The sequence below is a fragment of the Peromyscus californicus genome, unplaced genomic scaffold, assembly GCF_007827085.1.
Source record: "Peromyscus californicus insignis strain IS unplaced genomic scaffold, ASM782708v3 Scaffold_15__1_contigs__length_86483966, whole genome shotgun sequence".
Taxonomy (NCBI): domain Eukaryota; kingdom Metazoa; phylum Chordata; class Mammalia; order Rodentia; family Cricetidae; genus Peromyscus; species Peromyscus californicus.
Window position 1 is genome coordinate 71426821 of NW_026294447.1, and position 239086 is coordinate 71665906.

At 45.4% G+C, this 239086-nt stretch overlaps 6 protein-coding genes across 18 annotated transcripts; 2 read left to right on the forward strand and 4 right to left on the reverse strand.

Annotated features, from left to right (window-relative positions):
• Positions 1-703: 703 nt before the first annotated feature.
• LOC128111115 (acyl-coenzyme A thioesterase 1-like) lies at positions 704-7091 on the reverse strand. The gene is made up of 3 exons (XM_052739343.1): positions 6391-7091; positions 3362-3564; positions 704-1607 (listed from the first exon to the last, which is right to left on the reverse strand). The coding sequence occupies exons 1-3, from the start codon at positions 6974-6976 to the stop codon at positions 1029-1031; spliced, it is 1368 nt and encodes a 455-aa protein (XP_052595303.1). The 5' UTR covers positions 6977-7091; the 3' UTR covers positions 704-1028.
• Heatr4 (HEAT repeat containing 4) lies at positions 6858-41274 on the forward strand. Of its 4 annotated transcripts, none has more exons than XM_052739337.1 (17): positions 6858-6966; positions 12716-13722; positions 15206-15396; positions 16234-16374; positions 17703-17906; positions 19768-19911; positions 23285-23446; positions 25168-25328; positions 25920-26024; positions 27890-28008; positions 29143-29323; positions 30594-30663; positions 31617-31806; positions 32353-32431; positions 32677-32836; positions 34471-34529; positions 40930-41274. In XM_052739337.1, the coding sequence occupies exons 2-17, from the start codon at positions 12839-12841 to the stop codon at positions 41080-41082; spliced, it is 3003 nt and encodes a 1000-aa protein (XP_052595297.1). In that variant the 5' UTR covers positions 6858-6966; positions 12716-12838; the 3' UTR covers positions 41083-41274. The 4 variants fall into 4 exon arrangements, with proteins under 4 accessions (XP_052595297.1, XP_052595300.1, XP_052595298.1 ...); XM_052739340.1 differs by having other exon boundaries at positions 6860-6966; positions 12791-13722; XM_052739338.1 differs by lacking the exon at positions 6858-6966 and adding an exon at positions 8342-8448.
• Riox1 (ribosomal oxygenase 1) lies at positions 31814-37506 on the reverse strand. 2 transcript variants are annotated; one of them, XM_052739341.1, is made up of 3 exons: positions 34253-37506; positions 33327-33487; positions 31814-32015 (listed from the first exon to the last, which is right to left on the reverse strand). In XM_052739341.1, exon 1 carries the CDS (start codon positions 36467-36469, stop codon positions 34658-34660), a length of 1812 nt encoding a protein of 603 aa, XP_052595301.1. In that variant the 5' UTR covers positions 36470-37506; the 3' UTR covers positions 31814-32015; positions 33327-33487; positions 34253-34657. The 2 variants fall into 2 exon arrangements, with proteins under 2 accessions (XP_052595301.1, XP_052595302.1); XM_052739342.1 differs by having other exon boundaries at positions 33327-33490.
• A 22973-nt stretch (positions 41275-64247) lies between the features above and the next one.
• On the forward strand, positions 64248-175176 carry Numb (NUMB endocytic adaptor protein). 6 transcript variants are annotated; one of them, XM_052739360.1, is made up of 13 exons: positions 64248-64378; positions 93085-93218; positions 110573-110657; positions 126470-126610; positions 139146-139220; positions 145988-146020; positions 160790-160864; positions 163356-163496; positions 165892-166096; positions 168185-168478; positions 169945-170094; positions 172830-172976; positions 173907-175176. In XM_052739360.1, the coding sequence occupies exons 4-13, from the start codon at positions 126485-126487 to the stop codon at positions 174620-174622; spliced, it is 1962 nt and encodes a 653-aa protein (XP_052595320.1). In that variant the 5' UTR covers positions 64248-64378; positions 93085-93218; positions 110573-110657; positions 126470-126484; the 3' UTR covers positions 174623-175176. The 6 variants fall into 6 exon arrangements, with proteins under 6 accessions (XP_052595320.1, XP_052595315.1, XP_052595318.1 ...); XM_052739355.1 differs by lacking the exon at positions 172830-172976; XM_052739358.1 differs by lacking the exon at positions 172830-172976 and having other exon boundaries at positions 168188-168478.
• On the reverse strand, positions 174932-208605 carry Papln (papilin, proteoglycan like sulfated glycoprotein). 4 transcript variants are annotated; one of them, XM_052739350.1, is made up of 29 exons: positions 208474-208605; positions 206060-206119; positions 201461-201576; positions 199533-199593; positions 199103-199205; positions 198549-198679; positions 197740-197863; positions 197248-197328; positions 196988-197160; positions 196770-196893; positions 196236-196362; positions 195804-195869; positions 195122-195329; positions 194254-194436; positions 193941-194082; positions 191874-191954; positions 191445-191706; positions 190395-190515; positions 189988-190126; positions 188372-188843; positions 187730-187867; positions 187358-187482; positions 186945-187098; positions 186320-186457; positions 184751-184878; positions 184536-184644; positions 181815-181981; positions 178341-178565; positions 174932-177794 (listed from the first exon to the last, which is right to left on the reverse strand). In XM_052739350.1, exons 1-28 carry the CDS (start codon positions 208501-208503, stop codon positions 178390-178392), a joined length of 3939 nt encoding a protein of 1312 aa, XP_052595310.1. In that variant the 5' UTR covers positions 208504-208605; the 3' UTR covers positions 174932-177794; positions 178341-178389. The 4 variants fall into 4 exon arrangements, with proteins under 4 accessions (XP_052595310.1, XP_052595309.1, XP_052595312.1 ...); XM_052739349.1 differs by having other exon boundaries at positions 174932-178565; XM_052739352.1 differs by lacking the exon at positions 191874-191954 and having other exon boundaries at positions 174932-178565.
• A 2600-nt stretch (positions 208606-211205) lies between these two features.
• LOC128110563 (enhancer of rudimentary homolog) lies at positions 211206-211875 on the reverse strand. The gene has a single exon (XM_052738235.1). It carries the CDS (start codon positions 211873-211875, stop codon positions 211591-211593), a length of 285 nt encoding a protein of 94 aa, XP_052594195.1. The 3' UTR covers positions 211206-211590.
• Between the last annotated feature and the right edge of the window lie 27211 nt (positions 211876-239086).

The following is a 239086-nucleotide window of genomic DNA, read 5'->3' on the forward strand; positions in this document are numbered from 1 at the left end:
TATTTTAATAAGAAGGTTTATACTTAAGGTTCCCCTTTACTTCATGATATAAAAGAACTCTTTTTTTGATAGGCAGTATTTTCAGATTATATTTTTACTTACATATATCTCACCAGGCACTATTTTTATAAGAAAGTTTTAATTTCTTTGTTGTCTTATGGCATGGAGGAATGAACTCAGGACACTTGTCAAGAAAGACAAGTGCATTACCACTAAGTTAGATCCTCAGTCCTTCATATGTTGTAGAATATTATTTTAAAGTGTGTTACTTTTGTTTTTGTTGCATTTGTTTAACTCTGTGAAGCTGTGTTACTGTGCCTGTCTAATACACCTGATGGTCTAATAAAGAGCTGAACAGTCAATAGCTTGGCAGGAGAGAGAAATAGATGGGGTTGGCAGGCAAAGAGGATATATAGAAGAAGAAATCTGGAAGGAAAGAAAGAGAAGTATCCAGAGACAGAGGAGGACATGAGGGGCCAGCCACCCAGCTACACAGCAAACCATGGAGTAAGAGTAAGATTTATAGAAGTAAGAGAACGGGAAAAGCCCAAAAGCAAAAGGTAGATGGGGTAATTTAAGTTAAGGAAAGCTGGCAAGAAACAAGCCAAGCTAAGTCCAGACATTCATAATTAAGAATAAGTCTCTGTGTGTGACTTATTTGGGAGCTGGGTGGAGGGCCCCCAAAAGAGCAGAAACAAACAACAACATTCATAGGCACTTATTTTATTATATAAAGAAAAAACTTATGCTGGGCATGATGGTGCATGCCTTTAGCACCAGCACTCGGGAGGCAGAGGCAGGCAGATCTAAGGAAGGCCAGCCTGGTCTATAAAATGAGTTCTAAGCAGGGCTACACAGAGAAACCCTGTCTCAAAAAAAAAAAAAAAGAAAAGAAAAGAAGAAGAAATAAAAAACTTTAAGGAATCAGAATATGTCCAGATAAACTAACCAGAACTAATACTCTGATAGTATATTTGAGGTTTTCTCCAAAACCAACAGATAATGGGTAATATTTTGGGAGTCACCCCCTAACTCTTACCACCCAAGTGTTTGTGGAAGAAAGTCTGGAGTTGCTGCCATGCATCCAACTGGGCCATGGCATGAGGCTGAGGCTCCCCTCCAAAGGTGATATTAGCACCCACCAGGAGGTGCATGCCAGCCTTGCACAGTGGGAAGTAAGGGGGCTCAATATAATGCCCCGCTTCCGGGTAGCAGATGATCTGGGGCTTCTCCTTCCCATGGGCCTGTAAGCGTTTGGAGATCTCATTGGCATAGAACTCACTCTTCCAGTTGTGGTCATCCTGACCTACAAGCAACAGGAAGGTCGTGTCTGACCTTTCCACAGGGATGAAGCTCTTCTGTTCTACCAAAGGGCTTTGAAGACCTTCCACAACATCCATGAGGCCATCTTTGGTCATTCTGACTCGATTTCTCAGAAGAGACACAGGAGGGATAGTAAAATCCTTGTAGTATATGGTATTCCCAACTGCAGCCACAGAGCCATTAATGATGACAGCAGCTTTGATGCCCTTCAGAAAAGAGGCCATCGCAAGGCCAAGTTCACCCCCTTTGGAAATGCCAAGCACTCCAACTCCTGGACCTTTTACCTGAGAAAAATATAAAAGGAATTAGTCCAGGAAATATAAATATAAATATTATAAAAATATAAAAGAGAATTAGTCCAGGAAGAGTATTGAACAGCAAGTAGGCCCAGTTGGAAAGCTCCATGGACCAGGGTCAACATCTGAACTCCTATCTATTGTCAAAACCATTCTAGCAGGAATGAAGCTACTCTAAAAAGACACTTGCACTCCTCCCTTGCCATTAGACTATGGGGACAACGGACCCCAAGAAACTAAGGAAAACAAACATTCCTGTTGACTGATCTTTATCTGACCCGGGCACCCACGTGGCCCACCAGTCCTGCCACACATCACTGGGGGTTCACTTTCCACGTCTCCAAAGGACCGCCTCACATCCTCTCCTACCTCCTCGGCCTCTTGAGCCCCCACATGCCCCTCCACCTTCAGCTTTCCCTGCTGCAGTGAGAAAACAGACGCTGTCAGGGGGAATCTCTCATCTTCTCACTCCCCAATCTATCTATTCCCACGGCAGCTCTCGGGTGTCCCACACAATCTCAGCGGCCACCTCTAGTTGTGTTGGGGATGCTGTCCACTCTCTCTCTCTAGGGTTGGCCTCCCACACTTACTTCTGGCCTCCTCTCCTTTCCACTTCTCTCTGCTGGTCCTCCTGAGGTCCTCCCTGCTCTGGGCCTCATCTATTTCCTCACAGCCCTGTGCCCCAGGCCACACTAGTTGTGACTTTGTTCTCTCCCCTGGATCCCTGAGAAACCTGTGGGGAGATGTTTGTTGTACTTTCCTGCTCAGTACCTTCTGGGTGGTTTGGGTTGGCACCATCCCACAAGGACCACCCCTGTCCTGAATCCCAGAGTTCTCTGGGCTATAAGCAAAAGATCTTTTGGCTGACTTCTCACAACAATCTTTTTTCTTCTCTTGTGGCTTCCAAAACACCACCCTTGAAACTTTCAACTACTATACTGCACTGAAGTACTAGGAATTAAGTGCTGGGGTTATTACCCTATTTGTTAAAGGAAGAAACAGAGGTCCCAAAGTCATAGGATTAGAATTTGGTAAAATCGGGGCTGGTGAGATGGTTCAGTGGGTAGAACACTTGCCACATAAGCCTGATGACCTGAGTTTGACTCTCAGAACACACATAAAAGTGGACGGAGAGAGCTGACCCCATAAAGGTGTCCACTGACCTCCACACACTCATGAACACACATGTTTTTGTGCGTACACACACACACACACACACACACACACACACAATGTCAATAATTTTTCAAAGAAAAATTGGCAAAATCTAGTCTCCAACTTCTCTCTAGACACAGCCTACACTGACTCCACTTCTCCAAGAGCGCCAACGCTTCCAGCCACTTGAAGTTCTGCTTATAAAATTATAAAACAAGCAAGGATTACCACCTCAGCCTGTGCCATGCTGAATCTAGAAAGTTCAGAGCACCCTGGTCTCCTGCTGCTGGTTGTCAAGTTCACCCAGTGCTCGCACAAGGGCACAGGGACACGGGGACACGGGGACACAGGGACACGGGGACACAGGCAGGAGAGAGCTGCTGAGCACATCATCTTAATGAACACCAGCCGGGGATGGCCCTACCTTTCTCCTTTCCTTTACTTGTATCAAACCTAGAAACCTCAAGTGGTCTTGGGCTCTTTGTGACATAAAGAGAGAGAGGTTGTCATCAGTTCACTCATTCTGTGAAGTCAAGCACACAACGAGGAGATACGACAGGGGCCAATAAAACTTGAGGGGATCTAACCTCGGGGTGGCTAAGCAGGTAGTTCACGGCTTCTTCAAAGTACTCTATGCGCATGGTTTCCATGCCCTTGGGGAGGTCATCGTAGTTATAATAAGCCAGAGCCATGACAGCAAAACCCTTCCCAGCCAGCAGACTTGCTCGATACTCCAGAAGGCCGCCTCCAACTCCGAAAAGGTCCACGATTCCAGGATAGGGACCAGGTTCTGGGGAAGAAACATCACTAAACATTACTGAAAATGTTCACAGTGGAATTAATAGGCATTTGTTGCTTAATCCGGGATGAGCATGGTTTCTACTGATCATCAGGAGACTGAAGGAACTCCTGTCTCCAAGCATTTAGAGTGGCCTAGGATAATTCCACTTTCCTCTCTACCCACTCTGAGACTCAAATCCACAGACATTTACAAAGAGCATACTACTTTTAACATTAAAAATACACTAAGGTCTAGGGGTAGAGTGCTATCTAGCATGTATGGCTGTATGGCATACTAAATTTGATTCCAAACATACATACATACACACACACACACACACACACACACACACACACACACACACACACACACACTATAGAATATTTTATTCTTATATTTATATTTAATTATTTTAAGATGTGTTACATTTGTTTATGCTGTGGAACATTTGTTTAATGACACAAGGATGTGTTGCATTCTTTTATGCTGCATTTAACTCTGTGAAACTGTGTTACTGTGCCTGTCTAAAACACCTGATGGTGTAATAAAGAGCTGAACAGTCAATAGCTTGGCAGGAGAGAGGATAGGCGGGGCTGGCAGGCAGAGAGAATAAAGAAGAGGAGAAATCTGGGAGGAGAGGATCAAGGAGCGAGACAAAAAAGGGGCCCGCTATCCAGCCAGAACTGAAATAAGAAGGAAAGAAAAGGTATACAGAAATGAGAAAGGAAAAGCCCAGAGGGAAAAGGTAGATAGGATAATGTAAGAAAAGCTGGCAAGAAACAAGCCAAGGTAAGGCTGGGCATTTATAAGAAAGAATAAGCCTCCATATGTATTTATTTGGGAGCTGAGTGGTGGGTCCCCAAAAGAGTCAAAGAGTAAAAACAACCAACTACACACCACACACACACACACACACCACACACACCATCCACCATACACACACACACATACACACACACACCACACACACACCATCCACCCACACACACACACACACACACACACACACACACACCACACACACCACACAACATACAACACACACCATACACACACACCACACACACACACACACCACACACACCATCCACCATACACACACACACATACACACATCACACACATACACCATACACACACACCACACACACACACCACACACACACCACACACACACACCATACACCACACACACCACACACACACACACCACACACACACCACACAACATACAACACACACCACACACACACACCACAAACACACACCATACACCACACACATACACACACCACACACACACACCACACACACCACACAACATACAACACACACCACACACACACACACCACACACACACCACACACACACACACACACACACACACACACACACACACACACACACATACCACTATCCTCTCTGACCAGAAATTGATAGTGCCAACTGCCAGTGGGCATATGCAGCAACCATGCTGGTGAAATACAAAACCAGGTAGCCTGTAGAATGCAGTGGGCAGTGGTGGCACACACCTCTAATCCCAGCACTCTCAAGGCAGAGGCAGGAGGATCTCTATGAATTTGAGGTCAGCCTGGTCTATACAGAGCAAGTTCCAGAACAGCCAAGAGAAACTCTATCTTGAAAATAAATAAATAAATAAACCTTTTCTTACCATGTGACTCAGTCATCCCACACCTAATTACCCAAGTGAAAATTCTGGTTCATACACAAACATCTATGCAAGCATCTGTAACAACCTCATTCATAATCTCCACAGACTGCAATGAACCTAATGTCCTTCAACCGGCAAATGAATCAAAACAGAGGCCCAATGGGTAGAAGACCCCATGAATCTCAAATACATTCTGCTAAATGAGCGGACAGACTCCAAAAGGCTGCATTTTCATTCTGCCTGATTTTGTGTCCTTAATATTTTTACCATTTGTATAGGGAGGCTTGTCTTCCACCTGTCCAACTTCAACAATACCCGGCAAGCACCTGGCCGGCACCTGCTCAGGAACAGATGAGTACTGAAATGACAGAAGCCCTTGTGGGTCCCTTCTTCAACACTACCGTGGATTCGTGTGCACTTCTCCGTAACCACTCACAAGTGGCCTTTAAATATCTTGTTGATTTTTGCCTACTTTGCCATTTTTGTTTTGTTTTGTTTTGAGGCAGACCAGCAAATATCCCAGCAGGACCCAGTATTGCTATGTAGCCAAAAATGGCCCAGAGCTTCTGAATATCCTGCCTCGTCGATCTGAGTGCTGGGATCACGGCCCTGTGCCACAGTGATGCTGTGCTGGGGATGAAACCCTGGGCTACTCGAAGGCTAAGCAAGCCCTCTACGGACTGAGCCACACCCTTATCTCAATGGCATGATATTAAATGGCCTCTCCTGGGAGTTCGTTGCTCCACCCATCACTGCTTGAGTCCTGTTGATTCTCCTGCCTGATTTGTTAGAACTTCCACATACAGCTAAAAACCAAGACAATTTTAAAATATTTGAAAACTGGTCGCAGTAGCAGAGTGCTTGCCTAGTTTGAGTTCCCACGCCACCACCAGGAAACACTGAAGAAATTCTAAAACAAAATTGAGGGTGGGTGGGTGTAACACTGCGGACTTTATTATTAGGGGTCTCTCCCCTTATGATGCCCTTTGACTTAGCAGTGGAACGAAGGACCAGCTTCAGGGAAAGAGCATCATCACAACAGGCTCCTTCCAATCCAGTCCTATCTCTTTCTCTGTGAGTCCTAGGTCATCGGGAGCTACCTTTCTCTTCACTTGAAATCACAGAGGAACTTTGAGCAAAGGGAAGGTGGGGGGCCGCTCACCTGGGGGCAGGAAGAGCGTGGCGCGCACACGGCCCTCGCGCACGGGCACGCGCCGCACCCCGGGAGCCATGAAGTGACGCTCGTGCACCGCCCGCGCCAGCAGCCGCCCGCCGCCGTCGGGCTCGTGGCCGTCCAGCACCTCCAGCTCCACCACGAAGGGCGTCCGCACGTCGCGCTTGAGCAGGCGCCAGAAAGGCCGTTCGGGCTCCAGGGCCCAGAGCAGCCCCATGGGCTCGAGCCCCGCGAAGCTGCCGCCCAGCGCGGGCGCGCGCACCAGGTCCAGCCGGCCGTGGGCGTCGGCGCGGTAGCGCGCGTGGGCGCGGAAGAGCGCGCCTTTCTCGTCGCGCAGGGCGGCGCGCAGCGTGACGGGCTGCTCGGGGGCCAGGCCGCGCGCGGCGATGCTCAACGGCTCGTCCCAGCAGCTGCGGCCCGCGGGCTCCAGGCTCAGCGTCGCATTTGTCCGCGCAGGGGCCCAAGCGGTCCAGCCACCCGGACCGAACGGCCGAGGCCCTGACAGCCGCGCCCGGCACTTCCAGCCCCATTGGCACAACCTGCCTGTTTGCAGGACAGCGAGAGGTGAGGCCATTTTGCTCCTTCAGCTCTCAGTTCTTTGGCAAGAGTTAGAGATCCTCTAGCGGCCGGCTGCCTGCCTGCAGTCTAAGTGTCCGCTGGGCTGAGCTGTGGGCTTGCAGAGTTGGAGAGCTCAGAGCCTGCAAAGCAACAAAAGCAAAAGTAAGAACAGATATTGACTAAGGCGCCGGTGCGTAAGACTCCGTTATATCCGGAACCCCCTTCCTAGTACTGTCTTTCGGATGCTCTTTGCCCCTTGAAGAGTGGGCTGGCCTAAGGCTCGCTCTTAAAAGTCCTCTCACCCAACGGGACCTCCAGTCGCCAACTTCCTAAGGTTGCAGACTCAAGAATGCAAGATTGCAATTGAGTTTCATCACGTTGTGGGGGAATGGACACTTGTTACTAATCTTGGTACTGTTCTTTCAAAAATGTGCACCGTGATGTTTTGTTTTGTGCTGTCTGCACGTGCTTAGCCTACATGTAAGTCCCATGACCAGTGGACTTCATGTTTCATGGGCTGTTTGACCCTTTACCTGGATTCCATACATGTGTAAAAATAACCCAATGATGTCATGGTTATTTTCTTTTTACACTGTGCTCTCAAATTGGCCCTCTAGGCAAACATTACTTCCTACTCATCGTGGACTTTACACATTTCCCAATTGTTTCATAAGCTATCATTTCCAACCAAAGATGGACTTTTCTTCTTCCAAGGCTTTGAACCTTAATAACAAGGATAATTGCACATCTTTGTTCTTGCAGAAACCTGAAACTGTATAAGCTGTACTTATCTCTGCTCCCAAGACGACTACTGTGTTAGTTTTTGTCAACTTGACCCAAACTAGAAACGCGATGGAACAGGGAACCTTGGTTGAGGGATTACCTCTATCATATTGTCCTATGTGACACTGATGATTGACGTGCGAGGGTCCGGCCCACTGGGGTCGGCGCCACCCTGGGCAGATTGTCCTGAGTTTTATAAGAAAGCTGGTGGGGAAGTGGAGAGTTGGCTCAGTGCTTAAGAGGACTGGCTCTCCTTCCAAAGGATCGGGGTTCGATTCCCACACCCATACGGCAGGTCACAGCTGTCTGTAAGTCCAGCTTCAGGAGATATGAGACATATACATACAGGCAAAACATCCATGCACATAAAACAAAATAAAGTTTTAAAAAAGGAGGAAAGAGAGTCGGCTGAGAATGAGCAGAAGGAAAGCAACGCAGGTCCTCAGTGGTTCTTGCTTCCAGGTTCCTGCCTGAGTTCCGGCCCTGACATCCGGAAGTGACTGACAGATAAACTCTTCCTCCTCTAGTTGGTTTTGGTCGGAGTTTTATCACAGTTATAGAAAAGGAGACCAGGACAACTACTCAAGAACTTTCCCGGGCAAAGCTTTTTACCCAGTTTCAAATGATCTCACACTGTGCTGGTCAGGAGTCATCAAACTCTAACCTGCCCGGTATTCTGGAAAATGCCAGGAGTTGCTTATCCAGGTGTTCTGCAGTTGGCTCTTTCTCAGCAGGATGAAAGAGCTCCAGGAGTGGGGGTCAGGGTGTGGGGGTCAGGGAGTGGGGGTCCGGGAGTGGGGGGGTCAGGGGGTGGGGCATACGAAGCTCTATACACTTACAGAGTTTGCTTCTGGTTTTGGTTTTTGGTTTTGTTTCATTTTGCAATAAGTTACTAGGAAATCTGGTCAGCTGCCAATCAACAAATATGAAACCATTTCTTAAAGCTCAGTTTACAAAGAAGGAAATTTAATAAGTAGTTGAAGATACCCCAACCAAACTCACAGCTTCTGTGAACGGACTTGGGATTCTGAAGGTTCGTTGCCTGGTGACCACTGTAAGCAGCGAAGCAGCTTTGGAACCTAAGGAGCCAAGGGAGGTTCACAAGGCAGAACCTTGCTTCTCTTGAAGCCTGTACTGTAGGATGCTATTCCACTTGGAAGGTAATTTCAAACCACGGCAGCTTTAGCAAGATCTGAAGTCTTCATCAGCGTCAGCTGCATGGGGACAGGGCAGACAGGTAACTGAGAAGACTGAGCTGTGTAGAAGAGACAGCCAGACAGCTACAGACCTGCGATTATACAGGTCTCATCTTGCTGTGGCTGGGGTTTGGAAGGCACTAGAGCAGACTGGTTTTTGTTGTTATTGCTTTGGGTTTTTTGTTTTGTTTCGTTTCTAGGGTTTTTGTTTGTTTTTTTGTTTTTCGAGACAAGGTTTCTCTGTATAGCCCTGGCTTTCCTGGAACTCTTTTAGTAGACCAGGCTGGCCTTAAACTCAGAGATTGCCTACCTCTGCCTCCTGAGTGCTGGGATTAAAGGCTGGTGATACCACCACCCAGCTGGGCAGACTGTTTTTATGGCATTATAAATGAAACAGACAGCTCTCACCTCAGAGGAATAAAAGAGGTATTTATTCTGGAGTCAAATATTAGTAACCATAGCCTGGGAGTTTTGGTTTTTCCAAATACCATGTTCCAATAAGGTAGCAATTTCATGATGGCTTTGTAGAAAGAAAAGGCCATAAACCCAGAAACTTTCCAAATATATTGGTATAAACATAAGATAGGTGGGTTACAGCAACACTAGCTATTAACACTCAACCTTTAGGTTGGTGAAAGCTAGTAAGTCTGCTGAATTAATACGTTTCACAGGGTCTCACCCAGTAGTCACAGGATGTGAGATTAGACAGAAAGGTGGGAAAGGAATGCCTATTTAGGGAGCTCTAAAGAAAGCTCTAGGTAAGCTCTGGGCAGACTGCATGCAACCCCCCAAACTCTCCACGATATTTGAATTTCAGTTACTCTGCCTTGTAGAAGGCTCAAGTGGGCTTCCTGTTCACAGCACTCCCCAGTCTATTCTCTGCAGACAGCTGTAGAGCCATGTGAATCGTGCTGAGAGATGTAAGTCAGAGGTTCAGAGGGAGAGGGGAAGGCAGAGGGGCTAAGAGCCTGGGTTCCTTGATGCTGCTCGCCCCTTTAACCAGGCTTCCCTTATAACTGAAGCAGGATGGAAAAGAGGAAACATTCAACCCAAGAACAGAGGAGCCCCCATTCCAGAGTCTAGTTGAAGCCTCTCACTGAATGAGAAGCAAGAATTCCAATAACTTCTTATGGCCTTTCCTCCTTCCCAGCTGTATACTTGCATTTTCCTCCAGATCTCACCAGAAACCCCTTACAGGGAAAGGACATGCACTAAAACCCCTTGTGCAGCGCCATGTTACAACAGAAAGTGGCCCAGTCACTTTCTGAGTGAGGTTTGTTTGGGAAAGGAAGCTGCAGTGGTCTGAATGAGAATAGCCCCCATACACTCATCTGTTTGAATACTTGGTTCCCCGTGGTGGAACTGTTTGGGAAGGATTAGGAGGTGTGGCATTGTGGGGGGACGGGTGTCACTTTGAGAGTTCCAAAGACTCATGCTGTCGTCAGTGTGTGAGCTCTCCTAGTCCAGCCAGCATGCCTGCTTTTTGCCGTCATGATGCCACATCATGACTGACTTTTAACCCTCTGAAACCATAAACCCAATGAAATATAAGTTTACCATAGTCATGATGTCTTACCGCAGCAATAGAAAAGTAACTTGTGCCGGGCGGCACTCAGGAGGCAGAGGCAGGCGGATCTCTGTGAGTTCGAGGCCAGCCTGGTCTACGGAGAAAGTTCCAGGAAAGGCTCCAAAGCTACATAAGGAAACCCTGTCTCAAAAAAAAAGGAAGAAAAAGAAGAAAAGTAACTCCTACAGTAGCTATGACCAATTACCCTTCAGAATACACTTTATTTGGAGAGTGACTTGGGGCAGATGAGTGGGAATGACATGGTCTTGAAGTGGGAGAGCAGACAGGAGAAGCACAGCACTATAACAGACAGTACAGTGGGGACGAGGAGAGAAAGATTTCTCCCTTCAAAACCCGGAGGGGAGCGGCGTTAGGAGAGAGCCTCGTGAAGCAGAGCATTAAGAGAGACAGCAGCCATGTGTGGATGGCAGGAATCCTGAAAGGAAAGAGAGGCCCTTCAGTTCCCAAGGAACAAAGGAAATTCCTTACTTTTATAGGTTTTCAGGGGGTGGAAGGACGGTCCATACCATATAATTTAGTCTGGCTAGCCTACGTGCCAAGGGGCAGGCATTAGGCAGGACCATCTTGAAGCTGTGACCGGGGGGGGGGGGGGGGGGGGGGGGGGGGGGGGGGGGGGGGGGGGTGCTGCAAGGTCACAGCACAGCCTGGCTTCTCATCAACTCTGTCCAATAAAGGGAAGAAGGAGAAGGTAGACAGACACCCAAACACAGAGAGAGACAGACAGACAGACATAGTATGCACATGCAGGCTGGAGCTTTAAAAATGGACTTATCACATATCTCCTTTCTTTTCAGTCAGCCATCATACCAGATTCTTTGAGAGTGCATGACGACTGATGACAATATGATATTCTTTGTGCTTACACTGATACAAAATTCCTTATGACACAGCTTAAGGGCATGTCTGGGACCCCCTCCGCTACTCTACATGGACAGGAGGGAAACCCATCCTCGTCCTGTTTTTAAAGTTGGTGAGGTGGCTCCGTGGGCACAGGTGCTAGCCTCCAAGGTTGATGACCTTGGCTCCCACATTGCCAAAATACTTCCTGACATAGGAGCAAGAGCCACACTAATGTGTAAGAATATGAAGAACACTTCATATTCAGTCTCACCCAACAGTTAATTTTCAACTAGCCAGAGCAGGCACTGTTTCAGGAGAAATATCTCCTTGTGACCAGCCTTTACCTTTGCCCTAATTTTTCTAGTCCAACTATTTAAACATCAAATGCCCTTGTGGCCAGGTGGCCTTGTGGTTGTGAAGAAATGAAACACACTAATGTTTTCATAAAAATAAAATCCCAGAGGGATATGAAAATAATCCTATGTGACTTAATTTAAAGGGAGTTGTCAATTCTGTCCTGTAAGCAAACGGTCTAGATGAAATGACCCCGACAGAAAGAAACCTCACAGGGTCAAGTCTCATTCCTAGAAGATGGTGCCCTGGGGACAGAGAGCATGTGTTGCATGCTACAGAGCGAAGGGGGTCATCTGGCCTGCTGGCTCGTTGGGACAATTCAGGACCAAGAGGAGTTGGCGAGAGTGACGTGCCTGCCCCTGGCAGTGGCAGGACCTGCTGCTGAGTAATCTGGCTGGGGCTTGGCCCAAGGCCAGGGTGGCATAGTGCTCCTTGATTTATAACATCAAGTATGACAACGTAGTCAGGTCGAGAAAGAGTTTGCGGGCAGGCAGGAATTGAGCTGAACCTAGAAGAAGCAGGTCAAGTTATGTCAAGTACAGATGACATGCCTTTTCATGTAGAGGACGTGAGAGGAAGCTGCACTGTGGGGAGGGAGGCAGGAATGCCCAGAGAACAGCTGGGGGATCCAGCCGGCTTAAGCAGGACAAAGTTACCCCCACTCCCACCCCTTGCTCTCCGAAGCGTGGGGTCTAGCCTAGAACGCCTGAGCTCACTCGGCTACCCTACCCGTGCCTCCTAGTAGCTGGGACAACATCAGGTGTGTACCCAGCTCCTTACAAGCTGTTTAAACAGAGAAATGGAAATGTCTGAATTTAAAAAGAAAAAGAAAAAAGAAAAAATGGAACCGTGAGGTACTGTTGAAAAGCCATGATCGCTCATAAGGCCTAGAGGCCTGAGCTTTGTAGACAAATGTGAGAATTTGAAGCAAGAGTCTGATTAAGAAATATTTAGAACGTTGTACTCTTTTTCTTCTTGTTCTCTACATTCCCAGGACTTCCTTACTCTGCTGTGGGCTTCCAGTTTCTCCTAGTGTAGAGCACTTACTCGCTCTCTTGGGTGCCTGCAGGCCCTGCTTGTGAACCAGCAGTGCGGACAGGAGGACTGGACGCGAAACATGACCAGGCCCCAACAGAAAAAGGCTTCCTCCGTTCAGTGCCCTGAGTCACCACTCCCTCGGCTGAGATGGGGCATGATCTTCCTCTACTCAAAACCCACGGACAAGGTGGGGTGTACCTCCGTCTCCAGAGTGCCACCTCTCTTCCGCTTCAGCCCACGGTACTGTGAGCATCTCAAGAACCAGTATCTGAAAAAGGCGGCTGCCAACCTCGCCTTCTCTCAGGATGTGAGGTGGCAGCGGGGACTGCCCAGCATGCCTTTCTATCAGTACAGTTTTAAGCACATCTACGACACGGATGACATCATCCCGCCTCTGCAGGCCAGGAAGATCCACACCGAGAAACCTGGCTACGCCAGGGCTCTGCACGCCTCAGCCGGCTTGGCAGGAGGCACCACCCGTTTTGCGAAGACACAAAGCCCTGTGCGTTCTAAAAAGAAGCTGAAAATAAAAAGAAAGCCCGGAGGCCCGGACCAGAACCCATCTCCCCCACGCCCCCGCTATGTCCGCTTGAAGCCAGATCCACTGGACCTGTCGCCCTCCCCAGATGAGAATCTGGAGGAAAGGGAAACCTGGCTTCCCCCTGGTGAGAAGGAGGCCCGAGGCTGGGAAGCCATCGTGCTGGAGAAGCTGGACAAGCGGACAGCGCGATGGATCCAGAGCAAGCGCCCGCTGAGGCCCGGGCAGTCGCCCAACAAGTGGCAGAGCTTCCTGCGCCAGCAGTACGACTGGAGCCACATTCGCGATGAGCTCACTTCCGAGAGCGACCTGGATCTCCTCAAAAAGCTGGAGGCAGAAGAAATAGCGGACTTTGAGGGTGAAAATGTCGCCCCGACCCACAGAGAAGTAAAGAAGCCGGAGCTGCTGCTTCCCGTTTTCTACAGGTAGGCTGGTCTCAAGCGGGCCTGGCGCAGTCCATGGCTCCCTTTCAGGAACGCCCCGTAGGATCCTTATTTGATGTCATCGTGTTTTCCCTGGCGCTGACAATCACACCCATCCCTTGCCCGTGCTGGGCAAGTACACTACCCCTGGCTACACCCCAGCCCACACTCTATACTTCAGAACACACTTTCCCGTCAGCCTCTTGTTCACCATCACCACCTGCTTTCTGAGATCTCCTGGAAGTGAGGTCTCTAAGCCCCCATACTGCTGACATTCTGGGTTGGCCACTGTTCTACCATAAGCGGCTGCCCTGTGCTGTCTAGGATGTTAGCAGCATCTCTGGTCTTCACCCAGTAGAAACCAGGAACACTTCTCTGCTGTTACCAAGGATGTCTCGGTTGTTACACCTCTCAGTTACCACCAAGGATGTCCCAGATACTGCTAGATATCTCTGAAGGACAAGATCGCACCCCTTTCGGAATCACTGTCTTAAAGGGCTCTGTTCTTAGCTTCCAGTAACTGAGCTCTCAGGCTGATGATCCAGCTCACTTGAAATGTGTCCAGGTTGACAGAAGGGCAGAGGGCTCGTGACACTGAGTTTGGTCTGCCTCACTTTGAACAAGACTCACTGACACCAAACACAACCCGACTCAGGGCAGAGAACCAAACAATCCGAGAGGAGAAGATGAGCCGACATTTGTCAGATTGCTTCTTTTTCATTCCCAGCTAGAGTGGAGGTAGGGGCTGTTATAATCTCCCTGACATCCAAAAGGAAACAAAAGTAAGTGGAAGTATAGTCAGTCAGGCACTGGACAAAAATGAGTTGATTTTTTGTTGATGCTGGTATTTCAGATAGTCTGCGGAGTGATGGGAATATAGCATAAAAGAACAGATGTACCCACCTAGGGAGCAGACAGTAAATTCCCACAGATTCATCGAGGTAACAGAGATGGCAGATTCGCTTCCCCAAATCCATGCACCTTCTAAGGGAACCAGTGTTAAAATGGGCTCCAGACTGGGCATGATGGCACATGCCTGTGCTCCCAACACTTGGGAGGCAGAGAAACAGGAAGGTCACACGTTTGAGGTCAGCCTGGGTACATAGTAAATTCTAATCTAGCCTGAGCTACATAGCAGGGCCCTTTCTCAATTTCCCCACTGTACACACAAAAAAGAAAAGGAAAAAGAAAATGGAAAGTATTGATGAGGAAGCACAGCTGTCCCTTTCACCACAGTGTCTGCCTGTGACTACGGGGGGGGGGGGGGGAATGGCTTCATCCGTGGAGGGGAGCAGGGGGGCTGAAGACAGGCTCTTCCAGGGGTTCCATTTTCAAATGGCACCATAGAGAGAATGCTGATCATTAGGCCGTTATTCAGATGTTTCTTTGTACAGGAGTTTAAGGGGGCTACAGTGAGTCATGGACCTCATGGAAAGGGGGGGCATCTTCCACTCTCCCCACTTTTCCCTCTCTCAACACTGCTAAGGTTGCCTGGACACTCCCCAGAAGTACAGACAGTTGAAATCCTGCCTGGCAACAACATGACGGCCGAGGAGATCCAAGAAGAGAGAAGCAACTTCCGGGCTCCAACTCCGAACCCCTTCCGGCAGGTGAACCCCAGAGCGGGAGAGTTTGCTTACTCTACAGACAACACCTTCGAGCAGGAGATTTATTTTGGTAATGGTGCTGGGCTCCAGGGTGGGAGAATGAGCCATGGAAGTGAGGACATCCTGGGACAAGAATAGTGGGTGGAGATGAGGGTCTCGGGGTGCATCTCCCAGTGCTAGTGCAGGATCTGTGGCAGGGCCGCAAACATTTGCCTGCCTCTATCTCTCCATCTTACTAAGGAAGGTGGGCTTGTAATATGCACTAGAGCTGACTTTAGGAGCACCCTAGTCTCCTCTGTTCACCCTCTCCTCACTTTTAGATAGTCCCTCTACCCCCACTGACCTGCTATGTTTAAAACAAAAAAAAACAAACAGGCTTTGGAATCAGGCAGATTTGTTTAAACACAGGCTTGATTCCTTCTTAGTAATCTTTAGCCAGTTACAGAATTCCCTCGAGCCTAAATACGATACTTGTAAAGCAATGTTAACAACACACTTTCTGTGCAGTAGACAAGGAAGCATCCGCAGAGCTGCCCAGTGCTAAGCGGGGTCTCTGTGACTGCCTGTTACCGCCCTCCCTCCCACCTGGCTAGCCTTCCAATGCCCGGCCTTGCAGAACACGATCTGGTCTTACATGTTCCAAGCTGTCTCTTCTTCATCACCACTTCATCTGGCTCCTAAACCGCTACTGGCTGGGTCTTCATAACTAGCACTGCTAATTAGAAATTAGTTTCTGCTTTACCAATGGAAAACACTATCTTTGGCTCTCCGAGGTCTGTATAAGGCTCCCCTACACGAGACTACTGGCTGTGGCATTTCTAAGCAACAACCACCCTTTAACAATGTCCCAAGGGGTTAGATTAGGGGAAAAGGAGGGACTGGTCACTCATTGCATCTATCTTCATAGACGGAGTGAAGATTGTTCACCAGATTGGTGGGAAGAAAGACCAAATCGTCTTGGAAAACCTCAATCGGTACGACAAGCACCTCTCTAAGATCTTCCCTGAAACCCCAGAAAAGTGGAGTTTACAGCCTGTTCCTGAAGCACGTAAGGAACATGATCAGAAAACTAGCAATGAGGGACTATGGAAGTGAGGACCCCACCAGCACTGAGGGCACTCCCTTCCTAACAACTAAAAATGATCTCGTAACTACGGACTGTTGTTGTAAACTGACTGCAAGATGGTGGAACTTGCGTCCAGTTGGAATCTGCTATAACTGAGGTGTAAATACATGGTTTAGGGTAATTACCAGTAAGACAGGTGTACTCTCAGTGCTTCCACAGGAAGCCCCTCAGACTCCTCACCCACCTTGGTGTCCCTGGGCTGGCTCCACCTGCCCACTCCACACTCAACTCATCCTTGCCTCAGGCCCGAGGGTCTTTGATTTTTTTTTCCCATTTTTCTTGGTATGTCTGTGTGTGTGGTGGTGTGTGTACATGTATGTGTCGGTAACCAAGAGTAGGCATGTGTGTGGAAGCCTGACGCTAATGTTAGGAGTCTTCCTCAATTCCTATGCCTCTTATCCATTGAGCCAGGGGCTCTCAGTTGACCCCAGATATCACCAATACCGTTAGTCTGGCTAGCCTGGTTGTTTTTGGGAGCTCTCCTGTCTCAGATTTTCAAGTGCTGGGATTCCAGGCAGGCTGCCATACTTGCCCCCCTTTTAGTTGGGTGCTGGAGATTCAAACCCTGCTCCTCATATTTGCATAGCAAGGACTTTACCCATTGAGCCATTTCCCTAGCTCTTCTGGTTTTTTAAGAATAACATTCTTCATCTGGTAAGACAAAGGTGACCAAGAAATGAACTTTTAAAACAAAATGTACCCACCTTCTAAGAGACCGTCTCTCTAGTTCCTATGATTCTTTGTACTACTATTCAGATGGGCTTTGGGGCCAAGCATGTAGCTAGGTGTATTAGTCACTGTTCTATGTTATGAAGAGACACCATGACCAAGGCTACTCTTATGAAAGAAAGCATTTAACTGGGGGCTTGTATACAATTTCAGAGGCTTAGTTCATTACCATCATGGCAGGGAGCCTGGCCTCATGCATGGTGCTAGTGCAGTAGCTAAGGGTTACATCCTGGTCTGCAGGCTGAAAAGGGATGCACTGGTTTGGGCTTTTGAAACCTCAAAGCCCACACCCAGTGACAGACTTCCAACAAGGCCACACCTACTCTAACAAGGTCACACCTCCTGATCCTTCTAACCCTTTCAAACAGTGTCACTCCCTGGTGACTAAGCATTCAAATACATGTGCCTATGGGAGACCTTCTTATTCAAACCCCCACACTGTGTATAGCACGTGCAAGCATGTCCAAGTCACCAGTTCCATAGTCAGGCAGTCAGGTGAGACCTGCCTCTTCACTGCACAGCATATAAGCTCAAGAAAGGAACCCAGCGTTGGCTTGCTTTGCCCACCCCGGTCAAGAGCCTTCTGCTGCAGGTGGGCGAGAAGGACGAGTCTGCCAAGGCCAGGAGAGTGAAGAAGCCGGCCCAACCCCTGAAGGAGGATGTGACTTGGGAGTTGGCAGTGCTGCGGAAGATGCTGCAGGAGTGGAAGACTGCCTGGGCGCTCAGTAAGTGAAGGAAGGGCCCGAAACAGTAGATATTTGTGAGCACGCGTTCCCTAGTCTTGAAAAGTACCACCCATCCCCCCGTCTTGTAAAATGTAAAAGGCTGGTTGCCTCATTAAGGGGTCTGGAGAAGAACCTTTCAATTGCCAGGCACATGTGGGTGGCACATGACTTTAATCCCATCACTTAGGAGGCAGAGGCAGGCTGATCTCTGTGAGTTCAAGGCCAGCCTGGTCTACAGAGCGAGTTCCAGGACAAAGCTACACAGAGACACCCTGTCTTGAAAAACAAACAAGCAAACAAAAAAAAGCCTTTCAATCAGCAGGTGTTAAGTGAGCATTATTTACATCTACACTGGACTCCTTATGCATGGGCAGGTATGTATGGGAACTTGAGTAACGCATGGGAACTTGAGTAACGCATGGGAACTCACTGTGTTGCAGGCTTTCTGATCAGAGGAACGGGACACCGTTCATTGTGTGCTAGCACTGTCTGTGGGACTTCCCTCAAATGCAGAGCCACAGACATTCTGGAACAGAGCTTTCTAGACATTCTTTTGGCTTGTTTGTCTCCCATATAGAGTGACTTACCTTCTGAATGGATGGCTACTTTAGATAACTCCACAGTGAAACTAAAAAAAAAAGCTGAGGTAGAAAGGGCGGGGAAGGACGGGAAGGATGAGGAACAGCTGACTGCAGGAGAGATGTGGTGGCGCTGTACTACACTCGGGAGCACTGACCAGCCCACATGGCTGTTTCCTATTTCTCTTCTCTTTGGCTCTTGGGGGCCCCTACCACAGCCACACTGAGAAAACGTCACAGGCAGAGACCCTGTCTTACCCATGTCTGGAACATGCTGGATAAATGATTCATGACAGGAAAGACAAAAGATACTGCCCCAGCATGAGATATGCAGCTGTCAAAAGACACTGCCATTGAGTAGAACTCGGTTGTGCAAAAGAGATTCTCATGAGTCTACCTTCCTTCAAAGAACTTTAAGTAGAAGGCTGAATGCCTCCACCAGCTGAGAACCTCACTCCTTGCTCTGTTTTTGTTGTTTTGTTTTTGCGATGGGAGACTTACTGTGTTGCCTAGACTGGTCTTGAACTCATCATGGATTCATGAAGTGGTCTTTGAGACCGCCAGCCCCCAAATAATGACATACAGAACTTTTATTAATTACGAAAGCTTGGCCTTTAGCTTAGGCTTGTTCCCAACTAGCTCTTATAACTTAAATTAACCTGCTTTTATTAATCTACATTCTGCCACATGGCTCTTTACCTCTCCTCCATTCTGTATGTCTGATTCCCTCCATGTCCCACTGGTGAAATTCCCTCTCTTCTTCCCAGAGTTCCTCTCTCTCCCTGGAAGTCCCAGCTATTCTCTGCTGCCTAGCTATTGGCCATTCAGCTCTTTACTAAACCAATCAGAAGGCACCTTAAGCAGAGACACATCTTTACAGTGTACAAAAAGATTATCCCACAACAGATTCATGACCCTCCTGTTTTAGCCTAAGTAACCGTGTGCCACCATAACCAGCCAACCACTATATTTTATTCAACATTTATTTTCCATGGAGAGTTATTTAAGCAAAAGCAATAGCATATGAGATTGGGGGAAACTACCTGAGAAATGTATGACTCATCACAGAAATAATTTGTCAAAGAAGCCTTTCTCTGAATTCTTTATTATGCGCTAATGTGTTCCTTGCATTGTCCTAAGGAAAGAGACTTCTTGTCTGCCCATTTATTGTACGATATCTAACCCTCCCCATTTATTGCACAATATCTAACCCTGCCCATTTATTGCATAATATCTAGCCCTAAATAGGTGGTTCTCTCTTCATTTTTCTTCCTATGGCATAGTTATTGAATGGCATCATGAGACAGTGGAAAACCTATTGCGGGGCATAGTCAACATGTATGATGACATAAGGATCCAGGCCATCGTCACATGTGCTACCGCTGCTTTGGAAAGGCCTCGGATTGCCACCAACCAGGAGGACCCAGGTGAGAGCTAGGACTCAGCTATTTGGAAACATCTGAATTGAGAGAGGCCTTAGAGATTACTTGAGCTCATTTCCAGATGTAGAAATCAAGGCCTAGAGTCTGCCTGGACAGCCAAGCTCATCTCAAGAGATGAGACTGAAGCCCTGGATTCCAGTTCAGTGCCCTAGCACTAAGCTCTGGCATGTTGAGCATGTCCTCTACCCCAAAGGCTTTTTGTATTACACTCACCACATTTGTTTGCCCAGTGACTTGCAATGAAGTCCACATTTTCACACCTTGAAATCTCTTTTATAATAGCAAAAGTCCTAACAGCTGGGGGCTGACGAGATTGCTCAGTGGTTATGGCCACTAGCTGTTCTTACCCAGGTTCTGTTCCCATCACCCACATGGTGGCTCATAACCATCTATACTCCTGTTCTAGGGGATCTGATATCCTGTTCTGGCCTCTGCTGGTACCAGGTACACATATGCTACATTCATACATTCAGACAAAATACTCATACAGAGAAAATAAAAATCTTGAAATATAAGGACTGAAGGTATAACTCAGTGGTGGAGTGTTGGCCTGGAATGAACGAAGTCCTAGGTTTGAGCCTCAGCAAAGACAGGTGGGAAGGGAAAAGGGTGAAAAAATTACATAAGTGAATTGGACAGCTTTCATATATTAAAAATGAGTCAGGAATTTTCCCATTTTTGCAGATGGTTTGTAATCTTTTAAAGAAAATAATGTCAACATAATTTCTCTTTACTAGCAGTAACAGGTAAGAAGACTTGCCCTCTACTAGAGTCAAACTATAACCTCCCAATAATGAAATGTTAGATGGAACCCCCCGCCCACTCCTCTGTACTGCATGTGCCTTCTTAGAATCATTTACCTGAAACCTATGCCAGCTTGCTCCTCCTCTGGGCTGGAGACATCCCAGGCTCACTCCATCCTCATACTTCTAGTTGGGTAGTCACTGCCTGCTTACACTTCTGCTATTCCTGCAGATAAGGTCAGGGACTGGCCTTATCTCTTCCAACTTGTCGGGTTTTTAAAGGTTCATCCACTTATTTCCTATTTATTGACTTCTAGACATGGGCGTTCCCCCAGATATTGCTAGGATCTGGTGGTGCTGGGACACAAGCCTTTACGCATGAACTCGCACTCTGCCAACTGAGCTACAGCCCCAGCCTCCTCCAGGTTCTCCGTGTTCGGTGCTCCCTCTGCTGGAACACTGTGTCCTCACCTGATCAACCCATCGACCGCCAGCAGACAACACTTCCTCTGAGAAACCTGCCCTCAGGGCTTCAGCCTCACTCAGTGCCCTCCCAGATGCTTCTACACATGCTTTTGTTATTGTTATTTTGTCTTATTTCTTTGAGCAACAGATAGTATTGCATAGTCTGTAGCACTTGACAGATATGTTCTGAGAGATGTGTCATACAATTTCATCATTGTGCAGACATAATGGGAAATACTTATATGAAAAGAACTCCACTGTTACGAGAAGACACATCTTATAGGACCACTGTGGTGTATGTGATCCATCACTGACTGAAACATCATTGTATGGTACATGACTGTCCATACAAGGACACCTTTGTCCTCTGAATTGTAATCCCTTTAACAGGTCCTACACATCTAGATTTCGATCTTCTTACCCAAAGAAAATAGCCGTATTATTTTTTTAAATACTCAATAGACTTCTACTTGCTCACAGTGCAAACAGTTCCATCTACATCCCTTGATTGACTATCCCTTATTTGAAATGCTTAGGACCAGAAAAAAACTTGGGTTATTTCCAGATTTGGGAATATTTGAATATACATGAATTATCTTGGACATGAGATGAGTCTAAACGTGAAAGTTACTTGCATTCCATATTACTTTATATATGTAGCCTAAAGGTAGTTTCATACAACACTTACACTGTGTCCACACTTTTACTGAACCTGCCACATGAGGATAGGTGTGGATATCCCACTTGTGGTGTCCTGTCTGTATTTTGGAGCATTTGGAGTATTTCAGATTTTGGATTTGGAGATCAAGAGTCTTAACTAACGTGTACTAAACAGATGGCATATGGGCCTACAACCTAAGTGAAACAACAACAACAAAACCAGATGGACTGAGTATGGAAGTATATGCTTATACTTGGGAAGTATAAGCAGAAAGATCAGGAGTTCCAGGTTAGCCTGGGCTATAAGAGACCCTCAAAAACAAAACAAACTCATAGTACAAAATCTGAGTCATGGCTCTGGAGTTTCTTGGGATGATACTTGCAGGCAGAGGTAACAATCCTTTTCTCCTTCTGCTTAAGAATTTAAACTTAGTGTCCATCTTCTCTCCTAAGTTTCTGTTTTGTTTTCATTGATAGTGCTGGAGACCGAGTTCAGCACCTTGTGCCTTCAAAGCAGGTGCTCTACAACTGAGTTAAAATGTTTTCCTATGTTTATAGGCAAAAATTCTTGTGACAATAAGCCCCAGGTGATAAATCACATCAGAGCTGGAAAAACCTATCAATGAAAGATAAGATACCTGACCACCAGTCTACTTTGGGGCTCCCCGGATGCCTTACTGCACACATGCCCTCGATGCCCCTTAGAAGGTACCGAGGAAGCTGCTAGAGATACCACACTCATGAAATGTAAATTCACCCAGAGTGGATGCTACAGAATGCTTCATGAACCCCAGACAGAGCTTGGAGAGATGGCTCAGTGGTTAAGGGCACTGGCTGTTTTTCCATAGGACCTGGGTTTGATTCGCAGCACCCACATGGCAGCTCACAACCACCTATAGCTCCAGTCCCAGAGGATCCAAAGCCCTTTCTGGCCTCTGCAGGCACTGCATACACACAGTATACAGACATACATGCAGGCAAAACACCTAAGATAAAAATAAAAGGTTAAGAAAGACGTTTGAACAAACTAAAAAAAGAACCCCAGAGAGAAGGAATGCCTGACATCGCCCCCCTGACAAGCTTGTGATTCTCCTATGCTCCTGAAGCACAGTGCTGATAGCAAGTATCAATGTTTGCAGTTAGGTCTAAAAGGCCCATTGGATTCTGCAGTGATACCTACTTGTCCACAACTCAACCAGAGTTGAAATACTGAATTATACAATAAGTAAATGGGCTGGGTTTGTTACTATGATGAATGGTGGAGGTTACTATAACTAGCCGGATGTAGCTTTGACTTCAGTACAAGAGACCAGATGATAAGGGATTGGAAACTGGTACATCAGCACCTGAATCCTTTGGACATAAAATCCAGCCCATGGTAGAGTAGCAACTGAACTGTGATTTAGTAAGCCATAGATGCAGCAGGGTGGACCTTAGTAAGGATGCTGTCGGAGAGAAAAGCAAAGGACTGGTACCCTCTTTTATTGCAGAACCAATTACTCCGGATTTGCCAGAGGTCCTACTGCCGGCTCTAGAGGCTGTTCTGTCTGACAAGAATCCCAATGTGAGGATGGCAGCAGCAATATGTCAGTACGCCATACAGTCACACAATCCCATTGCCCGGGACATCATGCAGACTGCCCTTGTGAAGGGTGAGTAACTCCTTGCTACTTTGGACCTGGGATGTGGAATACAGGTTACCTCACTATCGGCTTTTCCAGTCTTTTCCTTTTCCAATAATACTGGGATGTCTGCTCCCTTTGGGTTTGAGTTTCTGTTAAGCACATGGGGACATTTGTTCTTTTAAGTAGTTTTATAAAACAAGTGCCATGAACTAGTACCTGGACTAAGCCTTCACAGATTCATTCCATACACCATGTCCTAAAATGGATGAAACTGGAGATATTACCTTACCTAAAATAAGCTACATACTAAGACAATCACCCAGTTTCCTCCATATGGAAATATAGAAGAGTGATTACTATAGGTTAGGGGTGGGGAGCAGAAAGTGGGTAAAGGCAGGTGGGTTTGATCAATGCTTTGCTGTATGCATGCACTGAAACAGCACCCCATTAATAATACAGTAAATAAGCCGGGCGGTGGTGGCGCACGCCTTTAATCCCAGCACTTGGGAGGCAGAGCCAGGCGGATCTCTGTGAGTTCGAGGCCAGCCTGGTCTCCAAAGCGAGTTCCAGGAAAGGCGCAAAGCTACACAGAGAAACCCTGTCTCGAAAAACCAAAAAAAAAAAAAAAAAAAAATACAGTAAATACATGCTAGCCAATAATTTTAGCGCTAGACTTCTAGCTCAATGGTAGTATGATTGGCCAGCACATTAAGACCCAGAATTCCCCCCTCCCCCAAAAAAAGGCCAGGCGGTGGTGGCACATGCCTTTAATCCCAGCACTCAGGAGGCAGAGGCAGGTGGATCTCTGTGAGTTCGAAGTCAGCCTGGACTACAGAGTGAGTTCCAGGAAAGGCGCAAAGCTACACAGAGAAACCCTGTCTCGAAAAAACAAAACAAAACAAAACAAAAAAAGACCCAGAATTTGATCCCTGGTACCAAAAAGTAAATACAACAAACAATGGCCTCTTATATAACATTTTATTATTGAAAAGATAACAATAGCTAAGTCCATTTTGAAAGTTTTTTTTTTAAATCACCTCCTGAACACATCATGCTTCCAATTTCTGCACAGTAACACCTAGGCATTATCATGCTGGTGTTAACAAAGCTGTCAGGTGAGAGGCCACTGACCTATCTTGAGATGAGCTGTTCCTTGCCTTAGCATGGGAAAACTGGTTGACTAGTCTGGCCTTGTGTATATGAACAATCCACTGCTTAATTCATCTGTTTTAGGAAGGGACTTCCTCCCAGATCCCTCTGGCCTTCCCAGTCTCCATGGAAAGAAACAGCTTCATTTCTTAGCTATATCAGAAGAGCTTGTAATGTTTCAGTCAAGCCTCGGGGCACACACCTTTAATTCTAGCACTTGAAAGGTAGTGGCAGGGGGATCAGAAGTCAAGGTCAGGACTGGGGCTATAGCTTGGTGGTATAGGGCTTTGCCCCATGTGCCCTGGATTCTATCCCTAGTACTGCCATCCCCCAAAAAGTTCACGGTCACCTCTGCTACACGAAGGGTTTAAGGCTAGCCTGGGCTAAATGAAATCCTGTCTTCAAACAATGTTTTTCAGGTTTTTTGTTTTTATTTAAAATCTTAACATGTGGTTGAAGTATGGAGGTGGATTTGCAGACTCGATGGGACACTGGAGTGAGATGTCAGGCAGGTAACAGTCGTAGGTACCAACTCAAACGTGGTTCTCTCTGGGAGAAAACATCATTCTGAACTCATTTTTTTCAACCCACCGGGACAGGTAATAGTGTGGACAGCTGGGCTGCAGCTCAGTGCTTGGCTATGGAAGGCATTGCCACCTACCCAGTGATCAAGAGGATCCTCTACCAGCTCTTTAACAAGAAGAATGAGGCCACTGAGGAGCAGGCCTGTAGTCTCCTGAGCCATCTCAGTGGAAAGACGGTATGTGTCCACTTCAGAGAGAAGGAAATAAGGTTTGGGGAGAAAATGCCTAGAGTTGGTGCACATAATCAATCAAGAATGCAGGCGGCTGAGAATGCTAAGCACAGGCCAAGTACACCAAGTCCGTGTAAAACTGAATATGGAGAAGTATCCAGGGGGATGTGAGAAGCTAGCTGAGAAGTTTCTAACAGCATCCAGGTTGAGTCATGATGTGCAGGCGCTGCTTCTCAAAGAAGCTATCACTAAGACCCCCACAACTCTGTTTCTCTTGGATAGAAACTTGAGACTCCACACAGACTGAGGCAGATAAACCACCCCAGGGACTGGAAACTGTCAGAAGGAAGGCCCTCACTTTCTGCTCAGGTTATTAGACCTGTGTTTTCTTTTATGGTTTATAACTCAAGTCAGATTTCTTAGGTAGAAGAGTGCCCCCGTCTCTTAGAAACTCACTCTGTCCCTTAATGGGAACAAGTATTTTGTGATCTTGGGGCATTTACTATGCTGCATGCCATGTTAGGACAGAATTTCTTCAAGATTCTGGTGTATCTAAGAGTGAGCAAGACTATCCATGCAAGTCTTCCTCTTCTTCAGACCCTGATCCACACTATGCTTGCTGTGGAGCTGAACAGCAGGCAATGGAAGGACCGCATTGTGGCCTGCCGTGCTTTCTCTCGGATCAGTGGAAAAATCTGCATTGTAAGTCTCCGTCTGTGAGTTCAGAAAGCCTGGCATGCTGGCCTGGAGTCTTCCTGCTTTTTGCTTCTCTCGAGTATCTCATTGCTGCCTCTTATTCAGAACTTGGAGTGTCTCTATGTACTTCTCTCACTTTGAGCCAGTGCTTCTTGGTGGGGTAGTAATCCACAAACTGTGATGCAGCCCCTGCCAAATACACAAACAACCCGAGGGCGGGCAGGCGGGCTTATGAACATGATAGTGATCTGACACTATTTCGGCACCAGAAGACACTATCAAAGTATCAGTCAACGATGCAGACCTCCCCACCCTCTGCTGAATACTGGTCCTTGATTTGAGCAGGAGACTGAACAGACCCAACAATCCAACTGAACCAGTGCCTGTGTTGACTCCCTCAATATTCAACACACACTTACAAAAGCACAGTCCCCGGTTTCCATAACAATGGCATTGCAATTGAAGCATCAAAACTAACAATGCAAATGAACTGATGTGGACCCCTCTGGTGGCCAGCGAGACTGTCTCCCTGGATCGAAGGACATGCCAAAGACCTGCATGGAGTACCAGGGGACTCCAGGCTTTTGAACTCAAGAGTAGTGCAAACAAAGCACTTCTCATTTTATTATTAAAGCAAGCAAAAGATGAGGTGATGTTTAGTTAGCTTCAGCAAATACAAGTGCCATGAGGGAGCACACCTGGTGTTAAGTCTTATCATCTTTGGCCATGTGAAAAGAGCCAATGTTCTTCCCAGGCCTTTGCTTTTCCCCCAGAGTCCATGTGGACATGCCAGGGCATTCCCTTCATGCCCTTGCTTTCAAGTGCATCCACTTAGAGTTTATACAATTCCTTCTAGAAGGCTACCTGTGGGAAGAACATTCTGCACTCTGCCCCATGCACAGTTCACAGCCAGTTCATAGCTTTTTTACACAGGCTTCAACTTAAGACCAGAGTGAATATAAGGTGCTCTCTTGAGACTTTCAGGAGACTGGCATGTACTGAATGTAAGTGGTTGAACAACCTGAAGGTGTGGAACTTGGCTACAATTGAAGAAGTTCTGAGCAAGTGAAACCTGAACCTCTTTTTACTATTACACTCCAGTGAGCTATCCGAGTGCTTAGTCCTAGTGCTGCCCCATCTTTTTATCACACTGGGTACAGTCAGGACAGCCCATAACACAGCTATTCCTGCTTACAAGTGGGTGCCTTCCATTCTTAGCCCTCACATTTTGTTAAAGAAAACACACCATCTGGTCATTCGGCACAATAACCTGAAGAGGTCTGAGAACACATGTTATCATTTCCTGCTGCTAAAACACTAGATGTGAACAAGTTAAAGATGATGAGAACTTCATGATAAACTGCAGGAATTTAAAAGGGTACTGTGCCTGAGTTATTTGACTCATTCAGTAAGCAAACAGGTGTTTCGGCTGGGAAACTAGTTTACACATAGTTACACACACCATCATCACCACAACTGCAGTAATGTTTTCCTTTCCAACAAGAGAAAAGTATCCTGATAGGGTGACCAACTATCCTGGTTTGTACATACATGGACTTTCAGTACTAAACACACAGTCTCATGCAATCTGGAATGATGAGGTACTCAATACTTTCAAATTTCAAGTCTCTCACACTCACTATGTTGGTGCCAACATGATGCAGGAAGAGACGAGTTTGGGGAACAGTCCTGGGTTCTGCGACCAGGCATAAGCCCTTACCAGATTATCCTTGGGCAAGCTAATCAAAGCCTCCATTGTGTCATCTGTATATAGAAATACCATCTGCCCAACCGGATTGAGAGATTAAAGGATAGAAAAAAGCCGGTATCAAGTACAAAATTAATTAGCCAATTATCATACCTATTGATAGGATATGAAACATAAATTAATCCATCTGATGTGGAATGACTGGAACAAGGAAGTAAGGCAAGCAGCTGCCAAAGCTCTGGGGCAAATGAACCTTGGGAAAGAGGTACATGACATGATCAGGTAAGACCCAGTCACCATGAGCTCAGAAGCTCTTCCTTTCTTAAGAGTGCCTGGGTGGGGTTGGGGATTTAGCTCAGTGGTAGAGCGCCTGCCTAGCAAGTGCAAGGCCCTGGGTTCGGTCCTCAGCTCTGAGAGAAAAAAAAAAAAAAAGACAAAGAAAAAAGTGCCTGGGTGATCTGGATCCAGCCAGTGGTGAGCTCCCTGTGTGATCAGCATTGTACTAGATCCCACTACAGAAAGTTCAGTCCCTACAGGAACTACCACCATGGCTAGCCAAGAAACACTGGATGTCCACTAAGTATGAGGCAATCTTTTAGAACACAAACACAATATACAAATACCTAATTTTAAAAAAACAAAAAACAAAAAAAACCGCCGGGCGGTGGTGGCACACACCTTTAATCCCAGCACTCAGGAGGCAGAGGCAGGCGGATCTCTGTGAGTTCGAGGACAGCCTGGTCTTCAAAGCGAGTTCCAGGAAAGGCGCAAAGCTACACAGAAAAACCCTGTCTCAAAAAAAACAAAACCACAACCAAAACAAACAAACAAACAAAACATACTAAACTAGAACAATGATAAATATACCATAATTGCTATAGAAAAATGGGAAGCCAAGTGGTGGTGGTGGCAGCAGGCACGCCCTTAATCCCAGCACTCGGGAGGCAGAGCCAGGCAGATCTCTGTGAGTTGAAGGCCAGCCTGGGCTACAGAGTTGAGCTCCAAGACAGGCACCAAAACTACACAGAGAAACCCTGTCTCGAAAAACCCCCCAAAAAAAGAAAAGAAAAGAAAAATGGGATACTCAGTGTGGGCTAGAGTAGAAAGGCCAAGTTCATGGAGATGCAGTCATTCCAGATTGAGAAACTGCCAAATGAACACTGTGTTTGTAAGAGGAGATGCAGCTTGACACTTTCAAGACACCTAAATGTCTACCGTATGCTCGGTAATAGGAGTTCACGAAAATAAGACACCGAGGTCTGAACCCAGTGACATTTTAATGATTATAAGCTGACTAGGAAAAAGTATGTCTATATAACTGGGCCCACAAAGCTAGAATTCTCTGCTAAGGGCATGGGGGAAGGGAACAAGGTACAGAAAAGTTTAAGGGAAACAAAAGCCACTTGTATCTTACAGGATTAAATTGAGTCAAGGAAATTTCCAGGATCGGATTGAGGCCCTCTCCCTGATCCGTGTGCTCAAGGTCATGACAGCCAAGCTTCTCCCAAGCTTCCTGAACTGCTTCTCTGATGAGTTCATAACAATTCGACAGGCAGCTTGTTTGGCAGCAGGTGCCCTGCAGATCCGTGACAAGATGGTAAGTCAAGGCATGTTGTCATCTTATCTGATGGACCCGAAGAGAGCGTCACTATCTCTGCTGTGCACGGTACACCCATAATTCTGTGGGAACGTGGGATGAGCAGTCTGGCAGGAATGTGAAAGGAGACACAGGCCACATCAATCAGTAAGCGGCATTTAGCCTAACAAGCCCAAACTTCAAGCCAGAGCATGCCACCCTCTCAACTCTGTTCTCATCTCAGTTAACTAGCTTCCTAATACCTGGTCGCTGAGAGGCTTAAGGGTTAATGCAAATGAGTAGAGTTTATACACTCGTTATTAGGGGAAAACTGGGCAGAGGTATTCAAAAGACGTCCAAGTGGAGCACGGTGTGATCCTTGCATTTAGAAGATAAAGCAGAAGGTTCCAGAATTTGAGGTGAGGGGCTGGAGAACTAGCTTAGCAGTTAAGAACACTGACTGTTCTTCCAGAGGACTGGCTCCAATGCCACCTTCTGGCCTCTGAGGGCACTTACTATGTGGTGCATAGACAGACACATGCAGGCAAAACAACCAAACACATTAGAAAGCATCAGAGTCAACCTAAGCTACACAGTAATAGTCTCAAAAATGAGTGTGTGGGGGGAGGGGGTCTGGGACTAGTGGTGTAGTTCAGTGGTAGAGCATGTAGTTAGTGTATCTATGGCTATAGATCTGTGTGCTGAGAAAAATACACAAAGAGTAGACAATTCGGCTACTTACACTTGAGGCTGTAGCCCATTTGTCACTAGCATTGACAGAAGGCTACTTTTCTAGTTAAAGCATCCCTAGAAATAAGTGGGGACCCTGTTTCTGGTCCATTCTTTTTTTTTTTTTTTTTTTTTAAGATTTATTTCTTCGGGGCTGGAGAGATGGCTCACTGGTTAAGAGCACTGGCTGTTCCTCCAGAGGACCTGGGTTCAATTCCCAGCACCCACATGGCAGTTCACAACTGTCTGTAACTCCACATAAACATACATGTGGGCAAAATACCAATCAACACACATAAAATAAAAATAAATACATTATTTAAAAAAAAAAAAAAAAAAAAAAAAAAGATTTATTTCTTATGTATATAGTATGCCTATGTGTCAGAAGAGGGCACCAGATTTCATTATTGATGGTTGTGAGCCACCATGTGGTTGCTGGGAATTGAACTCAGGACCTCTGGAAGAGCAGTCAGTGCTCTTAACCTCTGAGCCATCTCTCCAGCCCCTTCTGGTCCATTCTTACTCTGGTTCTTCCCACTCAACATTTCCTTGTCTATTACAGGTGCTTGAATGCCTCCTGAATCTGATGAACAGAGATCCCTACTGGAAAATCAAGGCTTTTGCCATTCGAGGTATTTCAGAAATGACAGCTCCAAGCCCTAGACCTGAAATACTCTCTTCATGCTAATAAATACCTAGAAACTTTAGTGAGACAGCTAGAGTATAGTGGAAGGGACTGTCTTAGCTTCTCAGAAGTCTGGGCTGAGAAAGAAAGAGATTTTCTTTCAAATGTTTAGTTAAGGATCCTAAGTCAAGGTCTATTTAAACTTGTTAAGCAAAGAACAGACTACACAGTCCCCACCAACAAAATTAAGGATAAGTGTCTAGTAGATATTCATTGTTGTATACTTCTTGCTTTCCCAGGAGATTTCAACTATAGCATTTAGTAAGAGTCAAACCAGGTTCAAGACAGAGCTTCAAACTTGCTCTTTCCAGGTTTTTTCCTAGAACTTCTGCACTGCTTCTCGTTTTGAAATGGTCTTTGGTACAGCCCTAGCAGGACCAGACCTAGGTAATCCTGAGAACTAATTGTTCTCGCCCCCTCACCCATCAGTCTACCTTAACTACACTGCTCTTCCATGTTAAATCTGCCCCCTATCTATTCCTGAATAGGCAAGCTAGTCTATGTTTATATTCCATTAGGCAAGATCAACCACTTCTCTTAGGAGTCCTTTAGAAGAACTATCTCAATGCAGTCAGGCAGGTGGTACACACCTGTAATCACAGCCCTCAAGAGGCAAAGGCAGGAGGATCACTGCAAATGTGAGGCCAGCCAGAGCTACACAGCAAGACCCTGCCCCAAAGCTAGGCATCAAACTTCACACATGCTGAGCAAAGCTTTGTTAGCTCTCTCAACTTCCTTTCTAAATTTCACTACCTAGAAATACTTTTCATTTTACTCCTAATGATTAAGTGCCATCCCCAAGATACTGTCTGCAATACTCAAATTCCTTCTGGATGCTAGGATATAGTCAACTTAAGTCTTCAGTGACAGTGGAACAGACTTTTCCTCTCACCTCTACAGCTTTGGGACAGATTGGGCAAGTGAGTCCCCAGCTGACAGATCTTCTGCTCTGGGCTATCCACTATGAAGAAGCACCAGGTGTGCGGCTGGAAGCTTGCCGGAGCATCCTAGCCCTCAAACTTCAAGGAAACCAGGTCCGGGACACCTTTCTAGATGTGCTGCTCCTGGAGGACCACGAGGCTGTCCTTAAGTAAGCACTGAACCGATGCTTTCTGCCATGACCTCCCGGACTGCCAACGCTCCAATCCTTGACCACTGAATATGCTCTGCCTTTCCAGGCTAAGTGGGTAACAGAAAATCCTTCCATAAGTAGATCGTCACAGCTCCCATAGTTCCTGTGTTACTTCTCTTCTTCCAGGGAGTTTTAAGTTATCCGTGTATTCAACATTTATCCAGCAGCTACTGAGACAACAGACTAGAGTCAACCAAACCAGGGTTTCAGTGCACTTGTCCATGCTCTTAAGTGCTGTGCTCCTTCCTACACAGTCCTTTTTTGTTTGTCTCAATCCTCCCATGCAGATGGAAGTCTACGTTATAAAGCTATGGTGACAATTAATGAAATGACATTTGGTACCTTTCCCAAAGGTGTTAAAGAAGTAGTAGTAATTATCACTGCCTTCACATACATACTCCGGAACCGCACAACAGCTAAACTGTTGATGAGGAGTTTAGGATTCTTGTCTAACAGCAGCTATCTTCTTAAGGACGGGGTAGAACAATCGTTCCTATCTTTCAGGGAAATTTACCAGACAATGACAGCACTCAACTTAGAAAAGGAAGGCAATCAAGAAATGCTTCAGGAGATCAAGAAGAAGGTAAATAAGTACAAACTGTTTTCAAGAAGAAACCCAGGGCTCCAAGTTTCACTAATAAGCATGATAGTTAATTACTTTATCTTTGTTTATGTTTGGTTGAGCTTTACTATGTAGCTCAAAAATGACCTTAAAGTTGGGATCTTCTTGCCTCAGCCTCCCAACCCCCACGCTTGATATAATCAAATTATTTTAATGCTTTTTCCTCCAATACAGTTGGTTGCTTGCTTTAACATTTTTCCCCTCAGATTGGAACACTAAATCAAAAGGACTTGCTGACGGAGAAAATATTGAAGATGGAAGTAGCCATAAAAAATGTGAAGAGAAAAGCGAGACACGTCTACTCACCACCCAGAGAGGGCCAAAGCCCACTGGAACTTGAAACCTTTCTTCAAGAAGTTTTTGACAGTAGGTTTCTTTTGGGTGAGCCCATCCCTTGACTCTCACACCAGACTATCCCAGGACCTAGACATGGGGGAACTTCGTAGGAGGCCTGTATGACTTAGGTCAGGAAGGCTACTTAACCCTTCTCCCTTCCCCAGGTTTTCGTCCATCTGCAATTGTGTGCCACTTAAAAGGTAGCTCTATCTGAACTGATTTAAAAAGGACATACTAGAAAAGCACAAGTCTTTGGAAAAACAAGTAACTACTATGTATGTTTGATTAAGCACCCCAAAAGACCTTACATTCCATCTTATAAAAGATGGTCATCTCTGGAAAGTACACCTGAAAGAAGAGCAATCATTTTATGTTCTAACTTAAGGGAAAAAAAATAACTTCTGAAAGTTGTCAACCTTAAAAACCAAACCAATCAGTTACGATGACAGGATCTTAAGAGGTCTAGATACACTCTAAATGATGAGGGTTCAGAAGTGGAACTATACCAAAATATACTTACAAAATCTGTAAGCAGCAGCCTCAGGTCATTCGGCCGGTTGCCTACCAGCCACCACCCCAAACCCGGGTCTTCTGGTTCCAAGTGCTCTTTCTGGTGCACCAGGCTCTCTTCCACCAATCGTGAGAATAGGCACTTGCCAGATTTGGGGAAGTTTCATCCAACTGCTAGGGGAAAACAAATGAGTGGAAAGTAACTTGAACACCAATCTTCCCTGTGGCCAGCTTGCTAAAAGTTGGATGACTAAAGCCTGTGAACACATAACCAGGTGACATGCATGACACTGTCCTTTTGGGAGCCGTGCCAGCCAATCACTGATTTACACCAAGCACTGAGCAAATACAATGTATACTTCAAAGCTGACTCTGGTAATGGAAGCTTCTCCGTTAGGATTATCCTGTTTGGAGTTCAAGTAGATTAACTCAAATGAGTAAGTTACCTCTAAAGCTAACAACATGGCCCCAACCAGAAAGGCTTCTCTTCTTTTTTTTTGGTTTTTCGAGACAGGGTTTCTCTGTGTAGCTTTGCGCCTTTTCCTGGAACTCATTTGGTAGCCCAGGCTGGCCTTGAACTCACAGAGATCCGCCTGGCTCTGCCTCCCAGTGCTGGGATTAAAGGCATGCGCCACCACCGCCCGGCGAGGCTTCTCTTCTTTAATGAGTATGATGCTGGGAATGAACCCAAGGCATTGCGCATGCCAGGCATACACTTGCTCTACCCAGCTCTCGCCTTTAAAAAAGTTAATATACTCCTTTGATATCATATATCACGTTGCCTTTCATCTCAGCCAAATCTTCCTTATCTTATTCCTTGTCTCACATTTTTCAAACCAACCCAAAAAAATCTAGGCTTAGAAAAGAGAAACGGTCTTTGGCACTTTTTAATAAATCTTCTAATGTTCATACAAACTTAACACACAGCATACTGACCCCATCCCGAAGCACAAACTGAAGAAAAAACACAAAGAAGCAACTTCCATATAAAAATCCCTCATGTCTCAAGCAGAATGGCACGGCCAAGGCCATACCATACCATACACTGAAGCCTGCAGGGAATGCAGCTGGTGCTCTCAAATGATAGGGATTGTTACTTCTGCAGAAATAGCTTAACCTCCTCTGCTCCAATTTCTGTTTCCTTTTGTACCTAGATGAAGAGATTCCTCCCAGAAGAAAGTCTGAGCTCTGTGACATTGAAACAGCCATAAAGGTAAACATAACCACACTGACGCTTAGCAAGGTAAGAACATGACTTCTTTTAAGGGGAAAAAAAAAAAAAAACGGTGGCAGTGGTAGTGGAGCATCACGACTGCACCCTCTGCAGCCATCCTCAAGAAACTAACTCAGAACCAGAGGCGTCTTGGTGAGCAGCAGCCCCTTATCATACAACATGGTTGCCAAGGAAAGCTGGTCTTCCACACTGTCACAGGGTAGATCCCCTACTCTCACAAACTCTGGGTAGGAGCGAAGCAAGAGTTCCATGGCATCAGCCTGCTGAGGGCAGATTTCCAGGCACTTGGGTTCCTCCAGATGATAAACACGAGAGTTTTCCACCGTGTAATAGAGGAACAAACTGCCGCCCTCGCCCACCAGCCGAGCTATGCCGTCCTGAAGCATATGGACTTCTGTTTCTGTTGTCAACTGGGCCCCCACATTTACAGGTTCTCCAGCCTCCCAGCGAATCGGGAGCCCATGGACACTCAGTGCCCTTTCCCTATCGGTCAACACAGGGGGCAGGGAATCGTGGATGAAGTCTTTGGCTCTCTGGTCAGCCACAGCATCAACAGGCGCGAAGTGTCCCAGGCGAGCAACCAAGACCCGCACCTTTTCCATGAAAGCTGTTCTTCTCGGATCCTTCGAGTCTGAATGCTGGGCCCCCATGTAATCCATGAAGTCTCGAGGCAGACCCCTGCGAAACTCCACATTTTCTTCTATTGCTGCTTGCACTGCCAAGGGCAGTACGGCCTCCAGGAAGTCACCCCAAGTATTGCGCTGGTAGGTGGACAAGGTGAGGTGCAGAGAGTGGACTCCATCCTGACATTCAGCTTGATGAATGAAGCCCCGAGGAAAATACAGCAGGTCTCCAGGTTCCAGCACCGTCTGTAACACCGGCTCACCAAGGTCCTCCTGGCTGAAGTTGGGGCTAGATGTCAGGGCGAGCTCCTCACTTGGGTCCCGCGGTCGGTAGACTCGCCAGAGTTTGCGACCTTCCAGCTGCAACACGAAAGCCTCGATGTCGTCGTAGTGGGGAGCAAAGCCCTGTGAGTTGGGGGGCGTGAGGTAAACGTTGGAGCCTGCCATGCTTCCAAACTGTTCCTGGAGCACAGCCAAAAACTGCCACACGGTGGGGGAGAAAGCCTGAGGGCAGAGAAGGCGCAAGGAGCAGCCGGCCCGGTACAGGGACCAGGCGGCGGCGGGAAGAGCGCGGCCCGGTGGGTTCAAGGTCTCCCGCCTCCCGTCGATGTAGCGCGCGGCGTCCAGGTGCTGCCCGAAGTGCACGTCCTCGGAGCGCAGCATCGAGTCCAGGTCGGCCGTGGAGAAGAGGCCCTCGTAGTAGCCCTGGTCCTGCCGCCGCACCAGCACCGCCTCCCGCTCCCACAGGCGCCGGTAGAAGTGGTCCGGAGGCATGGGCGCCAGGAGCCACTCGAAGAGGCGGGCGGCGCGCCTCCGGCTGCTGGGGATGCCGTTCAGCTCCGCCAGCACCTCCTGCAGCGGCGAGTCCCAGGGCCGCTCCGGGTGGTCCCCGGGCGGGCCCGGCGGCGGAACCGGGGCCCCCGGGTGGCGGGAGAGTGCGGCCCGCCGCCCCTCCACGCGGCGCGGCGGGGCGGCCTCCGAAGCCGGCCTCGGGCGCACCGGCAGCGGCCGCGGCCGCGGCTCCCCCGACCGCGAGGTCTCCCGCCGCTCGGCAGGCCCCTCCCGCTCGCCCGCCGCCGCCGCCGCCGGCTCCGCCTTGGCGTCCGAGGCCTCGCTGGGCAGCGCGCGAGCCCTCAGCGCGGCCACGCGGGACGCCGCCGCACTTCTCCGGGGCCTTCGGAGCTTGCGGGGCCGCAAGGGCAGGGCCAAGACCGAGCCGCCGCGGAGCTGCGGCGGGCGCCGGCGCCTCCCCCGCCCGCGCCTCAGCAGCGCGGCGCTGTCCCGAAGCGCATCCATGGCGGGGCGGTACGGAAGCCGGGGAAGCCGGACCGGAGCCGCGCGCCTGCAGCCGCGGTGCTTTCTGGGAAGGGGGCGCACCTCCCAGCCGCCCCCTGGTTAGGCCACGCCCACCGTCCTCCTGGGTCCTTCCGCTGGCCGGGTTAGTCACCTTCTTTTAACTAGGTGGTACACACTGGAAAGGCAAAAATCTCTACCAAATAACGATTCCTTGTGGACCGAGCAGTGTAAGAAAACAAGGCGCGAGGCATTCCAGAAGAAAACAACTTCATTCCTCTTTTTTGCTTGTTTTTGTTTTTGTTTGGTTTTGTTGTTGTTGTTGTTGTTGTTGTTGTTGTTGTGACAGGATCTCTCTACTTGACTCTAGCTATGTAGTCCTAGAACTTGCTACATAGACCGGGGCTGGCCTCGAGCTCACAGAGATCCCCCTGCCTCTACCTCCGGAGTGCTGGTATTAAAGGCCTGCATCACCACGCGCTGCTTCCTCCAGTCAGTTTTGTGGCAGGAATTTTTGTTCCTCGGCCGTTTCCGGGCAGAATGCATGAAGGCCAAGTTTGATATTCTATGTGAATCACAGTTCTTACTGGTTCTCTTCACTGCAGAAAACTTCATTGTTGGCCAGGCGGTGGTGGCGCACTCCTTTAATGCCAGCACTCCGGTGGCAGAGGCAGGCTGATCACTGTGAGCTATCCTGGTCTACCAAGAGAGTTCCAGGACAGCCAGAGCTATTACACAGAGAAATCCTTCGGGGGGATACCACTTCATTGTTAAGCCTTTCTCCATTTCATTTCTCTCTCCTTCCTCAATTACAAATCCTTACGGGATATGGTAGTTCATGCCTGTAATCCCAGCTCTTGGAAGGCTGCGATTACAGGTGGGAGACCCTTAATATTCTTTGTCTGAAAAGGACGTTTGTCAGTGTTTTGCTACATAGTCCAGCCTGGCCTCAATCTCCAGGTCTTCTTGCCTCCATCTGAGATTGCAAACATATCCAGTAGATTGTTTGTTCTTCTTCCTTCTGTTTTTCAAGGTTTTGGCTTTTTTTTTTTTTTTTTTTTTGGTTTTTCGAGACAGGGTTTCTCTGTGTAGCTTTGCGCCTTTCCTCGAACTCACTTGGTAGTCCAGACTGGCCTCGAACTCACAGAGATCCGCCTGGCTCTGCCTCCTTTTTTTTTTTTTTTTTAAGGGTGTGTGTGTGTCCACAGAGACCAGAAGGGAGTGCCGAATCCCTAGGAGCTGGAGTTACAATTGTTTGTGGAATCCTATCTCTGGTCCTCTGATCAGGCAGTAAACATTCCTTAACCACTAAGCCTTCTCTCCAGCCCTCAGCAGGCTCTGCTTCTGCATGCATTCATGTGTGTGTATGTGTGACATGTGTGTGTACCACCATGCCTAGCAGAACAGAATTCTTGATTGGAGCAGGATGGCAGCGGGAATTAGATAGTTTAAATGACTTTTACATACACCCCTGGAAGCTTAAGTGATGGGCCTGTGATGGTTAACACTGATTGTGAACACTGTATCTCTGGGCACAGCTGGGAGGGATTGTTTAGATTAGGTTGAAGTAGGAAGACCCACTCTAACTGTGGGCGGTACCATCCAAGGGGTGGGGGCCCGGATTGGGTTAGGGGGAAAAGCAGGTGCTCCCCACAGCAGCCTTTATTCTCTGGTGCCTGCTGTGACCAAGTGTGATGGGCTGCTCCCTGCTCTTGCAAGCATGCCTTCCCTACCGCGATGGACTGAACTGTAAATCCACATAAGCCCCTCCTCCCTAACGTTGCTTCCTGTTTTTTTTTTTTTTTGGTTTTTTCGAGACAGGGTTTCTCTGTGTAGCTTTGCGCCTTTCCTGGAACTCACTTTGTAGACCAGGCTGGCCTCGAACTCACAGAGATCTGCCTGGCTCTGCCTCCCGAGTGCTGGGATTAAAGGCGTGCGCCACCACCGCCCGGCTAACGTTGCTTCTTTTCAGGTATTTTTGTCACAGCAAGGAGAAAGTTACTGTGACAAACTAATAGAGGACCATATCAGACAAAGCCATCATGAAAGGTTGTAAAGGGACTGCTCGGCACAGAGGAGTGGGGGCTTAAAGCAACCAGAGCATGCCAAGTTTTGTGCCTTAGCACAAGGCTGCAGGGGCTGGAAGAAGAGGCCTCAGGAGGAACAGCCTTCCCCTTTAACAACCACTGTTACTGCTTTTTAAATTTTAATTTAAAATATTTTTTGAGATTTATTTTATGTGTATGGGTGTTTTACCTGTATGTATGTCTATGTACCACACATGTTTAGAAGAGGGCATCAGATCCCCCTTGGAACTGGAGTTACAGCTAGTTGTGAGCTGCCAGGTTATAGCTAGGGTGCTGGGATTTGAACCTGGGTCCTCTGAAAGAACAGTTAGTGCTTTTAATGACTGGGCCACCTCTCCAGGTCCCTTCTTTTTTAAAGTGTGTGTGTGTGCATGTGTAGGTCAGAGGTCAGTGTTCGGCATTGCCCTTGATCGACATCTTACTTTTTGAGATAAGATCTCTCACTGAATCTGGAGCTCAGGGCTTGGGTAGACTGACTGGTTAGTAAGCTCCAGGGATCCTCCTTCCTTGCCCTCCCCAGTGCTGGGCCTACAGGCCTGGCTTGTTTTGTGGGTGGTGAGGATCCAAACTCAGGTCAGCGCACTTTCACAGCAAGCACTGGGCCACACCCTGCCACACCCCCAACCCCCATCCCTGAGATCTTCCTTCCTAAGTGACCTAAAGGCCGAGAGTGCTGGAAGAATCCTGGCATTAGGTCCCCTGGATAGATGCAGACAAAGTGCAGGTCATACTGGACACTGGAGAATGAATTACCTTTTCAAAAAGTGCTTTCCAGGTGAGAGAGGACCAAGCGGAAGTGGACTCGGGGCTATACCGGGCTTCTCCGCCTGCATGGCTGAGGATCCTGTGCTTAGCTACTGGAAGACTCTAAGTTTGTCAGATATCTTCCCCTCCCAGTCTTTCCTGTGACCTCATCCTTTTCTTTTTTGAACCCGTTGTGATTTCCTTAAATAAAGAGTCCAGCCGCTATCTCTGTCTTCTCATTTCCCCCCGTAGCTGGGAGTTGCCTTTTGGGATCTGACTTATCTTTACTTCCATCACCTTTCCTGTGGCTCTACTCAGTTCTCACTACAGAAGCGGCTATTAATAACTCTTGCCATATGTGTCTATCACCGAGTGACTTGAAATGATGGCCTGAATTTACTGGGGAGGTTGTTGCTGTGAGACAGGTTCTTACTCTACAGCCCGGATCGGCTTGGAACCCACTGGGTAGCCAGGCTGGCCCCAGATTCATGGTGATCCTTGCACCTCACTCAGCCTTCTCAGGCAAGAGCTCCCCCACCCAGCTCTGTAACATTTTTGTGAATGGGACTAGGGAGAAGGAAATCAGGCAAAATAAGACTTTCATCACAAATACACGCATAGTTACACAGACATACACATAAATAAGAAAATATATCTTAAACAAAGAACAAAAACATAAACATTCATTTCTATGTAGTTTCAATTACTTGGGAGGCTGAAGAAAGAAGATCACATGAGTCCACAGGTTCTAGACCCACCTAAGCAAAATAATAAGACCCTGTCTCAAAAAAAAAATTCTCACATGTGCAAATACATTACATGAAGGCTCATTGCTTATAGTTTCAAAACTGTTCATTAAGAGACAGCCCAAACTTTTTTTTTAAAATTTACTTACCAATGACAGTTTCCCCTCTTTCCTCTCCTCCCGTTCCCTCCCCCCGACCTCCTTTCTACCCCCACTCCTCAGAAAGGGGCAGGCCTCCCATGGGAGTCAACAAAGCATGGCATATCAAGTTGAGGCAGGACCAAGCCCCTCCCCCACTGCATCAAGGTTGAACCAGGCAACCCACCCTAGAGAATAGGTTCCAAAAAGCCAGCTCATGTGCCAGGGACAGATCGTGGTCCTGCTGCTAGGGGCCTCACAAACAGACCAAGCTACACAACTGTCACCCACATGCAGAGGGCCTAGGTTGGTCCCACGCAGGCTCCCTAGCTATCCATGAGCTCCCATGAGCTCGAGTCAGACCAGTCTTATGAAGGCGTTTTCTCCATTGACTTCCCTCCTCTCAGATGATTAGCTCGTGTTAAGTTGACATAAAACTAGCCAGGACAAGCAGGCATGTAGAAATCAGAGGACCATTTGCAGGATTCAGTACTCTCTTTCCACTCTGTGGATACCAGGGATCAAACAAAGAATGGTAAGTAAGCAAGCAAGCCCTTCAGATTGCCATGCAAATGGCCAAACTTTGTTAACTGAGCAGTCTAGGCCTCTTCTCCACACTGGGCTGGCCAGAGTCAAGGGAGAGGGGCTTCTAGCTTCTTGTTGAATTGAATAGCTTCTAGCTACTCTAATGACCTGGGTAGATTGGTCTGTTTTCTCACTCGAGACTGTATGTTACTATTTCTCTGCAGAGTGTGCTGCCCAAAGTGCCGAGTCCCTGGCTACAGAGTCCTATCGTACAACTCCCCAAACCAAGAAGTCACTCCCCGTTTTTCAGGGATCTACGGACTGCCCGGGAAAAAAGGATTGAGAAAGGGCCCTTCGGATCCGACACAGATCTCTAGCAGGGCAAATTACTCAGAGAAGGTTGGCTTCCAGCACCAATCTCTCTGTGGGGGGAACTCTGCTCCTGTCTAGGCTGAATGCTTCTCTTACTCTTAGGCACCGGCAGCAGTGGACAGGCTACACTCTGTCTTCCATTGATACTGTACAATATCCTCACTTTACAAAAATAAACTATTTATCAAACAGCTTTACCATTGTTGTTGTTGTTGTTATTATTATTAAATTATTTTAAATAGGTTCTCTCTACGTAGCCCTGGATGTCCTGGAACTCACTATGTAGACCAGGGTGGCCTCAAACTCACAGAGATCCACATGTCTCTGCCTCCTAAGTGCTGGGATTAAAGGTGTGAGTCACCATGCCCAGCTTACTATTATTTTTTGAGACCAGGTTTAGCTATATACCCCAAGCTGGCCTGGAATTTACTATATAGTCCAGGCTGAATATGAACTTGTGATCCTCCTGCCTTAGCCTCCAGAGTATGGCATTACAGGTATATGCTGCCATGCCCAATTTACTCTAGTATCCTTTTTTGTGGGGAAAGGGAGGTTACTAGAGATTGAATATGGGGCCTCACACAGAGGACAGTTCTCTACCACCAAGTTACAAGCCTAGCCCTTCTCTCTCTCTCTCTCTCTCTCTCTCTCTCTCTCTCTCTCTCTCTCTCTCTCTCTCCTCTCTCTGTGTGTGTGTGTGTGTGTGTGTGTGTGTGTGTGTGTTTAAGGCGGGGTCTTAACTACATAGTTCTAACTGGTCTGGAATTCTCTAAGTAGACTGGCTAGCCTCAAGAGATCTGACTGCCTCTGTCTCCCAAATGCTAGGGTTAAAGACATGTGCCACCATACCGTTTTTAACTTTTTTTGAAGTTTTGAAGCAGTGTTTACTCAGTTGTCCAGGCTGGCATTGTTGACCTCATTCTGTAATTGAGACACATTTTTATCTTGACCTCCCTAATAGATGGGATTACAGAACTGTGCCACCAGGCGTGGCTTACTACTTGGCTTTCTTCTTGAGCACTGTTTACACAGGATTAAAGAATGTTGGCTCCACACTAAGCAACAGAATATATTTCTCCACATACCTGAAAGGTCACATCCTGTATACATGTCAGACCTATAAATCTTACTAAAGTAGAAGTACGAAAGACTCAGAATCTTTCACAAGATATACAAATTGCTCTCTGAAACCCAAACTAGAATCTTGTTTGTTTAGGAGACCTCCCAGGTGGTTGTGTGTGTGTGTGTGTCTGTGTCTATATGTCTCCATGTTCAGTTTTGCTCTACAGAAAGTTCCTTAACTGTAGCCCACAGGGAAATATAAAGGTAATATCACTGACCCATTACAATAAAAAAAACCATAAGAATAAAAAGCCAACACAACCATTCACACTGCACTTCTGGGTGTGAACACGTTTAGGATCACAACTCCAGAACTTCCCAAGACTGGTCAGCAATTCTCCTGAATCCTCTTCAGCATATGTAACGCTTTAAAGATTTAGGCATTGAGAAACAGCTGAAATCTGTATCTGTGTCAGAAGATGGAATTCTATAAGTACACTTGAAACCCAAAATAGCCATGGAAAAGGAGAAACTCAAAATACAAGAGAGGTGTGAATCTAGCTCTCTATCCTAAATACTGATTGCTATTTATACCCTAAAAAGCACTGCAACATTCAGCAGTAGAAATAACGACAGATGGCTGGGCATGGTGGCTCATATCTTTAATTTTAGCATTCGAGAGGCAGAGGCAGGCAGATCTCCTAAGGCCAGCTAGGGCTGCATATTGAGGCCCTGGCTAGAAAGAAAGGTGGGGAGGGGAGGGAAGAAAGGAGTGGGAATGGAAGGAAGGAAATAATGGCAGTGTGAGACAACCACCCCCACCTCCCGCCATATACACACACACCCAAACACACAGATTTTCTCTTTGGTAGCACTGACAGCATTAAAATACGAAGAACAATATTTTCCCCCTATGAACTCTTGACTATGAACATGATGGAGGTGGGGAGGTTTAGGAAATACCAATTAATGGCATACAAGAAAACCTTTACTTCCTTTGATCCTTTGGTGTAACCCAAATACTTACTATTTATTGTTCTTATTTATTTGATTATTTATTTATTTATTTATTTATTTATTTATTTATTTATTTTTGTAATGCTGACCTAGGACTCCAGGTCTCCCCTACTCCAGGACTCCAGACCCTGAGCATGCTAAAGAAAAGCTGAGGAACATTCCCAGCTCCATGTTTTTATCAGCCCGTTTATACATTCCATCAAAATGAAATACTAACCTAAGATGCCATCACATACAATGTATCAAAGTTGCTTCCACATCTAACCTGAGGATTCCAGGCTCTGGCTCCCAGGAGAGATTTGAGACAATGAATGATTCTTTGTGTGTACTTTCTCAGCCACTCTATCTTTGGATCTGTCGTTTAATAGTGAAAGGACTTTATTGTGTACCCTTTGCGTTGCTGGCAAAAGCTTGAGAGCTGAGCTGAACTCTCCAGTCTGAGGCAGCGGGGCCATACAGAGGGCCTCTTAGGCCATCAGCACTATGGGAGATGAAGCAGGAACAGAAGAAATGGCCCTTGTTCTCAAGGAGTTTACAAGGGGTTTATAATACACACATACAAGACTCTTTCAGGACAGTATACTCAATCTAGAGGGACTTGTGAGGCCACAGCAGATGGGCTAAGGGAGTGATCTGGGGAGGAGGGATCTGGGGAAACCATGGGAGCCTGGGAGCTTTCGTCAGATCTGAGACTGCAAGACTTGAATAGGCAGAGCGAGGAGAAAGGACCTTCCAGGTGAGGGGAGGGGGAGAAAAGGCTGGGGGAAGGAATGGGCTTGGCAGAACCCAATGGCCGCCTCTTTCTTCTCTCTCACTTCCAAAGTTGTTCACGTGTATGTTGGGGAATATTATTCTAAGGGGTGTTACTTTTGTTTATGTTGCATTTGTTTAACTCTGTGAGGCTGTGTTACTGTGCCTGTCTAAAACACCCGATGGTCTAATAAAGAACTGAACGGCCAATAGTGAGGCAGGAGAAGGATAGGCGGGGCTGGCAGTCAGAGAGGATAGATAGAAGGAGAAATCTGGGAGAGGGGAGGACATCCGGGCCCAGCCACCTAGCTACACAACCAGCATCGGAGTAAGAAAGAAAGGTATACAAAAATAGAGAAAGGTAAAAGCCCAGAGGCAAAAGACAGGCGGGAATAATTTAAGAAAAGCTGGCAAGAAACAAGCCAAGCTAAGACCAGACATTTAAAATTAAGAATAAGCCTCCATGTGTGATTTATTTGGGAGCGGAGTGGCGGGCCCCCAAAAGAGCAAAAACAACAACACTTCTATCTTTACAACAGAGGAGCTTGTGTCCTTTTGCCTAGCCCTCATTGTTTTGCTTGTCTTTCATACTAACAAAACGTGACCATTCATAAAGGGCCTAACTCTCCTCGCTGGCTGATTTTCTTTTCTCATAGAATGTCTCCATTGTCTCCTTTTCATCCATTCTCTCCCTTTCTTCCCTTTCATTAACTCACTGGTTGACAAGGTGAGTGGCTTGTCCCCATCCTGATGCAAGAGGCAGCTTCTGTTTGGCCTAGCATGCAAGCCACAACAGCCATGAAACAAACAAACGAAATACAACTGTGCTTTTTCTTAATCCAGATCTAGGAAAAAAAATGTCTATTTTAAGCCAAGATTTGTGTTTCTCTTAGTTTATGCATTCCATGTAAGTTAGCATTTCTCAGTGAATCACTTCAATAGACCGGATCAATGGAAAAGGGCTGGAGGAAAAGAAAACTCATGTGCTAGAATTTCCTTTCTTCTTCCCACACTTTCCTATGGGTATCATTTCATTCTCCCACTCTGACCCATTATTTCTTTTTTTATTGTTGCTGTTATGACACTGTTTTGTGTATGCATGTGTGTGCATGTATTTGGCTAAGTGTCATGGCACAAATGTGGAGGTCAGAAGACCGCTTTTGGGAATCAGTTCTCTCCCCGCACCGTGTGGGTCCCAGGGTCCAAACTCAGGTCATCAGGTTTGGCAGCAAGCACCTTTACTAACTGAGTGATCTCACAGCCCCCCACTCCATTGCTTCTTAATGAGCTACATTATTCATGGACCAGTGGTCCCCATGAGTATGTCAGAAAGTAGAAGATGGGCTGAGCATGAAGTTCAGTAGAGTGCTTGGCTAACATGCATGAAGCCCTGGGTTTGATTCCCAGCACTGCATAAACAGGGCACAGAGGCCCTCACCTGTAATCCTGGCACTCAGGAGATGAAGGCAGGAAGATCAGAAATTAAGGTCCTCCTCAGCTACACAATGAGCTTGAGACCAACCTCATCCAATAATATATAGTGAGTTCTAGGCCATCCTGGTCTACATAAGATCCTGCCTCAAAAACAAACACAAAAAAGTATATATTGAGGAATGGTGGGTGTAGCTCAGTGGTAGAGCTCTTGCCTAGCATGTTTGAGGCCCTAGGTTCAATCCCTAGAAATACACACACACACCACTATATTTCATGACAAGAATCAGAGTTTTTATGTGAACTTTTCCCAGAGCTGAATGTTGGCAATTACTTGAAAAATATTGAAAACATTGCCTGAGCCAAAAACATCTGTGGGCCAAAGTCAGTCCTCTGGCTGAGTTTGTGACCCCTAATATAGCCTTCTCATAGGATGACTTTCTAGACTATTGCTCGCTTGGCTGAACCTTGGTTTCCTCAACCTGCTCTTACTGCTGCCAAGAGCCAATCAAAGAAACATTCACCATAAAATTCAGGGAAATCGTCCTAGCAATTACTTGAGCGTGGTGTTGGCAGGCTTTGGCTTGGTCTCTATGTGTGATTAAGAGATGCAGCCTTGGGGCTGGAGAGATGGCTCAGAGGTTAAGAGCACTGACTGTTCTTCCAGAGGTCCTGAGTTCAATTCCCAGCAACCACATGGTGGCTCACAACCATCTAGAATGAGATCTGGTGCCCTCTTCTGGCCTGCAGGCTGAACACTCACTGCATACATAATAAATAAATAAATCTTTAAAAAAAAAAAAAAAGAGATGCAGCCTCCCTTCCTGACCCAGGGAGGCCCTGTTCATTTCCTGTGTCGGCAATGAGCTTCAGTTTGTACCGGATGGGCTTGGAACAAATTCGTGCTCCTCTGTCCTTTCAAAGTTACCCATCCTCTGAGGAATTCTGTGAGAGGCCAAGTTAGCAAAAGGTCTCAGATATCAGGGTTTGGAGCCTTTTGTTTTCCTGCACTGCCCCCCACTAATGCCTAGCAGATAAGTGGGCCTCAGATAAGTTAAGTGGTAGGTAGTCATCTCTTTTCCAGGCCTCAAAAGTGGACAATTAATTTAGTCTCTGTTGTCTCTAATATATTCCTGATTGCAACACACACATACACACACACACACACACACACACACACACACACACACACACACACATCATACCCTTCCACACTCACACACATATACACACTCCACATCACACACACACACACACACACACACATATACATCATACACACACACTTACACACACTCACATACACACACACTCACAGAAGTTTAATGTTTATCTTATAGCAATTTGATTCAGAATTAACCTTACACAGCTAATTTATCCATTAGTAGGACAGCAGAGTTTAAAACTCATGAAGTTTAAACTCATGAAATTAGAGAGACAATCAGACAGCCAGTGCCTTCCTTAGACTATGCTACCCCACTCACCCCAAGCTGTTTGCAGACCTTCATTCAGCTCCTATATGCGGAAGCTATTCAGAGTGTATCAGACTTCTAAAAACCTCTGCAAAGACAACATCAGCTAGGTAAATATGGGAGAATCAAGTTCAAACTGTCTCTGCCTACTAAGTGAGCAACAACTACCATACCCTCTGGGTTTACTTTCTTCAATTACATAATGAAGAGAATAATAGTTACTTCATGGACCACAGCAGTGGTTCTTAGCCTCATTCCACACATGTGTGAGTGTATATGATGTGTCTGTGTATGTGTATGATGTCCGTGTGGTTATGATGTACGTGTGTGTGTGTGCATATGATGTGGAGTGTGTGTATGATGTATGTGGGTGCATATGGTATGGAGTGTGTGTGCATGTTTTGAAATAGGGTCTCCTGTAGCACAGGCTGGTCTTGAACTCTTGATTTTTCTTTTCAAGTGCTGGAATCACAGGTATCACCACTATGTCCAGCTTTTGGTTACATATTGAAATCACTTTTAAAAATATCACTGCTAGGAAATTTTTAAAAACCGAGAGATGGAGACAGAGATAGAGACAGAGAGAGACAGAGAGAGCCTGAGCTACACCTCCTACAATTAAATCAGAATCTCTCAGGTGAGATCAAGACATTGGCATGTTTCTGTTTTATTGTTTTGTTGTGTTGTTGTTGTTGTTTGAGACAGAGTCTCACTATGTACCTCTGGCTGGCCTGGAGCTTGCTATGTAGACCATACTGGCCTGGAACTTATAGAGATCTACCCGCCTCTGCCTCTGGATTGCTGAGATTAAAGGTGTATGCCACCAGTTTCAAAAAGCTTCACAAGTCATTCTAAAACACATCCAAGCTTGAAAATCACTGATGAGAGCTAAACATTGTTCTATATATAAAAGCAGGTGCTTTGTCACGGTCTAGTTATTCCCCCCAAATTAAGTTTCAAGCTAGCAATTAAGTATCCTTTTGGCCCATGTTATAAAAATGCACCACTAGATGTCAGTTTTCCCATATAAGTCACTTCCTGGTAGCTTCAGGTTGTCTGTTCTTAGGGTAACAACTAAATCCTATCACATCAACCATTTGTCAGTTACCTATAGTGGCCAGGCACAGCTCCAGTGACTCTTAAAACATGATTTGTAGTTGTATTGCAAGCAAGCATAGTAGATACTGTCTCAATCATGAGGAAGGTGAGGGCCAAAGATTCTGTGACATGCCAGGAATGGTGGCGGTGCATCTCTGTGATCCTAGAAGGCAGGAGGATGAAGCAGTAAGGGCCCAAGTTTGAGACTAGTGTGGCCTACACTGCAAAGTCAAAGTCACCCTGAACTCCTTAGATGTCATCTCAAACAACAATAAAAACAAACAGGGGATGTGTTTGTTGCATAAGCTTGAGGATCTGAGTTCAGTTCCTAGAATTCACAGAAGAGCTGGGTTAGGCAGCGTGCAAGTGTAGTCCCAGCACTGGGGCTGTAAAGACAGGAGGATCCCTGGGGCTTGCTGGCCAGCCACAGTCTAGCCAACCAGTGAACTCTGACTTGAGTGCAAGCCCCTTGAGTCTACCCAGGTGTGATGGGTAGTTTTATGTCAATTTGACACAAGTGATAGTCGTCGTCGTCGTCGTCGTCGAGGAAGGAGCCTCAACTGAGAAATTGCCTTCACAATATCAGGCGGTATGCAAGCCTGTAGAGCATTTTCTGAGTGACTGATATGGGAAGGCCCAGCCCACTGTGGGTGGTGCTATCCCTGGGCTGGTGAATCTGGGTTCTATAAGAAAGCAGGTTGAAGCTGAAGGTGGCGCACATCTTTAATCCCAGTACTCTGGTGGCAGAGGCAGGCAGATCTCTGAGTTCAAGGTCAGCCTTGTCTACAGAGCGAGTTCCAGGACAGCCAGAGCTATACAGAGAAAAAAAGAAAAAAGAAAGAAAGCGGGCTGAGCAAGCCATGGGGAGCAAGCCAGTAAACAGCACTCCTCCACAGCCTCTGCATCAGCTCCTGCCTCCAGGTTCCTGCCCTGCTTGAGTTCCTGCCCTCACTGCATTTTGATGGTGAACTGTTACATGGAATTGTGTGTGTGGAATAAGCCTTTTCCTACTCCAGTTGCTTTTGGTGATGGTGTTTCATCACATCAATAGTAACCCTAACTAAGACACTAGGCTTAGAAGTATGCATCTTTAAACCCGGCACTTGGGAGGCAGAGTCAGGAGGATCTTTGCAAAGGAAAGCCCAACCTGGTCTACAGAGTTTCAGGCCAGCCAGGTCTCACAGAGTTTTGTTTTTAAATTCAGTAGGTCAAAAGCAATCAAGAAGATACCTGAAGCCGGGCGGTGGTGGCACACGTCTTTAATCCCAGCACTCGGGAGGCAGAGCCAGGCAGATCTCTGTGAGTTCGAGGCCAGCCTGGGCTACCAAGTGAGTTCCAGGAAAGGCGCAAAGCTACACAGAGAAACCCTGTCTCGAAAAACCAAAAAAAAAAAAAAAAAAAAAAAAAAGAAGATACCTGACATTGACCTCTGGCCTCACACACATGTGCACACACACAAACATATAAACACAAACAAATAAGATCCTGTGACTTGCACAAAAGTACCCAGGAAACGACTCCTGTAATTCAGGCTTCATTCATTTGCTCATTTGAATGGAGCACAGACGTTTGGTATGTATAAGGTTCGGTGATGTTGTAATTTGGAATGGCTTCTGCCTAGGTCATTTAGGGTGGGTAAGCACTATGTGCATCATTCTTATCTCCTGAACATTTGCATCTTTTACCTGTAGGTACCTTTGAGAAGAAAAGGTGTGTACTCTCTTATGGCTGTTCATGGCCTCAGGTTGGCCTCATCTGAAGAACAGAAATGCTGTGTTTCTAAGGGAGTGAAAAATGGCTCTTGTTATTTTGTTTGTTTGTTTTGGTTTTTATTTTCCAATACAGGGCTTCTCTGTGTAGATTTGCAGCCTGTCCTGGAACTAATTCTGTAGATCAGACTGGCCTCCAACTCACACAGATCCGCCTGCCTCTGCCTCCTGAGTGCTGGTATTAAAAGCATGTGCCACCATCACTTGGTGAAAAATGACTCTTAAGTTTCCTGAGATGGCTGTTTCACTAACTCTAGCCACTAGAATAAAATATAGTTTTAAAAGATTTCTTATTTTATTTCGTATAAATGTTTTGTCTGTCTGTCTGTATGTACACTATATGCATGCTCTGGGCCCTTGGAAATAAACGGTAAGAGATCCTCTGGAACAGGAGTTATGAATGGTTGTGAATGTCATGTGTGTGCTGAGAACTAAACCCAGGTCTTCTACAAGAGCAACAAGTGCTCTTAACAGCTGAGCCATCTCTCTAGCCCCAAAATAGTTTTTCAACCTACTAGAATCCTAAGAGTGCTGGTATTAATGGATTTTTCAGAACCTCTAATTCTTAAGAGACTTGAGATCTCTTAGTCTGATGTTTTACCATTATCTAATTTATTTATGTATGTCCTTACAAACAACTATTAGCCTAGAGAATGTACCTAATTTAAAATATTGTTATTATTCTCTCTCTCTCTCTCTCTCTCTCTCTCTCTCTCTCTCTCTCTCTCTCTCTCTCTCTGTGTGTGTGTGTGTGTGTGTGTGTGTGTGTGTGTGTGTGTGTACAAGTCAGAGGACAACTTTCAGGAATCAGTTCTCTCCTTCCACTGAGGGATCTGGGGATTAAAATCGGATTGTCAGGGCTCATGCAGTGAGAGGTTTTACCCACCTTGACACCTAAGAAAGTCTGTAACTCTTAATCAATAAATATTCCCTGAATAAAAGAATGCCTATGAAACTGTCCAAGAGGAGCCATGGGAGTGTAAGAAGTCTATGCCTCTTCTGAGTAAGCAACCCTGAGTACTTCCTTCCAAAAGTAGTAGTTCTTTCTTCTAGAAGCCTCTGGCTCACTCCAGAGGTGGGAAGGACTCAGAGAGATCTTAAAGGCTCTAATTGAACCAGGGAGCAGAAGACTATGACACCGCTTGATTCGATCTACAGATTCCGAATCTAATGGCCACTCTGGAGCTTATTCCCAGGTCACCAGCTGTATCTGTCTCTGAATGAACCAACAAGCAGTTAGTTACAGTGATTACCAGGCTGGCTCAGATCTATGGGCCTTCCAATAGTTTTTTGTTTTTAACTTTGGAGGACAGGTTATTCAGGTAACCCAGTTATAATTAGGTCCCTGGACCCTAGTTTAACAAACTCAATGGAATTCTCTGGAACTAGTAGAGGAGCCTGGGTTTCTCACATAGAACAAATGTTGCAAAGTGGCTCCTTAATGATCCATACAACCTCGTGAAGAGGTCACATAACAGCTCCTTCAGGCCCTATAGCCTAAGGTCATAGGCAGAGCAAATTTTCCCTTTTTGTCTAAATAAGAAGGTTCTAAACTTAATACAAACTATATACAATAAGAAGATTATCAAGTATTGTCCAGAAAAAACAAAGGGTAACAACATAAACAAAAATGGAACTACAACCAACAAGAATAACATCAAACAAGAAAGACATGCTAAATGTCCAGAACATAGGTAAATGGCAAATTACCGAGATTAATCTAAAAGCTATCCTATCTTGAAGATTCTAATTATAGTACTAATACGTTCTAGCTAAGATATGAGAAGACTGTAACTATAACTACCTAGTCTTCAACTCCATCAAAGACCCCAGAAGGATATATTACCTGAGTAAATAGGAAGTGCATTGTAAGCAACTCCCATAATTCTTGAAATGACAGAGACAGCTGGCTGCCTGGATAGTAACCCAAAGTGCCTCTGCAGAATGTCTGGCGGTCTCCTCTGCAAAGCAGGAACCTGAAGGACCATCTCACTTTGTTTTGGCAAAATTCAGTGGTCATTTATAACCTCACTCATTTATGTATCTGTAATTCATAAATTGCTCAGATCTTTTCTGTATTCTGGTTATACCCCCTTTCTGGGTAATGACTCCTGTGCAGTTATTACCCACAGTTTAAAATAGTAGTCTCTCCCTATCTCTATCTATCTATCTATCTATCTATCTATCTATCTATCTACCTATCTATCTACCTATCTATCTATCATCTATTATCCATCTGTCTCTATGTATGTATACGTGTATATGTAAGTATGTATGCATACATATTTATCCTAAGCCTAACTCTACTAGAACTTGGAACAGTGAAATCCTGGGACTTGACATCCACATTCCCCACATTCATTTTGTCCATGGTGTTTATGATGCTTAGACTTAGCTCCTATGTCCTGAGAGCTTGCATGCCATGCCTGGTCTTGGGATCCTTTTGGTTTACAAGCAGCATCAGATAGACCTTTGTCCACTTTATGCAAGAGCAGAAACAACTGTACCTCCCTAAGATGACTATGACCTGAAGCCACTGCTTGTTAGGTGGATCCCAACAAGTATGAGCTTGTCTCAGGCTTGGATTAAAGGTCTGTTTTGAGTCTAGTCAGCCTGTGAGCATGGGAGAGATCAGGAAGGAAATATCATTTCACTGGAGAGCTCTGTAGCAAAGGTGTCCCTTTGAAATAACAGTCTGGATGCTTCAGGAAACAGAAGAGAAGAGGGGATGTGATGGAATGTTTATGGTCAAGTATAAAGGGATGAACGAAGAGGGAAAATACCAAAATCATGGATCTGTCTAGCACAAGGTTTACACATATCATCTTGTTCTTCTTACTATCCATTTACTTATTTAGGTTATTTGGTCATAGCCACACTTGACATAAATCTTCTGGAATCTCCAAGCATGCGTCAGTGAATCAAAGTGGATTTGTTGTTGTTGTTGTTGTTGTTGTTGATTTGTTTGTGTGAGACAGGACCTTCGGATGTGGCCCTGGTTGGCCTCTAATATGTAGTTCTGTACTCAAGCAATCTTCCTGCCTCAGCTTCCAGATACCCATACATCACTAGATCTAGCCCAAGTCCTAGTTTTTAAGCAGCCTTTATGTACATGTAAAAGTATGAGAGAGAGGGGGAAGTGTCGCAGCCTGTACTTCATCCCTCTAGGTAAGTTTGGCCTGGTGAAAATTAGTCTGCCTGGAAAACTTGTTTTGAATGTGCTTGGAAATTGCTATATTCTGCTGATAAGGCTCTGCTTGTTTCTTCTTTCTTGCATGCGCACGAGCACGTGTGTGCGTGCGTGCGTGTACGTGTATGTGTGCGTGTACGTGTGTGTGCGTGTACGTGTGCGTGTGTGTTTATGTGTGCGTGCGTGTACGTGTGCATGTGTGTGTGTGTGCGCGCGTGTGTGTGTGCATGTGTGTGTGTGCGTGTGTGCATGTGTGTGTGTGTGCGTGTACGTGTGCATGTGCGTGCGTGCGTGCGCGCGTGTGTGTGTGTGTGTGTGTGTGTGTGTGTGTGTGTGTGTGTGTGTGTGTGTAGGCACATGTGTGGTCCATGCTCATGTGCATGTGTCATGTATGTACATGTGTGTGTAGAGGCCAAGCCATGGAAAGACACTGGGTGCCCTACTGCCCACCTTTTTCCTTTGAGGCAGGGTCTCTCACTGAACCTGGAGCTGCTGAGATCCCAACTCCAGGCTTTGCAAGCTGTTCTTAACCCACTAAGCCAGCTCTCTAACCAAACTGGTTGTATTCTCTAGGGACCTTGCTACTGATCCTGTCGGCAATTGATATCATTAGAAAAAAAGCTCTCTAAGTCTACCCAAGATGAAAATACTTTGGTCTCTGATTCCGATACAGGAACTCAAAACCACCCTGGTTCCTCTATGATCAGAACTCAAAGTAATGATAGCTTTCCCCAGCACTTCCTTTCATCTAGAGATTTCAAAGCATTCTGAAAACATTGCCCATCCCCGAGGGAGCTGATTAAGCCACATCACTGCCCTTCATCTTTTGCTTGGGGTCCTCCCCATAAATTGGCTACTGAGCTGGAAATAGTGTAGGCCTCCTGATTCAAGGTCTCACACCGAACGCCCACTCCCTCTCTTGCCTACTCAGTCTTACGCAGTGTGTGATGCTCGTACAGGGCACAGCTTTTCTAGGGGCCCCACATCAGATCTGCCAGCATCTCAGTTGTCATCGCCTCCCACTGGTTGCATTTTTGGGTTCCCTGGTGTCCTGGCAACTAGGCTGTGCCTCAGCTGTCCTGGATGTGAGACATGTTGAAGACTCTCCGGGGATTCTTCATGTCTCATTACCCTTCATCCCAATTTATCTCTCCCTGCCCAAGCAGACCATCCCCCTTCCACAAAAGTACTCTGTCCTCCAGCTTATTTTTCCTTCTTCCTCTCCAGCCTCCTCCTTCTGGGCAGAAGACAAAAGAAAGCCTATGAGCTCGGGAGGGAGGGAGAAACGGGGCTGCAGTTCTTTTCTCTTGCCTTGCCCTCTTGTTCCCAGAACTAGGCTTGAACCTTGGCTTGAAAGGATGAAGGAGATTAGACTCTGAGGCTCCACTTCCAGCACCCATCCTCAGAGAGTTATCTTGTTTTTGCTAGAGGAGGGGTGACTCAGCTCAGACCTTAGAGGGGGAAATCCGCTCAGAGCCTGAAAGGGAAAGCCGCAGAGAGGCCTGGATCTCTAATTTCAGACCAGAAAGGTTTTGCTGAGGTAGGAGAAATGGAGTTCTGCCTCTTCCTCACATCGGCATGGGGAGGGCAGTGGTCAGTTCTGTGCAGAATTTCCCAAAGGAATGGCCCTGTCCACAGGAGTCCAACAGAAGCAGGCAGTGGGATCCGAAATTCAGAGTTCTGGAATGGCCCACAGGTACTAGTTAGTGGGGAGCTTTATTTAGTCACTCTCCACCACTGTCCCTTTACCTACAAATTACTATAACCACCAGTGATCATGATATGATAATTAGCACATGCCTTTTTTTAAAAAAAAAATAAGACCCCAAAATAAATGACTGTGGTAAGGCTACCCCTAGAGACAGTTTCTGACTCACTCATTCATTCACTAAATACTTAGTGATCTACTGATGGCTGGACCTTGAGGGAGGCAGTCATGAGAAGAAAGGATATGATCCTTGGTTTCACAGAGCTGCCACTCTGTAGGATGGAGAGAAACCAAGCAAGTTTACCCACAGGAGATGTGTATCACAGAAACACATAATCAAGTGGTGGCTGAGAGGTGATGTCAGGGCCTCACCTGCAACGGCATCTTTGAAGATGATCTGTTAGGTGAGTGGGAATGAGCACATAAAATCCAACCTTGGGTGAAAGCTATGTGATTTGTAAGAGTTCCAGGAAATAAAAAGTTTAACAAAACCACAGGCTGCCTCCTCATGCTAACACTCCAATATAACTACTAGGCTCTGCCAATCCCATGCCTCTAATTTTGGTTCTACACAATGTGAAGCTACTTTGGGAGAGTGTGAGATTTTACTCGAGGGGAAGATGTAAGTATTATATTGACGGAGGGGAGGCAGCTGGAATGTGAACTGCGGGAGTAAGATGGAAGGCAGCACCAGGGAAACTGACAGGGAGATCAGCTTCTGAGGGCTGAGGAGGTGGCTCAGCCAGTGACGAACTCGCTGTGCAGACACGAGAACCCGTGTTCAGGGCCTCCGCAGCCATGTAAAAAGGCAGGCATGCAATGTGCATGTTCATAACCCCAGCACTTAGGAGACAGATCAGGCTGCCATGCTGGCCAGACAGTTGAGCCCAAACTGGGAGCTCTAGATTCTAGTGAGAGGGTTCATCAGGAGCTAGAGCAACGGCTCAGAAGTTCACAGCACTTACTGCTTTTTCCGAGGACCGGGGTTCCGTTCCCAGCACCCACCTAGTGGCTGCCTCACACCTACCCGTTAACTCCAGATCTCCCGATTCAGCGCCCTCTTCTGACCTTTGCAGGCACCAGCGTGCATGTGGTGCACATACAAACACGCGGGCCAGATGCTCACACATATAAAATAATTCCAGGAAATGTTAAGAAAAAAAAAAAGAAAGATGGAGAGATACCCACTGTCAACCTCTGGTCTCCAAGACATGTGCACGCATGTGCACACATGTGCACACACACTTCACACTCACATATCCAACACCCAGAAGAAAATCAACCTCTTTTGTTGTTTCTAAAATCAGACGCAGTTCTCGAAGTCACCAGGATGGTCTGTGTCTGGGATGGGAAAGAGGTTTGTCTGTCTGCACTTGACTGACATCCTTTTTTTATCAGGTTGCTGATAAAAGACATTGATGTCCCTTCACAGGAAACTAACAGGAAAAGAAAGAAAGCCTACCACTAAGTAAACTTCCTGAGGGTGAGACCCAGAGGCTGCTGCTCCCTGCAGTGTAGGAAAAGCCTGAGTAAACACACACAGCATCCCCACGTGGAGTCAGGCTGCTTTCCCTTCTAAAATTGGCCAGTCTGCTAAGGGGCAGGCAGAGGTCTTCTCAAAATATTAAGGGGTATCGAAACTCACAAATCTCTTCTGTCTCAAAGAGAGGAAACCCAGAATTGGAAGAAAAGACAAGTCACCGGAAGAGGAACTTGACATTGGTACATACCTTCCCTTTACCCTTCTGGACCATTCCCAGCAACTTCTGCTTCGGCTCTTTCTGTGTAGTAATGTTGGGAATGTGTCAGGAGGAGCAGCCAGGGGTAGGGTGCTCAGAAAAGTCTGTGGGCTTCAAAAAACAAAGCTCTCCCCACAAACAAAACGATAAACAGACAAAAACAGGGTCTCACACAGTCCAGGCTGGCTTTGAACCTGAATATGCAGATAAAGGCGAACTTGAACTTCTGATCCCCACCACACCTAGTTTAGGTGCAGAACTCTGTGCGTGCTCGGCGAGCCAGGTGCTGACTCAGCCCTATCCCTAGCCCCTCAGGTGACTTGGTTTTGAACCAGCATTACCTGGGCCTGTTTATTGAGCTCTGAGGAACAAGATTGCAGCAGATGCTGCTGCTAGACATGAGTCTGGATCTGGAGTCAGCGCCGATCTGAAGATTCCTAAAATGCTCATTTGTGAGGCTAGTGTAACCCAGTAGACTAGAACACGTGAAATATGAATGGCAGTGGAGAGAAGGGAGGGAGAAAGAGAAAGAAGGGGTGGTGGAGGTGGTGGTGGTGGAGGTGATAGTGGTGGTGATGGAGATGGAGGTAGTGGTGGTGGTGGTGGAGGTGATGGTGGTGGTGGTGGAGATGGAGGGGTGGTGGTGGTGGTGATGGAGGAGGTGGTGGTGGTGGTGGAGGTGGTGGTGGTGGTGGAGGTGGTGGTGGTGGAGGTGGTGGTGGTGGAGGTGATGGTGGTGGTAGTGGTGGTGGTGGTGGAGGTGATGGTGGAGGTGATGGTGGTGGTGGAGATGGAGGAGGTGGTGGTGGTGGTGGTGGTGGTGATGGAGGAGGTGGTGGTGGTGGTGGAGGTGATGGTGGTGGTGATGGTGGTGGTGGTGGAGGTGATGGTGGAGGTGATGGTGGTGGTGGAGATGGAGGGGTGGTGGTGGTGGTGGAGATGGAGGTGGAGGTGATGGTGGTGGAGGTGGAGGTGATGGTGGTGGTGGTGGTGGTGGTGGTGGTGGTGGTGGTGGTGGTGGAGGTGGAGGTGGAGATGGAGGAGTGGAGGTGGTGATGGTGGAGGTGGAGGTAAAGGTGGTGGTGGCGGTGGTGGAGATGGAGGGGTGGTGGTGCTGCTGGTGGTGATTTATAGCTCTTCTGGCCTGAAAAGATGAGATGGAATGACTTGCAAAGACTTGGACTTTTGTCTATCTACATAGTTTTTTTTTTTTAATTTTAATTTGTTCATGTACCTGTGCAAGCATATGTCATCATGTATGTGAAGGTCAGAGGGCAAGGTTCAGGAGCCAGTTCAGTCCTTCCATCCTTACGTGAGTTCTGAGCTCAGGTCCAGCCTTGCCTGGCAGGGGCCTTCACCTGCTGAGCCGGCCATCTTCCTGGCCCTGTTTGCTTAGTTTTTTGAGGCAGTCTTTGCTAAGCAGCTCAGGCTGGGGCTGGAACAGAAGTTCTAGTTTAAGAACCATTTAGACTTCAGTAATTTTATCCTCCCCCACAAAGTCTTCTTGTATAATAGTCACGGGTGAGCCTTGAGAAATGACTCAAAGCCAAAATAATGGGGTTTCCTTAATTATAGTTCCTCCTTTCTCTGGCTACAGGCCAAGCCTCCATATCTTCCTCCCTTATAAGGAAGCCAGCTTCAAGGCAGCCCTGCCAGATCATTCTGACCTTCAAGTGATCATGTTGCAAACTGGACTCTTACAATTTTCTAGCTATAAAATCGCTATTTATTACCCAATTTCATCTCACGGTTCTGAACACCTCCAACCCAGGTGTGGAAGTGCCCTTATCCTTTCTGCAGACACACGAGGCCTCCTCTTTCTCTGGGCCTCAGCTGAGGATTGACTCAACATAATACACAGTGACCAGCTTCTTCTGGAAGGGCAAAGATCACTCCTCTAAGGCGTTCATTGCTTATTCTTCCTGGCACACTCCCCCTTCACCAGAACCTGGGTGGAGCCAGATGCACATGTTTCTTTGAATTGGAGGAGCTCTCATGATTAGACTGTCTCACAGGTTTTGAGCATATCCTCTTTTGGAGAAGGCACACAGGGAATTTGACTAGGTTATGACTTCGTTGGTTAGAGTTTATGAAGCTGAAACCCAGAATTGTGCTCCGGCAAGTATAGGCTGCTCACTGAAAAATGGAACATAACATATGGAAATGAGATCAAATTGTAAAAGTCACCAGAGTTGATAGTGTGTCCTTTCAAGAGCTTGAAGAAACAACTAGCTATCATCACACGCTAATAATGTTAGACAATAACTAATGGCTATTAAATAGTTAAGACGTGTCAGGATTGGATGAGGTTATATTATCTCATTTATTCCTCATAAAAGGTCTCCTTCTAGCAGCCAGGAGGGAAAACCAATCATTATACACACTCAATAATAACATTAATAGTAATAATAGTTATATACGTGTTGCATTACACATTCCCTTATATACGTTGGCCCTGAATTGCATATATTCTCTCATTTCATTTATAAATGAGCAGTACAGGTGAGACTTATTATCCTAAAGTGGGCTACTTCTAAAATGGTTCCTGATAATGAGCCTCGTGCTGGTGTGTATATACTGTGTAAGCTCCACCCCTTAAATGTAGGCAGGGCCTAATAACATACGACTACCTAAAAGAATGTGGCAGAGGTGATGAGACATCACTTCTTTGATCAGGGTACAAAAGAGTGTTAGCCTGTCTTGCTGGCGTTTTCTGTCTGGCCTTCTCTCTTGCCTTCTTGCTTACTCCAGTGAAGTAAGCTGCCCTGTCATGTCATGATCCATAAGAAAAGTCTCCAAGGCAAGGCACTGACAGAGGCCAGCTGTCCGCAGCTTCTGAAGAACTAAGGCTTTCAGGTAAATTCTGTGAGGGACTTAATCCTGCCACAGACCATGCAAGCGAGCCGAGAAGCCGATGCACAGAATGGCCACAACCTTAGGAGAGACTCAGAGCTAGAGGTCATGGCAAAGCTGCACCAGGATTTTGTACTCAAAGAAACTATAAAATAATAGTTGTTGTTTTAAGCTACTAAATCGTAGGGTGATTTGTTATGCAGCAGAAGACAGCGAGCGAATACACATATCATGCTGTAAATGAGAAACAGAAGCTTAAGGAGATGAATCAAATTCCCCAAAGTTACAGTTACAGTTTGTAAATGGCAGAACCAAAATTATGAGTGAATATGGCGTGTGTGTTAGATTCAAGACAGTATCACTTCCAGCTTGGTATGGTGGTGCATACCATCAGTCCCAATACTTGAAGAGCTAAGGCAGGAGAATTGCCATTGAGCTTGAGGGTAGCCTGGGCTACATGGTGAGATCAGGTTTCAAACAAAACAAAGCAAAAAAAGAAAGAAAGAAAGAAAGAAAGAAAGAAAGAAAGAAAGAAAGAAAGAAAGAAAGAAAAATGTGTACGTCTAAATTTACTTGCTTGTAAGGTTTCATGTGACTGGGACACGAGAGTCCTAGAAGGCATTCTGCTCTGCGAAATCTTTGGAAAGTAGCCATGTTTCCAGGAAACTCTCGGCACGCCTGTAAAACCGGGATGGACAAAAGTTTAAATGGTGCTCAGCACTTGGCTTGGCCCACTCCCTGCTGCAGAAGAATAGCTGGTCCACCCATAGATTAGATGATAGTAACTAGGGGCCCCTTTCAATAGCACAATGGCCGCACTATGAGCTAACTCTTCATCCATTTTATAAGTAAACAACTATTTTTACCTATCAGGTAGATGGGGCATGTAATTTTTCTCGAGGATGAAGATGGATTATTTACTAAAAAGGCATGGTATGGCGTTTAAAAGTCACAGGCACTCTGGAACAAGAAAGCAAAAGGTTCTGCCCATGAGAACAGCCCCTTCCATAGACTCTCCCTTCCCCTTCTCATCCAGGAAACAGCCTTAAACCTGGAGACCACAGTGCCTGGATCCAGCATGGGCAGTAGCTTGGTACTTCCATCTTCTAGAAGTTCTTCAGCTTGGGATGGTAAAATCATCTTCGCCTTGGTGTTCAGCCACAGTGCACCTCTATCTATGAAGACATATTCTTGGGTTGGCTATGTAATCTGCTGCCAGAGCAGCAGGCTTTGAACTTGGGGAGGGTTTCCAAGAGGCGAAGGAACAAGAGTATTACAGGCTGCAGCCCGCTTTAACTGGTGGCCGACACTGCATTTTATTAGCGCTCTTAGGCAAGCTCTTAGGTATAAAGTCCACAGACACTGTGACCAGCCAGCCTCCAAGCTGGCTCAGCAGTCTCCTGGGCTTCTGGACCTGTCTAGCTTTCCTTTCCTTACCCTTTCCTCTTAGGCCTGCTCTGTGGCTTTTCTTCTTTCCTCCCTCTTTCTCCTCCCCAAGTCCCTCTTTTCTTTCTAATCCCCCCTTCCTTGTTAGCCTCTACCTTCTGAGATCCCCACCTCAGGAAACCAACTCTTAGCTCCTAATCTTGGCTTGCCTCCAACGGCTGGTGGCAGGTAGCCCTGGCCCCTGTCTGCTTTCAGAGCAATTTACTTCTCGAACCCATTTGGAACTGGAATTGTGTCTAGAAGGGGGGGGCAGGGGCGGGTGGGAGAGTTAAAGAATTCCACAGGCAGAAATAGAGCTTGGCCCAGGTGGGATTTTGCTCCTTTAGACAAAAGAAAAAAAAAAAAAAAAGAAAGAAAGAAAAGAAAAGAAAGAAAGGAGACTTGGATGCTGTCCCCCTTGAAACATGACACACGGTAAAAAGCAGGCGGAAAGAAACTAGCACCAGTGCCTGTGAAGGCCTGGGGCATACTACAGTACTCCTCAGATATTGGGGTGTCACACCGAGTCCTCCATTTTCCACTCAGTTGGTGTTCATGAAAGATACACTTGCCCCTACGATACTTGCCATTATGGTCTGAATCAGGAGGTTCAGGACAGACAGCACCTGCCTGGCCTCCACAGGCAGCCATACACCACAGGCTTCAGACAACCAGGCTCCAGGGCTGGAGCTTCCCAAGGGCGTGGGGGCTGGGGGTGGTGGAAAAGTACACAGCCCAGGGAAGAGGAGGCGAGCTGGCAGGTAATTCCGTTACAGGGTTACCTTGTGCCTGTAAAATCAAAGCGCAGGGGTCAAAGGAGACTCTCCCCAGTCCTGCAGAGTTTTGATAGCACCACAGCCTTCTGTTACATCAAAGTATGTGCCTTTTTGTTTGTTTGTTTTTCAAGGCAGGGTTTCTCTGTATAACAGCCCTGGCTGCCCTGGAACTTGTTGTGTAGACCAGGCTAGCCTCGAACTCACAAAGATCCGCCTACTTTTGCCTCCAAGTGCTGGGATTAGAGGCATGCACCACCATGCTTGGCAAAGTACGTGTCTTTTTTTTTTTTTTTTTTTTTTAAGATTTATTTATTATGTATACAGAAGAGGGTGCCAGATCTCATTACAGATGGTTGTGAGCCACCATGTGGGTGCTGGGAATTGAACTCAGGAACTCTGGAAGAGCAGTCGGTGCTCCCAACCTCTGAGCCATCTCTCCAGCCCCATATGGGTCTTAAAACCTTCTTTACTTAAAGTTTTTCCTCTCCTTGCTGTTCATATACATTTATTTTAAATTTTCTCCTATTTTACATAGGAGAATGACAGAAGCAGATGTCCAAAAGCACTCAGGAAAACCTTCTTTTTAGTGGTTGAAATAAGGAGTGGCTGACCTTTGTGGCCATTATCCACCAACTTTAGTGATAGCAATTTGAGATCCTACACTTAGATGGCTAGCCCCCTTGGTGAGACTGGCCTAATTCTATGTTCTGTGTGGCACCTAGTCACTCTGGCTGTGCAAGAGCCATTATTACCTCAAGTACCGTAATAATGGCCATGCCCTCCTATGACGTTATTGTTTCCTATCTGCTAGGACAGTAATTGCCTTCTGACTTGCTCTAAAATCGGTAGTACGGCACACCGCCAAGTCTAGAGAGAGGGAGGCTGCTGACACACGTTGAAAGGCTGTGTAAAAGGCTGTTTGGATGTTGCACTCTCACAGGGCAGCTTCCTGTTTGCACGGGTTACTTCATGAGCTGTAAGCTGTTGGATCGGGCCTTATGTCTTGACTTCCATCTTATCGTGGTCAGTGCACGGCCGTTCCTTCAGTGAAATGATTCAGACATCTCTGAAGTTATTTTGGCTTTCCCACTTTCCTTTTATGGATTTTCTGTGAGTCACTGAATTGAATGGGAGGTTATTTCTAAATTGGAAGGTGAGGATAAGAGAAAGGGGAAGAAGCTTCCGGAAGATAACTAGGGGGGAAAAACACCTTATTGTTATGTATAGTTACTGGAGGAATAATTTCCGCTAAGTTTGATGATAGAAATGTGCAGTTTATTTAAACTCAACTAAAAATACAGGTTAGAAAATAGACACCCCCCCCCCCATCACAAACTGTACAGTTTTAGATTCTGGTTAGCTTGCTCTGCAAAGGGAAGGTTAATAAATAGAAGAGATATGGGACAACGAGTTACAGCCAAAAGGCAGGAGCAAAGTACACAATTTCCAAAGTCCACGCTGGCTCCATGGGAAGGCCTTCACTATAAGACCTGGAGTTTGCGGAATACAGGCCTCCTTAAAGTTTATCACCACAGGTTTGCATATTCCAGGTGAAATTGTGGAGAAGGTATATTTAAATTTGACTTAGAAATTGAGAGAGTCATCAGGCCAGCATTTTCTTATTTAGGAGCAGGAAAAGCAGCAGGAATGAAAAAGAAAAGCAGAGAAAGCTAATGATGAATGCATTTCTAGGAGCAGTGAGTTTTTATAGCAACACCAGATTTCTCAAAAATGCCTACTGGGATTTGTACCCAAATGAATAAGAAACGCAATCATTTATTCTCGTGTATTGTACCAAGCGAGGGTAGAAAAACAACTCTGCAATTCATTCAATGGTTCTAATTTAGAATGCTAGGAATAGGAGAGGTCCAGAGGGAGGGAAGGGAGGAAGGAGGGAGGGAGAGGAAGAGGAAAAGGGAGAGGGAGGGAGAGGGGCAGACATGAGTATCAGCCATAGGAATAGAGAGAGGAGGAGGGAGGAAAGAGAGCGAGAGAACGAGAGGTGGGGGGTTAGTGTCTGCAAGACAGGTAGTAATACTATTTAAGAACAGCTGAACTTAAAAGCCAAGTACTGTAGGGAAGTGCGGGGTCGGGGGTGGGGGGGGGCGGTTAGGGGTCGGGGTCGGGCCGGTGAAATTCTCATTTCCAAAGGGCCATAAGGGTAAGTCGCTGCCGGTTTATTCAAAACTTGGTGATGGTTGGGCTGGTCACTTGGCAGACCCAGGAGAGTGGGTCTGGAAGCTGGAGAACCCTCACTATGCCAGACACTTCAGTTTCAGGACGATATTTATAATTGCAGCGGAAGCGGACTGCTGCTTAATAAAGGGCCGCGCTTTGCCCTAACCTAAAGCATGGAGACTACCGGAAAGAACTTCAAGGAAACTTCAAGAAAACACGAGTCAGAATTTTAATCTATGAGATACCTTTCTGCTGAGGGTTTAGACCGTTCTTAAACACAACCCCTGAAGTCGATGTTTTGCAAGCGCTACCTCCCTAAGCTGGCAGAGATGTTTCCCCTGGTAGGAAGAGACCCGGACAAGGAAGAGTTTACAGCGCCAGCCCCACAACAAAGAGTTAACCCTTCCCGGTAACCTCGGACGTGAGCGTCTGCCCCTTCTCCGCTTTCTACTGCGCAACCAAACTGTGCACAGGGCTTGAACCAACCGCGGCCATCACACCCCTTGTCAGTTAAGGTAACAGACACTGGCAGTAGCCTATCATAACTTCGAACTGCCCACTCAGCAACCAATTACAACTAAAGCTTGATCTAGGCCGGTCCCGGTCCGGGCGGGGGCGAAGACCCCGTCCAGGAAAAGGGGCGGTCAAGACACGTTGACGGGCAGGAATCGTTAACCAATCGTAGCAGAGAGCCGCCGCCCCTCCACCCAATGGATAAGTTGGAAGTGTCGTCTGGGGCGGGCCTGTTGTCATGGGGGAGGTGGTGGCGCTTGGTGGCTACTGGCGGCCGAGGTAGAGTCTGAGGCGCCGGAGTTGTGCAGGGCCAGCGGCAGGTGAGTGCGAGCGAGGCGGGCCCGAGGTGCGGAGGTGGCGGCGGGCCGGAAACTCTAGCTTTGCGCTCCGGAGGCGGAGGCCGAGGGGCCGGGGGCCGCGGGCCGGGTCGCGTCGTGGCCGGGCGCGGCGCGGCAGGAGAACGGCTGGGTTCCTGCCGGCGGCGGAGTTCGCCTTGGGAGGGTAGGTTGGCGCGGGACCCCGGCGGGGCAGGCCGGGAGGTTGCCCGGGGCAGTCCAGCGGCTCGGCCCGGGGCGGGGGGCAGTGACCGGAGGCCGGCATGTGCGCGGCTTCCCGAAGAGACGGAGCTCCTGGGGTGTGCGAGCGGGGGCGACCCGGAGCGAGCGGCCCGGGGGCCGGAGGAGACGAGGGGATCACCGGAGCTCCTGGGTGCGCTGGGAGCCGTGGGGACCGAGGGAACTGGGAGTGGCCCCTGTCGGAGAGAGGTGGGGAGGTGCGGGAGGCCGGGGTCCGGGGTGGCAGGGAGCGGAGGAAAGGCACCGAGTGGGGTGCGAACCCCCCCCCTCCCCCGAGAAGGGCAGCGGGGTGGAGGAGGAGGAGGAGGAGGAGGAAGGGGCTGCGGGGTGGAGACCTTGAACTAACTGCTCGGGGAGCGACGGCAGCGCCCTGCCCCCCCACGGCGGGTCTGGGAGCGGAGTCGGCACGGAAGACCCTCAGAGTGAAGGCTTGGGAAGGTAGGAGTTGGGATCTGAGACTAGGGGACGGGTTCAGGGGGAAAGTGGAAGTTCCCCGAAGCAAAATGGGATGGAGGTTAGAGGGGGAAGAGTAATTTCCCTGGAGGAAGCGAGTTAGTCGAGCTGGGAAAACTTGCCCCGCAGTGGGCGAGTGGTCTTGTGGAAGCTGGCCAGGACAGTTGATGAACAAGGGTGCCGGTGAGGGCTTCCGAAAAGGGCAGAGATGAATTATACTAATAGGCCGAGCCGGACCGTGGACACTGCCCTTAAAAGCAAGGTTAAAGTGCCTTGGAGGCTAGGGCTTTAGAAGTTACTTTTAGGATGACAGCGAAAATACTGGAAAATAAGGACATCAACAGGATGGGGAATCTGAGAGGAAAAGGGGAGGGGTGGCCTAACTAAAGGGGTGAAACTGGGGCTTGATCGGAAAGAGGATATTCATGAAGCGGATAGCATGCCCTCCTTAACTGAAAATAAAAAGTCTTGTACAGCCACTCACCTGGTAATACTCACAGTTTTTACTTAGTGGGATTTAAATTGTATTTTCTCACTTATTCATTCATTCATCTTTGAGAAAGGGTCTAGTTCTGCAGCCATGGCTGGTTTCTATATAGACCAGGATGGCCTTGAACTCACAGAGATCCTTCTGCCTCTTGTCTCCTGAGTGCTGGGATTACAGGCATTTAAAAAAAAAAAAAAAGGAAATATTTGTAGAATTTTTGGTGTAGTGATTGGTACGGAACTCAGTATTGGGTCGTTACATAGGAAGAGCCGAGATTTTAAACGCAGTTCCTTGCTGGCTTGGTACAGCTTGGTTGACTCCATCTTAGGTTTCTGATTCAGTCGGCCTGGGGTGGGGTCCAAGAATTTGTAGTTATCTCAAGTGATGCTGAATGTTCTTCAAGGGAGCATACTCTGAGAACACCTTGCTTTAATGAAAAATGGCAGTAGTCAGTAACCTAAGAATACCGGGATACCTGCCCATCTTGCTGAAGCGATAGTAGGAGCAAATTCTGTGGGGAGGGGATTGAGAGAACATCTTATAAAGGATATCCACCCCCTCCCCCAGTACTGTGGATGATACTCAGTATCTTACACATGCTAGGCATGGGCTCTACCACTGAGTGCTACTTCTCCAATCCCAGAATATTTTTTTTAACATCTGTTTAAAATCGGATTATGATTACTTAGTAACTTTAAAAACTATTATTGTACCACCAGCATTGAAAGTAAAACAGAATATACTAGCTTTGCATTTGTTTAAGAAAAATATTTGGGGAAACTTCTTATATACAAATGTTTTAGGTCACAATGTAAAATATATTTCTTACATTTCTTACAACCTTCAGAAAAGTTTGACACACTATTTTGAGTCATGCAGTATGGCAGAAGCAACCCTTTAATATTAAGGAATTAGGTTATTTATCTTTATTTTGTAGTAGTTTTGGGGTGGTGATAGTCTTATTAAAGTATGTCAGTTTGATTTTATTATATATTGTATTGTGCCTCTGATTCTGTGGCCCTGTTTTGGATACTGAGAATCTTTGGCGTGAGTACTTAGGAATTTGAGGCAGAGAAACAGTGGTGTTTCTCAGACGACCCTCTCTCGTTTCACGGGTGCCCTCAGGCTTACCAGTTTTTCTCTCTTTAACAGTGGTCGAAGACACATGTGTGGACAGACTAACATCAAGCAATTAACTCTAAATTGAACTGGTGTTAGAATATTTCATGTATGAAAGATAAACAAGCACAGAATAAACATTTCAAGAGAGAAAAATGAAAAGATAGCTCGCTTTTAGAGATTAATCTCAGCTGAGATGAGACAGGAGGATTGCTGGAAGATAGTGGCCAGCCTGGCTAGAGAATGAGACCAGCCTTAAAAAAAAAAACCAAAATTGGGGGTGAGGGGTGGGAGTAGGGGGAGAACAAGTAGCGATGGGGTTGAAGCTTAACCACTGAGATACTCATTTGTTGTAAAGGAGCTTTTGTTTTGGTAGGTTTTATTTTTCCTGAGAGTGAACTAGGTTCGGTGTATCCTAAATGTAACTGACAGTATGTATTTAAAGCTGTAATAAGACTGTGACTGTTTTGTACTACTCTCGGATTAGTTTTTTTCTCCTGAAAATCAGATGGCTGCCAGGCATGATGGTGCACAATTATAATTCAGACGCTTGGGAGAATGAAGCAGGGGAATTGGTTAGTTGGAGGCTAGCCTGGGTTACATAGCAGGCCCTTCTCGCTCTCTCCTTTTATTTTTTTGAATCGGGGTTTCTCTGTGTAGCCCTGGCTGTCCTGGAACTGGCTCTGTAGACCAGGCTAGCCTGGAACTCAAGAGATCACCTGCCTCTGCCTCCTTAGCACTATGATTGAAGGCATGCGCCACCACACCTGGTAAAGCCCTTTTCTCAACAGCAATAGTAACAACAGAAACAAAACAAAACTGAAAACTAGATGGTTTATTTTCAAACTAGATGAGGTTGATTTAGATCTGTTTTTATGGATATAAGAATAAGGAAAGCAGTTCTGAAAACCGAAAAAGATGATCCTTGCAGTTCTCTTTAAAAATCTTTAATCCGGGGATTATGTAACCTTTCATTAATGTTTTATGAAATTGTGAAGAAATATTGCTGCAGCTTTGCATCAATATTTTTTAGTTTTTTCCACTTTTTAAATTCTATTTCAGATGGTTCCAAACTAAATTTTTGATTACAAAAAAAATTCTAAATAGAAGGCCAGAAAACATAATCATTTTATGTTTGATTTCAAAAATAGCCCTTTCACAAAATAAATTCACTATTTAGGGGCTGGGGTGGACAAATTTTCAAAACTGTAAACATTCATTTTTTACATTGAATTAAATGCAGTATTCCTATCACTAGCATGATTGTCCTTTAAGTCTTTGTATGTTTATATAGATCATTAGTTCTATACTAAGTGATGGGAGAATTAAAATCTTAAGTGGAGAAAAAAAAGAAAATTCATTTCTCATAATGTTGGACATTGAGCACTTAGATTACTTGCTTTAATAACTGGACTTTATTCAGTTAATGTATTATTCACCCTTAATTTAATCATACTTATCTAGGAATAGCTTTGATTGCTAAACTCATTTTACAGTGAAATTTATTAATCTGTCATTGAGTAAATTCTAAATCCCAAAGAAACCATTCCCACCTGTACTTGAGACTCACTTTCACTTATCAAGGCTTATTTAGACAAGTGATTTTAAATGCAATTTTAATTAGCAGTAGTTAATTATTTGATTTTCTATTTCAGGAGGTCTATCCTTCCGTTATAATAGATTCTGTTCAGCCTTTTCTGCCTCCTAGTCTCAACTGCTCATACAGTAAATCGTTGGAAATGTTGGTGCCTGGGAATCCAGTCTGTAAAATCACAAACTCCCTCTATCTGACTTTTACTTTACTTCAAGAATTCCTTTATCAGAAAAGACCCACTAGTAAAGTTATCACCTTTTTGAAAAGTATTTTATTCAATAAAGTACTTGAGAAGCTTTTTAAACCTTGGCATTAGAAATTTTGATTTTATAACATCCTATGAATTTCATCATTAGATGTAGAAATGCTGTACAAGGCTTTAGGATACATATTTAGAATTAAGACACGGGTAAAGAGGGATTTTGGAGAATACAAACTATGCACTTTGAAGTCTTGATGCAAAGGGAGGGTTGAAATCAAGGGAGAATACTGACATGCTTAAGGACTCCAGAGTCTGGAGGATCTGCAGGAAATGTGGCTAGAGGAGTGAGCTGTTCTTGGCAGTTTTCCTGGAGTGACATATGTGAAGGAGGACGATCCTATTTGCAACTTTCTGCATGGACTTATTCTTAGTTCTCTACAGTTTCTGCTGCTTTGTTTTCTTCCAGTCAGGAAATAATGCTAGAACGCAAGTCAGTAGACTGAGGTTTGTGAGTCCTGGAGGATGAGAAGATGGGCAGGACTCTCTAGATTTATTGCTTCCCTCATCCCTTAGTGCTGGTGATCTAACCCAGAGCATTGGGTATGCTAGGCAGGGCTGAGCTACAGCCTTGCCTCAGCCATGGGGATTTATAAGAAATCTCAGGATTAACCAAAGAGCTTTTGTGTTAGCCATTAATGTTCAGTGACTTCCCCTTCTGTCCCTACCAAAAGCTCAGTTTCTTTCCATTTATTGCTGTATTTTTAAACTATGTGCGTGTGCAGACTTGGCAACAGGTTCTTTACTAGGTGAGCCATTTCATTGGCTCTGCTTTGTTTTTCACGTACTGGGGATCAAAACCAGGGCCTCATGCATGCTAAGCCAGTATTCTACTATTGAGCTACACCCCGTTCCTCTCTACTTATTGTTGCTACCTTATGCTTTTATTTCTTTTTCTTATTTAATTATTTTTTTAGGTGCTGGAAATCAAACTCATGGCTTTGTATGTGCTAGGCAAGTGTTTAAGCACTGAGTTTTAGTCCCAGCCCTAGGAATACTTAGAATGATTCCTGGGCATCTTTTAAAGTTTTTTTGTTTTGTTTTTGTTTTTGTTTTTCCTGAGACAGGCTTTCTCTGTGTAGTTTTGTGCCTTTCCTGGAACTCGCTTTGTAGCCCAGGCTGGCCTCAAACTCACAGAGATCCGCCTGCCTCTGCCTCCTGAGTGCTGGGATTAAAGTTGTGCACCGCCGCCCTTTTAAATTTTTTTAGATTTTATTTGGAAGTAGGATTTCAATCCATAGTTCACTCAGGTCTCATAATCCTTTAGCCTCAGTGGCCTGAATACTGGTTATTACAGGTCTGTACCAAGATATAACATCTAGCCCTTACATTTTTTAAACTAGTTGTCAAAGTCTTGAGTTATCTTACTAGGCAACAAAAGCTTAATTATAGTAACTTGATTATATTGTTTGTATGTTAATTCAGAAAAATGATTTTTAGATTTTTTTCCTGTTTTTTTTTTTGTGTTTATTTTGCATTTTTCAGACAGGGTCTCATGTACCATAGACTGGTCTCAGACTTGTAATATAGCTAAGGATAACTTTGAACTCCTGATTTTTCTGTCTCCACCTCCAGAGTAGTAGAATTAGAGGTATTGTGCCACCATGGAACCCTCACCACCTCTACCACCATGCTTTGTTAGGGAAGAAGAGGGATTTAAATCAGTAGAGCAATGAAATAAAGGCAAAGCGAGAGATATGAAAAACCTATAGAAATTGGCTAATTTTTTTATTTTATTTAAGATTGATCTTGATTACCTTTCCCTTTGGAAAGGTTTGTGCATATGTATATCTTAGTACATTTCAGTTGTATTGTGGATAAGATTACTACTTTTATTTTCATTTTTTATGTGTATGAGTGTTTTGTCTGCATATATGTATGTGTCTGGTCCCCTCAGAGGTCAGAAGAAGGCATTAGATTCCCCTGGAACTGGAGTTACAGATGGTCTGAGCCATCATGTGGGTTTTGGGAACTGAACTCAGGATCTCTGGAACTGTGGAGCTCTCTCTCCAGCCCTGCATTATTGCTTTTTAGTATAAGAATGAATTCAAGTCTGCAGTGGTGGTGCACACCTTTAATCCAGCACTTGGGAGGCAGAGGCGGGCAGAGGCCAGCCTGGTCTACAAAGCGAGTTCCAGACAGCCAGGACTGTTACACAGAGAAACCCTGTCTCAAAAAAAAAAAAAAAAATTAGCCCCCTCCTCACTGCGACAGATTCCCTGAGAGAAGCAACTGAAGAGAGGAGGGGTTCACTTGTAATTTACAGCTTAGAGGGCTGGAGTTCATCGTGGCAGGGATGGCATGGTGGCTGGGGCCCCATCATAGCAGGAGGAACCTGTGTTGTAGCTTGTTACATCTTGGCAGATTGTGAAGCAGAGAGCTTGGACTGGAACTGGGCTGACCTGTATAGCCCTCAAGACCTACTGCCTAGTGACCCATTTCCTCCAGCAAGGTTCCACCTTCTAAAAGTTCCACAACTTCCCCAGAATAGCATTACTTGGATGCCAAGTGTTGAAACACAGAGCCTAAGGCACATTTTACATCCAAACCACATTCTTTTTTTGTCCTTGTCCCCCATAGACTCAGGTACCATCTCATAATGTGAAGTATATTTAGTATTTATATAATTGTGTCGGTGTCAACAGTTACTAACATCCAAAGCCCGAAGTCTCTTTTGATCCTTACGGCAAATTTAGCAGTGAGCACCTATAAAATAAAAGCAGGCTGTATACCTCCATTGCACAGTAGAAGAATGAAGTTAGCAAGGGGAAATTGACTGCAGCAAGACTAAAACTCATCAGGGAAACTACAGATCCTGTGACTCCGTATCTGGCTTCTGGGTTTGGGGTTTCGTACTCCATTGGATTAGAGCTAGCTCTGCCCTCAATTCTGTCACCTGTAGCCATGTGGCCTTTCTCGAGGTCTGGCTCTTCTCAGTACCTGCATGTAGTCGGAGTTTTCTTTGGGCCACCAGCTCCTAAATAACGACACTGAGACTTCTTATTAATTTTGAAAGCTCAGCGTATAGCTTAGGCTTGTTCCTAATAGCTCTTATAACCTAAATTAACCCATTTATATTAATCTACATTCTGCCATGTGGTGTTACCTCTCTTCCATCATGCACCTCCTGTTTCCTCTCCTGGCGTCTATTCCTTTCTTCTTCCCAGAGCTCTCTCTGCCCAGAAGTCCCACCTATACCTCCTGCCTATCTATTGGCCATTCAGCTTTTTATTATACCAATCACAGCAGTACACCTTCACACAGTGTACAAATAGCTTTTTCCAGCAGACTATTCCTGTTCCTGGTATCTCCTACATGCTAGGTTTCCATTGCAATTTAGGTTTCACCCTCACAGTGTCATATATCACCTTCTCAGGGCCTCTTTGTAGAGCCTTCTCTGCTTACATATTGCCTGGCCTCATTGTTTTTGATTTTTTTTTTTTTTCCTGAAACCTTAGCATAAGCATACCTCCCAAATCAGCACCACCTGGATGGTGCCAGATTCTGTTGCCAGCTCAGCATGTAGCTTGGTTTCCACATTTCTAGTTGTAGCAGTTTCAGGGTGGGCCTAGAATCCTAGGTGGCCCTGTTGGATCAGGGCACCACTGCTCTAGCACTCTGTTCTAACACTCCCCTTCTCCTTTATTTTATCCACCCCCCTCCCCCGCCAGGCAGGGTCTCTCTGTGTAGTTTTGGTGCCTTTCCTGGAGCTCACTCTGTAGACCAGGCTGGCTTTGAACTCACAGAGATCCGCCTGGCTCTGCCTCCCGAGTGCTGGGATCAAAGGTATGCGCCACTGCTGCCCGACTGGATGGTACTCTCCTTTTTATTTATTTATTTATTTTTTTGGTTTTTCGAGACAGGGTTTCTCTGTGTAGTTTTGCACCTTTCCTGGAACTCACTCTGTAGCCCAGGCTGGCCTCGAACTCACAGAGATCCACCTGGCTCTGCCTCCCGAGTGCTGGGATTAAAGGCGTGCGCCACCACCGCCCGGCGGTACTCTCCTTTTTAATTGAAGATTTTCCAAAGGAGTTTGCAATGCTATACCCGAGAGCTTCCAATGGGTGGGGTCTTGCAAAGTGTATGGCTTTTCTTAAGTATAGTCTTTTTAATAATTGAATATGAGCATTTGTCCATATTCACCTCATATGCAACTTTAAATGTTCTCATGCTTTTTTCCTTGACAAACTGCACATTTTTTCATGTCTTTTTGTTCCATTTTAGCTTAGAATTCTCACTGAAAACCTAGTTGAAGGCAGCCAGCAATAAACATGCCACAGCCTATATGCTATGCTGTGTTGAAATTTTCTCTGCCAAACAATTAATACATTTTGAATTCAATCTCACTCAAATTAATCAGGATATAGAATATGTCAGATTTTTTTTTTCCCAGAATGTAACATGAATTGGGCCTGTAGCCCGATTCCTATTATATCTTTTTCTTCCTCAAAACTTCATGAGTCTTTACTGTCTGCATATCTAATGGCATTCTGTTCTTCCACACTCCCACCAGAATGGCCTGGTAAGCTCTGTTGACAGCATTCCAAGACTTCTTTAGCTTAGTGATCTGAACTCTTCCACATTCTTTCCACAAATTAGTTCCAAAGGCCTGCGAACCACATAGTCAGGCTTATTACAGCAATAGCCTCATTCCTGGTACTAATTTTCTGTATTAGTTAACCTTTGTCACTCTGGAAAACTAAGGTAGGAGAGGTTGATTCTGAGTCATGATTTAGTGGGGATACAGTCCATCTTATCAGGGAAAGCATGGCTGCTAGGACTCTGTCCATGGTGACTGGTGCTTTGGGCACGGCTTGTTGCATCTAGGCAGAGCAGGAATAGAGAACTTGGGCTGGAAATGAGGCTGAGCTATGACCCTTCAAAGCCTGCCCCTAGAGACCTACTTCATCTAGCTAGGCCCCACCTCCTAAAGGTGGAACAGTCTCCCAAAACAGTGCCACCGCCTGGCTCCTGAGAGATCAACATATGAGCCAGTGAGCAGTGAATCCAAACCATAACATTTTAGTTCTTGGTATTCCTTAATTAAGATAAATCACTCTGTTCCCTTCTTAAAACAAAAAGACAAATCTGGAATCTTACAGAGCCACAGAATAGCCTGATTATTACAGAGGCATATCTATATCTGTCATATAGTAAAATTGGAAAAGATGTGATTTGTGTCTAGATGAAGCACGATAAAACAGACAAAATCCAAGTTTTATAATTGTATAAAATTATCTTTATCTTATTTATGGATTGTATAGTTTATAAGACCTCTCAAACTCAGTTTTTCATCTATAAAATTGAATATATTTCTATACTCAATACCAGATTGATATTGATAAATGAGAAGCATCCTGTAATTGCCTTGTTTGTGGTAAGCAATGAATACATGATATTGGTAAATGGTTATAATTAAAACAACTTTAGACTTACAGACTTTTCTTTGTAAGGTGGGTTAGTATCCCAGATATTGTAATTATATGCTATTTGGCAGTTAGGGGAAAAAGTAGACTTTAACATTTTACATATGAAGCTGGAGAGATGGCTAGTGGTTAAGAGCATATACTGCTCTTGTGGAGGACCGGAGTTTGGTCCCTGGCACCTGTCAGGCAGCTCATTACCTCCTGTAACTCTACCTCTAGGGGATCCAACACCTTCTTTTGGCCTCTGTGGGTGCTGCACTTTGTTGTATAAACATTCACAACAGACAAACACATATATACACATTAAAAATAAAATCTTTAAAAAGTGAAAACTTACATTTTAAAGCACTTAGCTGTTGTTTTTGTGGTTTTGGCTTTTTGTTGACTTGGATTATAAAACTCGAGGCAAATTAGGCCAGTATTTTATTGTGTGCTTAAAGGCTCTGTCTCTAGCATATAACCAGATCCTCTTCCAAATAAGTAAGTAAATAACAATGGGAAGGAAATATTAACTCTCTTTTCAGAAAAAAAAGTTCAACATTATATTAATGATTTTATTTATTTATTTTTATTTATTTATTTAATTTAATTTAATTTAATTTTGGTTTTTCGAGACAGGGTTTCTCTGTAGCTTTAGAGCCTGTCCTGGATCTCACTCTGTAGACCAGGCTGGCCTCGAACTCACAGAGATCTGCCTGGCTCTGCCTCCCGAGTGCTGGGATTAAAGGCGTGTGCCACCACCGCCCAGCTATATTAATGATTTTATTAACATTATTGCTTTTAATGAATAATTTCATTTACTGCTACTGTTAATGGTTTTATTTATTTGTTTGTTTTAAACAGAGTCTTGCTCCGTAGCCCTGCTGGTCTGTACTTACTGTTTAGTCCAGGCTGCCCGTGAACTCATAGCTCTTCTCCTGTCTTAGCATTCCAAAGTCTGGGACAATTAGATAAACATACATAAAAGGTTGAGCTGGGACCCTTCCACACCTATACACAAAAATTACCTCAAAATAGGTCATAAATGGTAGAACTTATATACTATATAGAGATATGTTGAAAAAATATGTAATATAGAATATTCTCTATAGATGGTAGAAAAGATTTGCAAATTGTGTCTGGTAAGAGACTTATATTCATAACATATAAAGAAATTTTATAACTCAAAACAATGAAAAGACAATTCATTTTTAAAAGATAATCAATCCATTGATAGAAGATCTAAATAGACATTTCTTCAAAGGTACAGAAGGCCAATAAGCACATTAAAAATTCTCAGCATCATTAGCTATCAGAGAAATGCAAATCTACCTGGCATCTATTAGAATATCTATCTGCTTAGCATTTATAAGAATGGTTATAGGTAGTCTTGCACATGGTGGCACACACCTGCTTGTAATCTCAGTTCTAGGGAGGCTGAGGCAGGAGAAGTATAGATTTAAGTTCAGCCTGGGCTATGTAGGGTGACCTACATTAAAACAAATAAAAAATAAGGGAGTATAGCATTCAGTGTAGTCTCTTGATCCCCAACATGGCAGGGACGGGCAGAAACAAATAAGTGCAGGTGAGGATGTGAAGAATCTGGAACCCTGAGCTGAGTGTTCTGGGGCACAGTTGTCATCCCCACACTCGGGAGGGGGAGGGGGAGGAGAAGGAATTTATGGTCTGTGTCTGCCATATAGTAGAGTGAAGGTCAGCTTGGGCAACATGAGAGCCTGTCTGAAGGCCTCTGCACATATCTTACGGTTGTCTAGCTTGCTCTTCTTGTGGCAGTCCTAACCCTGTCGCCTGCTTTGGGACCCTTTCCTCCTACCAGGTTGCCTTGTCCAGCGTTAATAGGAGAGGAGGTGCCTAGTCCCACTGCAATTTGATATACCATGGCTGGTTGATATCCATGGGAGGCCTGCCCTTTTCTGAAGAAAAACTGAGGAAGGATTGGGGGCAGGGGAAGAGACTTCGATCAGGATGTAAAAACAAACAAAAATAAATATAAAAAAAACAAAAGGAAAAGAAAACAAAAGAAAGAAATTGAAATCTCTGTTCTCATTGTCTGTGGGAATGTGAATCCTGCAACTGCTTTTTAAAACGCCACAGGATGGGGCCCATGAAATGGCTCGGTGGATAAAAGCACTTGCCACACAAACTGGACACCTGAGTGTGATCCCTGAAACCCACATAAAGGTTTCCAGAGGGAACCAACTAACTCTAGATACACACACACACAAACAACAACAACAACAACAAAACCCAAAACCCCTACCATACAATCCAGCTATACCACTACTAGATACATACCCAATAGAAATAAAAATACATGTCCACACAAAAGTTCATATAGGGGAGCCAAAGAGATGGCTTGTTGATTAAGAGTGTTTGCTACTTGGGGCTGGAGAGATGGTTTAATGGTTAGGATTACTTGCTGCTGTTGCAGAGGACTCAGGTTCGGTTCCAGCACCCACATTAGGTGTAGCATGAATCTTAGAAGATCTTATTCATAAAATCAAACCTGAAGCCAGGTATTGGGGTGAATGCTGGAAGATCAGAGAAGCAGAACAAGTCACAGCCACCTCACCTTGCCAGTTTCTCAGCTGATCCTGTTTCCTCAGACTGGAAGCCTCTGTATCCTCATCCAGAATGGATTTCAGCTGAACTGCTGCTAGAAGCCTAAAAGCTTAATCAGCCTAGTTCCTGGTTTTCACGCCTTATATAACTTTCTGCTTTCTGCAATCACTTCCTGGGATTAGAGGCTCTTGTTACCACGCCTGGCTGTTTCCAGTGTGGCTTTGAACTCACAGAGATCCAGGCAGATCTCTGCCTCTGGAATACTAGGATTAAAGGCGTGTGTGCCATCATTTTTCTGGCCTCTATATCTAGTGACTGTTCTGTTCTCTGACCCCAGATAAGTTTATTAGGGTGCACAATATTTTGGGGAGCACAATATCGCCACAATTAGGTATTCACAGCTGTTAACTCAGTTCCAGGAGATTCATTGCCCTCTGGCCTCTGTGGTGGACTTGCATACATGTGGTACTCATAAACTCATGCAGACACACACACACACACACACACACACAAATTAAAATCTAAAAAAAAAAGTGCTTGAATACTCTTCTGAGATCTTTTCCCAGCAACCACTTCAGGCAGTTCATAACTGCCTGTAATTCTAGCTCTAGGAGTGATGTGCTCGCTGGCTTCCTGGGCTAACAATGTCAGCAGTGGGGCTGGTAGATGACACAGTGGATAATGGCACTTGCCCTGGAAGCCTGACAGGCAATCGGTTTGATCCCGGGAACTGGTGTAGAGGTGGAAAGAGAACTGACTTCACAAACTTGTCTGTCCTTTGACCTTTATGTGTGTGTCATGACATGTGTGCCCCCACACCCTATGCCAGCACCAATAGCCAACGTTTTGTCTGGTTTTTAAGTAAAATGTGGGCCGAGGATGTAGCTCATCAGTGGTAGAGTACTGACATAGTATTCGCGAGGCACAAGAGTTGATCTCCAGTACTATCAAGAAAAGAAAACTTGAGAGATTTTCTTTCAACTTGTGAGATTTACTTGACATTTTTGAAAGAAAGCAACATTTGTAGAACTCTCTTTTTGAGTTAGAGTTAAAAAAAATATATATATATCGAATATATTATTAAAAATTACACACATTATATATATATATATATATATATATATATATATATATATATATATATATATATATATATATATATATATATATATATATATATACAGGGTTTGTTTTTTTTGCAGTCCTGGAGATCAAATCCAGGACCGTGTACATTTTAGGCAAGTGTTCTACCACTGAGCTATCTTCTCACCACTAAATTGGGCTTTTAGTGTTTTCCTTATGATTTTTAAAAAATTATTGTGTTTTTTACATGTATGGTGTTTTGTTTGCATGTCTGATTGTGCGCCATGTACATGCAGTGCCTGTGGAGGGCCGAAGAGGGTGTCGGGTCCCCTGACACTGGAGTTGCAGCCTGTTGTGAGCCGCCATGTGGATGCTGGGAATCAAACTGGGACCCTCTGGAAGAGCAGCCAGTGCTCTTTGTGACTGAGCCATCCTCCAGCCATGATTTTAATAGGCCTTGATCTCTTCTGGATGTCTTGAAAGCAAAAGCAAAGGGATCTATATCTATCTGTTATTGATACATCTTATCTATATATAAAATATCTTTTACTGATATGTATATATATAGTGTATATATTTTATATTTGGGTTTTATGTGTCTCATTTCTATTTGTAGGGTTCTATTTCAGAATAAGAGACCAGTTCTCTGCCAGATATGAACTGATTTTCTGGGAAGACAGGTTGTTGGCTTGACTTCTTGCCATGTCTTCCCTCTCTTTTGTTGCCTTTTAAAAGCTGAGTTTTGTTCTGTGGAAAATCACTAACTCTTCTACTTATTTTAACTAACTCAGATTAAATGTGTTGGTATATGTTTAGGTTGTATTGAATTCTGTATTTTTCATTATTATAGATTTACTATCAGACCTCGAAGAACTTTGATTTCATTTGATAAATGGAATATTTATATCTGAAATTATACTCTTATATTTTTGGTCTTTTCCCTGTGTCCAGTAGATCTAGTTGGTGAGGGTTATGAATCTCTCATTTAGTTTTTCTCTCTCTCCCTTCCTCTCTCCCCCTCACCTTTAATCCCAGCAGAGGCAGAGGCAGAGGCAGGCGGATCTCTGAGTTTAAGGCCAGCCTGGACTACAGAGTGAGTTCTAGGATAGTCAGGGCTACACAGAGAAACCCTGTCTCAAAAAAAAAAGTGGAATTAGTATCACCATCCTTCTGTTCCTTCCGACTGCTTTCTTGATTAAATTGTAGAAGTCCTCAGGGATGATCAGGAGTAAGTTCTTTGGAGTTAAGAACTCTGTGAGTTAGAGGCTAGCCTGGTCTACATAGCCAGCCCTAGGCCAGCAGCAACTAACAGTGATACCCTGTCTCAAAAAGAAGAAAGAAGAAAAAACTCCCCATTTTATCGCCAGTCACAACATTTACTGTGCAGTGCCACCAGTTTGTGAAGGAGTCAGGTCTTTCTTTGCCACTTTGTAAATCTCCTTCACTTGTCAGGCTTCACCTTCAGCCAGGGGGCTGGTGGGGCAGAGCTGACTAGGACTGGAGTAGGCTCTCCCTGGGAGCATGCATGTAACTAAGGGCAGAGGCCGTCTGGCAGCAAAGAGCTTGTTGTTGAGCTAGGGTCTCACTGTGTAGCCCTGGCTGGCTTGGAATGCAGTGTGTACAGATTGGTTGTGAACTTGCAGTTGATCTTTCTGCCTTTGTCTCTGAGTGCTGGAGTTGTAGGCATGTATCACTACACTTGTCCTTTGTACATATTTTTGCTAGATCTAACCCAGTTTTTGAACCTCTTTTCCTCCTCTCCCACTTTGAGACGGGCTCTCACTATGTAGCTCAGACTTGGAATCAAACTCAGCATCCTGATGCTTCAATCTCCCAAATGCGGGATTATAGGCTTGTACCACTATACTTGAGTGTAGTGAGGAGCTTCAGGTTTTTGTTTGTTTGTTTGTTTGTGTTGTTGTTTTTGAGACAGGGTTTCTCTGTGCAGCCCTGGCTGTCCTGGAACTCATTATCTGTAGACCAGGCTGGACTTGAACTTACACAGATCCTCCTGCCTCTGCCTCCACAGTGCTGGGGATTAAAGGTGTGTGCCATCACTGCTCAGTGGAACTTTAGTTTTTTTTTTTTTTTTTTTGTTTTTTTTTTTGTTTTTTTTTTTGTTTTTTCGAGACAGGGTTTCTCTGTGTAGCTTTGCGCCTTTTTCCTGGAACTCACTTGGTAGCCCAGGCTGGCCTCGAACTCACAGAGATCCGCCTGGCTCTGCCTCCCGAGTGCTGGGATTAAAGGCGTGCGCCACCACTGCCCGGCGGAACTTTAGTTTTTAATTAGCATACAAAGTAACAGATTTTCTTTTGGCTTTTTCATACATACTTAGTTTTGATTGATTCTGTTCTCTTTCCCTCTTTTAAACCATGTAATACACATTTTAATATAAGTACTTGAAAATAGTTTACACCTGCTGTGAACTATTTCATTAATGGGTGTATCATCATTTGTGCAGTCAGTTTTCATAACGGGAACGTTTAGATTGTTTAATTCCAGTCATAAATAAGCTTCATTGAACATTTTTTAAAATGTGCTTTATGTGTATGGGTGTTTTGCCTGCACGTGTCTAAGCATAATACCACTTGCATGCCTGGTGCCTGTGGAGGCAGGAAGAGTTCCCTGTGTAGCTTTGTGCCATTCTTGGAACTCACTCTGTAGCCCAGACTGGCCTCGAACTCACAGAGATCCACCTGCCTGCCTCTGCCTCCTGAGTGCTGGAAAACCAAAAGAAAAGAGTTCCCTGAATTGGAGTTAGTGGATGTTGAGAATTGAACCTAAATCCTCTGGAAAAGCAGTCAGTGCTTTTAGCCACTAAGGTATCTCACCAGCCCCAGAGAATATTATGAATTATTTCGTGGGGGGGACCCCCGAGGATATCCCCTGAATGCAGGGAAACATGCTGGGCAGATGCACGCCATGCAGGCATGGCAGCGGCGGAGGCGGCCAGTAATTCATAACCCAGAGGCTGCATCCACGTGAAGAGTTTATTATAATAGAGAGATGAAGAGGAAGATGGGAAAGAGAGAAAAGAAGGGGGGGAGGGGGGGAGGGGAGGGGAGGGGAGGAGAGGGAGGTCGGTCAAGGGTGCACACCTCGTGGGAGGAAAAGCAGGAGAGAGAGAGAGGAAGGGGAGGAGTTTTTCTTAGAATGAGGCTTTTACATCAGAATGCAGGGCAGAGCCAAGGGGTGGGATTTCAAGGGGCAGATTAGAATATTAACAATTGTATATAAATCTTTGTCCATATTTCTATATTCCTCAGAATAGATTCTTGTAAGTGATCAATTCAAAGTATATTAACAGATTTTCAGGCTTGCAAAAGCACTGCACAGTTCCTTTCTAGAGGTGGCTCCAGTTTGCATTTTCATTAACAGTGAAACTCAGAGAAGGAGCTTCACCATCATCATCATCATTATTATTAATTTTATTTTATTTTATTTATTTTTTGGTTTTTCGAGACAGGGTTTCTCTGTGTAGCTTTGCGCCTTTCCTGGAACTCGCTTTGGAGACCAGGCTGGCCTCGAACTCACAGAGATCTGCCTGGCTCTGCCTCCCGAGTGCTGGGATTAAAGGCGTGCGCCACCACCGCCCGGCTTAATTTTATTTTATTTTATTTTATTTTATTTTTTTTTTTTTTTGGTTTTTCGAGACAGGGTTTCTCTGTGTAGCTTTGCGCCTTTCCTGGGACTCACTTGGTAGCCCAGGCTGGCCTCGAACTCACAGCGATCCGCCTGGCTCTGCCTCCCGAGTGCTGGGATTAAAGGCGTGCGCCACCACCGCCCGGCTAATTTTATTTTTTAAAATACTTTTTGGGAGGTTTTTCGATTCAGGGTCTCACTGTGTGGCTCTGGCTGTCTTGGAACCACGCCTGGCTAATAATTTATTTTTATTTAATGTTCATTGGTATTTTGCCAGCATGTATGTCTGTGTAAGGGAGTCGGATCCCTTGGAACTGGAGTTACAGACAGGTGTGAACTGCCGTGTGGGTGCTGGGAATTGAACCTGGGTCCTTTGGAACTGCTTTTACCCACTGCACCATCTCTCCAGCCCTGAAACAATATTATTTAAAATATATGCTACCTCTATTAAAATATATATTATGGGGAGAAAGTAGTAGCTGATTTATGAAGTTTGTGTATATTTGATGAATTCAACATCGTCAATCATTGGAATACTTAAAATATGATCAAAGGGTTGAAGTAGAGACTCAGTAATAGAGCCTGAGCTTAATCTGGGTTTAGTCTTCAGCGCTAAAACTACAAAATAAAGTAAGATCATTAACTTTTAAGTATTTCCTTTTTAGTGATGGAAACAACCACTTTTTTTTTTTAACTAAATCAGTGTAATCTGTAATTACAGTCTAAATATTTATTCTTATACCCACAGACAAGTGTAGTCTTCACACTTGATCAAGGACATTTCTCCTTGCAACAAACAGCATTACAGAAAAGCACAGCCAACCAAAATGCAGAGTTGTGAAGCCCAGTCCTAACTTACATATCTACAACACAACTCCTGCACCTGAGGCTCGGGATCATTTTAGAAAGGGGGTGTACATGTTCGTTCGTTCGTGTGTGTGTGTGTGTGTGTGTGTGTGTGTGTGTGTGTGTGTGTGTGTGTGTGTATGAAGGCCAGAGGTCAATGTTCGGTATCTCCTTAGCTACTCTCTACTGTATTTAAACATTTTTAAGTTTTATTTTATTTTGTGCATATGAGATTTTGTGTGTGTCTGTGCACCAATGCCTGGTGCTGGTGGAGGACAGAAGAGGGTGTTGGGTTCCCCAACAATTGTGAGTACTAGGTGCTGGGAATTGAACCCGAGTCCTCTGGAAGAGCAGCCAGTACTCTTAACTACTGAGCTATCTCTCTAGCTTCGTCCCTCCCACCCCCACTCTTTTTTGAGACAGGATCTCTTACTGAACCTGGAGCATATTAATTCTGCTACACTGGCTGGCCAGCAAGCCCTAGGGAACCTCCTGTTTCTGCCTCCTTAATGCTAGAATTGCTGGTGTGCACTGCCATACTCTACTTTTTGTGGGGGTGCTTGGGATCCAAACCTAGGTCTTCATACATGCACAACAAACACTTCGTTGTGACTGAGCCATTTCCCAAGGTCCTAAATATCTTAACAAGTATATTTTACTATTGTATATGGATCTAGACTTATTAACTTGGTCTATAAGAGCAAAAGCTAATTTGTAATTAAAAATAAAATGAAAAGCAGTTATTCCAAGTAAATGACTTTTCAGAGTTTCATGCTGCAGTGATAATTCATATTGGATTTTGGACTTAAACATTTGCTGTTGATTATTGGGAGTTTTGATAACTTAAATGCCAAAGTGAATACTTAAGGCTGTGGTGGGTTTTTTTGTTTTGTTTTGTTTTTCCTTTTCTTTTTTCTCAAGACAGGGTTTTTCTGTATAGTTTTGGTGCCTGTTCTGGATCTCACTCTGTAGACCAGGCTGGTCTTGAACTCACAGAGATCCGCCTGGCTCTGCCTCCCGAGTGCTGGGATTAAAGGTGTGTGCCACCCCCCCCCACCCCCCCACCCCCCTCCACCCCCCCCCGCCCAGCAAGGCTGTGTTTTAAGAGTTATTTTTTGAGTTTTGTATATGGAATCATTTATTGGTTCAGGAACTTTAAAGTCTCATGATCTGCTTGGAAGAACATTTTTGTATTTAATCTACATGTGAGAAGTGATAGTCCTGCAGGGTGTAGGTAATAACATTAGCAGTAGTTAATGATGTGTTAAAGGATTTGTTCTCAGTAGCTTAATCTACTTACCAATTTAGTCCTCTCAACAACCCTTACAAGTTGCGATTTTATCTTTATAAAGTTCCAGTTAAAAGCTTTGAGGTATAGAGAATAAACAATTTCCCAAGATTGTAGAGTAAGTGGTGGAAACAGGAATTCACATTTAGTTTGCCCCCAGATCTCAGACTCTTAACTTTCAGTGTTAAACTGCTTTAATAAATTTTGCCTTCTCTTTAGAACATATCATTCTGTGATAGTGATGGCTCAAGTTTAAGTTGCTGTCTAAGAATGTACTGTGAGGGATTGGGGAGATGGCTTATTGGGGATAGTGCTTGTGTGCAAACATAGGGACCTAGTTCAGATCTTCAACACCCATGTAAACAGTTGAATGGTAGTGTGTTCCTAGAAATGTTGGTGGTTCTAGACAGGCAGATCCCTGGAGCGCCCTGGCCATTCAGTCTAGCTAAAATGTTTCAGTAAGAGACCCTGTCTCAAAAAGTAAGGTTGAAAGCAATTGGGAAAGCCACCATTGTCAACCTCTGGCCTCTATGTTTGCACACACAGTTGTGAGTGCACCTTTACACATATGCACACAGGCATACACACAAGAATATGTAGTGAAAATAATTGTCATAATGAGAGAACAGGAGAACCAGTTTTCATCTTGTTGAAGGCTACACCTGAGACTGACATTTAAATTCTTACAAAGGAGTAGAAGGAGCCAGCATGCAAGAGGCTAGTTGATAGGTCAAGTATTTTCTCCATGTGGGAAAGCTTTTGAATGGGAAACAATTTGAATTTTGAAGAACTGGAGTGAGGTTAGAGCTTAGTGTGTGGTGTGAAGAAGGAAAAGGGACTGTTTTATGGTCCCGGTGACCAAACCTGTGTGCGCGTGGGCGCATATGAGCATTTTGTATGCCACGGTGTGCATGCAGAAGTCAGAAGGCAAATTGTTGAAGTTGTTTCTCTCCTTCCGCCATGTGGGTTCTGGGGCTTGAACTTAGGTTGTCAGTCTTGGCAGTAAGCATATTTACCTGTTGAACCATGTCAATGGCCAAAAGGTGTCTTAGTAAAAAGGAGTATTAGATAGTTAAGGAATGAAGAAAAGTTCTCACTAGAGGAGATTGTAGGGTAGTATTGTTGCATTTGAGGTTGTTGATTGAAGTTAATTATAATAATTAATTTTTGGGGATTGTGATTTTCTCCTCTGCTTTATTGAAGTCGGGGAAAGTTGTTTGCAGCTTTTCTGGGGAACTAGGAAGGGGAGAGATAAAAGTGAAGTGAGGGACAAGGATAATTATTGATGAGCTGTGGAATTTAAGTTGATAAAGAAGGAAATGAAACCGGGAACTGATAGGAAGAGAGTGGAGGGGTCATAATTTCTTGTCATTCAAAACAAAGAATTACTTCTGGGAGCCTAAATGAACAAGTGAGTTGGAGGATCAGCAATAGAACATCTAATTTGTACAGCCTTAAGATAATTTAAGCCCACCTTGTAGCCAAATGGATTGAACATGCACACCTATACCCAGTGACTGTTAGGGCTTATATGTGTGATTTCAAATATGACATATTAAAGTCTTAAAAATCTTTGTATATTTAATAATAAATGCAAGTATTAACCCACTTCTTTTTTGACTTGTACTTCCTTTAAATTGGTCACAGGAAAAATAATTCCTTTGATAAATGTCTGGATATATTTGGAATCTTTTGGGAAGTTTGTGGCATAAGGTCTGTCTTTATCATTGTTCTATTCCTGTCAAGAGACACCATGACCAAGGCGATCTTTTTGTTTTTTTGTTTTTTGAGACAGGGTTTCTCTGTGTAGCTTTGGAACCCTTCCTATAACTCACTCTGTAGCCCAGAGATCCGCCTGCCTCTGCCTCCTGAGTGTTGGGATTAAAGGCGTGCGCCACCCTTGCCTGGCTTGACCAAGGTGATTCTTATGAAAGAAAGCACTTAATTGGGAGCTTGCTTACAGTTTCAGAGGGTTAATCCATGATCATGCCTGAAAGCAGGCAGGCATGGTTGTGAAGCAGTGGCTGAGAGTTTACATCTTGAATCCTAGGCAGCAGGCAGAGAGAGACAGAGAAGCAGAGAGACACTGGGCCTGGTGTAGGCTTTTGAAACCTCAGAGCTCACACCCAGTGACAGACCTCCTGCAACAAGGTCACGCCTCCTAATCCTTCCCAGTAGCCCACCAACTGGGAACTGACATTCAAGTATATGAGCCTATGGGGTCATTCTCGTTTGAACCACCATAAGGTTTAAGCTTATTTCCCTTAAAGCGATTCAAAAACTCATATTTATTGCTGGTATATTCTCTTTCTAAGTTTCATACATAGCTAAATGTACACTTAACCATAATGATCCAACAATACTACTACTAGATATGTATGCAAGTGAAATGAAAACATACAGTCACACAAAAACTTAAATGCTTTAGTGCCTTAATTGCCCAAAGTGGAAATTATCCAGATGAATTTTTAGCTGGTAAGCTAAGAAACTTTGGTACCTCCATACAGTGAAATAATATTTTGTACTTGTATTACAATATGAATGAATGTATTATGCTAAGTGAAAGAAGCAAAACTCACAAGGCTGTACATGATTCCACTAAAACATTTTTGTAGATTTATTTATTTACTTACTTATTTTTGGTTTTTCAAGACAGAGTTTCTCTGTGTAACAGTCCTGGCTGTGCTGGAACTCACTCCGTAGATCAGGCTGGCCTCGAACTCAGAGAGATCCACCTGCCTCTGCCTCCCCAGTGCTGGGATTAAAGGTGTGTGCCATCACTGTTCAACTTAGATGTATTTATTTTTACTGTGTGTGTGTGTGTGTGTGTGTGTGTGTGTGTGTGTGTGTGTGTGTGTGTGTGTAGGTATCTACAGAAACCAGAAGAGGGTGTCAGATTCCCTGGAGCTGGAGTTACAGGCAGTTTTGAGCTTTCTGACTTGGGTGCTGGGATCCAGACTTGGTTCTCTGGAAGAACAGTAAGCCCTCTTAACCACTGAGTCGTCTTTCCAATCCCCCTTTAGGATATTTTAAAGCAGGTAAACTGCAGGGACAGAAAACTCTGGTGGTTTCCAGGCGTTGAGGAGGGTTTGATTGCACTGGGCAAGGAGAGAACTTTTTTTTAACATTCTATATTTTTTTATCCTGATTGCTATATAGGCTACATGTACTCTGAGAAAATTAGGTTTTAATATATGTAAGTTACATTTCAAAGTTCTAGACATAAAGTATTTTGGAGCCAGGCATGGTGGCACAGATCTGTGATTTCAGTGTTTGGGAGGCAGAGACAGGAAATTCTCCTTAAGTTCAAGGCCAGCTTGGGCTGCATAATGACTTCCAGGCCAGCCATGGTTGCAGAGAGACCTTGTCTCTGTAGAAAATAGTAAAAATGATAACATTTCCCAATAAGCTTTAAGCCAAATAGTAGGTGAATTATACATATACATATTGATTAGATTCTGGGATACAGAAGAAACCTATCTTCATCTGTTCAGAGAGCTATGTTTTACCTAAATTGTGTAAGTGAGATTCCTGTTCATCTTCCCCTTTACTGTTTGATTTACGGCAGACATTTTTCTATAGGCTAATCCATAATCTAAAAAGATTTTAGCCTCCCCTCCTGAAAATACAGCCAGCATATTCTTTCATCAGCTTGATACGGTACAAATTCTTATCCTAATAGGGAAATGTTTCACTAAAGCTTGCCCAGTGATTGAGTAAAACCAAAACTTATTATAAGCCACAGTCATCCTAGGGTCCTCCCTGCTAGGTAGCCTCCCTGGATCTGTGGGTTGCAGTCTGATCGTCCTTTGCTTTATATCTAGTATCCATTTATGAGTGAGTACATACCATGTTTGTCCTTCTGAGTCTGGGTTACCTCACTCAGGATGATATTTTCTAGTTCCATCCATTTGCCTGCAAATTTCATGATGTCATTGTTTTTCTCTGCTGAGTAGTACTCCATTGTGTATATGTACCACATTTTCTTAATCCATTCTTCAGTTGATGGACATGTAGGTTGTTTCCAGGTTCTGGCTATTACGAATAATGTTGCTATGAACATAGTTGAGCATGTATCTTTGTGGTATGATTGTGCATTCCTTGAGTATATGTGAGACCTTGTCTCAAAAGGAAAAAAAAATTTCAACAATTGTGCAGAAACATATCTCAAACTCTGTTTTTAGATTCAGCTTATGTCACTTGGGGGAGGAGAATGTGGTATATAGGCGTCATTAGCACTGAAAAAAAAAATCTTTGAAGTTCTTGAGACATTATACAAATGTTACATATCTTTATGCCTAATAGGCTTCATAGCGTGTCTTTAAAAAGGTATTACAGAGTAAGTGTGGTGGCTCATGCCTTTAATTCCAGCAGGCAAAGGCAGATGCAAATGCAGATAGATATGTCTGAGTTCAAGGCCAGCCAAAACTACATGGTAAGACCCTGTTTTTTGTTTTTGTTTTTTAAGATTCCAGTGTTAGAAGAGACTAAGAGACCTTTAATGTAGTATTTTTTCTAGTTTTAGAGCCTGGACCTACATAGATTACCTTAAAGTAATAGTCTACGACAAGTTGACACAGCACTGCACCTGGCTTTTTTATGTGGATGCTTAGGATCTGAATTAGGATCTCATGCAGGCACTTCACTGCCTGAGCCATTTCTCCAGACCCTTCACAGAGTTTGACTGGTTCTGTTTTCCTTTTGAAAATAAATCAAGTTCCTAGACTTAGGAAATTTAGGATTTTCTTAGGAAAAGAAAATTGTGAAGTCTATGAAATCTTAAAGATCCTTTGCTTTATTTTTTATGTGTATATGTGTGTGTGGGGATTCATGAGTGTACACATAGGTGTGTGCAGATGCATGTGGAGGTTAGAGGCTGATAACAGGTGTCTTTCAACTTGATTTTTGAAACAGAGTCACTGAATCTGGATACCTACCAAAATTATTACTCAGGTCTGAATAAAACTTAAATCTTAGGCTAGTTGGTCTTCTCTGAGCTGTTTCTAGGATGGACCTACCTAGAATGTAAGCAGTCTTGGTGTTCACGTTTAGAGGGTTTAGAGATCCTTGGTTGCTGTAGTTTTTGAGATAAGGTCTCACTATTTGGTCTAGATTGCCCAGATAGGCTTTAGCCTGGTCGTCTTGCTGACTCAGCATCAAGAGTACTAGGATTAAAGGTGTGTGCCAGCACAACTAGCAGTGAAAGACTCTCTTTCTTTTTTGGTTTTTCGAGACAGGATTTCTCCATGTATAGTCCTGGCTGCCCTGGAACTCCCTCTATAAACCAGGCTGGCCTAGAACTCACAGAGTTCACCTGCCTCTGCCTCCTGAGTGCTAGGATTAAAGGCATGTGCCACCACCGCCTGGCCAGTGAAAGACTCTTAATCTTGGAGGTAGTATAAAACGTTACAGTGGAGATACAGCTTTTTAATATAGGGGAAATTTTGGCAAGCCAAATCTTTGAGCCAATAGTCTGTAACTTAGTTGTGTCTTATGAGTTCATATTGTCAGTATATTCTAGTTTCATTTCTGCTGCTATGATAAAATAACCTGACCCCCCCCCAAAAAAAAAACAAAAACAAAACCAACTTAAAGAGTTTATTTCAGCTTATAATTCCAGATTACAGCCCATCATAGTAGGGAAGCCAAGGCTGCAGAAATTAAAGTACCTGGTCATGTTCAAATCAAGCTTGGAGCAAAATGAACTGCATGCATGGTGGCCAGGGTGCTGCTGGCCCTTCCCTTTTCCTTTAGTCCAGGGCCCAGCCCATGAAATGGTGCCACCGACATTCAAGGTGGGTCTTCCCACATCTATTAACCTAATTAAGAAAATCCCTCATAGGTATGAGCTCAGGCCAACCTAATATAAACTGTTTCTCATTGAGACTATCTTCCCAAGTGATTCTAGATTGTGACAAGTTGATTAAAACTAGCCATCACACAGTGTTTCTAATGGTGATTTTAGAAATTTAGATATTTTTCCTTTCTGATACTATTTTTATTTTGGGAGGGGGGGTTGTTTTGTTTTTTGAGACAGGGTTTCTCTGTGTAGCCCTGGCTGTCCTGAAACTCACTCTGTAGACCAGGTTGGCCTCGAACTCAGAGATCTGCCTGCCTCTGCCTCCCAAGTGCTGGGATTAAAGGTGTGTGCTGCCACAGCTGGCCCTGGCACTATTTTTAAAAGTCGTCCATTTTCATATTTTCTTTTACATATAACACCTAGTCTATTCTAATCCTAAAATGTCAAATAGATCATGCACTCATGTGTCTGTGTATTTGCATGTGTGTGCATGTGCATGATTGTGAGCATGTGTGTGTTTTGAGACAGGGATTCACTCGGAGGCTGGCCTCAAGCTTTTGGTCCTCTTCCTTCAGTTGCCTGTGCCCTGTGATTCCAGCCATGTTTCACCATGCCTGGCTTTCACTCGTACATTCTGTCTCTTGGGCTGGCGTTGGGATAGTTAGTTCCTTGAAAACAGCCACAAGACAGTAAAGAGGCTTCATTTATTTGGCTGTTACAGAAGCAGAAGGAAAATGTTGCCCTGGGAGAGTGTGAGATTCTCCTAGAACTCTAAATGTCTACTTTGGATGTTAAGTTTGGTCAAATACATGTCAGCTATTCTAACCAGTACTGTGGTTTTTACATATCTGGGAAGCAGTTGTTGTACCTGTTGTCATTTCTCTGTGGTTTATTACTGTATTTAGTCTAGTTTATAATGCAGCTGTTAGAGTTGAAAGTCAAATGTCAGAAACATTAGTCTGTTCAAGAATTAGGCCAGTGAAGAAATGAACTGAAACACATTGTTGTCTAAAACTCATTTACAAATCACATCTGAAGTTGTTTTGGAATGAAATTCACTGTTGTTCTTCTGTTTTCATAAATAACATTAGCTGAGAGTAGATGGCTGTGCACAACAAGTTGTTGGTGCTCTTCAGCCTGTAACTCTACTTCATTTTTCCTTTAAAGCCATTTGAGCCCTTCCTGTATACCTCCCTAAACTCAAAGTGATAAAAGAGAGCTGGGATACAGCTCAATGACAGGCCCTAAATTCAGTTCTCAGTACCCAAAAGGTGGGGAGTGGAGAAAGAAAGAAAGAAAACTACAAAATACCCAGTGTCATCATCATTAGTAGTATTTTGCGGTGCTGGGGTTTGAACCCAGGACTTTGTAAATTAATACATACTCTTCCACTGGATTACTCCGTGTGTCAGTTTAGTGTTGCAATGCCATATTAAAAAGTCTTGGAGGGCACTGTGTATTTATGTTTAACCCACATAATAATAATAATCTCTATGTTGACAAAATTATTTGCAGCAAATGTTTCTAATTTTGGCAAAAATCTGAGTTTCATAAACAAAATTAGTTTAAAGAAATAAAGGACTTTACAGTCAGGTATCTTGATCTGTTTTATTTTGTTATTTTTTTAAGATCAAACAACTATTTTTTATTGAAAATATGTTTTTCATACAATATATTGATTAAAATTTCCCCTTCTCCAACTCCTTCCAGATCCTCCCCATCAACCCACTATCATTAGGAAAAAAAAAAATCTAGAAAAACATAATAATAAAATAGAAACAGTCTCAGCCCCACTTTCTAGTAGTTTTGTAATCTTGAAAGTTTCTAAACTCACTGTACCTCAGTTTTCCTAGTTATTTGGTTTTTTTTGTATGTTTGTTTTTTGTTTTTTCGAGACAGGGTTTCTCTGTGTAGCTTTGCGCCTCTCCTGGAACTCACTTGGTAGCCCAGGCTGGCCTCGAACTCACAGAGATCCACCTGGCTCTGCCTCCCGAGTGCTGGGATTAAAGGCGTGCGCCACCACCGCCTGGCTAGTTTTCCTAGTTATAAAATGATATTACTAATAGCTCATTTTATGAGCCATCAGGATTAAATGATTTAACTCATAGAAATTGTCTAGGAGAAACTGTCAACTAGTACCCAGTAAATGTTAGCTGCTGCCAGCCTTTTTATTCAGAAACAACACCATTATATCATTTGTGGTGAATTTGTATTTCTTCTTAACACAAGCATATTTTTATTCCAGTGTGATATATGTGGCTAATTAGACTACACATTAAAAAATTTACTGTTGGGTTAAAGCCCTAAAAATGTTTACTTTCAGATTCCGTACTGGCTAGTGTTTTGTGAACTTGAAACAAGCCAGAGTTGTTTGAGAAGAGAGAACCTCAGTTGAGAAAATCTCTCCACTAGATTGGGCTGTGGACAAGCCTGTGCACAGTGCACTTTCTTGATTAATGATTGATGTTGGAAGGTCTAGCCCACTACAGGGGGTGCTACCCCTAGGCCATTGGTCCTTCATGGTATAAGACTCCAGGCTGAACAAACCATGGGAAGCAAGCCGGTAAATAGTGTTCCGCTCTCCAGGTTCCTGCCTTGTTCCTGCCCTGACTTCCCCAGATGGTGGACTACAAGCTGAAAGATGAGATAAACCCTTACCTCCCTAAGTTGCTTTTTGGTCATGGTGTTTTATCACAGCAGTAGAAACTCTAAAATAGAAATCATAACTTTTTTTGTTGTTTTGTTTTGAGACAAGATCTCATGTAGCCTAGACTGGCGTTGAATTCACTGTGGAATTGAGGATGACTTTGAACTCCTAATTCTTCTGCCTCCATCTCCATTGTGATGGGATCATAGACATGCATTGCTTGATATTTTGAGACAGGTTGTCACTCTGTAGCTCAGGCTGGCTTGGAGCATACCATGAAGTCCAGACCTGGGTATGGTATCTCATGCCTATAATCCCAATAATGGATTTTGACTCGGTCACAACATTAAAAAAATAACTACTATGTTGTTTGTCATACTGTAATGAAAGAAGAATTTAACCTGGGAAACTAGGAAAGGCAATCGCATATTAAGCACAGTTGATAACTTTATACATATTGTCTTGTCATACCTGGTGCCTGTTTAGGTGAATTTCTGGATTTTAGGAATTGCTAATTTAATCTTCTCTTTTAAAGACAGAACTGCACCTAGGAGTGTATCAGACCTCTTAAAGCTGAGTAGTTTGACAACTGAGTCTAGACCCAGACCCCCCAAATTATAATCCGATCTCCTCAGTTTCCACCACATGAAAATTTGTGTAATAAAGAATCAGGCACAGAAAATCCATGACTTATTTAGGATCAGTAGTAGCTCTTTAGAAAGTAGAGATGGGACCAGGTAAGATAGGCACACCTGTAATCCTAGTACTTGGGTCACAAGTTTTAGACTGGCCTGGGTTCATAGGGAGACAATCGTTTAAAAAAAAAAAAAAAGGTGAAGCTGGACCTTGAATCTACAGTATCCACCCCTATTTTAGCATGACTCCCAGTTTTAGTGAAACTTGTTTCTATGTACCTTGAGAGACTGTTGATTTTCTTTCAACCTATATATTTTCATGTATTTATTGTGTGTGTGTGTGTGTGTGTGTGTGTGTGTGTGTGTGTGTGTGTGTGTGTGTGTGTATGATGGGGTGCATGCCATAGTGTACGTGTAGAAGATAGCAGAAAACTTTGTGGGGAGTTGATTCTCTAGTTCTCCTGTGGGTTCCAGAGATTAAACTCAGTCACCAGGCTTGCACTTTTCCCACTGAGCCATCTTGCCAACTGCCTTTTCAGTTTATGGGGTAGATTATGAAGGATTGAAATTGAAAAGAGATATCTATATTGAGAATTTCCTTTCCTTGCAGTTTTCAGATTTTGGAGCCTAAGGAATATTTTCCAGGGAAGACTGCCAGTGCAGACACTTTGGCAACCAAGATCTTGATACATAGCCACAGACTGGAATACTGGTGGGCCACAGTCCTCAGAAACCTTAAGACAGGTAGGTGAAAGACTGGGGAATGGAAATGTGGGTTATTAACTGCTGGAAAAGTCCTTCCTTCCTGTTTTTAATTCCATTTTATGTGTATGGGTATTTTGCCTGCATGTATGTCTGTGTACCATGTGTGTGCCTGTGCCTGAGGAGGCCAGAAGAGTGCAATGGATCTCCTGGAATTGGAGTTATAGATTATTGTGAACTACCATGTGGGTGCTGGGAATCATACCTGGGTCTAGAAGAGCAGCCAGTGCTCTCAAAGGCTGAGCTGTCTTTCCAGCACTCTCCTTGTTTTTCGTTAGATTAACTAGTTAACTGTCTTTACATTTTTAACCTTTTTTGCTTGGTAAAAACAAAGCATCCAAAAGTGGGTAATATACTTTTTGTATTATGAAATATTTGTTAAGATATTATAGTGGTAATGTGTTTATGAACTTGTATGACATATTGATTTCATTATAAGTTATTGTAGATTTAGTAGCTTTTAAAAGCATCCATCCATCCATCCATCCATCCATCCATCCATTTTGTTTTGAGATAGGGTTTTACTCTGTAGCCCTAGCTGGCCTACATCTCACTATGTAGTCCATGTTGGCCTTAAACTCACAGCGTTTCACTGCCTCTTGAGTGCTGGGATAAGAGGTGTGCGTGCGTCACTACACCTGGCAGGCGTGTTTGTTTTCCTTACATATCTGCAATTTGATTAAGATTCTTTTTTTTTTTTTTTTTTTTTTTTTAAAGATTTATTTATTTATTATGTATACAGCATGTATGATCGCAGGTCAGAAGAGGGCACCAGATCTCATTACAGATGGTTGTGAGCCACCATGTGGTTGCTGGGAATTGAACTCAGGACCTCTGGAAGAGCAGTCAGTGCTCTTAACCTCTGAGCCACCTCTCCAGCCCCTGATTAAGATTCTTGATGGGTTTGCTTGTCTTCGTGGTATGAGGTGGGATAGCTAGGAGTGTAACTCAGTGGCTAAGAACGGGAATCATTTGAATGCTTGCTCACTGCTGTGTCTGGTGGTGAATGCTGACTTGGCCGAGTCCTCAGCCTGGGCTGTTAGCCAGAACACCTATACTATACTTCTCCTCTGACTGCTTGGCTTTCTCACAGCATGGTTACTAGATTCAAGAACATCCTGAGAGAGGAGGGAGCAGGCAGATGATTTACTTGACTTAGCTTGGAAGTCACATAGTATTACTTCATTCTGGGGTTTTTTGAGACAGGGTTTCTCTGTGTAACAGTTTTGGCTGTCCTGGAACTTGCTTTGTAGACCAGGCTGGCCTTGAACTTACTAAGATCCTCCTTGAACTTACTAAGATCCGCCTGCCTCTGCCTCTTAAGTGCTGGAATTAAAGGCATCTGCCACCACTGCCCGGCTACTTCATTATGTTTTTGAGAAGTTATAAAAGTCTGTATAGGTTAGGATAATTGGGAAGTGGACATAAACCCCTCCTTTGAAGGCAGGACTATTAGTATCACATTGTAAGAGCATTTCATAGGGAATCAACTGTTCTTGCCATCTTTCAGGGATATGATTTGTCACAGTTGTATTTTTTAAATTATCTTATTTAGTGTGTGTGTGTGTGTGTGTGTGTGTGTGTGTGTGTGTGTGTGTGTGTGTGTTGGAGGGGCTTGCACAAGTTCACAGCACACATGTGGCAGTCAGAGGACAATTTTTAGGAGTCAGTTCTTTTCTTCTACCGTGGGTAACCTTGGGATTGAACTCAGGTTGTCAGATTTGGCAATATGCACCTTTTCCCACTGAGCCATCTCATAGACCCAGATAAATAATTTAATGCGTGAAGCCATGAATTTGATCCCCAGTACTGAACCTTGTAGCTATTCAGATATGGTGGCACACACTGTAATCTCAGTACTTGGGAGGCAGAGGCAGGTAGATTGCTGCAAGTTTTAGTCCATTCTGTATGCATAGTAAGTTCTAAATCAGCCAAAGCTACACAGCAAGACTTTGTCTCAAAATATGTGTGTGCACGCGCTTGTATGTAGGCATGCTCTAAGTGTTGTACGTATTTATAATCCCAACACCATAGAGATGGAGACAGGAGGATTGAGGGTTTAAGGTCAGCCTGCCTGGCTGCAATATATGACCCCCATTTCAAAAAACCAAAGAAAGAATTGGGACTGGAGAAATGGCACAGTGGTTAAGAACACTTGTTGTTTTTGCAGAGGACCCAGGTTCAATTTCCAGCACCCACATAGTGACTTATAACCATTTGTAATTCCAGTTCCATAGGATCTGATGCCTTCTTCTGACCTTCTTTGGCACCAGACATACACATGGTGCAATACATGCATGCATGCAGAATACTCATATACATAAAATAAAATAAATCTAAAAAAAATGTTTAAGCTCGGCATGGTGGTGCACACCTCGGGAGGCAGAGGCAGGCCAGTTTCTTGAGTTCCAGGCCACCCTGGTCTACAGAGTGGGATTCAGGACAGCCAGGGATACATACAGAAACCTTGTCTTGAAAAAGCAACCAACCAACTAACCAAACAAACAAACAAACATTCTCCCTCCCCCCAAAACAGGGGAAAGCTTGGGGCCTCAGATCTAGACAAGGAGTCACAGGTAAGTTGGGACACTGAGACTGGAAATAATAAATTGTCTTTCTCAGGAAGAGCCCTCAATTGATTATCCAATATCCAGGGTCCTGAGATCATAAAATGAACAGTATACGTACTGAGCAGGTTGTACTTAGGAATACATACACGCACACATGCATGCATGCACAAATGTATGTGTATGTATACAACAAAGAAGCCATACATTTGTGAGTGAGCCAAGGGGTTGCATGGGAGGAGTTGGAGGAAAGAAAAGGAAGCGGGGAGTGATGTAATTATGATATCAAAAAAATTTTAGAACTGGGCATCGGTGGCACACGCCTTTAATCCCAGCACTCAGGGAGGCAGAGCCAGGCAGATCTCTGTGAGTTCGAGGCCAGCCTAAAAATCAAAAAAAAAAAGAGAAAAAAAATTAAATTAAAAAAAATAGACGAAAAACAAAATAAAAAGTTTATTTTTAAAAACCAAAGGAGAAATATATAATAAATGAAAAAGATGAGCATTCAATAAAAATTTGAGTTGTTCTTGTCTAAAATTATTAGGACTCTCGAGGAGTAAAATTCGAATATACATAACCATACATATATGATTTATAAAAGAATTTTGTTAGATTGTCTTACACAGTTGAAGTCTGTCTAGTCAGTTCAACAGTGGCCATGTGCATGCTTAGACAGACAGATTCCAAGTAGCTTTTCAGTCCAAGAAGTAGGAAGTAAGAACGAGAGGGATCAGTGATGCAGCCCGAGTTGGAGGCTGAGGAGGGCCTGGAAGTCCCCTGCAGGTACTGGTGTGAGTCTGTATGGAAAGCTAAAGAACTGGAGTCTGATGTCCAGGTGGTGGCAGCAGCAGTAGACCATTCACTCAGGAAGAATAGAGTTGGCACACACTGCCTGGCTTCCTTCCACCTTTTGTTCCATCTTGCCATGCATTGCCACCACCACCCCAGCCTGTTAGAAGTGCCCCTATGTTGAGGGCAGGGTTTTTCTCCGTAGCTGCTGCTCTGTGTGTCAGTCATCTCTAGAAATGCTCTCACAGACATACTTAGAAGTATGCTTTCCTAAATGTTTTAGGTGTTTATTCATCTAATGGAGTTGACAGTTAAATTGACAATGAAGGTGACAGTTAAAATTAATTATTGAAATGCCTAAATAGAAAGAGAAGAAATGGAGTTTGGATTTTATTTTGTGCTGACAAAGTAATGAATACACAGCTGTAATTAAAAGCAGAGATAGGGCTGGAGAGATGGCTCAAAGGTTTAGAGCACTGGCTGTTCTTCCAGAGGTCCTGAGTTCAATTCCCAGCAACCACATGGTGGCTCACAACCATCTATAATGAGATCTGGCGCCCTCTTCTGGCCTGCAGGCTGAACACTCACTGTATACATAATAAATAAATAAATCTTAAAAAAAAAATTAAAAAAAAAAAGCAGAGATAGAAGTGTACAAACAAGACAAAGTATAAGATCTATAACTTGGACTTTGTTTTCTTCTTTTTCCAGAATATGCTAGTAATTTTACAGTCTGCTTGGAGTTTTCTCCCTTATTTTAATAATTTGAGACTTATTTGAGGAATTGGTGTCCAATTTAAATTTGAAAAACTAGTGTCAGCTTAACGACACACATCAAGTTTTTCTTGTCTCTGCTTCCTTTATAAAAAACTGTATGCTCTCTTCTTAGAATTGAACAATCTTACTTGGTAAATTTCTAGCAAATTAAAAAAAAAATTCAGTGGTACAAGAAAACTTACAGAGTCTTATAATGGTTGGTTGGTTGTCTTATTGATGAAAGTTCCCAATTCTATAACTTTCCTGGGACACAGTATACCTAGTTTGAATGCAACACTATGATATTGTTAGATAATGCTCCAGTCATTACATAGAGTTCTGTGTCCAGTTTTACAGTTTAGTTTGGTGGAAGAAGAAAGGTAAGATAAGATATACCAGAATGGGGGGTTTCCTAACATTTTTGTTTTAACTTTTATTTTGAAATGGTTTTCGATTCACAAGAAGTTAATCAAGAAAGCAATGAAGTGCTCAGTACCCTGTTCTTCCACAGGCATTATACATTACAAAGGTATAGTGGCTATCAGAGCTAGGAAAATAATATTAACTGCAATTTATTAGGAAACCTTTCAGATATAGACAAGGTTGTACAGAATAGTATATTGACCATCTTTGTATTCCTACTGATAATTCAATAATTTTTTTAAAATTACATTTATTTGTATGTGTGTGTGTGTGTGAGAGAGAGAGAGACAGACAGACAGACAGACATAGACATGAACATGCCTTGATAAAGGGGTGGAGGTCAGAGGACAATGTACAGGAGTCTTTTGCCTTCTATCATGTGGATCCTAGGGATTGAACTTAGGTCCTGAGGCTTGGTGACAAGTGCCCTTTATTTACAGAGTCATCACCAGCACACAATGGTATTTCCTCAGTGCTATTTAGTGCATCATTTAGGCCTAGTATATTTCTATGTGGTGGTTTAATTCTTCATATAGAGGACTGGGTTATTGTTTCATTATCTCCCTTGTTGCAGAAAAGAAAAACAAGGTTTTCTTTTGTAAAGTTGTCCAAAGTAGTGTGTCTAATCAGCAAAGAAGTACAGTCTGGATGTATATATCCAACAAGCAGTTAGAACTAGAGACGATTGTATCAAGACTATAAGATCTGGGCCGCCAAGAAGGCCCAGTGAGCAGAGGTGCTTACCACCAAGCCTGACTGTGGTGATTTGAAAGAAAATGACCCCCATAGGGGCACTCTTAGGAGGTGTGGCTTTGCTAGAGGAAGTGTGCCAGCTTTGAGGTCTCCTATGCTCAAGCTGTGCCCAGTGTGGCACAGAATTTCCTTCTGCTGCCTGCAGATCAAGATGTAGAGCTCTCTCAGCTCCTTCTCCAGCATCATGTCTGCCTGCACGCAGAGCATTCTTATCTTCCCAAGCTCCTACCAAAATGGCCTATTAGACTCTACTTAAGGTATTCATGGTACTTAAGATATTTCAGCCAGTAATTCCAAACTCTTTCTACACTCCACTTCCAAAGACCTAAGAGCCACATGATGAGATTTAGTGCAGCAGTGACCCCACTTCTGATTCCAGTTTTCTGTATGTTCCCTTTCTAATTACTACTGTTACTGTGGTCAAATACCAGCAAAAGCAGTTTCAAGGAGAACGGGTTTCCTTTGGTTCCCAGTTTGAGGACACCTCCATCCTAGTGGGGAAGACACGGCAGCAGGAGACTGGCAGCTAGTCACTGAGGATCGCTAATGCTCCTGCTCAGCGAGTGACTCTTCCTACCTCAGTTAAGCTGTCTAGGGAACCCTCACAGCCATGCACAGAGGCTTGTTTCTTTGATGATTTTAGATGTTGACAGTCAATATTAGCTATTATACGAGGCAGTAATGTCATGGTGGTTGTACATGGTGCCACCATCTGTTTTCTGACTGGGAAGTGAATAAAAGAGGAAGAGGAAGGAGCTCGTGTCCCCATCCACTTAAAGGACTTCCTTCAATGATCAGAAGATTTCTCATTCGGTCTCACCTCTAAAAGTCCCATAACTTCAGTTGTAGAGCATTTGCCTAGCATGTACTCGACCCTGGGTTCCAAACTCTATCACAGTAAAAAAAAAAAAAAATTGGTCAGGCTTTTAACACATAGACCTTTGAGAGACATTTAAGATCCAGACTATAGTAACCAGATGCCTGTAGGGAGCACAGTTGGCCCTGCTTGGCGATCACTAGTCTACGTGCAAGCACAGTAAATACACTTAAGTTCTGCATTAAAGCTTAGTGACTTAGTTCATAATTGGTGATCTAGCACTTGTGAATATACTGATCTCTGATCTGCTGGTAGTTTGCTTGAGGCCAGATAAAGTAAAATAAAACTCCTATGTTTGCTGTTTGATAGATTTTTGACCAGTGTACATGTAAAGAAATATTTTTCTCTTTCTTTATGGGTCCTCCAACAGACTAGTTCATTTGCCTGATGGTTTGAGTTCTGTAGGTAGCAGGTGAGAACAAATCCCATTATGCAAATGCTTTTCAATGTTTTTCTAATGTTTCATTGGCCATATCCAATGAGCATAGCCAAGCCAGAATTCTCAAGGAGTAGAGATAGATTCCATCTCTTTTTTTTTTTTTTGGTTTTTCGAGACAGGGTTTCTCTGTGCAGCTTTGCGCCTTTCCTGGTACTCACTTGGTAGCCCAGGCTGGCCTCGAACTCACAGAGATCCGCCGGCCTCTGCCTCCCGAGTGCTGGGATTAAAGGCGTGCGCCACCACCGCCCGGCAGATTCCATCTCTTGATGTGAGGAATAGCAAAGCCACATTGTGAAGAGTTACAGATAAAGAATAGGAGGAATTACTGTGGCCAGTTTTGCTCACAATTTACTGATTTTTTTCTATGCCTTACAGCTCTTTCATTCCAGTTATTATTCCCATATAGTCTTTCTTGTTATGATTTCATTGTTTTTGAAATAATCCAAGGTTATTTAAATAATTTTACCCATGTTTCTTCTTTGTAGTGCTTTATTTCTTTCCTGTTATCATGCTTCCATCTGAAATTTTCTTAATAGACAGCTTTTTTTATTTTGCCTTAATTGTTTTTTTTGTTGTTTTGTTTTTCGAGACAGAGTTTCTCTGTGTAACAGTCCTGGCTGTCCTGTAACTCACTCTGTAGACCAGGCTAGCCTTGAATTCAGAGATATGCCTGCCTCTGCCTCCCGAGTGCTGGGACTAAAGGCATGTACCACCACTACCCAACTTGCCTTAATTTTTGAAGGATCTGTCCATCAGACATAGAATTCCTTGTTCGAAGTAATTTTCTTTAAACTGTTCAAGTATATCATTCTATTGTATTCTTAGTTCATTGTTTTGGTTAAAGGAGCCATGTTTTTGTTTTGTTGTGCTTTAAGTTAAGACACTTGAAGTCCATCACTGATACTTGTCTTTTGCCAAGTTTGTCCTACCTCTTCTAATATTGTTTCAGCTTTACTTGTTCATTTTCTTCTGTATTCTAGATATCTGTGTGTTAAATCATTCCTTGAGTTCCATGTGTCTCTCATGCTGTTTTCCTTTAAAAACAAACAAACAAGTTCTTATAAATCCCAGGCCAGCCTCCACTCACTATGCAGTCAAGAATGACTGGTATTTCTGATCCTCCTGCCTCCAGCTCTTTGGTGCTGGACTTAGAGGCTGGTGCCACTGTGCCTGTTTCATGCAGTGTTGGAGACTGACCGCAGGGCTCCCTGCGTTGCTAGGCAAGCACTCTACAGCTGAGCTGCATCCCTGGCCACTTTCATGCTGTTTCTGTACTTTCCAACCTTTTCCCCTCATGCTTCATCTGTTTGGTTTGTCCAGATGCATTTTCTAGTTCACTTAATGTTCAATCTACTGCTAAAGGCATCTGTTATACTGATATTATATAGTGTGTATTTTTTAGTTCTAGAATTCCAGGTTGTTTTTGTCTTTGTTGTTGTTGTTTGTTTGTTTTTATAGATTCCAGTTCTCTGGTAAATCTTGTCACCTATTTTCCTAAACATACTAATCATAGTTATTTTCAAGTCTGTACTTGGTAATTGCAGTGTTTAGATCCTTTTGTTATTTTTGTTCTCTTTTTCTGTTGTCTGCTTTTTCTCTTGACTTTCATTCATTTGGTCTTGTCTTAACTTTTCTGGTAATTTTTCAAATGAATGTCAAAACTTGTACATGCGGAATGATAGATTCTGTTGATGATATGGCTCATTAGAGAAGATTTAATTTTCTTCTGATGGTAGTTAAAAGTAGAAGCAAGTGACCTTGATTCGTAGGCTTGAGCCTTTGTTTTAGGCTTCTCAAGGGCTGGTTTAAATCCAATTTCCATTTGCTTCAAGTGTTGCTCCTCAGAGGTATCAAATGGAACCCTGGGGTGTTTGCCAGGACCTTTCTTTTTGACAGATCTTGAACTCTTCATTTTTTTCTCTTAGTCAATGTGAAGGCTCTATTTGTTTATTTTATTTATTTTTATACTTTAAAATAGGCAGTTTGCTTAATTTTTGACGTCTTGCCTCACCCAGGTTAGAATTCACTAAATTACTCTGAGGACAGAAGCAATATTGGATGTCTAGAGTTATTTTCCTGTGATTGCTTTTTCTCTGGATTTTTAGCCCCTGTGCTGGCTAGTCTTTTGTCAACTTGACACACAAACTAGAGTCATCTGAAAGGACTCCATAAGATCTGGCTGAAAGGCATTTTCTCAATTAGTGATTGATAGGGGAGGTCCAGCCCATTGTGGGTGGTTCCATGCCTGGGCCTAGTGGTCCTGGGTTTTATAAGAAAGCAGGTTGAGCAAGCCAGTAAGCAGCACTCCTCCATGGCCTCTGCATCAGCTCCTGCCTCCGGGATCCTGCCCTGCTTGAGTTCCTGTCCTGACTTCCTTCAAAAATGAACAGTGCAGTGGAAGTGTAAGCTGAATAAACCCTTTCCTTCCCAACCTGCTTTTTGGTCATGGTGTTTCATTGAAGTACTAGAAACCCTAACAAAGACAGCCCCTCACATCCTGCCTGTTTCAGCAGCTTTGAACTCTGACTTCTGTCTCTGCAGCTGCCTTAAGACTTAGAGAAGCTCTTACCCATAGTCGATCCTTCAGAAAAGGTAGTGGAAAGTGCCAGACTTCCTCTATATTTTGTTTTTCTCTAATATACTTTATAATCCCAATTGCTTTGTCCCTTTATTTGTTTTAGACTTTTTATTTTTAATTACTTATGTAGGGCTAGGGAACTGCCTGGGTGGCCAGAAAATGGTGTCAGATCCCCCAGGGCTGGAGTTGTGAGCTCCCTGATGTGGGTGCTATGACCTGAACTCAGGTCCTCTACAAGAGCAGTAAGAAGCACTCTTAATTGTTGAGCGTCTCTAGCGTCTTTGTTTTAAGTAAAGTTCCTATAGTTTTTCTTACCAGAATTGATTGGATGGAAGGTATTCTGTATCTCAGCTTATTAAGAATTTAACAAATAATATTGATAACATAAAATAACAAATTAATAGTTTAAACATATGTTGATTCACTAATTTGATATATCAGAATCCTGCCATCATACAACTTACATTCTTGTAGGGAAAGCAGTTATTGAGTACTCACTTTTTAATTTAAAATTGTAATAAACAGGAAAGGAGCAGCTCATTGTATTATAAACTTATAGAGGTAGCCGGCTTGGTTACAGTATGGAGGTGGTTAAGGGCAGCTACTTTGAAGAAGTGATATTTGAGCAGAGCTCCGAAGGATGCACAGATTAACTTCAGGAAAAGTAATGGCTTGTGAGAACTATGAATTGAAGACTTTGAGGTGAGAAGCATGGCAGGTTTAAAGTTTCAAAGAAGGCTGGGATGCTTGGTCTGATAAGTAAAGGCTAAATCATGCTAGACTTTGTAAGCCACAGCAAGGATTTTCTTACAGTTTTCCTTTTTCTTCCAGCTCTAATCTGATCGTTAATCTGACTCTACTTTTTCCTTAGTCGCCTCTGTCCCGAGACAGACTTGCTGTGGATATTGATTGCTCTGTATGCTGTGAATGTGTTGCTCTGATTTGGTTGATAAATAAAATGCTGATTGGCCAGTAACCAGGCAGGAAGTACAGTATAGGCAGGACAAGCAGAGAGGAGAATTCTAGGGACAGGAAGGCTGAGTCAGGAGACACTGCCAGCCACTGCCATGAGAAGTAAGATGTAAAGTACCAGTAAGCCACAAGCCATGTGGCAACTTATAGATTAATAGAAATGGGTTAATTTAAGATTTAAGAGCTAGATAGCAAGAAGCCTGAGCCATTAGGCCAAACAGTTTAAATAATATAAGTGTCTGTGTGTTTATTTGGGTCTGAGTGGCTGCGGCCCAGGCAGGACTGGAGATAACTCCAGCTACACAGACTTACTTATTTATTCTATAGAATTATATTAGGTATCTTTTATTGGTAAGGTTCTAAATTTGGTACTATAGTAGATTCAAGAAAATGTGGATATATCTGCAGTGCTGGGGCTCGAATGTGCTCAGCCTAAAGAGTTACTTTAGAATCAAACTAAGTTTAATGTTACTTGTAACTCCATGGTTTTCTTTTTTCTTTTTTAAAGGTATCAATAAATGGTTGTTATTTTTTAAGTTTTTAAATTTATTCTTTGAGAATTTCATATGTGTGTACATTGAAATAAGATCATAAACATTTTTTTTTTCCTTTCTAATTCCTCCCAGATCCATCCTAACATATGTCCCTCCCAATTTCTTGTCCTATTATTTTTTAAATAATCAGCTAAATCCAGTGCTGCCTATAAGTGTATGGTTGTGAGACCATGTACTGGATCTTGGGCAGCTTACCAGTGGTCAACACCCTGAAGAAGGATTCTCACTCCCTCAGCAGCCATCAGATTCTGTTAGCTCCTCATCTTGGTAGCCCTTCCCCCATCCATGCTAGAATTGTGATCTTGTGTACATCTTATTCAGATAACCACAGCTTCTGTGCATTTGTGAGTGTATCAGCTGTGTCATGTACAGAAGACAGTATTTCACAGCACATTTTCCAATCCTCTGGCCCTTATAATTTTTCAATAATGAAAGACATTTGCAATATAAATGATGGATGAAGGATGGCTTTCCACACTCCATGAAGACAGTCTCCAATGCAATATGTAACTGACAAACATCAGATGAGAAAGCAGAGGGGAGATATGATCGTGGATTTCATACACAAACTCTGTAAAGTAATTATGGGTGCTCTAATGGTCCAACATAATCTTGTGAGAAGGTAACTTTTCGCTGTGTAGGAATACAGGAACCGGGCTTAATTATCTCCAGCAGCAGTCGGTAATCCACATACTTCTTTATAATCAACTCAGGAAACAACATGAGCCCTGAACACATCTGTATTAGTAGTACAAGAAGTATGGATGAAGAGCCAGCCATCTCTGTCACAAATAATCAGATGCTTTACCTTACTCATGAACAGGAATATAATAAAAGCAGGCAGTAATTTGTCATTCATTATTTTTGTTAAAAAAAAAAAAAAGAAAGAAATTTGTCATTTACCAAGTATTGCCCAAGAGATAACAAGAATTCTCAGGTTCTCAGAAGAGTTTTCAGTTAGTACAGCTTTAAAACGTATAATTATTTTAGAGAAGTTTCAGATTTCTGACAAATAGTATCCTTATTTGACCCACATGCTCTTTGCCCCTTGTGGTTTGAAAATGGCCCCCATAGGGTCATATATTTGAATGCTTAGTCACCAGTTAGTGGAACTATTTGGGAAGGACTGGGAGATGACACCCTGTTGGAGGTGTGTTACTGGGGGTGGCCCTCGAGGTTTCAGAAGCCCACAACAGGCCCAGTGTCTGTCTTACTCTGCCTGTGGACCAGGATGTAAAGTAACTCCGTGATTTTCAATCCATTAGTTTCTCTTAACCTGGAGTAAATGCAGATGAACCTAAATGAAGTGTTGCTGTGCAAGTAACTGTTCAGTCCTGGTGAGACTCTCGGTCAAAAGGTGCAAAAAATCTGAAGAGCTGCTATAGAAGGTTACATGCTAAAGAGGCCTGACAGCTGTAATCCATGGCCCTGAACATATTCTGAACTAGGGAAATAACTCTAAGGCAAATAATTTTATAGAAAGTGTCACGTAGTTGTAATACTGATTTGTTTAGTTGAACTGTGATTATCTAAGCAAATATCCTCATTCCTAAGAAAATATAGGGAAATGCTTAGGGCTAAGTGGTACGGTGTCTGCAACTCATTTTCACATTTTTTTTGTTTGTTTTTTGTTTTTGAAAGTGTGAGAAAGTTAATCGCAGCACTCAGGGGGCAGATGTAGATGGATCTCTCTGAGTTCTAGGCCAGCCAAGGATACCTGTCTCAAGGGAAGGAAAGAAAGAGTGTGAGACACACTGATAGAGTAAGTAGGACAAAATACAGTTTTATAAAGTTTCCTCTACTCTGAGGTTATATAAAACCAAAAGTTTATCTTAAAACTCCTAAATTAACATCTCTTTTATGTATCTGCATTGCAAAGAACTTTGAAATTATATAGAGAATGATTGGTTGGTTGGTTTTGTGTTTTTTTAGACAAAGTCTCATGTAGCCAAGACTGATTCTGAATTCCCGACATAGTTGATGTACCTTGAACCCCTGATTCCTTTTCCTCCTCTTAAGTGCTAGGGTTATACAAGTGTATCACCATGCCCAATGTAATTTATTTTTAAAAAGACAAAAAATAGTTCTCATTATTTAAAAAGATAGTGTTGTATGAATGACCAGTCATGTAGAAAAATCCTAAGTTAGTAATAAAGAACAGAAGAACCTGAGTTTTTTGTTTTTTGTTCTGTTGTTGCCTCAAGGACCTGTGTTCTATATTAATTTGCCCCAAATGTCTATAAAATAGATATTTTGAGGATTTCTTAAACATTTCCTGTTTAACTAATATGCTTTCTTACAAAATAATACTTGTAAAAATTGGATTTGGATGGCTTTTGTTTTACACAAATACTTCTATGAATTTATTTTTAAATTTTTAAGCCAAGTTATGGTGACACATGCTAGTAGTAACCCCTGAACCCAAGAGGACTGTGAGTTTGAGGACAGCGTGAGCTACATTCAAAACCCCACCCAAGAAACAAGTAAGATACAAATGTTGATGCTTACTGAAGAATTAAGATTCTGAATACAGCATAGGGACAGTTTATCTTTTTATTTGTAAAATGCTAGAAAGGATTCAACATGATATGCAGTTGTAATGAGAAATCTAGAATAGTATTATTTGTCAAATATTTGAGAGTTTACCATGTTCAAAATTGTGGTTTGTGTTAGGAGGAGGAATGAAAATAAATGAGCTGTGTTCTTTTCAGGCAGGCAGTTGAGACAGTGCTTATGACAGAAAAAACATTAAGTAACATGGATGAAATATAGTTAGTCGTGGAAGATGGGAGAAGAGGTAGCACTGAAGTATGAACTTGAACAAGAAGGAGGATTTGAGTGTGTTACATGTGACAAAGAAGGGCATCCAGGCAGAGGGAACCAAATGGGTGCAGCAGGGAGAGCACTGTATGAGACTACGGGTAATAGAGCTTCCCCTTGAGGAGGGAGGAGAAAAATAGGAGAACTAATTCTTCAGTTCTGCACATATTCTATACCAAATACTGTGCATTTATTTTCTTACTTAAATGTTACAACTTTACCAGCTTTTTGTAGGGGAAGGAGATTGAGACAGAGTCTCACTATTTAGCTTTGGCTGGTCTAGAGCTCACTGTGTAGGCTAGGCTGGCTTTAAGTTTACACAGATCTGCCTGTCTCTGCCTCCTGGGTCCTGAAATTAATTTTATTTAAACCAGGTGAAAATGAATTGCAGACTTTGTATGGTTTTAGCCCTAAACCTTGGGATTAAAGGCATATACCACTATGCCTAGCACAGCTTTATAATTTTTATTTTTTTATATTAAAGAGTTCAAATCGTAAATAAGTTGTCTGATGTTTGCTACTGTTGACATTGAAATTCAAATTCAGATTTGTTTTAAGATTGTGCTTCCGGTTTTTTCAGAAGTTGATTTTAAAAACTTAAAACCATGGGATCTTGACTATCAGTTTGACTGGATTGAGAGTCCCCTAGATGACACATTTCTGGATGTGTCCATGAGAGGGTTGCCAGAGTGATTTAACTGAGGAGAGAAGACCCATCTTCTGTGACTAGCTTAAAATTTTATACTGAGAAACTTGAAAGGCGAACAGAAAACACGTTTTCTGCAAGCAGAGTGCCCTCATTCATTTCTCTTTTTCCTGTCACTAGCCACAGCAGGCTTCCCTCCCACGATGGATGTGCTCTCAAACTGTGAGCCAAAGCAAACCTTCCTTAAGTTACTTTTGTTGGGTATTTTGTCAGAGCAGTGAGAGAAAAAACTAACACAGAAATTGGTATCAAGGAGTGGGCTCCTATGATAAACCTCACCACATGACTTGTAGGCTTTTGTATCATTTGCAGGAGGAATGTAGAAGAACTCCACACTAGAATGTAGAATTTAGAAGAGCTCCAAGCTAGAATGTAGAATGTAGAAGAACTCCAAGCTAGAATGTAGAATGTAGAAGAACTCCAAGCTAGAATGTAAAATGTAGAAGAACTCCAAGCTAGAATGTAGAATGTAGAAGAACTCCAAGCTAGAATGTAGAATGTAGAGAAGAACTCCAAGCTAGAATGTAGAATGCAGAAGAACTCCAAGCTAGAATGTAGAATGTAGAAGAACTCCAAGCTAGAATGTAGAATGTAGAAGAACTCCAAGCAGAGCCTAATGGGAGTATGAAAGACTAGAATGCCAAGAGAAATATGGACAGTGGAGACCTAGCTCGTAAGGGCTTTTTTCTTTCTTTTTTTTTTTTTTTCAAGTGGTTTGTAAAGTAGTAAAAGTGAATGAATAGACTGTTACTTCAAATGTATTTTCTGTTAGTCTTTCACGTTTCTTAATATAAAATTTTAAGGTAGTTGAGGTCAATGGAAATTTAACAATATTGTTATTGTTGTCGATCTCCTTTTCAAAAATATCCTTAGATTTATTTAGTACATTTTTATTTTCTACTTTTCTCATAGTTAATAGTAACCAACAGTCAGTATGCACCTTGTTGACAAAAGGATAATGATTTTATTTAATTTATCTATATACTCAGAAGTTAGGGTTGTTAGAGTTCCACTTTTCAGTGTTTTTTATCTTTCAAGAAACCTTTCTTCATTTTTCTCTAACTCAGTAATCTCAACTTCCTTTTTTTTTTTTTTTTTTTTTTGGTTTTTCGAGACAGGGTTTCTCTGTGTAACTTTGCGCCTTTCCTGGAACTCGCTTTGGAGACCAGGCTGGCCTCAAACTCACAGAGATCCTCCTGGCTCTGCCTCCCGAGTGCTGGGATTAAAGGCGTGCGCCACCACTGCCCGGCTCAATTTCCTTTTAAAGCAAGTAGCAATGTGTTTCTTTCTAAATGCATTTTAATGTATATAGGTTTTTATTTTTATGTATTTTCTGGATTGTGAGAACTTGGGGATTGGAGATGATATCACTGTTCTTCTATACTCCTGAGACTGAATATTGTAGTTATATTATACATAGTAGATGTTCCATAACTATTTGATCTGAATTGTTCTTAGTCTTGAAAACCATTTTATAGCTTAATTTGCATGCATAATAGCTCTCACAAACCAGAGACCTTCAATGTACAGATTTCCATTTTGGTGCTGGCGAGATAGTTCAGTAGGTGAAGATACCTGTTGCACAAACCTGTTCATCTGACCCAAGTTCAATTACTAGAACCCACGTAAAGGTGGAAGAGAGAACTGATTCCATAAAGTTGTCCCTTGACTTCCACACACAGAATGGCACATATGCTCACACACCTCATATGAACACACACACTGATCATTAATAAAATATTTTTTAAGAACAGATTCCTGGGGCTGGAGAGATGCCTTGGTGGTCAAGAGCACTGCCTGCTCTTGCAGAGGACCTGAGTTTGGCTCTTAGCCGTCCATAACTCCAGTTCTAGGAGATCTGATGCCCTCTTTTGACCTCTACAAGCACCAGGCATGCATGTGGTGCACATACACATACAGGTAAAACACTCATACACATAGAATAAAATAAATGAATCTAGGGGCTGGAGAGATGGCTCAGAGGTTAAGAGCACTGCTTGCTCTTCCAAAGGTCCTGAGTTCAATTCCCAGCAACCACATGGTGGCTCACAACCATCTGTAATGAGATCTGGTGCCCTCTTCTGGCCTGCAGGAATATGTGCACTGTATATATAATAAATAAATAAATTTAAAAAAAAAATAAATAAATGAATCTAAACCAGATTTTACAAAACAAATTTCCTTTCACCATTGTTTCATGTGTGAAAATCTAATCCTTGTTCTTTTTTTTTTTTTTTGGTTTTTCGAGACAGGGTTTCTCTGTGTAGCTTTGCGCCTTTCCTGGAACTCACTTGGTAGCCCAGGCTGGCCTCGAACTCACAGAGATCCGCCTGGCTCTGCCTCCCGAGTGCTGGGATTAAAGGCGTGCGCCACCACCGCCCGGCTAATCCTTGTTCTTAACTATAACTCTATAATATTTATCCTTTACTGGACATACATACCAGGGGGCACTGGAAGAAAATCAAATTATAAGTGACTTTTTAACACACAGCAAAGCTCCTGTTTGCTACAAGAAAATGAATTTTTTTTTTTTTGCCTTAGTTGATATGAAAAAGGAAAAAAAAATGGGTAAGACTTTAAGATTAATCATGGAGATCCCTGTCATTTTGAGTAGGTTTCCCTTGCATTCCACAACTCTGAGTCCATTTTCTACTCTTTCTGTTTTTCTTCTATTAAAATTCCTTCCTGAAAGTGCCAGGAATTGATCCTTTTTGACACAGACCTTCCTCTTTTGTGTCCCTTGGTCCCTTGATCTTCCCTTTTCTGTTTCATTGCCAGGATCCAGTGATCGGGCTCGGTGTCTGTCTCAGCTGTGGACTAGCATAGGCCTGCAAAGCCCTGAGTCTGTCCCTGATGCTGCAGAAACACAAACAACAGAAATCTGAGTGACTTATCTCTAGGCATTTGGCTTGTATTTGTGGGTTTATTTGTTGTGTTTTCAATCCATGTGTGGATCTGAAGCTGCTGCCCAGTGATTCAGAGTGATGATCTTTGTTCTCTCACTACAGTTGAGCCGTTCCTGACAATTGAGAACCTCTTTTTATTTTGTACCTGTGTCACTAAGAACAGTGGTGTAAGACATTTATTATTCTCATTTTGCAGATGAGGAAACTGACACTTGGTGAAGTTACGAAATTTGTCCAAAGTCACACAGCTTGTAAAAGGCACAGCCAAGATTCAGAGCCAGGTCTGTCCAACTTCAAAACTACTAATCAAGGCTAAGACACTTTGAAATAGCTGTCATGTGCCAACCTATGATGAATTATATTGGTATTAATATTGCTTACGTATTCCTTCACTCCTTTGGATAATTTTTAATGGTGAGGTTTTTGTCCTTCCTACATTTTTCATTTTTCTTTTAAGTATTGTGAAAAGTAATATAGCATAGTAGCTGAGGGCTTGGGTTTTGAAGACAGATAACATGGGTAGAGATTTTTAAGCTTCTGTGCTTACGTGTGTGACATTGGGAGTTACTTAACTCCTTATAGGTGAGTTTCCCTTTCTGTAAAATACTGGTAGTGCTGTGGTGGGATTGCTGTGAATACAGGTCATTTTACACACGTAAGACACTTTTCTACTTGTCTGCACTTGTCTTACTATATGCCTGGCACATAGTAAGCATTTAATAAATGTCAACTAGGTATTTTCATCTTTTAGCAGCTAGTAAATTACCAAATAGGAAATGACAGTTTAGACTACAATATACTTAAATCAAAATTAAACTGGAATAAATTAGACCTAGAGGAAAATCACTAATTTGATGAAATTCAGATCTGTTGTGAAGCATGTTGGGTAGCTGTTTACAGGTCTGACACCTACCAGAATCTTACGTAGTCACAGTGATGACAACACCTGACTGAAACAACCTAAGAGAAGATTGTTTGGACTCACATCATTAGTGAGTCTGAGGCCATAATGGCGGGGAAGGCATGGCAGAGCCCCAAGTTCATGCAGAAGGGTGTCTGTGAGACATGGTTCCCATTTTAAGACTATGTTCGTGCGTTTGCGTGCGCGTGTGTATGTAGTGTGTGTGTGTGTGTGTGTGTGTGTGTGTGTGTGTGTGTGTGTGTGTGTGTGTGTGTGTGTGTCTGTAGAGAATTCCATATGTGGAATTCTCATGGAATATCAACAAAGTATTTTGGTCATATCCATGCCCTCCCATGATTTTGTTGTTTTTTCAACACAGGGTTTCTCTCTCTGTGTAGCTTAAGAGCCTGTTCTAGAACTCTCTCTGTAGACCAGGCTGACCTTGAACTCACAGAGATCTGCTTGCCTCTGCCTCCCAAGTGCTGGGATTAAAGGCATATGCTACCACTGCCTGGTCCCTTCCCATGAATCTTAAAAATATTTTCTCAGGGCTGGGGAGATGGCTCAGAGGTTAAGAGCACTGACTGTTCTTCCAGAGGGCTAGAGTTCAATTCCCAGCACCTACATGGTGGCTCACAACCATCTATAATGAGATCTGATGCCCTCTTCTGGAAAGCAGGGATACGTGCAGGCAGAACACTGTATACATAGTGAATAAATAAATGCTAAAAAAAAATATTTTTTTTTTATTTTATTCTGTGTATATGTATATATGCCTGAGGGTATGTGTGTTCACAGTATTCATACAGGAGCACTTGGAAATCAGAAGAAGCATCAGGTCCCCTGGAACTGGAGTTAGGGATAGTTGTAAGTCACCATGTGGGTCCTGAGAACTGAACCTGGGTTCTCTGAAGAGCAGCTAGTGCTTAACTACTCTTAACTGCTGAGCCATCTGCCCCCCCCCCCCACCCCCTCTGGGGTTTTTATCTAGCAGTCCTGTTCCATCTTGTCAGCTCTCCAATACTGTTTTTTTTTTTGTTGTTGTTGTTGTTGTTTGTTTTTTTTTTATTTTGTTTTGTTTTGTGTTTTTGAGACAGGGTTTCTCTGTGTAGTTTTGGTGCCTATCCTGGATCTCGCTCTGTAGACCAGGCTGGCCTCGAACTCACAGAGATCTGCCTGGCTCTGCCTCCTGAGTGCTGGGATTAAAGGCATGTGTCACTGCCACCCAGCCTCCAATACTCTTAAGATTTAAAATAATAATAATAATTTTGGTAATTACATGGTTTTAGAATGAGAAAATTGGATAAATCTAGCCTAGTGTTACTAGGAATGCTATTTTCATCTATTTTTTAAAAGTTTTTTTTTTTCTATTTCTTTCCCCTCCTTTCCTTTCTTCTGTGGTGCTGGTCAAACCATGCTAGGCAGAGGCATCCTAGTTTTATTTTTTTAGTCTAATTTACAAGTGGCCCAGCATGTGAGTCTTTTTATTATTAATTATGTGCATCTTCAAGTGCAAAGTTTCTGTTATAATTGTCTTTATCTTTCTGTCATAAGCTATGATCTGTAGTCTCTAAGTCCATGTGTGTTTTTAAGTTTTGAAAGTGTGTATGTGTGTGTTTACATATGCATGTCTTTCTGTCATAGTCAATTTGAACTACAAAACAAGATTCAGCTATCTACTATGTTCAAGAAGAGATCTGTAGTCGGAAGGTTTCCCTGGTCCTGCCAAGCCCCCACAGTCCCGTGGCCACTCAGAAGCTTATATTAATTATAACTGCTCAGCCATTAGCTCAGGCTTATTACTGACTAGCTCTTACATTTAAATTAACCCATAATTCTTATCTATGTTTAGCCACGTGGCTTGGTACCTTTTCTCAGTTCTGACTTGTCATCTTGCTTCCTCTGTGTCTGGCTGGCGACTCCTGACTCGGCCCTTCTTCTTCCTAGCATTCTCCTCATCTGCTCACCCCACCTATACTTCCTCCCTGGCTACTGGCCAATCAGTGTTTTATTTATCAACCAATCAGAGAACACATATTCACAGCGTACAGAAAGACATCCCACAGCAGAGATCCATCTAAAGAACGGTGGTGTAGACAGTCTAAAGCTAAAGGAACGAGCCAGGGTGAGCAGGCAAATGAAGACAGTAAGTAGCAATTGCTGGGGGACAGCACCTCTGTGGCTTCTCCTCCTCATGCCGATGAAGCTTAAAGGAATAACCAGTGACCCATGTCTTCATGTCCTGTGGTTTCTGGAGAACTCAGTTAGTGTTATTGATAGAATGGTAATTTTCTTTTTCTTTTGTCTCTACTTTTCCTCCCAATCCACCTTTTTTTCCCCTCCTTCCTCACAAACTTTAACATCTCTGAAACTAGGGAGCATCTCTCATTTATTTTTAACAATTTTTCATAATTAATGAACATTTATTAATACTTTCAGCAGCATTTTTCTTTAGTGGAATACAAAATAATGGTACGTCTTGCAGATGACAGTATCTAGTGTTACTGGTTTCTTGAGTCAGAGCCAAGTTTTCTGTCTCACGATAAAGAAGAATGAGGCGCGAGGACAGTACAAGAAGGGCAGGCAGCAGAGTTTATTGGAAGGAAAGAAACAGCTCTCTAATGAGTTGCCAAATAATGGTTTTGGAGCAGAGGATGTTTGTGTCCTGGGAACGGGCCAATTTGGTCCTATCAGTATGCAAATTAGGTATTAGGCCAGGCTGAATCTAGATAGTTAATTTGTATGTAAGTGGGGAATTCTGACCAGATGAGCAGGCGTGTACAGCTCAGGAAAGCCCACTGTAAGTTCCATGTGGGGGTGAGGAACCAGCAAGTAAGAAGAGGAGAGTGGTCAGCCAGTGTTTGGATGAGTCAGGGCGTTTAGATTTTAGCTCTTTAAGCTCACCAGTTAGGTTGTTCGCTGTAAAACCTCAGTGTTGGTGGAGGTGACTACTGGTTCCACCACGGCATAGATGACTATTTCTCTGGGCTCTGTAACCTGACTAACTGCCTGAAAATGAGGGCTGGCTGCATTACCAGTTCCTACCACTACCTCCTTGATAAAACATGCATTTTTGCATAGACAGTACGGTATGGTTCTTGACCTCATCCTATTTGAAATACCCCTTTCTTGTCACATTCACACTTAAATCATTCAAAACCTTTAAAGGAAGAAATATATGTGTACGCATACACATTGTGGTGCTGAGATCAAGCCCTGCTTTACCCATGTTAGACTAACATCATATCCCCTGCCTGAGGTTATAATTTAATTTTCTTATCCTTGCACTTCTTCCATTACCTAGCACAGTATTTTGTTGGCCAAAAGGTGTTAGCAATTAAGGGAAGCATGTAGGTCTGATGAATCATAGTGCAGACTATAACAATATGTTAGTGACTTTCAGCTTCTTGGTGAGAGAATTTAAATATTCTTTAGTTAAGATTATTTGGGGATGCCGGGCGGTGGTGGCGCACGCCTTTAATCCCAGCGCTCGGGAGGCAGAGCCAGGCGGATCTCTGTGAGTTCGAGGCCAGCCTGGTCTCCAAAGCGAGTTCCAGGAAAGGCTCAAAGCTACACAGAGAAACCCTGTCTCAAAAAAACAAACAAAAAAAAAAAAAAAAAAAAAAAAAGATTATTTGGGGCAAAGGAAGATGCTTTTAAAACAAGTTAGGGAACTTATTATTGAATGTTGAAGCATCTGAAAATATTCAAGGACAAGTTAAATCAATGAAACAAAAAAGTAAATAATTACAATTTACTGTGAAAGAAATGAAGAAATGTATAATAAAGAGGAGTTGAGTGGAGGGCCACGCTTTTAATCCCAGCACCTGGGAAACAGCAGCAGGTGGATCTCTGTGAGTTCAAGACCAGCCTGGTCTCCACAGCAAGTTCCAGGACAGCCAGAGATACATTTAGAGATAACCCATTTGTTTCTTTTTTTAAAAGAATTATAGAGGGCAGGAGAGGTGACTCCATGATTAAATATACTTGCTGCTCTTGCAGAGGACCTGGGTTTAGTTTCTGATATCCAGATGGAGATTCACAACGATCTGTAACCCCAGTTCCAGGAGAATCTGATGCCTTCTTCTGGCTTCTGTGGGAGCCAGGTGTGCATGTAGTGGGTATGCATACATTCATGCAAGCAAGGCACCCATATACAGAAAATTTACAAATCCAGGTGTGCATGTAGTGGGTATGCATACATTCATGCAAGCAAGGCACTCATATACAGAAAATTTACAAATCCAGGTGTGCATGTAGTGGGTATGCATACATTCATGCAAGCAAGGCACTCATATACAGAAAATTTACAAATTAAAAATTTAAAATAGATAAATCTTTTCAAAAATGAATTATAGAGAAAAGTATTTAGAAAGTAAAAAAAGATCTCATCAATGAGATAACATTGAAGATGAAATTTGAAGTATGAAGAAGAAATAAGCCCTTGAGTAGTCTAGAAGAAAAACATTTCAGGAGAAAGAGACAACAGGCTTCATCTGGAAATAAGCTCCAGGAAATGAAAGAATCATAGAGTTCCTTACAGAGAGGGCCACTTGAAGCTCAGAGTCAGGCAGAGGCACTACCTCAGTATGTGAACATTTGCTGAGCATTTGCGTCTGGATGCTGTTTGGAGCGGAGGCACTAAATGCTAAGTTTGAACTTGATTTGAAAATACACTTAGAACGCCAATGGGACGCTTACACAGTGCCATAATCTATTTTTAAAAGATTATTCTGGGGGCTTGAGATGGCTCAGCAGGTAAGGTCACCTGCCACCAAGTTAATGACTTGAATTCAGTCCTTGGGACCCCCATGTTGGAAAGATAAAACAGACTTCTATAATCAGTCAGTCCGTAAACATAAAGCTCTGGCTACCGCGTACATGGTTGATCAGAGAGGAGCAATAGAAGTAAATCCTAGTTTGCACTTTACGGTAGCCCAGATGAGTTGTATTGGGCTGTGGTGGTTCGGGAGACGGGAGACAGAGCAGTGGACAGATGTGAGTTCTGTTTCAGAAGTGTTTGTTGATAGCTTAGATTAGGGAGTAGGGGTGTAAAAAAGGGAAGGCCAAGATTCGAGAGGGTTGAAAAAGCTGAAGGATGAGGTGTGTAAAGTACTTCCCAGCTTACAAACATTTGCGGTCCTGCCCTCTCCTCCTCCGCCCTGCCGTTCTCTCCCTCCCTCCTCCTGCTTTCCACTTTCCTCCTGCCTGCCACGCTGCCTCTCCTCCTCCTCTCCCTCTTCTCACTTCTCATTCTTGGAACCAAGCATACTTTTATTCTAGTCTGCCTCTCCAGATTTCAGCACCTTTTCCTCTTCCTTCACTTGACAGATGCTTAAGGGAAGAGAGCCAGTGGAAAAAGTAGGTTATCATTCTCAGGAACTTGGCCCTTTCTCACCAAGATGTTCCTTGCTAAATCAGTTTTTACTATATCAGAAAAAAATTAAATTTTATTTTTAAAGCAATGGTAAATTCTTGAGTATGTTCCTAATGAAATCATATGTGAATGTGTGTTGTGGGCTTAAGGGTGATGGCCATATCTTTTTGGTTTTTTTGTTTTGTTTTGTGTTTTTTGGTTAGGTCTCCCTGTTTAGCCTAGGCTGACTTTGAACTCATGATCCTCCTACCTCAGCCTTACATGTGTGCTAGTACTACAGTATCCGACTTTGACCATTTACGTATGTATTTTTTAATCTATAAAATGTTAACATGACTTAAGATACATGTTCATGAATCATAAATTCAATTCACTGATTGTTTTCCCCAATTAAAAAATAAAACTAGGGCTTGGCAAGATGGCTCAGCAGGTAAAAGCATTCACTGTGCAAGCCTGATAACCTGAGTTTGATCCCTGGAACCCCCAGTGGAACTGACTCCCTGAAGTTACCATCTGACCTCCACATGGTGTGCTCGGGCACTTGTAGACCAGTAGTCACACATATGTCAGATACATGTACACGCTAATGATAATAATAGAAGTTCTTAAAACATGGTTTTGTAACTACAAGAAGAACCATGTTTGGTTGCTTTGGGAGTTTTTGAAGTGTTAGGAATTGAAGCCGGACCTCGTACATGGAAGTCAAGTGCTTTGCTGGTACCAGAAATCTCGGGTAGGCCACAAGGAGCTCTTCAAGTACAGCTTTTGACAGCCTTTGCTGCAGCCCTTGGGGTTGAGTAGCAAGTGGTGGCAGCAGGCACACTAGGGCAGTGCTACTCCTCTCTAGTTAGTGTTCCTGGCTCACGTGCTGCTAGTCAAGAGGCTCTTAGGTCTGCAGGTGTGAGAGTTCCTCTCTAGGCCCTGGGCAACAACTGGCGTCGCCGCTTCCAGACAGGCCTGTGGACTGGGATTTCAACATTTGACAGCTTTTCATCTTCTGGAGAGCAGGGCCTCCAGTTTGACTTCTCTGGCTCTTCCTGGTCTTTAACTTTCTTCTGCTGTCGTTTTCTCTCCTCATCTGGCCCTGTTCACTCTCTTGCACTGTTCAGCTGCCTCTTCTTGCTATGGCCATTGTCACTGATGCCACTGCCAAGGAGGCAGTTACTGCCCATCTTTCACCATCTCCACCACGGTCAGCGGCCAGACTTGAAGCCCCACCCCCTCTGCAGCTGACCTGCTGACTGCTTGGCTATCATGGCTGTTGTCCCTCTGCTGTTTCTGTCCTTGCTGCCACTGCACTGTCCGCTGTGCTTTTCTTCGTGTTACCAGCTCAGGCTGCACTACTCAAGTAGGCAAAGAAAGGCTACTCGAGAGGCTTTCCTTGGATGTACGCTTGCGACATTAGGGAAGCGGGCGGAAGTGGCTGCAGGGCTGCCTGGGGTTCAGTAAGGCTTGTGATAGCAGAAACCCATAGCCACTAGCATGTAGTGGCTCCCAGTTCATCTTAGGTGGATGGCTCTTCCTTCCTTTTTCTGATGAGAGCAAATTCTTTAGTTAGAACTCGTGCCTTGTTTGGCATGTATAACATTTAGTCCTTGAACCCGAAAGTAGTGCTTTTGAAACATGAGGCTTTTACCGTATCCCTCAGTAATCCACTCCAGTGTGAATTATCAAGGTAGAAAAGTAGTCTTATATAATTACAGAGTTCCTGAACAATAGCTTTCATTAAAATGTTTCATTAACACTTTAATGGAAACCATTTCATAATTTCATGCGTATGTGATGTTCTTTGATCATAGCTCCCTCCCCCTACCCATTATCCTCTCTTGTTCCCTTCTCCCTTCCACCAAACCTGTTGTTGTTCCCAACAAGGTTTCCTCCTACTTTTATGTCTTTGTTTGTGTTTGGTGACCCATTTCATCTAATCAGGGTTGCCTGCGTCAGACTGGATGGTAGACTATTTATTTGAGCAAGGGCAACTTACTAGTGGCCATATGACTGAGGAATATGACGCCCTCTCCCAGCAGCCATTAACTTCTATAGCTCCTCAGACATGGGGCCTCATAAGTGCCTCCTTTTTTTAATATCAGAATAACTGCAGATTCAAAGCCGATTCCATACATCTGTACATTGAAGTTCTGCCATTGCTGGAATAGTTGGTTTCTGTTTTGAGTCAGGGTCTCAGTGTGTAGGACACTTTAAACTCCTGGTCCTCCTGTCTCACCTTCCTGGCTGCTGTTCCATGGTTAGGTTATACCTTTAGTGCATTAATTCCTCACCTCTTTAGTTTTGATGTTTTCCCAGCTCTGTTTCTAATTTATAGCTTGTGTATATGAGGCATATGGTTCATCATTTTCTGTTAGAGAAGTTTTGTTTGTCTGAGGCCATGGCTAGTGGTGTCCTGTGACAAACTGGCTATAGAAGATTGTTTTAGGAACCAAAACCTCCTTAGTTGGTGAACCTAGTCAGTAAAGCTTTGTTTACTCATTGAGTCTTTTTTTACAGTAGAACATTCATTTTTAAAGTTTTCTTTTCCTTGGAGTGTTACTTGTCACTCTGCTTATGTTTTATAGAGTTCTTTGGAACTGCTTTTCAGTTAGTCTCTTCCTAAACATGGAGCATCTGATATTTTGAGACATCTTCGTCTTGCCAATCTGTAAACTTGCACATGAAATGCCTTTTGTAATACTATTTATACAGTGACTAGTGGTGTTTATTATTTCTTGTTTTTATTTTATTCCTTTCTTTGGAGAATGGATTATGGCATGGACGTAGTTGTGTGCATGTGCATACATATACCATGCATGGTGCATGTATGCACAATCCCAAGATTTTGAGTATAATTTGCCATATAGGCACATAAACTTAGGAATGTTCAGAAATTATTATCAAGTATACAGCTATTTACCATGAAAAATAGAAAAATTCAGCTGAATTCTAATTGATATTTGTAGGATTTCCTGTTTGAATCGGTTGTGTGAATGAGTAAGGTAAAAGTGAAACAACAGGGCTGGAGAGATGGCTCAGCGGTTAAGAGCACTGGCTGCTCTTCCAGAGGTCCTGAGTTCAATTCCCAGCAACCACGTGGTGGCTCACAACCATCTGTAATGAGATCTGGCGCCCTCTTCTGGCCTGCAGACATACATGCAGACAGAACACTGTATACGTAATAAATAAATCTTTTTAAAAAAAGTGAAACAACAGAAGAATGCATTCAGAGTTCATTCTGACTGTGTTCAGAATTATTGTGGATCCTAAAGTTTGATTTTTGAGTTTGGTGTTGAGCTTCTGTACTAATTTCAACTCACCCTCAAACCCTCCAAACAAGTATCTCAACTTTAGGAAGTATAAAGGTGAGGATGGACCTCTTAAATCCTAGCATAAACAGTGGATACCGTTCTCTCATGAAGTGATAGAGGTGGTAGGGAAATAAGAGTCACAGTACCTGATTGTCAAAGGATTTTGTGCTGGGATACTGTGAAAACTTTCAAATGAGAACAAACCCCATGATTTATTTCTGACATCAGTGTACCAGTGAATGTGTGTGGAGGACCGGTTCACGGATACCGTAGGCAAGCTTACTAACTTAGAACACTACATTATTTACTTTTTACCTGACTGCCATGCCTAACTTTTTGCCTCCCTCAATTCTTTGCTCAAATGTCATTTGTTTACTTGTGCTGAGATCAAACCCAGGGCTTTGTAGTGCTAGGTAAGTACTCTACCACCGAGCTACACCCCCAGCACAAATGTCTGTTTTATAATTTAAAACTTCACATGGCCCTAGGCACTTCTGATCCCCTCTTTATTCTCTTACCTGTTTTGTTGTTTTTCCAGACAGGGTTTCTCTGTGTAGCCCTGCTGTCCTGGAACTCGCTCTGTAGACCAGGTTCATAGAGCTGCCTGCCTCTGCCTCCTGAGCTCTGGGATTAAAGGCGTGTGAAACCACGTCCAGCTATATAGTCTGCTTATCTTTTTCTATGTAGTTTTCTAAGACCTAAAATAGTCTTTTTCAATTCTTGTAGACAACTTTCCCTACCAAGAGACTCCTGTTGGTCAAAAGATGAATTCACTTGATTTATTGCATCAAGAGAGAGCTCCACTTTGACAGATTATTGGTTATTAGGGGAAGTTAAGAAAGAGTATTGAACCAGGCAATGGTGGCACACACCTTTAGTCCCAGTACTCAGGAGGCAGAGGCGGGTGAATCTCTGTGAGTTCAAGGCCAGCCTGGTCTACAGAATTTGTTCTAGGACAGCCAAGGCTACACAGAGAAAAACCCTGTCTAAAAAGAGTATAGGGGGTTTTGTTTTGTTTTTAAGCTGTTGATTCAGTGGGTTCTGTTTGATTTTGCTATGTGTATGTTTGTGGTGTATGTGTGTATGCTTGTTTGTGAGAATATGAGACCACGTGAGACCACGCATGAGAGAAGAGTTTTTCCTAATTGCTCTCCACCTTATTTTTTGAGTTAAAGCTTCTCACTGATCCAGGAGCTAACTGAGTATGCTAGGCTTGCCCAGCCAGTAAACCCCAGGGATCTTCTGAGATAAGTTCTTACTAGGTGGTCCATGCTGACCTTGAACTTATTGTAACCCCCCTCCAGATTCAGAAATTAAATTTCAGGAGTGGTGAGATTGCCCAGCGTGTAAAGGTGCTTACCACTGCCCCTGGTGATCTGAGTTCACTCCCTGATTCACTTCTGTGGAGGAAGGATGAGCCTCCAAGTTGTCTTCTGGCCTCCACATAGGCACCATGGCTTTACCCCTGCCACAGCGTGTTGAAAGAGAGAAATTAAATGATCGTGTTTTAATACCCCAGGAATGGAATCTAGACATACATCTTGTTTGTTCTACTTTCAGTCCAAGCACTGGAATTACAGGCAAATCACTGTACCTTGCTTTGGTTTAGACAAGTCCTTCAAGGTCCTGAACTGGTTGGGGTTAAATCAAGTATGTGACACACTTAGAATGGTGGGCCCAGCAAGAAGGGAGTCTTTTCTCTTATCCTGGTATGAAAGCTGTTTGCCCTAATGTAGGACCTAGTTGTCTAGATAAGTTAGTTCACCAGAATTTCTGGAATCAGTGAGACTAATTAAGGGTTTAACACAGTGGTTCTCAACCTCCCTAATACTGTGACCCTTTAATATAGTTCTTTGTGTTGTAACAACCCCAACCTTAATGTTAATATCTGATATGCAAGATATCTGATATTTGATCCCCAAGGGGTCGTGACCCAAATTTTGAAAACCACTGTTTAACAGGTTTATTATCTTGCCCACCACCCCCATCCCCCACCCCTCAGTTTGTGTGGCCTTGACTCAGTTCTCACTGAGCTTTCCTGCACTTCTCCTCAGTTCCCTTGTCCCCACCAAGGCCACCTCCAGTCCCTAGTTTAGTTCTCTTCATAGCTTGTCTGTAAGTCTTTCCCCCTTTGGGTTTGTTTTTCCATATTATTATCAGAGTAATTAAACCAAATTGCAAGTCTGACCATGCCAGTCATGGTTTAAACCCTTTAGACAGCTTCTGATTTTCCATAAAGCCTCGCTTCTTTGAGATTCTCTGGCCTTATCTCTGCCACTCCTCTCACTGTGTGCTGCCACCCAGCATTAGACTTTCCACACCTCTACTTTTGTTGATGTAGTTGCTTCTACTTGGAATACTTTTTATTCCTCTATCCCACCATCTATCACTAATTTTGGTTCCTTGAAACTTAACTCAGACCGTGACTGCTTATAGGAAATAATATGTTTCAGGGTTTCTATATTATTACTACTATAGAGAGCCACCTAAAGCCATGGAAGTAGTCTTATTAATTTCTGTAACCACTAGCTTTAACTAGATCAACACACAATAAGCTTTCAGATTTGGGGATGTTTTGTTTGTTTGTTTGCTTGTTTTTTGTTTTTTTAGAGACAGGGTCTCTTTGTGTAGCCTCAGCTGTCCTGGAACTTGCTCTGTAGACCAGGCTGGCCTCAAACTCAGAAATATACGCCTGCCTCTGCCTCCTGAGTGCTGGGATTAAAGGCATAAGCCATCACCGCCTGGCATGCTTTTAGTTTTTATTGAACCACATAGTTGAGGTGAAGAGGAGGTGTAGGAATGAGAGGTAAAGGGGATGATTTAAGTATATGTGAAACAACATCATACATTTGAATTAAAAGCACAGATGGAGAAAAATCATACATAGGGGTAATGGCTTGTTAAAGAATGACAGTATAAATGAGAGAGTACAGTGGCACCATGCTGTTTAGGGAATACCTTTAATGATTGGAGACAGTAGAAGCCCTCAGGAGTCAACAGATTGATGAAGACATTAACTAGAGGAATACGGAGGAAGAGAGGGGTCTAGGGAGGAAACAAGTGTATAAAGGAGAGAAAAGTTTTTCTAAGGACAGAGGTACGGCTTCCTGGGTAAAGGCCCTTGCCACCAAGCCTAATGACCTGAGGCACCCACATGCCGATAACACACACACACACACAACACACACACACACACACACACACACACACACACACACACACACACACACACACTTTGACAATTAAATTGTATTTAGTTACCTTTGGAAATTGTAGTATAATGGAGCTTTTTAAAAAATCAGCCTATAGGACAAAAATAATTCTCAATTCTTGTACTTAAAAATTTATCTGTCAGGGGTTGGGGATTTAGCTCAGTGGTAGAGCACTTGCCTAGCAAGTGCAAGGCCCTGGGTTTGGTCCTCAACTCCGGAAAAAAAATTTTTTTTTTATCTGTCACCTATGTTCAGCTAGGATGAATGTCTTCAGGCTAGTGGTAGTTGTTCACTAAGAAGTAGCAAGCAGCTGGGCAGTGGTGGCGCAGGCCTTTAATCCCAGCACTCAGGAGGCAGAGCCAGGTGGATCTCTGTGAGTTCGAGGCCAGCCTGGGCTACAGAACGAGATCCAGGACAGGCACCAAAACTACACAGAGAAACCCTGTCTCAAACAAACCAAAAACAAACAAACAAACAAACAAAAAAGAAGTAGCAAACAGCCGGGCGGTGGTGGCGCACACCTTTAATTCCAGCACACAAGAGGCAGAGGCAAGTGGATCTCTGAGTTCGAGGCCAGCCTGGTTTACAGAGTGAGTTCCAGGACAGTCGGGGCTACACAGAGAAATCCTGTCTCAAAAAAAAGAAAACCAAGAAAAAAAATAGTGAGCAAGATATCATAATTGCATATTTTTACTTTGTAGATTTATTTTAGAACTCTTTTGTCACTGCTTTTCCAAATTGCCCCACCTGTGGAACCTTTTCCTTAAACTTTTACATGGAAATCAGATGAACTGGATCTTCTCTGAAGTTGTGACAGGCACTTGAAGCCTTTCCTAAGAGTTGTGTCCAGTCTTCCAGATCTTCCTTAGCGTTTCCTCCTCGACAAGCAGTGACTGCTGGGCCTTTCCACTGCAAATCCTATGGTTAGTTAAAGCATAACTCAAGAACCATGGCAGAAACACAGATAGCAAATCATTTGAATACCGAAAGTGATTCAATATTTAAACCCCAAATTTTTTTGACATTTTCATTCTGTTATTCAGCAAGCAGAATGCTACAACAGGATGTCTGCCTGGGAAGTAAAGAGACTCTGCTCTGCTAGTGCCCCAGTTTAGACAGAGGTGGGAGGCCTGGTGTGTCGATGGGCTGTGACATCTGTAGTCTTCCCAGCACTAATGATTCTCCGGGCGTTGTGCAGCGCTATCCTACTCACTGAATAGTCTCTGCTAGGAGCGAGGGCTCTTTGTTGTTTCTCCCAATTTATAGTATGCCACACATGACAGGACCGGATTAGGATGATACAGCCTGCTGTTAAGGAAATGAAAATTGCTCCAGGGTCTAATGAGTACAGTCATAGAAGTCAGCAAAAGCTTTAATGGAGCCATAAGAATGTAGAAGCGCCGGGCGGTGGTGGCGCACGCCTTTAATCCCAGCACTCGGGAGGCAGAGCCAGGCGGATCTCTGTGAGTTCGAGGCCAGCCTGGGCTACCAAGTGAGTCCCAGGAAAGGCGCAAAGCTACACAGAGAAACCCTGTCTCGAAAAACCAAAAAAAAAAAAAAAAAAGAATGTAGAAGGACCTAGCCAAGGCAGGGTAAGGGCTTGTCAGAAAAATAATAAATTTTTGTTAAATGTTAGCTTCTCTTGAGCTAACTCAAACTGAAGTATTTTCTCTCTGTGCAGACAGAGGCACGGAGAAAGGACTGGCTCCTACTTCCAGTAGGAGACTGTAAGTAGCTTAGTGTAGCTGGAACTTAGCATGCGAATGCTGGTAAGAGCATGGGGCCTGGTAAGAGAAGACGTAAGACAAAGACTGTGGTTGCTGTGCTGAGCATTTGGACTTAGTCTTGAAGGTGATGTGAAGCAATTGGAGGACTTTAAAGTAGAGTGATTGCATGGTCAGATTGATGTTTTAGAAAGCTGACAGTAATCAGAACAGATTAGAATGAAATGGGCCTTTATTTGAAGCAGTCTCAGTAATGGCCTTTTGCAAGACGTTAAACAAAACTGTCTCAGTCAGAATAGTAGAATTGGATGCTGGCCACATTCAGGCCTGTAGCCTTAGCTACCCAAGAGGCTTAGGAAAGAGGATCAAGAGTTCAAGGCCAGCCCTAGAAACATAATGAGTCCCTCTTAAAACATTTAGCCATTTTACTTAACATTATTTCTGAACTTCACAATGATCCTGCAAGGTAACAGTTATTACCATATCTTATAACAATATAAACTAAGGATTAGAAAATTTAATTTACTTGCTTCAGTCCCACCACCAGCAGTGACAGCATAGCGTTCCAACTCAGGTCTGTCTCATTGTAAAACTTACAAGGTTCTTTCAGTTGTGCTAAGGTGCCCCTGGTACATAACCTAGAGAGTGACCAGAACCTCAGGTGTGCATCATTTATTAATCAGAAATACTTAGACGTGAACAGCTACTCTGCCTACCGGCTCCAGGAAGCCAGGGAGTAAACAGGGAATGTGATAGAATCCTGTCCTTGTAGAGCTTGTATTCTAGTGGAGATAGTAATGCAAACAAAAGATACCACAAAGAGAAGGCTTGGGGAGGTAGCTTTTGCCTGTGAGTTCCATCCTCATCAGGAGGCATGAGAAGTGATCAGAGTAAAACAAGAAAAAAGTGCCTAAGAGGGGTTCAGAGACGGAGTGCTCGCCTGGTGTGTACAGGGCTGTGCTTTCAGTCCCTTGCCCTGCAAACAAGACTGGGAGGCATTTCTGTTCACTCAAGCAGTGTGTGCTGTCCTGGCTATTGTCAGATATCCTTCAACTCGGGAATACTAGTGTCTTTCTCTTGTCTGCCAGTAATATAACTACAGATGAAAGGGTAGGATAGACTATAAGAATGAATGAATAGTGGGACAAGGGACAGGGAAAAGATACTACAGAGTAAAATCAGTAGATAAGGCCACAGAAAGAAAGAATGAAGAGTTGGGCCTGTAACTCAGTTGGCAAAATGTGTGCCAGCATGCACAAAATCTTAGGTTCAATCCTTGGTACCACATGAACTGAGGCACAGTGCTACACACCCGTAATCCCAGTATTTGAAACGATGACACAGGCATCAGACGTTGTTGGGGGGGGCGGTGTGATTGGAGGGGACTGTGGTTGTCTTTAAAATGATAGTTCTGATTAAACTTAATGCCTCTCAAAGGACGTGTACTAATGGCCCCTTTTCCTTTAAGCCATACCTTCACATGGGACTTTGGGGTTTGGGGCGGGTTTCGTACTAAGATGGTGATCCGAAGTTTATGTAGAAGATGATAACTGTTTGGCACCTCTTTACTGTCTCTGCAGGTTGTAAAAGTTAACATGAACAAACTACGGCAGAGTTTTAGGAGAAAGAAAGATGTTTATGTCCCAGAGGCCAGTCGTCCACATCAGTGGCAGACAGATGAAGAAGGAGTCCGAACTGGAAAGTGTAGCTTCCCAGTTAAGGTAAAATCAAATGTCTATGATTCTCTGTCGGGGTGGGGGGATGGGAGGGTGGGAAGGTGGGGTGGGGGGTGAGGAATTCTCCATGATAGCTCATAGGATGTGAAATCCCATGAATCAGGGCAATTGAAAGAGTCTTCTGGGGCTGGAGAGATGGTTCACAGGTTAAGAGCACTGACTGTTCTTCCAGAGGTCCTGAGTTCAATTCCCAGCACCCACATGGTGGCTCACAACCATCTGTAATGAGATCTGGTGCCCTCTTCTGGCCTGCAGTCATACGTACTATATACATAATAAATAAATCTTAAAAAAAAAAAGTCTTCCAAAAATTAATCTCCATAATCTGCTTCAGTGATGGAAATAAATGAGAAAAATATGTTGCAGTTAGTGATTTTCCTTTTTGTATTTAAATTATTTAAATAAGAATTTCTGGCTGGGTGGTATCCCAGCACTCAGGAGACAAAGGCAGGTGGATCTCTTGAGTTTGAGGCCAGCCTGGTCTGTAGAATGAATTCCAGGACAGCCAGGGCTACTCGGAGAAACCCTGTTTCGAAAACAAAAAAAAAAAGTTTTAATTAATTAATAATAATAATTTCTGCTACATAATCTGGAATTAGTACAAATAAGAACACATAGGTGTGGTTTGGGAGTACTGGAGTACTGGGAACTGAACCTAGGATACTGCTGCCTATGCTAGGCAAGTGCTCTGAGCTACATCCCCAGCCCTTTCGCTTATTTGAGATGGGGTCTCACTAAATTGTCCAACTGTCCTTGAGCTTACCCTGTAGCCCTGGGAGGCATCAGCTCATGTTCTCCTTCCTTAGCCTCCCAGGTAGGTGAGGTTACCTGGATTCGTGCACTGTCATCATGTCTGGCCACATACAAGTCCTGGAACCTCTAATGATCCTCAAGAACTAAGTTATTTTCAGTGAGATATGTCTAACAGCTGAGGAGACAAGTGGGGTAGGGTTTATTTTCAACACTACCAAAAAGAACAAAGCAAACGCACCCCACCCCCAGTTTTCCCCTCCCAGTGAGAGCTAATTGTTTTTGCTTGCTTCTCCCAGTAATAATGTTGTGACTTCTTTAGCTAATATAATGTTCTTTCACTTTCATCATGGTTTAGCCTTGCATTCTTCTCAGTCTGAATTTGTAAACTCTTTTTCACCCAACATTTGTGATTAGATTACTTTTAATTTCTTTTTCCATTTTAATTCCTTGTTCCATGAATACTAGGTGGTTTTTCTTGATATTCCATCATAAAAAATGAAATCACTTTCTCGTATTTTCAAGTTTGTATCAGCTGTTTTTATTTCATTTGCTTCACATATTAATAGATCGCTAATGTTTACAATCTCTCCTATAGATATTAATTAAATCTCCTATATCGTTTTTAAAAATAATTTATTTAGCCGGGCGGTGGTGGCGCACGCCTTTAATCCCAGCACTCGGGAGGCAGAGCCAGGCGGATCTCTGTGAGTTCGAGGCCAGCCTGGTCTCCAAAGCGAGTTCCAGGAAAGGCACAAAGCTACACAGAGAAACCCTGTCTCAAAAAACCAAAAAAAAAAAAAAAAAAAAAAAAAAAAAAAAAATAATTTATTTAATCTTATGTGCATTTGTGTGAAGGTGTCAGATCTCCTGGAACGGGAGTTACAGACAGTTAATGAGCTTCCATGTGGGTGCTGGGAATTGAACCTGGGTCCTCTGGAAAACCAGTCAGTGCTCCTAACCCCTGAGCCATCTCTCCAGCCCCATCTCCTATATCTTATGTTTATTCTAAAAATATTTATTATGAGGCATTAAATTTAATGTAAATCTAAGGAATTTACTCTGATTTCTTCTCTTTGAAACCATTGGTTCATTGATAAGTTTGACAGATAATTGCTGAATGTCTGCTGCCTGCTACCTAGAACAGGTCATGTTCTAGATACTGGGTGTGCAATGAACAGCGCAGACAACAAAATCCCTGCGGTGTTTTCATGTTTGTTAGAGAGCGAACAAACATAGACTGTCTGATGTGCCAGGAAGGACCTGTGTATGAAGGGAATAAATGAGGTTAGATAGAGTTTCAATATGATGGTTAGGGAAGTCCTCATTGCAGGGGAAATGCCATTTGAGAAAATAAGCATTGCAGGTGTCTAAGGAAACAGACAGGGAGGCAGCACGTGGAGTGCTTGTTAGCAGGAGAGGCCTAGCGTACTAAGAGGCAAACGAAGCCATTGTGTAGACCAGGTAGTCCTGAAAGTTGGTAAGTAGAAAGTCTATTGTGTAGTTTAGTACTTTCAAATAATACCACCCCTCCCAGCTGCATTCTTTGATACAAATACAATATTCTTTATAAATTCTGAATTAGTTTACACAGTTCCATACTTGCACTTTATTCTGTGTATAAAGAAGAAATAAATGTTGCTAAAATTGTATCTAGCATGTGCAGTCTTCCCGTGATTGACATAGCAGTTACATCTGTCAAAAGTCACTGTGTGTATGTGTATTGAAAGAGGAATTAGAATCTAATAAAAGATAACTGAGGAAGCTGTTTCTGTGTTACAAGTGTCTGATAGAGTGTGATCTCTTCATTCTTGGGCCCTTGTCTACTAGCTAGAAGTAATTTTCCCAGTTACTGTTACTACAAATGCCCTCATTACAGTCACTAAACACTACTGAAAAGTCCTTTGCCTAGAGCTTCTTGACGGGTGAGAGTTGGGGGATACAGAGTCTTGCTACACAGCTCAGGCTAGCCTCAAATACATGATTCTCCTGCCTCACTCTCTTGAGTGCTTTATTACCAGCACGCCCAACTCCATTTTAAGGATTTTTACTTTTACTTAGACAAAATAGGAAACCATTAAAGGTTGTTGAGCAGAGAAATCTCATCATGGGACTGCTGCTCTTGAAGGTTCACTCTGGGTCATTTGCTTTCAGTTGACTATAGAACTACAAGATTAAAAGCAGAGTGTAGTTACGAGGCCACTGCAAAAGTCCTTGTGAAATAGACACTGGTTATGTTAGGGTGATAACTGACCCCTTTCTTCAGTTCCAGTTTCTGGAGATAATTTTTAAGACCATCACCTTAAGCACTCAGCTACGATTATAAAACGCGTATATATATTTTATAGGGAAAGCTGATAGCATATATTGATGGATTAGATTTGTGATGTATCACAAAGAGGAAAAAGGAAAGGATGGTTCAAGATACTTATTTTGAGGCAGCATCTCAGCTGGCCTTGAATTTACTGTAACTGAGGATGACCTCCAACTCCCAATCTTCCTGTCTCTACCTCAGAAGTGCTGGAATTACAGGTGTGCAACCCACATCGTTAAGATGGCTAATCTGAGTAGTTAAAAGGTTAAACTTAGCATATATTCTTTTGGAGGAGATTGTTAGAGGATTATATTTATTTGTGAGTGGGAGAATATAAACTCAGTTTTGCTGTTGTGAATGGGATCTCTTTAAATTTTCATTTTGTTTTTTTTAATGTTACATAAGTACAGAGGGCCCCTCCCCCCCTTTGTTTTGTTTTTTGTTTTTTAAAAGACAACCTTTCACACTACAACCCTGACTAGCTGTTTCCAAACTTAGAGTAGTCCTCCTGCCTCTGCCTCCCATGTGTTCATATAGTCATATATTGCCACATCTAGCTTTTGAATGTTTAACTAATATCTAGCAACCTTACCAAACTCAGGTGTTAATTTTAGTAATTAACTTGAATATTCTTTTTCTTTTCTTTTCTTTCTTTTTTTAACTGCTCTAGTCAATTGAAGGGAATTGTATTTGGTCCTGGGATCATGGGTCCTAGCTTTATTGGACATACTTCTTGCAGCAGTTGACTGCATGGGGGTCGGGGTGCAGGTGTGGGTAGCACTTGCAGCAGATCATCTTGTCACAACTGTACTTCTGGGCAAGCTGACAAAGGGATAGATCGATGATGCCACCACGCAGGCGCAGCACCAGGTGCAGGGTGGACTCTTTCTGGATGTTGTAGTGAGACAGGGTGCAGCCATCTTCCAGCTGCTTGCTGGCAAATATCAGCCTCTGCTGGTCAGGTAGGATGCCTTCCTTGTCTTGTGTCTTGGCCTTGACATTCTTTTTTTTTTTTTTCTTTTCTTTTCTCTCAAATCTATTTTTCTTTTTCTTTCTTTTTTTTTATTTTGCAATACAATTCAGTTCTACATAGCAGCCACGGATTCCCTTGTTCTCCCCCCTCCCGCCCCCCTCACCTTCCCCCCAGCCCACCCCTCATTCCCATCTCCTCCAGGGCAAAGCCTTCCCCACAGACTGAGGTCAACCTGGTAGACTCAGTCCAGGTAGGTCTAGTCCCCTCCTCCCAGGCCGAGCCAAGCGACCCTCCATAGGCCCCAGGTTTCAAACAGCCGACTCATGCACTGAGCACAGGACCTGGTCCCACTGCCTGGATGCCTCCCAAACAGATCAAGCCAATCAACTGTCTCACCCATTCAGAGGGCCTGATCCAGTGGGGACCCCTCAGCCATTGGTTCATAGTTCATGTGTTTCCATTCATTTGGCTATTTGTCCCTGTGCTTTATCCAACCTTGGTCTCAACAATTCTCGCTCATATAAACCCTCCTCTTTCTCGCTAATTGGACTCCCAGAGCTCCACCCGGGGCCTAGCCATGGATCTCTTCATCCAGATCCCTCAGTTGGCCTTGACATTCTTGATGGTGTCACTGAGCTCCACCTGGAGTGATGGTCTTGTCTGTCAAGGTCTTCACCAAGATCTGCATGTTGGCTGCCTCGTTGCAGAGAAAGAAATTTTTATTTTATTTTGTCGCCCCCCCCCCCCCCCAGAGCTGAGGACCAAACCCAGGGCCTTGCAAGCGCTCTACCACCGAGCTAAATCCCCAACCCCGAGAAAGAAATTTTTTTGTGTGTGTGCATCCATGTTTTGCCTGCATGTATGTCTGAGTGAGGGTGTCAGATCTTGGAGTTACAGGCAGTTGTAAGCTGCCATGTGGGTGCTGAGAACTGAACTAGGTCCTCTGGAATAATAGCCAGTGCTCTTAACCGCTGAGCCATCTCTCCAGCCCCAGTATTTGTATTTTATGTATATAGGCATTTTGCCTGCATGTATGTATATGCACCAATAGAAGAGAATGTTGGTTCCCTTGGAACTAGAATTATAGATGGTTGTGATCCACCATGTGGACACTGGGACTTAAACCTGGTCCTCTGCAAGAGCAGTAAGTTCTCTTAACCTTTGAAGTGTCTCTCCAGCCCCAAATTCTGGTTTGCTTGTTTGTTTGTTTGTTTGTTTTATGACATTTTTAAATTTTATTTTATGTGCGCATGTAAATGTATATGTGTAGGTGAACAAGTGCCATGATGTGCATATTCAGGTCAGAGGACAACTGCCAGGCATGACAACAGGCACCTTCACCTGCTGAAGCACTTCTCTAGCCCAAGACTGTATTCTAAAAGTCAACTAACTGTACGTTCTTGGAATCTCAATTTGATTAATGCTTATCACAACCAAGGTGAGTTTATTAGGGCACAACTAAATTCTGTGTGCTAATATTTTGTTCAAAAAGTTTATGTCACTGTTTTCAGACATTTGGGCCTGTTAAAAATTTCTTTCTTATAATATTTTTGCCAGGTTTTAGTTTAGTAAAGTAAGCCTGACCAGACATGGTTGGCACAAGCTTGTGATCCCAGCACATGTAAGACAGAGAGTCGGAGGCAAGAGGTTTAGGAATTGAAGATCGTCCTTGGCGATAGCCTGAACTGAGATCCTGCCTCATAAAACCAATGAAACCAAACAAATAAGCAAACAAAAGTGAAGCACCACTTGGGCAGCGCTCTGTCTACTTCTCATTTACTTCCATTCACAGGGTGTACTCTCTAGGTGTTTCGTCTGAGAGCATGGTGTATTCAGCAGAGCCTGTTTCTCTTGTAGTTCCTCATTTCCAGTCTCCATTTCCTCACTAAAGTGAAAATGCCAGGAACTCACTTTGCTTAACAAGTTATTTTAAATTGTTGATTTTAGAGGCAGATAAATGTTTATCAAATTTAGGGGGTTTGTTTGTTTGTTTTGAGACAGGGTTTCTCTGTGTAGTTTTGGTACCTGCTCTGGATCTCGCTCTGTAGCCCAGGATGACCTTGAACTCACAGAGATCCGCCTGGCTGTGCCTCCGAGTGCTGGAGTTAAAGGCGTGCGCCACCACCGCCCGGCTTCAAATTTAGTTTTTATCTATCCCCCCCCCCCCACACACACACACACAATACTTCACTGGTAGTGTGGACTATTACCTGAACACACAAAATAGTTTGTTATCCTTTTGGGGGTATATCAGCCATTGATGATCATTGCCTGGGTTTATTAATTCATTAAGAAGTGCATACAAAGGTGACTGACTAGGTTAAGGCACTTGCCACCAAGCCTGACAACCTGAGTTTGATCTCCAGGACCTTCGTGGTGGAAGGAGAGTCCTTTGACTTCTATACTTGCACCGTGATGCATGCATGCGAGCACACACACACACACAAAAGTGTACTTTAAAAAAAAAAAAAAGAGGGCTAGCGGTGGTGCATGCCTTTAATCCCGATACTCAGGTGGCAGAGGCAGGCAGATCTCCAAGTTCAAAGCCAGAGTTGAGAGTTCTACGTGAGGCCAGCCTAGTCCATAGAGAGTTCCAGGACAACCAGTTGTTTTTCTACACAGAGACTGTCTAGAAAAACAACACCAACAGAAAGAGTTGCAAAATGTAGCTACTCCAATTCTCCTATCCCTTATTCACTTATGATCTATGTATGTCTATAAACTTAAACTTCCCTGTATCTAATCTTCTGTTAGCAATAGTCCTGTAGTTTAATTAGGAAAGGTATGGCAAGACAATAGTGAGGAAAATACTGAGCTTAAATCCTACTTGAGCGATAAGTAGGGCCACCAAAATGGGTGACTGCTCTGTCTGGGCGGCCACTTTGTTTTGAAGAATAACATTAAGTAAATGCATGTAAGAACAGTAAACTATGAGCCATTATTTCAACAGGACAGTTTCACATGTACTTTATTTAACAGATAGTATTCGGTAGTTGGAAAAGACCTAGGAAGCAAAAGACCTGAGTTCTGTTCTTGGCTTTGTCAGTTTACTAGTTGATATGACTTTGACTCTACTAGTTTAACTTTATTGACACTTTGTAAAAGAAAAAATTTGGATCTATGAAATTCTTTCCAGTACTGAACTTCCACAATTATATGTCATGACTTACTCAGAAGTAATTATAATCCAGATTTTAAAGATGAGACTATTTTAATTTGACTTGTTACTACACTTGGGTTAAAGACACAAAACTTTGATAATGTTTTCTGTATATTTGCATACAATATTTACTATATAAATAATATAATCTATATATGCATGATGAAATTCTTCCTAGTTTGTTACAATGAGTGATTATTATGTTGCTCTTTGCTACTGCTGGGAAGTACTCCTGTGTGGTCTCTCACATCAGGCTCCATGCTTCTTCTCATGGACAACATGACCAAGTGAGGGCAGGGGTTCTAATTTTTAATTTTTTCAAAAAAGGGGAAAATGATTTCATTCATGAAGAATGCAGTTCCACATAGTAGTTTTTCTAGTGCACATTTTTATGAATAAAAGTCCCTTTCTCAGAGACTTTGTAAAAGGCATACACAAAAGAAGCTCCAGTGTCAAATATTTTAGCCATTAAAGCATAAGTCAGCTGCAGTTTTTCAGTGAGATAGTGTCTCAGAGAAGAAAAGAGACCTTTGAAATGGTGTTTATTTCAGTGGACATGTTCTTTCACAGTCTACTGAGACTCAGGGCTGATTTCTGTTTTCACGTTTCTAAACAGAACGCCACTAAGAGTCAGCACAAATATAAAATACTTTCGTTTTTTGCTTTTTATCAAATCTTCTTTCTTTGTTATTGTTGGTATGAATAGTCACGTGTGGCCAATTGAATTGACTGAGTTACATGGTAGAATGAAAATGATTAGAAAATCTTGTATTCATTTCTAGAATCTAAAGGTAATTCATAAAGATCTACTCTCAATTTGTTCTATAAAGTAGAAATAGATGTTGAATAATTTACAGACAGTAATAGAAATTAGCCTTAGTAAAAAGAAAATACAAATGTGTATGTACATATATATATGTATACATGCACCAGCACAAGTATGATACTATATATATCTATATATATATAGATATATATATATAGATATATATATATATAGATATATAATCTGTATTAGAGATAATGTGAGGAGATGCTACCAAAGAAATTAAGTTATGTAAGCATTTTATAACTTCTGCTGATGATTTTGAAACTGTAATGAACTCTGAATGTTACAGATATATATATATACATTATTAAAATGGACTAAGGTAGAAAAATAAAAGTTGAATGGGCCTTAGCCATGAGTAAAATGAGAAAGCTGTTTGAATGTTTGTTTTGGATTTTTTGTTTTGTTTTTTGGGGGTTCTGGAGGGTGGGTTGAGACAGGATTTCTCTGTGTGGCCCCGGCTGTCCTGGAACTCGATCTGTAGACCAGGCTGGCCTCAAACTCACAGAGATCAACCTGCTTCTGCCTCCCAAGTGCTAGGATTAAAGGCATGTATGACCACCACCCAGCAAGAGAGCTGTTTTTAAAATTGATAAGTTCTCTATACGACTGAGTAGACATGGTCTTAAGGACCATTGTTTCCAAAACCCTATGAGAATTATTTCTAGCCAGGCAGTGGTGGCACATGCCTTTAATCCCAGCACTTGGGAGGCAGAAGCAGGTGACTCTCTTGTGAGTTCCAGGCCAGCTTAGTCTATAGAGCGAGTTCCAGAGAAACCTTGTCTCGAAAAGCCAAAATAAAAAATTTAAAAAAAAAAAAATTATTTCTATTTTATTTAGATATATTGAAATAAATAGAAAACATGGGCAGTTTTATAGATTGATGGAATTAACAAAATACTATACAACCTAGTAAAGATATCACAGAAGCAAAAAAGAAACTATAGTAGTTAGACTTTGGGCTTTTCTGTTTTGTTTTGTTTTTGTTTGTTTATTTGTTTGGTTTGGTTTGGTTTTTTGAGACAGGGTTTCTCTGTGCAAAAGTCCTGGCTGTCCTAGAACTAGAAGTATTATTCATATCTTTTTTAAAACTTTGGACTATTTGCATATATCCATAGTAAGCATCCTAGAGATAGGGCCCAAGTCTAAATATAAACATTTATGTTTCATATATGCATTATACATATATCCTAATGGTAATTATATGTAGTATTTTTAGCATACCTGATTTTGACTGTCACTTACCACCTGAGGCCATGTGTGGACTTTGTTACTATGTATATCATATCATATATCATATCATATCATGTCTATACCTCAAGTCAATACTCAAAGTTCCATATTTTGGAGGACTTTGGACTTTATTACTTAGATATGAGAATTGTATCTCTCTAGTTTTCAAAGCCTGTATAAATCACCCATTGATGGTGAGTATGAGAACTGGGAAATCTCTATTGGTTCAGCTCTGAAAGTCTGATATACCAGTTATAGGAGCAGATCCTTACCTGTGTAGTCCAAGTTTAGCCCAGAACTTGGGTCTCAAGCTTTTGTGCTCCTGAATAGCTATTTGCTTCTTGGATCTCTTCTGTCGCATCCTCATTCTCTGGTTCTTTTCTTTGAATAAACGGAGAGGATACTCTGATGAAGATGTTTTCAGTCATGCTGCTTCTGCTGCTTCCCTTGGCTCTCTCTGAGTTTAGGAGTTTCCATTTCTGGTCCTCACGTTAGAACTAGAGTACTTTGTTTTTTTTTAACCAGAGTTTCTTCATGCCCCATCTCACTGCTTTGGCTGTATTTTTTTAAGCTGGAGGTTCCAAAGAAGGAAGTGGGAAAAGTAAACTTAAACTTAAAAATTAGTGATGCCTCAAGTTAAGTATTCTGATTCTTCTATTTTCTTTTCAGACCCTCAATAGCTGCTCCAATGCACTCACTCTATCCAGATTTTATGGTTTCATTTAGTGGGAGGCTTAGGGTCTGTGTACTAAGTGTTCTCCATCTTACCTGGAACCAGATTCTGAATTGCCTTTAAGAAAGCACATGTACCCAGCACTCGGGAGGCAGAGGCAGGCAGATCTCTGTGAGTTCAAGGCTAGCCTGGGCTACAGAGTGAGTTCCAGGAAAGGCGCAAAGCTACACAGAGAAACTCTGTCTTGAAAAACCAAAAAAGAAGAAGAAGAAGAAGAAAAAGAAGAAGAAGAAGAAGAAGAAGAAGAAGAAGAAGAAGAAGAAGAAGAAGAAGAAGAAGAAGAAGAAGAAGAGAGAGAGAGAGAGAGAGAGAGAGAGAGAAAGCACATGTGGAGCCAGGAAATGGTGGTGATTGTTTCTGCTCTTTTGGGGGCCCCACCACCCACCTCCCAAATAATTCACACGTGGAACTTATTATTACTTATAAATGCCTGGCCTTGGCTTGGCTTGTTGCTAGCCAGCTTTTCTTAACTTTATTTATTTATTCATTTGTTTATTTATTTATTTGTTTTGGTTTTTGAGACAGGGTTTCTCTGTGTAGCTTTGGTGCCTGTCTGAATCTCGCTCTGTAGACCAGGCTGGCCTCGAACTCACAGAGATCCGCCTGCCTCTGCCTCCCGAGTGCTGGGATTAAAGGCGTGCGCCACCACCGCCGGCATGTCTTGCTTTTCTTAACTTTAAATTATCCCATCTGTCTTTTGCCTCATGCCTTTTACTTTTTTCTGTTTCTGTAGTCTTTCTTTCTTACTCCGTTGCTGGTTGTGTAGCTGGGTGGCTAGCCCCTTGCGTCAGTCCTCCTCCTCCTGTCTCTCCTCCATCTCTCTTTTTTTCCCCAGAGTTCTCCTTCTATTTATTTTCTCTGCCTGCCAGCCCTGCCTATCCTTTCTCCTGCCTCACTATTGGCTGTTCAGCTCTTTATTAGACCATCGGGTGTTTAGTAACACAGCTTCACAGAGTTAAACAAATGCGACATAAACAAAAGTAACACACTTTAAAATAATATTCTACAACATTGGTAGCCAGACACTTTTCTCTGTCCCGCCCCGGTCCCGCAGTCCCACAGCCACTTTTAAAATAATCATTCAGAGGCTTAATATTAATTACAAACTGTTTGGTCTATTGCTCAGACTTATAGCTAGCTAACTCTCCATTTTAAATTAACCCATTTTTATTAATCTGTGTATTGCCACATGACTGTGGTATTACTCTGCTGGCCTGTTGCTCCTTAGGTAGCGGGCTGGCATCTGCTCTGACTCTGCCTTTCTTCTGTCTGTATCTTTGCTTGGATTTCCTGCTGCTATAACCTGTCTTGCCATAGGCCAAAACAGCTTCTTTAATTAACCAATAATAGCAAAACATATTCACAGCATACAGAAAGACCATCCCCCAGCACACCTTTAATCCCAGCACTAGAGATGCAGAGGCAGGCACTTTCAGGCCAGCCTGGTCTACAAAACAAGTTCCAGGACATCCAGGGCTACATAGAGAAACTCTGTCTTGAAAAAACAAAAACAAAAGAAAGAAAAGAGAAAGCACTTATAGGTCATGTATGATGATGCACACCTGTAGTCCCAGCCACTCCAGAGGCTGAGATAGGAAGATCATGGGTTCAAAGCCAGCGTGAGATGCATAACAAGACTCTTAAGATCTTGTCTATTAGGGAAGGAGGGAGGGAACCCTTAGAATATGGTATTAGGAGCATAATGCCACCATCCCTTTTGCTTTAACCTGAGACTAGTCCTATAATAAGGCTTAGTTTAAATCATAATCACCTTGTAAATAAATTCATTCTTACATTCCTACTGTCTCTAGGGTCAAGTGCAGACTCATTTCAGTACTCAAGATCTCCATGCTCTTATAGCTCATATTCTAGGTGACAGGAATACTCACTGATGTTTAGTTATTCTATTACACATAATTGGTTGTGTACTTCTCTCAGCTCATTATAATTTCTGAACCTTATAATTCCTTTCTTCTCAAACTTTACACATCTGTGTGTGCATGCATGTGTGTGTGCGCACAAGCACATGTATGCCATGATGCATGTGTAGAGGTCAGAAGACAGTTTGTGAGAATTGATTCTCTCCTTCCTCCATGTGGGTTCTAGGGATTGAACCCAGGTTGTCAAGTTTATTAGCAAACACCTTATCAGCTGAGCCATCTTGCTGGTCATGTTTGTGCTTTTTCATGCTAGGTGTACATATTTTGTCTTAGGCTTGGTTTGATATGTTTTATCTGAGTTAGAGGAATTGTATCTCACTTAGGCTATTATGCACTTGATCCCATAGATTCGGGTAACATTTAGTGACTATCATATACTTTTTCATTTGTTCCCTTAATAATTCTGATATATTCTAAATTTCATTCCTATGGAAACACTGATGAATAAAATAAGATTATTTTCACTTTTCTACAATAGCCATGATTTTCTTGATGCAGGAGTTTAATTTTCTATCATCTGCTATCTACTAGATAAATAGCGTCTCAATAAACATCAATAGAACTAACTCCTTTCCCTTCTCTCTACAGTACCTTGGCCACGTAGAAGTTGATGAGTCAAGAGGAATGCACATCTGTGAAGATGCTGTAAAAAGATTGAAAGCAGTATGTATTTGGTGATTGCTAATATTGATCTATATGCTGCCAATATTTTCTTACAAGATTGTGCTCCCTTTTTGCTCCTACATTATCCAAATTATGCTTTTCACTTATTATGGCCTATATGAAACAGCATGAAATCTGATAGAAAATCGTATTCTAAAACCAGCACAGAAATGTTAGAGTTAACAACTTAATTGTGATACCTGGACAATCACACTGTTAATTTTAAATCTGTAAGAAAGAGCTTTCCGGGAACAAAAGTAGAAAATGCCTGAGTGATGCCTGATGAGAGGGACTTCTCATTATCTTGACTCCTACATCTTTCTTCCTATGTCCCTCCGACACAACCAACCTACTTTCCCTTCCTTTTGCATAAACTTGAAATGTGTAAGTCCTTTTCAAGATAAATGTTTTCTTTGCCTGTTACACCATAGACTACATCCTACATTCATATGTATTTAATGAGGGAGAGAAAATATCTACAGTTGATAAAGGATCACATTGAAGTATTAATTTCCTGTTTCCAGTACGTCTGAGGACCGTCCCCTAACTCTCCAAGCCCCTTCACGCCTGCCTTCTCCCCAGCACGTAGCCGTTCCCACTCTGCTGTGAGAGCTTTAAGCATTACTTCCGCATGTGCTATCCCCAAACAGCATTACATTGATGTTACTTTGGGTTTGCTAGTATAAGTTTGGCTACTAATGAGTGCTTTTTATTTCTCAATTTGCTTAATAACCAAAACTTTTCTGTTTTATTGATAAAGTTTATGTTACTGCTTATGTATTCCCTCAGTATAAAATATGTAAAATTTAAAAATATATCAAAGAGGTAGATTGTACTTTGGAATAAATGCCTGAATCTGTTGTAGAAAGAAAAGCAGAGAAATAACTAAATGTAGAAAGCAGAACATAAACAACCCTGTGTACAAATGAGCACACATATATTCATCTATATGTATAGAACCCTTTATCTCGGGTTTTGGGCATTTAAATTCTTAAATGATAGAAGCCTAGCAAGTTTCCTTGACTTCATCAATGTTAAGAGGACTTGTGTCTGTCTGTGTTCTGTGGTCCATGAAACTAGTTTGACAGACTAGCTCTTATATAACTATTCCTTAGTTAAATACAGACTCGGATAATTTAGCTTTCCATTTTTATCAAAATTAGTTTAAAAGAGAAATAAAAGTTTTAGGTTTTTTTTCTCATAAAGTAATTCTCCATTCCTCTAGAATGATAAACTAGATGAGTTTAGCTTAGGATGTTTTAAAAATAATTATTTAAACTTCTTAAAGAATGTTTTTGTTTGTTTCTTTCCTCTTTCTTTTTTGAGATAGTTTCTTTGTATAGCTCAGTATTCCAAGCTAGCCTGATCCTGGCTTGCCTCCCTAGTGCTAAAACTATAGGCATGAGCCCCTATTCCCAGCCTAAAGAATATTTTATATCAGTGTATTACTAATCATAGGAAAAAACAGAAAACTCCCAGGAAACAGGGAGGGGAGGAGACAGAGATGGTTCAGCAGTTAAAGGGGCTTGCTGCTCTTGTAGAGGACTCAAATTCAGTTCCCAGCACTCTCTTGAGGTAGCTTTCAGCTGCCTCTAACTCCAGCTCTGTGGGATCTAATGCCCTCTTCTGGCAGAGGCCATCACTCCATAACATGTGCACAAACCCACACTCATATAAACACACATAATTAAAAATAAAAATAAATCTTAATTTAGAATCCTAGGAAGCAAATAGTTTATTCTGAAACAAACTATAGTTATTAAAGTCTTCAAATTTACATTACTTAGGGTTCTGAGGCCACTGTGGAATTAGCCTTTAGAAAATCTTTTAATTCAAGACTGGAGAGATGGCTTAGCGGTGAAGAGCACTGGCTGCTATCCCAGAGACTCAGGTTCAATTCCCAGTACTCACATGGCAGCTCACAACTGTCTGTAACTCCAGTTCCAGGGCGTCTGGCACCCTCATACAGACATATATGCAAGCACAGCACCAGTGCATAAAAAAATAAATAAATATTTAAAAAGAAAATCTTTTCATTTGGGAACAATCGGTCCTCTTCTTTTTCCATGCTGAATATCAAACCCAGGGCCTCACAGGAGCCAAGCACTCTCTCTGTCAAGCCACACATCTAGCACTACTATCTAGTTTTGTTTTTAAACTTTGGTGTCTGTCTTATTTAGGTTTTTGAGACAGTCTCAACTTCCAGCACATTATCCTCCTGGGTGCATCACTTCATTTGAATCTTAACTTAAAAAAAAATTAGAAACAGCTCTTTACTGTGTAGGAAATTTATTGTATAAAGTACAAATGAACCTCAAGATTTATAAATAGGGGCTAGAAAAATGGCTCAATGGTTAAGAGTACTGTCTGCTCTTCCGGAGGACCCAGGTTCAATGTCCAGTACCCATATGGTAGTTCATAACTATCTGTAACTCCAGTTCCTGGGGAATCTGAGCCGCCTTCTGGCCTCCAAGAGTCCCAGGCATATGTGTGGTACATAGACATATATGCAGACAGAATACCCATGCACATAAAATTAATTTTTAAAAAAATATTTATTAGCCGGGCGGTGGTGGCGCACGCCTTTAATCCCAGCACTCGGGAGGCAGAGCCAGGAGGATCTCTGTGAGTTCGAGGCCAGCCTGGACTACCAAGTGAGTTCCAGGAAAGGCGCAAAGCTACAGAGAAACCCTGTCTCGAAAAACCAAAAACAAAAACAAAAATAAAAATTATTAAATAAAACAAAATCTCTTCCAATTCCAGGTGTTTAAATGTCTAGTTTTTATTGCTGCTGCTGCTGCTGCTGCTGCCGCCGCCGTTGGGGTTTTTGTCTTTTTTGTGACAGGATCTCCAAGTCTTACTGGCCTCCACTTCCCACACACTGGAAGGACAGATACACGCCGCTCCACTCTGCTCATCACCTAGTTTAAAGCCAGTTTTTTTGTTGAGTAGATTGTTTCTTTAATTTCACCTTTTACTTTTAAGAAAAGATTATTGTTTAAGGCCGAGGACTGTTTGAATAACATTTAGTGTATTTTTATATTCACCATAAATATAACCTAAATTTGCATTTTAAAAATTGTAGTTATTCAGGGCCAGATAGTTGGCTACAACTCACAAGGCTATAATCCCTTAGCTGGGAGCCTGAAGACAAAGACCTCTGAGGCTCACTCACCCAACCAGTCTAGGTGAATTAGTACACTCTGGGTTCAGAGAGACCCTGCCTCAAAAAAATAATACGGAACAATTGAGGAATACCCCTGCATCATCCTCTGGCATATCCAGGAAACTTAGGACAGTTGTATAGACCTAAATTGGCAAACATGTTTAAAAATCAAATTGGATTTTTGGGTAATAGGTAAACTTATGTTTATTATGCTCAATAAAACATCACTGTTCTGTAGATAAGCTGCCTAGTGGTATACTGAGACCTTGCAGTAACTAGGAAGTCTTCAGGATATTGTCTCATGAATCCACATAGCTCTGTGATATGTTTTTGTCATCTTCTCATATTTTCACTAATTAGAGATATTAGGTTCCCTTGTTTCTTTGACAGCATTCTTTTAACAGATGCCCATCTAGGATCTACATCCTGTTGTGCCCGATTCTTTGGTTTTTTTTAATAGTTTTTTTATTAAGATATTTTCTATTCATTTTACATACCAACCACAGATTCCCCTGTTCTCCTTCCTCCACCCCCCAGCATTCCCCCCAACCCACCCCCCTTTCCCGCCTCCTCCAAGACAAGGTCTCCCATGGGGAGTCAGCAGAGCCTGGTACAGTCAGTTGAGGCAGGTCCAAGCCCCTCCTCCCTGCACTAAGGCTGTGCAAAGTGTCTCACAATAGCACTAGGTTCCAAAGAGCCGGCTCATGCACTCGGGACAGGTCCCAATCCCACTGCCTGGGGGACCCCTAAACAGTTCAAGCTAATCAACTGTCAAATGCTATATCACTAGTGTTTGTTATTGTAAAGATCATAAAGTTTCCCGAAAGAGTTTTAAATAAATGGAAACAAGTTGTAGGAATGTATAAAGCTACAGAGGATTGAAGAAACAAAATACCTTTGGAATCTGTTTGACTATCAGAGCTTTAAAATTTGAAGAATTATTTAACTCAGGTGCCAGTTAAGCAGCAAAACAGACATATTAAGCTTGTCATGTGAATGGCCTGTAAACCAAAAAATTCTGTTTCTACTGGTTTTAACTTTGTGGGGAATTGAAAATCATTTACAAGTATAGTCACATGGAGACCCTCCCAGAAATGGTCCCTTGTAATTTAGAATTACTTTAACTTGTATTAGAGATCATCGGCAAAGTTGACATTCTCCAGTGAAGAAAATAGAGTTGGGATAGTTTTTTAAATGTGTACCTCAGACCATTTCTTACCTTCATATACATAAAGTAACAAGTATTTTTAACTTAATTATTTTGTGACATAACTCAAGCTACTACAAATCTTAGATTGCATAGAATAAATTTCAGAAATGACTGTTGCTTAGTTGTGTTACCTGTATGTTACAGGGTGATAAATATCACTTAGCAGTGAGCTCTATAATTATTGTATCAGGCTTTGCCTTGCTTCACTGTGATCCAAAACACCTTTCATTGTAGAAGGCTATTTCATTCCATTGTCTTCTGAATGTCTCTCTTTTCTCTGCCTTGGTTTTAGATTTGTTTCATTATATAACTAGTTCCTAGTATGTTGGGTTTTTATTCACTATTTGATATATTTGTTTTAATATATGTTCTTATTTTAGCAGGTAAAAGAATCATAACATGTTTTTTAAAAGAACATTAATATTTTCTAATCCATTATCTGTCTTTTATGCATTTTGCATGTCACCTTTTTTCATTAACATCTGGGGTCTTTTATAAAAAAAGGAAAAAAAATCCCATCTTTAACAAGAGCTTTTCTAGGAGCTGAATTAAATATTAACTGTCACTCCCACCCCACCCTGCGAGAATGGTGAATCTTTAACATTGGCTGCATCCTTGAAAGCTGAGCATTACTCATAGTCTAACAAAACTAGGGCCACCAAACTTGGCAGCAGAAATCATCTTAGTCTTGCTGTGACAGCTACCTGGATAACATGATTATTTTTCCAGCTTCAGTTCAGAGTATCTTGCGGAAATATTTGATGCCATTTGTGACTTTCAAAACTTAAGGGAAAACATTGTAGTGTTTAAAGATTTATTTATTTATTTATTATGTATACAGAAGAGGGCGCCAGATCTCATTACAGATGGTTGTGAGCCACCATGTGGGTGCTGGGAATTGAACTCAGGACCTGGAAGAGCAGTCGGTGCTCTTAACCTTGAGCCATCTCTCCAGCCCCATTGTAGTGTTTAAAAGCACTAAATGAGTTCAAAAACTGGGAGACCCAAATTTCAGCATAGTTGTCTCTTACTAGACATTTTTGCAGCTACAAAAGTTGGTTATAAAAAGTAAAGAATTAAAAGTATAGTTCAGCCCTAGGAAGGGAATATAAAGCTGGGTTGGGGAGGCGGGTAGAACCTATCTACTTTGCATACATTCTTTAAATTTCCTTAATAATCAGTTTGTATAAATGGTGCTTAAAAACTGATGGTAGGGCTAGTTGTGGTGGTGAACCTCTTTACTGCCAGCACTCAGAAGGCAGAGGCAGATCTATCTCTGAGTTTCAGGCCAGTGAGTTCCAGGCTACATAGTTAAGACTCTGTTTCAACAAAACAAAAGAAATGATGGTAGGACCATAGATTGTTATGGCTCCCATATCCTGATGGTTGATAATTGTTTATATCCATGCAAGAGTCTTTGTTTTAAAAGAACAGTTAAAAAGAAAACAAAACCCTGTTTCCTAAATTCCATTTGTAGCCCATGAACATAATTTCGTTCTCCCATATTTTTCTATGCCCCAGTGTAAACATTAGCCTTAGATCCTTTACAATGATTTATTCTGACTTGGAATAGATCCTCCTAGTTCTGTGTGTTGTAGAATTGCTGAGCACACACTTACACTAATGAATGTGGACCACCTGTGACTAAGGTCCCTGAATTAGAAAAGGTGTGGCAAGAACTGTTGAGGTATGCTCATGATTTAGCATACGGGTTGCCATTTTTGTGTTTTCTTAAGTTTTGCAATTCCAGGGCATCAAACTCAGAACCTAACAGCATACCAACAAGGTGGTGGTTTGCTTTTGGTCTGGGATCTCACTATGAAGGCCTTCACAGGTTCCTGTTTTCTTTTTATTTCTTTAAGAGGCAGGCTTTTACTATGCTGTCAAGGCTCTCCAAGAATTCCCAGGGTTAGGCAGCCTTGCCTCAGCCTCCGAAAGAGCTAAGATGATGGGCACATGCCACCACATTTGACTACCATTGATTTTAAGTAGAAAAATGTATGTAGAACTAAGCTTCTATTTGTTACTATTGTGAATTTTAAATACAAAGTCGTGCCCAACTTGTATGTCCTAATCTTTTTCTCTGCTGCCAAATTTGGATAATCTCTGTTGGAAAAAGAGATTCCTAATTAAGTATTTGCACTGCATGAATACAGCTCTGAATTCCTCTCTTTCTGGGGATCCTCAGGTCATACAGTGTGTTGCCCTGTGTTTTCATGCACCTTTCCTTTTCCCTGTCACTCCTGGTATGGATAACTCTTTAAAACTCTCATCCCTCCCCTTCTCCCACTTTCCTTCTCTTCTATTTCTGTATGTGCTTAATTGATGTGAAACCCTGGGACATTTAGCCTATACAATAATAGCACTCGACTTGTCCCCCTGTTCCTCCAGGAAAGGAAGTTCTTCAAAGGCTTCTTTGGAAAAGTAAGTTTAATGCCATGATTGTGCTTATTCTATAAGGAGTTACACCCCAATATAGCACTGACATGCTAACAGAATAAGAATAAAGCCTTGATTTCTACACAAACAGAAATAGATTTGACTGTATCTGAAAATTAGTGAAGTAGTTGCTGTCTATGGTTTTACCTGTTTTTCTTTTGATACTTAATCTCATTTCTAGGAAAGCCCAATAAATGAATCAAGTAAGTTTTTTTAATGATCTCTTCAGCACCTGCTAGTAGATAAACTCTATTTGATCTTTCAAAACTGTTTTGTTGCCGGGCGGTGGTGGCGCACGCCAGCACTCGGGAGGCAGAGCCAGGCGGATCTCTGTGAGTTCGAGGCCAGCCTGGTCTCCAAAGCGAGTTCCAGGAAAGGCGCAAAGCTACACAGAGAAACCCTGTCTCGAAAAACCAAAAAAAAAACAAAAAAAAAAACAAAAAAAAAAAACTGTTTTGTTAGTGTATTAGCTATATTTTTTAACAGGTAGGTTTTAGTTAGGGCCCAAGACTGACAGAAATAGGAAGAAATATTAGATTCACGTAAAAATTTAAAGTACCCCAAACTTTACATTCAAGACTATTACTATTTTTGAAATCTAAGTTAAATTTCAGGAGAATAAATGAAAGTACATAAACTTATCTTTGAAGATTCTGCTGTGATCTTTAACCTGTATTGCTGATCTAGAAAAATCTGTCTCAATTAATTGTCTACCAAAATCTGCTGCATGGATGCTGTTTATGTAGGTACTCTGATATTTTTCTAGTGATACTTGTTCACTACTCAGGTCTTCAGAAGTACCAGGGCAAGGAATGTACCTCAGTGGTACAGTGCTTGCCCAAAATTAGCATGCTTAAGGCCCAGGCTTCTGTCTTCAGCACTAGAGCAAAATAGAATAAAAGAGGCTAAAGAGATGGCCCATTAAAGAGTGATTGCTGCTGTTATAGGACCTGAGTTCATTTCCCAGCACCCACTTTTAGCTCACGACTAGTCCATAGGCCAACCTAATCTAGACAGCCCCTCAATTAGACACTTTTCCCAGGTGATTTCAGATTCTGCCAAGTTGACAATACTGTCACAACTTCAAATTTATATGAGATATGAAAAAATTATGAATCACTTTAATCTTTAAATAACACTCAATTATTACTCTCCTTTATTCGGTGAGGAAACTGAGGTTTCAGCTGAGGTTAAGTGGCCTCCTTAATCCCAGATCCAATAAATTGATAGGAGTTTGGATTTGAACCTAGATAATCTGTCTCCGAGTCTATACTCTTAACCATTGTGCTATACACAATCACTTTTGTTTTTCTGTTTTCTTTTGTAATGCTGGGGGTTGCACATGCCAGGCCAGTGTTCTACTGTGAACTATATCCACAGCCTTTTTTTACTTTCTCTTTTGAGGTGTTATAATCAGAGTTTTCTGTCCCCACTGCCTGGTCCCAAATAACCGACACAGAGGCTTAATATTACTTATAAATGCTCGGCTGATAGCTCAGGCTTGGTACTGGCTAAGTCTTACACTTAAATTAACCCATATTTCTATTTGTGCTTTGCCACATGGCTCATGGCTTGTTACCTCATTTTCTACACATCCTTTTTGCTCAGCAGCTGGCTGGTGTCCCTCCTGACTCCGCCTTCCTTCCCATCATTCTCAGTTTGGCTTTCCCACCTAACTTCCTGTCTAGCTACTGGCCTGTCAGCTTTTTATTAACCAATAAGAGTAATATGTATTCATAGTGTAGAAAAGGATTGTTCCACAGCAAGGTATGATCTTACTAATTTGCTGGCCTTGAATTTAGTGATTCTCTTAAATAGCTGGGATTATAGACCTGTGCTAACAGGCTTCCATTCTCCTATGTGTTGGGGGGTAGGGAGCTATTATTTGGGGTTTTTGAGACAAGGTCTCATGTGTTCTAGGATGGCCTAGAACTTACTTTCTAGCTGAGGATCACCTGAATCTCTCATTCTCCTGGCTCTGCCTCCAGAAGTGCTGGGGTTACAGGAGTGTACCACTGTGCCTAGTGCTGCAAAAACCAGGATGTCATGCATGTTAGGCAAGCACTCAACCAACTGAGCTACATCCCTAACCATCTGACTTCCATTTTAAAGAGCTAATAATTGTCTTTGGATTTTATTCCCAGTAAATTACTTTTTTTGTTTGGTGGTTTTTTGTTTTTCTTTGTTTGTTTGCTTGTTTGCTTGTTTGTTTTTGAGACAGGGTTTCTCTGTGTAACAGCCCTACCTGTCCTGGAACTTGCTCTGTAGACCAGGCTGGTCTCAAACTCAGATATTCACCTGCCTCTGCCTCCCTAGTGCTGAGATTAAAGGCATGCGCCGCTGCCACTCAGCATAAATTACTTTTTTATTATAGTTTTCAAAAACCATTTTTCTTCTACCAGGGAACTCCTAAGCTGATAAATTCCTTCAGTAAAGTGGCAGGATACAAGATCAACTCAAAAAAATCAGTAGCCCTCCTATACACAAATGATAAAAGGGCTGAGAAAGAAGTCAGAGAAACATCACCCTTTACAATAGCCACAAATAATATAAAATACCTTGGGATAACACTAACTAAACAAGTGAAGGACCTTTTTGATAAGAACTTTACATCTCTAAAGAAAGAAATTGAAGAAGATATCAGAAAATGGAAGGCTCTCCCATGCTCATGGATAGGTAGGATTAACATAGTAAAAATGGCAATCTTACCAAAAGCAATCTACAGATTCAGTGCAATCCCCATCAAAATCCCAACACAATTCTTCACAGACTTGGAAAGAAAAATACTCAACTTCATATGGAAAAACAAAAGACCCAGGATAGCTAAAAGAATCCTGTATAATAAAGCAACCTCCGGAGGCATCATCATCCCTGACCTCAAGCTCTACTATAGAGCTGTAGTAATAAAAACAGCTTGGTATTGGTATAAAAACCATTTTTTCCCCAGTGGTTTAAACTAATTCATGGAACAGAGGTCCTAGAGCATGATAGATAAGCACTGTGCCACTGAGCTTGAGCTCTATCCCCTCTGCCTCTCCCACCTCTCCCTCCCTCTCTGAGACAGTGTCTTGTTAGTTAATCGGTCAGGCCTTAAACACGTGTACAGCCTAGTCTTCCACTCATGAGGCTCTTGCTTTCTGTACATCACCATGCCTGGCTCTAACACTTCATTTTAATTTAGAGATTTTTGTTTGTTTGTTTATTGATAAAGGGTCTCTATTATGTAGCCCTGGCTGTCCTGGAATTTGCTATGTAGACCAGGCTGGTCTTGAACTCACAGAGATCCACCTGCTGCTGTCTCCTAAATTCTGGGATTAAAGACATTGTGCCATCACACTCAGATTATGTGGAAATTTAATAGTGATGAAGTGTTGTGTACCTGTAATCCCAGCACTTGAGAAGCTGAGGCAGGAGAATTGCCATAAGTTTAAGGCCAGTCTGGGCCATATAGATTCAGAGGACAGTTTTCCTTCCACCATGTGGTCCCCAGGAATGGAACTCAGGTCGTCAGGCTTGGCAGCAAGTGCCTTAATCTGCTAAGCCATCTCAGTCACCCTGTAAATGAAGAAGGGCCAGGCATGTTGCTACACAGGTAATCCCAACTGTTCAGGAGACCGAGGTAGGATGATTACAAAATTGGGATTTTTAGCAAGACCTTGACTCAGACTAAAAATGAAAAGTGGATGTAGTTCAGCAGAAAAACAGTTGCTTAGCATGTATAAGGCCCTAGGTTCAATCTTCAAGGGGTGTGTGTGTGTGTGTGTGTGTGTGTGTGTGTGTGTGTGTGTGTGTGTCTAAATAGTAGGGGGGATAGTAGTGTACGTACACCTTTAATTCTTGCGTGTAGACGAGGAAGCCAAAGAATCAGGAGTTCAAGGCTCATCTACGTACTAAGATTGAGACCAGCCTAAGCTACATGAACCCTTATCTCAAAAAAACAAAATATAAATAGCAGGTATATGGAGTTTTTGGTTGGTTGGTTGGTTGGTTGGTTGGTTGGTTTTTTGAGACAGGGTTTCTCTGTGTAAACAGTTCTGAGTGTCATGGAACTCACTATGTAGACCAAGCTGGCCTTGAACTCACAGAAATCCACCTGCCTCTGCCTCCCGAGTGCTGGGATTAAAGGCGTGCACCACCACCGCCCAGCAGGTGGTGTTTTTATAGTACAGCTCCTCATAAATTATAATGCTATCCTAGTGTTTGAGCCTGTGTGTTTTAATGGTCCACGATAAAGAGAACAATAGTAATTTTTTTTTTGTTTGTTTGTTTTTGTTTTTCGAGACAGGGTCTCTCTGTAGCTTTGGAGCCTGTCCTGGATCTCGCTCTGTAGACCAGGCTGGCCTGAACTCACAGAGATCCACCTGCCTCTGCCTCCCAAATGCTGGGATTAAAGGCATGCGCCGCCGCCCGGCTAGTAGTTTTTTACACCACACACTTTTACATTGAAGTAAGTAGGTGAAAGAAGTTAGTCTTGATTTCAATTCATTAGTCATAGCCAAGAAGCTGCCTTTATCATCTCAAATTTCACCTCTTCACCCAACCACTCTTGCTTACCTCCATGGTGACAGCAATGCTTCCAGAAACTTCAGTAATAAAAGTGTAGACATCTGATTGATTATAGAACTGTACCATGAACATCTAAAAAGAAAGGGAGGGTAACTAGACCTGAGCTTAACTTTTTCCAAACTAGCTAATTGCTCTCTGCAGTCCATAGTATACTCAGCTTTTGAGAAATTATTATATGCACCTCATGCCTTTTGTACAAATGCCATGTTTAACAAATACTTTATTACCAAGTAGCTACATGACACATAAACATTTGTTTTTTTTTTTGTTTGTTTGTTTTTTGTTTTGCAGTGTCCTGGGATTAAAGGCTTACACTACCACCACCTGGCATAAGACTATTTGTTTTGTTTTGTTTGAGACAGGGTTTCTCTGTGTAACCATCCTGGCTGTCCTGGAATTTGCTCTGTCCTGGAATTTGCTCTGTAGACTGACCTAGCCTCAAACTCTCAGAGATCTGCCTACCTCTCACTTAAACATTTGAAAGGAGTTTATAATATGTTTGAGAAGTCTTATGAGCTATGTAGTCTCTATTCCCATTTTATGAGAGAACCAACTCTGTAGATGAAAACTATACCAATAGAGTTACCAATAGTTACACTGAGCTTTGTAGCTTACAGTGAGCCCTGGCCTACTTTCTGGTTTGCTGCTTAACAACATCTGGTGAATTGCCTGGTGGTTCATGAGGCTACATTTTACAAGCACATAAAGACTAGCTCAGGAGTCACCTACCTAGTACATTTCACCATATGCTAAAATCGGAATTTTTCTGAAATTTGGTGCAAATGTCTTTGCCCTACCCCATGTTAATATCATCTCATTTAAAAGCACTGACCTGCTTTCCTTGGGTCTACTTTCATTAGAATGAGTGGAGAAGAAGTATGTAACACAGAGGACGCTAGACATGGACTGCACTGCTTGCAGACACTTCAGATATTGAGTACTCTGACAAAAAGCCAGGTTATCTCAGAGAAAGTAGCATGCATTCTGTGTGAAAGGTGCTTGAGCTGAGCGTCTGTGCCCTGGACTGTGTTTCTCACAGTCCCAGAAGTTTCATGTTACTTTCACTCAGTCTGACTGGCTAGTCATCTTGTTGTCTTGTCTGCCTTGAACTCTGTAAGAATCTAAGTTTGTGAACTTATCTAAGCTATTATGTCATTTATTGCTGACCTATAAAAATTACTAAGAATATTGTATTTGTGCAAGTTAGTTATAAGTTAGCCATGAGCTATATCTCCCCAACCTCTGGGTCCTTTTCTTCCTTATTGCTTTTTAAATTCCTGAACTCTTCCTTACATGAATTTTATATTCTTCAGTTTCTTCTTAGATAATTTTTAGGATTTGCTTTATTTTTCCTTTTGAAAGTTCATTTCCCATACTGGGAATCTAACTTAGTGAAGCAAGCACAGAATCTGAGTGTGAACCCCAGCACCCAGGTGAAAACGGTGGGCCAGGTGTGATAGCACGCACGCATTGGTAATCCCAGTGCTGAGGAGGCAGAGGCAGGAGGCCTGGGGCTCCCTGGACAGACGGTCTGGCCTCATCTCAAAGGAAGCAGGCAGTGTTTCTGAGGAGGACACCTGAAGTTGTCTTCTGGCCTCTACACACACACACACACACACACACACACACACACACACAAGTATATTAGGACAAATCCTCGAAAGGGAAGGCGGAACGAACAAGAAGTAACGAGTAACCACAAGGCTTTCACAGTCACCTTTATGTCCTTTTTTTCTTATGCATGAGCACTTAGTCTTTTAAAGGTCTTAGTCATTGACCTTTTCTAGATTTAAAGGGGTAAATTGTTAATTTTCAGAAGCCAATCCTCATATATACACTATATATTCATAGCATCTCAGTCATTCTCAAGTCAGCATTAGTATATAAAACATGTTAGAGAATGTGCTATCTATCCTTAGGCCAGGATGAATGAGATGTCCTGATTTTCATAGCACAATTACTCTCTTGTTTTAGATAACTTTTACACTTCTTTTTTCCTTAAACTTTCAGAATTTCCCAGCACTTGGGAGGCAGAGGCAGGTGGATCTCTCTGAGTTTGAGGCCACCCCGGTCTACATACTTAGTTCCAAGACAGATACATAGTAAGATCCTGTCTCAAAAACAAACAAACAACAACAAAACTCTTTGATAATTTATTTATTTAATTAATTTTATATGCATTGGTGTTTTGCCTGCATGTATGTCTGTGTGAGGGTGTCAGATCACTTAGAGCTGGATTATAGACAGTTGTGATCTATCATGTGGGTGCTGGGAATTGAACTGGGGTCCTCTGAAAGAGCAGCCAGTGCTCTTAACTGCTAAGCCACCTCTCCTGCCCCACAGTCTTTTTTCCTCAAATTTTAAATAAAGTTTAAAACAAAAACAACTGAATCTAAGTTCCCTGTGGGGAAAAAGTTCTCTTTTTTATTTATTTATTTATTTTTATTTTATTTATTCTAATTTTTCAAGATATGGTTTCTCTGTGTAGCTTCAGAGCCTGTCCTGGAACTCACTCTGCAGACTGGGCTGGCCTCGAACTCACAGAGATCCACCTGCCTCTGCTTCCTGAATGTGGGGATCAGAGGCATGTACCACCCCCTCCCTGCTCTTCTTTATTTCTTACAAGGCACACCGCGTCATGATTAGCTGGCTCATGTGTCGTTATTCCTCTGGGGACTGAGTCATCTGTGAGTGTATGTGCTGCTGCTGGGAACAACGTCATAGCTGTGCCACATCTGCTTCCCTGGCCTTCATGACATTTCCTTACTTTGACTTCCTTGAGAACATCTGCTTACCCTTCTTATTAGCTGTCATGTGCTCCCAAACCGTCTCGTCTCTGAATATCAACTCTGTTTATGGTAGTGTGCGTTCTTACTTCATTAGTGATCCTGGGAATCATAGAATTGTAGGTTTAGACAGAACCTAAGATGTGAGTCAGTCTAAAATATTGGATAGGGTATAAATATGGGGGGTGCAGAATAGTGAATAATGAATCTTACAAAAGATTCAGTTAATGACTGAGTTCTAGAAAAATCTTCAGAGCATAGCTCACCATATTTGTCTTTGAAAACTCAAGTTTTATTGGAGCAAGACCATGCCCATTTGTTCACATGTTGTCTTTGGCTTCTTTTGTGCGATGATGACAGTTGAGTAATTGCCATGCAGATTATATGGATGACAGTGCCCAAAGTATTTGCTAGTTGGCCCTTCACAGAGAAAGTGCCAGTCCCTGATTTAAACAGTTTAAAAGCTCATTCCTGCCAGGTGGTAGTGGCGCATGCCTGTAATCCCAGCACTCGGGAGGCAGAGGCAGGTGGATCTCTGTGAGTTCGAGGCCAGCCTGGTCTACAGAGCGAGATCCAGGACAGGCTCCAAAGCTACAGAGAAACCCTGTCTCGAAAAAAAAAAAAACCAAAAAACCTCATTCCTATAAATGTGTCTCATTTCTTCCAGCTTAGCATCAGTATGTAAAATGAAAGCCATGCAGGCTCCTCTAATCTAGGAAGACAATTGACAGCCTGTTGTGTTCATTGGTTTTCAACTTATTTATTTATTTGTTTATTTATTTATTTTTTTAAAGATTTATTTATCATGTATACATTGTTCTACACACCAGAAGAGGGCACCAGATCTCATTACAGATGGTTGTGAGCCACCATGTGGTTGCTGGGAATTGAACTCAGGACCTCTGGAAGAGCAGCCAGTGCTTTTAACCTCTGAGCCATCTCTCCAGCCCCCTCAACTTATTTTAAAAAGTTATTTCTGCTTAATCACTCTAAAGGTATAGAGTGTAGCTCACTTGGCACAGTGCTGGACTAGCATGCATGAAGATCAGTCCCAACACGCCATACACTGGGCATCCATAGTAGCACACTCCTGTAATCCCAGGAGGTGAAGGCAGGAGAGTCACAGGTTCAAGGCCAGGTGCTACATAGAGAGTTCAAGGGTAGCAAGACCCTGTCTCCAAAACAGACAAACAAAAATTACAAAATGTGTGACTCTTATTTGTAGCAGGTCCCCACAGTGGCTTTAGTCATCTATAATTGACTCCCTGCCTGTTGGGTTTTTCTTCAATGCCAGAGCCTGGTTACTAGCCATGTAGGTTTAGATTAACAGAGTTTGAGGCCAGCCTAAACTATATATAGTAAAACCTTGTCTCAAAATCTAAAAGAGAGAGAAATTAAATTTAAAAGATTTACTCATAATAAAAGAAATGTAAAGCAGATTCTAATTTCTTAATTCCAAAGTGGATATTTAGAAAGTGATGACTTGAAGGTTATGCTTTTCGCTAGTCACGGGTTAGCTTGATCCTTCTGTCCAGATTTCTCTAAATTCTGTTACTACCATTCTGTCTGTGTTAGGTCCATTTTCTTTCTTCGAAAAATAATAATCTTTCATGTGAACTCTTCTTGACATGAGCATTAGCCTGCAGAAATTCCACCTGTAACCTTGAAACAATGACCCAGCCAGAATGAGTTGTAGCAACAGTAATGAACTCATTCTAAATTTCTCATGTGTACATCATCACTCCCACAGTTTTATTAGTGTCTAAAGTATACACCTTTTGGAGGGGGTATTTCTACCATAGGTAAGTCCTACATTTCGTGCTTATTCAGAATTGCCTTTCTTTAGTAATAGGCTTTGTTCTTTGACAACTTCATACAGGTATATATAATACATTCTGGTTACTCTTTCCCCGGCCTCCCGTACTTCCCTCCCACTGCTACCAACCCCCATCCCCTCTTCTTCCTTACAGATCTCTTTCCCAGAATCACAACTCAGTCTTAGTATGCATCTTTCAGAATCTGTTAGATTATACATAATACAATCCATTACTATAACATAAAACTTTTTATGAAGGCATAAATGAAAAACAAATGTTTCTATAACCATAAATTTGAGCCAAGAGTGAATTTCAGAACATTTCTGAGTATTGTAAGGAATCTAACAGAGACCAATTCTAAAATGACTTATTTTCCCCCACCTTCAGTTGGCTAACCTTGACCTATCTGTTGCTTCAAATGCTGACTACTGCAGTTTATAGAGTAGTATATCGTGATGAGTGATAAATCTGTAAATGAACATACTCAGTACTTTCTATACCATTTAGCAGCCTTTTATGTCTGGATAGCTGCCTTCTCTATTCCCCACAGCAAGTATTCAGCCAATTCTTTGAACATAAAAAGGGAAGAACTAATGTCCTTCACTTAGCGAAGCTGAAAGCACAACTGAAGAAAATGAACAGGAGCAGTTAAATAATGAGAAGTGGCAGGCTGCCATACTACCTTTTTACTTTTTAAAAATTCCAGGTACTGTATATAATCCCCAGTCTTTTTAACACATATACATATATGTTACGCATGAAGAAACAGAAATTCTATCTCTTGCTTAGCTTGTAAATAGTAGCACTGAATTCAGGCTTGTTTTGTGTTTCTAGAGTAGCTTGCAAATGCATGCTAATTTTTCACAGTCTTATAGACATCCTTAGGTTCTCTGCCTCCCTCATTGCCCTGTATGTAACTCCTTTTTATGGAAAAGCTTTTTTAAAGCATAGTTTTGCTGTGTATGCCTCCAGCCTTAACCTCTTAGTGCTTCAGGTTACAATACAAGCATGCAGCACCACATCTAACCTTATAGGAAAGCCTGGTGTTGGTTTGAGAGAGAGCTTCTCTGCAGACCAGGCTGGCCTTGAACTCACAGAGGTTTGCCTGCCTCTGCCTCTCAAGTGCTGCGATCAAAGGAGTGTGCCACCACACTCAGCCAATAAAGCTCTTTAAAGAGTGTGTTTAGTATTCATAGACTCTTCTTACGTTTTATTTATTTCTCAGCCCATTCTAATCTAACTTCCACTTCACTATCAGGTCCTCCAGAGAAGCCCACCTGATAGGTGAACATGGCTGCACATGTACTTTTGGGCACATGCATGTACATGTGAGATAGATTATTAGAGGAGTTAGCTCATGAGTTCATGCATGTGGCAAGTCTTAAGCTTGAACATGGCAGACTGGAAACTAAAGCAAGACTACTGTTTTCCAGACTCAAGGTAGACTCACTTTATCAACTGGTTGAACAGGACCTGCCCAAATTTTAAAAGCTAATCTTCTTTATCTAAAGTCAGTCGCTATTTATTTGTTTGTTTGTTTGTTTGTTTATGTACCTGCCTACATGCCATGTCCTCAGAGGCCAGAAGAGGGCGTTGTGTCCTGGGTCTGCTGAAACTAGAGTTACAGGTGGTTGTGAGCCACTTGACCTGAGGGATGGGAACTGAATTTCAATTCTAAAAAATAAGTGATCTTAACCACTAGCCATCTATCTCTCTAGCCCTTGTTTTTCTTTTAAGATAAAGTCTTATGTCAGGCATGTTGGTGCACACCTTTAATCCCAGCACTGGGGAGGCAGAGTCAGGCGGATGTCTGAATTCAAGGCCAGCCTGGTCTACAGAGTGAGTTCCAGGGGCTGTTGCACAGACCTGTCTTGAGAAAGGGTGGGGTGGGAGGATGTTCCTGGTACATTGGGCTGGCCTGGAATTCATCACGTTATCCATCTGGCTCAAGCACATGCTGATCTTTCCTTAGCCTTCTGAGTGCTAGGATTGCAGGCATGCCTAGCCACAGCAACTTTTAGACTAGTGTTTGATCAAGCAGCTAGGTACTACAGCCTAGCCATGTTAACTCGTGAGAGTTACCATCCTGTCATCCTGCTGTGTCTTCGTTGCTCAATCCAGTGGGCTCGTAACATCCGTCCTCACTTGGTCGTTGCATCACATTTGACACAGCCTCTTTTGAAACCCTTCTCCGCCAGTTTTAATGATTGTCATCTTCCATTGTTCTGTCCCATGACTGTATTCCTTTTCTGATATTTCAAGGAATTGCTTATTTCCTCCCGACTCTTTAATTATTGATGGTCTGTGTCGTTTTCCTTCTATTTTCTCCCAATCTAGAATTCTATCTTAAGAATTTTCTGTTGGTGCTGGAGAGGTAGCTCAGCATAAGAGCACTGGCTGCTCTTCCAGAGGTCCTGAGTTCAATTCCTAACACCCACATGGCAGCTCACTTCCGTCTATAACTGTTGTCTCATGGGATCCAGTGCCCTCTCCTAGTGTACAGATGCACACACAGATAAAACACCCATATACATAAAATAAATAACTCTATTAAGAAATTGTCTTTTTACCAAGTGTGGCAGCATGCTCCTTTAATCCAAGCACTTGGGAGGCAGAGACAGGAGGATCTCTGTGAGTTCAAGGACAGCCAGGGCTGTGTAGAGAGACCCTTTCTTTCCCCGTCCCCACCTCCCCCCAAAAAAAGAATTCTCTTTTTAGCTTCAGTCCCGTATATTCAGTTGTCTGCTGATCCCTACCTAGCTGGATGTTTGACAGACACCTCAGACTTCCTGAAATCTCCTCTAAAACGTATTTCACATCTCTTATCTATCTTAGCCAGAGTTACTTTTCACTCAGTAACACAAGACAGGAACCCATCCTCTCCCCTACACTATATAAAATCTCCTTTTCTATCTTAACCAAGATAGATCAACACTGAGGGGTTTTTTCCCCACCTGGAATCTTACTTGTTGATCTCTTTCTGACCAGATGTATGCTGCTGCAAAGTGATGTTTCAAAATGCAAATCTAGGGACTGGAGAGATGACTCAGTAGTTAAGAGCATTTATTGCTCTTCCAGAGGACCCAGGTTCATTCATCAGGACCCACAGACATTGCACTCACAGGCACAGACACAAACATAATTAAGAGTTATATTTTAATAAATGCAGACCTAACACCAGTGAGATGACTCAGTGGGTAAAGGCCCTTGCTGCCAAGTCTGGTGACCTGAGTTCAATCTCCAGGACCACACCATAGAAGGAAAGAACTGACTCCTGCAAGTTGTTCTCTGACTGCACACACAATCAGACGTGGTAAATAAGAATAGAATTGGGCCGGGCGATGGTGGCATACGCCTTTAATCCCAGCACTCGGGAGGCAGAGCCAGGCAGATCTCTGTGAGTTTGAGGCCAGCTTGGTCTAAAAAAAAAAAAAAAAAAAAATTTAAGATTTTGAAAAATTAAAAAAAAAAAAAAAAGAAATGGAAATCAGCTTCATTGTGTTTGATTCTTTCCGAAGCTTTCAGTTGCCCATCGAATTAGGATCCAGTTCCCTGGAAGGCATACAGGTCCTGCATGATGAGACTTCCCTCCTGATCGTCTACCAATGCTTCTTGCCCAGTCTACTTTCAACCCATACTAAAATACTTCAGGGTCCCAGATTTTTGTACCATTTGCCTCAATTTCTTGGACTACTGTCTTCTGCCTGGCATGTCCATGCCATTCTCTGCCTCCCTAACCCTGTTTTAGGGCATCGAGAAACATGATCTTAGGGCTCAGTTCTGTGCTCTTGGTATAGTCTTCCCCAGTCCCACAGACAGACTTGACTGTCTCTTGCAGCATCACTGTACCTTATTCTCCACGCATCTCTAGCACTTATTATTTATTATGTTTTCTTGGAGTATCGCTTTGCAGGGGTCTGTGAGGTCTTCCTGTATTTGCGGTGGCTAAACCGTTGCAGACACTCACCTGGCATGTGGTGTGGTAGTGGAAATGATGAGCCTGGAGTGGGTCCTAGCAGCTTTTTTAACTAAGAGCATGCTTCCGCAACCAGGATTCCTGGGCTTGGGGACATGGGAAGGAGAATGGCAGTTCTCTTAGTCCTTGTCCCTTCTAGAAACTGCTGCTCCAAATTTAGCACCAGATTCCCTTTGGTCTGTACTTCTATAGCAATCTGATATCTACCCTCAGCCTTTGTTTGTTTTAATTTGCTTATATCCATAGACAAGTTAAGAAAGGACATTAAGTACCATTACATTGTCTCACAGAGGAAATAAATTACCAACTTGTTCTCAGTGATTCTTGTTTGGGTGGCAACCCAAAAGAAAGGTCTTTTTCCAGCCAGTTAAAAAAGAAAAAAAAAAAAAAAAAAGGCTGGGGGTTGGTGGCACACGCCTTTAATCCCAGCACTTGGGAGGCAGAGGCAGAAGCAGGCAAATCTCTGAGTTGAAGGCCAGCCTGGTCTGCAGAGTGAGTTCCAGGACAGCCAGGACTACACAGAGAAACCCTGTCTCAAAAAACCAACCAACCAGACAACAACAAAACAACCCTTATTTTCTCAGTAGTTTTTAAATCTTCCTATGCCATCAAAATGTTTCCATGCATTTAATGTCAAATTAAAAACTAAGCTAAATCAGGAGCTTACTGGGAGCGATGGCTTAGCAATTAAGAGCACTGGCTGTTCTACCAGAGGTCCAGAGTTCAATTCCCAGCACACACATGACTGTTCACAACCATCTGTAACTGTAGTCCCATGGGATCTGATGCCCTCTTCTGCAATGCAGATGTAGATACAATCAAAACATCCATATACATAAATAAATAAATATTTAAAAAAAAAACTAAGCAGCTGGGTGGTGGCGCATGCTTTTAATCCCAGCACTCAGGAGACAGAGGTAGGCAGATCTCTGTGAGTTCGAGGCCAGCCTGGTCTACAGAGTGAGATCCAGAAAAGGTGCAAAGCTACACAGAGAAACCCTGTCTCAAAAAAAAAAAAAAAAAACCTAAGCAAAAGCGGTGTTAATCTTGAGGGGATAAATAATGGTTTTTGAAGATTGTTCACAGAATAATGAAGGTTTCTTATCATTTTTAACATGAAAATTTCAGGTGACCAAGGGTCACACATGTTTTCAGAGGATGGTGGAATGGTGGGCATAATGATTCGGATTTATCTGTTCCTCTCTACACCATACCTGTAGAAGTTCTTGTGGTGTAACTCCTTATGTATTTAATGCTTACCTGACTCTCAGTTTTCTCAGCTGTTTGTTTAATGGGTGAGGAGTCTGGTTGTAAGTTCTTTGCCCTGTATGGAATGTGTTATCTTGGATTTAGTTCTCTGTCCCTTCTCCCTTACTTAGTTTATCTTATCGTGTTGTGTTGTGTTTCTGTGTCGTTTTGGCTTGTTTTTTCATGAGTGTTGCTGCAGTTTGGTTGAGTTATCTGGCTTTGGGCATCCTTCCTGAACTTGGACTTCCTCTCCCCTTGTGACCTTTGGAAGGCAGAAATCAGTATTTTCTGTGGAAGATGAGTTTTGTTCCTTTTAACATTATGTATGTATGTGTCTCCCTCCTCCCCTTATCTTTTAAAGACGGGGAAGAAAGCGGTGAAGGCGGTTCTGTGGGTGTCGGCCGATGGACTCAGGGTTGTGGATGAGAAAACCAAGGTAAGGCTCTGGGAGTTCAGCGGTCCTGCTCGTGGTTCTTCTAATCTCTGCTGATAAAGTGCCATCAACTGTGGTGGCTCGTGATAGCCTGCCACAGGTCCAAAGTACAGTCTTCTGTGTCCAGGAAACTCATTGAGTAACTCATTTACTTTATGAAAAACAAACAAACAAACAAAAAAAAAAACCTCTCAACATTTTGTTCTGCATGACCAAGCATTAATTGTTTAATGCTAAGATATGAGTTCTATTTTTGTTCTATGTTTTTTTTTTTCAGATTCATGAGTATATAAGGTGATGTATCTCTTACTATAATTTTTAGATGACAGGCCACATCTTCCATTTACCCTTGTTCCTTAAGAAAACATGTTTTAGAAAGTGATAAATAAATTAGCCAACTAAGCTCAATTGAAGTGAAATTTTAAGCATTAGAGGTGAGAATTTATTTAGGATTCAAACAGTATTCTAGGCATTTTGTATTTCATAGAAAGTGACCCTAAGTGCTTAAGGTATGTAAAGATACTTAATCATTACTAAATTTTCTTGAGACCTAAAGTCAGGAAACATTTTTAACCAGAACTTAATTTGGAAGTGGATACAGTTGGGCAGACAAAGAACAGGTTTGATAAGCAATTTATCCCATTTTTTTGTTTGTTTGTTTTGTTTTTCAAGACAGGGTTTCTCTGTAGTCCTGGCTGTCCTGGACCTCTCTCTCTCTAGCCCAGGCTGGCCTCAAACTCATATCGGTCCACCTGCCTCTGCCTCCCAGTGCTGGGATTAAAGGTGTGCACCACCACCACGACCAGCTATGTCTGGTAATTTTTAAGTGGCTTAATACAGCTGCATTTCAGATCTTTGACCTTTTTTAAAGTTCAAAATATTAATAGCCTTAAATTTTAACACTTTTTCCGCCTGGAGCTGAGGACCGAACCCAGGGCCTCTCGCTTGCTAGGCAAGCGCTCTACCACTGAACTAAATCCCCAACCCCGTTAACAAATTTTTAAAATATCTTTTAAAACTTGTATAATTTTAATTCATGTTTTGGATGACATTTCTGTTTGAAAAGGGGTCTTGCTGTCTTTGATCTAACAATCCCTCTGCCTCAGTCTCCCGAGTGCTGGGATTGCAGGTTTGTGCTGCCATACCAGGCAAATTTGTCATACTTGTGGCTATATATTTGTTTTTCACTATTGTTGGAAATGGATATTGCCCCTTGGTAGCTATTTGTAGCACCTGCTTTTATGAATTTCATTCTTTCCACATTGATGCTAGCAACTGGTGGATAGGTTGGGTTGGGTCAGTAGAGACAAGGTCTCTCTATTTAGCCCATAGGGAGCCCATTGCCCAGTCTGGAATTCACTGTGCACCAACCCAGTTTGGCCTTGAATTTGTATCAGTTCTCTTGCCCTAGCCTCCTAAGTCCTAGGATTGTAGTTGTGAGCCACTATGAATACTGTAATTGGTGGACCATTGGATCCACTTCACCTATTGTCAGAGACTAAACACAGTGTTGGAATTAGTGCTTGTGACAAGGCCAGGCCCTGATCTGCACAAATTAATACAGATACAGGACTCTGAACTTCACCAGGCGGTGGCGGTGGTGGCGGCACACGCCTTTAATCCCAGCACTCGGGAGGCAGAAGCAGGCGATCTCTATTGAGTTCGAGGCCAGCCTGGGCTACAGAGTTCCAGGACAGGCTCCAAAGCTACACAGAAAAACCCTGTCTCGAAAAACAACAACAACAACAACAACAAGAAGTCTGAACTTCAGGTCCCTAGCCTTTCTTTGAGCAAGAAACTCATGTTGTGGTGATGCATCAGTCTCTAGCACACAAAGAAACAGAAAATACCATTTTCACCGAGAAAGCAGAGACCGATTCCCAAAATAATGTAGGTGTTAGAAGCAGCAGACAAGACTTGTAAAGCAGGTGTTACAGCTGCACTGAGAGATGTGGAAGGAAGGACGCTACTAGTCAGTAAACAACTTGAAAATCTCAGAAGTTATGAAGAGGAAAGAAGAAGCAAAACTCCTAGGACTGGAAGAGAAGATTGTACGTCTAAGAAATGCAGTACTTGAAGTGAAAAAAAATCTACGGGATGGAGATACAGTTAGTGGTTGAAAAAAGAAAAAGAATAGGACACTATCATGTTTTTGCTATATTTGCTATATTAAAACCAAGAGGATTTAACATATTGATTTATGGATGCATTAATGGATTATGTATGTATGGCAGTTACTGTGACAGAGCTCCAAGCTAGGACCAGCTGACACATAAGCACTTTAGAATATGGAGATGAAGTAAGGGAACCATTTGAGCAAAGTGATGCTTCCTAGTCAAACTCCATTCCAACTTCTGGATACAGCTTCCAGCTACTGGAAGCCCAGTTGCAACTTATGTAGGGATTATGCTTTGTAAAATGAACCCTGTGATGCTTCTAAGAAGACCAGATAACTCTCATAAGCCTTCGCTTGCTCTCTGCTTCCATTTTCTAGGACCTCATAGTTGACCAGACCATAGAGAAGGTTTCTTTCTGTGCCCCAGATAGGAACTTTGACAGAGCCTTTTCTTATATATGTCGAGACGGCACTACTCGGCGCTGGATCTGCCACTGCTTCATGGCTGTCAAGGACACGGTAAGTCCAACATGATATATACCGTCCTGAGGAGTCTAGCTGAGCTGCTGGCAGCTAATGTCGGCCAAGCAGTGCCACTACACTTTTAGTAAGGACGGGATGCCCGGATTCATTAAAGGGAAGCAGAGATGCCCTGGTGAGCTCATGGGCTGGTACCTTGGTTCATTCCCCAGCACCACAAAGAAAGGAAGAAAACAAAGAATGGGGGTGGAGGAGGAAAATACGTTACTGTAGTTACTAAACTTTAGTTGGAGCTTTTCATCAGTAAAGTGCTTGCAGATTTTTTTATTATTATTTTTTTTTAGAATAGAGTTTGGGAGCTGGAGAAATGGCTCAGTGGTTAAGAACACTGGCTGCTCTTCCAGAGGACCTGGTTTAATTCCCAGCACTCAGATGGCTCACAGCCATCTAAGCTTCAGACCCAGTGATCTGGTGTCCTCTTCTGGCCTCTATGGGTACCAAGCATGGACTGTGGATTACAGACATACATGCAGACAAAGCAACAATAAACATAAAAAAAATAATAATAATTAATTAAAAAAATAGACTTTGTGTCTGGACAGTGTTAAACGCCTTTAATCCCAGCACTTGGGAGGCAGAGGCAGGTGGATCTCTGAGTTCAAGGCCAGCCTAGTCTAGAGAGCAAGTTCCAAGACAGCCAGGGTTACAGAGTGAGACCCTGTCTTAAAATAAAAGACAAAAATCCGAAAATGAAAGACTAGTCTTTTATGATGATAATCTTCTTCACGTAACATTAAATGTGTAATTTCTGGAGTGATTTTTCTATTTCTTTTTTTTAATTTTTATTTATTTATTTTGATAGTCTTATGTAGCTAGGCTTACCTGAAACTTGCTATGTACCTGAGGATGACCTTTAATTCCTGATCCTCTCATCTCTGAGTTTTTGTTTGTTTGGTTGCTTGGGTTTTTTGTTTTGATTTTTTTGTTTTGATTTTTTGTTTTGTTTTGTTTTGTTTTGTTTTTTTGTTTTTCCAGACAAGGTTTCTCTGTGTAACAGTCCTGGCTGTCCTGGAACTCTATAGACCAGGCTGGGCTCAAACTCACAGAGATCCGCCTGCCTCTGCCTCCTGAGTGTCGGCATTAAAGGTGTGTGCCACTGACGCCTAGCCTGGAAAGTATTAAGTTCTTAAAAACCATAAAAAATAAGCATATAGAGGAGCTGGGAGGAGAGAACATCTTCGTCCTTATAACAGCTATGCTTGGATGCGTGTGGCTCTAATAACCTGGGTCCCCATGCACCCCACTTCTGTTCCTAGAGTTAGAATAAGTCTGCCAGTCGTCACATGAGCAGCCAGAGGTCCACAGTTATGTAATATCTTACACACATGAGCATTTTAAACATCACCTTCCTTTGCCATAGCTAACATTAGCATGTAAAATCCAGTGAACTGGCTTGTTCACAGCTGCCTACATAGTACGATTCTGAGAATACCACAAAAACTTCTCTGTTACCGGAGAACTCTTCTCACTGTGAATGATATCAACAGTTATTATACCAGCACCTAACTTTTTTTTTTTTTTCAGAGCTGAGGACTAAACCCAGGGCCTTGCGCTCTACCACTGAGCTAAATCCCCAGCCCCAAAACTTTTTTATTCTATAGTAGGGACATGGTTTAAAATACAGTAGCCTTGTCAAAAAGTAATCTATTGGGTTGGTAACTTGACTCTGGGTAATTGAATGTATCTATAAAATAATGATTGGTTTATATAACTCCATTCTCTTGCCACACACAAGCAAATCAGTTCCATTTCTAAGTAGGGCATAGATGAAAACATGTTTGCACTTTTGCCTGTGTGTGGTCGGGAGGTCCAGTGGGGAGTGAGAGAGCTAGATTATAGGGAAGGCATGAGGGAAAGCATGAGGCCGCCAGCATGAGAAGAGGGAGACAAAGCAAAGCGCTCCTTTACTGGAGTCCCTTTTAATGGGGAGTTGTTTTGAAGTTTGTAAGCCCCCACCCCCAATATGTTGCCACTGTAGTCAGCTCCTGAAATTCCTGCCTCTCCAGTGGTTTCTTAGGAATATCTGGCAAATGTTCCTGCTGTTTCCCTTTACAGAGCAACTGGAGGGCTGGGGGGTGGCTCAGTAGTGAGAAGAGAACCCCCAAATTCTGTCCCCAGCACCCACTGCAAGCATCTCACAATCTCCTGAAACTTCAGCTCTCGGGGAATCCAGCACCTCTGGTCTCTGAGGGTGCAAACTGTATTCACATGTGCACACACACACACAATTAAAAATTAAAGGGGATTGGAGACTTGAGTACAAAGACAATTCATTTTGCACATTAACTTTAAACTGGGATTTGCAGCAGCTTTATGTGTATGTCGTTGTTGGTGATGTGACTCTCATAGAGCTTTCAAAACCTGCTCTCTGCAGGGGGAGAGACTGAGCCACGCCGTGGGCTGTGCTTTTGCAGCCTGTTTAGAGCGGAAACAGAAACGGGAGAAGGAGTGTGGAGTCACTGCTACTTTTGACGCCAGTAGAACCACCTTTACAAGAGAAGGATCGTTCCGAGTCACAACTGCCACTGAACAAGCAGAAAGAGAGGAGATCATGAAACAGTTGCAAGATGCCAAGAAAGGTACAGTGTGTTCTGCTGTGGTGTGTTTGTTTAATGCAGGTTTTCCCAACAGGTTTATACTTGAAACTCTCAGAGACAAGTTTCCTACAGACAAGAAGAACCCTTGGGATTGCAGAGCTAGCCCAGTGGTAGAGCATTCCCGGTCTGGGTTCTGTTTTTATCGTTCCTTCTCCCCCACCTACACCACACCCAAAGAGAGATCTCTTAGCGATGTAAGAAGACCAAGGTGCTTTCTTTCGAGTGACTTAAAAACCATCTCTCTCCATTATAGTCAGTTCCTCTGGGGAAGGTGGAGAGCAGTTAAAGAAGCTACAGAGAAATACCCCTTGCTCCCTGCCTCCTGGAGCAGATTTAATTCTGATGTGTCAGTTTCTGTGAGACACAAATACCATCAAAGACCTACCATCTTGGAGGACGAAGCACAAGCCCCCAGGGTTTAAAGACTGGCTGTGATGCTGGCGGAGAGTTAATGATGATACTGTGCCAATCCTGGGTGCTGAAGTATTGATGTTTTTACTTTTGTATGAATGCTCGTGTGAGAGAGAGTATGCGGAAGCCCAGAGCCAGCATCAAGTCTTCTTCAGTAGTGCTACGTTATTCTTTTTTTTTTTTTAAGATTTATTTATTATGTATACAGTGTTCTGCCTGCATATATGCCTGCATGCCAGAAGAGGGCACCAGATCTCATCACAGATGGCTGTGAGCCACCATGTGGTTGCTGGGACCTCTGGAAGAACAGCCAGTGGTGTTCCTAACCCCTGAGCCATCTCTCTGGTTCCTTCCACCTTACTCATTAAGACAAGGTCTCGCCGGGCACTGGTGGCACACACCTTTAATCCCAGCACTCTGGAGGCAGAGGCAGGCGGATCTCTGTGAGTTCGAGGCCAGCCTGGTCTCCAAAGCGAGTTCCAGGAAAAGCGCAAAGCTACACAGAGAAACCCTGTCTCGAAAAACCAAAAAAAAAAAGAAAAGACAAGACAAGGTCTCGGTTCAACCTTGTCCCCTCAAGTGCTGGAATCTCAAGGGGACCACCATGCCCAGGCAGCATTTACGTGGACCCCGTCTTTTGTGAGATTTGTACAGACAGCACTGCACTTGCCGAGCTGTCTCCTTGGCCTCTCATCACAGGTTATTACTATACTTCCAGTACCAGACATGAAGCCCCTCCTTCCAGTTAGCGAGTGATGGTTACTCCTCCAATAGACCTCATACTGGTGCTCCAGTGGACACACTGTTGCTGCTTGCAGGGTCCACTGCTGAGTGACACTGTGTGACAGTTCCCTCCAGCAGCCTACATAGCATCTTGTGCTGTGAAGACTGGCCAGCAGGAAGAAAACCTCCAGCACAGTTCTGACTTGATTTCTGTGTCCTATGCCAGAGCATGTGTTTTTGGCTATAGGATTTTACCATCCAGATGACCCACCATTCTTTTTTTTTTTTAACATTTGTGCATGCATATGTAAGTGCAAGTACCTGTGGAGTTCAGAAGAGTGTCTGAATCCCCTGTGAGCTGCCATGTGGGTGCTGGGAATTGAACCTGGGCCCTCTGGAAGAGCAGCAAATACTCTTTAACTACTGTATCATCTCTCTAGTCCCCAAACCATTATTCTTTCAAAGACCTTGCATGAGAACTCCATTGGAGCCGGGTTATTTATGTCTGTTGAGTCTTTTTTTTTTTTAACCTCTTTTTAAAGATTATTTACTTATTATGAGTGTAGGTATTTTGTCTGCTTGTATGTTTGCGCACCAGAAGAGGGCATCTGATCCCATGGGAATAAAGTTATTGATGATTGTGAGCCATCATGTAGGTGCTGGAAATTGAACCTGGGCCCTCTGGAAGAACAGCCAGTGCTCTTAACCACTGAGCATGTCTCCAGCCCTGTCTGTTCAGTCTTAATAGAGGATAAGACAAGCAGGTGTTGCTAGACCTTCATCTGTCGGAGTGTAGGAAGTCTGAACCATTTCCAGCCTGTCCTCTATAAGACATGGGGAAGTGGAGGAAGTTAAAGAGCAAGAGGGCTTCTGTGAACTCAGAAGACTTGAAGGTCGCTGCTGAGGTCTAAGGTCGTCTTCTTTGGTTTTCTTGAGCAGAGACAGATAAGGCAGTTGTTGGTTCATCAGTGGCCCCTGGCAACACTGCTCCATCCCCATCCTCTCCCACCTCTCCCACTTCGGATACCACTGCCTCTCTGGAGATGAACAATCCTCACGCCATCCCACGCCGGCATGCACCAATTGAACAGCTTGCTCGCCAAGGCTCCTTCCGGGGATTTCCTGCTCTTAGCCAGAAGATGTCACCCTTTAAACGCCAACTATCCCTACGCATCAATGAGTTGCCTTCCACTATGCAGAGGAAGACTGATTTCCCAATAAAAAACGCAGGTAATATGCTCTAGCTCTGGAGTGCCATCACCTTCAGTGACGACACAAAGTTTCACTTAGTGAGAACACTAGTCAATCCTGTCTCTCTGAAGCTGTTAGTTATATTGTGTGTCATTTCACATGAGAGCAAACTTAGGGCCCAGGCATAATTAACTTCTCTTCCATGAGTAGTTGACAGAGCCGTGATGGAATTCAGAGCTTGAGCCATAGGTCCGGTCTCTCAGCCAGACTGTTTCCAAACATCGGGTGCTCCGGATTCCCATTCCTACTGTGCTGCATAGGACCCGGGAAAACGAACGAGGCTTTAGAAACATTGACAGGTTCATAGTACCACTGCAGAGGAACAGAAGACATGAGGGACGCCTTTAATCCCAGCACTTGGGAGGCAGAGCCAGGTGGATTTCTGTGAGTTTGAGGCCAGCCTGGGCTACAGAGCGAGATCCAGGAAAGGCACCAAAACTACACGGAGAAACCCTGTCTCGAAAAACCAAAAAAAAAAAAAAAAAAAAAAAAAAAAGCACAGGGAGGTGAGATCTGTGGCCAAATAAAACTAGGCTTAGGAACAGTTGGAGGTAGGTGACCCCAGGAAATCTTCTCAGCCTCCAGCACCCTCAAAAACGAACTCCAGATGCTTCACATACTGCATTGCACTCTCCCTCTGGGGCAGATGAGGCATAAAAGTCTTTCTCTTTTCACAGATGAACAAAGGTACAGTACACATCATTTCCTTGCTCAGTGATAAGGAAGTGTTCTCAGAGTCTTGTTTTCCCCGCACACAGGATCTCACACTTGCTTGGACCCACGCTCTGGGCGAAAGCAGTCTTCCTGCTTGGCTTTCCAGAATTAGTATTCAGGAGAGCCTTTAGTGCCCTGCATTTCATTTCACTTCTCTTTGATACCATAGTTCATGTGCTAGAAACTTGAACAAAACGAGAGTGCCGACGTGTCCCGATTGATTCAGGGGAAAGCCTTTGCATCCAGCCTTAACGTTTTTTGGTTGGTTGGTTTGTTTGTTTGTTTGTTTGTTTTGGTAAAATTGCTTGACAGCTCTAGAACTTGATTGGGTCATAGCTTCTAGGAACTGGTTGAAAGGCAAATAGATTGCAGAGATCTTCCAGAAAGATCCAGCTATTACAAACACTCTTACATTAAAACAAACAAACAAACAAACACAAAAACGAAACAACAACAACAAAACCACACGAAATTCCCAAGAAAAAATAAAGAATGTAGTGGTTTGCAGAGACAGGCACTCTGTCTTAGTGCGTGAGTTACTGATGCTTTCTCTCCCTTCCCAGCTGACAGCTGAAGTGTCCATCAGTTAATTTACTGAGGCCGATTGTGTAGCCTGACAGTTGAGACTTGTCCTTCTGCAGGGGGGAGACAAAGTGAGAAACGGCTCTCACACCATCCTGCCACATCTCAGGGCTCTTCCGTCCTCTAGAACCCTTGTCTTTGCCTTGCAGTGCCAGAGGTAGAGGGAGAGGCAGAGAGCATCAGCTCCCTGTGCTCGCAGATCACCAGTGCCTTCAGCACACCCTCTGAGGACCCCTTTTCCTCGGCCCCGATGACCAAACCAGTGACGTTGGTGGCACCGCAGTCTCCTGTCTTACAAGGTTGGTAGCCTCTGACCTCATTTGTTCTCTTTAAAGCTAATCCTGTTAGCGTGCTGCTTGTGAAAGGAAGTTGGCATCCTGAGCTTGCCATTATCCTCATCTTCCTGCCCAGCCACCCCTCGGGCTTTGTTCCCCTGCCCGTCTCCTGAATTGTCTCGTCATTTAGCACACAGACTTCTGTCTTTCATTTCCTAGTAAGAACTTCTGTAACCTCAGTCCGCACTTTATTTGCCTCTTGACTTGAGGGTCAGAGCAGCCAGCCAGCTTTACAAATCGGCAGCTCTCAGAACTGGTTCGGGCTCTGTCCTTCTAGCAAAGTGATTCCCACCAGGACGGTTGTGCCCCGAAGGAAAATCCGGCAGTCATTGTATGGAGACATTTTGGAAGGGAATGTTAATTACAGCATCAGAAATCGTGCCAAACATTCTTCAAAGTGCAGGACAGCACCCACAGCAAAGAATTACCCATTCCAAAATGTCAGTGGTGTTAAAGTCGGGGAGACCTGGACCTGCCTTCCTTCTACCGAGAGGCTTGTAACGTACAAACCTTTTTCTGGCTCACTGGTTCATTTTAGGTCTGTAACAAGTATCCTAAATTGGCCTTTGTGACAACAGAGTTAATTATACTGCAAGGTTAGAGCCCCCCTGATGCTAAACGAAGTTCTCACTCATAGGTCAACAAAGAATTTACGTAAACTTAAATCAGTGACTTCTGAAGTAAAGCTCCAGTGATTGCCCATTCCCATCTTTTTTTTTTTTGGTTTTTCGAGACAGGGTTTCTCTGTGTAGCTTTGCGCCTTTCTTGAATCTCGCTCTGTAGACCAGGCTGGCCTTGAACTCACAGAGATCCGCCTGCCTCTACCTCCAGAGTGCTGGGATTAAAGGCGTGCGCCACCACCGCCCGGCCCCATTCCCATCTTTTGAGATTGCAGAGAAAGGCTGCCCTGCAGGACAGTGCCATACGCCTTTGTTTGGGTCTAGATCTTGATCTCTGTCTCGTTTGAAGCAAATGCCTATAATCGTGTGTGCTTTAGATCATAGATTTTCTTTCCATCTGACAGGTATTTGTAGTACTAGAAAAGATAAGCTTGGTCTGTTGAGCACCCAACTGTGCCTGCCACAGTGGAGAATCCTCACACGTTATCATTTAAGCCTCAAATAGCTCTTTGAGGAAGGCATTACAAATAACAACAGTGGCTGGGTGATGGCGCACGCCTTTAATCCCAGCACTCAGGAGGCAGAGGCAGGCGGATCTCTGTGACCACTGGTCTACAAAGCGAGTTCCAGGACAGCCAGGACTACATGAAGAAACCCTGTCTCAAAAAAAAAGAAAGAAAAGAAAAATGAGGCTCAAAGAGGCTAAGTAGGTTGCCCAAACTGTACAGGCTGAGATTTAAACTGAGATCTTCCCAGAACCAATTACATCCCACTGGCCCTGTCTGCTTACAGGGTACTGGGTCTAAAACCTGAACAGAACATAATCCTTGGTCTTTAAAGGCTTCCAGTCTATGGCTAAGGTGGTTTTTTGTTGTTGTTGTTCAGCCCCAGGTAAAAAATACTATCACCCTAAGTGTGGTTGTCCAGTCCTAAAGAAGCAGGGTTTGTCATAGGGCAGGGGAAGGCACTTGTCTGCTCCATGCTGTGTATGATGGAGAACTGGAACACAGACTAGAAACTGATGAAGGAGTAAAAGAAACAAGGGTTAGGAGCTTGAGTAAAGGAAAGGAGGGAAGAAAGATCAGCATTGGGGATATTATAAATATTACATGGGGCAGCCGGGCGGTGGTGGCGGCGGCGCACGCCTGTAATCCCAGCACTGGGGAGGCAGAGGCAGGCGGATCTCTGTGTTTGAGGCCAGCCTGGGCTACAGAGCAAGATCCAGGACAGGCACCAAAGCTACGCAGAGAAACCCTATCTTGGAAAAAAAAAAAAAAAGAAATATTACACGGGGGGAAGACTTAAAGATATAAGCTTAATTTTGTAGTAAATGACAAATGTATTAACATAAATGAAAACACATACCATTTGATCTCTCATCTGTTGTATAGACATACTGTAGTATACCCCTTACTCATGGTCTGTATTTTTGACATTTCAGTTGCCTGTGGTTAACTACTATTTCAAAATATTAAATAGAAAATTCCAGGAATAAGGAATTCATAAGTTTTAAGTAAATTTATTACAATATGTTCTTACAATAATTGTTATTAACCCCTCAGTGTGTCTAACTTACAAATTAAACTTTATCCCAGGTACAAAGGTATAGATAAAAACAGTATTATATAGGGTTTTAGGCATCTGTAGAACATCTGGGAACTTATTTCCCAATTCCAGAGTTATGGGACTTTTGAGAGAATTAAATTTGGTGATGTATATAAAATATTGTTGGCCTGATTTGATCTTTTGGAAAAGTAAAGAAGAATGAAATGTGCTTTATCTACTTAATTAATCCAAAGCTTAGTTACATGAATAGTCTTGTTCACCTTCATTTGGAATTGTATTAGGCTTCATCTCTCCTCTCACGTACATGTTTTCATAGCACAGTCATTTGGTACACTCTCTTCTTTGTCAAAGGTGTGTGTACCCGCTGTAGGGTAGCATGGTCACCCCAGCATCAGCTGCTCTGCCTTGTCTGTCCCACCGGTGTTGTGCATTGCCTGATGGACCCCTCTCTGTGGGGTAGCTTGGACACCCTGCATGCATTAACTCCATCCATGTTGTCTGCTCCCATTGTAGCTAATGGCACTGCCTCAGCCCTCCCTGTGCTTACTGCTAAGCCAGCCAGTACTGCTCTAGCATCCGTAGCAATGCCTGTGCGTGAAACCAATCCTTGGGCCCATGCCCCTGATGCTGCTAACAAGGAAATTGCAGCCATACATCCGGGTAAGGTGGCCACAGATGTGAAGTGGATTCTGGGAGCAGGTTCTAAAATCGGCCAGTTCCCTGAGTGAGGACTATAAAAATACATTCCCTCCCAGACAGAAGAGGCTGTGAAAAAAGGCTCTAAAGCTGGGAACAAAAGGACTAGATGGGAGGTTCTCAGGACTGTAGAACCTGGCTACTGTAGGGTTTTAATGAGCCACCACCAGAGAACCTTATCACTGGATTTAGCAGCACACACAGCTGTCTGTAGGTAAAGGTAGCCTACCAAAAGTGCCACAAAGAGCGCACACACACACACACATTTACTAGCTTTTCTGGGGTGTTTTGAGGCAGGGTCTCACTATATAACTGGCTAGAACTCACTCTGTAGACCAGGCTGGCCTCGAACTCAGAGACCTGCCTGCCTCTGCCTCCTGAGTGCTGGGATTAAAGGTGTGCACTACCAGTCCTGGCTTTATGTGTTTTTTCTTTTTAATTATTCGTGTTTCTGGGGTTTTGAGACAAGAGTCTTGCTATATAGCCCTAACTCTTGGTCCACTGCCTCAAACTCATTGTTCTGGGAACGCAGGTGTGCACCATTGTGCCCAGCTCTTTGACTCACCAGAGTATTATAAGCCAGTTTCTCTACTGTGGATGCACGATGGCAACATGATAGGTTTTTTGTCACCAGTCACCTGCCTTGGTTCAGGGCATTTGAGCCATAGCTGAACAGCCTCAGTATGCCTTAAGATAATAGCATATTCTGACAGGTTCTGCTTGTCCCACCAAAGCAGAGCTCCTTGGCTGGTGACACCTCAGTGCCTCTACCAGAACCACGTGTCCCATCATGGGGCACGGTCCACATTTTAGGATCATTCACATAATCGAGGGTACCAAGTGAGAACGGCCTCTAATTCTTCCTCCCTCTCTTTCTCCATCTTGTGATTCTAGGGACTGAGTGGGGTCAGTCTTCTGGTGCTGCCTCTCCAGGTCTCTTCCAGGCTGGTCATAGACGAACTCCCTCTGAGGCTGACCGTTGGTTAGAAGAAGTATCAAAGAGCGTCCGGGTCCAGCAGCCCCAGCCCTCAGCTGCCGCTCTGCAGCCAGCTCTTCAGCCTCCTCCACCTGCCGCCACTGCCCCACCAGCAGCACCTTTCCAAGGAAATGCATTCCTCGCCTCTCAGCCTGTGCCCGTCGGTGTGGTCCCACCCCTGCAGCCGGCCTTTGTCCCTGCCCAGTCCTACCCTGTGGCCAATGGGATGCCCTATGCAGCCTCTAACGTGCCTGTCGTGGGCATCACCCCGTCCCAGATGGTAGCTAACGTGTTTGGCACTGCAGGCCATCCTCAGGCCGCTCATCCCCATCAGTCCCCAAGCCTGGCCAAGCAGCAGACATTCCCTCAGTATGAGACGAGCAGTGCTACCACCAGTCCCTTCTTTAAGCCTCCTGCTCAGCACCTCAATGGTTCTGCAGCTTTCAACGGCGTAGATGATGGCAGGCTGGCCTCAGGAAGCAGGCACGCAGAGGTCCCTGCAGGTGCCTGCCCCGTGGATCCTTTCGAAGCCCAGTGGGCTGCACTAGAAAGCAAGTCCAAGCAGCGCACTAACCCCTCCCCTACCAACCCTTTCTCCAGCGACTTACAGAAGACGTTTGAAATAGAACTTTAGACAATCTCTGTGACGTGTCTTTTCTATACTTAGGCAAGGACAGGGGGCAGAGGAGCGAAGGGGACTGTGCCTTCCTGATGAGTACACTTCACTAATCCCTAAGTCCCAAGGAGCAAGTCCAGTGAGGGCGGTGTCCACCGAGTGAGCACTTCCGGAGAGGACCGCCCTGCAGCTAAGCTAGAGAAATCAAGGAAATGTTGCCTTGCAGCCTCTCTCGTACCCTTACAAGTCTCTGGCAATAGAGAGGCCGAAGTATCTGAAGAGGAATCTGTATTCAAAGCACATATACTGGAATATAAAACGTAACAGTAAGCCAAACAATCTCCCTTTATTTTTCAAGCCAGTCACCCATTCCTCCCAGGACTGGCCTGTCTTAGCTCTATAGAGAACAGTGTGGCTTGTGCAGGCTGGGAAGCAAGGCAGGCCATGGCCTGCTGGGTTCACAGGAGGGCACAGCAGCAGCTGCCCAGCAGAGCTATGTACTGGGGATAAAGCTGAGCTTCCATTTTGAGTAACAGGATAAATATTATAAATATATATATATATATATATATATATATATCAAAAAAGCCAAATCTTTATTTTTATGCACCTAGAATATTTTAAATAGTTCTCAATATTAAAAAGTTGTATGAGTTGTAAGTAATCTTGCCAAAAGTGAGCGGGTTAGTTGTAAGAAATTGTACATAAGATTGATTTATCATTGATGCCTATTGAAGTAAAGAGGGAGGGTTGGGAAATGTAGGCAGGAGCCCTGGCTTGTCTGTGATCATTCATCGTAACTAGTGCATTGCAACAACAATCATACTGATGACCAGTACAGTCACTAGGTTGTAGTTCTAAATAAATCGAAAGCAGTGTTGTCTTGTTTTAAACCTATGGTGAAATTCTAATGTCATTATTTTGATGGAATCAGTCTACACTCTAGAGAATGTGTATTATCTTTTGTGTATCATTGCAATCGCCTCCTGTTGATCCTTCATCGTCAAGGTGACAGAGACATCATCGTATCCAGAAGGGGACGCAGGCTGTTGTGTTGGTTTGTAGTGTGGGTCTGAATGGGTTACCCTTGACGTTTTGTTCCCATAAGTTTTGTAGGACGAGGATTCTGGATTTATCTGCTCTGTGTGTCAGTCCCCTTCCCGTCATGAACAGAACATCCCATATGGCCAGTTGCAGCTACTTGACCTCGGCTAACACCGTGAGACCCCATCTCATTTTTACTTTTGAACGTTGGCCTTACAATCAAATGTAAGTTATATATACATATATATATATATATTTGTACTGATGAGAATTTATAATCTGCTTTAACAAAAATAAATGTTCGTGGTAGAAGCTTTTGCCCACAATGGGCTGTTCTTATTTGCAAATGAGTTTACAGTTGTGTTTTTTTACTTCTCTCTCTACTGCCCATTTCTCGTTTGGGACTGATTATCCTTAAACGTCATGGGTGCACCTGTGACTCTGATGCTCAGAGTCTAATCTGCAGCACCAGTCGGGACTACACCCAGAAGCCGGAGACTCTTAGGGGGTGGAGTGGTGCTGTGTGTATAGAGACAGGGTCTCACTGTGTAGCTCTGGCTGGCTTCGAACTCACAGATCCACCTACCTTTGCCTCTCAAGTACTGGGATTAAAAGCGTGCACCACTACTACCTGACAGAGCATTGCTTCTCAGCCTTAGCTGTCTGTTGGAATCCCTGAGGTGTAGCTCAGAGGAATGTGTGTTCAGCATGCTTTAAGATCTCCCAGCATGCCGGGAGGCAGAGCCAAGCAGGTCTCTGTGAGTTCGAGGCCAGCCTGGTCTACAGAGCGAGTTCCAAGACAGCCACCAAAACAACACAGAGAAACCCTGTCTCGGAAAAAAAAAAAAAAAGATCCCCCAGTGCTCACAACACACACACACACACACACACACACACACACACACACACACACACACACACACACACACGACACCTATAATACCCAGCCTATTCACCAGACCAATAAATCAGGATTTCAGTGGGAAGAACACCAAGTTGTACTTTAGATCTTGAGGAGATTGTTTTTGGTGGTTTGTTAAGCTCTGTATAGCAGGTTAAGCACCCCTGGACTAGTGTAGTTTACCACTCACTTCTCAGCCCCCTACTTGTACCTGCAAACAGCTGACACCCGGATGTTCCTCATCTCTTAAAGAGGCAGGCTCTGCCTCTCTCTTTGTTGAGCTAGATGGTCTGAGACATCACTTATACATGAAGCTTTGTTTTCCAGCCAATGTCAGAGCTTTGGTCCCATGGTTACCTTTGATACTAGATAGTCTTCTAGGGGAATCAGAGAGTGAAAGTGGGAAAGCCTTGGAAGTTCATTCTTGCAGGCCTCTTCCTTGAGTGTTATTATTAAGAAATCAGAGGTTCTAAAAGACGAAGGATCCCTTCCTACATCTCAGACTACTAAAACCACTTCCCCAATTGTGACCTTGCACCCCCTCATCCTGCTAATACTGGGTTTTGTGGGTTGGGGGGGGGGCGTTGTTTACTTTGAGACAGGATTTCACTCTGTGGCCCAGGCTGGCTTACACTTGGGGCATCCTGCTTCAGCCCCTCAAGCTTTGGGATTATAGGCATGCACACACCACCATTCCCAGTTTTTGTGTGTGTGTGTGTGTGTGTGTGTGTGTGTGTGAGCACGCATGCGCACACCTAGTAGTCAGAGAAGAACTTGCCTGAGTCAGTTCTGCCTTCCACCAGTAGGTTCCAGGGAACAAACTCCAGTCGTCAGGCTTGGCAGTGAGTACTTTACCACTGAGCCATCTCACCAGCCCCCAGCTGCTGTTCTCAGCATAGTTCTGATTTTTCTCTAGCAACAAATATTCTGATCCACAGATTCCCACTTAAGGAACCATGGCTCCTCTTGGCTGCTCAGAGCAGGCCCGTGAACTGTGTAAAGGAGGAGGAAGCACGTGAACCTTCCCAGCCCGCATTGTGAGGCAGCCCCAGAGAGCTTCAAGGCCCATCTCTTTGGTGTAGTTCTTTCCCAGTTCCTTCACACCCAGATTACAGTGCTGTCTGGTTTCTTCACCCCACAAGCCTACATTGAGGCCTGCTGGTTGTATCTACCCTGCTGAGAGCTTTGCCGAGCATCAGTGCGGACTCCATACAGTGAGGGCGTTGATGCCAGCTGTGCCACCTCCTAGGAAGATGAAAAGGCCTGATTGACAGCTCACCACCTGACCAGTGACTGGGTTCTAGCACAGCATACTTGTGACTGAGCAGTTACCACTCCCTCCTGTCACAGACCTCCCCACCCAGCTTGCTCTGCGCTGTGCTGAGTGGATCCTCTACAAATTGAGCATCCCTCACTCAAAATCAAACATACTTTCAGACATTTTTGAAGGCTGACCTGGCATTTGGGTGTTTCAAGCTTCAGAGCATTTCAGATTTTTAGATTAGGGATGCTCAATTAGTAAAGTCTGCAAATATTTAAAAGTTTAAAACCCTTTGGTCCCACACATTTCAGATAAAGGATCCTCAACGCAGCAGAAACTAGAGAGAGAGAGGTGTAAAGTAGCAGTTCTGTATAGGCAGATTCCTCTTCGCGGCAGCCTGAGGTCAGATCAGACAGCCCCTGCGGAGCACTACAGGGGGAGGCTGGCACTGGCAGCTGCTGGGGCTTAGCCCTGGGTTTCTGAGAGGGCCGGTATCTGAAAGGTGACTCCCTCTGCAAGCCCTGTCTTACCATCCCCTCTCCCCAGCAAACTGTCCGGAACTGGCGCCGCGGCTTGCCTTCATCCCTGCTGCCCGGCAGGCTGGGCGTTTGGCTGGAAGCGAGAGCAGCTGGCACAGCAGAAGCTGGAGTAGTATTCATTGCCACAGAACTGGGCCTTGAGGATCAAGGCACAGTTGGCCAGCTCCGGCTGGTCGATGCACTCCCTGCCCAGGTTCCCGGACCGAGCGGCTGATCCTGCAGAAGAGCAGGAGAGAAAGGGCTGAGGCAGCTGCTCTCTTGCTGCAGCATCTCACCTGCTCCATACTTGATCAGCAAGAAGGTCGTGTGCCTTCCACCCCTTGCTGGCCTCCCTAGTGGTCCTCCTGTGAGTCTTATCTGTGGCCTCCACCCAGTGCACAACCTCTCCCAGATTCCCACTTACTGACTGGACCATCAAATGGCTCTTCCAAGGTAACTCCTGCCCTTACTGTCCAGAGCTGAAGGGAGGGCCACATGACGGCTGTGTTGGCCCGGATTGGGAGGAAGGACAGGTAGAGTCAGTCCTAAGAAGCTGGAAGTCATCCTCCCTGGTGCTGCTGGGTCCTCCAGCCACCCCAGCTTCCCTCTGTCTCCTACCACATCTTTCCTGGTTTCCACCTGAGAAAGCCCTGGTGGTAACTGTGGCTCCAAGGCTACACCAAAGCATAGCCCGTGTGCCCCCCTCAACCTTCCCAAGAGTTCTTGTAACTCAGATGCATCCCACGGCCTCATCCCAGTTCCCCTCTCTTCTCTGCAGGCTCTGTGCAGCACTGTTCCCACTGTCCCCACAGCCAGGCATTCAGGACTGCGTATCTTCATGTCCCTGTTCCTTCAGAAGACACCATGCAAAGACCAGACCAGCTAAGGTTTGGCATTGTGCCTGCCGTTTTTTCCACAGTCTGAAACGTGGATCTCAGCTATCAGCTGCTGCAGCCCCAACTGTATCATGATAGGTGCTCTGCACAGTGGTCAAGACTGATCCTTCCTGGGGCTGGAGAGATGACTCAGTGGTTAAGAGCACTGACTGCTCTTCCAGAGGACTGGGGTTCAATTCCCAGCACCCACATGGCAGCTCATGACTGTAACTCCAGTTCCAGGGACCTGACACCTTCCTACCAACACACATAAAATAAATTATTAAAAAAAAAAAAGACTATCCCTTCCCTAAATTCCCTTGGGCCAATTTCCTGAGCTCTCTGAGCCTCTGCTTCCTCCTCTGTGAAATGGGGGGGAAGCAGCCTCTTCCTCAAAGGGGTGTTCTAAGGACTTACAACAGCTGGGCCCGGTGGTACAGGCCTGTAACCTCTACTCGGCTTCAAGGCCAGCTGGGGCACCTCAGTGGGACCCTATCTCAAACTGCAAATACCAAAAAGAGGCATGGGAGTATAGTTCGAGTAGAGTGTAGAGTGCTGACCTACAGCATACAGAAACCACTCCCGGCAGCACCCAGGGCATGTAATCCCCGTGGCAGAAACCTGAGTGCTTACCGCTGTCTTGACCCCACAGCAGGGTCTTCCTCAAAAACTGAGACAGGGACAGAATGTGTGCCAGACTACCTTCCCTTCCTACAGTATTTCCTGCTCTTTGCTCAGTCCTCATCGGCAAAGCAATTCAGAAGTTGCCCCAGCATGTGTGAAACCTAAGCCATCGCCCCATGCTAACACTAATTCCAGTGCCACCAAGCCATGACTTGGGCAGCACGAGATTATCAAAAAACCAGCTAACGAGCATCTGTCTGCAGGCTGGGCGATAGAAGGGCTACAGACAGGTAGGAAGGGGACAGCTGGAATTCTGGAGAGATGCCTCCAAAATATGGAAGGGCCGCAGCCTCCAGCAGAGAACAAGAGAAAGGAGGCCTCTCGGCGGCCACAAGGGGGTCACCAAAAGCCCGCTGGCCTCCATTGTCGGACCAGCTTCTGGTTATCATCTGGCCTCCCTCGCAGTAGACACATTACAGTTGGTCACAAACGTGAAAGTCCGGATCCCCTCGGGTTGTTTGTTTTAACACAGGGATGTTGTTCACACTGGACTCCCACTGGTAATCCTGCCTCTGTAGCCCAAGTGCTAGGACTCCTCTGTCCTCCCCCCTGACCATAGGAAGTCTGCATTCGTGGTCTTGTTCGTTTGGTTAGTGTATAGATGCGATGGATTTTCTAGAAACATCCAAGGTGGAAGTCCTGCAATCCGGTGTTTTCACCCAGGTGCTGTTGTTCACACAGGCACACTGAGCCACCATCTATCTTGAGTTCCTGGGTTGCAGAGCACTGGCCTGGGCTCTGGGATCCCAGACACTGCTTAGGGAGCTCAAAGTCAGTGTCAGTCTCAAAGCAACATGTCAGCACACACCTTCAACCTCTGGCCAGTTCCCACAGCCTCGCAGCCGAAAAGACAGCCAGGACTGACCCCAACCCTGCTCTATGGGTACTGCAACTCTGCTTGTCATGAATGTTCATGCAGACCAGGGAGTTAGTGCCCCATTTCCTCCATGCCAGGTACCCTTCTCCAGGGTCTGCCTCAGGTCTCTGAGAACTGGCCAGAGACTCTGACCTGTTGCTCAGTCCCTCCCTGAAACACTAAGACCTGTGGAGCGCAGAGTAAGTGGACCCTTCCAGCCTTGTCATTTAAACACAAGCTCCTGTGAGCTTCAACTTTGAAGTCTGGTTTCACCAGTTCTAAGATGTAACTTAAAAGCAGGCATGGTGGCACCTGGGAAGCAAAGGCAGGGAGATTAAAGTTGGGGCTAGCCTTGGCTACATACGGAAATCAGTAAACAAAACCAGGAGTCAAAAAAAGCCTGTGTCTGGCTGCCAGCTGTCCACAAATCTGCTGTGTGGCCGGTGGGAACATCCCAGAAGCTCTCTGGGTACCTGTCCCATGGATAAAGAATGAGGGTGACCCCGCCCTCTGTCACATGCCTAGATGATCAGAGAGGCACTTTTCCATCCCAGACCCATTTATATAAAAATTTTAACTGTGCATCATTTGGAAAGGAGACTGTACCAAACACTGATCAAAGAATCATCTTCCCTGTGCCTTTTCTTAAGAATAAGGTCTTTTATTTACGTATATATTTACTTATTTGTCATGGTGCTAGGGACAGAGCCTAGGGCCTTGCACATTAGACAAGAACTGCTCTGAGCCCCAGCCCCACAGGACCTTCCGCCGCCCGACTAGAAGGGACAGATTGTAGGGTCCAGCCATCTTAAGCATTATCCCAGCCAATCTTATTTCTTGAGACTGATAAGTCTGAATGGCAGACTTCTGAGGCACTTGCAGTGCCAGGCTGAACACCTTGCCCTCGCGTAGTGGAGCAGCCCCAGGAAAGTGAGGCTCTGGGGTGATACCAAAGGCCTACCCCCAATTGCAATACCAGAAACTAGGAAGTGAGCATGGGTGAGAACGAGATTGCTAAGCCCGTGACCTGTGGTGCTCGGCTGGCTTAACCCAGGGACGAGCCTCTCTCACCTGGTGGGGCCACCTTCACCTTGGTGCTGCGGCTCACAGCCTGGCTTCCGCGGTAGGCACTGCACGTGTAAGAGCCTTCATCCCTGGGCTGCAAGTTGTGAATCAACAGTGTGCCGTCTGGGGACTGGTACACACGGTGGCCATCTGCCTGTACTGGGAGTCCATTCCTGGAGGGGAGAGGACATTGAGAGAGCCATCCAGGGGCTTGGGGATTTAGCTCAGTGGTAGAGCGCTTCAACTGGGTTCGGTCCTCAGCTCCAGAAAAAAAAAAAAAAGAGCCATCCAGGGCCTCTGGAGACATGCCCTAGGAGGCCTGGGAAATAAGACATTAGCCAAGGCTATTCCAGAGCTATTCCAAGGCTATTCTCTCCCCGTGAGGGCAAGTAGATAACATGCTCAGGGAAGTGGGGACAGGTACCCTAAATTAGTAGGAGGCCACTACCAAAGCCAGGAGGCACAATTAAGCACTGAGTTATCAGTCTGCCTTGGAGCCACAACGGAGCCCACTCCAGCTGGTCACTGACAGATGCCAGGCCGCGTGTCAGAGTGAAAGGTACATATACCTTCATGGCACAGGGGAGGGCGCAGGTGTCCAGGGAGCCTTCCACAAGAAGGGCTAGCTGACCTGAGGAGGGGAGGCAGCAGCCGGGCTGCCAGCGGAAGGAGAAACGGCACTTTGGGAACTAAAGACAAGCCATGGCCAGAGCAAGGAGAGGCAGGAGGGAGCCAGGCCGGACTCTTAGGCTCCCAGCAAGGGTTTAAGCAGGCTCTGGAGTGACTAGAAGGATCTGAATGGAGCAGGGACTGGCTGGGGTGGCCTGGAAGAAGAGGAAGCAGGGGGTAGTTGGTGCTTCGGGCACATGGAGAAGATGCCAGGGCACTGAAGTAGACGTGGGTGAAGGTCAGATGTGGGAGGTGGAGAGAGGAAACTACAGATTGGTCACTGGGCGACGGTGGTTCCAGGGACAACCTTCTCTTCCCATGAGGGCAGAGAAATGACCAGGTCTCAGCTCACTAGTGCCCTCCCAAGTAGAAAGGAATGAACAGATGTTTTGAATCTGGGGTGCCTGTGAGATCTGGAGCTGGAAAGTCCAGACCCAGAGTATCAGCGTGGAGTGACCCCTGGAAAAACACATCTCCAAAGTTGTCCAAGGTCCCAGCTCTGAGGACCGTGGGGCAGCCCTGGAAAGGGGTGTTTGGAGAAAGATCGAGTGACCGACGGGACACCAGCACAGATGAGGTAAAGACGGACCACCCTGTGGTGGTGGGGTGGTGATTGGTGGCCTCTCCGGTGGCCTCTCCGGTGCAATGTCCCCTGGAGCAGGGGCTGGCTATAGGTAGAGCAATGATCAGGACAGACAGCAAGGTGTACAGCCATGCTGTGAAGGGGGCACTGTGAGCACTGAAGCCCCTGGCACCAAAGCCACCTAAGAGGCGGCTGGCCTGCATTGCTGCCATCACTCACCACCAGTGCCTCCCTCCAGGAAACGCTCGCCTTTGGTCACTCGTTGCTCCTCCCAAGAGCATCTTCCTTCCCTCTCCTTACCCTCCCTGGCCTCGTCCCTGACTCTCCCAGATCCAAAGCCTCACTTCCTTCTGTGCACAGCCAGCACTTGGGGGAAACCTGGCCCAAGGCCATCTCTCAGCTCATCACGCCCCGAGGCTCAAGTGGCCCCCAAATCTCCAGACACTAACCTAAGTTCTGACATAGTCTAAAGAAGTAGAGACAAAAGATAGTTGCTGAATTTAAAAAGAGCAGCTGATCTGGGACCGGTACACTGGAGCTGGGGCTGGAGAGATGGATGGCTGAGCGTTCAGAATGTATTCTTGCAGAGGACCAGGGTTCAGTTTCCAGCAACCACGTGGTGAGTCACAACGATCCATAACTCCAGTTCCAGGAGATCCTACCACCTTCCACAGGCACCAGGCACACATGTTGTACACAAACACACAGGCAAGCAAAACACTCATACACATAAACAAATTTGGAAAAAAAAAAAAAGAAAGAAAGAAAGAAAAACACCGAAGTCTCCAAAGCTGCATGCAGCCCTGTGGTTCTCAATATGGAAGAGACAGAACCATGTCTGGAAATACTGTTTTGACGTGGGCAGGGCAGATGCTGCTGGTTCCAGCAGGTGGATATTCTGGAGGCTGCTAAATATGCTGCCACGAACAGGCCTAAAACAGCAAGCTTGTCTGGCCCAATATGTCAGTGCTAAGATTAAGAAACTATAGTTTCTGGGTGTGGTGGCACACACGTTTAATCCCAGCACTCGGGAGGCAGAGGCAGGTGAATTTCTGGGAGTTCGAAGCCAGCCTGGTCTACACAGTGAGTTCCAGGTCAGCCAGAGCTACATAGTGAGACCCTATCTTGAAAATATCAAAAGAAAAATAGACATTAGCCAGGTGGTGGGGATGTACACATTGAATCCCAACACTCAAGAGGCAGAGGCAGGTAGATCTCTGTGAGTTTGAGGCCAGCCTGGGCTACAGAGCAAGTTCCAGGACAGCCAGGGCTACACAGGGAAACCCTGTTTCAAACCCCTCCCCCCGCAAAAAAGGAAATTATGTCATCCAGCCAGCAGGAAAACTGTCCTCTGGGGCTTCACGGTGTAGGATGAGGGTGCTCCAGCCTCCAGCCCTGGCACCAAGCCTCAGGAGACCATGGCATGGGGGTGGCTGTGACATTTCTGACAGGATGAGGCTGTAAGGACACTTTACCTGGACCACCTAATGTTCACACTTTCTCCGTCCACCACACACAGAAGCCTTGCCGTGTCGCCCTCTGGTACCGTCATAACCGGAGGCAGGCCTGTGATTGTCAGCTCCCCTGGACATGAGAAGACACTGCCATGACTAACACAGACCCCTCCCCAACTCCACCCCACTTGACCAGAACGCCCACTGGCCACACTCAGCACTTCCTTCTTACTTACCCAGAACTCGGAGCTGGACCCAGTACTGGTCCCGGTCCTGCCCATTAAAAGCAACACAGGTGTAGAAGCCACTGTCTTCTGTGGCCACTCGGCTGATGACCAGAGAGCCATCGGGCTTCAGCTGGTGCCTGGGGACCAAACACAGTCAGTTGGCTTTGACCCACATAGGGGCTGAGCTGGAATCAAGAGAGGCAGAAGTGGGGAGGAGGGCTGAGCAGGGCCCCTACTATTCAAAACATGTCTAGCCAAAGAGCTGCTGGCCTCTACCCCTCACACAGTCCAATTGCCAACACTTAAGTTTACTTGACAATACCTGGCTTTTAAACTCAATAACAAATCATTTTGTTTTCTGATTTAAAAACTATTGGAAGCCAGGTGTGGTGGCTTGTGCCTGTAATCCCAGCATTCAGGAACTGGGAGCAGGAGGATTGCCATGAGTTGGATGCCAACCTGGTCTACATAGCGACTTCCAGGCCAGCCTGAGCTACAGTGTGATGCCCTATGTCAAAAAACATAAAGGGGGCCGGGCGGTGGTGGCGCACGCCTTTAATCCCAGCACTCGGGAGGCAGAGCCAGGCGGATCTCTGTGAGTTCGAGGCCAGCCTGGTCTCCAAAGCGAGTTCCAGGAAAGGCGCAAAGCTACACAGAGAAACCCTGTCTCGAAAAACCAAAAAAAAAAAAAAAAACATAAAGGGGCCTGGGGAGATCACGGTTGGTAAAAGTGCTTCCCTTGCGAGTCTGAAGACTGAGTTCAACCCCCAGAATCCACATTTGGGGTGGGGCAGGGAGGCATGGTGGGGCTTGCTTGTAATCCCAGCACTGGGGAAGCAGAAAGGATTCCTGGGCTTGCTGGCCAACCAGCCTAGTCTACTTGGCAAGCTCGAGGCCAATGAGAGACCCCGTCTCAAAGAAACAGGTGGGTCGTTCCTAGGAATGATGTCTAAAGTTGACTTCTGGCCTATATACAGAAGTGCACACGGAGGTGCAACACGATTTTAGATTAGATTCTAGTTTGGCTTTTTGTTTTGTTTGTTTTTTGGGTTTTGTTTGTTTGTTTGTTTTTTGGGTTTTGTTTGTTTTTGAGACAGAGTCTCACTGGGTAGCATTTGCTGTCCTAGTACTCAATAGGTAGACCAAGCTGTCCTTAACTTACAGAAGTCCACCTACCTCCCCTCCAGGGTGCTAGAATTAAAGGCTTAGATTTCTGGGGTTTGCCATATGCAAAATAGACTGGAATCCTGATTCTGTCGTGAGCTGTGTGATATTAAGCTCCTGTGTGTAAACTGCTCACAAGAAGCACATACTTCAGTATGGCTCCCTGCGGCTCACACAACAGTGAACAGGCCTCAGTACAAAATCAGTAAATGTCAGCAATGGGGATCATCTAGGGGTGTGCAAAATCTGTCTCCCCGCTTGGCTGGCCTCTCACTTCCATCCGCTGTACTTTGGAAATGCCTAGAAGCCCTGTGCTCCAAACCCCATTTCTCCAGAGCCTGGAGTTCTGCTCTGGTCTCTATAGGATGTGTGGCTGGAGAGAGGCCTGGTCAGTAGGCAAGGGGCTGAAGGAACCTGGGAGAAGAGACCAGCTGCCCATCTCTTTGCCACTCAATGATGGGGGTTGGGAAGACTTCAGCATGGCAGGTCAGCCGGATCTGCTGGCCAGGACTGGCATCCACCACCCCAGGCCGAGTCCGGTCCAGACGCAGCCTATAAAACAAATTATGCACACTGAGGGGACCTGGCTGCGGCTTCTCCCCATAACACAGTCCTCTGCACAAGCCCCTTTCTCCCTTTCTGGTCAGGGTGGGATCCCTAAAATTATCCCTTAGTCCTGTTCGGGACACCAACACTGGTGTTAAGAACTGGGGGTGAAGGCCCAGGGCTGGCTGCCAACGTGGCCGACTAAACACACCCAGAGTCTCTGCCTACCTTCTCCTGCCCTACATATCTGCCGCCAGGCCCTGACAAAGATGCTCCTCCGCCACGAAATCCCCTGAGGTGGAACCACCCCTCAAGGCCAGCTTAAGGGGCCAGGCTTTTCCAATTGTCACCTCTCGGAGCCCAGGGCACTGGCCGATGAAAACCCAACCATAGCACACCCTTTCCCTTCTCCCCTATTGAGACCATGGACCCCGAAAGACTCTGAATATATTATGGTATATTCAGAGACCATTAAAATATGCTGTGCAGTTACCTGGTGGCAGGCCTGGGGTGTAGGGAAGAGGTAGCCCCTTGGCCCCCAGCTCCTGCTCCTGTTCCGGAGTCCCGAGGTCCATGGCCAAGGTCTGGGTTCCTGGTCTGAGGGAACGGTCTTGGCTGGACCTCAGATAGCACTGCCGTGTCACCCCCTGTCATGAGGCCAAAAGAAGCAAGTATGAGCTCTGAGGAGGATGGAAGAGGGGCCATGAGACCAGGAGAGACAGTGGAGAAAAAAGGACAAGATAGTGTCCCTGTCCCAGGAGGAAGTGACCAAGGAAGAACTTGGGCCTTTCTAGGGTGGGTCAGGCCCTCCCTCCCTCCCTCCCTCCCTCCCTCCCTCCCTCCCTCCCTCAGTCCCACTCTGTTTTGTGAGAGCCTGGAGGTGGGGGTAGAGGATGGGACAGAAACCTGTGACTCGAAGCTGGATTTTCTGGGGGTCATGGCCTGGCCTGTGGCTGCCACAGTCATAGACACCGGCATCCTCTGGCCTCAAGGGGCTGATGATGAGGGAGCCATCTGACTGTAGCTGGTACCTGATCAGGGGGAGGAGAGATATACCTCTGGGCTCCTGAGGGCAGTACGAATCCTCTGGCACCCACGCTAACCAAAGAAGACCAAACGGCCCCACAACACTCGGAGCCCTCTCACACTCCCAAGGAATGCCAGGGGTCCTCCGCAAGAAAGGGCACTGCACATACGGGAGACGGAACGTAGTGTAGCTCGCCACTATCCCACAGTGACCCTCTCACGCAGGAGGTGGGACCACAGTTTTGCACGCACCTGTCGGAGGAGATGGTCTCACCGTCTTTCTGCCAACCTGCCTGGAACTGCGGGTAGGTGTTGCCAGGGCAAAAGAGCTGTACCGCCTGCCCGACGGCTGCTTGAACCAGGGAGGGCGCCGAGCCTGCCAAGCTGATCCTGGAGAGGGGAGAGGGATGGGTCTGCCTCCGAGCACAGGAGCAGGCCACCAGGGAGCTGTCTCTTGTAGGTATCTGCAGGGCTAGAGTCCCATGGGAGACTCTAGCCTTCCCAACCCTGCCACACCCCAGGCATTGCCCCTGAGCATGTGCTTTGGTTTCTTAATTCTGTTTATTTCCCCAACCCCCTTATTAATATGATGATATTATTAATGTGATGATCACAAGAGTGATTGATACATAACAGAGCCCATATCAAAACTTACGATATATTCAGGGAATGAAACATTACGTAACACCATTTTACAGGTCAAGAAACTGAGGTTTGGAGCTGGCTACCTAGACACAGACTGGGAACAGATACCTCGGCTAAACCTACATCCCAAGGACCTCAGCATCCCTGTCTGTCGTGTGATGGTGACAAAACCCACCTGGTGGGCTGTCTCTCTAGGGCTCAGCCCTGGCCTGGGCATCCATTGCCCTTTACCTGGGAAGCAGGCCTCACCTGTGGGAGGAGCTGTGTGTGGGCGGCACTGGTGGTCTAGCATCTCTACCCAGTCCAGAAACTCTAGGCCGGAGCTCCTGATCTCCAGGTCGTTCTCCATAGGCTGGGGGGTGGGGCGCCTCCCCGGGCCCTGGCTCTTGTCCTCTCTGCCAAGGGCTTCCAGGTGAGGGCAGTCTCGGGACTGTGGCTCTTGTCCTGTGCCAATCGGGTTCCTGCTGGCCTCCAGGACCATGTTGGCCACCGTTCGTGTGGACATGATGGCCAGAGGCCCCTGCCCCAGGATGGCGGGGCTCGTGGTGCTCCCGGCAGTTATTCATGCACTCCTGCTCCGATCCAAAGTTATTGGCATTGCCGTGGCAGCCGCCATACCAAAAGCGGTTACACCGGCCCACTGATGCCACAAAGTACCAGCGGGCAGCCCAGTCTCCACATGACCCAGGAGCGCTGGGCAGCAGACACCTCACTGGGTAGGCTGTGGATTGTGGATGGAACATGTCACCCAGGTGGCCAGTGGTGACACTGTCCTCTCCCCTCAGCCTTTAGGAGCATGCCTGCCCTGGTTTATAGAGCACAGCTCCACCCTTGCCAGGACCCCTAACCTCCCCTAGGAGCCCAGGACACCCCCAGCATCTTTCCTAAGACTTGCTTAGGCTGGGTCACATACCAAACTAGAACCAGCCCAGGAAGAGAAGACCTTGAGCAAGCTCTCTCCTGCCCCTTCCAGCCTGGGCCTCTTGGGGTGTACACACAGACCAGCTAGAGCTTGACTTCCCTGTGCCCTCCCCTGAGGGGCTGTGAACATGCCCAGCAGGAGACCCGGCCTTGTGCTCATCCCCAGCCTCTAACCTGCTTGTCCTCACAGCCCTGCTGGCCAGCACGGATAGCCTGCTCCATCGCTCCACGTTCCAAGTGGCTATGGCTACCTGTCCTGGTAGCCACCCGTCTGCTGAGCCCTGGGCCACCAGCCTGGCAGACTTCGGATGCATATTCCCATGGCGGCAGACCCCGGGAGTTCCACCCACTGGCCATCCTGCTCCAGCCCCCACCATCTCTCTAAAACTCAGCTTCTACTCCGGGCAACACACACCCTGTCTCAGGCATGGGCAAGCGCTACAGCACTACCTACCCACTTTGCCCTTCCTGCCTTTACTGTGGGAGGAGCCTGACCCCCAGATGGACTTGTTTTTACTTGTGATACCCACTTTTTTTTTTTTTTTTTTTTACAATCTTATTATCTCAGACTAGCTTTGAACATGGTATGGAGCCAAAAATGACCTTGAACTTCGATCATCCCGCCTCTACAAGTACTGGGAATACAGACCTGCACCACCATATCTGGTTTATGTGGCCCGGAGGATTGTACCCAGGGCTTCGTCCATGCTAGGCAAACACTCTACCAACTGAGCCGCAACCACAGCCCTGGGAGCTCCGTTTATAACCCTCCCCAGCCAAGAGCAATCATCATAGATGGAGGAACAATCGGTCAGAAGCCTCTGGCCTGCGAGCTAGTGCATGCTCAGGAACTGGGAGGTCTTTGGCTGTGCGCAGGGGATGAGGACCCAGCGAGACACCAGAGTCCACCCATCCGTAAGGATGAGAAGGGGGTACCCGCTCACCGTAGCTGGGCTGGCCCCCACAGCCTTCCCCCAGGGGACCAGCTGCAGAAGCCACGTTGTCATAGCAACAGCCGAACTGAGAGGCCCGACACTCTCTGGGTTCGCTCTGATGGGCCTGGGGTTGGTGGATCTGGGGGACCTGGAGAGGAAGCCAGAGGTTGGGAAATTAGGAATAAATCTTGTTTTCAGTGGGGAGCTCGCCCAGAGGGAGGATGACAGGAAAGGGAAGGGGCGCACACAGCTGTGAGGCAGAGGCAGAGAACCCCACCCAGGCCACCTCTGAAGCCCTGCTCTTTGAAAGGATGGCCTAGGTTACCAGGTTTGTAGGGTCCTCCCTTTCACAAGGCTGAAGCTTCAAAGATCCCGGTAGCCCTGAGCCGTGTTCCTGCCGTGGAGCTACTACTCACCTTGGAAGCCACTGCCCTGGACCCTGGCCTGTTCCCGGTATTGTCCCTGCCGTGAGACCTGGGGCAGCCAGCCTGCTGGGGCCCCTCAGCTGCAGACACCCCATCGGGGCAGCATCCGTACCTAGAGAGCAATACACAGCCACCCTCACTGCCCAGCCCTACCCCTGCCCTCCCATGGTCCCTGGTGCCTAAACTCCCAGGGCGGAAGAGGCTCTGAGGCCACTTACTTAGGAGGCTGTCTGGGGAAAGACCTGACTGAGAGAGCCTGTTCCTGTGCCCCAGGCTCTGCTCACCACCCAGCAACTGCCAGGGAAGGCAGCTGTAGCAAGCTGCAGCTACAGCCCGGACAGTGCACCTCTGCCTGATGCATGACGCATCCTATCCCAAACCCAGAAACAGGGATGCAGCTAAACCTGCACAAACATCGGTCTCCCAGGAGCTCCCAGAAAACTGCAGTCCATCCTTGATCTCCCACAACCAGAGTTTTTGAAGCAAGGTGAAGGGAGGGAGGGCAGTCTCCCTCACAACCTCCCTCAGCAGGAGCCATGGGTTCCTGGCTCTCAGAAGGGGAAGCCAGGAGCAGAGAAGTCACCCAGCAAACAGCTGGAAGTCACTGGCCCTAAATCCCAGACCCTTATTGCAGTCCCTCAAGGAGCCTGTGCAATGTAGGTCTCTCGGAAGAACCGCAGAGAAGACATTTGGCCAAGTGGGGTGGCTCAGCCCCTCCCAACAAGGCTGAAGGAGTGTGTTGGTAGAAGACTTGAAATGTAGCCAGCTTCACACTGAGCTCCTGAGCCTGGCATGGACCTGAGAGCTGGAATCACCTTTCATGCCTGCTCCAGGCCTCAGGCTACCTCTCCACAGGCTGGGCCCGTTAGAAGCCCATCAGGAGGAAGAGAGATCCACCCACCCAAAATGGCACAGTCAGGGTACCTCAGGAATTCTAAGCTGGGCAAGTCTGCCCTGGGCAGGGATGCTGGCCCCACCCAATGTTGCCCAGCCTGACCTTCCTCCTCTTGCCTGCTGAGGAAGAAGAGCTGCCCAACCCACCTGCTCTGAAGACACGAGGCCCCAGCCAGGGGACAGCCTTGCCACTGTGGCCCAAGAGATGGTGTGTGGCCATCAGGGCAGCATCCGTGGGGGCTGTGTCTGCAGTCACGGGGTCCTGAGTTAGGTCTCAGGGGTGGCCGGTGTGGAGGGTGCTGCAGAGTGGGGGCCCGGCCTGCAGCCGACAGCTGGGGATCCTGGCCCTCTCTGGGGTTACTCTGAGCCCTGGGTCGCTCCTGGGCAGCCCACCACTGGTCTCTAGCATCTAAACAGGAGGGAAAAGAAGATCACTGTGGTGTACCCAAAGCTCCTCGCCCTCATCCCAAGTCTCCCTTCAGACCACCTTCCTAGAACTCCACTCCCTCTAGACCACTACCAGGCCACCCAGGCTCATAGATGACAGGGCCCTGGGGCAGGGACCCAGCTTCTCACCTGAGACTGGGGACACTTGAGGGCCTAAAGGCATCCTGGGGTGTGAGGGGCGGGTCCGTGAGTCCTGTATGCTAGGGACCTCTGGAGAACCAAGTAAGGGGTCGTGGAGCTCAGCCAGAGAAAAGCAACGCCCGAGATAAAGATCAACATCCCAACCCCGAAAACACACCCCGGCTGAGACTTGAGACTGTATTGGCCTTAGTCACAAGAATCCTCCTGCCTCAGCCTCTCAGGTGCAGGGATTATGGGTCTGTATCAACACGGCTGCCTCAAAGATTTCTCTTCACTTTTCTGCATGGCTGGATTTTTTTTTTTTTAAATCTTGTCCAACTTAGTAAAATTACTAAATCATTGTCCAGTTAGACCAGGTGACTTGGGGGCCATGACAGCTGAGCTGGTAGGGCACTTGCCTGGCATGAACCAGGCCCTGGGTTTCAGCCCCAACAGCCCCCCCCAAAAGGAAAAAATGGATTTTCATGGCATTTAGTAGTTAATAGTCTTAATAAAATTGCTAGATCTTTTAAATCATAAAATGTCAGAGAAACTGGTTTTTTTTAATGAAGAGGAAAAGAAACTAAGTAAGCAGGGTACCCCCAAAACAGTCAGCACTTCTTAATGGGGGGGCTTTCCTGCTCTTCCACAATAAACTTAGTTTGACGGGATAATTAACATCACCAACTCGAGAACACTACAGTGGTGGGTTAGCGGAGAAAGTATGCACCACGCAGGTGTGAGGGCTGGAGTCCCAGAACCACAAAAAGTGACCTCAGAGTTCCAGGCCAGCCAGGGCTACATAGTGAGAATCAGCCTTTAAAAAAGATAATTAAAGCATAATTGTGGAGAGGCTGGAAAGATCGCTGAGCAGTGAAGAGCAGCAGCTGCTCTTCCAGAGGACTTGAACCCGAGTTCGAGTCCCAGAACCCACAATGGTGGCTCACGACCATCGGTAACTCCAGTTCCAGGGGATCCAGTGCTGTCTGGCTCTGTAGGTACCATGTGTACACAAGGCACGTAGATGGACATGGAAGCAAAATACCACACACATAAAATAAAAATTTAAATATAATTTTTAAAAGACATTTCTAGGTCTGGTATGGTGGTGCACACCTGTAATCCCAGCACTTGGGAGGTGGAGACAGAGTGATCAGGAGTTCAGAGTCATCCTTAGCTACATAATGAGCTTGAGGCCCGCCTAGGCTACATTATACCCTGTCTCAATAAACCAACAATGATAATAATAAAGCATCACTGTGTCGCCCTTTTCCAGTGCCCCCAGAAGCATCACACACACACTAGGTACCACTGCCCTCTTAGCTCATGGATTCCTGCCTTCTCCTTCCTGGGGTTCTTACATCTTGTCTGTACTTCAAGACTGCCCCTGGGTGTGGGCCAAATCTGCCTCGCCCTTCCTTCGGAATCATGAGTGGCTCAGCACCCCCAAGGACTCCCACCGGCGCAGACACGGTGCCCCAAGACAGCCACAGGCAGGACAGTCACCCTTGCTGCCCTTGTCCGGGAGAGAGGAACCACCCTTGCCCAGGGCCACAGTGTAGCCACCATGCTGGTGCTCTGAACCAAGTCCGCCGTTCCCCTGAGAGCCTGTCACACACCTCCACTGGAATCCTGCTGTCCCCAGCTGGAGGTGCCTGTAGCTCAGAGTCCCCACGAACCAGCCCTTCAAGGACAAACCTACTTTTCTCAGAGGCTACCCGCCCGCCCTCCCTCCCTCCCAGCCAGGACCCTGACTTTCTCAGGTCCACACAAGCTCTCCCTCTGTAGTCTGCATGCCTGAGAAGCCTTCTTCCCCAGAGGAATGGGGGTGAAGGGGCGCAGGGGAGAGCGGGCAGGCAGGAGCAGTATGCTTTCTCTCTCTATTCAGCCATGCAACCAACAGTGAAGTATAGGTACTAGGCACTGGGGAACACAGGTCCCGTGCTCGGTACTCTGGGGGAGATAGAGAGAGGAACGGGAAGCCATGGTCCTCGCCCTTGGGAAGCTCATACAGTGCTGTAGGTGGATTTGGCAGCAGCAGAGGCACGGGGCACACCCTCCCTGCCCTGTCCTCACCATGAGGAAGATGGCAGGGCTGTCTGTTGCAGGGCTCCGCCTCAGCGGGCTTGGATGACTGCAGGTCCCTGCAGTGACCGGGCGGCCCGATGGCGCAGGTGACATGTCGCCTCCGAGTACCCAAGCCACAGCTCTTAGAGCACTGACGGCCCAGGGTGGGAGTGGAGAGAGAGAGAGAGAGACAACCCTGAGGCCAGGCACACACCCTTGAAGAAGTGGGGGGCAGTGCTCTTCACAGGTGCGTTTGCAGAACCTCCCGGGACCCCAGGGACCAGGGCTGGACAGCAGGCGTCGGGAGGGGACGCACACTTACCAGACTCCACGCGCCTACGTGCCAGGCCTGGCCACGGAGCACAGGACAGGCCTCTTGCACACAGGGCTCAGTGGGGCTTGGCTGGTCCTTCAAGGAACATGCTGTGACATGGACCGGAGACTCCTGATCCCCCCGGCAGGTGACACTCCTCTTCCTGATGCCAGCTCCACAGGTAACGGAACACTGTAAGGACAGGCTATCAGCAGGAACGTCCCCCAGAGGAGCCCAACCAGCCTGGCTTAGAGGGCAGATGGCACTCGGCTGCCCTTATCTCACTCCTCAGCCCAGAGAGGCCGAATCACTGCTCTGAAGTCACACAGCCTGAAAGGTATTTTTCACACTCCTCACACGCCTTTATTGTATTTTCATTTATGTGTATCTGTGTGTCTCTCTGTGTGTGGGGGTGTCGTGAGATCAGAAGAGGGAGTCCGATCCCCTGGAGCTGGAGTTATAGGCCATTGTGAAAAGCCTGACCCAGGTGCCCGGTATCAAATTCAGGTCCTTCTGGAAGAGCAGCAAGCATTCTTAACCACTGGGCTGTCTCCATAGCCTCCATGCCCTGTATTTGCAACTTGGGCGCAGGAGGCAAGGCTTCCCTCACCCCCAGACACATCCAGCTCTGTCTTCTCACCAAGACAAACCCTGTCCCATCCAGCCCTGGGATGCTAAAGTCAGGAGGACCCTGGACCAGAGTCTACAAGTTACATCTCATCATCCCAGCTTTGGCCACATCTTCCAAGATGACCAGCTAGGTCCCTTACCCTCCGAGGACCTTAGCTTCCTGCCGCAGCAGAAGACAAGCCTTTCAGCCCAGACCTGCTGCTACCCAGGCCCAAAACCCAGCTCCTAGTCCTGGGCAGGGCCTCACCTCTCCCCACGGCTCCACGCTCCAGGCTGCACAGCGTTGCCGGTTGCAAGCCTGTGTGGTAGGGGGCTTCCCAGGTAGACCAGCACACTGGGTCTCCTCAGCAGCTTCCTGGCCACCAGCCCCATCTGAGGATACGCAATAGACAGAGCGAGACTGGAATCCACCCCCACAGGAGACTGAGCAGGGTGTCCACGGTCCTACCTTCCAGCTGACAAAAAAAAAAGGAAACAGATAAGACTGGCGTAGGAGGAGGCTGCAACTCCCCAACGCAGAGTGCACTGAGGGCCCACCCCACCGCTCCCCAAGAACTCTGTGGAGACCACCAGCCAGGCCCTCCTAGGCATCCCCTATGGCTCAGTGGCCCCTGAAGGGTCTTTATCACAGATAGCCTGACTGCTGCCCCTCGGCTTTCATTTCTGGGCCTCAGCTCTCCCTTTCTCCTTCTCACTGGGTCCTGGCATCCCAGCCAGACGCCATCCCTTGCCCTCCTGTGTCGGGGCATCTCCCGAAAAGCTCTGCTCCCTGTATGTGGAGAAGCCCTGCCTGGCTGGGGGTACAAGGACCTAAGGAAAGGGAAGCCCCAAACACACCATGCAAAGCCAAGCCCACCACCGTCTCACCAGGCCAGGAGGGTGAGGGTACCAACACCAGCCCTCCAGGAACCCCCTGGCCCACGGATTACCTGTTCCCACACATATGCTGGGCCCCAGAATGGCGCCACGCTCCCGGACGGTGCAGGAAAGAGATCCTTTGTGCACGAACAAAGCATTTGCCAGAGTCTACTGGCCCTTTGGCCAGATTCCTGCCTCACCCCCAGTCATCTGTTTGAGCCCCCTGTTGCCCCAGACAGGAACCCTCTGGCGCTGTCCCCAATCCTCCTGTTCCCAGTCTAAGCATCCTGATACTGTGAGGAGACCCATGAACGGAGAGAACTGTCCTGCGTCTCATGCTCAGGCCCATTCGCTGCCTCCCTCGGTGATGGCCGCCACCTGATGTGAAGAGCCCTGCCCCCCAACCTCTTCGGCCTATGCCTGGAACAGTTTAGGGACTCCCCTCCCTTCCCACCCAAGTTCCTGGGCTCCACCATAGGTGGAAGGGGCTGGCAAGGCCTCACCGCTTGGTCTTCGGGCAGGGGTGAAGATTGCAGGCACGTCGGTGGGCTGGCCGAGGCTGGTGTCGGCACAGATGGTCCGGGTAGGCCTCGTTGTCAATAGTGCAGAATACCAGGCGAGTCTGGTGACCTGTCGGGAGGAGAGCCACACAGGGTTCTTGGTAGGCCAGTGCTCTTCAGATGAACTCGCTAGTCGGGCAACCCTTGCGGACTGGACCCACAGCTCACCCTGATGAAGTCCCACGTGTCCTTCTGTGACAGGTGCCACCACCATACCCAACTTACAGAGGAGTAAAGGGAGGCTCCAAGAGTCTTAGGTGTTAGTGACAGACCTTGTTCACGAGCTCCAGGCCTGGCCTCCAACCACAGTGGGCAGCCCTTCCCAGGAGATCTCTCTTATCCTAGCGAGGGTCGCAGCCCTTCCTGGGGACGTCTAACTTTTCCCATACATCGAGGTATCCCTCCCCGGTAGTGCTGTGACAGGACTGTCACCTGCCAGCCCGAGTCATTTGTCCTCCCCCAGGCCCCTGTGTTCACCTCCACCACAGTCCACGCTGCAGTCACCCCAGGACCCATGGCTCCAGCTGAAGCCTCGGCCGGGGTCATTCAACGGCAGGTAGTACTCGTAGTGCACGCCGGGGTTGGGCTCCTGGCTGATGAGCTGCAGAGAGTGTTAGCTGAAGTCCCTCTGCCTGGCCCATGGTAGCCTGGGCAGCCCACCTGTACAGGGTCACCTCCCTCTGCGGCCCGCTCACCTCGATGACCAGGGGCTCCGAGGTGGGGCCCCGTGCCTGGAGCCGCTCAGGGGCCAGGTCCCCCTCCACACCCCTCTCATACTGTAGGACCGTGCTGGCCACTGGCAGGGCCTGGGCTGCCTCAATGGTCCAGCGCCCGTTGAGGTAGTACTCTCCACCGACGCTCTTCACGGCTGCGGAGGACCCAGCCTGTCAGGGCATGTGGGACAGGCAGTTGCCTCTCTGAGCCCCAGGCTGCCCAGCTCCAGACCATCTCTCACCCAGGAAATTCCTGCTGGCCGCGGCTTCCTCAATGCGAATACTGGTGGCCCCAGCAGGAATGATGAAGATTTGGTTGTAGCCTGATTGGGACAAGATTCGGGTGAGGGGTGCCGGTTTGTTCCTGGAGGGACTTTCTTGGGGAGAGTGCTTTTGGCACAGGAACTAGCTTTACAAAGACCAGGTGGGGTGGGAGTAGGCTCAAGGGCCTGACATCTTAGGAGGAAAAAGAAACAGCCTGGGGACAAGGACAAGGCACGAGGGCAGGCGTCCAGTGTCGGTCGGCATTGTGAGATTAGACCACACACGTGGGTGAGGGTCCCAACCAAGGGAGGCACGTAAGGAGAGTCCTGTGAGGGGTACAGCCTCTGCCTTGCAGTCACATGACCTGAGCCAGACCTACTGAGTGCCATGAGGATCGCCTGGCCTTGATCAAGCCTTGGTGAGAGAAGGTGACAGGAAAGCCAAGGTGTGTGACCCCCCCTCCCCCTCACCTCTGCTGAGATCGTTGGCGTCAAAGGTTCCTGTGACAGGGTAGCAGGTTGAGCCATCACCCCCACACTGCAGACACTTGTCCTCCTGCTTGGTGGAGTCTAGCTTGTGATCACAGCCAACAACCTGCAGGGAGGGATAGGGAAGTGATGGCAAGGTGAGAGAGAAGAGGAGAGGCGTGGACACAGTTCCAAACGCGCCCCGGGCAGGACAGCGGGAACACAGGGACTGACATCCGCTCATCCATCTGCCCAGGCCCGTCCCCCAGCTCCGGCTAACCACCCCAGAGGTCATGGCTCTCCCTGTTTGGATGGAACTCCACAAAGGTGGGTTTGGGCATGCCAGAGGAACGTGGTTCCCTCCATGCCTCAGAGAATGGTTCAGGTGAGCCCAGGCTAACAGGGCAGAGAGCTGGGACTCCTGGGAGCTGACAGGCTGGTGTGGTAGAGGCTTGGGGCTGCCATCTTGGTGCAGGCTCATGAGGAGAGCCCTGCATGAGCCTGAAGCTGACGCAGAGGAGAAGAAAGCAAGAGACAGAGAAGTCTCTAGCATCTTTCCATCGCCTACAGCCATCCCTTCGCGTTTGGTTGGGGTCAGCATCAGCCATCTAGAGGGTTTCTTTCATGAGGTTAGTGTTCTCCAGGGCAAAGTTGAGGCAGTCAGAGAACATCTATAATGACTGCATTGCGTTCTGGGAGCTAGTGACTTAAGCCACCAAGCCCCTGGCAGCCACTTGGTCCTGCTGGTGCTGGAAGACACCAGCCATAACAATCCCCAGCCAGCTTGGAGGCCGGGCAGGGGCCAGACTCACTCTGCAGATGCCGTCCACACAGATGTCCCGTTTGCCAGGCTCGCAGGGTGTCCCGTCCACCACGGCCTCCCTGTGTTTGTAGTAGAAGTTCTCCCCCTTGGGAATGCAGTTCAGTTCACACTTGTTTGGGGCTGGGTAGGTAAAAGGAGAAAGCTGACATCTTGACACAAAAGTGTGGTTTGAATGAAAAATGTCCCCCCTAGACTCCTGTATTTGAACACCTGGTCCCCGGAGAGCAGTGCTGTTCAGGGAGGTCGTGAAACTTTGAGGAAGTACATCACCGGGGGTGGGCTTTGAAAGCTTAGAGCCTGGCTGCACTTCCAGTTGGAGTTCTTTTTGTGCGTGGTTGAAATACGATCAACCAGATTCCCACTGCAGCCACCAGTCCTCATGGACTCTCCCTCCGGGTTCATAAGCCCAAATAAACTCCTTTTACAAGCCATCTCTCACGGTGTTTTACTACAGCGTAGTAAAGAAAAATAACCAACGCCTGAACATCCGTTAGGGGCTGGGTGGGCAAGAGCAGAGCCAGCAGAGCAGGGTGGCGCGCTTACCCGCGTAGTAGGGCAGCCACCGGTAGCGCCGGCCCTGGAAGTCGGTGCCATCGAACTCTGCGCACTGCTCGGCCCGGAAGTCCCGCACGCCATCTGGGCAGCTCTGCATGGGAACGTGGATGCCAGTGTGGGCACTGGGGAGGCTGCCATCCTGCCCTGTCCACCCTCAGTGTCCTGGAGCCCTGGGGTCCTGCACCTCTGTCTCATCCACCCACCCCCGTCCCAGGAGGGGCCACCAGCTCTCCCATGGTGCCCGCAGGTCCTTGGAGCAGGCTGAGGGTGCGGTTTGGAGGCGGGGCTGTGGGGAGCAGGGCGGGGCCATGGGGAGTGGGGCGGGGCTGTGGGGAGCGGGGGCGGGGCCGTGAGGAGTGAGGCGGGTCCGTGGGGAGTGGGGCGGGGCTGTGGGGAGCAGGGGCCACGCAGGCTTTACCTCGGTGTGGCAGGTGCGGTGGCTGCGCGTGGGGCCCACGCAGCTGGTGCCTCCATCTCTCCTGCAGGGCGAGGACATCAGGAGACCCTAACCTCTCTACCCATTCCTAGACTTTCTTGGCCTCTACGGGGTGCCCTAACGGGCAAGGCTGGACCAGAGCCCAAAGCAAGGTGAGGAGGGGGTACCAAACTTGGAACCAAACCCCTTGGGAGAGTGTAACCAGACCGTGCCTGTACTGTTCTTAGGTGACTGTCTCCACCCTTGAACTGACTCCTATCCATAAAGCCCTTGAACTTCACATACTATACCCTTACCTGTGGGTAGTAAGTACTCCAGGATGTTTGGAGTTTGGGTTTTTTGTTTTTGTTTTGTGAGACAAAGTCCCAGGTTGACTCTGTAGCTGAGGATGACCTTGAACCTCCGATCACCTTGCCTCCACTTTCCTCGTGCTAAGATTACAGCGCTCCATACTCCCCCAGCATCTCAGGAAACAGTTCACAAACCCACCAGTAGGAGGCGCCTCATTACGTTTCCTTCGTACCGATCCCCCGACAGTGTCCATTAGAAAACAGGGCACCTAGTAAATTCTAAAGTCACCTGGGGGCAGGGTGTCCTCTGCACTTGACAAAGCAGCTGAGGGTAAAGAAATCCCAGCAACTAGGAACTTCGGGCTGACGTTCTTTGGTGGGGACGTGACAGGCAGCCCTAACCTGATGGCACTGTGTTTTTGCCTGCCCAGAAATGAACTGCTCTATCCCAGTCACTAGAGTGCTCAGACCTGAGTAACAATTTACACAGGTCCCCTGTGATGACTAAAGAGACGTAATAGCGAGCCAGGCATCCCTTAAGGGCCGTTGACCTCTTGCTCTGGAATGCCTGGAGATCCTAGTGGCCTGCAGATGATATAAGAATAGCATAATGGGCTGGGAGGTATTAACAGCTGCCTTCGCTTCTGTAAAACCCACTATCGGGGCTGGAGAGATGGCTCAGAGGTTAAGAGCACTGGCTGCTCTTTCAGAGGTCCTGAGTTCAATTCCCAGCAACCACATGATGGCCATCTGTAATGAGATCTGGTGCCCTCTTCTGTGTACAAAATAAATTAATAAATCTTAAAAAAAAAAAAAAAAAAAACCACTATCACGAGTTGGAGAGATGGCTCAGAGGTTAAGAGCACTGGCTGTTCTTCCAGATCCTGAGTTCAATTCCCAGCAACCATATGGTGGCTCACAACCATCTGTAATGGGATCTGGTGCCCTCTTCTGGTGTGCAGGCATACATAGAGGCAGAACATTGTATACATAATAAATACATAAATCTTAAAAAAAAAAAAAAAACAACTCTGCTTATCTCTATGGGAAAGGGATGGAATAGTCTTTTTATTACTATATAGTGGGAAAGTAATAGACGACTGAGGGAAGAAAAACAATGTTCCTGCCCAGCTGTGGATTCCATGGAATGCTCATCTTTCTGATGTCCGCCTTAAAACCTCCACCTTAAGCCCCCCTCCACATGGCATGCTGTATTGGCTCTAAGGCTGTGCCACCTTCTGCCAGCGGTAAGAATGAATTCCTCTAATCTAAATTTGAATTGAGTCTAAGTCTTGGTGTCTCCCAGTGGACTCGGAAAGCCACAACGCATTTTTCTTTTTAGAACTCTGCAATTGAAGCCCCACCCCTCTCCACCCCCACGCGCCAGGCGCCACGGGCTTCGCGCAGAGGAAGTAGACGGCCCAGCTCCTCTCAATCAAGGCTGAGGGTTGGAATCCGAGGGTGAGTACGTGGGGAACCTGTTTCCCTATACGCTCCATCACCCTTCCACGGTGAATCTGTCACATAATGACCCTGATGACAGGCTCCTACCCAGCAGGCAGCCATTCCTCACTTGCCCTCTTTTAAGCGGCTGGCAGGTTCTAGACCTCCCCTCCCTACCTCTGGGAGTAGCAGGGGCGCTCCCGGAAGCTGATGCCTCCTCCACAGGTCCGGCTGCAGGGGCTCCACTCGCCCCAGGCGCCCCAGGTGTCACTCTGGCGCCTCACGTTTCGAGCCTGTGGAAGACATACTCAGGCGGTGACTCACATCACCACCCCACCACCACCCCCAACACACACACCCTTGGGTCTTTTGAACCCGGAGCCCTGCAGAGATTCTCCCCGATCAATTCTAAGAGCCTGGGGGCTCCAGTACGGCCGGCTTAGGACACAGAAAGAAGCACAACCGGGTACTCCAAAATGTTCATTGCAAACTTTACGCGCTGTCTTAAGGAGTGGGAGCCAGCCTAGGTGTGACTGGGCTCAGCCCGCTGGCAAGAGCCTGCCGGTCCAGGGGCCCTGGAGGAGGGGCCCTGCAGCCAGTGCAGGTATTTGTGGGTCGACTCTAATGTGGAAGAAGGGACCCTGAAGAAAGAGCGGAAGGAACCTAGGCCGGGGGGTACCTAGGTGCATGGCTTTGAGCGGTACTCAGCTGTGGTCTACTCGTCTAGCAAGGTAGCCATGTGTTCTAGGGGTCCGCCTGACGGGGAAGGCGTGGCCAGAAAGGCGTGGCCGGGAAGAGGCTGTCTCCCCAGACTATGCTGTGCTGTGGCAAGTGCCCAGCTTGGCCTGGTGTCCCTTGAATGGAGCTTGTGGATCAGCAGACGCACCCTTGTCAAGAGAGACCTATATGGGATGGGAGAGATCATGGCAGGTCCTCAGGTAGGTGGGCCTCTATCTATTCAGGAAATGTAACCAAGACAGGACAGAACTTCAGTAGGATCCCCTGGAGAAAAGCCACCCCAAGCTAGTCTTACCTAGTCGTACCTCTTCTGCTCTGGATGTGAGCTCACGTCCAGAAACTCTATACTTCTGACCTATTAAACTAGAATTTAGTGTGGGTTTTTTTTTGGTGGGGGGACTACAGTATTCCGGTTAATCTGTGGCAGAGACTCCCAAGGATACCCCATTATTATTTCCCCTGGCCCTTATAAGAGAATCTGAAAAGTTGGCTTCTCGTTCAGTACTCTTCTTAGTTTCCTGTGGCTTACTGGCCCCATCCCTAAGTGCTCATCAATGACACATAAATACAAGTGTTGGCCAGCTGTCTCTAGTACTCAGAGAGACAGTGTGAATGGGCATGGTCTTCCTCTTCCTCCTGCATTCCCTTCTGCTGGAAAACCTGATGTAATGGCTAGAGCAGGAACAGCCTTTTAGACTGGCGAGTGACTTTGGAAGGAAGACCTCAAACGGTGAGGACTTCTTGAAATGAAACAGCCCTGAACTTCTGACCCAAGTGTTTATGTGAGAGGTAGTGAGTTAGACCTAATCTGCCTTGGTGAAATTACACAATGGAAATTCATTGTAGATGGGACACCTTGCAGCCAGCATCCCACGGCCACATGGTACACACATTCTCTCATCTCATCCTCAGAGGCCAGTGTCTCCCAAGAAAAGTGATGCAGAGGGATGGGCCGAAAAGGGTGCGGCACCGTACACTACAGGCCTCAGCACTCATCCTAGGGCTGTGCCTCTGCCTGCCTGGGGGAGCGGGCAGCCAAAGGAGACACTGGATCCTAAGGAGCTAGACAAGAGTGCAGAGAGGTAAACATGTCCATGTGCGGAGAGGGGACTTTATTTTGAGGTAGAACCTTTAGGGAATATAACTCCCATTATTTAAAAAGAGGTCAAGTGTGAACAAAGAAAAACAAGCCCTTCCCCAACGTGGAGCCTCTCAGTTAGCCAGCCTGGGGTGAGCAGGGGAGTTTGCTGAGGTCTGACACCAAGTATCTCGTTACTCCTGTTTTTATAGACCACAGTTTGGAAGCAGAGCGAACCGCACTAGGCTTGTTAAGCACACACAATGCCAAGCACGGGCCAGCCAGACCAAAGGTCTTTCCTCTCACTGTAAATCATCCCCCCCACCCCCACCTCCAGTTCTAGCCAGAACAGAACCTCCAGGCTTTCCAAACCAGTGAACCAAAATGCTCAGGTATTCCGGCAACAAAATGTAAACTGGTTTTAGTCGGCTTGAGTTTCTGTTTTGAAGGGGAGAGCTACTTTTTGTGTGGTAGGTATTAGGGTAACTTTCCAGTGGGCTGGGATTCTGGCCCATGTGATCCAAGCCTTGTTGTCACGTGCTAAGTACTAGGATGTGGCCCTTGGAGGCCTGCTGCCCTCGCGTGCCTGGGAGTGTCAACCCTTCCCAGGGTCTGTTTGGATGCTTGTCTAGTTTCCTTGATGCAAAGAGACTCCAGAAATCCAGCTCTTCCGGGTAGCGACAACTCACATGTCCGCAGCAGGAGGGGATGCTCTGGCCATGGAGTCTGACAGATAGGGGAGTGGTCTGAACTCTCTAGAGACCACACTCCTGGCAGGGGCCTTTTACAGACATCCCTTGCTTCCTGCCACCAGCACCTGTAGGTAAAGCCTCCTGCTGGTACGTGGGTAAACCCTAGTGCCTCTTTCCGGTGCGTGGGTAAACCCTGGCCTGTACGATATTGAACCACGCTCCCTGGACCTTGCCACACACATCAGGTCATGAGCAGCGTGAGTGAGCACAGTTTGTTCTCCATAATTATCTAAACCCCAAGCTGTGTGGTGGTATGAAGCCAGGGGCTGGTGTGGCCCAACCCTCTCTGGGCCTGTTCCCCGCCTGTCCCAAACTGCTGCCCTCAGCACCCCACCCTTCTTCCTCCAGCTCCAGCTCCCGGCTCAGGAGCCCCCTTTCCTGCCTGTTTCCAAGGGTGCCCCACTGTGCACCAGAATGTGTGGGACATAGACGATAGGCCAGGTGAAGGGACTCACAGCCACACTTTTAATTATTCATCTGGTCATTCTGTCAGGCCGACTAGTCAGCCTTGACCGGGACCCTGGGGTGATCAGGACATCATGGTGGATCCTGCCACCATAGAGGGAGCTAAGCTGTGGGCCTGGACCATACCTCTCTACCACACAGAAGACAGGGAAAGACCCCGACCTCATCTGGCTGGGCCTTTCATGCTGGGGAGGAGGCAGAGGGCCACTCAGGTTCCCTACATGGAAGAAGGGACCTTATAGGATCCAGTGTACTTTGCAATCATTGACTCATCTGTGTGACAACCTGTGGTGTGGTGTGGACATAGATTCCTGGGATTTGGCTGGTCTATCTGTGGCTTGGAGAACAGGCCGAAGTTAAGCAGCTGTTATGGTGTGGCTCTGGGGCTCTGGAATTTCACCCTGGGGTTTTGAGCAGTCATGGAAACCCTCCACCCAGGCCTTCACCTGCATGCAGCTAAGTCACCAGCCTGTGCTGGAGAACCTCAGAGCAGAATCTAGGGAGCAAGAGCTGGCCCAGGTGATGGTGTGTGAACAGGAACTGAGGAAGGGGACTTCAGTCCACCAACTGCCTGGCACGCCTGTGTGTCAGAGTATGAGCTTTTGGGGGGCTGCCCAGTGCCTACCACTGATATCCACCCTTGCCCACCTTCCCCACTCTCCACCCATATTACCACAGAGGCGGCACTACCCTGTTTCCTTCCCAAGGCAGCCATCCTGGCCCCTTTCCTCTCTCATTCGGGTCTTCCTGGTGTAGAGATTTCAGGGTAGAATGGGACCTGGCTACCTCTGAGCTCTCTGTTCTGCTCAACACCCAGCTCTGCAGACCCTCTGCCCCCACCCCCTTAGGACTCCAAGAAGTCCGGTCCCTTAAGCTCCCTCATGAAACAGCTACCTGATCACCACTCAGCTTCCAGAAAGTCACCCTCTAGATTTGTACTAACCTGATAGCCACGGACACCTGTTGTTCAAATTAAGCCCAGATCAACATCAAAAGCTCCTGAGTTGTGCTAGCCACATTTCAAGTGCGCAATAGGCACACGGACCTCGTAGCTCCCGACTGAACCTCAGAGAGAGAGAGGGAACCGTAGTGGATGGCTGTTTGAGCCATGCCCTGAAGCACCCTCCCTAGTAACAGTTACATCTGCCTATGGCCTTGAGGTACATGTCCCTGGGGTGTGGTTGCTGGGGACACTTAAGACCTGGGATGCATGTATGCAGCTCTCTCTTGGCTACCTCGTGGTTTGGATGCTGAGATCTTGGACCAAGTCGTTCAGCGTGGGACATAGCTCAGCTTTCCTGGACCCTACGATAAATCTCCCATGCTTGTGAGTTAACTCCCCAATAAATTCCTTGGATCATTAAGCTGATTGCGTGGGTTACTAGCGATGTAATCACACTAGGGAACATTCTAGTCATCTCCCTCGGGCAGGAGTTCGGTGGGCTGGTCCGAGCAGTACACCTATGGGTCTTTTCTCTTTAACAGGGAGGAGCCATGGTAAGTGCTTTGTGGCATTAGCCAGACCCAGTGGACTGTACCCGTTCTTGCTGTGCCTGCACACGGCTCCGCTAGGAAGCTAAGCACCCCAGGCAGACCTCCACGGGTGCCCTGGCTTGTGAAGGAGCTGGAGAGCTGCAGGCTCAACTCTTCCACGTCCAGTCTTCCCGGCACTGCCCACCTCCTGCCCCTCCCCCACCTCTCCCAAAGGAGCCTCCCGGGGGGGCCCAATGGGGTCGCACTCACCCAAGAGCCCGGAGTGGAGGCCAGCAGCAGGACCGTGAGAAGGAACAGCTGCATCTCTGCCTGCAGGAGAAGCCACGGGTTAGAGCCAGAGGGGCCACCACAGCTGCCCAAAGTGGTGGCTCCTGCTATGTGGGTGGGGTGGTCCTCCCACGGAGACCGGGTCTGCTGAGGAGCACCACAGTGCTCAGTAGACAACATGTCGTGCAACTCACACACGAAGGAAAGAAGGCTCGATCGGCAGCAGGCAGAAGCACAGGAAGAACTTGTGGGATTCCAGAGGGGGAAAGAATGGTTAAAAATACTGCTGTACTGTTGAAGAACTGAGTGAGTTGGGAATCAAAGTAACAGACCTTTAAACTGAATAAGAAATTAAAAGGCCATTTTATCCCATTTAAAAACAACTAATAAAAATAGATTTGCTGTCAATTTTCATCACCCAGAGTAAAGGTGTGTAAGAATATATGTGTGCGCTTTCATGCGTGCATGCAGGCCTGTGAAGAGGGCTGATCGGGGCTGTCTTCCTCAGCTGCTCTCCACGGTATTCTTTGAGACAATATCTCTCTTTGAACTCAGTTCAGCTTTTTCTGCTAAGCTGACTGGCCAATGGGCGGGAGGGAGCCGCCTCCCCTCCCCTCCCCTCCCCCCAGGGCTGAGGTTACAGAGCATGCTGCAGCAGCAACTTCACCTGAGTTCTAGGAATCTGGATTCAGGTCTGCATGGCTTGCATAGCAAGCACTTCCTTTCACTGACAGGGCCATCCTCTCAGGCTCACCAGAAAATATACGGGGGAAAAAATCGTGTCTGAGGATAGTTTAAAAGTTCAATTGTGCCGGGTGGTGGTCTACTGAGCTAGTTCCAGGACAGCTAGGGCTACACAGAGTAACCCTTTCTGGAAAAGAACCAACCAAAACAACAACAACAGCAGTAATAATAATAATAATAATAATAATAATAATAATAATAATAATAACAATAATAATAATAATTCAATTGCTTATCCAGGTGTGATATAGAGTGTGTAACTACTGGGAGGCTGAGGCAAGAATACCACTAGAGTCCAGGCGTTCAAGGTCAGTTTAGGCAAAAAGGTCCACTCCAAATTAAACTGCTTTTAAAATTTAAGTGCAGGTCTTGGGATGTGGTTCACACTTAACTATGCTGAGACCCTGATTCAGATCCCTAGCACCCCCCACCCCCCCATGTTCTCTTGTTCCCTGTCTTACACACACACACACACACACACACACACACACACACACACACAAACTTCCTGTTTTAAACATCAACCAATCCTTGTCTTGCACAGGAGAGCTTCCTTCCCAGTCTTCATAACGAGTGTGTGCACCCACGAATCCAGAGTTGTGTGCAGGGTGTGCACTTGTGCATTCGTGGTAGTGGTATGAGCATGCGTGAACTAGGTGCGTGCGCAGTGCGGGGAGTGCTTACGTGTGTGCACATGTCTCTGTATCAGAGACACGTAAGCAACGTGCAGTTCAGTACAGAACATTAAACAAGCGCCGACAGGTATGTTTAATATTAAAAATCTGTTATTCTACCGGTGTTCTGAATTCTTTTAGAGTAAAACGACTTGCGGTCATTTTATAGGGATGAAGTACAGCATACAAAAGCCACGTTCAGCAGTTTACCCCAGGACATGTATGGAAGTAAACCCCGGTTAATTTGGCACAAACAGCAAGTCATTCAGTCATTCTTATCAGCAGAGATTCCTGGGTTTGAGTACACCTCCTGGGGGTGGGGGGGTCGAGTGCACAGAGGAGGGGATGTGGGTGCAGCTGTGATCAAGGGCTGGGGAGTGGGCGGGGAGGTGGGTGAGGCTTCCCTGTGGGACTAGCTTGGGTGAGCTTGAGCAAAGGGAGTTCCAGGCCTGTGACCGGTGGGTGCCTGATTCCAAAGTCCCGAGAGCTTAACAATTTTCCTTCTCTCAAATCCAAGCCACCCCTGCGTCCAGCAGGACGACTCTCCAAACCTGGCGTCCCCGCCCCGGGGTGGCGCTGTGTGCCCCCAGAGGCACTGAGGGGCGGATCCCTGGGGAGTGGGGGCCCTGGGCGCCTGGCAGGTGCTGGCTGTGGCTGGCCTCTCCGCCGCAGGTCCCCAGGGGGTGCCCTGGGTCAGCAGGCTTCCCTTGGACTGTGCATGGGGAGAGGGGGGTATGCTGTTCCAGGACACGGGCAGTCGGACAGCGCGGGGAGGGGGAACCTGACCACCCGGCCCGACGCGGCGGGGAGCTGAGATCCTCCTCCGTGGCCCCCTCGGCCACCGCACAGCTGGAGACAGGGTCTCCCGTGGGCCTCTCACTTCCACGCCACTGCTGCGACCTACCCGAGCCAGGAGGGGCAGATGCCTAACAGATGTCCGGAGCGTGCCCTGCCCAAGACACCCGCTTGCCTTCCTACCTGTCTCGTGGAGCCCGGGAGCCGCCTCATCGGTGCCCAGACTGGGTCAACCTCTCCAGGACCGACGAAAGCCGGGGGAGGTTGGACTTTATCTCCCCGCTGCGGGCTGGTTTCCTCCCCGCCCCATCTTCCCCCACCCAGTCTGCTGACACCCACCTCCAATCCCTGAAGGAGCACAGTGCCCCTACCGAGAGGCCCCGGGTACCCAGGATTGCCCCGTGCTTCCTCTTCTTGGGTTCCTGCCAAGGCTTTGCTTATTCTCAACTCTGTGGGCTCCGGGCCTTGGGTCTGTGCCAGCCACCTTTTCAGTCCCACTTCCCCTTGCCCAAGCCCTCCAGATCTTTGCCAAAACCCCTCCTTCACTACACCTACCCCATACTGACACACCTGGATGTTCAGCCACCTTCTGAATTCTATACTTCGGCTACAAACAGTTCACACACACACACACACACACACACACACACACACACACACACACAGAGAGAGAGAGAGAGAGAGAGAGAGAGAGAGAGAGAGAGCTAGCTTTCTCCATCACTTTGAATTTACAACTGCCCCCCACCCCCTACCACACTTCTCCAGCTTCTATTCATTTCTTAAAACTCTCTCTATGCCAGGCAAAGTGGCCTTTAATCCCAACATCTGAGAGGCAGAGGCAGGTGGATCTCTGTGAGTTTGAGGCTAGCCTGGTCTACAGAGTGAGCTCCAGCACAGCCAGAGCTACACAGAGAAACCCTGTCTTGAAAACAAACAAACGAAAACACCTCTTTACATACCACACTTGGAGACCTCCCTACCCACTCCTTTACTGAGCCTAGCTGCTGCCATTTTGGTTTTTTGTTTTGGGTTTGTTTGTTTCTTTCTTTCTTTCTTTCTTTCTTTCTTTCTTTCTTTTCTCTCTCTCTCTCTCTCTCTCTCTCTCTCTCTCTCTCTCTCTCTCTCTCTCTCTCTTTCTCTTTCTTTCTTTCTTTTTTGTTTGTTCAGTTTGGTTTTTTGAGACAGGGTTTCACTGGGTAGCCCTGGCTGTCCTGGAACTCGCTCTGTAGACCAGGCTGGCCTCGAACTCAGAGATCCGCCTGGCTCTGCCTCCTGAGTGCTGGGATTGAAGGGGTGTGACAGCGCCAGGCTACTGCTGCAGTTCTAAGGAAGAATCACAGAGTGAGTTGAGGCTGGGTGAGGACTGAATATCCACTGTGGCTGCTGCCCTGGACACTAGGAAGCGTCGTGGTAGAGGCTCTTAACCACATCCACTTGTGGTGAATTTAATTCCCTTCCTGCTTCTTCTTCTCCCCCTCTCTCCCCACGCAAAAAAAAAAAAAAAAAAAAAATCAAGACATTCTTTTGCCAACCATTCCTTTTCTGAAAGCTTTAAAGAGTTTACTCATTCCTAGAAAAATGCCCTGGCCCTGGGCCTGTGGAGGGCACAGAGGCTGGGGCCCCCCTTGCTGACCCTGACACGGTCACTTCACTGGGTTCAGACAGACGCAGATTGCAGCAGGGGTCTCCATCTTCTTCAGAGCTGGGCCTGTGCTCAGACTGGACTGAGTAAAGCCCAAAGCTCTTCACGTCCCCCAGGGCAGTAGGAGGGCAGAAGCCTGGTTTCAGGGCCCCTGGGAATTACTCGGATTCTTAGGCAAAGATAAAGTTTGGCAGCAAGGGCAGTGAGATCGCTTAGAACCTCCCTAGAAAAAGGAATCCTCATCCAAACCTTCAAACCGCACCACCAGCCCCTACCACACACATCAGCAGGGACCTTTCTGAACTTGGTCAAAAGTCCTTGCGACGTGGGAAGGAAATGCTTCTCCTACTACTTACTGATGGCCGGAGCAGCTGAGGAGTAACCTGCTTATGGTTTGTTTTTCTGGCCACTTCTCAGATGCCTGGACTGGGGATTCTTTTGCTTTGTGGTAAGGCAGGATCTCATGAAGCCCAGGCTGGCCTCAATGTGTAGCTGAGGGATGATGCTGGTCCTCCTGAGTGCCAGGGTTACAGATCCCTTGCCCAGTTGGTGTAGTCCTGGACATCAAAGCCAGGGCTGCTTGTTGGACAAGCATTCTACCAACCGACCACACTCCAGTCCAGATGTGGACCGGTGTGTGTGTGTGTGTGTGTGTGTGTGTGTGTGTGTGTGTGTGTGTGTGTGTTTAACCACTTGTCTTAGGGCTATTATTGCTGTGATGAAACACCATGACCAAAAGCAAGTCAGAGAGGAAAGGATTTATTTGGCTTACGATTCCACATCACTCTTCAAACAAAGAAGTCAGGACAGGAACTCAAACAGGGCAGGAACCTGGAGGCAGGAGCTGATGCAGAGGCCAAGGAAGAGTGCTGTTTACTGGCTTGCTTACCATGGCTTGCTCAGCCTGCTTTCTTATCGAACCCAGGACCACCAGCCCAAAAGTGACACCACACAGAATGACCTGCCTCCCAGCATCGATCACTAATTAAGAAAATGACAGGATGTTTCCTGCTTTGAGCCGAGCATAATGGCACACACCTTTAATCCCAGCACTCGGGAGGCAGAGGCAAGCAGATCTCTGAGTTCTAGGCCAGTCTGGTTTACAGAGAGAGTTCCAGAACAGCCAAGGCTACATGGAGAAACCTGTTTCAAAAAACAAAAGAAACAAAAAGAAAATGACCTATAGGTTTGCCTTATGGAGATATTTTCTCAACTCTCACCTCTGATGACTCTAGCTTGTGTCAAGTTGACATAAAACTAGCCAGCACACCCCTACAGAACATTTTTTATTTTTCACTAAGACTTTCCCAGAGGACATAACTAAGCTCGTCACCATCCCTACCCCCCACAAAGGGTTAGTGCACTCACTGCTGTAAAGCAGATACAAACAGTTTCCAGGACTGGAACCAACCTTAACTGGCAAAGAACACTTTCTCTCTGAATTATCATAAAAATGTTTAAGTAAAAAAAGAAAGGAAAAGGAGCAAAGGGGCAATGGTGGTTTCGAATGAAAAGATCATTCACTATCGTGTCATACATTCAATCTTGGCTCTAGTAACAAAATGGAAACAGGGTTACTATCATACAAAATGTTCACTACAGCACGCTGTATGCACCTGTTCCAAGCCCACCCTCAGCCCCTAATGCTTCCAACTCAACTACTTCCCAGCCTGTTGGGCCTGTCGACGAAGGAGCACGTAGATCTTCTCTTTGATCCAGTCTGTGTACCAACTGAGTAAGCAAAGGCAGCTGAGACCTGCCAGGCCGTCAATAAAATCCAACGGCTGAGTGAATCCGTGGAGGGGGTGCTGCTGAGACATCTTCAGATGTTCCTCATGTATTTTACCAACACCTTTCATGCATTCACTCCCAGACTGATGGTTAGTGTGAGTCCTGCCTTCTAGCCTCTCCGTAGGCTGTACCAACAAACTGGTGTGAGACATGGCACCAAACGCTTTCCTGCAGCTGACACCCCACACCCAGATCTGGATTCTTGGTCCTCACCTGAGGAAATGGCTCAGTGGGTAAGTGCTTAAGCATGGGGATCTGAATTCAAATACCCAGGACCCACACATAAAACCTGGGCCTGAAACTCCAGCACTGGAGGATTCTGGGGTCTCACTGGCCAGCCAGTCTAGCCAAAGAAGAGAGCTCCAGGTTCAGTGAGAAAGCCCATCTCAAAAAATGAGCTGGGTGAGCAACTGAGGACTAGATCCTGATATCAACCTCTGGCCTGCACACACATCTGCACAGAGTGCACTCACACACACTTATACTATACACACCAAAGAAGATTCCAGAAGAAAGTGTAAAGCCCACCTCCCCATTCTAAATCCTCGTGCACCAAACATCGGGCCTCTCCCTGGCAATACCAGGACCCCTCTGTCTGGGTGGGGGTTCCTGGGGTGACAGTAGGAGCTTAGCCCTGACACAGGGTGAGACGTCCTGTGTGTTAATGTGGGCAAGACAAGTCTCCTGCTTCAGCGACAACACAGCAAACACTTAGAAAACGCTTTTGATAAACATGACCTATCTATACCCACAAGCAGGACAAAGGTCTGGCCTTTCTGCCTTGGTTTTGTGCCTGTCTTCCTTACTTTGTGTCAAATTCTTGCTTACTTAAGCAAGTGAGCATGTAAATCACTTAAGGAGTGTTCGCCTCCACACCAGTGATGCCAAGGTAGCTCGTTCCATTCCGTTAGGGCTTAAAGCCCACCGAGCAATGTAACTGAGGCATTTTTACTATCAACTTTTTAAAAAATGCATTAATTGTACGTGTGTGCACATACACTCACCCGGGTGTCACGGCTTGCTTGTGGAGGTCAGAGGACAGTGGTCAGGGGTTGGCTCCCTGTTTACCACGCTAGAGAAGGTTGGACCTAGGAGAATGAAGCCTAAAATGAAGACAGACTGGGGTCCCACGCAATTTATTTAATGTAATTTATTAAATTTATAAATTTAGCATCAGAAAATTTATACCCTGAGGGTTAAGAAAGGTCACCAGAGTAAAGTTCTCATGAATCCAAGCTGGATACAATCACAAGGACACACGGCACATGGTAAAAACCATGTAGAGGCATAGAAACAAATAACAACATAAACAAACAACAACATAAACAAGTAACAATAGCCAGCTGTGACGAATATCTTAAGTGAACTCACCCCTGCCCGACACCCCTGGGCAGCTCACAAAAGCACATTCCAAGAACAATTCTGTGGGTTTTGGTTGTTGTTTTTGGTTTTTCAAAACTGGGTTTCTCTGTATAGCCCTGGCCATCCTGGGACTCACTCTGTAGCCCAGGCTGGCCTCGAACTCACAGAGATCCACCTGCCTCTGCCTCCCAAGTGCTAGGATTAAAGGTGTGCGCCATCACCACAAGGCTCAATTTCATATTTTGAAGAAACTGAAATCACAAGACTCTTGTCTTGGTTTCTTGGAGTTTTCTCACAAACACTCAGAATTCCCCTCCCAGGGCTCCATTCCTGGACATGTTCCGACAGGTCCCAGGGTCAAACTCAGGTTATCAAGCCTGGCAGCTGGAGCCCTGTCACTGGCCCCTTACTGTCAGATTTTACAGTGTCTTGTTCTAGATTGCTCACCCCTAACCGGTGCCCAGGAGTCTCCAGTCATTGTCCTAAGCCTCCAATTGTCCTTGGCAGGAACAGTTCAGCCTCATAGTGTGGCAGCTGGCGATGATAGTGAGCTGACTGCTGGAATTTCTCATGGAAACTCAAGTGAGAAGGACCGCCTTGTACAGTGTTGCCGACCTGAGGTCATGATCAGCAGAGCTCTCTGTGACCGAGCCTGGCTGTCTCAGTATGCACACTACAGCATACTCACCCCAGTTCTTCCTCTGTTTAAACCTGAACCCTGTTAGAGCCCTAAGGACAAACCCTTTGTGGGGTCCTTTCCCAGTGTGTGAATTGATTTCCATCTCCTTTCTTGTCTCCTCACTGCCCTCTTGAGCTTTTTTCAGACAGGTAACCGACAGCCTGTTGGGATGCCCAGAGCTAAGACTTCATCAACAACTCGCCCCCTGACCCTCACATGGAGAAGAAAGAGAAGGGGAGTACTGGCCTCCATAAAGCTCGCACCAACTGCTAAAAAAAGAGTTTGTTTGGGATGCTGAGACGACTCGGTGGTAAGAGGCCTTTACCTGAGTTCAATCCCTGAAACTCATGTGGTGAACAGAGAGACCCAACTCCTCAAGTCACCCCCTGACGGCCAAACATGTGTGCACACATACACGCACGAAATAAATACACAAATGTCATTTTAAAATGTAAGAAAAACAAACAAAAACCAGTCTTCTCCTTTCACCTCATCCCCTGCATCCCCAGGATCAGGCACCCTCAGCTCCCCACAGCCACAGGATCTCCAGAGTGGAAGCGGAAGCTGGAGCACTGAGACTAAGCTGTCATGTACAGTAGGTTCAGATGGGAAACGCAACTTCCACTTACAATAGTTTTAGAAACTGAGTTTCTCAGCCTCCGAGTTCTGCGAGATTCCCAAATGTACTTGAGTGGCTTTATGCTTTTTTTTACCTCCCTCCCTCCCTCCCTCCCTCCCTCCCTCCCTCCCTCCCTCTCTCCCTCCCTCCCTCCCTTCCTCCCTCCCTCCCTTCCTCCCTCCCTCCCTTCCTCCCTCCCTCCCTCCTTCCCTCTCTCCCTTCCTCCCTCCTTCTTCCTTCCTGTCTCAGTTCTGGGGATGGAGCCCAGAATCTAGGCACGTCTCCTACACTGAGCCACACCTACAGCCCAACTTTGTACTTCTAAATTTTTTTTAACTTTAGAATCATCAGAACCCTAGTATATGTAGAGACTCACGTATTTATTTGCTCGCAGTGCTGGAGGGCAAACTTCAGTCCCTGAGCACTCTAGATAATTGCTCTACCACTGACTTCACCCTGACCACTGTTTGTATCTTCATTATTTGTTTTGAAGATTTGTTTATTTTTATGTTATGTGTATATGTTGTGCTTGCACATATAATGTATAAGTACCATGTCCCTGCAGTGCCCACAGAGGCCAGAAGAAGGCATCAGAAACTCCTGGAACTGGCATTACAGACAGTTGTGAATTGCCATGTGGGTGCCAGGAACCAAACCAAGATCTCTCTGCAAAAGCAGCAAGTCATCAAGTCCTCACTCCAGCCCCGTTGTTCTTTTTTTTTTCCCCCTGTGACAGGGTTTCTCTCTGTAGCCCTGGCTGTCCTGGATCTTGCTCTGTAGACCAGGCTGGCCTCGAACTCACAGAGATCCTCCTGCCTCTGCCTCCGGAGTGCAGGGATTAAAAGCGTGCGCCGCCGCCGCCACCACCACCACCACCACCTGGCTGTTTGTTCGTTTTTGCGATAGAGTCTCATGGATTCCAAGCTGGTCAAGTATGACTTCAAACTTCCTTTAAAAAAAAGGAAATGAAAGAAAAAGTTTTATTATTTTTTGAAATTATGAATGGACTGGAGAGATGGCCCAGCAGTTAAGAGCACTGGCTGCTCTTCCAGAGGACCTGGGTTCAATTCCCAGCACCCTCATGGCAGCTTACAATTTTCTATAACTCTGTTCCAGGGGATCCGCCACTCCCACACAGACATACATACAAGCAAAACATCAATAAAATAAATAAATAATCGGGAAAAAAATCCAAAACATTAGAAAGAAGTTGTGTTTGTGGGTGTGTGTGTGTACAACCAAGCATGTGAGTGCAGGTGCCTACAGCGGCCAGAAAAAGGTGTTTGATCCCTTGAAACTGGAGTTTCAGGCAGTCGTGAGCTGCCCAACATGGGAGCTGGGATCTGAATTCACATCCTCTGGAAGAGCCGTACACACTCTTAACCACTGAATCATCTCTCTAGTCCACTTTTGGGCTTCTTGGTCCTCCTGACCCCAGGTCCTGCGTGCTGGGTTACACGTGTTCTGCCAGGCCCAGTACTACGCCACACTGGGAATCACATGGTGCTTTGTGAACGCCACACAAGCATTCTACCACACGGGCCATAGAGCAGCCCTATTTTCCATCTTCAAATGTTTACTCTTTTGATTAAAGGATTAAGTAAGCAAGTATATTATTCTTGTAGCTCAAACATTTCTTTTTTTTTTTAAGATTTATTTATTTATTATGTATATAGAACAGGGCGCCAGATCTCATTACAGATGGTTGTGAGCCATCATGTGGTTGCTGGGAATTGAACCCAGGACCTCTGGAAGAGCAGTCGGTGCTCTTAACCTCTAAGTCATCTCTTCAGCCCTCAAACATTTCTTAAAACAATGACTTGTAAAACATGTGAAGCCAAAAACTATTAAAAATAATAAAAATATGCCAAGTCCACAATAAGACACACAGGTGGGTAACGGACTGTAAAGACACACAGGTGGGTAATGGACTGCTACTGCAGAATACAGTATAGCTTAACCTTAATGAGACAAAACTGGGTCTCGGGTCTTTATTTCCACAGCTTTTCTGTCCCTGGGAGTTGCTCATGTGCACTCTGGTCACCCTCATCCCCACATTTTCTTTCCATAGTTTCAGATACTGGCAATCAATTGTCATATGAATATCTGAAAATTTCACATAGAAAAATTCTAGAAATAGTTTGTCAGCTTGAATATTGATCTTTTATTACAATAGATGGTTACAATTATTCTATATGATTATCACAGTTAATCTTTCGAGATTACATTTCCTTATTTACCATGGGGGTAGGTGGGAGAGTGTGCACACCTCCAAGAAGGTCAGATGACAATTTCTGGGGTCAGTTCTCTTCTTCCACGATGTGAGTCGCAGGGACCTGATTCAAGGTGACTTCACTTGGGCACCAGTGCCTTTAAGCTCCGAGCCATCTCTCTGGCCCTAACTTATCAACTAAACTTCATCATGGGTATCATGGATATGAATTCATAAGGAAAGTCATAGTACACAGCATTCGGTACTAGCTCTAATTTCAGACAGCTGTTGGGGGTCTTGGAACGTGTCCCCGTGAGAAAGGGTAGCTGCTGCATGTTTGTCCCAGTCTCTTAACTGAAACTCTTGGGGCCAAAAAACATTCCAGGACTGAGAAATTTTCAGATTTCAGAAGTCATTAAACTACATGCTATGTAACTACATGCCTAGCAGAATGGAAGCTCTCCTTAATCACAAGGGGCTGTCCTTTGAGTGGGTTAGAACTTGGGCTGAGGACTAGCTGGTGGGTGCTTCTTATACTGGGGTGTGTGACCTTAGGGACACATAAAGACATTAAATACATAAAGCCCAGCTTCTGGAAACATCTGCTTTCAGATTGTGACTGGCTTATAATGATGTTGTCGTGTGTGTGTGTGTGTGTGTGTGTGTGTGTGTGTGTGTGTGTGTGTATGTGTATGTTTGTGTGTATGTGGTGTGTGATGTTCTGTGTGTGTGGTGTATGTGTGTGTGGTGTGTGTGATGTGGTGTATGTGTGTGTGTGTGTGTGTGATGTGGTGCGTGTGTGTGTGTGTGTGTGTGTGTGTGATGTGGTGCGTGTGTGTGTGTGTGTGTGTGTGTGTTTGATGTGGTGTGTGTGTATGTTTGTGCGTATGTGGTGTGTGATGTTCTGTGTGTGTGGTGTGTGTGTGTATGTGTGTGATTTGTGGTGTGTGTGTGATGTTCTGTGTGTATGGTACGTGTGTATGTGTGTGTGTATTTATGAAAACAAGTATTGTAGATGGACCTTGAGGACATACGCTAAGTCACCGATGACAGAGACTTGTCCTGGTAAAAAGGTCCCCTCTACCTTGAGCGGTCAGCATCACCGAGTCAGAAAGTCACTCGGGGGCTGGGAAAGGTGGGAGAAGGGTCAGGGCTGTTTGATCAGGAGGGAGACCGTTTCCAGAGGTGGACAGGGGTGATGGCTGCCCATGTGCTTAATGCCTCTGAATCCCAAACTTAAAAATGGTCGTGGTGGGGCTGGGGAGCAGGCTTGTGGGACAGCTCAGGACCCACGTAAATGCTGGATGGTGATGGAAAGCAGACAGGTGTGCAGGTGGGGAGGCTGGGATGAGCTGGCTGACTTCATTAGCTGTAGTTAACAACCTTTGCGGTCAGTTGGGAGACTGCCTCAGTTAATAAGGTAGAGTGGGATGGACCGAGGAAGACTCCCGAGGTCAGCCTTAAGCCTCCACATCACAGGCATACACATACATACACATTAAAACAAAACAAAACAAAACAGTAAGAGATGCAGGCCTGTAAATTCAGCCACTCAGAGTCTAAGGCAGAGGTTGGAAGTTCAAGGCAACCGGTGTGGGGGCGCACACCTTTAATCCCAGCACTCAGAGGCAGAGGCAGATGGATCTCTGTGAGGTGGAGGCCAGTCTGGTCTACATGACAAGCTCCAGGCCAGCTGTGGCTACATAGTGAAACCCAGTCCTCAAAATACAAAAAGTTCAAGACCTAGTGGCCACGAGATGTCTCTGGAGGTAAAGACACTTGCTACCAAGCTTGATCTGAGTTCCTGCCTCTAGGTTCCTGCCTCAACTTCCCTGGATGGTGGACTCCACGGCTGTAAGATGAAATTAACCCTTTCCTCCCCAAGTTGCCTGTGGTCACGATATTTTGTCACAGCACTAGAAACCCTAACGAAGACACTGAATGCCTTAGGGAACCCTGCTTCAAAATAAAAAGTAAAAAGCAGGCTGGGATATTGCTCAGTGCTACAGCACTTGCCTCTCCTGCATGAGGTCCTGAGTTCAGTCCCCAGTACACACACACCACACACACACTACACACACACCACACAGATATACCACACACACACACACACCACACATACACATCATGCACACACATACACTACACACATACACACACACCACATATATATACACATACACTACACACATCACACACACATACACACACCACACACAGATACACACCACACATATATATACACATACACTACACACACACCACACATCACACACACACCACACATACACACCACACACACATACATACACACAAACCACACACATCATACTACACACACCACGCACAAACATACCACAAAGCACACACATAAACCACACATAAACACATACATATATTCACACACATTGGTTAAAATGATAAGGCTTATAATGTGTGTATATATATAAAACCAAACAACAACACAAACCATACATTATGAAATAAAAAGTCTATCGAAGCCGGGCGGTGGTGGCGCACGCCTTTAATCCCAGCACTCGGGAGGCAGAGCCAGGCGGATCTCTGTGAGTTCGAGGCCAGCCTGGACTACCAAGTGAGTTCCAGGAAAGGCGCAAAGCTACACAGAGAAACCCTGTCTCGAAAAACCAAAAAAAAAAAAAAAAAAAAAAAAAAAAAAAGTCTATCGATAGTCCCAGGATGCCACTTTGGACTGAGTCCTTCACCCTCAGGCTTTGTTGCCCTCCTCTGCCGGAGCAGTTTCTGTGAGAGAATTCAGAAACATCGGACTTTACAATGTCCTCGGGAGATCCATAAGGCCACCCAGGCAGGTCACCCAGTGGCTCTCTGTCTGGGGAGGTCCTGGGGTCAGGGGTGGGATGAACTCTTCCCTTACTTGTCTATTTGTCTTCTTTTTTTTTCCAGATATTTATTAAAAAATTTTTAATGTAAATTATTAATAAAATAGCATTTCTTCCTGTGCCGGCTTGTCTTATATCTTCTAATATTTTCCTCATCTGTAAAATGGGGATGGCTGGCCTCACAGGTGGGTGACGATGTGAAGGTTTACTTTGAATGGGTCTGGGACATATTTATTGTAACTGCTCCATCATTTCTGGCTTCTTGGGGCAAGTGCCTTCCTCTGAGGCTCTTGGGAGGAAGGAGGAAGAGCACTGGCAGGGCTCAGGACAAACCCAAGATGCCAGGGAGGTCTCCTTGCGGAGGAATGTTCTTTGGGCACAGTTCTACAACTTGTTTGTAAACAAAGGGTCTCTTTTTTTTTTTTTTTTTTTTTTTTTGGTTTTTCGAGACAGGGTTTCTCTGTGTAGCTTTGCGCCTTTCCTGGTACTCGCTTTGGAGACCAGGCTGGCCTCGAACTCACAGAGATCCACCTGGCTCTGCCTCCCGAGTGCTGGGATTAAAGGCGTGCGCCACCACCGCCCGGCACAAAGGGTCTCTTAAACACATACAGCCTGCCGCTCCACAGCACAGCCTTGTAAATAAGGGTGGGATGCTTGTTCTTACTCAAAACACATCCCTTACATCACTTGGAAATCCCCTCTGGCAGATTTCTACTCATTACTTCACTGATTCAAACAGTTACTCGGCAACTCATGGGAGCCTCGGCTGGCTGTCCCACACCTGGGGATCGAGACTCCCAGAAATAGGTGGCCGGATGGCTGGATGTCATCATCCCATCCCCACCCCCATGATCTGTGTGAATTTGCCCTCCTGTGGATCCCTATACTGGTCCGAGGCCTCAGAGTGCTGGAAACATCTCCATCTGTTGACTTCCTGCTCCTGACAGCTGACACTATGCAGAGACTGGGTTTGCTCTGAGAATGACCAGATGGGGTGGCAAAGATCCAGAAATGTCAAACCTCGGAGAAATCAAGGTGAGAGTCAGATCCTTGGTCCCTCTCCAGCCAGAGGCAAAAGCCTGGACAAAGCCATCCTTACAGGAAGAAGCCTGGATGGTGAGAAAAATGTACTGGAGATATAGACCTGAAAGGGAGGGCAAGCCAGGGGAGGGGCTGCGGAAACATCTGGCTTGGCCAAGTTCCCAGTGGGGAGATTTGGCCAGACTTGTCTGCTGTCCCAGGGGCCAGGGCCAGCGGCCCTCCTCCCGACCACCAGGGTACTGGCAGGAAATTGGGAAGCAGTAGAAAAGCCTCCCACAGCACATGTCAGTGGTGGAGCCCAGCGTGCTGGAATTGGTAGGACTCCACCTAAGACGTGACGTCACCTCTTTTGGCAACAGCATCGCCTCATAAGAATGTTTACCAACAGTGCATTTGGGTTTCAAGACACAAATTCATCCCCCCGTTATCAAAGGCCTGGAGCATCTTGATAAATCTGAAATATCATTGTAAATCTTTACTTATGAAAGTTGTATATTGGTTCCCAAAGTGCCTGTGGTGTACATCATGAACTTGTCTTTGTACAAGAGGGCAAAGGGGTGCCCATTCCTTACCAGCTCAGAAAGTGGTCCCCCAGAGGATCACTTACACAAAGGGACAGGGGAAAGACTGACTGTCCCTAGAACAAGCGGACTGCTCTGGAGCACCTGATGCACAAGAAGTGCCCAGCTTAGAGGAAAGTGTCCTGTACTACCAGCACAAAAGGCCTGCCCTCAGTGGCTCATTAGCCTGGGCCTCTGGGAAGGCTCTGGTGAAGGCAAAGGACCTTCTCCCCATGGAACTGGCTTCTGGCTGCCATCAGAAGTAACCTCAGAGAAAGAGACCCCACACTTGCAAAATATGAGGTTGTGGCCCAGCCCTACCCCAGAGCAGAAATGCAAGAAAAAAAAAAAGAAAGCAAACACCAGCATTCCTGAACGCCTCAGACTGAAAGGGGAGGTGTTTCGGGAAAATCCAAATCATCACACATTGACGTTTGTCCGGCTCACAAGAGTTAGAGCTGTTCTGTGACACATGCAGGCAATTCTGATCAATACATAGAAAAAACAATTGTAACCTAGTACGTTACAGTTCCTAACGAACAGGGAACAGGAGGAAGGTCCAAAAATCTCCCCTCAGGGATCTGAGACATCACCACACAGCTGTCACTGTGGTGATGCTGTGGTTTGCTTATGAAAACCCCACCAGGGGCCCTTAAGTTTATATGTTGTTGTGTTTTTATTTTGAGACAGTCTTACTCTATATCCTATGCTAACCAGGAATTCTCGGTGAAGCCAAGGTTGGACTTTAACTCACAGCAATTCTCCTGTCGCATCCTCCCAAGTGACAAAATTACAGGTGTGAACCACTATACCCAGCCAGGCTCATGCAATGGCACTATTTTGGGATGCCATGTAGGTCATCAGAACCCTTTGAAGTCCCGTGACTCTGTTACTATTCTCCTGCTCACTGTTCAGCCGTGATGTGAGCGGGGACTCCACCACAGGCTCCGACTGCATCAGTTATTCAGCCACTCTTCACCTTCCCTGCCGCGGTGGACTGAAACCGTGAGTCTAGATACAGGTTTGTTTTTTTCCCCCACAAATGGTTCCTGTCAGTGTTTGGGTTTCTGCAGTCACAGAGGAAAGGTAGGATATTTGTACACCGTGTGAAGGTGTATTGCTGTGATTGGTGTACTAAAAAGCAGAATGGCCAATCGCTAGGCAGGAGGGCACAGAGAGAAGTCGGAGGAGATAATCGAGGCACAGAGAGACGCCAAGGAGACGTGGAGGGAGGCAGACATACAGAAAGAGAGGTAAAAAGCCATGAGGCAAAACATAGATTAATATAAATGGGTTGATTTAAGTTATAAGAGCTAGTGGGACAAGCCTAAGCTAAGGCCAAGCTTTCATAATTAATAAGTCTCCGTGTAGTTATTTGGGAGCTGGCTGGCAGGCCAGAGGAAGACTCTTTACATCAGCTCATCAGACTTGGCATCGGGCACCTTTACAAACTGATCAACCTCACTGGTCCGAGTGGTGTGGTTTTGTAGACATACAGGATGAAAGCAGTATGGAGCCATGGGTGCCTGCATCCGGATTTTCAAGGAAGACCTGGGAGAGCAGACAACGTGTAGCTGGATTGGATTCCCCGAAGAGAGCCTGATAGAGCAATTCGTGAAATTAAGAGGTGGAGCCTGCTTACAGGCTGTGGTCCAGCTAGTCCAACAATGGCTGTCTACCAATGGGAGGTCCAAATATCCAGTAGTTGTTCAGTTCATGAGGCTGGTCTCAGCTGGTCTTCAGTATACTCCAGAATCCTGAAGAATTAGGCTCTAATGCCAGTGAAGGAATGAACTTGCCAGAGAGAGCAAGGGCCAGCAGGCAAAGAGAGAGCAACATCCTTATCTGCAGGCAGAGAGAGACTCGGCCTGACATGGGATTTTGAAACTTCAAATTCCAATGAGGTTACCCCTGCTCCAACAAGGCCACACCTCCTAATCCTTCTCAAATAGTGCCACTCCCTGATGACCAAGCATTCAAATATATGAGCCTGTGGGGCCGTTAGTCAAACCACCATGAAGCATGAGTTACTCTAGGCTGCTGAAGATACCAGGGATATGGAGCGTTTGCTGAGGTGATCTGCGCGCACTGGTAGAGCTAGTCCTGTGGGGAGTGGAGCGAGCCCTGAGTGAAGGAAGAACTGAGTGAATGTGTGCTGTTGACATAGACACAGCTGGGTCAAGGATTCCAGTGCTGAGCACAGCCCCATGGGAATGGCAAAGCCTTCTCCCAGGTGCTTCAGATAAATGGCAAAGTCTTTTTCAGGGGTCTGATTGTGAATGTTGACAATGCATGTCCACCAGAGCTTCTTTTCCTGGATGTTTATGGCCTGAAGATTGCTCCCCTATAGAGACTCTCCCTCCTTGATTCAGCAGTATACCATAAACCCTGTCCCCTGTTCAGCTGTATACAATGGCCCCGCCTCTCTGTTCAGCTGTATACAATGGCCCCGCCTCTCTGTTCAGCTGCATACAATGGCCCCGCCTCTCTGTTCAGCTGCATACAATGGCCCCGCCTCTCTGTTCAGCTGCATGCAATGGCCCCGCCTCTCTGTTCAGCTATATGCAATGGCCCCGCCTCTCTGTTCAGCTGTATGCAATGGCCCCCGCCTCTCTGTTCAACTGTATATAATGGCCCTGCCTCTCTGTTCAGCTGTATGCAATGGCCCCACCTCTGTTCAGCTGCATACAATGGCCCCGCCTCTCTGTTCAGCTGTATACAATGGCCCTGCCTCTCTGTTCAGCTGTATGTAATGGCCCCACCTCTCTGATCAGCTGTATGCAATGGCTCCGCCTCTCTGATCAGCTGTATACAATGGCCCCGCCTCTCTGATCATCTGTATACAATGGCCCTGTCTCTCGCCTCACTATTCAGCTGTTTGTGATGATCCCACCCCTCTCTGTTCAGCTGTTGTGGCTTCTCCATCACCATCACATGTCTGTCTTTTCTTCATTCCCTCTCCAGTCTCCTTGGAGCCCTGCCAGAACTCGACACAGCCCAAGGGAAATGCGTGTTACACACAGCAGGGCAACAGCAGAAAGACCACCTAAGCCATGAGGGTCCAGATGATGTCACCACATGTCCCAAACGCTGGGCACGGAGCTACAGAGCTTGGCGTTTGTCACACTGGGTGTGGTTTCCTCTCTCCTTGCTGTCCCCCTGCTCCTTGCCTTTGGAGTGGGATGTTTACATTACATCATTGGGTTACTAGAAGTCTGCTTTCTAATAACTTTCCCTTCTGCTTCACAGAGGTTCATAGCTAAGAACATGCATCGCCTCTCTGTAGGGGCTCTGGACTTAGGCTGACCAATGTTTACACTGTTAAGACCACACGGACTCTTCTAAATTAAGCTAATCGAGGTGAGAAGATGTATATGTGGGCGGCCCCCTTCCCTGGGCTGGGGTCCCAGAATGAAGAAGCAAGGAAGCCGAGCAGAAGCATCCCTTGCTCTCTGCTCTTTTGCTGTGAGACAGTCTCACTAAGCAGCCCCTGCCAGGGGCTGGGACTGCACGTGTTCTCTGCTTCCTGCTTCTTGAGTGCAGGGGCGATGTCAGGCATTTGTCACAGCAGCAAGAGAGTGGACAAACGCAGTCCCCACAGGCTCGGGTTTTGAAGGTGTGTCCCTGTTTGGTGGTGCTATTTTGAGAGGCTGTGGAACCTTTTAAGAGACAGGGCCACTGGGCGGTGGTGGTGAGGTACACCTTTAATCCCAGCACTGTGAGTTCAAGGCCAGCCTGGTCTACCGAGTGAGTTCCAGGACAGCTAGGACTGTTACATAGAGAAACTCTGTCTCAAAAGGAGAGAGAGAGAGAGAGAGAGAGAGAGAGAGAGAGAGAGAGAGAGAGAGAGAGAGAGAGAGCAAGAGAGCAAGAGAGCGCCTAGCTGGTAAAAACAGGTCACTCTACAGGGCCAGCCCTTGAGGGTTGTAGACTGGTCTCTCTGGTTCTAAACTTCTTTTTCTTCCTGTTCCGCTGAGATGTGAACAGTTGGCGCCACACACTCCTGCTACCTGATTGCTCTGCCTTCCTCCCACTGCTATGGAAACTAGGAGACAAAGTAAACATTTTCTTCCGGTACTTTCTGTCAGGTACTGTGATCACAGTGATATGGGCACACCTAGATCAAGCCAGGTGTGATGGTGCATCTGGGCAGTCCCATCACTTGGGAGGTAAAGCAGGAGGGTCAGGAATTCAAACTCTCCCCTGCCTGCACAAAGAGTTCAAGGCCAGCCTACGCCACAGGGGATCCTGCATCATGAAGAGAGGGCACAGCAATGTGTCTCAGTGGGTGTTGCTAAAGTTCCTTCGGGGGAGACATAAGCAACATCTACCCCTCCTCCTACAGCCCATCCTGCAGTGAGCTACAATAATACAGAGATTCAACTGTATATAATAAGCTATTCTTTGACCGACCAAGGTGTCCTTCAAGAGGAAGCCATTTATCAAGGAATCTTTGGTGTTATTTAGCTTATTAATATATATCAGCTGTATTCTGCTATGACATTCTTGTGTGTCCATATACTGCTAGGCCATATTGGCAAACAGCTAAGCTTCTCAGACCTACTGCTGATCCACTAGGTAACTAACACCCATGCAGGGCCTAGGAGACAGGCAGCTGTAGATGCAGAGCTTTGTTTCTTGTGCAAATGAAGCTCAGACCATCCCTTGCCTTCAGGCCTAGTAGCATCTCAGAGCTACTGACTCAGGACAATAGGGCTTTTTGCATAACCAGGTGCAGTAAGGACTGGAGCAGGAGGCAGAGCCCCACGAGAGAAGAGAACAAGGAGAATTTCTGTAGATAGTGAGCAGAGCCCTGTGGCCAAAGAAAAAGAACTAGGCAGTTTCTGTAGATGGCAGACAGAGCTGCATGGCCAGGGAGAAGAGAAGAAGGCAGAATTTCTCAGGGCCGGGGTAAGGAGCAGGAAGGAAAGATGGAGGGTGAAGGAACAGAGGACGAAGTCGAGGTCAAAAGCGTAGGAGCTTAGTTAGGACTATGAGAGGACAGGAAGAGTAGGTACAGAGAGGAACTGAATGTCAGGACAGAACTGAAGCTGTGTAGATAGAAGTTTGTTGTAGAGAAAGAAAGTAACGGATGAAAGGGCATGGTGTACATAGATTCTTTTCCCTCAGATAACCCCACGACAGATGTAGCGTCTTCCCCAGGACTCTGGGAGGAATCTCTTCAGGCAGGCCCCTGGGAAAATTCCGTTACCATCCTAAGACAGAGGTATCATTCTACCAAAGTGTACTCTTGAGTAACCAGTGATTTTACTGTGCTTACAGAGAACAAGTGAGGTGTTACTTATCAGAGTGTACATGGTCCTCCCACTGCCCCACCCCCAGGCTAAACCGGAAAGTCTTAACCCAGCACGGATGATGGTTTTCCCACAGCCACATAGATGGAGGCCTCTCCCCCAATCATCACTGGCCTGTGTACTCTAACCCCTCCCAGAGGCTCTCGAACTTAGGGCAGAGTTGCATACAACAGTGGCTGGATGCCCAGCTGAGGGTCCGGGACCCTCTCTTCCTCTGTGAGGGGGTTGTAAACAGTCAACAAGCCCAGCTGGGATGATCATTTGTGAATTGCCACAGCTGAACTCCTCAAGTCAGGGGCTGATTGGCTCAGAGGACAGTCCTGTGCAGCAGTGGGTAAGAGCACTTGATCAATGACCTGAGTTTGATCCCTGGACCCATTTTGGGAAGGAGAAGACCCACCTCTGCTGTGCTGGGTTCACATACACACACACACACACACACACACACACACACACACACACACACACACACACACACGATCAACAAAAAGAAAAAATAAAGGATTTAAAAAATATGTATGGATATTTTGCCTGCAAGTATGGCTGTGGACCATTTGTGTGCCTGGTGCCCATGGAGGCCCAGAAGGGGCATTGTGTCCCCTGGAAGTGGATTTATAGATGGTTGTGAGTCACCACGTGGATGCTGGGAATCGAACTCAGGTCCTCTGGAAGAGCAGCCAAGTGGCCTTAATGACTGAGCCACCTCTCTTGCTCCTTAAAAAGAACTTCTAAAAGATTAACTAGTTCAGGTAGATATGGGGTTGAGGCCACAACTCAGGGCAGGAGCATGCTTAGCATGTACAAGGCCCAGGGTTTGAGTCTTGTTCCCACCACACACACCACCACCACCACCACCACCACCACCACCACCACCACCACCAACAACAACAACAACAACAACAACAACAACAACACAAAACAACAACACAAAACAACAACACAAAACAACACAAAACACCTCAGGAATTTAAAAGTAGAAAGAATAGAGTTTTCTGGCTACAAGTGCTTTTTCCACTTAAAAATTATTTTCTTGTGGGGCTGCAGAGCAGTTAGGAATGAATGCATGCTGCTCTTCTGAGGTGGTATGAAATCACTACATAGCTCAGTGTAATCCTCCTGCTTCCTCTTCCTGAGAGCTGGGGCTACAGAGGTATGCCACCATACCAACTTGGGGCTTCTAAATTTTTATTTTTATTTTTTGAAGCAGGGTCACTCTGTGTAATCCCTGGCTGGCCAGGGCATTGGTGTGTAGCCTTGGCTGGTCTGGGGCTTGTGGTGATCCTCCTGTCTCCGCCTCCCGGGTGCTTAATTGAAGGCAAGCGTCATCACCATGCTTGCTTGACTCCTACATGCTCTTTATTTATTTATTTATTTATTTATTTATTTATTTAGGTTTTTTTCGAGACAGGGTTTCTCTGTGTAGCTTTGCGCCTTTCCTGGAACTCGCTTTGGAGACCAGGCTGGCCTCGAACTCACAGAGATCTGCCTGGCTCTGCCTCCCGAGTGCTGGGATTAAAGGCGTGCGCCACCACCGCCCGGCCCTACATGCTCTTTAAATCAAGGGACAAAGACTTCGTGTGATGGCACAATGTCTTTAGTCCCTGCCCTCGGGAGTACGTGTGTGTGTGTGTGTGTGTGTGTGTGTGTGTGTGTGTGTGTATTAGGAATGTACTATTGCTCAGTTCAAAGGCTGCTTTGGAGTTTTCCCCCTAGACTATTCCAGCCAACATAAGAAGAGAGTGGGCCTTCTAACCTTCTAATTAATGAGTTTGCCAATCACGGCAGCTTCATGCAGCCAACAGCAGAGTCATCCCTTTTGGGGATGTAAACTTAGGTTTGTTTGGCTAACAACTGGTTAGAGTGAGGAACAGTTAATTAAAAGATTGACCGTCTCCATTGACAGGTGGTTATGAAAGGCCAGCACCCTGAGCAAACAGGTCAAAACCTTGAACTCAGAGCAATACTGAAATTCCACGGGGCATCAAGACCAAACCTGCTCTGTCTGCCTTGCAGTCCAGGAAAGGCTGAACCCTGCAGAGGATTCCTTAGAAATCATCCTTAAAGCTTCTGCTGTCCTGCTCAACCAACGGGACTAATAAAGAGGGAGGAGTCTGCTGCTAAGGGGCGGGGGCAGCGGGGGAGTTGCTTTTTCCTCCACAGTTCAGCCTGTCCTAGCTAAGATGTGAGCACCTGAAAAGTCAAAAATTAACGTTTTTTGAGGCAGGGTTTCATTGTGCAGCCCTGGCTGTCCTGGAACTCCCTCAGTAGACCAGGTTGGCCTCAAACTCAGAGATCCGCCTGCCTCTGCCTTCAGAGTGCTGGGATGAAAGGTGTGCACCACCACCACCTGCTCATTTTTTCTTTTGATCTCCTATTATTGAGACAAAATATATCTAGTCTCTTAGTAACTGTGTCTTATTTCATACTGAAAAATTCTATGAGAAGTCATGTTGTTATTTTATTTATTTAATTTGGGTTTTTTGAGACAGGGTTTCTTTGTGTAGTCCTGGCTGTCCTAGATCTCACTCTGTAGACCAGGCTGGCCTTGAACTCGCAGAGATCCTCCTGCCTCTGCCTCCTGAGTGCTGGGATAAAAGGCATGTACCACTACTACTCGAACTGAATTTGTGTTTTTAAAAACTCAAAGGTTGTCCTAAAATGCTAGTTTGTTGCTATTTGAAATTTGATTATGTTGTAGGTCCCTTTTCCCTCCAGAAGGGCCGTTACCATGGTGTCTGGATTGGCCCGAATTTCTGAGTTAAATTCATCTTCTGCTTTAGCTTCCCAACAGCAGGGACTGCAGGAGTACCGCAAACCCAGCTGCGGGCCAGGGACTTCACGGATATGGGGTGGCCAACATCCTCAAGAGCGGGGGTGGGATGGGGTGTAAAAAGCTTGTAAGGAGGAATCTTTTCTTTTTTTTTTCTTTTTTTTGGTTTTTCGAGACAGGGTTTCTCTGTGTAGCTTTGCGCCTTTCCTGGGACTCACTTGGTAGCCCAGGCTGGCCTCGAACTCACAGAGATCCGCCTGGCTCTGCCTCCCGAGTGCTGGGATTAAAGGCGTGCGCCACCACCGCCCGGCGAGGAATCTTTTCTTGGTGTTAAGTCTTTGAGACAGGGTCTTGTTGACTTTCATAGCCAAAGCTGGCCTTGGGCCCTGGCTGCTCCTACCTCAGACTCCTGAATGCTGGGATTGCGGGCATGTGCCGCCGCCACACCCAGCTGGAAAATGATTTTATAAAAGGAATTTTGTGTGTGGTCAAGTTGGCTGTGGTTGAAGGAATTATTCAGAAGTTTCCCTAAAAATTGAGCTTCACCACGTTATCCAAACGCAGAATTTTCTGTTAGTTACGTTACAGCCACACTTCCCTCTGGAGAGGAAGTTGTTCTTTGTAAACATGTTGAGAGGTTTTGATTTTTTTTGATGCCCCTTTTTTACCTTTTCAGCCACCTTTGGAACTGCAGCTTTCCCGTCCTACAGGCTCCATTTAATGTCTCTAATTCTGGGTTTCAGATGCTATCGCCGCTATTGAAAGTAGCAATTACATTTCTCAGGATGGGCTTTTTCTTTCGCAAATGCATCTCCCAGAGGTCTGACGTTTGCTGTGTCTCACAGCCCAGGTCAGCAGATGGTGTGCAACTCACTGCTTCCCTCCCTCTTAATCCTTTCTTAGGGAAGTGCTGCTGTTGCGGTCTGATTCAGACATGGTTGACTTATTTTATGTGTGTGTGTGATGTGTGTATATATGGTATGCATGTGGGTGTGTGTGTATGGTGGGCGTGTAATGTGTGTATATATGGTATGCATGTGTGTGTGTGTGTATGATATGTTTCATGATGTGTGTATGGTGTGTGTGATGTGTGTGTATATATGGTATGCATGTATGTGTATATGGTATGTTTCATGATGTGTGTATGGTGTGTGTGTAATGATGTGTAATGTGTGTGTACAGTGTGGGTGTATGATATGTGTGTGAGGTGTGTGTGTATATGCTACACATGACATGTGTATATGGTATGTGTGTGACATATGTGTGTGTGTGATATGTATAAGATCTGTGTGTGTATATGTGTGTGTATGGTATGTGTGTATTGTGTGTACAAGTATTCATATGTGTGCAAGCATGTGTGTGCCATTGTGCTCATGTGGAGGTCAGAGGGCAACCTTGGGTGTTAGTGCTTGCCTTTAACCTTGTTCTCTGAGGCAGGGCCTCTCGTTCACTGCCCTGTGGGCTGCTCTTGAGCTCCCCAGCATTGCCCTAGCTTGGCCTCCCATCTCTCCACGGGTAACAGCGTCACATCTGGCTTTACCCAGGTTCTGGGGCTCCGAGCTCCCGTTCTCACACTTGCAGGGCGGCACTGTCCACCCAGCAATCTCCCCCAGTGCTCAAATGCTTTCTCCAAGGTCTATGGAGGCGTGTGAATTGATCTGTACGGTTAACTTGTCTTCATGTGTCTGCCATCCAGTGTAACAGGAAACGGCACAAGCCATGACTGTTACGCTTCCCCCACGCTGGCCCTTTTCATTATTTGAAACAGGCTACTGCTATGTAGCCTGGCTGATCGCACACGGCAATCCTTCTGCCTCAGCCTCCCAAGTACTGACTGGGATTACAGGTGTGTACCACCAGGCTCAACCTAGGACCTCACCCATGCCAGGCAGGTGGCAGTGGGCTACATCGAGGTCACTTTCTCTACCTGGGGCTCTCTTTGCTGGCCTCAGGGAGATGCTGAGGGCAAGGGCTAGGGGGTGGCATATTGCTCCATGAGACTTGTGCCAGGGCTGTGACTGTCCTCCTCATACATGAGGAACACAGGGGTAGATCTGGCTCCTCATACAGCGCTTTTACCTGCTCCACCTTCTCTGGGTCCCTCTGCCCTTGATTCTCTTTTAAGATCTGGTGCTACTAGGGAGTGACTCATTGCAGACACTGAAACCCCATCTGAATTTGTTGTCCCAGATGTCAGTGCCAACACTGGGGTCCCCAAGGAGGTCAGAGTACGTGTCCGGATCTGAAAGAGCCCATCTCCAGCAGGACCTTCCTGGCACTGGCTGCTCCCTCTCCCCATCCATGCCTGCCATGAACACGGAAGCTGGAAGGGGTATGGAGCTGTCTTCTACTTGACAACAGGTGTGCACCTCTTCACAGTGTCTTCCCAGGACCACATGACCAGGGAGCACAGTGATGAGTCCATCCAGAGTCTGCCAATCTCAGTTAGCCGGGAACTCAGCAGGAAGCAGGTTCGCTCCCACAGTGCAACTCCAGCAGGCAGTAGATACAGGCTCCAGACGCAGAGCATCACAGATGGCCTCTAGACCTATGCCTGGCTTCTGATATCAGCATCTACCCCCAACACGTGCCAGAAGACTCCATGATGTCATCTGATGCAAGGAGTGAAGCTTGGAGCAGTTCCACACAGTAGTCCACAGCCAGGGCCAGCCGGGGGCTATCAGCATCCTGCCTCCTTGGCTCCCCCAGCTCCCGGGATACCTGCAGCACGAAGTCCGGTGGTCCTTGCCTCCAGTGGTCCTTTCCTCCAGTGGCACTGTACTCCAGGAGCTCCTTGCACAGGGCAATAGCATCTGCCTCCTGTCTCTAGTCCATCCTTAGCTAGCACTTGGATGATATGGGCACAAGCATCCAATTTCTGATTTTCTTTTCATCCTGAGAGAGGAGTTAAATACTCGGTTCTTGGCTATAATCCCTCCTGGGGTTGATTCTATGTTTTGGCAACATAATTTCTCCTGTTTGTATTTCTTTGGGGCTTTTTTGTTTGTTTGTTTTTGTTTTTCAAGACAGGGTTTCTCTGGGTAGCTTTGGTGCCTGTCCTGGAACTCACTCTGTAGACCAGGCTGGCCTTGAACTCACAGAGATCTGCCTGCCTCTGCCTACCGAGCTCTGGGATTAGAGGCGTGCGCCACCACCGCCTGGCTTTGTGTTTTTGACTACTTTGAAAAACTGAGTTGTGATAAAGGTTATTTTATTTCCACATCTACGTATTTTTTTAATTTATTTGCCTTTTCTTTTCTAAGACAAGGTCTTACTGTGTCACCCTGGCCAGACTAAAACTCACTATGTAGACCAGGCTGTCCTGGAAAACTCACCTGGTACCTCTGTCTTCCAAGTGCTGAATGAACCCTTTGGACAGACACTTCTTGGCAGTGCTCTACAAAGTCAAAGTCCTAAATTCAGTCTTTCTGACCTTGAGATAACCTTGAGATTGCTACCCACGCTCCCCTCCTCATGTTCTCTAAAGCTTTTAGGGGAAAAATACTGAACCAGGGCTGGGATAGGCGGATGGTTCAGTGGGCAAAGTGCTGTGGGTGGCGTGTGCTGCTAACCCCAGTGCTGGAGGCTGAAGACAGAGGCCCCAGGAGCTCACTGGCCAGCCATCCTAATGCACTGGGCACGTGTGTGGAGGACGTCGATGTCCCGCTCTGCCATCCTCAACCATGTTCCCATGGAGCATGATCTTTCACAGAACAGGGGCTAGGCTGGTGATCAGCACACCTGTCTGTCTGTCCCTTTGCCCCTCCCCCCATTGATGGCGTTCCAGGAGCATGTGACCATGTCTGGATTTTTACGTGGGTTCTGGGGATTTGAACTCATGACCTCATGTTTGCACAGCAAGTGTTCTTAACTGCGAAGCCATCTTCCCAGCCCTTCCATCTTTCCCTTAAGTTAACAGAGTATGATGAGATGAATGTTCCAAAGCTGTATAGAATCTTTAGAATTGTTTTGTCTGCCGTAATTCTTACTAGGTTAAGGTATTGTATGCCACAGACACAGCCATTTTCATTGAATCTCTGTTCATGGCAAACTTCAGATTTTTTTTTCTTACTTTTTTTTAAGACAGGGTAGCCTGTCTCTGTGTAGCCCTGGCTAGCCTGGAACGCTCTGTGAACCAGGCTGGCTTTAAACTCAAGAGATCTGCCTACCTCTGCCTCCTCATAAGTGCTGGGATTAAAGGTGTACATGCCCATGCCCGGCCTGTGGTCTTTTCCTAAAGAATTGTCTACTGCTTCATTTACTTTTTATGGGCACGACTGTTTTGCCTGCCTGCATACCTTTCTGTGTATTACTTGTGTGACTGGTACCCACAGAGGCCAAAAGAGGGCGTTGGATTCCCTAGGACTGGAGTTACAGCTGCTTGTGTGGGTGCTGGGAACCGAACTCAGGTCTTCTGGAAGAGCAACGACTGCTCTTAACCACTGAGAAACCTCTCCAGCACCATTTTTTAAAATGTATTCTGTGGGGAGTGGGGGATGCAGAATCTCACAGCATGAGGCGGTCAGAGGACCATTTGCTGGAGTCAGCTCTCTCCTCCACCATGTAGACCAAACTCAGGATGACACCAAGTTTAGTGGTAGGCTCCTCTACCATCACACCAGGCCTAAACTCAAAAACATGCCAGGCATGGTTATCCATGTCTGTTATCCCACTGCTCATGAGGCCAGCCTGGGCTACACAGTGAGGCCATGTCTCAAAAGCCAAAGGCCAGAGCTGGAGAGATGAGATGACACAGTGACCAAGAGCACTCTGTTCTTCCAGAGGATGTTTGTTTCCCAGAACCAGGTTGGACGGTTCACAACTGCCTCTAGTTCCAGCTCCAGGGAATCTGAATCTGATGTCTTTGGCTTTTGAGGGCACCAGCACATTCTCATTCTCTCTCTCTCTCTCTCTCTCTCTCTCTCTCTCTCTCTCTCTCTCTCTCTCACACACACACACACACACACACACACACACACCCCACACACATGTATACATCTAATAAATTTATTTTTTATGACAAGGCCTCACTACATAACTGTCTGGCCTGGAACTCACTATGTAGACCAAGCTGACTCAAACTCATAGACATCTGCCTGTCTTTGGCTCGGCCGGGATAAAAAGCACGCCCCACATCTGGTAAAACAAATTTTTAAATCTCATCTTTTGTGGATCCCTCCCTCCTGGATTTCTGCTTAATTTATGTAAGCCAACATTGTGCTGCTCCCCACCAGTTCCTTAAATTAATGTGTGTGACTACACACACACACACACACACACACACACGCATACGTGTGTTGGGCCTGGTGGCACATGCTTTTAATCCCAGCATTTAGGAGGCAGATGAAGGCAGATCTCTGTGAGTCTGGTCTACAAAGTGAGTTTCGTATCAGCCAGGGCCACATACTAAGATCCTTTCTCAAAAACAAAAAAACAATAACTCTCGTTTGCTCTCTCCATATATATCTAAAAAAAACTTTTTTAGATTTATGCATATGAGTGTTTTGCCTGATGTATGTGTGTGTATCATGTACATACCTGATGCCCGAGGTCAGGAGTCTGAGTCCCTGGAATGGAAGTTACAGATGATTGTGAGCTGCCATGTGGGTGCTGGGAACCAAACCCAGGCCCGCTCCAAGAGCTGTGTGAGCTCTTAGCCACAGAGCCATCCAGCCCCAGCCATTTGGTTTCCTTCATATTTAAATTTGTAGTATTGTTGAGTGTGGCCTTTGTGCACCACAGTGTGTGTGCAGAGGTCAGAGGAAACCTTTCCTTATAGCCAGATCCTGAGTCAAGATGGGGTGTGAGGTTGACGGACAGAACAGTGGTCCTTACCTGCTGATGTGGGAAATGCAGGCTTGCGATCAGCCGCGCTCCATCCACGTCTTCACATGCTCTGAGCACCCACGCAGGGCTCCTAACGTTCAGAAACTGCTCCCAGCTGAGGCAGAGGAGCCAGGAGCCTCTAGCAGAATACAGTAACACCGCCTCTAAGATTCACGAACACAAATGATGCCTCCATGTGTTGGTTTGAAAGAAAATGGCCCCCAAAGGTAGCGGCACTATTAGGAGGTGTGGCCTTGTTGGAGGAAGTGTGTCACTGTGGGGGTGGGCTTTGGGGTCTCCTATGCTCAAGCTACACCCAGTGACACTGACCACTTCCTGTTGCCTGCATATCAAGGTGTAAAACTCTCAGCTCCTCCAGCACCATGTCTGCCTGCACGCTGCCATGTCCCACCATGATGATAATGGACTAAACCTCTGAAACTGGGAGCCTCCACCCCAGTTAAATGTTTTCTTTCTAAGAGTTGCCGTAGTTATGGTGTCTCTTCATAGCAATAGAAACTTTAACTAAAACACTCCATTTCTCACAGGAGTGAATATTCCGATTCCAGATGCTTCAGGCTGCTGGCATGACTGGCCATTCACCTTTTGTTTTTTTGAGACAGGTTCTTGCTACGTATGTGTGTAGTCTAGCTGGCCTTGAACTTGAGTTGACCCTCCTGCCTGTCTCCTTAATGTTGGCATTACAGTGAGCACTACCACACCTGGCTCTACCTCTTAGCCGTTCCTTCTGAAGACAATGGCCAGCTGTGGCTTTTCCTGTCCCGGAACTACTGACATACTGTTATTTATTTATGGGTGTGACCACAGGCGCCCAAGTGGGTCCCAGAGACCCACTCATTGGGTCTGCACCTTCCCCTGCTGAGCCACCTGAGTACCAGACCCCCGTCATCTGTCCAGTCATAGCTTAGAATGGAAATGTTTTCGTTTCAGGACAGAGAGAAGCAGGGTGCACTACCACCTAATGAAACCAGTAGTGTATTTTCCCGCTAGTTTAGCAACCTAGCAATCCCCCTCTCCCTCCTCCCTCTTCTCAACAGTCTCTCTACATAGCCTTGGCTGTCCTGGAACTCACTCTGTAGACCAGGCTAGCCTGGAACTCAGAGAGATTCCCATGTACACACTTTAGATGATCTCTAATGATCTAATGGGGGTTATTTTTTATTTTTTGCTATTTTGGTTTTTCAAGACAGGGTTCTCTGTGTAGCCCTGGCTGTCCTGGAACTCACTCTGTAGACCAGGCTGGCCTTGAACTCAGAGATCTGCCTACCTCCGCCTCCCAAGTGCTGGGGTTAAAGGCATGCACCACCACTGCTACCAGGTGTGTTTTTTTTTTTTTTTTCTTTAGGCAATGTCTCATTTTGTAGCCCAGGCTGGCCTTGAACTCAGAGCAGTCCTCTTGGCTCAACTTCCTGAGTGCTGAGTGTACAGGTGTGCACCATGGCCAGCTTTGGGTTATTTAGAATACAGACTGCTAATAAATGTGGTTTCAGTTAGATGACAAGAGGAAGTATTCTTTGTGTTTGGTACAAATGCCATTTCCTTTCTCAAATATTTGGTCTGTGGTTGAACCACAGATACATAATACAGGACCATGAACAGCAGTTAGAAACAGATGGGATGCTGCACCTTTAAAGGTGTGACTCTGCTGTAACCCATGCTGCCTTGCTACGATCTGAGAGCAGATGTCCCCAAGTGTCTTGACATCTATGACCCAGTGCACAGGCTTCCACATCAATGATCCCGGAAGAAAACTAGCACCACCGGGCTCTTGCACTCTTTATTCACTTGACAGATACAGGAAGGAAATCTGCAACCATCTATCAAAATTATATCTTACCAAGAGTTTGAAAGATGTTTATAAAACGTTGTATATTCACAGTCAGTTATGTACAAAGTAGTACCCATAGTAGTAGAAGCTAGGCAGTGACCATGTGAGAGTAAATGACACCCGGAAACCCTCACCCTGGCACCTGCCACTCTGCATCAGCCTTCAGTATGCATTTGACTAGGGGAAGTGCTTTCAGAGAAAGCCTTCCTGCTGTGCAAGCAAGGGCCAGGGCTACATTGCAGGCCAGAGGGGAGAGGCCGATGGCTACCCCACAGTCCTGGAGATGGCTTTGACATTCAAGGAAGGGTTCTCTTCAGCACTGGGACGTGCTTTGCAATATGCAAACTGGGGTTTCCTCTCAGATGAGGAGACTGAGGAGGTGCCGAAGACCCTGAGAAGTGGCAGCCTGTGGGTATCTAGCTGGCACTATCAATGAGGGTTGGGAAGAATGGAAACCTGTGCCTTTTTTCGTAAACTGCCCACGCTTGAATAATCGAAGGACACGAGAAGACCCCAGGATTGCTTTGGGACTCTAACTTCTCATCAGGATATGGCATCATTTCCATCCTAAGGGTGCAAGCAAATATCCAGTTTCCAAGCTATCCTCAAATTCAGCATTAAGGACCCACTGGGAGTGAGGAGAGATGGAAGTCGGGGGGGGGGGGGGGGGGATGTCTCGCTGAAAGGATGTTTTTTTGAATGCATGCAGTAATCTTCTAACATTCTTTTGTAAGCCTCAGTGGTCACCGACCAAAGTAGTTAAGAGAAGTCAAGACCTTGCACGGGGTCTGGGGATATAGCTCAGTTGGTAGAGTGCTTGCCTAGCATGCACACAGATAGCCCGGGTTCGATCCCCAGCACAGTCAACCGGGCACAGTGGTGCATGTGGGTGCATCCCAGCTCTGGGGAGGTGGGAGATCATCCTCAGCTACATAATGAGTCTGAGGATAGTCTGGGGTTTTCTTTCAGAAAGAGAAAAAGAAAGGGGAAGAGGAAGGAAGAGGAAATGGGAGTGAAGTGGAGAGAGGAAAGAGGGCAAGCAAGGCTCTGGCTCCTCTGCAGCCTTAGCCTCCCGCACCACGCCAGACACTCAGGAGAATGAACAATGCCGGTCTCTCAGCTTTTCTTCCGGGGTTAGGTCACAAACGGTCACAACTGCAAAGCCTGGTTCTGGGGGTCTGAGGCAGAGACTTCCTCTAGAAGCCTGACCTTGGAAGACCTTACTTGGCAGTTCAGCGAATAGAACCAAGAACGTACATAGGGCCAGCAAGATGGCTCAGTGGGCAAAAACACGTGCCTCCAAGCCTGAGGATCTGAGTTCAATTCCTAAAACCCACATGGTGGGAGGCGAGAACCTTTGACCTCATGAGCAAGCACACGCTCCGTACACACACACACACACACACACACACACACACACACACACACACACCTCAGCACGACGGCTCATGTCTGTGACCCCCGGTACTTGGAAGGTGAAGGCAGAGGACCATACGTTCAAGTCCAGCCTGTGCAAACAGCAGACCCTACTACGCACGCACATACATTTGCTTAAGATCACAGATAGGACAAGCAGGAAACACTCGGGCACCTGTCACGAACGGACACTAAACTTTCCAGTGAAGTTTAAAAGTCAAACTCTGATCCTTTTGTGGTGAAGTCAATAGACCGCTTTTGGCTGTTGGCCTTGGCTCCCTCTTTTTTTTTTTTCCTCTTGGAGAAATTTAGTCACTGAGAGTAAAAGCTGTGCCCCCGGGACCCCTCTAACAGCAGGATCAAAACAGGAAAGAGTCCTTCCTCTCTGGCCAACCCCTAGCCGGCTCTCAACTGCAGCTGACATTCTGCTCATAAATGCCCTGTGTCCTGCAGGCATCAGACCCGAGCTCTGGAGCTACTCCTGTTCTTCCCACTATTTTCCACTAAGCGGGCTGGATTCAGTGGCTTTATCCCAGGTGTGGCTTGGCTTGTGGCCACTCCTCTCCTGGACTTAAACACTCGCACACAAACACAGCCTGTATCCTCGTCACGAAAGACACTACACACTTGGGACCCTTACACAAACTGCGCTAGCCGGGGGCTTGCAAAAGCGCCCTGAATCGGAAGGCGTGATGACTTCCATTCTGCCCGAGGGGCTAGTGAGATGGCTGGGCAGGTTAGGGGTTCTAGTCTAGAGTGCACCTGGTGACCCGAGTTGACCCTCAGGACCCACGTACACGTGGAGAGCCGACGACCCAGGGCTCATCTCTGACATCCACGTGTGGGCGGTGGCATG

What these genes read in the sequence shown, in the direction of transcription:
- LOC128111115 (XM_052739343.1), bottom strand. Translation starts at nt 6,976, where the DNA reads ATGGCCTCACCTCTCGCTGTCCTGCAAACAGGCAGGTTGTGCCAATGG. An exon ending in CACGCTCTTCCTGCCCCCAG is followed by an intron (nt 3,565 to 6,390) that starts GTGAGCGGCCCC and finishes TTTCTTCCCCAG; the next exon opens with AACCTGGTCCCTATCCTGGA. An exon ending in ACCTGCTTAGCCACCCCGAG is followed by an intron (nt 1,608 to 3,361) that starts GTTAGATCCCCT and finishes TATTTTTCTCAG; the next exon opens with GTAAAAGGTCCAGGAGTTGG.
- Heatr4 (XM_052739337.1), top strand. Translation starts at nt 12,839, where the DNA reads ATGACCAGGCCCCAACAGAAAAAGGCTTCCTCCGTTCAGTGCCCTGAG. An exon ending in CTGCTTCCCGTTTTCTACAG is followed by an intron (nt 13,723 to 15,205) that starts GTAGGCTGGTCT and finishes AACACTGCTAAG; the next exon opens with GTTGCCTGGACACTCCCCAG. An exon ending in GCAGACTGCCCTTGTGAAGG is followed by an intron (nt 23,447 to 25,167) that starts GTGAGTAACTCC and finishes CCACCGGGACAG; the next exon opens with GTAATAGTGTGGACAGCTGG.
- Riox1 (XM_052739341.1), bottom strand. Translation starts at nt 36,469, where the DNA reads ATGGATGCGCTTCGGGACAGCGCCGCGCTGCTGAGGCGCGGGCGGGGG.
- Numb (XM_052739360.1), top strand. Translation starts at nt 126,485, where the DNA reads ATGAACAAACTACGGCAGAGTTTTAGGAGAAAGAAAGATGTTTATGTC. An exon ending in TTGTGGATGAGAAAACCAAG is followed by an intron (nt 160,865 to 163,355) that starts GTAAGGCTCTGG and finishes TCCATTTTCTAG; the next exon opens with GACCTCATAGTTGACCAGAC. An exon ending in TTTCCCAATAAAAAACGCAG is followed by an intron (nt 168,479 to 169,944) that starts GTAATATGCTCT and finishes TTTGCCTTGCAG; the next exon opens with TGCCAGAGGTAGAGGGAGAG.
- Papln (XM_052739350.1), bottom strand. Translation starts at nt 208,503, where the DNA reads ATGAGGCGGCTCCCGGGCTCCACGAGACAG. An exon ending in TCAAGTGTCCCCAGTCTCAG is followed by an intron (nt 191,707 to 191,873) that starts GTGAGAAGCTGG and finishes CCTCCTGTTTAG; the next exon opens with ATGCTAGAGACCAGTGGTGG. An exon ending in ACACACAGCTCCTCCCACAG is followed by an intron (nt 187,868 to 188,371) that starts GTGAGGCCTGCT and finishes TCCCCTCTCCAG; the next exon opens with GATCAGCTTGGCAGGCTCGG.
- LOC128110563 (XM_052738235.1), bottom strand. Translation starts at nt 211,875, where the DNA reads ATGTCTCACACCAGTTTGTTGGTACAGCCTACGGAGAGGCTAGAAGGC.